This window comes from Erpetoichthys calabaricus, chromosome 16, assembly GCF_900747795.2.
Source record: "Erpetoichthys calabaricus chromosome 16, fErpCal1.3, whole genome shotgun sequence".
Lineage (NCBI taxonomy): Eukaryota > Metazoa > Chordata > Cladistia > Polypteriformes > Polypteridae > Erpetoichthys > Erpetoichthys calabaricus.
Window position 1 is genome coordinate 87,769,729 of NC_041409.2, and position 211,929 is coordinate 87,981,657.

Genomic DNA, 211,929 nt, shown 5'->3' on the forward strand with positions numbered 1-211,929 from the left:
GCAGCAGCGCTACCCACTGCGCCACCGTGCCACCCTTACTCCCAAATCAATTCAATTAATTTTTTCCATATCAAGTGGCGGGCGGCACAGTGGCGCAGTGGGTAGCGCTGCTGCCTCGCAGTTGGGAGACCTGGGGACCTGAGGTTTGCTTTCTGGGTCCTCCCTGCGTGGAGTTTGCATGTTCTCCTTGTGTCTGTGTGGGCCCCCTCCGGGCGCTCCGGTTTCCTCCCATAGTCCAAAGACATGCAGGTTAGGTGGACTGGCGATTCTAAATTGGCCCTAGTGTGTGTGCTTGGTGTGTTTGTGTGTGTCCTGCGGTGGGTTGGCACCCTGCCCGGGATTGGTTCCTGCCTTGTGCCCTGTGTTGGCTGGGATTGGCTCCAGCAGACCCCCGTGACCCTGTGTTCAGATTCAGTGGGTTGGAAATTGGATGGATGGATGGATGGATGTTTTATTAGTGGAGTGTCCTGCATTGGCGGCACGGTGGCACAGTGGTAGCGCTGCTGCCTCGCAGTAAGGAGACCCGTCTGGGTTCGCTTTCTGGGTCCTCCCTGCGTGGAGTTTGCATGTTCTCCCCATGTCTGCGTGGGTTTCCTCCCACAGTCCAAAGACATGCAGGTTAGGTGCATTGGAGATCCTAAATTGTCCCTAGTGTGTGCTTGGTGTTTGTGTGTGTCCTGCGGTGGGATGGCACCCTGCCCCGGGATTGGTTCCTGCCTTGTGCCCTGTGTTGGCTGGGATTGGCTCCAGCAGACCCCCGTGACCCTGTGTTCGGATTCAGCGAGTTGGAAAATGGATGGATGGATCTCAAGTGGCACTCGATACCCCAGAATGCCAAAGGATTTTAGTCATTTTTGCAAGTTAATTAAAAATAAAAATTGAAATCTCACACTGACTCAAGTACTTGGGCGTTTGCTTTGACGTCGATCATCATTGAGATGTCTGAAGCCCACCCCATGGTCAGCTCAATTGACTGGACTGATTCGGAGCGTCACACCCCTGTCTACAGAATGGCCACACGTAACACTGGCCTTATGGGTTGATGGCTACACTTCACCACCCGAGAGGGACGTGGATGAAAGACTGAAAGATATACCAGCATTAAAACCATTCCACCCCTCGTCACCCTCCTCTCCGCGCTCGCCGATATTGGAAAGAAACCCAGACGGTAGGTAAACTGATTGACTATATGGCGTATTATAATCCAATGTTCATACTTTGTCACACACGTGTGTTGAGGGGGTCTAAGTGAGCGTGAAAGAACAAAAGGTAGAGGAGTGCTAATGTCTTCTTTCTCTTCTCTCAACCGAAAAACAGAAGATTCACAAGACACACATTCCTGCCTCAAAACACAGAACACAATCCAGTACCACCACTTGCTGCTTCCCTGAAGTCTCCACATCTGGTCCCTGCTTGATGACTTCACTTCCGGCTCCATATCAATGATGTCGCTTGAGGTCTTCTGCGACCCTCACCACCAACATCATTTCCTCCTCGACTCCTGCAACGCTGTCATATCTTGTCGTTTATACATAAAAGACCCGTAGACTAGCATCTCGATGTAAAATGCCCGTTTTTACTCATTTTGGCCGTTGTTTCAGTCTGTCACGATTTCTCTCGAGCCTGTCCGGCCCTCTGCCCCACACACCTCTAAGGCCACCTCTGCCTGCCCCAGGCAGCTGGAATTCCTACCTGATGGGGTTTCTCTCAGACTACAATGCCTGAAGGGATATTCCTTTATCGTTCTCCAGTCCCTGTACTATAGTGACGGCAGTCGAGAAACAAACCCGACGGTAACGCCATGCAGGCCTGCTGCACACAGTCGAGCAGACGCCAAGCCCTGAGGTACAAAGGAACTTAGAGACAGGATTGTACCGAGGCTCGGATCTCATCTCTGCAGCACTGAAGGTTTTCAAGGGCACAGTGGCTTCCTAATTCTTCAGACAACCACAAAGTCTTCCTAGAGCTGGACACCTGGCCAATCATGGAAGATGGGCCTTGAGGTGAACAAGAACCTGATGGTCACTCTGATCTCTGGAGAACTTACATGGAGATGGTAGAAACTTCCGGAAGGGTAACCCACCACTGAAACACTCCACTAATCAGTGGACCCATGGAAGACCACTTTGAATTTACAAAATGGCACCTCAAGGACCCTCAGACTAGGAGGAACAAGATTCTCTGGTCGGATGAAACCAAGATTAGCGTAATGTCTGGAGGAAACCGGGCGGCGCTACTCATCACCCGCGCAATGCCATTCCAACAGTTGAGCTCTGGAGAACGTGGGTGGAGTTGGGAGAAACTTCCAGAAGGACAAACCATCACTTCAGCATTCCACTACTCTGGGGTTTATGACAGTGCGGCCAGATGGTTCATGAAAGCCTGCCTGGATTTTGCAAAATGGCACCAACCGACTTTGAGAAGCAAGATTCTTTTTTCTGAAGAAACCAAGATTGACCTGAAAAGAGTCACATATGGAGGTAACCAGGCCCCGCTCATCCCTTGTGTAATACCATTCCAACAGTGAAGCATGATGGTGGCAGCGTTGGACGAAAAGTGCAGAAAACAAAGTTGAGTAATATCCATTCATGAAAACCTTCTTCAGAGAACTCTGGACCCCCGGAGACTGGATGTGAGTGTCCGTCTTTCAGCTGGACAGTGATCTTAAGCACACGAGTGGCTTAGGGACACCTTTGGAAATGTCCTTGAGTGGCACAACCAGAGCCTGAACTTGAACCCAGTCAAACACCTTTGGAGAGACCTGATGACAGATGTTGTGAAGGATGGCCCGTGTCCTTACCCAGCTGGGAAGCCCTTTGGATGGAAGGAAGAGAACATGCATGAGGCATTATTCCCCTAGATCCCTCCCACGAGGCATGCTGGGTATTGTAGTCCCAGGGGACAACCCTGGGAGAGCCGAGGGATTTGGGAGTCCAACCTTACCTGGAAGTGTTTTTGGAGTGGCAGTGTCGTGTCACCGGAAACACTCCCAGGGAACTGGATTAAAGGAGCTGCCTACCTCACAAGGACGAGCCAGAGTCGGGAGGCAGGTGGACAACACTTGTGAGGAGGAGTGGAAGAAGCAGTGAGACACAGGGAGAGAGAAAGACAAAGAGTTGCAGTGTGCTGTCTAGTCCTTTGTTGTACTTGCGGCTGTTTAATCCTACAATAAAAGACTCTTTGTATTACTGCAGTAGCCTGTAGTTCTACAAAGGGTCACATGGTGGCAGCAATGATTGCTAGAAGCCCTAGATGCCTCTTTCTCCTGTTTACTTGTAGTTGTAGTACCAGGATGTTGTGCCATGTTAGCCATTATGGATGTGGTGTGAAGTTAAGCAAAATGACACCTTTTATTGGATAACTAGAAAGATTAACAATATGCAGGCTTTTGGGGGAAACTCAGGACCCCGTCTTCAGGCAAAATGTAATACAGAAATGACAAATAATTGTAATACAATAACGTACCTGTTTAACTTGCGTCGGGAGTCTGGGGAGCTGGAGCGCCCTCTGGTGTCCACAATGTCCATTGAGGGTCTCCATCCAACTTTACAGAACTTTAGAGGATCTGCAGAGAAGAATAGAAGAAAAATCCCCAAATCCAGGAGTCTGAAGTTTGTTATATCAGACCCAAGAAGACTTCAGGCTGGAATGGCTACCAAAAGTGCCAGTCCCTGACTGCTTTTCCAGATGTCATTAATGTCTGCATATCCTTAGGAAAGACGTCTACTGATGGCAGTATGCAAAGCAATCAAGTTTTTGGAACTTTTCTGACGAAGGTGCGAGTGAAAGATGAAAAGTTAACAAAAGGCAGTTTGGTGTCATATCAGGGAGGGTCATTGTTGTCAACTATACAGCCATGTGAAAAAGTAAGTACACCCCTTGATTTTGTTTTCTTCTTATGTCGACATATCAAGATTTGATCTTCTGCTGAACGTTATCTTTAGAGAAAGTTGGCATAAATGAAACAGAAAACAACTTTGCAATCATGTATTCAACATATAATGAACAGATCAGCCATTTCCTTCTGTGGAAAAATTAAGCCCCCCACACCCCCCTTGACTCTAATAGCTGGCATTGACCGCCCCTGGGTCCTATAACTGTCTCTGAAGTTCTTTCCACTCCTCTGTACAGAATTCTTTTCAGCTCTGCAATGTTTGAGGGGTGTCATGCATGCACTGTTTCTTTCAAATCCCCCCATGGCATCTCGATGGGACTCAGATCCAAGCATTCCAGAACCCTCTGTTCCTTTCTTTTGGCAGATTTATGGGTTTGCTTCAGGTCAGCATCACCATGCAAGGTTTCGGTTGAGCTTCAGTCTTCTGACAGGTGGTCTCACACTATCGTCAAGCACCGTCTGGTACAATGAAGAATTCATGGTGGATTTCATGATGGTCAGCTGCCCAGGCCCTGATGCTGTAAAGCAGCTCCAAACCAGAACAGGTCCACCACCATGTTTTTCAGCTGGTATCAGGTTCTTCTGGTCAAATGCTGTCTTTGGTTTTCACCAAACATGTCTTTCATCACTATGGTCAAATAACTCTTATGTTTGCCTCATCTGTGCAGATCACACTGTTCCAGAAGTGCTAGTCTTAGATGTTCATGGTCAAATTGCCTTGATGTCCTTTCTGGACTGGAATGCTTCCCTCCTGGCACACCTCCCACATAGATCTAATGTGTGCGGCCTCCTTCTAAGGGTGGACTCATTCACTTTGACATCAACAGTGGCAGCAGCTACCTGGAGGTCCTGAAATGAAAGTGTAAAATGTGGCAGCTTGTTTTGTGTCTCCTTATTTGTTTGGCTGCTAATTAAGGAAAAAGGGACAACTAAGGGGTCTGAGTCACGTCAATTAAAACTAAAGCAAAACAAGTTAATTAGCAGCAAAACTTAGTGAAGAAGACGGTTAGAATGAAAATCTGCAGCCACTGCGGCCCACCAGGACTGGAGTTCGTATGGGTAGTGTCACCCCCAGTGCCACAACGGCAGGCATTGCCTTATCAAATCCTCACCATCCATGTCTGTGCCCTAGCTAGACTCATTACTGCCCTCTGACTTAGCAGTGCAAACACTTTTTTCACATTCAAATATTCAGCGAATTCTCTTCTGCAAATCAAGAAATCTAAATCTTGAAAGACGGGATGCACAATCCCCCCCCCCCCCCCCCCCCCCCATGATAAAGAATCTCCAGTAAATGTCCTGGCTTGTTGCTGCCATGTCTATAGAGATGCCAAAGTGAGGCCTGTCCAGGTCAGAGCACCCAGCTGTCTGCCACAGCCATGTATGGCAATGAGAGAAGACCAGACACCCCCATATCAGCAGGGTGAAGAGGCAAGGCCCGCGGTTGGGGGGGGGTGTCAACTGCTAATTGAGTTTATAAATAACAAAACACTTGAGGAAGGACAATGATAATCCTCGGCCCAGGCCAGTGGCACACAATGACAATGGTGGGAGATAAGCGTCTGGGATCTCCCCTGACAGTGGGGGCTAATGCGCATCACACTTCACAGCCATTCGGATGTGTATTAAGAGAGAGTAGGGGTCACGCTGACAGCTCTCTGTCTCTGGCAGGCCATTTGTACGGGGCAAAATATGTCACCTCAGTGCTGGGAGGCAGCGATGTGTAGGAAATCCATCCATTATCCAACCCACTATATCCTAACTGCAGGGTCACAGGGGGTCTGCTGGAGCCAATGCCAGCCAACACAGGGCACAAGGCAGGAAACAAACCCCGGTCAGGGCGCCAACCCACCACAGTATATTATATTATATTATATTATATTATATTATATTATATTATATTATATTATATTATATTATTCATTCATTCATTATCCAACCGGCTATATCCAAACTGCAGGGTCACAGGGGTCTGCTGGAGCCAATCCCAGCCAACACAGAGCGCAAGGCAGGAAACAAACCCCGGGCAGGGCGCCAACCCACCGCAGTATATTATCCATCCATCCATCCATTTTCCAACCCGCTGAATCCGAACACAGGGTCACGGGGGTCTGCTGGAGCCAATCCCAGCCAACACAGGGCACAAGGCAGGAAACAAACCCCGGTCAGGGCGCCAACCCACCACAGTATATTATATTATATTATATTATATTATATTATATTATATTATATTATCCATCCATCCATCCGTTATCCAACCCGCTGAATCTGAACACAGGGTCACGGGGGTCTACTGGAGCCAATCCCAGCCAACACAGGGCACAAGGCAGGAACCAATCCTGGGCAGGGTGCCAACCCACCGCAGTATATTATATTATATTATATTATATTATATTATATTATATTATATTATATATTCATTCAGTCATTATCCAACCCACTATATCCTAACTGCAGGGTCACGGGTGGTCTGCTGGAGCCAATCCCAGCCAACACAGAGCGCAAGGCAGGAAACAAACCCCGGGCAGGGCGCCAACCCACCGCAGTATATTATATTATATTATATTATATTATATTATATTATATTATATTATATTATATATTCATTCATTCATTATCCAACCCACTATATCCTAACTGCAGGGTCACGGGTGGTCTGCTGGAGCCAATCCCAGCCAACACAGGGCGCAAGGCAGGAAACAAACCCTGGGGAGGGCGCCAACCCACCGCAGTATATTATATTATATTATATTATATTATATTATATTATATTATATTATATTATATTATCCATCCATCCATCCGTTATCCAACCCGCTGAATCTGAACACAGGGTCACGGGGGTCTACTGGAGCCAATCCCAGCCAACACAGGGCACAAGGCAGGAACCAATCCTGGGCGGGGTGCCAACCCACCGCAGTATATTATATTATATTATATTATATTATATTATATTATATTATATTATATTATATTATATTATATATTCATTCAGTCATTATCCAACCCACTATATCCTAACTGCAGGGTCACGGGTGGTCTGCTGGAGCCAATCCCAGCCAACACAGAGCGCAGGGCAGGAAACAAACCCCGGGCAGGGCGCCAACCCACCGCAGTATATTATATTATATTATATTATATTATATTATATTATATTATATTATATTATATTATATTATATTATATTATATATTCATTCATTCATTATCCAACTCACTATATCCTAACTGCAGGGTCACGGGTGGTCTGCTGGAGCCAATCCCAGCCAACACAGGGCGCAAGGCAGGAAACAAACCCTGGGGAGGGCGCCAACCCACTGCAGTATATTATATTATATTATATTATATTATTTTATATTATATTATCCATCCATCCATCCGTTATCCAACCCGCTGAATCTGAACACAGGGTCACGGGGGTCTACTGGAGCCAATCCCAGCCAACACAGGGCACAAGGCAGGAACCAATCCTGGGCAGGGTGCCAACCCACCGCAGTATATTATATTATATTATATTATATTATATTATATTATATTATATTATATTATATTATGTTATTTATTCATTCATTCATTCATTATCCAACCCGCTATATCCTAACTGCAGGGTCACGGGTGGTCTGCTGGAGCCAATCCCAGCCAACACAGGGCGCAAGGCAGGAAACAAACCCCGGGCAGGGCGCCAACCCACCGCAGTATATTATATTATATTATATTATATTATATTATATTATATTATATTATATTATATTATATTATATTATATTATCCATCCATCCATCCGTTATCCAACCCGCTGAATCTGAACACAGGGTCACGGGGGTCTACTGGAGCCAATCCCAGCCAACACAGGGCACAAGGCAGGAACCAATCCTGGGCAGGGTGCCAACCCACCGCAGTATATTATATTATATTATGTTATATTATATTATATTATATTATATTATATTATATTATATTATATTATATTATATTATATATTCATTCAGTCATTATCCAACCCACTATATCCTAACTGCAGGGTCACGGGTGGTCTGCTGGAGCCAATCCCAGCCAACACAGGGCACAAGGCAGGAACCAATCCTGGGCAGGGGGCCAACCCACCGCAGTATATTATATTATATTATGTTATATTATATTATATTATATTATATTATATTATATTATATTATATTATATTATATATTCATTCAGTCATTATCCAACCCACTATATCCTAACTGCAGGGTCACGGGTGGTCTGCTGGAGCCAATCCCAGCCAACACAGGGCGCAAGGCAGGAAACAAACCCCGGGCAGGGCACACACACACCCCAAGCACAATTTAGGATCACCAATCCACCTAACCTGCATGTCCTTGGATTGTGGGAGGAAACCCACACAGACATGGGGAGAAAATGCCAACTCCACGCAGGGAGGATCCGGGAAGCGAACCCAGGTCTCCTAAATGCAAGGCAGCAGTGCTATACCACTGCGCCACCATTTTCCAACCCGCTGAATTCGAACTACAGGGTCGCGGGGTTCTGCTGGAGCCAATCCCAGGCAACACAGGACGCAAGGCAGAAACCAATCCCGGGCAGGGCAGAAGGATATCAAGAATGTGAAAATACTTAAACGTCAGTATGAGATTTTCAGTTCTTCTCTACCTGCATATTCATCTTTGCAGGTATAAAAGTTCTGTTTTTAGAGGTGGTTGAGGCCATGTGGAAGATCCCAGGGGGCAGCCTGGTGTTAAGGAGTCCAATAGCTTGGGGGTAAAAACTCTCCTGCAGCCTGGCAGATCTGGGTCTGATGCTGCAGTATCTTCTCTTGCATGGCAGAAGTGTGAAAAGTCTTCACAGCAACTTCGCAGCAACTTCCTGTGTCCCTGAGCTTTACAGCTGGGTGGAAATATTGAGGGGTGGATGAATGGATGGATGGACGGATGGATGGACGGACATGAGAGGCGTGTTGACCATTATTTGGCTTTACAATGGATGAATCATTTGTAGAAAGCTAAAACAGCACATAAAGAGACGCGGCTGAATGTTGGAGCACAAGTGATCCATTCACTCAACTCTGAACCAAACATCTATTTAAAATGAGTATTTATAAACCAAGGAGAAAGTCTGCCATCTGAGTAACCCCAGAGATTGGCGGCGTTTCCTTATGTGCCAGCTTGGGTGAAGGACAGCTGCTGAACACTTGTAAATATTTCTGCAGACGCATGGCTTTGGGTGGAGCAGCTTGCACAGCAAAGGGAGGGGACGCTGGCATTTCAGAGTGACTCCAAGCAACTGCCATCAGACACAGAGTGCCATTCTTCTCTCCCACAGGTTCTGCTTTTCTATAAAACAAGGGTCCTAGCAACTGCCCGGCAAGACTCCAGCTATGGCATCTTATATTCCAACTAGAGCTTTGGGTGGAGGTCGTTGATTTAATTTTCCAGGCCGTGGCATTATCACCAGTGCTAGAGTAGAGGTGCTAACTGGCAGGACACATGGAACTTGGAAGAGCGGCATCACTTCTTTCTTTCTTACTTCTGAACTATATAGCGCCTTTCACCTACTCTTTACAAATTGCTTTTGAACTTCCATTTCTTTCTTTCTTTCTTTCTTTCTTTCTTTCTTTCTTTCTTTCTTTCTTTCTTCTGAACTATATGGCGCCTTTCACCTACTCTTTACAAATTGCTTTTGAAGTTCCATTTCTTTCTTTCTTTCTTTCTTTCTTTCTTTCTTTCTTTCTTTCTTTCTTTCTTCTGAGCTATATAGCGCCTTTCACCCTGACTACTCTTTACAAATTGCTTTTGGAGTTCCATTTCTTTCTTTCTTTCTTTCTTTCTTTCTTTCTTTCTTTCTTTCTTTCTTTCTTTCTTTCTTTCTTTATTCTGAGCTATATAGCGCCTTTCACCCTGACTACTCTTTACAAATTGCTTTTGGAGTTCCATTTCTTTCTTTCTTTCTTTCTTTCTTTCTTTCTTTCTTTCTTTCTTTATTCTGAGCTATATAGCGCCTTTCACCATGACTACTCTTTACAAATTGCTTTTGGAGTTCCATTTCTTTCTTTCTTTCTTTCTTTCTTTCTTTCTTTCTTTCTTTCTTTCTTTCCATTATGTTTTACGCAGTGTTTCTCCCCTGGTTTATGTTTAAATTTCTATTTCCATCCATTTTATTCATTGTCTCCCATTGTGTCTGATAATTTCGATTAGATTTTTGGTCACATACACCGTGAGAGCTCAGTGAAATTCTGGTGCCACAGATGCCGGGTGGCAGTGAAGTACACACAGGCAATAAGACCCTCCAATGGTGTGTGATGAGAAGAGGTCCGTGGCAGTGCCAGTTTTATGATAATATAGAGCACTAGTGACCAGGGTGTGGCGTTGGTGAGAGGTATCAAAGCAGTGCAGCTCCAGCATGCAGGTGAGACATTGCCTAGATGTTCACGTGCAGAGGAGTGGAGCAGCCATTTGCCTCTTTAGCACCCTGGGTTTGTGATTACAGCATCTATGCCTGAAAATGAGCCTTAAAGATGGCTTGTGTAGGACGTGGCAGGGGAGAGGGCTTTGAAAGGTGCAAGTGCCAAGCAGGAATATATGGCATCCTGGCTGAGATGAGTATGAGATCCTTACCTAGATGGGAGGATAAGATAAGGGAGCAGTGGGGGAAAGCTCCTAAATTTATATCATTTTATCCTCCATCCCCTAGATGGCAGCATCCCAGAACCTTGTGGAAACCTGAGGGCCATGATGGGAATTGTAGTGCTGAGAGTCAGACCTGCTGTCTTCCGAATATGAGCCACTAAAGGGGTGTTGCAGGGATTCACAATCCCTACTTTTTGGGACTTCCACCTTACCTGGAAGTGCTTCCTTCACACTCTGCCCTGACACCAGAACTGCTTTCGGGTCCAACATAAAAGGAAGACATCTAGCCTGCTGCGGTGAGTCAGAGTCAGGAGGAAGGAAGGCAACACACACTGGAGGGAGGTGGACAGAGAGAGAGAAGAGAAGAGAAGGAAGGAAGAAAGGAAGAAGAGCACTGATTCTACTTGTGCTTTTGTGACCAGAAAGAACCCTTTGGTGAGGTATTTTATAATAAAGGCCACTGTTTCGAGCTTGTGACTGCCTGTGTATCAGCTGTTTCTAGGGTTTTGGGCTCAGTGGCACCCCCTATCTGTCACAATGGAAACCGGAGACAAGGACGAGGGAGAGAGCAAGTGGGCAGGCAGATGAGCAAACAAACAAACAAATGAATGAATGAATGAATGAATGAAGGGCTGTGCCTGCCCTAATTACAAGCCGGGGTTTGATGGTGATTTCCCCCTCTAGAAGGCATTTTTGTGCTTCTGTGACTACATCCTTTGGGTCTCAGACAAAAACAGAATGAAAGAGTTTAATATTAATGATGAAAGGATTATAATTGTTAACAGCATTCATTTTAGGGAGACAAAACACACGCTGGTCTGCACTTCTGGCAGTTTTTTGACGGGTCAATGATTGGCAGCTCAGCCATATTTGTGTACATTGCAATGCTGTTTGAGTTGTAAGTGACTTTCAGTAAAGGTGCCTTCTAAATCAGGGGTCCCCAACTCCGGTCCTGGAGGGCCCCGGTGGCTGCAGGTTTTCATTCTAACTCTTTTCTTAATTAGTGACCAGTTTTTGCTGCTAATTAACTCCTTTTCCAATCATTTTAATGGACTTGTTTTTTAAGATTTGTTCTTTTGAATTTCTTCATTTATTTCCTTAAATGGCACCCAAACACAAATGAAATGTGACGTGTGTGAGCCAACAGAAGAGCAACTAAGTCAGGGCCTCAAATTCACACCAATTTCGTTTGAACCAGCTGGTTAATGAGGTGCTGATTCTTGTTCATTAAACCCGTTCTTTAATTCCATGGCTTGTTGCTGCTCTCGTTGTCCAATAGCAGACATTTCCAACATTATTGATTTTCTCTTTTCTAAGACCACCTTTCAAATGTTTTGTGGACCTGAGCAGATCGACATTCCTGAGACCTTCACCTTTCTTTATTTTCAGATATTGTATGATGGATTGGCGATTCTAGATTGTCCCTAGTGTGTGCTTGGTGTGCGTGTGCCCTGCGGTGGGCTGGCGCCCTGTGTTGGGTGGGATTGGCTCCAGCAGACCCCCGTGACCCTGTAGTTAGGATAAAGCGGGTTGGATAATGGATGGATGGATGGATGGTGTAGCAGTAGAGGCGTGGATCCACCTCTCGGACCCTCAGGTACCACTCTAGACACCAGGTAAAAGTACAAGACTTCTTTATTTTGTACTTACGTGCACAAAGCACCCTCCACTCCACACTCATATAAATCACAAACCAATACTCAATACACTCTCCTCCTCGCCCAGACACTTCGCCTTCCTACCTCCCAGCTCAGCTCAGTGTCTGGGCCTTCCCACAATCCTTTTATACACCCTGACCCGGAGGTGTTCCTGTCCAACAGTCCACAGTTCCTTATTCCTTCCGGGTCAGGGTAAACAGTCCTTTTCCTCAACCCGGGAGCACGTCGTTTCTTCCTGTCACGTGATGATGACGTACCCCCGGGTTATAGGGCACATAAGAGCCCACGAGCCCCCTTACAGCGACGCCTGGTGGCCCTCAAGGTATCCAGCAGGGCTGTGTGTAGAAACTACATAGTCCATGAGGCCCTGCTGGAATTCGGGGCACGTCCACGCTGTTGGGAGAGCTCCTCCTGGCGGCCTGGGGGTGAGGGCCGGAGTAAGAAGCCAGCAATCCACCACAATGGATGTATGATGGTCACAGTTTGCTGGTCCTGTTGTTGGCTCATTTTGTATCTCATTATTGTTTGGCTGCTAATTAAGGAAAAAGAAACAATGAAGGGGTCTGAGTCTTCAAGAGCAAATCCATCCATCCATTGTCCAACCCGCTGAATCCGAACACAGGGTCACGGGGGTCTGCCGGAGCCAATCCCAGCCAACACAGGGCACAAGGCAGGAAACAATCCTGGGCAGGGTGCCAACCCACCGCAGGACACACACAAACACACCCACACACCAAGCACACACTAGGGCCAATTTAGAATCGCCAATCCACCTAACCTGCATGTCTTTGGACTGTGGGAGGAAACCCACGCAGACACGGGGAGAACATGCAAACTCCACGCAGACACGGGGAGAACATGCAAACTCCACGCAGGGAGGATCCGGGAAGCGAACCCAGGTCCCCAGGTCTCTCAACTGCGAGGCAGCAGCGCTACCCACTGCGCCACCGTGCCGCCAAGAGCAAATCAATTAAAAGGAATTCAAAAGAAGTTAATTAGCAGAGAAAACAGGTCACTAATTAAGAAAAGGGTTAGAATGAAAACCTGCAGCCACTGCGGCCCTCCAGGACTATTAATAATCCATCCATCCATCCATCCATTTTCCAACCCGCTGAATCCGAACACAGGGTCACGGGGGTCTGCCGGAGCCAATCCCAGCCAACACAGGGCACAAGGCAGGAACCAATCCCGGGCAGGGTGCCAACCCACCGCAGGACACACACAAACACACCCACACACCAAGCACACACTAGGGACAATTTAGAATCGCCAATCCACCTAACCTGCATGTCTTTGGACTGTGGGAGGAAACCGGAGCACCCGGACGAAACCCACGCAGACACGGGGAGAACATGTAAACTCCACACAGGGAGGATCCCGGGAAGCGAACCCGGGTCTCCTAACTGCGAGTCAGCAGCGCCACTGTGCCACCCCACTATTGATAATCATAATAATAATATTAGTGATTGCACAAGGTGAAGGGCTGTAGAGTGCAGTCTGCGCCCTGAATGTTTGTACATCTGACATACGCAAGGCCATCAGTGAGTGACGCTGCGCAGGAAGAGAACTCCAATCAGCTGCCGAAAGCCCAATGGAGATTTATTAGGCCAGGCATGGTGCCATGTTGCGGGACTCGGGATGCGTCAGGAGGGCTGCGGCTGTGCCTACTCTGCGCCGAATGGAGGAGAGGGCCAGAATGTCTCTGACGGTTTATGGGGTCATTTTGAAGCAGATAAGAATGAGGTAGCAAGACCCCAGCCCATTCTTTCATTCCAAAGAAAATAAAACTTCAGAGTGCAGGGTGGGTGTCGGGTGCCACAGATGTCACAGACAAGTGAGGAATTCTTCTTAGGGAGTAAAAAATGCATCTCCGGCTCCGATCAGCCAGGATCCACAGATGTAGTTCCAACGCCTTGGCACACCCCATGACATTTGCATTAAATCATTGGGGGGAATAACAGGCGGTGCAGAGAGAGTGTTATTTCAGCATTTCACTCGACCGAAAAGTGAGGTCACTGACAACAGGGAGCCAAGGATTAGGGAAGGAATGCGTGTGTGTGTGTGATCCTTTCGAGAGCTCGGGCCAGCCGCTCCATCCACTACGTCGCCTTCCAGACAGGCAGGGCCCACTCGATTTCACAGCCTTACCGTGTGCAGAGTGAGCAAATATCAATCTGGAAGTAAGCGCACACCACATTCAAAAACTGGTTATGGCACAAGGATCCCAGTCGTGGGTGGTGTGGGAATGGCAGTTCGGTTAAATTTATAGAAATAAAAGAGTGTGAAAACAGGTTGGCCACACTTGAAGAAAATTGTAAATTAAGTCGATTTGGAGGAGGGCAGAATTCAGATGTGCTAAAAGAGTTTATTGTCAATACTGTACACATTACGGCTTATTACACGTTGTCATGCATGCGCACCAGAGGATCACAGGGGGGCACTGTTGCGAATTGTCTTGTCTTCTTTTTTTCCCTCACAACGTTGAGGGCAACGGAGTCCAAGAAGCTCCACCACTCCCGGTCCATCGGGTATACAGTTAGGTCCATAAATATTTGGACAGAGACAACTTTTTTCTAATTTTGGTTCTGTACATCACCACAATGAATTTTAAATGAAACAACTCCGATGCAGTTGAAGTGCAGACTTTCAGCTTTAATTCAGTGGGGTGAACAAAACGATGTGAGGCAACTAAAGCATTTTTTGAACACAATCCCTTCATTTCAGGGGCTCAAAAGTAATTGGACAATTGACTCAAAGGCTATTTCATGGGCAGGTGTGGTCAAGTCCGTCGTTATGTCATTATCAATTAAGCAGATAAAAGGCCTGGAGTTGATTTGAGGTGTGGTGCTTGCATGTGGAAGATTTTGCTGTGAACAGACAACATGCGGTCAAAGGAGCTCTCCATGCAGGTGAAAGAAGCCATCCTTAATCTGTGAAAACAGAAAAAACCCATCTGAGAAATTGCTACAATATTAAGAGTGGCAAAATCTACAGTTTGGTACATCCTGAGAAAGAAAGCAAACACTGGTGAACTCAGCAACCCAAAAAGACCTGGACGTCCACGGAAGACAACAGTGGTGGATGATCGCAGAATCATTTCCATGGTAATGAGAAACCCCTTCACAACAGCCAACCAAGTGAACAACACTCTCCAGGGGGTCGGCGTATCGATATCCAAGTCTACCATAAAGAGAAGACTGCATGAAAGTAAATACAGAGGGTGCACTGCAAGGTGCAAGTCACTCATAAGCCTCAAGAATAGAAAGGCGAGATTGGACTTTGCTAAAGAACATCTAAAAAAGCCAGCACAGTTCTGGAAAAACATTCTTTGGACAGATGAAACCAAGATCAACCTCTACCAGAATGATGGCAAGAAAAAAGTATGGAGAAGGCGTGGAACAGCTCATTATCCAAAGCATAGCACATCATCTGTAAAACACGGTGGAGGGAGGCAGTGTGATGGCTTGGGCGTGCATGGCTGCCAGTGGCACTGGGACACTAGTGTTTATTGATGATGTGACACAGGACAGAAGCAGCCGAATGAACTCTGAGGTGTTCAGAGACATACTGTCTGCTCACAGCTCGCAGTACACATATACACACACCCAGCACACACTAGGGCCAATTTAGAATCGCCAATGCACCTAACCTGCATGTCTTTGGACTGTGGGAGGAAACCCACGCAGACACAGGGAGAACATGCAAACTCCACGCAGGAAGGACCCGGGAAGCGAACCCCAGGTCTCCTTACTGCGAGTCAAATTAATAATACATTGAACAATAAATTATAATAGATGTAAAATTGAATAAATCGGACTCTGCAGGTGCATGAATAAAAGGTAAAGTACCACTTCCAGTTAGCGGAAATAGCCCAAAAGTTGATAGAAATCTATGTTTTGTACTTAATACTTGTATGCAATATTTGGTTGACCAAAGTCAAAGTGAACTCAGCTTATCATGTTTACACACAAACACACACACAGACAGACACAAAAATGGTATTTTCGGACTCAGGGAGGTCTAAAACATTGTGATTCCTCAAAATCTTGAAATCAAGTTTTTGGATGATTACAATACTTTCCGTACGAGAAAGTAAATTGGACTCAGGAAGGTCTAAAACGTCAAGATTCATCAAAATCTCAAAATCAAATTTTTGGACGATAACAATACTTTCCCTATGAGAAAGTAAATCGGACTTGAGGAGGTCTAAAACGTTGAGATTCATCAAAATCTCGAAATCGAATTTTTGGACGATAACAATACTTTCCGTACGAGAAAGTAAATCGGACTTGAGGAGGTCTAAAACGTTGAGATTCATTAAAATCTCGAAATCGAATTTTTGGACGATAACAATACTTTCCGTACGAGAAAGTAAATCGGACTCAGGGAGGTTTAAAACGTCAAGATTCATCAAAATCTCGAAATCGAATTTTTGGACGATAACAATACTTTCCGTACGAGAAAGTAAATCGGACTCAGGGAGTTCGAAAACGTCGAAATTCATCAAAATCTCGAAATCGAATGTTTGGACGATAACAATACTTTCCCTACGAGAAAGTAAATTGGACTCAGGGAGTTCTAAAATGTCGTGAATCATCAAAATCTCGAAATCGAATTTTTGGACAATAACAATACTTTCTGTACGAGAAAGTAAATCGGACTCAGGAAGGTCTAAAACACAGAGATTCATCGAAATCTCAAGGTTGAATTTTTGGGCAATTACAATACTTTCTCTATGCTTCGTATATGAGAAGGTAAAACATGAGCAAAACAGACATAAAAGGGACATTTGAACCCCAGCCAGGGGAGGAACTCTGAGTGATACATAACATGCTTAATCTTGGGTTGCCTTAGGACAGGGAACACAGGGACACAACTGGAAACCTGATAAGGGTAAACTTTGCACACATATTAGGATGTTTTTCTTCACACAGAGAACCACAGACACCTGGAATAAGTGACCAAGTATTGTGGTCGACAGGAGGACTTCAGGGATTTTCAAAACTTGTCTTCATGTCATTTTAGAAGATTTCAGTAGCTGGAAATTGGCCAGCTTTGTTGGGCTGAATGGCCTGCTCTGGTCCAAATTGTTCTAATGTTCACGTGTCTCACACTTGCACTTTGCCTTTCAATCGCGTCACCAGAGTCAAATTGACCAATCACTCTAAAGATAAACTGACCAATCAGATTGCTCTGAGGGACTGGACACACACACACCCAGAACTTTGTGTTTTATCGTATAGTCGATCTTTCTGTGTGATTTGTCCTGTGAGTTTGTATCCTTCTTTCTTATGTTTTTGCTGCCTTATTCATCTAATTTTCCCCAATGTGATTAATAAAGTTTAATTAAGCAAATCTAATCTAATAGCTAATGCATGGTAAGTCCACAAACTCTGTCCTCTGCCTCCAGACTCGAATGGAGTGAGGTGGCCACTTTTATAATGATGTGTTCCAGGTGCGCCCCGATGAACCTGGTGTGGTGAAAGTGCTGCAGTCCATGGCTCCGGAACCATCCAGGTGCCCCCTGGCGGTGGTCACGAACCCCAACAGGGTTGAGCTTCCAAGCTCCATGGCCCCCATGCAATCCAGGAGGGCTGCTGTCTTGCGTCCCGGGGAAGGAATTGCCCCTCTCCCAGTCCTTTGCTTCTCCAGGCATCCCAGTGGGGCAAGGTCCCAGGTCGTCTGCCACACTGTGATTCCATTAATCAGAAAGCTCCAGCTCTAACTGATTATTTGCCAACATCAGGCAGGACCGTATCAGACCCCAGACCTGCTGTGTGCCCAAGCACCTCCTTGGTGACACCTTGCCCGGTAATGTCTACAACGAGAAAGAACGCCCGGGAATTTAGAGCCATCCATGCAGGCCACGCAATTACTTGAGGTCACACTATAGGTTTTTACACTTGAAAGGATCCCACCGATGTGCCAGGCTGACCAAGCATTTCCAAAAGAAAGATTAGGAGGGCGAAAGGTGGCCGACACCCGAGATGGCTTTTCCATCAAGCAGGCAGACACAGTCGAGCGAACACTAATGGGAAACGGCTCCAGCGGCGCGTGAGAGGGCAAACGCTGGGCGGAGGGGGCACGGGAGAGGGATAATGATGACAATGGGAGCTTCACAGTGGAAACTAAACAACTAAAATATTTACACAAAGGTGTCAGGCCATGCCTGAAAAAGAAAATGTCATCTTTTATGTAGCATCTTGTACCATGAGGAACATTGCAGAGCCCTTCACAAATGCAGAAGTGCACGGCGCATATTCTCATATAATGCCTTTTAGGATGGTCATTGTCATAATGTGTTCTGCAGATACAAAAGAATACTATGTTAAAAGTTTCAGCATGTAGGTTAATGGTAGTGATGAGGGTCCCACTTAATAAGTGAGGGGGTCCGAACCTTCAGCCTTTACACCCCAGTGCAGTGTCTTAACCACTGGGCCACACAGATGTCCATTCCATCGCTTTGTCACTTTATGGACCACAGTGACAGGCAGGCAGGAGATATCCCAGCAGCCCTGGGGGCAAAGTATAGTCCTGTGAAAAAGTAAGTACACCCCAATATTTTCTCTTCTTTAACATATGTGAACATCCTATAAATAAGGATGAGGTAATTGGGGAAAAAAATTAAAATGAGGACAATTGCAATAATTTATTCAACGAAAAATGAACCGACATGCCATTTCAATCTGTGGAGAAACTAAGCCCCCCGCCCTCCAATAGCTGGTATTGCCCCCTCAACTCAGCATCTCCTATAACTGTCTAGCAGTCTCTCACATCGACTGGCAGGAAGTTGTTTGCACTCCTCCATGCAGAATTCTTTCAACTGGCGCAATGTCGAAGGGGGTGTCCGGCATGTACAGCCTGTTTCAAATCCCCCCACGACATTTCGATGGGATTCACATTTGACTTGGCTATTTCAGAACCTTCCATTTCTTTTGGGACTCTTTGTGTCTGTTTGCTCCCTTGGCTTCTTTCGCCATCTTACCAGTTCTGCCTTTCAGCTTCGCAGCACCTGAGAGTGCAAGCCCTCCGTTCTGCTCTCGATTAACTAATCAGCCGTCTGCTGATGTGCAACTCATTCTTCTTCATCTATCATTCCAGACTTGGCGATTGCCATCTCTCTCTCGGTTTTCATTTTCGTTCTGTCCTTCCTCTGTTTCTGCCCAGGCTACTTTATATTTTAATTGGGCACAGGTGCCAAGATCACGGACCCCAAAGCACTAACAAGGAGATCCTCAGGATGTGAATGAATGGCCAGCCAATTAGAACATGAGAACATTCAGACAATCTGGATGAGAACAGGCCATTCACCCCAACAAAGCTCGCCAGTCCTATCCACTTAATTCTTCTAAAATAACATCAAGTTGAGTTTTGAAGGTCCCTGAAGTCCTCCTGTTTGCCACACTACTTGGTTGCTTATTCCAGATGTCTATGGTTCTCTTTGTGAAGAAAAACTTTCTAATGCTTGTGTGAAATTTCCCCTTCACAAGTTTCCAACTGTGTCCTTATTTTAAAGTCACCGTCTCAATCCACTGGACTAATTTCCTTCATAATTTTAAACCCTTCAGTCAGGTCTCCTCTTAATCTCCTTTAACTTAAACTGTAAAGGCTCAGCTCTTTTAATTTTTCCTCATAACTCATCCCCTGTAGCCCCTGAATCAGCCTAGTTGCTCTTTTCTGGACCTTCTCTTGTGTTGTTATGTCCTTTTTGTAACCTGGAGACCAAAACTGCACACAGAACTCCAGATGAGGCCTCACCAGTGTGTTATAAAGGTTGAGCAGAACCTCCTATGACTTGTACTCCACACATCAAGGCGCTATATAACCTGACATTCTGTTTGCCTTCTTAATGGCTTCTGGACACTGTCTGGCAGTTGATAGCGTTGAGTCCTCTATGACTCCTAAATCCTTCTCATAAGGTGTACTCTCGATTTTCAGACCACCCATGGTGTATTCAAACCTCACATTTTTACTTCCTACATGTCATACTTTACATTTACTGACATTGAATTTCATCTGCCTGTCTGCTGTCCAAGTCCTTCTGTGATGATATAGCGGATTCCAAATTATCTGCTGATCCACCTGTCTTGGTATCATCTGCAAACTTAACCAGCTTTCCCTGTCATCACCACGGACCTGCTAGTGCCCTCTTCTACAAGCACCTACACCATCCCTGAGCCTGAGTGCAACAATTTTATTTATTAAAGAATGCGCATCACCACGGACCTGCAACAACCTCATCACCACCCCATCTCTGTTCATCTCGGCTCGTTATCTCTAACACCCACCAAGTCAGTATATAACCTTGACCAGCCATCCTTCAATGGCCACCTTACAAATGTCTCTCATTTATACAGATTTACACTGTAGAACATCTGCAGTGATCAGTGATCTGCAAGATCAGAAGGTATGTGACCAGCGTCACAACATCAGGGCTCATTTAATAACTGTCATACTCCGAGCCAGAGGGTGGCGCTGTTGTCTAATGCCTTCTGTCTTCTCCCCTCTGTAGAGAGGATGATTGACAGCTCCTTCACCTCTGACATCACTTCCTATTTTTACCCTGCTGAACCCACCTCTTCTGGCTTGCAGATGTCATAACCAGATCCAGCACCATCTTGGGGCAGTCTGAAGAAGGCTTGTGTCTGAGTAAGATAATTTGTTTTGTATATTAAATGTTTTCTGCGGTGGGTTGGCACCCTGCCTGGGATTGGTTCCTGCCTTGTGCCCTGTGTTGGCTGGGATTGGCTCCAGCAGACCCCCGTGACCCTGTGTTCGGATTCAGCGGGTTGGAAAATGGATGGATGGATGGATATTAAATGTTTTTCTAATTTTTTTTTTTTGTGGCCATGCAATATACAGGGTGTCCGAACTCTTATTACACCGGGTATGCAGCACAGTTCCTGGTGCAGGTTTTGTTCATGCCACATGTGGACTACTGCACCTCTCTACTGGCAGAGGTGCCAACATGTGCTGAAACTTCACTGCAGATGATTCGAAATCTGGTGTTCAACCAGCCCGGATGGGCACATGTCACTCACTCCTCTTGTCAGGTCACTCCACTGGCTCCTTCTAGAGCTCTGGAGGTCTGCAGCTGGACTCTATTGCCTTATTCTCTGCACATGTGACAATAATTACTCTATAAACACACAACATTTTAATCTTCTGTCTTTTTAAATTTCCATCCATTCAACTTCTGATTCAATTATTCAGCTGAGGTTTGCTTTTTTGCTTTGTGTCAATCAATCAGACAGACATGTTTGAATCCGCTTAGTCCTGAACACAGTCTGGTGGAGTGTCTGTCCCAGCTAGCATAGGATGCAAGGCAGGAACAAACCCTGGACAGTGCGCCAGGCCATCGTATGGCAATCCTCCACACATCCCAACCACACACTTGTGCCAATTTGGTATCTCCAATCCACCTCACCTGCATGTCTTTTGGGCCCTGGGAGAAAGACACCATGGGGAGAACATGCAAACTCCCCACAGGGAGGACCCGGAATGTGGACCCTGGTCTTCTTACTGCCAGTCAGTCCTTATTTAATATCCCATCTTTCACAGGGCAATTAACAACAAAAAGGAGCTGTAACACATGTGCCTCAGAGGGTCACCTTCTGGGCTCTGCAGAGGTAAGCACTTCCACCCCAGGACACGAGAAGGCACTGTAATTGATCATCTTGTCTCTTTTCCCACCCACAGCTATGAGAAGATGCCCAATGAGGGCAACTGACTCAGTCCTTTCTAGTCTAAGGACTCTAAGGGCAGGACGCTCCCAGAGGGAGGCATCTCATTTGGGGACGAGCAACCCAATCGGCAGCCTGGCCGCTCTTCAGAGCCTTATCACTTTAGCTAAAAGCAGACGCCATTTTTATTCTACTTTGTGTGGCTGTTATTTTGTTGGAACTTGTTGTTTCACTAAACAGGGTGACCCAGTTGGCACCCTAACATTTCTTTCGGACTTGTGCAGAGCACCTTTCATGTTGACTAATTCTTTCAGACTGTTGCAGGTTTTGTTTTTTTATTTATTTATTTATTTTATTGAAATCATACAACATTCCATACAAATAAATCAGTTTTTACAAAAATAAGATAAAAAAACAAATCAACCCTCACCCCTGAGAAAGAGAGCTAAGCCAGCAGGGTAAAACTTAAAGCTAGTAAAAACAAGTAAGCCCGCGAAATCCTAGAATGGCAATCAGTTTCTGTTCCGTCCGATATGTGGATGGATGACATAGCATGGAGGGCGGGTGCGTCTGGGGAAATGTCATTTAATCCAATAGGCATATCTGTACTAAAGCGGTTTCGTTTTGTGGAGACGTGAGTCTGTTGCCTTTGCTGACACCAACTGCTTGAACAGGTTGTGTTGTTTGGGGGCCACCTACTGACTCTGGGAAGCCGCTGCGTCTGACTGTGGGGCGAGCGCCACAGCGCAATATGCGCCTCGGTGGGAAGCCGCTGCGTGAAGACATATCATGGAGGGTATATGCGGTGGTGTGGGCGGTCGCGTCCGGGCGGCTGTACAACCTGGCGTGCACGCCTTACCTCAGGTGTAGTTCACAGGTCGTAGTCTCGCTCGTTTCTGTGTTTTCTTTGGTTTGAGCCACGACTCCTTTCGCAAGCGCATTGTAGGTGCACGCGTTGTCACAGTTGGTTTGAGCCGTATCTCCTTTCGCAAGTGTGTTGTAGGCGCGCGCGTTGTCACAGCATGGACCTTTGGTTTGAGCCGTGACTCCTTTCGCAAGCGCGTTGTAGGCGCGCGCGTTGTCACAGTTGGTTTGAGCCATGACTCCTTTCGCAAGCGCGTTGTAGGTGCGCGCGTTGTCACAGTTGGTTTGAGCCGTATCTCCTTTCGCAAGCGCGTTGTAAGCGCGCGCGTTGTCACAGTTGGTTTGAGCCGTATCTCCTTTCGCAAGCGCGTTGTAGGCGCGCGCGTTGTCACAGTTGGTTTGAGCCATGACTCCTTTCGCAAGCGCGTTGTAGGTGCGCGCGTTGTCACAGTTGGTTTGAGCCGTGACTCCTTTCGCAAGCGCGTTGTAGGCGCACGCGTTGTCACAGTTGGTTTGAGCCATGACTCCTTTCGCAAGCGCGTTGTAGGCGCACGCGTTGTCACAGTTGGTTTGAGCCATGACTCCTTTCGCAAGCGCGTTGTAGGTGCGCGCGTTGTCACAGTTGGTTTGAGCCGTGACTCCTTTCGCAAGCGCGTTGTAGGCGCGCACGTTGTCACAGCATGGACCTTTGGGGTTTCCGTACATCCAGTGAGCCCTGTGCCCTGCGCCCATCCGGTTTACAACCTTCGGTAAGTAATATCCATCCATCCATCCATCCATTTTCCAACCCGCTGAATCCGAACACAGGGTCACGGGGGTCTGCTGGAGCCAATCCCAGCCAACACAGGGCACAAGGCAGGAACCAATCCCGGGCAGGGTGCCAACCCACCGCAGCAATAAGTAAATCGATGAGTTTAATAAGTGGTTAAAGATAAATGGAGAAAGAAAAGAAATGGGGAGAGAATCTACTTCCTCAGTGCCTTAAGAGCTTAATCTAAAATGTTATTTATCAGATGTTGCCAGGTTTTGAAAAAGTTCTGCACAGATCCTTTAAGTGAGAATATGATTTTTTCCAATTTCAAATAATATAAAACATCAGTTACCCACTGACTTAAAAGAGGAGAGTTAGGATTCTTCCAGTTGAGCAAAATAAGTCTACGTGCCAATAGTGTAGTGAAGGCAATTCCAGTTTGTTTGTCCTTCTCCACTTTAAGCCCATCTGGGAGCCCACCAAACACAGCTGTTAATGGGTTAGGAGGGATTGGGACACCAAGGCTGTCTGAAAGGCATTTAAAGATTTTGGTCCAGAATGATGTTAATTTGGTGCAGGCCCAAAACATGTGACCCAGTGAAGCTGGAGCTCGATTGTAACGTTCACATGTTGGATCTCGGCCCTGGAAACATTTTGGACAATTTTAAATGAGACGGATGTGCTCGATATATAATTTTGAGTTGAATAATTGTACTCTTTGCACATATGGAGCTCGAGTGAATTCTCTGCATTGCTACCTTCCACTCCTTTTCTGAGATGTTGAGTGAGAGATCCTTTTCCCAGTGTCCTGTTGGATCTTTGAAATGGAGGGACCGTAGAATGGTTTTATATCTTACAGAAATGCTGTCTGAGTCCTCGAGACTGAGCAATATTTTTTCCAGCATAGAGGGAGGTGGGAGATGAGGAAAATCGGGCAGGTTCTGTTTAACAACGTTTCTGATTTGAAGGTAAGTGAAAGAAATGTCAGTCAGTTATTATCCAACCCACTATATCCTAACACAGGGTCACGGGGGTCTGCTGGAGACAATCCCAGCCAGCACAGGGTGCAAGGCAGGAACAAACCCCATACAGGGTGCCAGCCCACCGCAGGGCACACACACACACACCAAGCACAATTTAGGATCGCCAAAGCACCTAACCTGCATGTCTTTGGACTGTGGGAGGAAACCCACACAGACATGGGGAGAACATGCAAACTCCACACAGGGACAACCCGGGAAGCGAACCCAGGTCTCCTTACTGCGAGGCAGCACAGCTACCCACTGCGCCACCGTGCCGCCCTGAAAGAAATGTGTTGCTGGAAAGTTAAATTTGGAGTGTAATTGTTCGTAGGATGCAAAGACATTGTCTATGTACAGATCTCTAAGTGATTTAATCCCAAATGTTTTCCAGATAGGGGTGGCACTGTGGCGCAGTGGGTAGCACTGCTGCCTCGCAGTTGGGAGACCTGGGGACCTGGGTTCGCTTCCCGGGTCCTCCCTGCGTGGAGTTTGCATGTTCTCCTTGTGTCTGCATGGGTTTTCTCCCACAGTCCAACGACATGCAGGTTAGGTGGATTGGCGATTCTAAATTGGCCCTAGTGTGTGCTTAGTGTGTGTGTCCTGCGGTGGGTTGGCACCCTGCCCAGGATTGGTTCCTGCCTTGTGCCCTGTGTTGGCTGGGATTGGCTTCAGCAGACCCATGTGACGCTGTGTTCGGATTCAGCGGGTTGGAAAATGGATGGATGGAGGGATGTTTTCCAGATATTAAAAACTGCGTATGTTTGCGAGGGTTGAAAAAGGTGGTTCTCGTATAGAGGTGCCACAGATAAAAACTTCTTTATCTTAAAATGCTTCCTACATTGGTTCCATATTCTGAGTGAGTGAAGCACAATTAGGTTGTTAGTATATCGGCGATAACTTGAATTTATTGCGGTACAAAGCAAATGTACTGCAGGATTTTATTTCTATTGCGCACCAAGCCTGTGTCTGTTCATCTATTTGTGTCCAGGTTTTTATAGCTTGTATGTTTGCTGCCCAGTAATAAAACTGAAAGTTAGGTAGAGCCATGCCACCTTCCGCCTTAGGTCTTTGTAGGGTCGTTCTTTGGATACGTGGATGTTTTAGGTTCCAAATAAATGAGGTTATGGTTCAATCTAATTTCTTATAAAACGATTTATTGATGTATATTGGAATGTATTGAAATAAAAAGAGAAGCTTAGGAAGGATATTCATCTTAACAACGTTAATTCTTCCAGCTAGAGTGAGATGAAGGGTTGACCATTGTGGTCTATGGCCGGCTTGTCATCCTGGCCAATACCCCCAGGCCGCCAGGTGGAGCTCTCCCTGCAGCATGGAGGTGCCCCGAATACCAGCAGGGAATCCTGGACGATGGAGTTTTCCTTTACAGCCCTGCTGGATACCACAGGGGCCAACAGAGGACGCTGCTGGGAGGCCCAGAGACTCGTATGTGCCCTGTAACCCGGAAGTACGTCGTAGGCAAAGCGACAAGGGAAATGACGTACTTCCGGGATGAAGAAGAGAACTTTTTTATCTGACCCAGAGGTGAAAGAAAGTCACATGGACTGAAGGATTGGAAACACTTCCGGGTCAGGGACCATAAAAGGATGATGGGAGATCCCAGACGTTGAGCTGGGTGGAAGGGTGGCAACGCGTCAGGGAGAGTGGAGGATTATTGATTATTGTGTTTAGTATTGGTGTTATTGATTTACTAGTAAGCCCACGATTCGCCAGCGAATCGGAAATCCAAGAATGGCAATCAGTTTCTGTTCCGTCCGATATCTGGATGGATGACATATCATGGAGGGTGGGTGCGTCTGGGGAAATGTCATTTAATTACATACGCATATCTGCAGTAAAGCGGTCTCGTTTTATGGAGACGTGATTCCGTTGCCTTTGCTGACACCGACTGCTGGCAGAGTGGAGCACAGCAAGTTCAGCCCTGCGCCCTGTATCCATATCCGGTTTACGTCATGTAGTTTGGACGTCTGGGGATTCCGTACTGTAATACTGTAATGTGACTCACATATGCGCTGAATCTTCTCGTTTTTGTTTTCTCTGTGGACGCCGCTGCGTTTGACTCTGGACTCTGGGGCGGGCGCCAAACTGAATGACCGTTATGTGATCTACATTACTGGCACAGTGGATTAGAGCAAGTCTAGTTTACAGGTGGCGGGCTCATTGCAGTGCGGCAGTGCGCGTGACATCCAGTTTACAATCTTCTCGTTTCTGTGTTTTTTGTGCAGTGCGGCAGTGCGCGTGCGCCTCAATGTGTCCAGCGGCCAGCGCCCTGCGTCCATATCCGGTTTACAACCTTCGGTTAGTAAGATGGATTGGAGTATAGTGGAGTGGAGGGTGCTTTGTGCACATTTATTATTAATAATAAAGTCATTTTGGACTTTTATCGGGTGTCTGACGTGGTGTCTGAGGGTTCAAGGGGTCGACGGTGCCCTTATCTGTCACACCATCTATACAACTCTTACTCAATTTTTTCCATACAGACAGCGAAATGTTGTTGATAAAGAGCTTTACGTCTACTTGTGATGTTTACCCCTAGGTATTTAAACTGATCTGCAATGATTAAAGGGAAGGTGTGTCCAATCTAAGAGAAGTGTGTTGGACTCAGTTTTCTTAGTTCTTTTTCTGCTTCCTCCGTAGTGGTAAAGGTGTAATGCTTGCCTTGAATGTCCACTTTCAGTTTGGCAGGATACAAGAGGCTGTATCTGATCTCGGCTTTCTGTAAGCGCTATTTAATGATGTAAAAAGACTGCAGCAGGTTTTCTTTTCCATAAGCCTTGTCACGCATTTGCATCTGTGGACCATCCTCTGGGCTCTTCTAAAAGTATGTGGTACCACCCCAAGTTGAGAGGTGGGGGCGGGCGCTGTTGTTCACCATGTCCTCTCCTTTTCCTCCAGCAACTCTGAGAAAACGCCCCCTGAGGGCACTTCGGGTACCCCTTCGGGTATTTCCTCTTTACAGTGAACCCTCGTTTATCACGGTTAATCCGTTCCAGACTCTACTGTGATAAATGAATTTTCGCGAAGTAGGATTCTTTATTTATAAATCGAATATTTTCGCAGTAAGAGTATAGAAAACCTGTTTACGACCTTCTAAATACGTTTTTTAACATTATTAGAGCCCTCTAGACATGAAATAACACCCTTTAGTCACCATTACACTCGTATTACCCAATATATTAGACAAAATAAGAGAAAATAAGACATATTAGATGTTACAAATATCATATTATTACTAGGCTCACCCACCTTTAATCCTCAATTTATGTGCGCTCCATGTGTACATCAGGCATGTAAGTGTAGGGAATGAGAACATCAAAGTGCCCATTCATAACATCTCCCGAAAACCTACGTTTTTTTATCCCCTCGAGTGCCTGTCCAAAGTCGTACAATGTCAGCCCGAATCTGTACCACAAAAGACGGAGTTTCATGCACTAAATAAGCTATAGATGAGAATAAGCAAGCACCATCTCCCCTGATATTTACTACGCGGTGTGGCATTTGTACTCCATCAACATTAATTATTTCCAGAGACATAATTTTGTCTATTTTTCCAGCGCATCGTGCACAAAGGCAAGGGAACGATGGGAGCACCAGAACTTTGCTCACATCGCGTCGCTTCGTACCGCAAGCCGCAAGTAGTAAGTCTGTGATAAGTGGAATACCGCTACGCTTTGCACTCACGGGACGGAAGGACAATCCCGACTGCTTTTATATAGTAGACTAGGGGGCTCCGCCCCCTGCTCGCTTCGCTCGCCAACCCCTGGTGTTGGGAATGACAAAGAGCGTGATGTATGAATGAGATATAGAATAGTGTGACGGTGTAGATGATGCAAATAGAAAGCAAACAATAAAGTGTGTGGCACAGTGTAAAGGTTTAATTTTATTGTTGTGATCAGAGTCAAGTTTGTCAGAGCTTAGAAAGAGTTGTGTCTTTCCAGGAAGTAATGGAATGACTTGGGTATTTATGTTTTCCACATTAATATTTTTTGGACATAATATAGTGCGTTGTGTTAAAAGGGGCATTTGGTCTAATGAGATTGCTGTTCCAAATCTCTCTGTAACTAAGTTGTCGCAGATAAAGGCTTGAGGAATTGTAATAATATGTGGCTGAAGTCCATCTGTATTGGTGAGTGTACCATCTCTCAGTTGTAATAAGCAATTGTTATGATCTGGTTCTGGACATCGTATCTTTTTTACTAACTGTATTTTTTGAAAGCAATGCCAATTGTCTGCGTATTTTAAGGTGCACTGAACAATAGCTGAGTGCATGGCATCTGGAAGAATAGCTAATCACTGTCTAAAATCTCCTCCTCATAAAAGTACCTTTCCTCCAAATCGAATATTATTATTCATAAACGTTTGTTCATGCCATTGAACATTCATCAATAAACAACATTTTTTCAAGACGGATGTCACGTGCAGTGCCACCGTTAATGTTCATAGTGGATTCCGATTTGTAGGATCTAATGTAGTTGATAAAGATTTCACTTTCAGGTACATCGTCAGTTATAAGCTTCTGTAGATATTCAGTATATGAATGTAAAGAAGGCAGTGTAATTTGACCCTTTTGACAACAACGTCTAAATGTATTACTTGTATTGCCAGTTGTTTCTTCAGGGAAGTGAACTGAATGACAATGATTGCAAATGACATTCATTAATCCGAATGAATTTTTCCGGGGTATGTTTTGCTTGTGCCGTTTGAGAGGCGCGTTGTTGCATGTGTAGTATTTGGGACGTGTTGTTTTGGAGCTGTAATCGATTTGCCTGTGCTGTGTGAGAAGCCCGTTGTAGCCTTCGCTGCCATTAACGTATGTCTGAGACGGGAGGTGTTTCGTTTTGAATCCGTGCCTGTTGCGATGCAGCACTTTGATTGATAGTTTGCGTCATGTGGATCTAGGATGTAGATTTGTGCATATTAAATGAACTATTGTAGGATCTAATGCAGTTCATAAAGTTTTTACTTTTAGGTACATCGTTAGTTAGAAGCTTTAGTTGAGCTTTGCGTTTTTGGAGTCGAGACATTTTTTCTTTTAGAAATATGGATAAGTAATAAGGAGTATTGTACTCACTGTTAATATGGAGCCTTTTCTGCGGTTGAACGGTTAATAGTGCCTTATTGTAATGAGATCCACCTATGCTGCATAGCCGTCTATTTTGTTGTTTCTTTCGTGTTCGTGTGTTTGTTCCTGTTATCCTTTCCTTTTCGTTTTGTACCCGTGACCGTGTATTCATGACTTGTTTCTTTCTCAGCATGTGAAATATGGATAAGTAATAAGGAGGATCGCAGTCACTGTTAATATGTTTCCTTTTCTGCAGTTGAACAGTTAATAGTGCTTTATTGTAAGGAGATCCACCAATGCTGACACCTATGTTGTCTAGTGTGAAGGTGTTGATGTTCACTTTAGAATATGTGGCTTTGGGTGTCACTTCTTATGGATGTGTGTGTGTGTGGGGGGGGGTTGAGGATTGTTGTCGCGCGAGCGTCTTCTTTCTTTTTGTGTTCCTGTGTCTTGTTGAATCCCGCTGTTTGTGTGTGTCCCGTCCCTTGCTTGTAGGGTCTGTGGGGTGGTTTTGTGTTCCATGGGCTTGTTGAATCCCCCTCTTGGTGTGTGTCCCGTCCGGTGCCTGTGGGGGGGGGGGGGGGGGGGGGTGCCTTGCTGTTGTGCGCGAGCCTCTTTTTTTTTTTTTTTTTTTTTTTTTTTGGGTCTAGTCTCGTGTGCAATGTGTTTCGTGCTTTGCCTGCGTTTCCTCATTTCTCCATTTTTCCTGTGCTCACTCCTTTTTTCTGTGGTCTTGTCCGCCTCTCGCGGCCCCTCATCCGTCTCTCTCGCCCTCTTTTGTCCGCCTTTCTCGGCTCCTCAGCCGACTCTCGCGGACTATTTTTGCGCCTGCGCAGTACGTGTTTTTGCAGCTACGGCCCATTGCCGGATGTGCCTGTGTCCATCATCCGGTTTAGCATTCTCAGTTAGTAATATGGATTATTGTACTGTACATTTAATTACACACACACACAGTTCTTACACACAACCGCTAACCTATGAAGGCACGACCTCAGTAGGAGAGTCTTCAGGTGGTGCAGTATCTTCAGCAGGTGCGTCGTTGTCTTCTTCCGCTGAAGGAGTATTAGGAGTAGGCAGTGGGTGTCTGGGTGCGTGGCTGAAGAACATCTTGATAGGCAGTTGCTGGCGCTGTCTTTTCATATGCGTGAGTAGGTTTTTGTAGAGTATTGCCATCTTTGATCATATCCAAGAGTTTCACCTTCTCCTGGATAGTAAGCATCTTCCTCCAGCAGTCAGAAGGTTTAGAAAAAGCAGCATATTTAGGAGACATCGTGGGGCTTAGATAAAAGTTCTCAGAAAGCGCATGCGTAGTGACGTAAGCGTGTATGACAAAAAACCGAGATAGAGTGAAGCCGCAAAAGTCGAAGCGTGATATAGCGAGGGATCACTGTATATCGCGAGGTTAGCAGAAGGAGGTGACACCCTGTGAGCAGAGAGCATGACGGTGACAGAGATCCTGTGACCTGACCTAAACCTGATCTAAGCCCGACTGGGGCTATTTTATTGGTTTATTATCTTGTTGCCTTTGCACCTCTGACCCGTCCGTATTTTCATTACATATGCAAGAAAGTAAATGGGGGGCCCCAATATTTCTTTTTCTGGGACTTGCAGTTCATTCCTCGTCCACAGCATGCACTTTTTCTCTACAGTCTGATCACAGAAAAGTTAAAGCCATTTGCAGAGAGTTCCACGCAGTAACAATGTCTTGGCATTTGAACTTAAATCCTTTAGCTCCCAGTCCAGCGTCCTAACCAGTGGGCCGTACCGGCAGAATAAGAAACTGTCATCTGCACAAAGCTGCACTCTCCTCAGCTCCGTAGACTGATAAGTTATAATCAGCAGCGACACAGCATGACATTGAAAGAGCGAAGGACGCCTGTGCCGCTGTCACTTCTGATAAGCGAGCACCTACGCTGGGGGCTTGCATTGCCCACCGCTTCTAATTGGCTTGTCCAAGAAGAGAAAAGGTGTGGGGGCGACGGAGGATTTGTCACACACTCCGTGTCTCTTAAAGTTTTATTATTATCACTTTACTAAATGGAGAGAAAAAAAAAAATGAAAGTCATTTCTGGATCCTGCTGACTCCATTTGCTCAAAGGGCAACAGCAGAATAAAAAAAAGAGACATTGCAGATAACGTGTGACGAGAGCAAACAGGACAGTCCAGCTGCCCCAAAATCTACCAGTGCCTTACACTTTCAAAAACTCTCCAAAATCGAATCATCTTGGATTTATCAGTCAGCTCATTTATTGGTATCTGTAATTTGGGGGGCTTTACCAGTTGTGCCATGTTTCAGCCAGCATTTCCCACCCTGGCTGGTATTCACAGTTGTGTTTTTGTCTAATTGTATGCCATTTATTTGTATTTATGTTTCTTTTATTTATTATGTACATTTTTCTTTGTGTTCAGTTGTAAACAGTAATGAAACAGGCTATGTCCCTTGTGTTTTGTGGGTGGTTCCCACAAGGGGCGGGGCCACCTGCCAATCAATGCCAGGGACAGCCCTCCACCCATTTTATGGGAGGCCCTTCCGTAGGTCCTGGCAGTTCATTTCAAATGTGCTTGGGCAGGGGTCCCCAACTCCAGTCCTGGAGGGCCCCAGTGACTGCAGGCTTTCATTCTAACCCTTTTCTTAATTGGTGACCAGCTTTTGCTGCTAATAAACTCCTTTTCCTTTCATTTGAATGGACTTGTTTTTTAAGATTTGTTCACCTGAATTTCTTCATCGTTCCTCTGAATTGCTTCATTTCTTTCCTTAAATGGCACCCAAACACAAATGAAATGTCAAGTGAGTGAGCCAACAGACGGCCAACTAAGTCAGGGCCTCAAACTCACACTAATTTAATTTAACAAGTAACCCCGCGATTCGCCAGCATATCATGGAGGGTGGGTACTTCTGGGGAAATTGGCAGAGTTTTGCACAGCAAGTTCAGTTTACAGGTTGTGGTGTTTGTGTGCCAGCCACTGAGTGTGGGAAGCCACTGGGTTAGAGTCTGTGACCGTTATCCTCACAGGTGGCGCAGTGGTAGTGCTGCTGCTTTGCAGTAAGGAGACTGTGGAAGATTGTGGGTTCGCTTCCCGGTTCCTCCCTGTGTGGATAGCGCTTTGAGTACTGAGAAAAGCGCTATATAAATGTAATGAATTATTATTATTATGTGATCTATATTACTGGCACAGTGGATTAGAGCAAGTGTAGCTCGCAGGTTGTGTTGTTTGGGCGCCACGTATTGACTCTGGGAAGCCGCTGCATTTTGGGAAGCCGCTGCGTTTGACTCTGGGGCGGGCGCCACGGCGCATTACGTCGTGTTATTTGGGTGCCACCTACTGACTCCGGGAAGCCGCCACGGTTTGGAAAGTTGCTGCGTTTGACTCTGGGGCAGGCGCCACAGCGTTTTGGGACGCCGCTGCGTTTGACTCTGGACTCTGGGGCGGGCGCCAAACTGAATGACCGTTATGTGATCTACATTCCTGGCACAGCGGATTAGAGCAAGTGTAGTTTACAGGTGGCGGGCTCGTTGCAGTGCGGCAGTGCGCGTGACATCCGGTTTACAACCTTCTCGTTTCTGTGTTTTCTGTGCAGTGCGCATGCTCCTCGATGTGCCCAGCGCCCTGCGTCCATATCCGGTTTACAACCTTTGGTTAGTAAGATGGATTAGGTGCAGATTCTTGTTGTTAATTAAACCAGTTCTTTAATTCCATGGCTTGTTGCTGCTCTTGTTGTCCAATAGCAAACATTTCCCAAATTGTTGATTTTCTCTTTTCTGTTCAAATGTTTAGGGGACCTGAGCAAATCGACATTCCTGAGAACTTCACCTTTCTTTATTTCCAGATATTCTATGGTGGACACAGTTTGCTGGTCCTGGTTTGGCTCATTTTGTGCCTCGTTACTGTCCATCCATCCATTTTCCAACCCGCTCAATCCGAACACAGGGTCACGAGGGTCTGCTGGAGCCAATCCCAGCCAACACAGGGCACAAGGCAGGAAGCAATCCCGGGCAGGGTGCCAACCCACCGCAGGACACACACAAACACACCCAGCACACCAAGCACACACTAGGGCCAATTTAGAATCGCCAATCCACCTAACCTGCATGTCTTTGGACTGTAGGAGGAAACCCACGCAGACACGGGGAGAACATGCAAACTCCATGCAGGGAGGACCGCCTCGTTATTGTTTGGCTGCTAATTAAGGAAAAAGAAACAATAAAGGGGTCTGAGTCTTCAAGAGAAAATTAAATAAAATGAACTCAAAAGAAGTTCTTTAGCAGCAAAATTTGGTTCACTAATTAAGAAAAGGGTTAGAATGAAAACCTGCAGCCACTGCAGCCATCCAGGACTGGAGTTGGGGACGCCTGCACTAGGGAATAGAGAGTCTTGTGTTAACTAGCATGGGAAAGGCGCCATATAAATAAAATGTATTACTTATTATTATTATTATTAACCATGCCTATTGCTACTGCTTTTATGTCTTCTGGATCTTTTAAACCTCTGCTCTGTTTTCAACTACGCCTTTGGATTCTAATTTGGGGTTTAATGAGATGTGTTTGTCTTGCCTTCTCAGGGAACTCTTTTGAGCTCTTCGGAGCTTTCCGTTTTGCAGAGCCTGTGGATTAAAATCAACCTTTTAGTTTAATAAGGATTTTTCAAGGCCCTTTCTTGTTGGGGTTTGACAGTATTCTGCCCAAAACCGCAATAATGCTGAAGGTTATTGTGCTTTTGGGACTCCCCAGTCATGACAAGATGTAAGAATGAGAAATAAACACAGATAAAGTGTTGGGGCACTATGGTGATCCCCGTATAATTAGCAGTTCCAAAATAAAGTACAAAATCAAAATGCATTTTGTCGCTAAGACAGGAGATGGTCTTCAACTGGCTTCCAAGATGGTGACAGAGCCAATGTTCACATGGGAGGACAGGAAGAGGCGGGTTCGGATGGTTTTGGGGGCCCTGAGTATGCCCTGCGATTAACTGTCATCCCATCCAGACTGGCTTCCTACCTTGTGTCGGTTGCTACAAATTGAACCTGAACCTGGCTGTCCAGTCACTATCCTGGAAGAGCTGGCATGTTCTTCTGCTACTCCAACTCACATTCCAAAGCTGTGCAGGTTACGTTAACACGTGTGTGTGTGAGCATATGGGACTGGCACTAGCCTCACACCTAGGGCTTCTTCAAACATGCATCCAGTGTTGCCAGCTTATGTTCCACAACTCAGTACTGGAAGAAGTGGGATCAGGAAAGGAAAGAACAACATTTCAAAGGTATCCTTTGTTCCAATGCCATCCATTAATGGAATCTTGTGGTCACTCTGGATTTCATTCACAAGATCAGACCAAGTATGCAGAACAGTTCCTGGTCCAGGCTTTGGTCTTGTCACGGATTGATGACTGCAACTGCCTGCTGACAGGAATACCAGCATGTGTCACCAAACCCCTGTAGATGATTCAAAATACAACCGCATGTCTGGTTTTCGACCCAATGTGGGAACATGTCACTCCTCTTTTCAGACCATTATAATGGCTCCATGTAGCAACACATGTTAAGTTCAGATCTTTGATGCTAGTCAGCACCTATATGCAGTATATATGGAATCACTTGTTAGGTTCTATGCTTCTTCTCGACCACTCAGGTCAGCTGATGAATGGCGTTCCAAACTCTTCATGTGTAGTTCCAAGATGTTGGCACAAGCTGCCCACTTCCATTCGGAGTTCTCACTCTCTCGATGTACTGAAGAAGCTTTTGAAGACTCCTGTTTGGTGAATTTCTGTCTACCTTTGTGTAACCTTCTTCTTCTTCTTTTTCTTCTTCTTCTTCTTTTGTTTAATGGCTGTTGGCAAACCAACATAAGGAGCATTACTGCCACCTACTGGACTGGAGTGTGATGCAGAAAAGGGAACAAAAAAAATACCATGACTTGAAATATCTATATTTTAATGAACTGCTCTCAAATAACCTTATAGTTTTTAACTAACTGAATATGGATCTATGAATCAGTTTACACCCATCTCCATACCTTAATAATTGATCTAACGTCAGTTTACCCATTCCCTAATAATTTACTCACGCGCCCTAATAATACATGCTCTACTGTTTCTAGCTGATTACACGATCGACACACTCCAGACTGATGCTGCCCTATCTTGTCTAATTTAACCCAGTGTGCCCAATCCTCTGGCGTGTTAATATAATTTCTTTTCTTCTCGTTTTGCCCCATTTTCCCATGCCACCAACTTTGCTTTTTATTCTGCACATATGCCTTCCGTTACTATCAGTGCCCCACGTGTTTTGCCACATTTCATCGATTTTCAATCTTTTTCAACTTTTAATCCCTGATTTACTGAATGTTATTTTTAAGTCAATAAAACAAAGAGGGCTCTCCCCTCAGCTTTCTCGTATACTCAGATATGGGGATGGATATTTGAGGAGTAAACCGCAAGACAACGATTATATCTTTATATTATGTACATTACAGAACAGTCAACAACAAATCAAATCAAATTAATAATACATTGAACAATTATTATAAAACTAAAGTTGAATAAATTGGACTCTGCAAATGCATGAATAAAACATTTGCCATGATAATTTTATATTTTGGCGAACAATTCGGGTAAATTACCACTTTCTGTAAGCGGAAGTGGGTCAAAAGGTGCAAGAGACTTTCGTAATGTGTGTAATGTAACACTTGTACACAAAATTTAGTTTACATAAAGCAAAAGCGTTCTCAAATACGTATGTATTACTATTTGAACGTCAAATGGAAAATTGCGACTATCTTGAAAACCGGTTGTTTTTCGAAAAAATGCAAAAAGACAAAAAATGCTTAGAATGTGGTGCTTTACTGTAATATGACGTGAAATGATCAAATTTTTAACATTTTGGGGAAACGTTTCAGGTAAAGTACCACTTCTGGTTAGCGGAAGTAGCTCAAACGTTTATAGAAATCTACCTTCTGTACTTAATACTTGTATGCAAAATTTGGTTGATCTAAATGAACGTGTACACAAGTTATCATGTTTACATACACACATGCACAGACACACAGACATAATGCTAAAAATGGTATTTTCGGACTCCGAGAGGTGTAAAAAATCTCGAAATCAAGTTTTAGGACAATTACAATACTTTCCCTATGAGAAAGTAAATCGGACTCAGGGAGGTCTAAAACCTCGAGATTCATTAAAATCTCAAAATCGAATTTTTGGACGATTACATTACTTTCCCTACGAGAAAGTAAATCGGACTCTGGGAGGTCTAAAATGTTGAGATTCATCAAAATCTCGAAGTTGAATTTTTGAACAATTACAATACTTTCCCAACAAGAAAGTAAATCAGACTCCGGGAGGTCTAAAACATTGAGATTCAATAAAATCTCGAAATCGATTTTTTGGACGATTACAATACTTTCTCTACGAGAAAGTAAATCAGACTCCGGGATGTCTAAAATGTCGAGATTCATCAAAATCTCGAGGTTGAATTTTTGGATGATTACAATCTTTTCCTTGTACTTCACATACAAGAAAGTAAAAATCTATAGAAAATGGTTTATTTAGACTTTGGAAATGTATTGGTGCAGCATAAGCGCTCACGTTAAAAATCCTGAATGGAGAGATATGGGGGCAAATCTTGTGTCATGCAGAAAATCAGGATGACTTTCAAGGGGATTGAATACTTTTGCATGGCACTGTAAATGGCTAACATGGCACATCACTCTGTTGCTAAAAATGAGTAGGCCGGTATGACCCAATACTTTCATAACCCCATGAACCTTTAATGCACTAAATATATTAAGAAAATGAATGAATCGGCCTGTTTATGCACCACACTAGCAGCCCATCCAGGACTGAATCGACTGACCCTCAGATGGACCATGTAGGTTATAAAAACTACTAATTTGGCCCGTTAGGAGTGAATGTGACCTGCGCTGCATTGGTGTCCCATCCATGTTTGGTTCCTGCCTGTGCTTAGGCTCCCTGTGTTTTGTACCTCATACTTGTATGCAAAATTTGGTTGACTTAAGTGAAAGTGTACTCAAGTTTTCGTGTTTACACACACACACACACAGACAGACAGACACACAGACATAATTCCAAAAATGGTATTTTCGGACTCAGGGAGATCTAAAATGTCAAGATTAATCAAAATCTCAAACTCGAGTTTTTGGACGATTACAATATTTTCCCTATACTTTGTATACGAGAAAGTAAAAAGGATGTTTAGTGGCTTTTTTTTTTTGCCAAATCATCAACTATTTTGTTTCCTTTAACCCGTTTATGTGCTGGGACCCATAGAAAATGAATATATAAGCCCATATTCTGTAATCGATTTAATGCTTGCATTACTACCATTAGCAAGTCTGGCCTACAAATTGTAACTTGTTTGCATCTTGTTCTGAGCTCTTCATGTATGATAATTGATTTTGTAACCTTGTCCCATAACACTTGTTTCAGGTTGATGTCACATTTTTAATATTCAAGGCACTGTATGCCCCTCTTCACTCTACACAGCTGAATGAAGGTGGTTTACCTTAAACAAACTAGTTCTTTACATGTGACTATCCTATATTTGCATAAAGATCTACCCCTTTTGTTGCATTGTGGTCCAAGGCAATCCCACACCTTTGCACAGCTGAAGGTTCAAGACTTTTTAGTAAAATGATTTTTTTTTTACAAATGCTAACGTGTTTCAAAACAGTCCTCAGACGGATGTCACTCAGTTTTGTAAGTCACTTTGAATAAAAGTGTCTCCTGAGCAGAGAAATGTAAATTTAATGTCAAGAGCAGTTTTGTGAAGAACAGAAGATCCTTTTTTGGGAATGGTCAGGCAGCCTGTCCCACCTTCGAAAAGCTGCCTGAATTTCTGAAAAGAATGTTGGAATTTTGGAACGTTGGAATGTTTATTGCAATGCATAGAATATCGAAAGCTCACAGGGCGCCATCAAAGTGAGCACTTGTGCACATCGAAAAGACGGACTCCAGGACTGGCTCAGATCCAGAATGCAGCAGTTGTTTGCGAAAGTGGCGACCAATCTCTTTCCTGGGATACTAACTCCAGCTGTTTTCCACAGTGGTAGGCCTCCAGCTGTTGAAGTATAACATTTAGCATATTTGTAAAAAGAAAGCTAATTCTTCATCTTGAAAGGTCTCCCAGTTTCTCTTGTCTGTTTCCCACATACATAGGGCCACTTGAACAGGGGCTCATCTGGCATTCAACGGTGGGCAAAGATGAACCATGTGACCAAAGAAAGTGTGTCTGTCTATCGAAACACACAGATTTTATCACAGGGGGGTTTTAAAGAGTGAGGTTGACGGGGACAGGGTTAAACGGGAGGTACCAGTCATCTGTTCTGTAGGCCCTTGGTGGAGGTCCCAATTATTATATCTTCACATTGTTAAATTATTCTTTAGCTATGCGCCAGTCCAATTATTTTTTATGGTCTACTTTTCTTTTTCTTTTTTTTAAGTCCGTGTATTGGCGTTTGCCACGACCGAGCTCTTTCAGAGGCAGAAACTGAATAGGATTCTTGCGCGCTTCCTTAGTTTTCTGTTGTTCTTATCTAAGGCATCGTTTGTTCTCCGAGAGTCAGTCAGTTTTGCCCGCCCCCTTCTGTTAGCCTTACGTGACAGCAATCTCCTCCAATCACCGGACGAGAGCGGAGGTGGGTCGAGGGAGGTGCGACCATGAAAATAAAGAGCGGGGAGGCGGCTCGACGATACATGGGGAGCGCTGGAAACCCGCGAGTTCAGAGTGAAGGCAAGGAAGATACAAAGTGACGTGCTGTGCTCCTCAATAGTGACGTTATGGCATCCAAGTGTCCCAAATGTGACAAGACCGTCTACTTCGGTAAGTCTAACGCTCGGTCGGAGTGACAGCGTGGGAATTTATCGCGGATGGAAGCGCCTAGCCGATGATGCTCAGCCGTCGCGCCCAGTGCAGGTGCTTCGAAACCTGAAAGCGCCGTAAAGATGCGCTCCCTAGTGCGCTTTGCAGTTTTCCATGGACGCCGAAGTCGCCCGCTCCGGCAGCGTGTTATGCGCACTTGGTGCACTGTACGTGTCGGGCCGTCCAGTCTGGGACCGTGTGCTTCCCATGTGACCGCGCCGGGAGCCCACCAAGTGTCGCAGCCGGGCGACTGTGCGGGGCGTTAAAGAGAGGCAGCAGACAATAGCCGTGGAATTCGGAGAACTGCCGATCACACACGCCTTGGTAACCGATGTCACATTGCTGCGAAAAGATGCTCAATATAAATAACGTAGCAACATTTTCAAATAACCAATGCGTTTTATATTGATCTGTATTTTGTGGATGAAGAATTGCAAATGAATGGGTGTGTGTGTCTGTTAATTTAATTTTCAGTCTATGATGGTTTGGTATTTTTCATACATTTTACATATTTTGGGCGACACGCTGGCGCAGTTGCTAGCGCTGCTGGAGACTGAAATACGGAGCAGGACACAGTGCGTATCCTTCCACATAACATAGATGTGTAATTGCCTCATGGGAGACTCTAAACTGGCCCTGAGTGTGTGAATGTATGTATGTATGTGTGTGTGTGTGTGTGTGTGTGTGTGTGTATGTGTATGTATGTGAGAGAGAGAGAAAGAGAAAGAAGAATGAGTGTGAGTCTACCCTAAAATAGACGGGCTCCCATCCAGGTATCGTTTCTGCCTTGTACCCAGTGCTGCTGGAATAGATAGATAGATAGATAGATAGATAGATACTTTATTAATCCCAAGGGGAAATTCACATACTCCAGCAGCAGCATACTGATAAAGAACAATATTAAATTAAAGAGTGATAATGCAGGTATACAGCCAGACAATAACTTTGAATAATGTTTACGTTTATTAGAATAGGTATCTTAAAACTGTATATTGTGTCTATTTATTCATATGATATGTATATATTTGGGTATATTCAATATGTATGTGTATATACAGTATGTATGTGCATGTGTGTGTGTGTGTGTGTGTATTTGCATATATCCATTGATCCATTTTCTTATGCCAGTTATCCAGGTCAGAGTTGTTGGGAGGCCAGAGTCCATTCCAGCAAGCACTGAGCAATGTATATGTGTCTGTGTGTGTGTGTGTGTGTGTGTGTGTGTATATAATATATATACACGGCATTCGTAGTCTGAATCACAATCTGATTGTATGGGTGGTTACCTACCAGGTAACGCTTGTGGTTGGTCAGCAAGTCAGCTAACATCCGCCACGATGCCCTCAGTTGTGAGAAGCAGATCATAGAATGGTTGAAATAGTTTACTGTCAAATAATGCAAAGAGTACGCGACACGTGTTTCGCCCTCATTCTGGGCTCATCAGGCGTACACACTCTACTGCACTCCCTCTCGGGAATCGAACCTCGGACGTCAGCTCTAGAGGCGAAGCCCCTAACGTTGCGCCACGGCGTGTGGTTCGTTTATTTGACAGCATGTAGTAGAGTGTGTACGCCTGATGAGCCCAGAATTAGGGCGAAACACGTGTCGCGTACTCTTTGCATTATTTGACAGTAAAACTATTTCAACTAATATATATATATATATATATAAAAATGGAGTATTTGGATTAGATGGATGGATGATACTATATATAAAATGTAGTGTCTGTATGTATCTTCAGAGTTTAGCAATACGATGGAAGGATATACTTAAGTGTATATGTGTTTGTTCTCTCTTTTTTTTAATGGATGAAAGCCTGTTTGAGAATGTTATGCTCTGTTTTTGTCTTTCTGGAATTTGATACACATTCTTTCTGTGCTCATCTGGATGTTCCCTGGCAAGCCTGACTTCCTCTCCGAGTCTACGAGTGTGCATGAGGTTAGTTGGGTGTCTGTAAATTGGCCCCCATGTGGGTGGATGTCTGACTGTGCCTTGCCATGCAGTGCCACTTAGTTTGAGGCTGGTTCCTGCTATGTGCCCAATGCGAATGTGCTGATCTTCCCAGACACAGAATTGGATTATGGAAGTGTATATAATATCTAAATAAAAGGTTATGAAGATGCAGATATTGATGCAGTATGTATAGAGATACAGACATGTACTGTATGTTTCTATATTTGTGTACGTATGTATTTATTAATTATATATGCAGTGTGTATGTAAGCATATAATATATACACCTAAAAGCCACTGTATTGAGTGCCAGATTATTAATACAAATAGTGCTGTTCTCCAAAGTGCAAGTCTTTGGATGCAACACATATGCACAGCAAGCGGACAACTTGGTATTGCTTCAAATAAACAATCCCTTTTAGAGAATGGGAAAGGCACTGTAAAAATAAAACCTATTATATGTTTTATGGTATGTTATATTATTTTTACAGCTCAATCCTGATAAAACAGAAATCTTATTAGTTGGTACCAAATCTGTCCTCTCCACCCTTCGTGGGCTAAAAATTGACGTCGATAGGATCCTGGTTGAACCCTCAACATCAGTCCGTAATTTGGGTGTCATCTTTGATCAGCTTCTTACTTTCCAACCACACATTAGCTCAATAGTACAGACGGCTTTTTTCATCTCCATAACATTGCTCCTCTGCATTCTTTCCTCAGTGTGAAGAATACTGAAACACTCGTTCACGCTTTCATCTTCCACTACCCATCTGGACTATTGCAATGCATTGTTTTATGGCCTCCCGACTAAATATATCAATAGATTACAGTATGTTCAGAATTCTGCTGCTCGTTTACTTACACTAAAAAATCTGCTCACATCACTCCTGTCCTCTATGATTTGCATTGGTTACCAGTTTCTTCAAGAATCAAATATAAAATTATTCTTCTCACCTTTAAAGCCCTTCATGGTTTAGCCCCTCATTATCTGTCTGAGCTGCTGCTTCCTTACACTCCTGCCTGTGCATTACGATCATTGGACACTAACTTACTCAGTGTACGTAAATACAGGTTAGTAACTATGGGGGGCAGAGCTTTCAGTGTGATGGCCCCTAAAATTTGGAATGCTCTTCCTTTCCGCCTTCGTGAGTAAAAATCTATTATTCATTTCAAACTCCTGTTAAAAACACATCTCTTCAATGAGTATTATTCATTTTCTTGTCTTGTTAATGTGTTTATTGAATTGTAAAGTGTCCTTGAGTGTATGAAAGGTGCTACATAAATAAAACATTATGATTATTATTATTTCTGTAGTGCAGTGCATACTGTGTGTCTCTGTTATATGCCATTTGGTATGTGATTCACAGAAGCAGTATTAATGATTGTGATGTGTGTGTGTGTGTACAGTATGTATATATCGGCTCCTCTGTTGGTTCTGTTCAGAAACTGGATGAAAATTGATGGTCAGTTTTTATAAGTGGTCATCTATGTAATGCTCATGTTTGTGGTCAGGGAGCACAGATAAGAAAACTTTAAGTGACCCTGACAATCTTTAGTGACTTTGGTACCAGGATTACATTTTATATTTTTATTTATTTTTTTTTTTTTGGGTAAATCCTTTGTAAATCATCTGCTCCTGATTTTGTTCTGGCTCTTTGTCAGGATTATGAATTTCCTGTTCGTGCCACGGCTGACATTTTAAATTTTTTGATACCATTTATTTTTATTTTTTTTTTAAAGACCATGAATATTTGATTTTCTGCACTTATGTGGTTAAAATTGATCGGCGGTGCTTCCATTTGTATTTAGACTCCATAAATTTCAGTTCTCTTGGGTAATTAACTTGTGACATAACTGCACTGTAAACTGCACCAAAGATGAAGATGGATTGGAGGAAGATGGCTGACCTGCCAGTGAGTGTGGATCTAAAATCTAAATGTTTTAAGTGGCAATCGAAACACTTCATTTTCTGCATTTAAGAATAGTCATATTATTGATCCAGATATGACGCTTTGGCTTTCTTTGCAAAAACTGATTATCCATCCATTATCCAACCCACTATATCCTAACACAGGGTCACGGGGGTCTGCTGAAGCCAATCCTAGCCAACCCAGGGCACAAGGCAGGAACAAATCCAGAGCAGGGCGCCAGCCCACCGCAGGACACACACACACCAAGCACACCTGATAGTAATTAAATAAATGAAAATATTTTTCATGTGAAATTGTTAACACAACAGCTAGCTAGCTCTGTGCCTGAATGCTATCCCAGAGGTTGTTTGTATGTTGCCCCCATGCTTGTGAGACCCCCCGGTCTATATGGTCCAAATAAATGACAGGTTGGACTGTTCTTAGAACATAGAGGAGCCGGAGAAGAAAGGTCTCAGCAGGCTCTTCTTCTTCTTTAGGAGACTGTGTACCTTTTAATGTAAGTAGTGACGTCCTTCACATGTCATGGCCAGTGTGTGGTGTTGTGTGCTGGGCTGGTCACATCACTTCAAGAGAGGCCCACCATATTAACAAGCTAATTAAAAGGACAGGCTCTGTTATGGGACACACTCAAGACCCCCTGGAGGGCATAGTTCGCGATGAGTGACGAAAGGGTTTAATCTGCTTTTTACCCTGTCCATTTACCTTCACTTATTAGGCTGATGCCTTTATCCAAGGTGACTTGTGACATTTCTGATACAATTGGCTTCATTTCTTTTAACTTTCCAATCAGAGCACAGGTAGGTCAAGTGACTTGCTCGTGGTCACACTAGTCTCATTAGTGGGATATGAGCCCACAACCTCTGGGTTTGAAGTCCAAAGCCTTAATACACTTTACCCCGCTGCCTGCAGGATTTGTAAGAGTACAGTGCCTCTTTTGACAATGCTCTGTATAAGTGATTTTAAATCCTTTATTCACCATATATCATTTCTTGTATTAGGAATTTGTCATTGTTCACATACACCTACTTACCCTCCAGAGAGTTTTGGGGTCCGAGCACAGGGTGAGCTATTTGTACAGTGCTGCCGGTGCAATTGCTGGTGATGGAGTAGCTTCTATCACTGCTGGGATTCAAACCGGCAAACTTCAAGTTGGGCGGCACGGTGGCACAGTGGGTAGCGCTCCTGCCTTGCAGTAAGGAGACCTGGGTTCGCTTCACCGGGTCCTCCATGCGTGGAGTTTGCATGTTCTCCCCGTGTCTGCGTGGGTTTCCTCTGGGTGCTCCGGTTTCCTCCCACAGTCCAAAGACATGCAGGTTAAGTGGATTGGCGATTCTAAATTGTCCCTAGTGTGTATTGGGTGTGTGTGTGCGCCCTGCCCGGGGTTTGTTTCCTGCCTTGCGCCCTGTGTTGGCTGAGATTGGCTCCAGCAGACCCCCGTGACCCTGTAGTTAGGATATAGCGGGCTGGATGATGGATGGATGGATGGAAATTTCAAGTTACCAGCCCAAATCCTTTCACCAGAGAGCCACCACTCTGCTGCGCCCCTCTGTCTGGCATGCCGCTGTGGTATTGAAGAATGCCCAAGAGGGAGCAGGCAGTCGGGGGTCTTCGAAACTGCGACTGCCCGTGGTAGCCAACCTTGGACGGCCAGAGGTTTATCTTGTCCAGGAATGCTGGTAACAGGAGTTTGTTTTCCTTTCCTCCGAGGTCAACTTGCTGTGTCTCCTTTATGAAGGCTTTTGTATTCTCAGGATTTATGTATAGTAAAATCAAATGTTGCTCTGTTTTAGTTTCTGGTTTGTGTTTGTGTATGTTAATGTTGCAGAGTTTGGCTGTTATTGCATTGCAGTTGTAAATTTGTGTAAACTTTCAGAGCACTTAAAAGAGGAGCACTTTACAAAAATGATTTGATTTGATTTTGAAATTGCCATTGCGTGCCTCCTGGCCATCCCTACTGTTCACGTGATTTCTCCATCCTTCTAAAATGTCTTTCATTTGCTAGATTGCTTCCTAATTTCTCCTTTGACAGCTGATGAGACAAAGTGGTTAAATGAATGGATGCCTATACTTCTGCCTGTCAATGCTGCATGGTTTTGTACTTTTTATTTGTAAGTCTGAAACCCCCCCACTCCACCTCTGCATGTCTCTTCCAAATTAGTGGCCCTCATTTATATAATCTTAGCGAGTTGAGGACAGTCGTGACAGGCAGCTGTGTAGTGCCACGTCCACAGCAACTCGGTTGTTGCTGTCTACAAGGAGCCATGACAAAAACACACTGTGTAGGTAAGAGATGACCACCAAATCAGCACTCCACTGAAAATACAACAGAGCCACAAGGAAAGAAGGAAAGTGGGTGGTTTAGACCACGGCAACGGAAAAAAAATCAGACGTGATCATCAGTGGGCTTTGCCCGGTGGGAATCGAGGGTAATTATTTACTGCTCTGATGCTGATCTTTCTGATCATAAAAGAGGTCATTACAATAGCAATGGATGAGAAGAATTCATAATTCAATACAGAATTACACTATTTGAGGGTGCCTCTCGAGTGCCATTTTTCTCTTGCACGATTTGGCTCAAAAACTAATCCGCACGTCTTTCTCTCATAACAGACTTAAGTTTCTAGTTGTCCAGCCATTTTAGCTCTCGACCATCTTCAAGAAATTGTGACACACAGACACAGACAGACACACACCCATCATCAAGATATCAATGCTTTCAGTATCAGGGGACCCTAAAACGTCAAACTGGACATCGACATTTTTGACAAATCTAAAGCTTTCGCCCCCCCATAAGCGATAGGTTATGGTAGGGGAGGGCACAAAGCAAAATATATGAAAAAAGATTTTCAAGTGGCACAATTTTATTCAGAAATGCACTATAAAGTAAAATTTTTTTTTTTCCATATACAGTACTAAAATGTTCTTGGTCATGTGTGAATACAAATAAAATCGTGAGGAGAAAAAAAAAATCGTGGGCCACCCTAAAAGAATTTAATTCATTTAAATTGCATTGATTCGTTAAAATGAAATTTCTAACCAGTTCAACTATGGAAAGAAAATGGCACATCATATAAAAATTGATTAAATTGTATAGGATAAGGGTTATAATTGGAGAAATTTTCAAATTGTGTTATTTTTTTTAATTATTTAAGGAATCTATTCATTTTAATTGAATTAAATTAATTATTGTAAGGGTGCCCCACAGTTTTATTTTTAGTCTCACATGACCAACAAAATCTTAGCACAAGGAAAGTAAAAATGTTTTACTTTTTAGTGTATTTTTTGAAAAAAATCGTGCCACTTAAAAATCTTACGTGTGTATATATACAGTACTGTGCAAAAGTTTTAGGCAGGTGTGAAAAAAATGCTGTAAACAAAGAACGCTGTCAAAAATGGAAGTGTTAATCATTTATTTTCATCAATCAACAAAATGCAGTGAATGAACAAAAGAGAAATCTAAATCAAATCAATATTTGGTGTGACCACCCTTTGCCTTCAAAACAGCATCAGTTCTTCTAGGTACACTTGCACACAGTTTTTGAAGGAACTCGGCTGGTAGGTTGTTCCAAACATCTTGGAGAACTAACTCCAGATCTTCTGTGGATGTAGGCTTCCTCACATCCTTCTGTCTCTTCATGTAATCCCAGACACACTGATGTTGAGATCAGGGCTCTGTGAAGGCCATACCATCACTTCCAGGACTTCTTGTACTTCTTTACGCTGAAGATAGTTCTTAATGAATTTGGCTGTATGTTTGGGGTCGTTGTCCTGCTGCAAAATAAATTTGGGGCCAATCATACGCCTCCCTGATGGTGTTGCATGATGGATAAGTATCTGCCTGTATTTCTCAGCATTGAGAACACCATTAATCCTGACCAAATCTCCAACTCCATTTGCAGAAATGCAGCCCCAAACGTTCAAGGAACCTCCACCATGCTTCACTGTTGCCTGCAGACACTCATTATTGTACCGCTCTCCAACCCTTTGACGAACAAACTGCCTTCTGCTACAGCCAAATATTTTAAATTTTGACTCATCAGTCCAGAGCACCTGCTGCCATTTTTCTGCACCCCAGTTCCTATGTTTTCGTGCATACTTGAGTCGCTTGGCCTTATTTCTATGTCGGAGGTATGACTTTTTGGCTGCAACTCTTCCATGAAGACCACTTCTGGCCAGACTTCTCCGGATAGTAGATGGGTGTATCTGGGTCCCACTGGTTTCTGCCAGTTGTGAGCTGATGGCACTGCTGGACATCTTCCGATTTCGAAGGGTAATAAGCTTGATGTGTCTTTCATCTGCTGCACTAAGTTTCCTTGGCCGACCGCTGCGTCTATGATCCTCAGCATTGCCCGTTTCTTTGTGCTTCTTCAAAAGAGCTTGAACAGCACATCTTGAAACCCCAGTCTGCTTTGAAATCTTTGTCTGGGAGAGACCTTGCTGATGCAGTAGAACTACCTTGTGTCTTGTTTCTGTGCTCAATCTTGCCATGACATGAAACTATCTTCCACAACCTCACCTTTGTAGCAGAGTTTGGCTGTTCCTCACCCAGTTTGAAGCCTCCTACACAGCTGTTTCTGTTTCAGTTAATGACTGTGTTTCAACCTACGTGTGACATTGATGATCATTAGCACCTGTTTGGTAGAATTGGTTGATCAGACACCTGACTAGAATCCTACAAAATCCCTGACTTTGTGCAAGTGGACCTATAAGAGTTGATGCTGGTTTGAAGGCAAAAGCTAGGAACACCAAATATTGATTTGATTTAGATTTTTCTTTTGTTCGCTCACTTAGCATTTTGTAAATTGATAACAATAAACAATCATTATTTATATTTCTGAAAGCATTCTTTGTTTACAGCATTTTTTCACACACAAGTTTTGCACAGTACTGTATATATATAATATATATATATATATATGTATATATATATATATGTGTATGTGTATATATATATATATATATATATATATATATATATATATGTATATGTATATGTGTGTGTATATAATAATGTTATATTGCTGTTTGTATAAAGGAGACCACCCCACGTATTGTTTCTTGACACTGCTGGTTGAAAGTCCTCAGTGTTTGTGTGTGACAGAGTGGATGCGCTGCATAGTCTGTTTATCTGTCTGTCTATTATATAGTGCCTCTATCTATCTATCTATCTATCTATCTATCTATCTATCTATCTATCTATCTATCTATCTATCTATCTATCTATCTATCTGTTGTGATTGCCACTACCTGGCCAGGATGCCAACGGAGTGGAAGGACCAGGGGAGAGAGGGCATTGGTGAAGCAATACCTCCCCTGGGACACTAGAGGGCATCTCTCCTGGACGGCTGTGCCACCATGGATTCCTGCAGGGCCTTCCGGGAGCTGGAGTTTGGTGGAGCCCTGTTGGTTTCCGTTGGGGCTGCCAGGGGGAGCTGCAGAGCCCTATAAAGGACCTCCAGCACACCTGGAACACTCCCGGGACCTGAATAAGAGGAGCCGCCTCACTCCATTCAATGGCCAGAGTCTGGAGGAAGAAGACAAAGCCTGAGGAGGAAGTGGAGGCATATGGACAGGTGGCAGAGAAGGGACTGTGTTGGTGTTGGTATATTGTGCACAAAACTGTAAATAAACCGGGTGTTGAGTGTTGAACCTGTGTTCTGCCTGTCTGTGTCAGGGGTTAGGGTGGCTGTACACTCCCAGACTTCACACTATCTATCTATCTATCTATCTATCTATCTATCTATCTATCTATCTATCTATCTATCTATCTATCTATCTATCTATCTATCTATCTATCTATCTGTTATATAGTGCCTTTCCATATCTATCTAGTTAGCTGGCTATTATATACTGCCTTTCACATCTAGCTATCTATTAAATTGATCTTAATTAATTGATTGATAAAATACTTGAACAGTTTAAGATGCTATAGGGGCTCTACTTCCCATTTACTGTGTCTACGTCTTTGATGATGAATAATAGAACAAAGCCTAATCTATAAATTTCCACCATCCTGCCCGCTGCTGACTGAGCTTTTGCCAGCTGCCCGTTCCACATGTGTGTATTATTTGCTCAAGCTGCATGCCAAAGCCTGGGAGGCACGTCTCACTAAGTGCAGGTATTTCCCATGATGACTCGATGTGCTGATATCAAGTCCTCACTTCTCCATCCTTGAGCACCTTATCTGCCAAATGAAAGTATTCCACAGTGGAATGCCGTGCTGTCTCGTGGCCTTCTTTGTCTCTATGGACACCATGTCTGGAACAGAACAACAGCAGATTCTCTCAGTTTGTTTGAAGGAGTAAAGTGGGGACGTTTTATTAGTTCATAAAAAAGAATATTTAATGATTCAGTCTTCTCTCTGTGTTCTTTCCAGTGTAATCTGTCTTGTCTACACAGTGGGGGACCAAAAATGCTGTCATCGTCAAGCCGTGTCTGCTTATTTAGTGAGTGAGGTGATTTTTAAACTGCATTAACATGTCAGGACCTTAATTCTCAAACCTGCTTCATATAGTCCAGGGTGACTGCATATCCCAGCAGCGCTGGGTTGCAGTGACGTAAGATCCATCACTGGTTCTGCTCGCAGTCACAATGACCAAGGGGGACAAGCTTTGGAATTGTCAGTTAACCTAACCAGCATGTCTGTGGGGATGTGTGATGGTCTGGGCCGGCTCCAGTAGCCTCTTGAACCCAGAGCCGTTGATAACGTACACTAGGATGAGCCGGGCAAAAGTGGGCATGCACAGTCAGCACAGGGGTTGGTGCACAGTGTTGGAGTGCTTTTATTTAAAAAGCAAATAAAGTGTCCAAAGTGCAATGATCTTCATGATAAATAAATAAATCTATAAAATCCTGTGTTTGTGGAGGCTGAAAGTGCCCCCAAAACAATACATAATCTTTTAAAATGAAATTAAAAATCTAGGCAGATTCTGCCCTTTAAAAACAATCCTGAGCCATAGTGACTCCTTTCAAAAAACAGACATGTCTGCTCCTCTTACCCCAGACAGGCTCTCTGCACCCATTGGTGGATGTCTCCTCTGGCTGCAGTCAACCATAATACAGCTTGGGTCTCCATTGCCAGTCCCTTGGCACTCGGTGGGGTGCCACGCCAAGCCTTGCTGCTCCACTGATTCCTGATGCCACTCCTCTTGTCTTAAATGGGAGTCCCAGTAGAGCAGTCGGTCACTCCTGCTCCCCAAATCTCTGAGTGGGAGCGACCCACATAGGCAAACATGGAGTTTGTCTTCTTCAGTTAAAAGCCGGGGGTGGTCTTCCCTCGACTTTCTCATATACTCAGATATGGAGATGGATATTTGAGTAGTAAACCGCAAGGCAATGATTATATTTTTATATCATGTACATTAAAGAACCATCAACAACAAATCAAATCAAATTAATAATATATCCAACAATTATTATAAAAGTAAACTTGAATATATCTGACTCTGCAACTGCATGAATAAAACATTTTCCATGATAATTTTATATTTTGATGAACAATTTGGGTAAATTACCACTTTCAGTAAGCGGAAATGGGTCAAAAGTTTCAAGAGACTTTAGTAATGTGTGTAATGTAACACTTGTACACAAAATTTAGTTTACATAAAGCAAAAGTGTTTTCAAGTATGTATGTATTACCATTTCAACATCAAACGGAAAATTGCGACTTATCTCGAAAACGGGTTGTTTTTTGAAAATATAAACAAAGACAAAAACTGCTTAGAATGTGGTGCTTTACCATAATATGATGTGAAATTATCAATTTTTTTATATTTTTGGGGAAATGTTTCAGGTAACGTACCACTTCTGGTTAGCGGAAATACCTCAAAAGTTGCAATAATTTGGTTGACCTAAGCGAACCTTTACTCAAGTTATCGTGTTTACATACACACACACACAAACACACACAGATACAGGCATACTTCCAAAAATAGTATTTTCTGACTCAGGGAGGTCTAAAACGTCGAGATTCATCAAAATCTCAAAATAGAATTTTTGGATGATTACAATACTTTCCCTACAAGAAAGTAAATCGGACTTGGGGAGGTCTAAAATGTCGAGATTCATCAAAATCTCGAAGTTGAATTTTTGGACAATTACAATACTTTCCCTACAAGAAAGTAAATCGGACTCCGGGAGTTCTAAAACATCGAGATTCACTAAAATCTCAAAATCAAATTTTTGGACAATTACAATACTTTCCCTACGAGAAAGTAAATTGGACTTAGGGAGATCTAAAACGTCAAGATTCATCAAAATCTCGAGGTTAAATTTTTGGACGATTACGATGCTTTCCCTATACTTCGTATACGAGAAAGTAAAAATCTACAGAAAATGGTTTATTTGGACTTTGGATATGTATTGTTGCAGCATAAGAGTTCACGTTAAAAATCGTGAATGGAGAGATATGGGGGCAAATCTTGTGTCATGCAGAAAATTAGGATGACTTTCCTGGGGATTGCATACTTTTGCACGGCACTGTAAATGGCTAACATGGCACATCACTCTGCTGCTAATTTGCAGGTTAAGAAAATGAGTAAGTCGGTATGACCTAATACTTTTATAACCCCATGAGCCTTTAATGCACTAAATATGCATATATAAGAAATTGAATGTATTGGCCTGTTTATTCACCACACTGGAATGGTGAGGATGCAGGGAGTAGAGTTGGCGGAGGAGATTAAAAACTTGGGATCAACAGTACAGAGTGACGGGAAGTGTGGAAGAGAGGTGAAGAAGAGAGTGCAGGCAGGGTGGAATGGGTGGAGAAGAGTGTCAGGAGTGATTTGTGACAGACGGGTATCAGCAAGAGTGAAAGGGAAGGTCTACAGGACGGTAGTGAGACCAGCTATGTTATATGATTTAGAGATGGTGGCACTGACCAGAAAACAGGAGGCAGAGCTGGAGGTGGCAGTTAAAGATGTTAAGATTTGCATTGGGTGTGACGAGGATGGACAGGATTAGAAATGAGGATATGAGAGGGTCGGCTCAGGTTGGGAGACAAAGTCAGAGAGGTGAGATTGCGTTGGTTTGTACATGTGCAGAGGAGAGATGCTGGGTATATTTGGAGAAGGATGTTACGGACAGGCCTTCCTCTTTTCCTCTTCCCTGGCAGCTCTAAGAGAAGGTTTATGGATGTGGTGAGAGTGGGCATGCAGGTGATGGGTGTAACAGAGCAAGATGACGAAGACAGGAAGATATGGAAATCGATGTTCCGCTGTGGCAACCCCTAACAGAAGCGGCCAAAAGACGAAGAAGAATGCACCCCACTGGCATCCCATCCAGGATTGAATCGAGAGTACCTAGTGACCCTCGGATGGACAATGTGCGTTATAAAAACTACTAATTTGGCCCGTTAGGAGTGAGTGTGACCTGCGCTGCACTGGTGTCCCATCCCTGGTTGGTTCCTGCTTTTGCTTGGACTCCTTGAGGCCCAGCAATGGAAATGTACAGATGAATGAATGACAGAGAAGTGTTGAGACACTGCAAGCCCCCCTGGAAGCGAGCTGGAGCATAAAACGCAGTGAACCGAATGGACACGGGCTGTTTACTTGACCAGTCAGCAGCTGTAAAATACGCATTATAAACGCGGTCTGTCAAACCCTGCCCTTTTGAATTTCTTGTATTTGTCAGCACTGGAAGGTCGCAGATGCGTTTGGTATTTTAATGTGGTTCCTTCCCCTTTGGTTTTGGATTAGCTGTCAATGAGCACTGATGGAGTCGTTAAGCTCATTAGATGAATGCTTGGGTGCTTCTCTCACTTGTTGGTCACTGTGAATGAGAGCTGGAATTAAAATCCAGACGTCCATCCTCAACTCTGGTTGCCCCAGGAAGTCTGGGACTTTAACCTCTCCCAAGACGAGAACCAACCCGAGAGAGCAGGCCAGTTGTCCATTTTGTGAATCCCGTCTGAGGTGGGAGGGGAAGCAGAAGCCGATTTTTATTTAAGGATTCTTGAAGGGTGGCTAGAGAGTTCTCAATGCTGAATTTCTGTAAAGCTGAAAATAAGTTCTTGGGAAACAAAAACAAAGCTTTCAGATCTCTTGGGTATTCATATTTCAAAGTTCTAAAATTAGACTGAACGGTGTGGGCGTTAATCCTTGGGGTGGGGGGGGGGGGGGGAGTGGAGACAAAATGTAAGAATCTTGTTTTGGTTGATGCCTTGGACATCAATTAGTGCCCAAAACTGAAACAATTGAGTGGCCATGAGCAGCCCACTTCCGGCACTCAACTGCTTCTGGCCAGCATTGTGGTGAGGAAGAGAATGAAGGACAAACAGCTGGGTGGGGGCGAAACGAGCACCAGGCAGTTTAGGATTTGTTCAGTCGGGCACTTCAGCGGATTCACTTTCTTTCATTGCACTGGCCTGGGATTTGAAGTTCGGTCTTCGGAGCTGTCAGACATCAATGCTGAGACCTTATATTCTTTTCTTTATTTTTATTCATTTACTTTTATCCAAGGCGGCTTACAACATTTGATATATGATTGGTTATATTTCTTTTGGAGCACAGGCAGGCAAAGTGACTTACTTCATGGTCACATAATGGTGGCAGTAGTGGGATTGGAAACCTACAACTTCAGGGTTTGAAGTCCTTAATCACTTCACCAAACTGCATGCCATTCATGTTGTAGGGGCAGCACAGAGGTTTTGTACCCCACTGCCAGTTGTTGTCTGTGTGTAGTTTGCACGTTCTCCCTATATCTTCGTGGATATTTCCACTGGGCTCTCGGTTTTCTTTTTTTTAACCTTCCACATTCCAATGCTGTACCCATTTAGGTTAACTTGTGATACTAAATTGGCTTCATGTGTGAGGTGCATTTGATGGCGCGGAGTATGTAGTTGATATAGAAATGCTGTATATTCTCTGGCCCCCTTCAACCCTGGACCAGAATTACATTTGTATTAATCCTTTCTCACACACCAGTACCAGTTCCATACCATCTATCCATGTTTTTTGTCCCAGTCAGAAGTATGGTGTTTTGTCCCCTACCTGTCCCAAAGGACACATTTCCATCTCCAACCTTACTCATGCTGGGGAAAAGAATGTGGGAGAAAATGATAGACCCCAGAGACACAGACCTCAACCAGGCTGAGGACCATATAGAGACCTTCACATGATGGGGTGGCAATGCCACCATGCCATGCCAGCGAATACTGGAACCTGGAACCGTTGGGTTGGAAAGTGATTTGCATTTGCAGAACTCTCTATGATCTGTAATACCATGTGGTGTGTTCTGAAATTATCAGGCACCAACTCCAAAAGCTACCTTGTCCTCCATCAATTCATTTTCAGTCCATCTTTCTCTTTCCAGTGGCTTATCAGTCTGTTACAGGACACACAGAAGTGTTTATTTTCCTTCTCTGGACTTCTTGCCAGTTTTTTTTTTTTTTTTTATTTAGGGTGACTTATGATTGGGTTGGCATCCTGCCGCAGTGGTTAGTATTTCTGCCCTATGAGTCCAGAGACCCAGGATCCATTCCCTGGAAAATGTATGCCTAACATTCCTACAAAAACTAACCACCCCCTTGGACATTTTTTCACATTTTATTATTAACTTAAATGTCAAAAATACAACAATCTACACTTACTCAGCGAGAACCCATAACCATAGCAGAGAAGTGTAACGCTATATTCAAACTTGATGAAGTAAATCTGAAACTCTACTCTGTAAAGCGCTGATATGTCTATTTAACAGCAATCAAAGCACTACAAAAAAAAGGAAAATCCTAATGTATAGTCAATGTCGGTTTGGTGGCGGAGTAATATGTTGCATATATGTTTGTAAATATTTTCCTAAATCATTATTTGTCAAATTAGAATTTTACTTGGTATAATGTTAAAAGAGCAAGGAAAATGGACAAACCAGCTTCTACTTTAGGAATCAGCTCAGGTTAGGTTGGGGAGCCTGCACTGGAACGGTGCGTTGTTGCACTCGCCACAAAACGAGACGGCTCAGTATCCCGGTTGCCAACCCCCCAGGCAGATACGCAGTCCAGTCCCACCTCCCAGAAATGACCCTCTATCTACCGTAGCCAGGTGTTACATGGGTGTCCCCTTGGCCTGGTCCAGCCATTCGGGTACTCAACAATGAGCTGGATCATCCTCGAGGATTTGCCTGAGGCTACAGATAAAGAAGGGTAGGAAGAAGGAAATGCTGAACTGAAGTAGCGTATCTGAGGACAGAGTGTATGGTCTTTGAGGCATTTTTGTTATATTGATACAATCAAGAATATAAAGGGGAAAATGGGATAACCATAAGATCCTATGCAACAGAGCAGTATCATCAGTACGTAAAACCCTCTACTGATGTCAGAACTGCACCTCAATAGTATAGAGGCTCATGGGGCAGATTCATCATCTGTATTTAACGAAAAACACACTCATCATACAGGTTTATGATATACCCAATCTGCAGTATCTCAGAGATGACAAAACAACTCACGCTCTGTATACTTAAGGGCACGTGCTCCTTATGGTCCACGGTATATACATAAAGACGTGCAGTTTGTGCTACCGGAGGGGCATGCACTCCAGACACAGATGGGGACAATCATTGCCCTCTGATACTGAGTGGCTGCTGTTATACGCTGGTCTGCACTTTATGAAAGTAAAAGTAAATGCATTCTGTACACTAAAGGGCACTCACTCTCTAAAGTCAACGATATATATTACACAAAGGAGAGCCGTTTATGCTGCTGGAGGGGCACACACTCTGGGCACAGAGGGGGAAAATTGGTTGTTGAAAGCTACCATCTCCCCATCATGGAAAACGAGGGGTGATGTCTGTCCATCCTGCCTAGAGCTCCATTATAGAAAACGAGGTCCGTCCACCCTGCCTAGAGCTCCAAATGGGCTTCGACTGACGCTGATAGGCAGTTAAGTGAGGTGGAAGTGAAAGGGTGAGTCCTTATCATGGCCTGTTTGGTGAGGAGACCCTGAAGAAACAGACCCCCCCGGTAACCATGACTTCCACCAAACTACATTTTTCATCCTATGATGATCCATATTGATAGCGGGTAAATTTATATTTGTATCTATCTTCAGTGTTTGCCTGGCTGTTTTCACAGCAGTCCGCTCTTCTACCACTTACCAGCCACCCCACCCCTCAGGCTCCTCATACACAAAGTGGGCATCTTAGCCTCTTCTGACCAAGCTGTGTAAAGGTGTCCATGTCCACTTCTTTTTCCAGAAAAGCATGTGACCCTTTGTGACTCTCCATCTAACACCAAACACTGGCACAGTTGCATTAAATAATTTGATGGTGGAGCTATGGAGCGGAATTTTAGAAAGTCGCCAGCTATTATTTATTCCAGCTGGCATACTGCATGTAAAACAGCTGTGCCCATTAAAGTGTAATCTTCTAGGAGGCGCTTAATTTAAAATCCTTCAAGCGACGAGAGCTATTTCACTGTGTGTGTGTGTGTGTGTGTTTGATAAAACAAAACTGGGCGCAGCCATGGGTGGTGAAGGAGTTCAGTAGGATTTAGGGAGGAAGAACAAGATGATGATGTCTGGCGCGTAGCAGGGGGTTGCCAATATGGACTATTCAGACTAGTTATTTTAGACTTGAGGGATTAACGTGTTATCCCTTTAGATTAAATGGCTTGGAAAATTAATTTCTAGGAAAAGGCCTCAAAGTGGAAGTATTAATACAGTCCTGCTGCTGATATGAGTTTGGCTATCAGAGCAAAATGAAATGAGAACTGGCCGTGAAGAAGTTTAGAAGAGCACCAGTCACATGGGTGGTATTGGCCATTCTGAAGTTCATCATATATAAACCCCCACCTCTCCATGCATTTTAGTTACTGATAAATGGTAAATGATTGAAGGAAGCTTTTCATGGACGGCTGGATTAACCCACAGGCTAATAAGATTGTGCCATTTGATGTCCACGTGTCTGGCATTCCTCATTATAAGAAGAAACTTGGCTCATGCCCCCTGACCCAGACTCCTCAAGAAGTTTTAAAAATGAATCTGTGAGGTCCTGTTATTGAAATGACATCCCATCAAGGGTTGATTCAATTGGGGCTCTCAAGAGACTGAGCAAGGAGTCTGAGTGTCTGGGCTTGTGAGTGTCCTTATAAAAAACAAAGATCAGGCCTTTAATGAGCTCTTGGGCACGGCCATCAGAAGTGTGTCTGTCTGCGGAGAGATAGATAGATAGATACTTTATTAATCCCAATTGGAAATTCAAGAACCTCGTTTCAAGAGGTTTATGACGTTCATGATGTCTCTGGTGACTGTTCATATGAAGTCAGTAGACAGATTGGGAGAGCATGGGGGTGTCATGAGGTCACTGAAAAGGGGTGTGTGGCGCTCCTGATATCTCTGCAAAAGGACAAAGGTCCCAAGTCTTAAGAGTCCTGGTGCTTCCTGTCTTGCTATATGGTTGCGAGACATGGACGCTATCGAGTGACCTGAGATGAAGACTGGACTCCTTGTGTCTCTTCAGAGAATCCTTGGGCACCGCTGCTTTGACTTTGTGTTGCTCATGGAGTCCCAAATGAGGCACATGACCTGCAGTGTGAGGGAGTGTCAGTTACGGCACTACGGCTATGTGGTGGGATTCCAAGAGGGTGATCTGGCTCATTCATTGTTGAGGACCCGTGTGGCTGGACCAGGCCAAGGAGACACTCACGTAACACCTGGCTGCTGCAGATAGAGGGTCATTTCTGAAGGGTGAGACTGGACTGCATGTCTGCCTAGGGGGCTCCCAACCAAGATTCCAAGCTGTTCTGTTGTGTGGTGGGTGCAGCAACCCACTGTACCAGTGCATGCTCCCTAACCTGACCTGACCTGACCAGTGCTGCCAGGACACCAATCAGCTCCCGTAAATCAGAAATGTGCACTCAATGAGCAAAATTGCTGAGCTTTTTCTCTACCATAGTGAGGATTCATCTGTCATCAGCACTGGAGGTCTTCCTTGGGCTACCAGTCCCTTTGTGATTACTAAGCTCACCAGTGTGTCCTTCTTCAGGTTATTTCAGGCAGTTGATTTTGGTTATCCTGAGGTTTTACTGATCGTCTCCAATGGTTTTATTCTTCTTTGTCACACTCATAATGGCTTCTTTGACTTTCTTTGGCACAGGTCTTGTCCTCGTGCTGAACAATGGCAACTACAGACAGCAAAGGGTAGAAGCAAACCGAGGTATCTGATGAAGCCCACCCAAGGAATCGCAAAGACCAGTGACACTAATTGTCCCAAACGTCATTGCGCCCTGAAATCGGGGGGATGGCCGTGTAGAGAAAGTGTTATCATTTCTACATGGTGTGACTGAAATGTGTTCAAAGCCCCTTAAATGAGAGTCTGCATTGTGCACTTTAATCACAATGTCTGAATTGTTTGATTTGTAATTTTAAACTGTGGAGCACAGGGAGGTATCAAGTAAAAATGTGTCCTTGCCCCAAATATTATGAAGGGCTGTGTATATAGTGTCCATTAGGAGCCATTCATGAAGGCCTTACAGTGTGTTGGTGAGGGGGTGTGTAGTAAGGCTTTCATTTTATAGCACCTTGCTGATATTATTGCACTGTTATTTAGTGACATGCTTCATCTTTCCATTTTTCTATAGCCGCTTTATCCTAAACAGGGTTGATTGCTTATCCTCTTCACACACCCAGAGACCACATGAGGTGGCCTAGAGATAGCGGCTCCCAGCTGTCGGATGTCTGGACGTTTTTTATTGCTAACAGTAGGAGTTTTAAACAATTTCACAGCTGAATGTGGTGAGTGATGTCATTAAAAAAGTCAGATGGCGGGAGGAAGAATGAGGTAGGGAGCTGGCTTTGCTCTCGGCTCAGTGACATTATCCCTTAGTTGTCCCTCCACATGCCCTTGGAAGCTCCTGCGTTTTGTTCTTTCGCCCTCTCGTTTTCAATGTGCAGAGTTAAATGTTTTCTAGCTGAACAGAAGCTGCAGTCAAAACTGTTGAGAAAGACTGCAGTTTGTGCCCTGGGCTAGGGTTGCTGATCGGCTTTTGGAATGCCCGCTTGGTGTTACATAAGCCCTCATTTGGTATCTGCATGCTGTCCGCTTCTATTAACTTCACTCTGCTTTTCAGTATTTGCTGGTTCTGCACTCGCCGGTCTTAGGCGGGCAGTGTGGCTTAGTGGTGCAGGCACTGGAGTGGACCGTAGGGCAGCTTCATTCCTAACACTCACTCACTCTGTGACAGCAAGTGAATCTTTTCATCTTTAAATCCTCACATTTATATGGAAATTATTTTTCAGGAGGGTGTGGGTGCCTTTATATGATGTCCAATTCTGAAAATGGGCTACATTAAGTTAACAGGGGATTCAGAAAATATTTAGACCCAGTGACTTCTTTTTTCCCATGTTTTGTTAGTGTTGTGCTGAAATCATTTCAATTAATTTTTTCCCCACATCAAAAAACACCCAGTACCCCAGAATGACAAACAGGATTTTAGAAATTTTTGCAAATTTCTTAAAAATAAAAAAAACTGAAATATCCCATTGGCACAAATATATGACCCTTTGCTTTGGTTTAGATGCTTTTCATTCTATTCCCAGTTGTCATACCACCTTCACTTCAGAAGAGGTCACCCACCTGAAGCTAAGCATATTTGGACCCGGCCATACTACTTGGATGGGAGACCATCTAAGAAAAGCTTGAGTTGCTGCTGGAAGAGATGTTGGCGAGACCAGCGAGGGGGTGCTTACCCTGTGGTCTGAATCTGGATACAAATGTCCCAGTGTAGTAACTGGGACATGGTGTAAAAATGGTGCCATCCTTCAGATGAAACGTGAAATCGAGATCCTGACTCTCTGTAGTCATAAAAGATTCCTGGGTGTCCTTCATAAAGAGTAGGGTGTATCCTGATCAGGTCAGATTGGGGAGCATGCACTGGTACGGCACTTTGCCACACCCACCATACAGTGAAACGGCTTGGGACCCCGATTGGCAAACACCAAGGCAGACACGCGGTTCAGTCCTACCCTCCAGAAATGACCCGCTATCACATCATCCCCTTGGCCTGGTCCAGCCACTCGGTATTGAGGATCCTGTGGGCCGAATCACAGACTGGGAATCATGCCACATGGCCGTAAGTGACGCTCCCTCACAATGCAGGTCATGTGCCTCATTTGGGACCCCGTGAGCAACACAAAGTCACACCAGCAGTACCTGAGGATTCTTAGAAGAGACACAAGGAGTCCAGTCTTCATCTCAGGTCACCGGATAGGGTCCATGTCTCACAACCATATAGCAAGCCATGAAGCACCAGGACCTGGTGTAGACTTTCGTCCTTTTACAGAGATATCAGGAGCGTCACACGCCCCTTTCCAGTGACCTCATGACCCCCCCATGGTCTCCCATAGGAAGAGTCACCAGAGGCATGAATGTCGCTGTCGCGGTTAAGTAAACCTCTCGATGAGGTCGACATTCTCTCCACAGACATCCCGATGTCCTGGCTAAATTGCCCACTTCAGCCTAGTCATTGTGGCTCCCTAATCTTCCCCTGTCTTTAACTGTTTCTCACCCCTTCACCACCTAATATCTCATGTGTGGTGAGTGCACTGATGCAACAGTGGCTGCCGTCTCATCATCCACATGTTAGTTGTGGTTGAAATGGCTCCCCACTCACTGATGCACTTTTGAGTAGTGAGAAAAACGCAATATAAATGTAATGAATTATTATTATTACTCATCATTGAGATGTTGGTACTCCTTGTTTTCATCAGCCTGTGGTCAACTCACTTGACAACACACAATCAGGAAAGGCACACATGTGTCTATAGACGGTCCCACACCAAGCCAAGAGGGTGAAAGAATTCCCTGCAGATCTTAGAGACGGGATTGTGTCGAGGCACATGGTATGGGGGTGCACCATGGTACACAATTCCTGCAGTACTGAATGTTTCCAAGAGCAGAGCATCCTCCGTAATTCTAAATGGAAGAAGTTTGGAGCAACCATGACTCTTCCTGGAGCTGGCTAGCCAGCCAAACTGAATGATTAATGGGAGAATGGCCAAGGTAAGACAGAAAAACCAGAACGTTACTCCAGAGAAGCTGCGTGGAAATGGGAGGGCAACCATCACTTCAACACTCCACTAATCTAAGAGCTTTATAATTGAGTGGCCAAACATTCCTCAGAAAAAGCCATTCCTCAGTAGAAGCCTGCTTGAAGTTTGCAAGGAAGCACCTAAATGACTCTCAAGACTCTCTGGACTGATGAAACCAAGATTAGCGTCATATCTGGAGGAAACCTGGCAACAGTCATCACCCGTGCAATACCATTTCAGTGGTGAAGCATGATGGTGGCAGCATTGAGCTGTTGGTGTAGATTCTCAACAGCAGAGACTGGAAGATAAGTCAGAGTTCTAGGAAAGCTTGAGAATATCTCAGTTCTTTAGTCTGTTCAAAGACAACCTGCTCCAGGGATCTCAGGACCACAAACTGGGTTGAAGGGTCACCTTTCAACAGGACACTAAGCAAGGACAACAAAGGAGTAGCTTTGGGTCAACTCTGGGAATGGAGCCCACACCTTGTGTCAGACCATCCAACCTGACAAAGCCCTAAAACCAGACTTGTGATGATTGTCTCATCTAGGCTAGAATCGCCAAAACGTCTTTAACAAAATACTAAGTAAAGAGTCTCAGTACTTGTGTAAATGGGATATTTCAGTTTTTTCATTTTTAATAATTTTGCATAAATTTGTAAAATCCTGCCTTCGCTTTGTAATTCTGGGGTATTGAGTGTTGCTTGCTGAGGTAAAAAAAATAATTTGAGCGTTTTTTAGCAGGAGGCTGCAACATGACAAAACGTGAAGAAGGGAAAAGGATTTTCTGAATCCCATGTATCTCTGAGAATGACTTCCCTGCTGCTTCCTTAAGAGTTTGTTGTTCTCCTTTGATACTTTGGTCCAGATACTCCTGCAGAGAGGAAAAGAAACAGTGTGGAGTGCCAGTCTTCCCACTCACTCACAGAGATGCCAATCAGCATTTCTGTTTCTGAACTGTAGGAAGATACCAGATAAGGCTTATGGTGATGGACCCAAAAGAAACATGGCACAGAATTTGTACTGAATTCAGACATTGAGATAAGGACATCATCTTCCATGCCACTCTGTAATAATTGAGGATAAATAGGAGTCAGAGTCGATGTTGGCAGAAACTTTAAATTGAGGAGTCCGCGTCAGCGTAACCTTTAAATTGAGGGGTCGGAGTGGGCGGTACCTCAAATTGAGGAGTCAGCGGTACTGTGGAGTGGGAGTCGGTGGTGTTATGAATTGAGGAGTGTGAGTCGGAGTCTGCGGTACCTCAAATTGAGGAGTCGGAGTCTGCGGTACCTCAAATTGAGGAGTCGGAGTCTGCGGTACCTCAAATTGAGGAGTCGGAGTCTGCGGTACCTCAAATTGAGGAGTCGGCGGTACCTTAAATGATGGAGTGGGAGTCGGTGGTGCTATGAATTTAGGAGTGGGAGTCGGCGTTGGCGGTACCTCAAATTGAGGAGTCGGAGTCGGCGGTACCTTAAATGATGGAGTGGGAGTCAGTGGTGCTATGAATTGAGGAGTAGGAGTCGGCGTCGGCAGTACCTCAAATTGAGGAGTCAGCGGTACCTTAAATGATGGAGTGGGAGTCGGTGGGCTTTGAATTGAGGAGTGGGAGTCGGCATTGGCAGTACCTCAAATTGAGGAGTCGGAGTCTGCAGTACCTCAAATTGAGGAGTCGCTGTCAGCGGTATCTCAAATTGAGGAGTCGGCGGTACCTTAAATGATGGAGTGAGAGTCGGCGGTGCTATGAATTGAGGAGTGGGAGTCGGAGTTGAAGGTTTTCTGTACAAACTTGGCAGCCCTGCATGACAGCAGTGACCCTATATACCTATAAACATGTCACTACTTACATACAGAAATATGAAGACCATTATTATAACATTGACTGGTGTTTACTCTGAAAATTATAAAATTCATCCATTACTTCCTTATAAAGATTTTTGGGCTTCTAGTTTTATATTTTATTTCCATCTCATTAGGAACAAGTGGGGCAAAGTGCCAGTCCTTCACAGACCTCATGCCATTTGGCATTGGTGCCTGTCTGTGGCCTTTGGGAGGGCACTAGACAAAACCACATGATTATAGAGCGGAGAAAGTGCACGCTGCTCAACCTGAAATTGAATCTGAGCACAAACACACTGGGGAGACTGCACTACCCACTGTGCCAAACTGTAATGACTCCATTAAGAGTTAATTACCACTGATTGTAATGGCTTGTGGTGCAGTGGTTAAGGAGGCTCCCTGTACAGCACAAGTTCGCTACTTCAGTTCCCAATGGTCACTTTGTGTCACTTGTTGATAAGCGAGTCACTTCACATGGTCACACTATCGAACAGGTGCCAGAAAATTTTGTTGTATCTAATTTGTGATCCACAAATACTGCCAATATAAAATATGGCCTTGTATTGTGTGACATTATGATAGGGCTGAAATGAACAATAAAGACAGTTCAAAACGTCGTTCACCAAAAGCAGGGATTTTAAAGTATCTGCTTGAAAAACAAGAACTAAAGTATAGGGTTGTGTGGTATACCCAAATTTTATAACAGTATGTTTCCAGCATTTTAGAATTTTTGGTACTGGATGTAAACATCAGCTTTCCTCTCAATCCACCCTCCACCAATAGTCACTATTAAAGTGAAGAAGTCAGTTTGTAGACTTCACAAAACAAAAGTACACGCTTTAACATAATCAGAACTTCACGGGGGAACCAACCCCCTTGCTTTGATGTGACCTTCACGAGATAATCAACCTCCTTGCTTTGACTCCATCTTCATGGGGGAACCAACCCCATTGTTTCGACGCCATCAGGACTTCACAGGAATAATTACTTCAACGTCATCGGGATTTCATGGACAACTGGAATTATTGCTTCGTCATCTGTCATGAGGGAAGCGGTCTGTAGTGCGCCGTGATGGTGTTGCACACCTGGGAGCTGAATATTCTTGTGGTGGGGGGTTAGAGTTATCTGTTATGTGGTTCAGAGCCATTTTGGTACCGGTACTGATGTCTGAAAGCCTGGTATAAATACCATAACAGTGGTGTAGGGGCCTACCCTGATTGCCCATAGCAGGCAGTCACCCACTGTCCCGCCGTTCCCGGTTCACAAGCCCAATCTGTGTGTCCTCCCGGGGGTTGCTGGTACGCCAACAGCTACAGCATCTTCCTGTGCTGCTGACCTGGTGTGGTAGGGGAATATGGCTGCTCCCCAGCTGTCCATCTTTTTCCATAGCTTCCTGGCCAGGTAAGGGAGCAGGACTCATCAAAGGGAAGTGTGTCAAAGGGACACTCGTCACATTTCAGCGATGATGCTTGTGACGACCAAAAGAAGTGTTTGTGAAGGTCTTGTTACACAATAGTAAATTATCGTTTTTCCATTTTCTTACTTTGTCATTGCAAGTAAGAGATGAAAGGTATGGACCCGCCTCTAAATGGTGTGGAGTGCCAGTCTCTCTCAAATGTGCCTTCACTTACCAAGGCACCAGTCTGTTTCCACAGGTTTCTGGACTGTGGGTGGACATTAGAGGAAATCCACATAAATACAGGAAGATGAAACTCCATACATCCCAACCTGGGTTCTGACACTGTGAGGTGGCAGTGTCGCCTGCTGTGCCCCAGATGATTAATCTTTAAAGATACATTTAAATGAAAAGAGTGGATTGTGGCCCCCTGGTTAAGGCAGTGAGTGGATTTAAAAGGCGGCTTTTTCATTGGCAGCCGTGAGCATCTGGTGATATTAAGTTAGACACTTCGCCTACCAGCGTTCTCGTTGTGGAAATGCAGAGATATCAGGAGTAGGTGTGAACAAGGCAGCATAATGAGCTCCTAATTATTTATTTCCTCTCCATTTTAATGCATCGCTCTTGGTTTTTAGGCCAGCAAATACAGTATGCTTCAATAAGTAATGAAGTTAAATGATGCAAATGCACCAAATGCGTTCTATTTCTGGGTTACCCCCCTCCCCCCCAAAAACCTTTCATAAAACCTAAATGACACAAAAAGCTTAAAAATATTCTACGTCTGAGAACATTGGTGACTGGGCTTAATGGAAAAAGAAAAAATAAAGCACAAAGTGTTCTCTTTTGAAAGCTGAAGGCTGGCTGTTGCTGAGTGGCGGGGGAGCCGAGACACAGATACAGCAGTGTGGTGTTCTCAGAACCTTCCGGCAGAAGTCCGCCAAACGGCAGCAAAGGCCCTTTCAAGCAGGGCTGCTGAGGTCACGCTCGCTTCAGGAAGGGCTGGGTGGACCTTCGCCAGCCCGATGAAGTCATGCATTTGTTTCGGCCAAAACCAAAGCCGTCGTCCTGGCAGTGAATTGCACTGTCCTGAGGTCTTGCAGCTTGGGAGAGAAGCGGCTGTTAGCCGCGGGTCATTAGGGGGCAAGATTTTAATGCTAATCAAGTGATGGCTTGGGCCTGAATGAAATTATGTCCATTTCCTTGTGCGTCACTGAGATTACAAAATTAGCCGGCAGGCCCTAATGGACTAACTCATGGTGTTAATGTGGTACAGATCAAGCTACTTTCAACATTTGCTTATTAACGTGTGGGGGTGTAGGTTGGCGTGACTGAAAGTAATTTTCTCATCTTTTCATACTTTCTTATTGCGATTATTTCCCACTTCTTTATAAATATGCACTAAATAAGTTTTACTTCAGGCTGCTTCACACTATCCATCCATTTTTTTTTTAACTCACATATTCTGTTTTTATCCTTGAAGTATTGGGCATTGGAAGCTAATCCTGGATGGGATGCAACTCATTCACATGATCCAGTTCCAAAATTGTAACCCCTGCTATGATATTTTGAGTGGTATGAGGAGGTGGGGAAAGTAGGGTAGCCACCCTCCCTATCTTAACCGGGCATAATAAAACGGACATCCTTGTGGTTCAGTCAGCTCTTTATCCACTGTGTCATACTGCATGTTAAATGGAGTGCTGCTATTGTGGGGTACCACAAGGCACAGGCCCGTCTCCTTCACTCTGTACATGTCCGACGATAAGTATAACAGCAGGTCAGGCCACTTACAGACACTCTGATTCTGTACTTACGGGGTGTATTGATGAAGGGAATGGAAGAACTTTGAGAACTGTCTGCACCTCAACATCAGCAAAACCAAGGAACTGCTGATTGACTTACAACACACCAAAGAGCTTCTCTGTCAGGTCAAGGATTGGATGTAGAGATGATGCACTTCTACAAGTATACTTGGGGGCTTTGGGGTCCACATCAATGACAGGCTGAACTGGTCTCATAACACACCTTAACTGTAGAAGAAAGGACAGAGCAGGTTCTTCTTCTTCTTTAGGAGACTGTGTTACTTTAATGTGGGAAGGGACATCCTTCACATCTTCCATAGTTCTATGATGTCCATTGTGGTGTGCTGAGCTGGTCACATCACTTCAAGAGAGCCCCCCTAAATTTACAAGTTAATTAAAAGGGCAGGCTCAATTATAGGAGGCACTCTGGACCCCCTGATGTAGTAGAGGATGAGAGAATGAAAACAAAACTGAGTGCCATTGTGAACAAAGCTGCATATCCTCTCTGTGACACACAAACACAGAGGACTTTCAGCCAGTGAGCCATTTAGCAAAAATTTGAAAAGAAACGCTAAGGAGGCTTCTTTATGGCAACAATGTGGTGCCTTTCAAATTATCTATCTGTTATATAGTGCCTTTCATGTCTATCTCTCATATAGTGCCTTTAATATATCTATCTATTATATAGTGCCTTTCATGTCTATCTCTCATATAGTGCCTTTAATATATCTATCTATTATATAGTGCCTTTCATGTCTATCTATTATTTAGTGTCTTTCATATCTATTTATTATATAGTGCCTTTCATGTCTATCTATCTATCTATTATATCAAGCACCGTCAAAATTTACATTTTAAAAGAATGAATCATTTTTCTGCCTTTTTTTTAACCCCCAAGTTCCTAATGTCATTTACTTGGCCATTTTTAATTTTTCTTTTTATTATTTTCACCTGAAATTCAGTTACGGCACCTGTCCAGTATATCCACACCTTGTTTCAAGTGGGTTGCTTACTAGAAATTGAAAGGCCGTTTTCAGAGCTGTGGCTGCTCAGTTGACCATAACGCTGTGATATGAACAACAGCTGGGCAAGCCCACCCTACACTTTGTGTCACCCACATGTGCTCCAGACCCCATCAGAGGGAAGCCCAACCCAGTTCATATGCACGTGAATATCTGTAGAGCAACCACTTCTTGTATTTCTCCAAATGCCATGTAATTTTCTAACCTGCTTAATCTAAACCAGGGTCACGGGTGGGTACTGGACCATACCCAGCATGCGTAAGGCACAAGGCAGGAACAAACTCTGGACAGGATGCCAGTCCATAGCAGATTTCTCAAAATGCTTAGCTAAAATGAATGGGAATGCTTTAGTGATTGATTATTTCGACCCAGATGAGTTTTGTTTATGGAGTTCTATATATGAAGCCAGTCGTTCTGTTTAAAAATAAATTCAAGCCAAAGCTTCTATTGACGTCCTCGGCTGAATGTGGGCGCAGTTCAGATTTGCGCACTTCCATTCTGCGTGTGTCAGATCGGTCAAGGCGTTTGTGAAATTTGACACAGTCCATTTAGCTCCTTCTTATCTGACAGTGGGGTGATTGCTTTTGGCGGTCTGTGTCGTCTCAAGATATGAGGTCACGTTGAACTCATCCCGTGTTCTCTTAGCTGTCTGCTTGTTATATAACACAGCGGCAAGATAGGCGGGAAAAAAAAAAGTACTCCTTTTCTTTGCTTGAGTTTCTGTAGACTAATAATAGAATGGAAATGAATGAGATCTTCTGTTCCATTACTGCAGTGGGCTTTCGGAAACATTTCTGTTGACAACCAGGAGGGATAAGCGGGATCAGGAACTGCCAGATCCTTTATTAAAGAGCACAGTTCAGTCAAGGCAGGCTAATTAGCAGGCACCCACACTTCCACCCATCTGTTTTCTGAACCATCCTTCTTCATTATAGGAAGCTAAAGTGTGTTCTAGCTGGGACCCTCCCTGGACTGAATGTACACTTGCCCAGACTCATTCGTGCACACACTCCCACGGTGCACTTTTCAGTTCTGTGGTTCTTTCATTCTTAAACTCCCGTGTTATCCTGGAAGTTCCTCCATTTGTTTTTTTAGTTCAGATGTGCTGGGAGAGGCACTATATAAATAAAAGTTTTATGATTATAATTATTATTATACCCTCCTTTTAGCACCCTACAGTACGCTGGTGCATTTGCCAGAGCTCAGTCAGACCTCACAGGCTTTGAAATCAGCTGGCTGTTCAGCTGAGAATTTGTCCAAGAATGTGAGTGCCATCTTCTGGGTCTCTTCTGTGAGTGCCATCTTCTGGGTTAGTCCAGCTGCTCTTGGCGCCCGGTCTTGATGGTTCCCACTACCCCTATGATTACTGGAGCCACTTGTGTTCCACATGCGTCTGACTTTGATCTCTAGGTCTTTATATATTTTGATGTTCTTCTCTGCCTCATTGCTCAGGATGTTGTTGTCATCTGGGATCGTCACATCGATCAAGACGCAATGGCGGTGATGGTACGATCTATGAGAATAGTCTTGTCCCACATGATGACACAGTCCCCAGGGTCAACGATCACCTCCGGTGTATGCATATACCAATTGTCATAACGCCCAGCTCTTGCCCTAATGCCCAGTGTGGGGACATACTGACCTTGTTGTGACAGTCGAGATATTCCTTCCGGGACAGTACACAGCATTCGGACACTGTCTGGCTAATGGCCTTCTTAGCTTCACTACACACACAGGCAGCATTTGCTGTTGACTGACATAAGAATGATATAATGTCTGTCAGTCAGTCATTGTTCAACCTGCCATATCCTAACACAGGGTCACGGGGGTCTGCTGGAGCCAATCCCAGCCAACACAGGGCGCAAGGCAGGAACAAATCCCGGGCAGGGCGCCAGCCTACAGCAGGGCACACACACCCGCACACCAAGCACAAATTAGGATCGCCAATGCACCTAACCTGCATGTCTTTGGTCTTTGGGAGGAAACCGGAGCACCCGGAGGAAACCCACGCAGACACGGGGAGAACATGCAAACTCCACACAGGGAGGACCCAGGAAGCAAAACCATATCTCCTTACTGAAAGGCAGCAGGGCTACCACTGCACCATCGTGCCACCCGGAATTAGGGTTGATTGTTCAAATTTCTGGATTTTATTTTTTAAATTAAATTAATTGCTTTGTTTGTGCTGCCCAAGTCCCACAAGTGGATTCCCCTAATTTCAAATTCTCCTTCAGGCAATTTGCATCCCTCCTGGGCATGATTAGATTTGATAGGAGTGCCAGTTATGGTCAAGTCCATTCTTTGTCCCTTTTTTTTTAGCATTCATTGATTTTCTTTGTTTTTTTTTCATGTTATTTATATTTATTAATACTTTAAGCTAACTATTTCAGTACAACGTTATCCCCCGGAGTATGGTTTTTCAGGAGAGGTTGAGAGTTTTTATTGCCAAGGGCGTGCGGCTGATGCCCATAATAGCTACACTTACAGTATAATAAATGGCTTTCTTATTTTGGAATTTTGCTGCCGTAAAGGGTGTGGTTGATGCCAACTTTTAACGGATGGCCTCCTATTTTGTATTTCACTACCACTTTATGGCTACTGGCACTTCTTTCCAGTATTTCTCAGGTTAGCAGAGTTTCGCCCTTCACTGCCAGAAGAGGTGTTACCACAACTTCAATAGATTCCCTTTTTCAAAATTTTCCAACTGTGGGGAAGGTTTATGACAATTTTCACCAATGCAGTGATAGATGAGATTCCCCATTGGAAACCTGGCCGTCTACATGGGAGGGTTTATAATGATTATAATTGCTGTCACGAAAGAAGGATTCTCCATTCACACTTTTTCCTGCCAAAGGGGGCATACTTGGCACAGATCCTGGGCATAGCAGCAACAGATGGATTTTCTCATCCAGTGTTTCGTAGCTTAAGTGAGGCTGGTTAATGTCGATTACGGCTGCTGTCACAATCAGATTAGTTGAGTTTCATCCTTCTTTGCCATGAAGGGTATTTATTCAGGCTTAATAGTCGAATGCATTTATGCCAATCGTAACTTTTAACACAGTAGATGGGATCACCTCCAGCGTTTTGCCACTGAAAGGGTTATGTTTGACACTCGCCTTGGTGACGGTCACAATGGATCATTTTTTTGATTTCAGTATCTAGAACAATAGATGGATCAGGTGGATGGATGCTGATCATTGCTATAACAATCTCCCCCTTTCGCTGCCAAAAGGAAGGTAACACCACAGTTGCAATAGGAATGAGATTCCCATTTTAGGGAAAAAGATGTATGCCGTGACAAAAGATAGGATACCCCGTTATTATTTTGCTTCTTAAAGGGGAGTGGCACTCACCATTATGGATGACTTCCTCCTTCAGCATTTCACAACCTAAACATGCCCGTTGAACAAAGAATTTACGGTAGATGTGGTTTCTCTTCCACTATTCTACACTCCTAAGTGGAACCGGTTGACACCAGTCTTGGAGTGTGTTTTTTTTTTTTTTTTTTTTTTTTTTCTTTCCATAATTGCATTATGTGTGATTCCCATTCAGCATTTAGCCATCTCTGTGAGATGGTTTATGCAGGTGATAACAGTTCTCATGATACCTGGTCTCTCTCCTGTTATCATTTTTCCACCAAAACATGTACTGTTTCAGATAGGGATGCACCGATACCACTTTTTTGGAAAACGAGTACGAGTACTTGCATTTCAGTACTCGCCGATACCGAGTACTTGCCGATACCGAGTACTTAATAAAAACATGATTTAAATTTACAGGTAACAGCTTTAGTCATATAATTTAACAAAAAAAACAAGAAACTCTCGTCTATCCACTGGGAGGTTAGGCTAATTAGCGGCACGGGGCTAACACTGCTTGTCCAAATATCCGTGGTGAAACTAAACGCAGAGGAGGCTTGCAGTAGGCTGTGGATATGTTTTTTCACGGAGTCGTGTAGTTTAGGCAGCTCCGTGTCAGTCATGTAGCGGCGGCTTGGGACATCATATCTGGGCTCCAGAACATGGAGGAGACGTAGGAATCCCACATTTTCTACCTCCGAGAGTGGCTGGTAACTCAATGCAATGTACTCGATAATTGCCTGTGTTATTTTCACAGCACGTGGATTGTCTCTGGACATTTTCTCTCGTCTTGCAAAAGTTTGCTGCAGCGTGGGTTGTGTTGGTTTAGAAGCGTGGGTAAACTCTTTGGGATTTTAGGTGCTTGATTAAATTACTTGTGTTAAATGCGCTACCTTTTGAGCCTCCTCTGGACAATTTCGCTGAGCACAATTTGCAGTCCGCCTTTGTTTTGTCGTCTTCATTCACTTTGAAATAGTTCCACACGGCTGACATGTCTCGCCTCGCCTTCTCCCCGCTCTGAGCTGCAGCCGGGGCCTGGGGGCGGGCACTCGGCGCCTGTGATTAACCCCTTACACGCCGCTCAAACATAGACATTTCTCAGACCGTGGTATCGGTCCCCGGTATCGGGGGACTTTTAACGAGTACGAGTACTTTAGAAAATGTGGTATCGAGGCCGATACCAGATACCCGTTTCGGTATCGGTGCATCCCTAGTTTCAGATCATGACAGAGGGTCTTTCTTTGCCATTGAATTGCAGTCTAAGTGGGGCTGATCGATGCCGCAGTCCTCTCCATTACGTTTCTCCCTTCACCAGTCCCATATCTACTGCCACACCAGATGGTTTTGGTTCCCCTTTAGGTCAGCGATGAGAACAACAACAACCATGTAAATTGGCCTTCTGCTTCATCACTCTCCTGCTAAAGGGAGTATGGATGATTCAGATCATAGCCATTTTTGTGGGACTTGAGTTTCTTCAAAATTTTACCACTAAAGGAAGCACAGTTTGATGCTAGTCATGCCTACTGTCATGTTAGGTGCTTTTTACTTTCTCGTATACAAACTATAGGGAAGGTATTGTAATTGTCCAAAAATTCAACCTCGAGATTTTGATGAATCCCAGTATTTTAGATCTCCCCGAGTCCAATTTACTTTCTCGTAGGGAAAGTCTTGTAATTGTCCAAAAATTCAACCTCAAGATTTTGATGAATCTCAATGTTTTAGACCTCCCTGAGTCTGAAAATAACATTTTTGGAATTATGTCTGTGTGTGTGTGTAAAGATGATAACCAAATTTTGCATAAAATTTTCTATCAACTTTTGAGCAACTTCCGATAACCGGATGTAGTACTTTACCTTTTATTCATGCAGCTGCAGGGTTTATTCAACTTTACTTTTATAATAATTGTTCAGTATATTACTAATTTGATTTGACTTGCTGTTGATGGTTCTTTAATGTACATAATATAAAGATATAATCAGTGTCTTGTGGTTTACTTCTCAAATATCCATCCCCATATCTGAGTGTACGAGAAAGTCGAGGGGAAACCACTCCCGATTTTATTCAATTCAGCATTTCCTAATTAATAGACCTGGTTCTGTTGACAAGAACAGGAGTGGTGTGTTACCTGTTCTGAATAAAAATTCTGAGTAGTAATAGTAGTATTAATATCATCATGTGTTCAGATTGCAATGAAATTCTTATTTGCATGTCCGACCAACCTGCCAAGCGTCACCACTCTCCAGTGCCATAATAAATAAGAATGTGTTAAAGTAGAGAGTTTAATTAGCAGAAAGCCCAGATCTGGTTGCTTGACTGGCATTCTGCCACCTGCCGTACCTTCACGATGTGCTCAGACCACCTCAGCCAGCCCCCCCTTACAGAGAGCTGCAGACATTTTCTGGGGATAGGATGGCCTGCTCTACTCATAATGTTATTTCGTCACTGCAGCACCAATCAGGAATAAAGCAGAATCCAAACCTGGAAGCAACCCCATTCCACTGTGAGGTAAATTACAGTCACTAATCGCAGTAATAGCTTGTGTTTGGACCGTCGGAGGACAACCAGACCAATGCAGGGAGAATATTCAGACATCACAGCAACAGAGCAAGAGCCAGAAATTAAAAAAAAAAAAAAAGTCTCGGCACTGCAGAGCCACCCACTTGGCATCCTGGCATGTTTAAATCGTTCACAGCTTTCTCATTCAAAGGAAGATGCTTGACTGTAGTGTGTCACATCCTGCCAGATCCTGCTCCTGCTTCCTGACTTAATGCAGCAGTCTTGTCTGCTCACAGGAAGAATACCCTACAGAATCATTGTCCAGACTTTTTTTTTAAAACTTGTGTGCTGTGAAATTGGAGGGTCCGCAAATTGAGGGCTCAAAAAGATACCTAAACAGTGTTGAGAATTTGAACCAAAATTTTTATTGGTGCAGAGTGACATTTAATCCAGGTCAAGACTTTTAGATGAAACAGGGCAAAGATATTAGCACTATAGATTAAAAAGATACATTTTGATTACAGAAACACTTGATTTTTTTGCTGCACAGAACTTTTGCTGAGATAATTGTACCACAGTGGCGCGTGAGTGTGTGTGTGTGTGTGTGTGTGGGTCTATACATGCCACACATGATGTATAGCATAAGCATTATGTAAGAGCCATATGCTTGATATTTAGTCAGTCAGTCATTATCCAACCCATTATATCCTAACACAGGGTTACGGGGATCTGCTGGAGCCAATCCCAGCCAACACAGGGCGCAAGGCAGGAACAAATCCCGGGCAGGGCACCAGCATGCCACAGGGCACACACACACACACCAAGCACACACTAGGGACAATTTACGATTGCCAATGCACCTAACCTGCATGTCTTTGGACTGTGGGAGGAAACCGAAGCGCCCGGAGGAAACAGGGAGAACATGCAAACTACACGCAAGGAGGACCCGGGAAGCGAACCCAGGTCTCCTTACTGTGAGGCAGCAGCGCTACCACTGCACCACCGTGTCGCCCTAGATACATAAATATAGTAAATAAATATGTAATATAATAAATAAATAATAGATATACAGTAGATAATACAGGGGCGGCACGGTGGCGCAGTGGGTAGCGCTGCTGCCTCGCAGTTGGGAGACCTGGGGACCTGGGTTCACTTCCTGGGTCCTCCCTGCGTGGAGTTTGCATGTTCTCCCCGTGTCTGTGTGGGTTTCCTCCGGGCACTCCGGTTTCATCCCACAGTCCAAAGACATGCAGGTTAGGTGGATTGGCGATTCTAAATTGGCCCTAGTGTGTGCTTGGTGTGTGGGTGTGTTTGTGTGTGTCCTGCGGTGGGTTGGCACCCTGCCCAGGATTGGTTCCCTGCCTTGTGCCCTGTGTTGGCTGGGATTGGCTCCAGCGGACCCCCGTGACCCTGTGTTCGGTTTCAGCGGGTTGGAAACTGGATGGATGGATGGATAGATAATACAGAAATGATCAGTGTATGATAATAGTTGTTTAAGACATGTGTAAACAATGACTGACGCAGGCTGAAATATGTTTGTGCCTTAGTTTAGAAAATAATAACGTTAGTGTCCATCATTTAAAACAATGGTTAGCAAGGCTTCAGCTATATAGGCATCACAATCTAAGCGAGCCTGATGCCAGGAGCAAAGATTAAGTTTCATTTTCTCGCAATCACGATAAAATTAGACCGTTATCTCAAGGAAACATTTAAAAAAAATAACAATATTGCACCTCCTCTCTCTGCTTCTACATATCTATCCATCCATTATCCAACCTGCTATATCCTAACTACAGGGTTGCAGCTAGACCCAATCCCAGCCAACACAGGGCGCAAGGCAGGAAACAAACCCCGGGCAGGGCACCAGCCCATCACAGGGCACACACACCCACACAATTTAGGATCGCCAATGCACCTAACCTGCATGTCTTTGGACTGTGGGAGGAAAGCCATGCAGACACGGGGAGAACATGCAAACTCCACGCAGGGAGGACCCAGGAAGTGAACCCAGGTCTCCTTACTGCAAGGCAGCAGCGCTACCACTGCGCCACCGTGTACACTGGACTTTCAGAAAGCATTTGATAAGGTGCCACATGAGAGGGTGGGCATTAAACTAAAAGAAGTGGGAGTTCAGGGTGTGGTGTGTAGGTGGGTGCAGAATTGGCTCAGACACAGGAAGCAGAGGATGATGGTGTGAGGAACTGATATTGGCTGATGTTAAGAGGGGTGTTCGTCAGGGGGCAGTGCTGGGGCCGCTGCTATTTTTAATACATAGAAATGATTTAGATAGGAATATGAACAACAAGCTGGTTAAGTTTGCAGATGACGCCAAGCCAGGTGGACTGGCAGATAATCGAGAATCCTTTGAGTCACTACAGAGGAACTTTGGCAGCACAATGTAATGTGTTACACATAGGAAGGGAAAATGTGAGGTTTAAATACACAATGGGAGGTCTGAAAATCGAGAGTGTGCCTTATGAGAAGGATTTAGGAGTCGTAGAGGACTCTATGCTATCAAATTTCCCGACAGTGTTCAGAAGAAGGCTAACAGAATGTTAGGTTATATAGCGCCTTGATGTGTGGAGTACAAGTCCCAGGAGGTTATGCTCAAGCTTTGTACCTTGAGATATTACGGTCACCAGAATACTCTGCCACACTTTCTAACTTATATGGTGCCATGCATGTATTGTCCTGTATGGGATGACACAATAATGTGAGGCTGAAATTAAATTTTATATTCCCTCCAACCCCTAACTTGAGTTTAGGGGAATTTGTAGCTATCTCCGCAGTATCGATTACGTGGCAGGAGCTAACCCTGGACAGGGCACCAGGTTGGTGTTGACTTATTGTTGCAGTCATTAAGAGAGAGCCCATTGTTCATTAACCCTTAAACCGCCAGAACCGGCTATAGTCGGTTTCTAATACAATTTGCCAGCACGCCGGAGCCGAGTATATTCGGTGATTGTATATTCATTGAACGCTGCAACCGGTTATAGTCGCTTCCCAGAGCAATTTGCCAGCACTCCGGAGCTGATCAGTCCATGTCGTACATTTGTTGAGCAGCCAGCTCATGACCACTGGTGCCCCCCCTAGTGAATTAGTGTCACCGTCCCTGGGATTCAGCCGCTGCACTAGATGAACCTGACAGCATCAGCGTTGGCCTCTGTGTGCCGGCGTGCAGCCAGTTCAAGTGCAGTTGGTTACTGAATTTCATCAATGGTGTCAGTTGCACCTTGGACATGTAATAATTGATTGTTGCAGTAGTTTTTTTTATATAGTTTTTACAGTTCATTGGCAGTGTGTAAAATGATCAGTGTTGCAGTAATTGTGATGCTCTTTGCATGAAGAAAATTATGTGTTCCATTAAAATTTCACATTTTCTTTGTGAATTGTGACATTTACTTAAGAAGTGCAGCAAAAAAGTATTTGGCGTCCAGGGGTGCATTAACCACAAGGCAGGCATAGGCTCTGATGATCCCTTGACGATTACACTGAATTCACTAAGGGGGGCTTAGGCTGTGGTAATCGCTTAACGATTGCACTCGATTCACTAAGGGTGCATAGGCTCTGATAATCCCTTGTGGGTTGCACACATTTCATTAAGGGGGGGGCATAGGCTCTGATAATCGCTTGACTATTACACTCTATTTACTTAGGGGGGCATAGGCTCTGATAATCGCTTGACGATTGCACTCGACTCACTAAGATGGGCATAGGCTCTGATGATCCCTTGACGACTGCACTCGATTCACTAATGGGGGCATAGGCTGTGATAATCGCTTGACGACTGCACTCGATTCACTAAGGGGGGCATAGGCTGTGATAATCTCTTGACGACTGCACTCGATTCACTAAGGGGGGCATAGGCTGTGATAATCGCTTGACGACTGCACTCCATTCACTAAGGGGGGCATGGGCTCTGATGATCACTCTACTTGATCTGCTGTGGGGTTGTGAAGACATTTGTATGGGAAAAAGTGTGTCACAAGAGCAAAAAGCTTGAGAAATATTGTAGTAATGGAGCTTATATTATTCCTGTGGTTATTAATTAACAACACTGAATTATCGATGAGTTTCTTACACTAATAGTTATACTGCTAATAAGAAGAACGAGCAGTACTGTGGTTAAATTCAGTACAAGTTAACACCAAAACTGTATACATTTTAGTGGCACCTTCTTCTGTCACTGATTGTAATTATAGGAGGCGTTCTTGACAAGTTCAGCAGTCATTTGCTTGCAAACTTGTAAGAATGAAAGAATCTAACAACAGCAGGAACACAAAGGAATTAAGAGTAAGTGATTACAGAGTGGAGACTTGGGGTTTACTGCATTTTCTTTAGTGAGATAGTAAACCTGATCAAGATCCGTTAAATATGTTAACAGCATCAAATGGCTGCCAGTCATACTGACAAGTAACCCGATAGCAACTAGAAGGTGTTCTGTATATAAGTGAGAATTAAAACTTTTATCTTACTATATGTTCTGGGTGGCACGGTGGCGCAGTGATTAGTGGTGCTGCCTGATGGATCCAGCATTCTGGATTTAAAATCCATGCTTGGGCGTTACCTGCGTGGAGTTGGCATGTTCTACCCATATCTGCTTGGGTTTTCCTGTAGGTGAGCGAATGAGTTGTGGGTTTGTCTGTGACTTTGTCCTGTGCTGCGGTGTTAGTTTATGTTCATCGCCCTTGAGCTCCAGACAAAGCTGTAAGTCGGGTGAGTTTGATTCTCCTGCCTATTTGCTGTCTGCATGAAGTCTGCACAATCTCTCTGTCTCTTTGTAAGAATTGCCTTCCCCAAGGATGTGCACAACGGGTGGACTGGTGAGTTTAACTTGGTCCCACCTTTTAGCCTGATGCAGATGGGTTATGCACTGGCTCTCCTACCACCTACAAGTGAATAACCATTTTTGAAAATGCATAGGATGTCCATTGTGTTTATTGTCTGATATTTTTTGACACTTTCGTAGTCTTTTCCAAATATACAAATGGGGTACACACCTATATACACCTAATATTTGTTGTATATGTGTACGGTGAAGTCAGAAAAAACTCCGACCCCTTCACTTTCTGCTCACTTTATTGTGTTGAAGGTTTCAGCTTAAATGGACAAATTTGCCATTTTTTTGTCCATCAGTCTACCCATAATAATCCATAATGACAAAGCATATTTTCACAAAGTTTTTTATTAAAAATCAAACATTGAACTCTTTCATTCATATAAGTATTCAGTCCCTTAATTCACTACTTTTGTAGAAGCCCCTTCAACAGCAATTCCAGCTTCGAGTCTCTTTGGGTAAGACTCTACAGGCTTTGCACACCTGGATTTGGGCCGTTTATCCTATTTCTCCTGCCATGTCTTCTCAAACCCCATTAGACTGGATGGGAAGTGTCTGTAAACTCCCACCTTTAGGTCTCTCCTCAGATGTTCTATGAGGCTTACTATAAGTGGTGGGGTCTTTGGCAGGACAGTCAGACCCTTATTGTAATGAGACTATTGTTTTCATCCGTTCCCAGCCTTAGAGGTCTACTCTTCTGAGCTAGGGTCATCAGTTTATACTGTAAGAACACAAAGGACATAGAGATGAAGATGGACCAGGGTGGAAGGGGCAGGAGTTCTGTAGTCGATAAGGAGGCAACATTAGAGGTCATGCTGGGTTTCCTTCTCCACTCTAGGAGTAAAGAGGGACATGTTGTTAACAAATGTGACCCACTGCCCTCTGTTCCCTCAGCTCCTACCTGTGTGGAGCCCTCAAAATGCTCCCTTGGCACACATGCCTGGCAATGCATACAATTCCACTGGGGAGCTGAAAGCCGATGAAAGTAAGAGAAGACATGTGACTATATTGCATTTCGTAATGTGGTTTTGAATCATAAAACAAGGTCCTGCCATTTGCATTAAGAACTTGAAACTGAGAAATATTGAATTGCTTTTGGGGTAAATGATCTCAGTGCAGTACATTTGGAAGGGTGGTATTCTTGGCAATAGTCCTTCTGAATGATTGGTGTTAGCGGTGGGATAGTCATAGTACATGGACAGCAGTGACAAAAGGTGTGCACCCTTTGGAGTGAATGTGTGAGACAGTGCCCTATGATGGACTGGTGCTGAGTACAAGGTTGGTTCCTGTCTTGTACCCAGTGCTGCCAGAGTAGGCCCTAACAAACCTTGGATTAAACTAATTTGTTAAGTGAGCAGAGGAATGGACAATCAGGTCCGATTCATTTAAAGAATGTGAAACCGGACAGTGATGGCCGATCATGTAACTGAGATTTAATGGAGAGTGCAGTGCTAGAGTATTACTGTTTCTCACCACTGTGACCAATGGATGTGCCCAGTTTTAGCCAGTGCACCCATCTTTGGGACTACTCATTTCAAGAAAGTAGCAATCCCGTATTGCAATAATGAGAGCTAGAATAAATGAATTTCTTTAACTTGCTGCATTTCTATAACAGAATGAACAAGAACCACAAATCGGTGTGTGTATGTGTGTGTGTGTCCAGCCGGACAGCCTGAAAGAAGATTCCACTGGTTAACAACCTCTGTGTGAAAAGAAAAGATGTGCTCCTCTTATCATTTCTCATGCATCTTTTCTTAATTTTTGACCATTCATCCCAGGATGGATTCCAGTCTTCTGTAAGGTCTCCTATCGTCCCCTTTCTTGCCCAGACGTACATTTTAATGACACCCCCCCCTTGTTTTTTGCCTCTCAAGGGCATCATCTGAGCTTTAATTTGTTTGCCGTCTTTCTATAGTGAGTACCAAAGCATGTAAATAATATAAAATGTATTTCCTTGGCGTTCCATATTAATTGTAGGCATGGTCATTATTTGTTCGTCTGTTTCATTCATTTATTGAACTTAGATAGCTTTATAATTCTGTATTCCCATCATTTCCCTCTTTGACCAACCTGTTAACCCCCCCCCCCCCAAATCTGATTTGAGACTTAAAATGTAGATACCCGCTGGTCTCCATAGTTACAGGCTCGGTTGCCATGACAGCCTGCATTTTTCGAGTGCCTGAGGAGCAGGTGGAAGCTGGCATGTAGAGAAGACCCCCTCAAGTGCTGATGAGGAGCCATCCTCAGCAGGGTGAACCCTCGTCTGCCTGTCTGCTGGCACCATTAAGTTGGATCCTTCCTGTTTATCGTTTAATCTTTCACATCCTGGTCACTTTTTTTTCCCCCTTTGGTTCTGCCTGCATTTCTTCACGTCTTCCTGTTTTTAACAGGTGCTTATCAATATGGCGTCACATTAGGGAGATAACTTCTCTTTCTGCAAATAAGGGGGTGGAAGATTGAAAGTTCTGGAAGTTTTGGAGCTGCGTGGCTGTTGTTGTTATACTGTAGCATGTGACCGAATGTCTGAAACAGCCCTGGCTGGAGGCGGTTTGCGTGCGTGCGACTGCCAGGCCGGCACAGCATGTGAAGAGTGCTGAAATCACGTAAAGACTGAATCAGTCAAGTGAAGTTCAGGCTTTCAAAGTACAAACCACAGAACATTGTCCAGGCTTCACTTCCTGAGGGTTTGACAGCTGAGGCGCCCACACTACTCGGTGCCCACGTCTTTAACGAGTTCCTTCAGACTTGCGTTCTGAGTGTGCCTAATAAGTATTCATATTCGCACACAAACATCCAAGTGGGATAATGGGCACCATCATCGAAATAAAAATCTGCGTTCCCTCTCCTGTGCATAGGGAGAGCACGTTGAAGCTTGGAGATTACTTTATTGAACAGTTCTGTGCTCACCAGCCTTAAATGAACATGTAGTACCTTGATGTAGATGTGAGGGCACCGTCCATTACTGGCTATAATTTCTAAAAACACTGAACTCTTTGTTAACCCTCTCTGTTTCTCAGTTGATTATACAGACATGGACAAATTTGTTGGGACCCTTTACTGCTCATTAGAAAAGTGCTGTACGTCTCGTGAAAAGTGACAAAATGGTAAACCATTGTCCCCTATATACCTGCATGCCTTTGACATGTCATCGAGTAAAGCCCAGCAAGTGTGACAAGAGATCAAGTCTTGCTTATTCTACAAAGAGATTCTAATGTGGCCTGGCCATAAATAAATTGGATTTATCTTTAATTCATGTCACACACGTCTCCAATTGTGCATTCGGCTATTCAGCCTACTTAAGTGGAGAAAAGTTGACGCTCTGCTGTTTGGTGTCATTGTGCATCCCACACTGAACATGGAACAGAGAAAGCAACAGAGAAAAAGTCATCTGAGGGGATCAGAAAGACCAGCATGTTAAAGGCAAAGGTTAGAAGACCACCATCTCTAGGCAGCTTGATGTTCCTGTCCCAACAGTTGCAAACATTCTGAAGAAGTTTAACTTTCATGTGACTGTGGTCATATTCCATGGACACGGCCACAATTGGGAAAATCAACCTCTGAATGTGCTGAAGAATAGTGAGAATGGTAGACAAAGAGAACTTCCAAAGAGATGCAAGCTGAACTCCAAGGTCTGATCCATCACTTTCTGAGTGACAGTGGGCTCAATGGAAGACCCCGGAGGACTCCAAAGTTGACAGAAAAATGTTAAAAAAGCCAGAGTGGAGTTTGATAAAATGTGTATTGACAAGCCATAATGCTTCTGTGAGAATGTCCTATGGACAGAGGAGACCAAACTGGAGCTTTTTGGCATGTCACATCAGCTCTGTGTCCACAGATGAACAAATGAAGCTTTCAAAGAACAGAACACCAGACCTACTGTGAGATATGGAGGAGGCCCGCTTGTGTTTTGGGGCTTCTTTGCTACATCTGGCACAAGGAGCCTTGAGTCTGTGCAGGGGGAAAATGAAATCTCAAGACTATCAAGACATTCTGGAGCCAAACGTACTGCCCAGCATCAGCAAGCTCTGTGTCAGTCGCAGGTCAGGATAATGAGCCAAAACACACAGCTAAAAGCACCCAAGAATGGTGAATAACAAAACATTGGACTTGTCAAAAGTGGCCTTCTGTGAGCCCTCATTTGAATCAATTAATCATCTATGGAAAGAACCAAAGCATGCAGCCTGGAGAAGACCCCCTTCACACCTGACCCAGCTGGAGCAGTCTACTCAGGACGACTGGGCCAAACGACCTGTTGGAGAGCTCTAGGAATCGCTTGTTTGCAGTGATGGCCTCTAAAGATTTTACAACAAAATATTAAATTAAGGGCCCCACCATTCTGCCATTTTTATTTGTGTTATTATTTGAAATATTCTGTTCATTCAAAACTTTAAAGCACATTCTGAAATGTGTTAAATACGGAATAAGTAATGATCGGTGTCAATTACTTTTGTCAGTTTCAATTGAAAATTGGAGGTTCTCCTCTTTTCATGGTGGGATACCAACAAGGCTGTCCACATCTGTATGGTTTATTTTGCCTATGTTGAATGTCCAACATGCAATTGTAGTTTAGTTCAATTTTAAAATTAAAAAGAGTTTAAATGCCAGTCCGATCGATGCCTGTATGTAGTAGCTCACACATTCTGCTCGGGTATGGATGAACTTTCCTCTGAGTGTTTCTTCTTCCTCCTAAAGACATTCATAATAAATGAATTGTCACCTCCTGTATAACATGTCCTACAATGGTGTGGCACACCATCCAGGGTTAGTTCTATTCTTGTGCCCAATGCTAATGGGACAAGCACTAGCTTTGTGCAACCCACAACTGGAGAAGTGGGCTGAAAAAATGAATGGAAGGATGGATTTTCAAATTGAGGGCCACCTTGCATTGCCAGGCTCTCAAATTGTTGGCAGTTATTAGACATAACAGTTTCTAAACGAAAGCCCTGTGTATGTGTGGCACAGTCTGCTCTGCTCATGCTCAACCACGGCTACTAGATGGCACATGCACACACTTTTACATTTTTTCACCAGTTGTATGCACTTCACTTCTCACTATGAAAGACTTGTGTGTGGCAAACATCTCCGCACAACAACGACGTTGTGCTAATGACACAGATGGAGAGACAACATCAAAAGGAAGCAAACACGGCGGCTCAGCAACATCTAAAGTGAATCACCTCAGTAATAGAGGGCAAGGATTGAAGTTTTCACTAAAAACGTTGTCTATCTGGAGGTGTTTTCTTGAGATTATTAGGATTCGTATACCAGCGATACGACTAAGTTATGGTCTCACCAGTGTATTTTTACGAAAGCCAGTGGGGCAGCGAGCACAGGTGGGTCCACGTCTTCTGCACTGTGTCATTCTTAAGAGTTCACTGACTCCTCTCCAAGTTCACCAATAGAGTTAAACTGCTAGGGTGTCTGCGGGTTGTTTTTACTTTCTCGTATACAGGTACATAGTATAAAGAAAGTATAGGAATCGTGAAAAAATTCGACCTAGAGATTTTGATGAATCTTGACGTTTTAGACCATTTTTGAAATTGTGTGTCTGTGTGTAAACATGATAAATCAAACGCTTTGTCATCGGTCAATGAGATTTTGTACACCTGCTTTATATCAAAAATAGGGAATCCTATCAACTTTTAGGCCTCTTCCGACAACCGCAAGTGGTACTTTTAACTGAATACTTTCATGAATTTTCAAGTAAACAATGGTTATAATTACAGATAGATGATTCAAATTTTATATCAATGTTTATAATGATAAAAACAAACACATGAAATTTGAATGTAATTACTCAACCGGAAGTAGTATTTTATTTAAGCAACCTGTCCGAATTTTTGTTTCATGGAAGTATAAATGTGTACACGATATTAAAAACTGTATTCGATATAACGTATATTCTTTCATTAACTATTATTAATTTTATTTAAATTTATACATCATCAGTTTAACAATAACGTGTAAACATCCCATTTAAATATAAAGATGTAATGGGAACAATAAGCTGCTATATACCCGTCGTGTTCCTGGTAATACTTTTAATTTTATGATTTATTTTTTTTTATTTCTGCCATCATTATCATAATGTAGCTAAATGCAATTTTACCTAAAACAGTTTATTGCAACAAATATTATATAATACTAACACTTTTTCTATGTTTTAGGTGACTATTTTTACTTTGCACGTAATTGAGGCAATGATTATGTAATCATGAAAAATTTCCACCACAGTTTTCGACCTCTCTAAGTACGAAAATGTAATTTTAATATGAAGTTTGATTATAAAAAAGATAAATGATTCTGTATCGATATTATCAATTAGATATGTTGAGAAACAGACATTATGATATTTGAGTAACAGAACCACTTCCAGTTGTGCAACGATGACCTTTTCCTCTATCTCGGTATACGAGAATGTCAAGGGGAGCACACTCCCGATTTTTTTTTTTTTTTGTCTTGAAGACCACACACAGCTAGTTTCTCGTAGTTTATTAATGATATATATTCATATGAACTGAAGCACCCATGCTTTGGCTATGAAGCCTGCATTTAAAGATCTAAAATTCTATTAAACAGTGGAAAGGATTGGATTAGCTGCTTTGTTCTTCCAATACCAAAACTGTAAAGCCAGAAGGCCTAGAAACAAACACACACACACATACACACACACACAGAGTGTTTTATACAGAGCTTTTCTTTAATGACTACCATCTCTCATTGCTTCTCAAACAGGTTCAGCACAAAATGTCTACAACTGTAGCACAGGCAGATAAACTGTATTTTCCAGGAGCTCAAATTAGCATGAGACATCTTTAATAATGGACCCTATCCAGAGTTGCCAGATTTCTAAAATCACAGATTGGGAGAGCCACCATTTTGAGTGACCAAAAAAAAGATGTTAAGGAACTAAGGAAGACAAAAAAATAGATAATTTTAATTAAATTATAATTATAGATATATTAACACATATAATTTACAAGAAACGTACGACAACACGAGCACACGACATACACGAACGTACACGATTCAAACACTCAGGTTCAGCTGACCATTACTAATTTTATTCATAAAAGGTGGTACGCCAGGCTGTGTACAAAAATGTACCAAACCTCTTTAACTAGATATTCAATATAAAAAAAATTTTATTTTTCTACATATAGTTTCTCTTCAGTCAGGATGTTCAGAGGTAATGTGGGACTCTGGATTTGTCTGTTGAACTCTGGACAGTCCTGGTCAAATCAGGACCTCTGGCAACCCTGACCCTATCCCAAGGCACCATAGTAGTACAGTTGTTATGTGTATTTTTTTAATCATATTACCAGATCATCTATTACAAAAGGTCCCAACTAATCTCTAGGGAGGATAGGAAGAAATGTCAAAACCAACTGTACAACTGTTACCGGCCTGTTTTATACCTGGTGTGTCAGCGGTCATGGGATGTGGATTCTCGCATCGTCGACTGCTTGCCACCAGAATTTAGTGACTGTGCACATAGTAGATACCCGCTGATCTCCATAGTTTCAGGTCCCATTCATATGGTCAAACCATGCAAAATGTGCACTTTTTTGTTTTTTTTAGCTAAAATATTAATAACGGTTACTTTCTGAAAAATGGCGTTCATAGTAAACCGGAAAGATGATATTCCCACAATGCTCTGCACTTGATTTGGAGATCCCCCTCTCTACTTTATTCATAGTCTTTATTTCAAACGCACCGCATTGTGGGAATGACATTGTCCCTGTTTACTACTCGCAGAACTCGTAAAGTAATTTCCATGTAATTATTGACGACTCCCCTGCGAGTAGACCATTCCGCCAAATCGTAAGCCATAACTGCTTTAGCCATTGCTGTGTGCTCAGCATTCTTAGTGCTGGAGTCCAAACCCCAATTACAAAGCTCATACCCTCACTATTTGCAGAACTCGTAAAGTAATTTCCATGTAATTATTGACGACTCCCCCATGAGTAGACCGTTCTGCCAAATCGTAAGCCATAACTGCTTTAGCCATTGCTGTGTGTTCAGCATTCTTAGTGCTGGAGTCTGAAGCCCGATTATAAAGCTTACACCCTCACTCAGTTACATGGGTTTAGAGTCTAAAGAACCTCAGACGTGACAAGACCTTTCAGTCCACCAGGCTCATTCGGGTAGCTAACGTCTTAAGCTATTTCAATATCTGCATGTAAAAGTTGTGAAGGTTTCCAGTTCTTCTAGTTTCGCTGATTAACCCATTACTGATGTCTTTGGGAGGTAATGAGAGAAATAACAGTACTCTCAGGACGATCAGGACAGTCCAATGCCATTGTCACGCAAACTGCATACTAAATGTCTGCTTTGTTGGCACACTACAGCCCATGCTGACATTCATTGGTGATACTCCAGTGCCTTTTTAATATGCTAGCTTCTCCCTGTCAACTCTACAGTGCTGTTCTGAAAAATGGCGGCACTATTTAAATGCAGTCTGACATAACCAACTGTTATATTGATTGACATTGTCTTTTTCTTTGTATGAAAAAAAATGCACATTAAGATAAAAGCCTCCCCCCCTTCAGGCTAAAGTAATGATTTTCTGAGATTCCGCCATATGGGACCACTCACGGGGACGACTAATGCCTCTGATAATAAATGACAATATTGTATATAAAAATAAAATATATGTTGTGGAAAATTTTGTTTATTACCATCTGCGTCCCACTGATTAGGCCGATTAGAATCTGCAGCATTCAGTCTTCCATGAAACCCCAGTTACATATACACTGGGGGGTGTCTGGCTTTTGTAGGTTTGGAGAAACCGTGGGCCAGCGTCTAGAAGGAAGGCCGCCAGCTTTTTAGCTTTTTACAAATACAATGGTGTAAGAGCTAACATCTTCCAAGTTCAACATTTATATTAAAAATCTGCCGTGACACGTGGCTGTTTGACCATAGAAGGGCATCCCCCTTGGTAAACATAACAGAAATGATCAAAGAAAGAAACTCTGCCAAAGCCTCCAGGCATTTCTAGACCCGAGGACCGCGTTATTATGTTATGTCCTCACAGATTTTATGATTATTATTTTTTCAAAGATTAAACACATCCTTTAAGTAATGACTTGGCTTTTCGCCACTATATCAATGGCTGGAGATGGAGCAGACCCCCACCCCCCCCCACCCACTTATATGTCAACATTACAATAGCAAAGAAGAGTAATAATGGCTTCCATTGAGCTCCTGTTTTAAATGGAATCTGCTGCCCATGCTTTCCAGCTTTGTGCACCATGTTAGCGGCTGGCGCTCACTGATCTCATCACCTTGTCTGGAGTGTGTGTGAGAAATGTCAAGTGTGGCCACCTAGTGGTGAAGGAGTTTGAGTGGGCATGAATGTGCCAGTTCATTGTCTATTTGCCAGTGTTTCATTTTTGGAAATATGGAAAACCTTGTGCCAGGCTCTCAGCAGTAAATCATTATTGGAATGGTACTCATTATTGAAAGGCACTATATAATATTTGGCTTGCTTGTTTGCAGGCAGTAGGACTCATTTGTATTTATAGTATGCTGGCTCGGCCCTCTGCATTGACTTACTGGGTAGCATTGGAAATACAGTGCCATGCGAAAGTATTCATAAACCTCCAAACATGGATTGTGAATCAACTTCACCTGCTTTGGTGCAAATGAAAGTGACAACGGGGGCACTGGAGAGGCAACTGCAAGAGGGGAGGTTGGGAACATCTAAGAGATGGCGCGTTTCTGCACCCACCACACAACAAACCACCTCAGGATCCCAAATTAGGACCTGAGTGCAGCCATGCAATGGGTGACACCTCAGCACCACAGTAGTTCAAATGGAATGGAGCAGCATGAGGTTTTTTACAGTGACTGGAGTGCCAGTCCTGCCACCAACCCAACAGCAAGACAACCCCTAAAAAGAGAATGGTTTTACAGGTAGTGGCCACAGACTGTTGCTCTCTCCTTATCCTTCCTGACTGACTCTTCTCTAGTTTTGTGTTCTGCTTGTGTCCTTGTCACTACTGGTAGCATTTCAGGTTGCAGAGGTAGCCCAGCTCCTCTAGGATGGCCGTCACAAGAAGGTTTGCTGTGTGTCCCAGCACAGTCTCAAGAACATAGAGGAGATACCAGGAGATGGACCGTTTACACAAGGAGAACTGGGCAGGGCCGTAGAAGGGCATCAACCCAGCTGCAGGACTGGTATCAGCTCCTTTGTGTGAGGAGGAACAGGAGGGGCACTGCCAGAGCCTACAAAAGGACCTCCAGCTGGTTACCTGTGTGCATGTTTCTGAACAATCCGCCACAAACCGACTCCATGATGGTGGTATGAGGGCCTGACATCTACTAGCGGGACCTGTGCTAACAGCCCATCACCATGCAGTTCAATTGGCATTCGCCAGAGAACATACAATTGGCAGCTCTGTTATTGGTACCCTGTTCACAGATGAGAGCAGGTTCACAATGAGCACATGTGACAGACGTGAAAGAGTCTGGAGAGTCCATGCTGAACGTTATGCAGCCTGCAACATCACCCAGCATGACCAGTTTAAGCGATGGTTCAGTGATGGTCTGGGTAGGCATATCCTTGGAGGGTCACACAGACCTCCACATACTAGGTGAGGGTACCCTGACCGCTCTTAGATATCGGGGTGAACTTCTCTGAGCTGTCGTCAGACCTTACACTGGTGTAGTGGGCCCTGGGGTTACTCCTAGTGCAGGACAATGAAACCAAGAAGCACAATCTTAACTGTAAAGTTCCGGGCACACCAATGTCCTATTGGTTTTAATGAATCAGGGCAGAATTTTTTTTCTGGTGCGTATCTACGCTCTTCCTCAAATGAGGGACTGTGTTTCCATTATGTGAAGCTTGCTGATTATTTGAAGGATTCAAGGCAATGATTTCCAAGGGCTGCAGAGTTGGCGTTGCCCTACATATACTTACCAGTCAGCTTCAAGTACAAACACTCCTCACAGATGAGAGAGAGAGTGTCACTTATTGAGCTAAATGGCGAGTGCCTCATAATTGTGTCCTTCAATGGGGATGTGTGTCAGAGATGGAAATAAGCCAAATGAGCACATCTCCAAGACTGAAAGAAATGAGGCGTTAGAATGTAAGGACTTTCAGTTTTGTGAATGCAGCTGCTTCAATTTAACTTTTATTTACAGTTCTATTTATATTCAATTATGCTCGAAACCTAAATGAATGAATAAAATGAATTTCATTCATGCCCTTCTTGCTTTGAAAATGTGTATATGCAATCTGTGCAGTTTCAATAGGAAGCATGCAAGGTGCCATTTGGCTGTTTATTTGTGTTACTGTAGCTGATTGCTCATTTTCTTACAGTAAAAATAGATCAAAATCAAAAAATCTAATTAAAATAAATCTGGGAAAACCAACAATTAACTCATTGGGTGAAAATTGATTGCATTGCCATTCACCTTGCACTCCAAATTGTACCCTTAGATCTTCAAATGAGGGTCTGCTTAGAATTCCAAGTGCTAAACGTAAAATAAGTGTTGAGACAGCCTTCTACTGTTATTCGCCTAAAATTTGGAATAGCTGACCGATATAAATTCACCAGGCTGATACGGTGGGGCACTTAAAAAAAAAAAAAAAAAACTGCAAAAAACTCTTTACTTCAACATGGCTTTCTTATAGCTTCATTTTAGTGTAACCTTGATATTCTGTAGATGCATTTAATTATCATCTTTATCGTGGCTCCCCAATCCGTACTAACTCCTACTTTCTCTGCTGCTGTCTTTCCGGTTTTCTGTGGAGGCGATCTGCACCACCACCATCTGATCAGGGCACCATGCAGTCCCTACATTGATGGATTGAAGGCCAGAGGTCCACATAACCATCATCATCATCATTGTCTAATTCTTCCACGTGAATCCTGAAAATTGATTCAAGACTGATTGAGATCATTGATGTTAGGTAGAATGCCCAGTGCAGGCTGGGTGGTCTTGTGGCATTGGAACCCCTGCAGATTTTGTGATGATGTGCCAGAAATGTCTGCAGTGTGCACTTTAATCGGGTCCGAATTGTTTGATTAGTAATTTTAAACTATGGAGGGGTAAATTAAGAAAAAATTGGGTCCTTGTCCCAAACAATGTGGAGGTCCTGACAGCTAAAGAGAAGCTGCTTGCTAGCCTCTGCAAAAATAAGTGAGGGCAAATTTTCATATATTGAATTTTCTAAATATGCAATTCCCAAATCCAGCCTGGGCTCCAGATCTATTTAAGACTGCATTATTTTGTATTGTCAAACAAAAAAAGATTGAGAGATAGGAAAAGTTCCTTTAACAATGTCTATCTGGTTTGGAAGTTGGTAAAAAAAATTCCAGGAAGTGGCCAGTTTAGTTTAAGGGTGTTCCTTGAAAGGTCTCCAGATGATGCAGAGGAAGTACACGGCACAATACGCTTGTTGGGAGCGCTCAGAGAGGAGAAAGGTGCTTCCTGAAGTGAATGATACAATCTGAAGTGCAGCTGGGGCCGAGCCATTGTCACTTAACCCTTGAGATTTGTAGAGCAGGGCTAAAGTTAGAAATATACATGGTGGTCTTTAGTGTGCCTAAATAAAAACACCACTCTTTATTGTGAAGCATGAAGGGGGTTCGACAGGAGAAGTGGATCGAGTTCAGTTCGCACTGACCTTCAGCTGTGTGCCTCCACTTTATCTCCTTGGAAGAATGTTATCAATGAATGCACTCGTTTTGTTAACAATGGCCAGATGGCAGGAGTTTCTCAAGTTTCTGCCACTCGGGCTCATTTTGGGTCTCATCCACACTACTAGGTTTTTATTTAGAAATGCAGTCATTCGTCTCCATTTTCTCCTTTTGGCTATTGTACCCTATCATTTTTAACCTCTAAAAATGTAGACTTTTGAAAACACTCTCCAGAGCCGTATACTTCTGAAAACAGTGACTCGGCATTGCAACGTGAATGGGTGAAGACGCAGAGTTTTTAAAACACAGAGTCTAATTGCGTTCTGATTGGTTTGTAATTATTTGAACATATCTGTGATCATAGGTGTGTCTGGGCTGCTGAATTCGATCTCTCTGCTACCGTATAGCACTAATTGGTTCATCTGTCTATTGCAGTGTTTCCCAACCTTGGTCCTGGGGACCCACTGTGGCTGCAGTTTTTTGTTCTAACCAGATTCATAATCCGTGACAACACTTGATAACACTGAGCTCATTTAATTAGCTGGAATTTTTTTTCTCTTCTCTTATATCCTATCAATTATGGAGAATCCAATGCATCCACTAAACAGTATCATCTCCAGACAGAAGAGCAGCTTCAGCGACAGACTGCTGTCACTGTCCTGCTCCACTGACAGACGGAGGAGATCGTTCCTCCCCCAAACTATGCGACTCTTCAATTCCACCTGGCGGGGTAAACTTTACCATTATTCAAAGTTATTGTCTGTTACACCTGCATTTTTATTACTCTTTAATTTAATATTGTTTTTGTATCAGTATGCTGCTGCTGGAGCATGTGCATTTCCCCTTGGGATTAATAAAGTTTATCTATCTATCTATCTATCTATCTATCTATCTATCTATCTATCTATCTATCTATCTATCTATCTATCTATCTATCTATCTATCTATCTATCTATCTATCTATCTATCTATCTATCTATTCTACATTAGGAAAGCACAGCAGTATGATTTTTACATTTATAAGACGTTTAGAAATATGTCTGCGTTTGCTGGAGATTTAAATGCTTAACTCTCTTTTATTGACTTCATTCTATTTTGCCCTTTTTCTGTGCAGTTTTCCCCCTTCGTTGTATCTTATTAATGACAATTAAAACTGAGCAGTGCAGACACGCTGGCAAACAACACGGAATAATCAAAGGCTGCAACTATCTTTAGCATCAGACCCACTAATTAGTAAATAATGGATTAATTAAACAATTAGAACACCTGGAAAAGTAGAATGAAAGTATTGTTAAAAAGAAAAAAATACATTATTCCCATATAACTGCTGGGTACATTTTTAATATATATATTTTTACCAAATTTAGTTTTCTAATTTCAATATTGTTCCCAAAACACAGAACTTGGGAAATAACGGTTCACTTAACTAGCCCAGGAGTCCAATTAAAAACAGAAGCTGGTTGGAACAAAAACCTGCAGCCACAGTGTGCCCCCAGGACCGAGGTTGGGAAACACTGGTCTATTGGTAGTTTACCAGGCTGTAAAAACAACCAATTACCGACAAGAACTGTCAACCGCACAAAGTCTGCCACTTCGTGCAGCCAAACTGATGATGATGATCCTAATACCTGGCCCAATGACTTTTATGATGCAAAGAATATGAACAGAATCACAGAATTCACACATATTGTAAAGAAGAAGCTGAACAATGTCAAAGATTAGGGGCTCCTTGCGGCCAACCCTGTATAATCAGGACAACTGAATGCTAAGAAAAAAGCATGTTGTCCCGAGTTCCATCACAGGTAGACTGCCAAAGATGGTGGCTCCCCCTGATTTCTGGCATTCTGGGAGGAAGTGGCGGGTCCAGGTGAATGGAGCCCAGAAGTGACGTCAGGGATAGATCAGTGTCAGTCTTCCTTCCAGCAGAAGGGGGAGAAGAGAGATCGTTATCACACAGCACCATCTCCAATCTCGGTGGAGAATTACCATCACCTAAATAAGCTGTTTCCCATGTGCGTGACAGTACCAATCATCTATCTATAAAAATGGATATTAGATAAAAAAAAATATGGCCTTGTGTGGAATTTACAAATGTGGAGGACATAATTACATTTTTGAACATATGAAATAGTTTGAGTAAGCTATTACTAGTGTTGGATCAACACCAAAATTTTGCTTTTGGTATTAATACAAGCTTTCAGACCTTAGTACCGGTACCTAAGCAAATAATTGATAACTCCAAACCTCTTGTCTAGCCTTCCGCATAATTGATCTCTTCTTATGCACCGCTTCCTTCTTGATAGCCATGAAGTCTCAATCACATTGAATCAATAAGGAGAGATACCCTGTGAAGTCTCGGTCACTTTGAAGTAATAAGGACAAGTCCCTCGTGAAGTCCCGATCAAGTCGAAGTAATAAGGAGGGGTCTCGATGAAGTTCAGTTCGTGTCGAATCATGTACTCTAGTTTCGTTTCATGAAATCTATAAAACGGACGTTTCTCAACAAGTGTCAAGGGAAGGGGCGGTAAGGGATTGAGAACAAACCTGATGTTTACTTCCAGTACCAGAAATCCCGAAATGCCGCTAATCATACCATTTTGTAATCTGTGTTTTTTCAGTACTTTTCCAGTACCGATATACCATGCAACCCTAACCTGTCCTTCTATCGCCCATGTTGCTCATGCTTACCTGAACATCCACATTTATGTTCACATTTGTTAGTTTAGAGAAAGCAATTTTTGACAGAATATTGTCATGTTTATGCTCTGATTGGTTTGTGCTTATGTGTTCCTTCCCTAACTGCATCCTTCTCATTACAACGTCTCATTTCCTGATTGGTCCACCTTCATGGGGAAAAAAAATAAAACGATATTCCAACATGGCAGACACAGAGCAGTCTCATTCTATGGCACTTGTGTTGATTACCTGTATGCATATACATTGCATTTTGTACAGTTTGAATGATACATACATGTACAAAAGGTCGATAATTTACCCGCCACTACAGTTTTGTGATAAAGCCAGTGACCGAAGGTGTAACCATCCCTTCAAGGAGCGCAGTACCTCTTCCTGCTTGCACTGATTTGTGCATGCCCAGTGTAGGTGGACAGCTACATCACATGCGTTTCGGTTGTTTAAGTGTGGATGGAGATTGTTTTTGTTTAAAATGCCATTTTTAAATGAAAATGACGTAGTGTGGGCATAGCCCGAATCTTGAGTTGAACCATTTTTTAACTGAAGAGTGTAAGAAAGACACGTTTTGTTTGCTTCTAAGGGAAAATAACTGAGCATCCTGGAAAAAAGAAGGGATTTAAAGGTGGCAATCACAGCAGTGAGGTGTTGTATGAGTGTCACTGTCCTGATACCAGAAGGACATCAAAATGAGAAGAAGGGGGGAAAATAAAAACATAAAAACTCCACCAAAAAGACCTTATTGATTATTGGAAATCATGATTTGAATGTGCTTGATATTGCAGATGGGTGGAACAACAACAACAACATTTATTTATAAAGCACATTTTCATACAAATGATGTAGCTCAAAGTGCTTTACATGATGAAGAAAGAGGAAAGAAGACAAAATAAATAAGAATTAAAATTAGGCAACACTAATTAACATAGAATAAAAATAAGGTCCGATGGCCAGGGAGGACAGAAAAAACAAAAAAAAAACTCCAGACGACTGGAGAAAAAAATCAAATCTGCAGGGGTTCCAAGGCACGAGACCACCCAGCCCCCTCTAGGCATTCTACCCAACATAAATGACCTCAATCAGTCCTCATTGTATTCAGGGTTCACATGGAAGAACTTGATGATGACGGTCATGTGGACTTCTAGCCTTTAATCCAACAATGTAGGGACATCGCGGTGCTTTGATTAGGTGGTGGTGGCACAGATAGCCACCACAGAAAACCGGAAAAAGAACAGAAGAGAAAGTAGGGATTAATAATAATTAATTGAATATACAGAGCATCAGGATTAAACTAAAATGAAGCTATGATAAAGCCATGTTAAAGTAATGTGTTTTCAGCAGTGTTTTAAAGTGCTCCACCGTATTAGCCTGGCGAATTCCTATCAGTCAGCTATTCCAGACTTTAAGTGCATAACAGCGGAAGGCCGCCTCACTACTTCTTTTAAGTTTATCTCTTGGATGGGCGGCACGGTGGCGCAGTGGTAGCGCTGCTGCCTTGCATTAAGGAGACCTGGGTTCTCTTCCCGTGTCTGCGTGGGTTTCCTCTGGGTGCTCCGGTTTCCTCCCACAGTGAAAGACAGGTTGCAGGTTAGGTGAATTGGCGATCCTCAATTATCTCGTGTGTGTGTGTGTGTGTGTCCTGCGGTGGGTTGGTGCCCTGCCTGGGATTGGTTCCTGCCTTGTGCCCTGTGTTGGCTTGGATTGGCTCCAGCAGACACCCCCACCCCCACCCCCCCCCACCCCCTGCAGGATTCAGCGGTTGGAAAGTGGATTTGAAGATAAGTTAGGGCTTGAGTGAACACAATACGACTCTACGCAGTGTTGGGCTGCCAGCTGGGTCACTCCTTTAAATTGTCGTGGCAAATAATCAACAAAAAGGACACATGAGAGGGTGAAATCTAACAAAAATAGTGTGTGGCTTGTAGGAGCAGATCACCGTGTCAAAACTCCATCCACAATGAAATTCAGGTACAAATGAGACCCTAGCATTTCGAAGGGTGTCAGATTCTTCTAGGCCTCTGGCCAAAAATGTGGGGGGCTAGTTGCCCTCAAGGGGCATCTTATAGCTGCTACATAGGGGAAAAAAAAGCATCTCCTTAAGCAGCAACGGACCATCTTGCATAACTTAGATGAGCCCAGAAGGTGTCCCTGTGGCACGCAATGTGTAACAGTATATTAGAGACACTAAAAAATTTGAAATATAAGGAGCACAGTTTTGCTGTGATTAATGCTGCCTACTCAGAGAAATCACATCCAAGGTTTGAATCCCATACTCGGTTGCGGGCTGTGTGGTGCTATCATGTTGTCTCCCTGTGTATGTGAGATTTCATCACACACCAAACGACAAGCCTGTAAAGTAAAGTGGCATCTTCCTAACTGACCTTGTGTGCGTTTATGGGATTGATTTGTTTCTCACATCTTTCTAAACTGAATTCAACAGGACTAAGAGCGTGCTCACCAGAATATGGGGGACTATCGTCATCTCACTTGTGTGCACAAGACCAAGGAGCTGGGAAGAAGTAACCACCTAAGCATGATGTCCTGTCTGCCCGTATTTATCTTTAGTAATTCAAATACTAGGGGTTTGGCATGAGAGCCTGTCTTGTCTCTACCATTTATGACCCAACCAAAGGAGTATATGGTAGAAAAAGGGAAAGGGTTAGGGTAGGGACGTTTGTGGTCTTTCTGTGCTCAGCTTACACAGTGGATCTGAGTGGCCACCAAAACATAAGGAAGTGGCTTATATAAGCTGAGGATAATAGGAAATTTTGTCTGGAAGAGGAACCATTGATGCTATATTCGCTTTAAGGGAAGTAGTGGAGATATGCAGTACAAGGAACAGCATATAGCATTTATAGATCTGGGAAAGGCATATGACAGGGTGCCACATCAGGAGGTTTGTGAGGGAAAAGGGTCCCCTTGAGAAGTAAGGCTAGAGAAAAACACGTATTGCAATGCTAAGGCCAAAGTCAAGAAAAGTGTTGGATCTACAGAATGCTTCCCTATGAAGTTTGGGCTCCACCTGGTATCCTCCTTAAGTCCTCACATTTATTATCTTATAATGGATGTCATCAGTAGTGAGGTCATGAACAAGCACCATGGGCCATGCTCTTTGCTGATGATATAGTTCTAATTGCCTCCAGCGTTGATGAGCTGCAATGAAAGCTTGACTTACGATGAGAAGCTGTGGAGAATATGTGAATCAAGATCTGTAGACAGAAGATGGAATATACTGTGTGTGGTTTGAAGGAGAGCTTCCAGAAGGGGGCATTCATTTGCTGTCTGGGAGGTTAATAACAGTAAATACCTTGGTTCCTGTGTGAAAGCGGATGGTGGATTAGATAGTGAGGTACGCCATAGAGTTCAGGCACATTGGAAAAATTAGAAACAAGTGTCTGGTGTGTTAGTTGATAAGAGAAGAACTGTTATGATAAAGGGACGGTAGTCAGACCAGCGATGATCTATGGAGATGAAACATGGCCCCTGAAGAATGTGGAATGATAAAAATGGATAAGATGAAAAATTAGGCGGTAAGGAAAATGGCAAAAGTAGTGGAAATCTTGAAGAAGAGTCAAGAGAAAAGGCTGCCATGGCATGGCCATCCTATGAGAAGAGATGACAATTACGTAGGCAAGAGGGTGATGAGATTGAATGTTGAGGGAAGGTGAAGAAGGGGCAAACTGAAACAGATGTTGATGGATTGAATAAGTTAAGATCCAAAGGAGAAAGAAAAGGAATGAGTGTTGACGATCACAGAGTATAGTTGATGTCTACCGTACATACTCGTATGTAAGTTCTACCGCATATAAGTCAGGGCTTGATTTTACCATATAATTTCCAGTATTTTATAATATCGGTTGTATAAGTCAAATGTGGATAACTCACGCTATTGGTCCAAGAGATTAGGATTTGCTAACACCCACCTGAGAGAGTAACCACGAAGCACACTGCCTTTTTTTTCTATGTATTGTGCCTTCGTGACCTCACGGTGATACCCGAGCTATTCCGAAGTGACATTTGAACTGTTTTGTGTTTTTTGTAGCTCACACCCTCATACACCTTTATCGTAAGAGCATCTCTTATCTACGATGGAGCGTTCCACCAGAAGAAAATATGAATCTGGTTTTAAATTAATTAATTGGTTTTTGAACAGGCATATAAGTCTGGGTCTGATATTAGGATCGATTTTTTTCGGGTTTCAAGACCCAACGTATACATGAGTATATACAGTAGTTGAAAATAAGAACCCCATATAAAAAATGAGAAAAGATACAGAAGAAGAGTAAGAAATGGGAATGGGAGGGAGCAGTCATCTTGAGCACAAGAAGATGTCTTGGCCGAATTTAGGAAGCAGGAAAGCTCAAGTAGAACTGCATCTGCCTAGTCTGGAGCCCAACTAGTCAAAGTGACAGCTGATGGTATTGTTCTTCATCTCGATTAGATAAGATGGTTGTTTTTTTGTTCTCCACACACAGCAAGGATCCAAGTTCACATGCTGAATTGCCAACCAGGATGCCTAACAAAGAGAACCCCATTACAGGGAGATGAGACTGATCACCTAAGCCTGGAGGCCTGTTTTGCTTACTCTTGGGAAGCATAGGGCAGTAGAAGTGATGTGGCCATGAGGCCATTAATGTGCACTTGTCTTGCTCCACTTTGTGATTTAAATAAAAAGAATCATGAAGATGTTGGGGTAACCATCTGAGCAGTTGGATATGTCTTGTCAGAATATGGGGAACGGGTGATCACCTAAGCCTGATTAACGTCTTGTTTTACTTTTCTTTGAGAACTGAGTATAGGAGAGCATGTAAGCTTTTTATCTTGATCCACTTTATTTGAATTAAAAGAATTAAGATGGTTCTGGGACAACCATTTGAACAGGAGGGCATGTCTACGGTACCTTTCTTAACTAATTCAACAGACCAAAAGGGACTCAAATGGCCACCTTTATGTAAAGCACTGATGGGCAATTTTCAAGACAATGATGAGTTAGTGACTAAATACTTTTCATTTCTCTTTTCCAGCTGAGAAGGTTACTTCTCTGGGGAAGGACTGGCACCGGTTCTGTTTGAAGTGCGAGCGCTGCAGCAAGACTCTGACGTCGGGCGGCCATGCTGAGGTAGGTGCGAGGTTTGTTCCATCAGGGTGTTCTTTCCTAACTGCCTAACTGAGTGTGGTACATTTGCCACTTTTTCTCATTGGCTGGTTTAATAAATGGATTATTGTATTGCGGCTCCAAGATACCATTAGTTGGGCATGTGTGCAATAATGTGTTTGCAGAATTAGTAATGTGTGTTTTATTAAAAATAAAAGGCCAGCAAATGTCATATCAAATGTTATGTTTCAATAATCAAATGCTCTTCTTGGCAGTTTAATGAAGGGCATGGGCGGCCGAGATGTCTGGCAGATAAAACTGATAACATAAGGCTGGCATCTCTAACTGAATGAGTAACCCTGAGTGAATCACATAACCTGCCTGTTCTCAAAATCGAGAAGTCATTGTGCTGTCGCTCTGCACTTGTAAAACTCTTTGGGATGGTTCACTCTGCAATGGCATGTGACGGTGCGGGTCCTGCTCCATGCTCCCTCTTCCTATTTTGGGAGCCTCTGGAACCCAACACTGTCGGTAATATACCCAGATGAGCTGTGCAATGAGGACAAATCACACTTTGGAGAAAGGGGATGGTGTAAAGTGTGCAAGTGCTTTTATTAAAAACAAATCCAAAACAGTGTCCAAAGTGCAGTGCTTCAAAACTCCATAAATAAAAAATTCATAAAAACAATGAAATAAAGGTGGAGGTTAAAAATCAATCAATAATCCTATAAAACAAGTTTAAAATCAACAGGCTGAAAGCTGTCCTTTATAAAAACCAGGTGCCTTCTCCATTTAGCTGGCGGCTCCCTTGCTTCTCCCATGCAACAGGAGAGTCGCCCTATCAGCAGGTTGCATCTGACCTTACTTCTGTCTGGTCGCCTTCCATCCCCTGGCTCCGTACAGCTCATCCATCGGACCGAGACTCGGGTCCGCAGCGACCAGGGTGCTCACACTTGGGCTCTCCCTCCCTAGCCTCCTCGACTCCCTCTGCTTTCTGCGGACTTATGTGGCAAGTCATCTACACTTCTGGTAACTCCAACTCCTCTAAATTGCTCAGCTGGAACGACTGCTTCTTACAGCCCGCGAGTGTTTGCCAAACACTCTTTCAATGTTTCACAACACTTACCTCTGGAATCTTGAGCAGAAGGCAGGCTCCATGCTGGACCAATCCCAGTCTTCCACCCCTGAAATGGCCGAACCTTAACGAGAATCCACCCATTACATCACTAGATCTGAAGGACTTGAAATAGTATCTCAGTACCTCATATTTCAGAACCTCTTAATCTTAGACGTGCCACGGCTCTCACTACACCTTGCACTGACCTCTTATGACCAGGGCTTGGATTCTGGATAAGCATCTCAATCCCTCATCCAACCCGACCCCTTGGTGATATATTAGTGTCACAGTAAACACAAGGCAGCTTCAATGAGAAAATACATATTTTATTTCTATCCAAAGTTATGTTTATTTGCAGAAAAAAAAATGAGCAAATCAAGCACTAGAAGTTTAAACAGAAGAAGATATACAACCAGAATGATTGAAACCAAAGTTCATACAGCGAGCTTCACGTCAGAAAGTTTGTAATGTTGTCATCTTCTTAATCCTACTGAGGTGTTCTTTAAAAAGTGTAAGACATCACACCGTCTTTTTCCTCGTAAGAACCCTTCACACCCAAGCATTTTTCTAGCATTTTAGTGCTAGGCCAGAATGCTCTGGAATCGCTTGAAAGTTATTTGCCATTATTTTCAAAGACACTATCCACACCAAAGCATTTTAGCAACCAACGGTTTAGAAAACTCCTGAATGCAGCAGTTGTGTTTTCAGCCAAACGCTTGTCCTATAGACATCAATGGTAATGCTTAGAAAATGCTGGTGACAGGAAAAAAGGAGCATTTTGGAAGCGTATTTATAGGAAGTCAATCCCCCTTCCTAGATGAAGCAGGCAATTGAAACTAAAAAAAAATGCTGTTGTCATTGTGCATCAGCCTTGTAGTAACATCTATTCAAGGACAGGTTAATGTACTTAGCTTGCAATCATCCAACATAAGTTGTAGGTTTTTCTTTCAACAGTGGAGTCCTTCTTCTTGCATTGAGCCCACTGCCATCTCCAAAAGCGACAGATGGTGTGATCAGACACTGATGGACCTTGACCTTGAAGCTGAGCTTGCATTCCTTTAGAAGTTGTCCTTGGCTGTTTGTCTACCATTCCCACTATCCTTCTGCCCATTTTGGGGTCGATTGTCCTCTTGTTGTTGCATTCAGGGAGGTTGACAGCAATCCCATTGGCCTTAAATTTTTTAGTAATATTTACAACTGTTGTCACAGGAACAAGGCCCCCCAGCCTTGACTCCGTAAATACACAAAGGCAATGAGAAAGGCAATTCAGAGAGAGGACCCCTTCTAGGTAGGTTGGGCCATGGAATGGGTGCCAAAAATGGGGTAAATACAAGACACAAAACAGAACACAAGTAATCCTCTTCACAGAGCTAGACGGCCAGTCTATCATGGCCACCTCAGGAATACAATACAACAGGACAAACTACAAGGCAAAATGCAAGAACAGATTATACCACTCAGTAAACACTGAACTTGCACATGTGAGGACACATATTTGTTCAAATACATCAAAAAGAGTAGAAACTACTATACATAAAAGAAAAACAACAATATCTGCCCATCAGCTAAATGTAGAAAAACGGCCAGATTGTGAAAAGGAGTCTGAGACAAGCCAGACATGGTCTGGCTTGTCCAACCTCGGCCAACAAGCCGCCTCCGCCCTATTGGCCAATTTACAAGTGAGTCAGTGCTGGGCCGGCCAATCTGATGAAGGGACCCTTCTGCCTGATGATTCCAGTGCTCCTTTATCTGAGATGACTTTTCCATAGGCAGGAGACCAGCCTGGCAGCGTAGCAGTGGCACCAAGGGCCACATGAGTATACTAAAAAGAGAAACAGAATAGCCAAGGGTTAGTAACAGTTTATAAGTACAACAACAACAACATTTATTTATATAGCACATTTTCATACAAAAAGTAGCTCAAAGTGCTTTACATAATGAAGAGAAGAAAAATAAAAGACAAAATAAGAAATTAAAATAAGACAACATTAGTTAACATAGAAAGGAGTAAGGTCCGATGGCCAGGGTGGACAGAAAAAACAAAAAAAAACTCCAGAAGGCTGGAGAAAAAAATAAAATCTGTAGGGGTTCCAGGCCACGAGACCGCCCAGTCCCCTCTGGGCAACTACTGAAAGATGTACTTGTGGAGCTGTCATCACAGCATTGTCGCCCTATCAGCATTTAGAAAAGTGATTTGAAATTGTGAATATCATAGAAGGAGGCAGTGTGGTGGCACATTAGTTAGACCTGATCATGGATCAAGCATCCTGGTGGGATTTTTATAACTGGTTATTATTGCCTGTGTGGAGTTTGCACAAACCCTCAGTGTTTGCATGGATTATTTGGGTATTTAGTATTTTTATCCTACACCTTCAAAGATATACAGGTTAGGTTAATGCCATATCACATTGGATGGTTTTTCCATGGTCTGTAAGGAATTGAGAGAGAGAATTAGCATACTTCATCACCCCCTGCTTCTACATTTATTCAGGCCCTTTGGTTGTCCCCTAGTCATGCTTGTGTGACAGGACCCCCAGCTCCCTCAGCCCAGACCCGTTGGGTCGGGTGACCTGCACCAAGAGGTTGTGAACGCGAGAAAGTACATCGGTGTTGGTGTGGAGAGAGCCCTTCCGATGAATGAGCTTAGTAACCAAGACTATTGGACTGGACCAGGGACTATAACTCTCCTCTGTGATTCCTAGGTCCAGCATGCACTTGATTTCAAGTTCCACTTCAGCCTTCTTTGCCTCGGGAAGGCAATAGGGGCGCTCTTGGACTATAACCCCAGGTTCGGTCACAATGTCGTGGACGATCAGAGAGGTCCTTCCAGGTTTTTCGTCTACCACCTCCAGAACAGACTAGATAACTGCTTTGAGCTCTTTGAGCCAAAGTTAAGGGTGTTGGTCTGAGCAAAGAATGAGCGGGGCTGGCCAGAGGAGGGATCAGGATCCCTTTCCTTCCATGGTTTCAGCATATTCACTTGAGATATATATATCCGCTCGCTCGGCCGACGATTGGGCTGTTTCACCAAATCATTGACGAGCCCTTTCCTCTCCTTAACCTCGTATGGTCCCTGCCAATGGGCAAGTAGTTTAGAATGGGAGGTGGGAACCAACACCATGACCCGATCCCCCGGCTGTGCTGCTTGCGCCTCCTCCATGTGACTTTTTAGGATAGGTAGAATTTTCCCAAATCTATCGCGTAACTGCGCAATATATTCTAAAATATTAGTTGAGGGAAGTATACCCCGGGGTTGTCGTCCGTATAATAATTCAAACAGCGAGAACCCCGTCGAGGCTTAAGGGACTTCCCTGTAGGCAAAGAGCACGAGGGGGTGGAGTTCATCCCAGTTCCTTCCTTCCCTGCTGACCACCTTGTGACGCATCTGTTTGAGAGTCTGATTAAATCTCTCAACTAGACCGTTGGTTTGAGGATGATATACCGTGGTCTTTAGATGCTTTATTTTAAGTAACTTGGCCGTCTCCTTGAACGTCTCCGAGGTAAACGGTGTCCCTTGGTCTGTAAGGACTTCCTTAAGGATGCCGTCTCGCGCAAAGATTCCTACCAGTTCCCGTGCGATGGCTTTGGAAGTAGCTGAGCGCAACGGAAAAGCTTCTGGATATCGGGTCGCATAATCCACGAGGACTGATATATATTTATGTCCTCGGGCTGATGGTTCCAAGGGTCTCACGATATTGACCCCTATTCTCTCAAACGGGACATCAATTAAGGGAAGGGGAACGAGAGGAGCACGGTCTCTCCTAGGAATTTCCTGCAGTTGACACTCTGGGCAAGAGATACAAAAGCGGCAAACCTCCTTGTTAATTCCCGGCCAATAAAATCGGAGCTTGATACGCTCTGTTTTCTCGGTGCCCAGGTGGCCTCCTAGGAGGTGGGCATGTGCTAACTCGCCAACCTGCCGCTGGAAGGTTCATAGAATCAGCAACAGCTTCCATGCCTCCCCCTCGTGTTCACTGACTCAATATAACAAATCATTTTCAATAACAAAGTGGGGGCCCTGTGGCATGGGTTGATGGGTGCGTTGGCCGTTGACTATTATCACTGCATTCTTTGCAGATTTCAGAAAGTCATCATTCCATTGCTCCCTTTTAAACGAGGCCGGCGTTTGTCTAAATTGAAAACTTAGTTCAGAGAGAGGGTCTGGTCTGACCTCAAGGGGTGGGGAGTCATCCCAATCCGTCGAGACCCACTCTGTTGATGTAACGGTCTGCGACGGACCGGGAACTTCCACATCAACCTCTTGGCTTCCCACACCACTCTCCTCCGACTGAGCACACGGCGTGGAAACAACCTGCAAAGTATTATTCCTGTCTGTTACTAGGCCCAAATTAGTATCGGGAGTGAATATTAATTCACCGCTTTTAATATCAGACCAGATTTCAGCAGGACCGCTACGGGGATTTTTTTTTCTCTGAATTTACTGTCTTAATCTTCCTTATTTATTTATCTGGTTTGTACAATGCTATATACTGTATACCCTGCCGTTCTATCTTAAACTCTGCGAAGTGCCTTGAGCATGGGAAAGGCGCTATATAAATAAAATGTAGTATTATTATTATTATTTTTCTTACCAGTCCTCCATGGCTGATGAAAGATCGGGCGGTTTTATAGTATCAGATATCTCCGTGTACACAAGTTATACTGGTTTTTACATTTATCCATTGTTGCGGCACTACATACAATAGAGGTCAACAATAGAGATGTTGCTGCCGAAATAAAATAGGGCTTCTACTTTGAATCCATTAACAATTACCACTCCCGTATGAGGCATTGACAGGGGGTTTGAAAGCAAACACAATCCACTTCCCCCTCTCCACTTGCATCCCGCCTCGTCCCCAAGTGAGTGGCGTGCCCGTGACTCTGGGGACTCCGGCGCAAACTCCACCTTGTGTCAAGAGGGCAGTTTAGTAGGGATGTAATCTTAATAGCATCCGCTAAAGGACCATTCTGCTCTCTGACTGTAAGGCTGTCCTGGTGGTTTTTACAAGCCTGATGAGCTCGCCCATACTAGTGAATTCCCCCCAGACTGGCTGGGTGACATGCTCAGATACATTATTCAAAAATATAAAGCAGGCCACCTTTTTTACTATTTGAAAGGTGGGGCACTCGGAGGGATTTAACCACTCCGCCACCTTTTCCCAAAGAGCATCAACCTTCTCTCAGGTAGATCTCTCGGGATCTAGTTTCCAGGTCCGCAGAAACCTCACCTGCCTCTGAGGCCTTGGCCCCAGCAGGGAGGATGGCCCTCTTGCCCTAGAAGGCATAATAAGTCCCTGTCGCTTCCCCCACAGAGACCAGCTCACTTCTGTGTGTCCCGTCGACACTCTCCCTATGCATTCTATGTAGCCTGGAACAGACAAAGGGAGCGGAGTGTGCACTGGTTCTTTCCTAAGTCCAGGACGAACCCCCCCTAGAAACTCTGCCCTGGTACTCTCCCACCTGTTCATAATTCAGGTCCGATCCCATTTTCTTCTGGGATACTTCCATCCTGCCGGCTACGCCACTGTAACAAGAACGACCCAGAGACATTGGGAAGGTTTAGGGCAGCTATTTCCCGGCTGCAAAATCTGTCCAAAAGCAAAGACATGTTCACACAATGGAGTCCAAAACAGAACTGACTATTGTCTTAAGATGGCGGCTTTTAAATGCTCGCAGGGGAAGTGATGTCATCAGGAACGGAACCAGAAGTGACATCATTGGCTGCCCCAGGGATTTCCCGAGAATGGTCTACAAGGAATTGAGAGAGAGAATTAGCGCATTTCGCCACCCCCTAGTTCGGCGTGGAACTATATTTATTCAGGCCCTTTAGTTGTCCCCTAATCATGCGTGTGTGACACCAGCAATTATTAGTCGCAGACATTTATATAATCTTAGAGTCGGGATCTTTTGGGTGTAGCGTGACATACCCAGTGACTGTCCAACCAATCTGCAATTCTCCCCAACAAATTTTCATAAGTCTTAGGGGGGTGCAGGTTTGTATCTATGCACGAGCTGAAAACCAATGCGTTCTTGCCAAGAATTCAATATATATAATGTAGCTACAAGAATTAGGTAAGAGTTGTTTTGGACATCACAAGTAGAAAGTGCATCTGTTTAATGTCTTGTGTTTTTACATAACATGCCAGAATGGAAAAAGAGGGGAAAAAAATGCCCCGATTACAGCTGAACTCTCTTCATCTACCGTATGTGTCCACAAACTTGGCTCCATATGCAGTGGACACAGAAAGGGATATTCTACCATGAAAAGCACTTGACTTGGCACACATGATGTAGCTGAGATCTTCTGACCTCCAATAAGACAAAAGCACCCTGGGATTGAGAGAAGGGGGTAGGACACTTTACCTGGATGAGATTGCCTGGTGTCTTGGAGAGTAACAAAGGCCTTCTTTGTTCTGCGGAGTTATGGTGGGCTGAAATGAAGATGCAGGCTCTGAAGCCAGGCTACTAAAGAAGCATCCAATTTCCGGAGCTGAAAATGAAGCAGATGTTCAAATATGTTAGGCCAGGCATATGAAGTAATTATGTACAACATTAAATAAAACTTAAATGACCTATTTATTTAATTATTTATTCATTTTTAAATTGTCCTGTTCATCGTTTCTATTTAAACAATTATAGACTGGCCTGAGCTTCTGGTTTATACTGAAATAGATCACATGGCTGGCCTACATCAGGGTATTCATGGTTAAGAATTTTAACAAAGAGGTAGAGGGATTGAATTTTCCTGCTTTTTTTCTCATTTTGCCTAACTTGCCAGAAGATGACATGCTGTCTTCCATATGAGAGAACTTGATGGCATTGTTAAGTTTTAACTGCTTTAACGGATGCTGAGAATTGCCATGTTTAAATTGTCTCAACTCGTTTTCTCCATTTTAAGTTTGTGCTCGAGATGCCTTTAGTCCTTCTCAGTCCAGTCGGTGCTCTTATATTTGCTGTGAATGGCTGCCTTGATCATCTCAAAGGTGGTTACTACATGCTCCTTGCGCTCCCTCTGGACTGCTGCTTCAGTCCCTACTACTGACTCACTAAGTCGTGATTTGAAGTACCCCGTGTTCCCAGTATAGAAACATAAAGCAATGATAATTTATGCCACTAGTTCCCAACCTTCTCTATGCCTAGCATCTCTAGAAAATGTTTGATTTCTTTTTGCACCCCCAAACAAAAGTACTTTCACATTTGAAGATGAAGAAGTCAAATTTAATTTTTGAATTGCATACAGTACTACAGGAGAACAACTTGAACTGCTCCCAACTCAGTGCATGAAATTTAAATATAAGTTGAACAATTTACCTTTATAAATTTAAATAATGTGTCCCCTCTGAAGCTTAGACACACAATTCACAATGTGGGGTATTCTGTGAAGCATCAGATGCTGTGAGGAAATGACGCACAATCAAGGAGCTTGGGGGATTGGAGATCCCCCATAAAGAAATGGCTTCCAGTGTGCTGCTAAGTAATGAAATGCAGTTAACGAGCTTTGCCCCCAGTAATACCTGCACTGCAGTTCAAAAACAGATGCGCCACACACTTAAAATTGCTGTGCAACTGCCAGGACTGCCAATTGGAGAAATGGGGGCTGAGTATAAGTAGCAGGTGTTGCATCTAATTCAGTCCCCATGACAAAAATGTCAGTCAAGCCTCAATCAGTGGCATATCACAATCAGGGCTTATATAGAAATCAATACTAGACCTCGGCCTTCTCAATGGATCATTGCCCGGTCCAAAGTCCATTCTCTTATTGAAAAGAAGAAGAAAAAATGCCTTAATGAACGCTCCACCCGCAGCAAGGAATCCCCTGAGAATGTGCATGGCAGCAACTCATTCAAAGGTGAGAATTGCACACGCAATGCTTGATTCTTTTCATATCATGGAACAGGACCCCTACCTAATTATTGACCTAAAATGACAGCACACTGCAAAACACCAGTTGACCATGATAAAGCCTGACAACACACCTCCCTCGATTTTGGTGAATCACAATGCAGCCCTCCTCTTTGTCACACCCCAGGTTGGGAGCCCCTGCTTTACCGGGTAGTGTTCTGTGTGAAAAAACTCACATGATTGTTTTTTGGTCCAGTTTGCATGGTTTAATGTATTATGATAAATTAATTCATTCTAGTGCCAGTATTCCTAGTATAGAAATATAGAAACAATAGTCCCTTACATATCAAACATTATTTGATAATGTTCTATATGATAGGCATTATGCAAAATCATAAGATCGCAGGTCCGGTCCCTAAGACTGAGACATTATGATAAACAATTCTTTTTACAACTGTCATTCACAATATAGAAACACCAATACTCGATTTATAAGGCAGTGTGACAAAATGATCTCTGTAAAAGGAGCTATATAAAATAAGCAGTCCAGTCACCAAAAATGACACACTATATTATGACAAAAAATTCATAATGCTGACTGTTTGACTTATAAAGTAGCTTGGGGCGGTGTCCTGTGATGGCATCCTCTAAAATAGCCGAGATGCCAGTTAAATCCCCATCACTGATTTTATTAAAAGGACCGGTGATTTCTGTCTGAAAGCTGTGTTGTTTATCACTATGTTTGGTGCTTAGCGCCATCTACAGGACCGGAGTGAATTTTTGTAAATTCTTAAGAGTTCTCACTTATAAACTGGTCTTTGACTTCAGTCGGACAGTAAAAGTTTGCCTCATGTGGCACATTAATCAATTCTTGGTGGTCTAAGCAACACTCCCAAAGTTATTTTTTCAATTTTGGAGGCTTGCCTGTTGATTCAGCTGAGACATCACAACTACAATTGCTAAGGCAGGCATACGTTTCTACAATAAAGGAAGCATAAAGTCTTTCAATGTTAAATGGTCTGATTTACAACAAGAAGGATAATTATTAGAAGCCAATGCCAATTCAACTGGATTCTAATCACTTAACGTGCTTGGGCCCAATGAAGGCACTCACAGTCTCGGGACAGGCAGCAGAATCAAGATTTATTATGTGGCGCACATACAGACTAGCTGCAGATGCAATAAGCATCCATCCATGGGTATCTCTTACATTTATTACAATTCTTATCATACAAGCCATTATTCATCCTCATCTGACTCCTGTCATTTCACTGCTCTAATCTTGCCTCTAATTTCTTAGTTGAGGGGGTGTCAACCCCTCTCTGTCCATCATATCTGTTTGACAAGGCCTACCTGTACTCCCTACAAGCTCAGCCATCACCACCAATATTTATAGTTCGAAATTTCACATTCCCTCTCTAACAGAGGGGGCCCATCCTTTCCAGCTCTGTTGCACGTCTGACCTTTGGCTTATGAAATACTGGTGGTTTCTAGCACATATAGAGTAATAAGAAAATGTAGGCATAAGTCAGTCAAAACAATAAAAAAATAACGTAATTTGTAATGAACCACCTTGAAATAGTCTAAAACGATACCCTGCAAATTTGTTTGAAATTTGTCATTTGTAACCTTTTAAGAGCAGCTCCCAGGTGGCTTGACCATCAGTAAAGAATCAAGTATCAATTTTAATCAATTAAGTATTCAATATTTTGAAGTTTTCTGAACAGGAGTAACTTTGACCCATCCATCCATCCATCCATTTTCCAACCCACTGAATCCTAACACAGGGTCACGGGGGTCTGCTGGAGCCAATCCCAGCCAACACAGTGCACAAGGCAGGAACTAATCCCGGGCAGAGTGCCAACCCACCGCAGAACACACCCACCCACCAAGCACACACTAGAGCCAATTTAGAATCGCCAATCCACCTAACCTGCGACTTTGACCCCTCATATCCAATTAGGGGTAAACCCTCGAGGTCAGTTGAAATATGTTGAATAGGTTGACGTATGGATGTCTTCCAGCCCTAGTGATCATTTTTGCTGAAGACGCCAAACACCATGCAGGGAGGAATCGGAAAGTGAATCCGGCTCTCCTTATTGTGAGACAGTTGTGCTACCACCGTACCACCATGCCACCCATATACATCCATTTATCCATTTCCTTACTTGTTTATCAGTTCAGGATTGTCCTTTCCCATCAGCAGTGAACACAAGGCAGAAACGAGCCCTGGACCATCATAGGGCCCACACTGGGCCAATGTAGAACTGTCAGGAACTTGCAATACCTGCATAAAAACCAACACAGACATGGGAAGAACATGCAGTCTCCATCAGGACAACATGGAACAGAATTTGAACTCAGGATTGTGGATCTTTGGGGTAGGCTGGAGCACTAACCACTGCGGCATTGGGCTGTTCCACAAACAAACAAATAACCTGTTTTTTACTGTATATAGCATCTTTCTAAAGTGAAGCAGCATCAAAGCAGAGATTTTGTACAGTTGCAGCTCAGGCAAGTTAAGTGACTTGCTCAGGATGTGACAGATTGGGAGTGCCACCAAGCCTCAAACCCTGGACACAACCAACACAAATGGAGTCACTGGTTCAAAATACAGGTTTTTAATAAAAAAATATCTTCCAAAGGTTTCTCCAAGGTTGCACAAGCAAGCACAATTACAAATAATATTCTTTCTTCCTTCCTTCCTTCTCTTCTTTTCTCTTCTCTTCTCCATTTACCCCCCACCAGTGAGTGTTTCCCTCTGCCTCCCAACTCCCTGAAGGAGGTTGGATGGCTTCCTTTTTATGTTGGAACTGAGAGTACTTCCGGTGCCAGGGCATAGCCAAAAAGAAGCCCTGAAAAATGGGGATTGCGAATCCCCACAGCACCCCCTGGTGGCAACCCTTGGGACCCAACAAGGCTGATTCCTGGCACTACAACTCCGCTCATGCCCTGCAGGTGTCCACATGGTTACTGCAGTCCTGGGATGCTGCCATCTAGCATATTCCATTGCTCCTTTTTTTTTTTTGTCCTTCCATCTGGGTTAGGGTCCCATACCCATCCTAGACCTGATGCTAGTCCAATGCTGTCTTTCCATTCCAGCTTCCTGTCTTGGCAAGGGCCACCCTTTTCTCCTGGGCGGGATTCCAGAAAATCTTGCCTGGTACTTACATGAGTCGTGTGTCAGAGTTGAGGATTGAGCCAATAACCCGGGGTGTTAATGTCCAGTACCTTAGAGTGACCAGGCCAAGATTCAAATCCTGGTTCCAGGAACAGTAAGGCAAGAGCTATAGTCGTGCCGCTAGTGTGCTAAGGTACATAATTAAATGAGGTTTTTTTCTCGTTTTTAGTTTTGGATCTAATTGAGGAAAAAGTGGGCGAAATTAAAGAGCGTTTCAGCATTTCTTCAAAAGGGCTAATTGCCAAGAAGTCTCACCAGAAGTTTTTGAAGCACTGGAAATGAATTAAATAAATTGTTAAATGCTCATTCCCTCAAACACTGGGCAAGGAATGATAATCAGAGAGGCAAACGTCTTTATTTAGGGTGGTTTAAGTTGGCTACATAAAGCATCCAGATGTTGGATGTTTTGCGGGATCGTTCTGCTGTGATGATGGCCCCTGTTTTTGTGTGTGGTAGAAGCCACTTGCCTGAGACTGGAAATAATTTAAGTTTGTGCGATCGGCTCTTACACACAGCACATTTGAATGTTCACTTGAATGCTGTTGCTTATGCCTGTGGTTTTCTTTTTTTTTTTTTCTTTTGCCCGTTTCAATTGTCTCCATTTAAGCATTTAAAGGTATAATTTTCAAACTTTTAAATTGCAGCTGAACTTTGCCTTACGTGAGGGATATATTCATAGGAAGTGAAAATGGGGGAAAATGACATATAGTGAAACATCCTTGCACTGCCTGTAAAGTATAAGAAAGTTGACTTTGCCTAAACCCAGCATCAAAGTACTGTAAGCATGCATATCAACAGCTTTGAATTCAAAGGAATATTTAGAATTTAGAAGCCTTTATTGTCATCATACTATACCACATACAACAAAATTACAGAGCAGCTACTCTTTCGGATGCAATGAAAAAAAAAACAAAAAAACAATCCGTTATATCGATGTGGGCGGCGTCAGTCCTGGAGGGCCACTGTGGCCGCAGGTTTTTGTTTCAACCCAGTTTCATAATGAGAACTCAATTATTGCTGACCTGGCACTTACTGCTCCAATGACATTTTGATGCTTCATTTTAGTGGTCGGGCGGCACGGTGGCGTAGTGGTAGCGTTGCTGCCTCGCAGTTAGGAGACCCAGGTTTGCTTCCCGGGTCCTCCCTGCGTGGAGTTTGCATGTTCTCCCCGTGTCTGCATGGGTTTCCTCCGGGTACTCTGGTTTCCTCCCATAGTCCAAAGACATGCGGGTTAGGTGCATTGGCGATTTCTAAATTGTCCCTAGTGTGTGCTTGGTGTGTGGGTGTGCGCCCTGTGTTTGGTGGGTTTTGGCTCCGGCAGACCCCTGTGACCCTGTAGTTAGGATATAGAGGGTTGGATTATGGATGGATGGATGGATGGATTTTTTTGGACTCTCTTGTTAAGGTTTCCTACCCTTAATTGGTTCTTTCAGTCTTAAACAGCTGCATTCACTGTTTTTAATGGCTTCTTATTAGTAATAAGAGGCAAATGACAAAGGAGCCAACAGTTCTCAATCTAACTTGTGTCCATTTACACCTACATGCACTATTTAGTAACTAAAACACTTAAGAGAGAAATGTGACAGGCTTCACACACTTGTCTTCGGGGCTCACTTCCAAGCTGCCTGCTTTCTCTCCCTCGTGTCTGCTGTCTTCAGCTCGCTTCCTCTCTCTTTAACCTATGTTCATTCTCTCCTTGTTTTGCTTTCTCGATCCCCTTCTTGTATTTGTGCTTCCCTTTTAAACTGGGAACGTGGCACAGTTGTGGTAATGAGCAGCTCCCGATGTGTGAGGCAGGGAACATTTAAAACCGGCCACTGACCTGACCTTGCGCTCTTCTTTCTGTCTTCTCTCCGGTGAAGGCCATCTGTTCTTTCCATCTGAGGAAGGGAGCTAACACAGGATGACGTCCGCATCACTGCTTGCTTGCTGTGCTTGTCTGTGCTGAGGTGACAGCTCCCATTTGAAAATGCTTTGAGAATGTTCCTGTCTTCACAACAGTAAAGCTGATTTTTTTGGAATCCTGGGCTCCCCTCCTTCTCTCTTGTGCAACTCTATGACCCACACATCACAAGACTCAAATGCAGCATACACTTGGAGGCCACATCATTAAGTAGAGGGCCTTCGGAAAGCATTTAGACCCCTTCACTTTTTTCACGTTTGGTTATGTTGCAGTCCTTTACTCAGAAAACACCCAATACCCCAGAGTAACAAAGCAAAAAAAGGGTTTTAGGAATTTTTTCATATTTTTTTAACAGTAAAAATCTGAACTATCATATTGACACAAGTAGTCAGTCCCTTTTCCTATGACATTTGAAATTTGGCTCAAGTGCATTCCATTCTATTGGTCATTGTGGAGATGTTTCTACATCTTGTTTAGTGTCCACCTGTGGTCAATTCAGTTGACTGGATATGATCAGGAAAGTCACACATCTGTTTATAGATGACCCCATGACCCCATAGTTGGAAAGAAAAAAAAAAGCAAACCGTGAGGTTGAAGGAATTCACTGCAGAGCTTAGAGACGGGACAGTGTTGAGGCATCGATCTGGGGAAGGCTGTAAAATGATTTCTGCACCATTGAAAGTTCTCAAGAGAACAGTGGCCTCCATAATTCTTAAATGGACTTAAGTTTGGAGCAATCTCAGTTCTGCTTAGTTTGGCTGGGCAGCCAGCTCTAGGAAATCAGTGGGGGAAAAAGCCATGAAAAGAGGTGACCTAGAAGCCAGTGGAGACTTTGAGTTCCGGACAACCTATTGTGAGCCCTGATTTGAATCCCACTGAACATCTATGGAAAGAACCGAAACATGCAGTCTGGAGAAGGCCCCCTTCAAACCTGAACTAGCCGGAGCAGTTTGCTCAGGACGAGTGGGCCAGATGACCAGTGGAGGGTTGCAGAAGACTCACGGTGAGCTCCAGGAATTGCTTGTTTGCACTGATTGCTGGTAAATGTTCGGCAACAAATTCTCTAGTGAAGGGTCCCGTCATTTTTGTTCCTACCAATTTTCACTTGTATTATTATCTGAAATATTCTGTTGAATCAAAACTCTAAAGCAAAGTCTGATTTTTGTTAAATGTGGAATTAACAGTGATGGCTGCCAATTTCTTTTGTCAGTTTCAAGTTCGGTCAGAGCCAATTTCAGGTTTTTTTTTTGTAGACGAGTACCAACAAATTTGTCCACATCTGTACCACCTTACTATAAATCGTCCTAGTTTGAATAGGCTTGATTGAGCGTGCCCTGCAGTAGCTGTGGTAGAAAATAAATCTCTGTATTATAAAAGAAAATCTTAAAACGAGACTATTGCCAAGAGATTTGTTCAAGTCCCGCCCTACTCTCAGCCATTTCTGGTTCACGGCCCACACTCCTCTCACCTCTCATTCATGTGAATGCTTTTGTCAGACATAGTTCCTGTGCTCTCAGCTCTTAAAAATTTTTGTTTTCCTCACTTTAAGTTCCCAATATAGAAGACATATTACTGTATGTCCAAATCTTATTGAAGAATTTCATCCCGAAGGGTTATCAACAGAAGAAATGCGTACACGAGCAATACTAGCACAGAGAAACGATGAAGTCAAACGAATTAACACAAAAATTTTCGATCGGCTACACGGCAAATTGGTTAAATGTGTATCAATAGACTATGCTGAAACAGTTGGTGGTAATGGTGTGGAAGATGAAAACATCAACTTTCAATATCCTGTAGAATATCTACAAACGTTAACACCGTTCAGTCTTCCACCGGCCGAATTACTGTTGAAAGAAGGATGTATTGTAATGTTATTGTGTAATTTATGTCTGAGTGATGGGCTATGCAATAGGACAAGATTAGTTGTATTCAAAATTGGTCGAATAATTCTGACATGTGAAATTTTAACAGGCGTCAAGAAAGGTAATGTAGTACATCTTCCGTGGTTAACATTAAACACCAAAGGAGATCTTGATATGCCATTTGTATTAAAACATTTACAGTTTCCCATTAGAATAGCTTTTGCTATAACAATTAACAAATCACAGGGACAAACGTTTGAAAATGTTGGTTTATATATTAGGGAGAAAGAACGAAATTCACTCACGGGCAGTTATACGTTGCTTTGTCAAGATGTAAGTCCAAACACAGAATCAAAATTCAATGCGATATTGACGAAAACCTAATTCAAAAAATTGTTCTAACTGAAGTTTTACAGTAAAAATGTAAGTTTAAAAAGTATTTGCATGTTAATTTCAAAGCCAAACAGAACGAAAATGTATAACGCAGCATATACCTCTAACGCAACATGAAACATAATTTTCTTTCAATTTATTACGTTTTACTATTTTTTACTTTGGTTAATTACTGTAATAGTAATGTAAAATAGTTCTATTATGCATATGTAACAATTCCCATGAAAATAACAATCTGTTTAAGTTGTACATCCGCTTCCCCATACGCGAACGGCAGATCCGTGAAGTGGCTAGTGTGTAGCGCCCGCCTGGAAGTTGGCAAGTGAAGCAAGCAGGGGACAGAGCCCCCTAGTTATTAATTAAACAAAGTAGCTCATCCTGTACTAGTTCAAGTTTGATTAAACCTCTTTGAGTCTGAAACCAGACTGGAGGAACCTTTTCCATTGTGTCTTTTATTTACTCCTCAGCAAATGCTTGAAGAGGGAGCACTCACCACAGCAGTCTGTTAAAAAATGATCAGAATGGTCAAAATAATACATTTACATAACAGTGCTGATCAGTGCATACACATCACCTGACCTTTCCTCTGATTGGTTCTTTGGCTTACATCCCCAGATACCTTAGTAAATCAAAGTCTGTTTCGTAATATTCTTGTTCTTCTCTTTCGGTTGAGCCACCACACCACTCTTGAAATTTCTGGTTATGTAACATCTGTCCAGTCTTGTTGTTTACAGGACATCTGCTGATCTCTTAGTCTTCCTTTTAGTACATTTGGCATATTACATCAGCCTTCTCCTGGTACGTCTTTGTTTTTCACTTGACTTTTATCAGGTTTCCTGATATGCTTGAACAGGTTTCTGACATTTATTAACCCTTGTGAATAAAGTTGGAGGCAGATGAAACAAAGATTTGGGGAGTAGCCCCGTATATTGTAGAGAGTAATCAACAATGACTGAAACCGGACTTTCTTTTCCATGAAATAATAAAAAACAAATGAAAATGAGTTGAGGTTGGTTTTGTATTAAGGCAGGGATGGAAGTGTGGTCATCTGTAAGGGGACTGAACTGATGAGGTTTTACTTATTCTTCCATGGGTCTGTAGAGAGAAAGACAAAAGGCATTAGTACTCACCAACCCTGTTTCTGATGTTGGACCCTTTGGCTGTTCCCTAAGTGTGACACCCTTTATGCTATTCCTTAAGATGAGCGCTATGTTACCCTAAAATTATTCTCTCACATGGTGGACTGCCATCGCTCTTTATGATTTGATCTTTTTCCGTGCCCAGTGCAGCCAGTATAGACATCAACTCCCTGTGAACCTTTGTTAAATTACACTAATTCAGAAAATTAATGTGTTTGAATGCTGATATATTTGTTCATCTTCCATTTCTTTGAATGGGTAAATACGTCATGTTTTATCAACTGCATGGACCCATGTCAAAGCTGCTTGCAACTTTCTAGTTTTTGTTTTTTTCATTTCAGCATGATGGAAAACCCTACTGCCACAAACCATGTTATGCAGCACTTTATGGACCAAAGGGTAAATTCTTCATTCATTACTTTTTTCTTTTGTTATCAACCTACCATTTACATTTGCAAATATGTTTTTAGTTGATGCCTTTGTCCTCAGTAACTTAGAGATCATGTCCTACGGTATGTCCCATACTACTTAAAAGGAAGAAACCAGCATTAAAGCAGCGAGCACACCTTGGTCACTTATAATGTACAATATGGACAACATATCAAATTGTTTATTCATTACAATTCAACTCTTTCAGGAGTTAACATCGGAGGTGCAGGATCGTATGTCTATGAAGCCCCTGCAGGGAATTCGCAGCCTGCCTCTCTGTTTTCTGATGAACCCCCTAAACCCCAAGAAAGGAAGCCATCAGGAGCACCACGGGGACCAGTGAAAGGTAAATTTAATGGACTGCTGGACTGCTTTATTGTTGAAGGGGTTTGAGAGTCAGAGAGGGGAAGCTTTCAGGAGAGCAGGTGGTGAAGGGGTCTTGAAGCAATCGATAGACCTGGCAACTCAAAGCAAGACTCATGTTGCAGTTTAGGTCAGCAACACTCTACATCAGTGTTTCTCAAGTTCAATCCTAGGGGTCCACCATGGCTGTTGATTTTTTTTTGTCTAAGACAGACAAAAATTTGCTTTTAATTGGGCTCTTTTATTTAAAAAAAGCTGTTGTTTCCCAGTTTCTGTGGTTTGATGACAGTCCAGAAATGACATAAATGTCATGTCATTTTCTAACCTGCAAAATCCAGACCAAGGTCGCGTTGGGGATGCTGGAACCTAAGTCATCTGGCACAGGACGTAAAGCAGGAACAAACCTGGACAGGGCGCGGGCCCAAAGCAGGGTGAACACACAAACACACCGGGGCCAATTAAGCATCACCAATTCACCTAACCTGGACTGCGTGTCTTTGGACAGTGTGAGTAAACCCAAGCAGACACAGGGAAAACTTGGACACAAATTCTGACCTCTTTACTGTGAGGCAGCACTGCACCACCATGCTGCCCAATTACAAGAATCGGTTTGCTAAATTACATGGGGATACTTTTGTGCTTTTTTTTTGTAATTGTTTCTTGACTTTTGAGACATCCTGATGACCGTTGCTCTTTTACACGAGTGCTCATAATTGAAGATATTGTTTGCTAGTTTGCCAGCTAGTGGCTGTGATGCTGAAGCAGACGCTGCCTGTCAGCATTCTGTGCTGTTTGCCCCGTGCCTACTTCTCATGCCCTTTAATAGGCTCTATGCACAATCTCTTCTGCATTCCGCGTCAGCCATCTGTTCACTTTCGGCACTGATATCAAAATAGACAAGTTGTGGTGTTTTTTACCCGTTTGCTTCAAGAGGTGCCCAGACTTACAGTAAACAACATAATTCGCATTATTCAAACATTGAGCCAAACATCAGGAGCTAAAAAGGAGAAGGGCTTCAAACTTTATGTTTCAAGCTACATCAACAATTATGAAGGTAAGATACAGATGTATTAAACACTTGTGTATATTATGAACTTCCATGAGACAAATATGTGATTACATTGGGCTTCTTTGTAAAACAGAATTTCATTAATTAGTCATTAATCTATATTCAGGGATGGGTGAAAACGTATGTAAGCTTAATACATAAAAACATAAGTCTGCTGGACAACTTACCTTGTAACAAAGTGAGTATCTCTGTTTGAGCCTGCAAAATGGTGAATGCCAAACCGCTGCTTCATTGTAAGGCTCTCAATTTGTTTCCTCCTTGCCTAAAAATTAATGCTTTTATTTGTTTTTTCCATTGTCTTGTCTGTACACTACTTCCATTATTTATTTATTTATTTTTTTAACTTTTATTGAATTTATTTAAAGCATGTTACATTCCATACAATCAAGTCAAACTTACCAAAACTAAATTCTGTCTGAGCCAGCAAAATGGTGAAAGCCAAACCGATGCTTCATTGTAAGGCTGTCAGTTTGTTTCCTCAGTTGGAGGATCTCCTCTCTGAGAGACATGTTTTCATCAAGAGTTAGGTCGACAACTGCTGGATCAGGAGCCGAAGCATAGTCGTGGTCTTTGAGGATTTTATCATCCTCCTCATCCAGTTTGTTATCATCCATCAGTCGCTTTCTCCTCTCCCAGACCCCCCAATCTTTAAAGGAGAATGGAGAAATTGCTCCACTCAAACAATGCAGGAACCGCTCCCTTCTTCAACAGTCGCCACCCTGGCTTGCAATAAATCCTCTTTTTTTTAAAATGCTGGCTACAAACTCAGGTATGTGGACTAACTGTAAAACTCTCCAGATAGCGGTGATCCATTTAGATCAGGTTTCCAGGTTTTGGAGGGAAATGCATGAAAATGAAGTACCTTATTGTGCTTACTGGAAGCTCAACATAAAGGTACACAACAACGTTCAGCTGTAGAGCCCTGTGTACGGTTTTTCTCGAACATTCTCGCCACTAAACAAAACTCACAACTGCAGTACAGACATCGGAAGTGACTGATTAGGCTACCGTGTGCACATAACTAATTGGCATTATTAGGGTACAATCAAGGGTGTGCCCATGGGGAGCTCCCAGTACTATAATACTACCCCATGCTGAGATGGCCATATTTTTAAAAGTTCAGCAAGCAAGTACCATCTGGTATTTGTTCTTGTTAATGACAATGATAAATAATTGTAAAACAGTAGGTTTTTGATTACATTATTTTAATAGATTTAAAGTCACCATTTTGGAGTCTCTTCATGGTTCAGCTATTCATTGTTGTACAGATACTGTCGGCCTTCATTTATGTGAAGCAGTTCCAAACTAATCCATGTTATGTGTACTCATCATGGAATCAGTCATTTATACAATCACTATATTGCCAAAAGTATTGGGACGCCGGCCTTTACACACACATGGACTTTAATGACATCCCATTCTTAATACATAGGCTTTAACACGGAGTTGGCCCACCCTTTGCAGCTCTATCAGCTTCAGCTCTTCTGTGAAGGCTTTCCACAAGGTGTAGGAGTATGTTTATGGGAATTTGTGACCATTCTTCCAGGAGAGCATTTGTGAGGTCAGGCACTAATGTTGGATGAGAAGACCTGGCTAACCCGCTCGCAGTAGTGATCAGACATAGAGGCTCTTTGGGGCAGCAAGAGTCAATAACCAGTTCTTTGGTTTTGCTGATGCTAATATGCAGATAGTTCTTTCTGCACCAAGAAACAAAGTTCTACATCTTTCTCCTATACTCTGTCTCATCCTTCTTATCAACAGACCCCATAAGTGCAGAATTTCAGCAAGTAGCATGACCTCCTGTTATATTTATTGGTCACAGTGTACCGAGTAAAGCAAAAACAAGGAAGGTTTGTTCCTTATGGTTCTCCTCTGTTGCTCACACAGCCCACCAGCCTCAAAAACTGTCTCTCTGGAGTCATCAGCCAGACAGATCATCCTTTATCCAGGACACCAAAGATTCATCCACCTGCATGTCTGTGAGCTCACCCCTTAACAAAGATGGCTGGATGGTCTTGAAGCTTCTGCAGAAATTTAAAAACAGAATCCTCACAGTGCTGCCAGTTTTGTCCATTCTTGTGGAACAGACAGATAATTGCATCCTTCACTCCAATCTTTGTCCGATAGGCAGACTGCAGTGGGTCCTGGTGGTCTACCACAAGAGGATTCCTATAGTCCAGGAACAGCATCTCAAAGGTCTTCATGATGTAAGACATACAGCACCCTCCATAATGTTTGGGACTAGGACACATTTTTCCTGGATTTGTCCCTCTGCTTCTCAGTTTAAAATTATAAATCAAACAATTCAGACATTGTGATTTAAAGTGCACATTGCAGACTTTCATTTAAGGGGATTTGCAGACATTTTGGTCACAGCGTGTGGAAATGACAGCAGTTCTTCAACGTGGTCTCCCTGCATTTCAGGGCACCATAATGGCAGGTCTATTAGAACAGTCATATTTTGTCACATATACCTTGCATGCAATGACTACTTGATGTTTGCAATTCATAGACAACACCAGGTATGGAGCAGATGAGTAAATCAAGGAAGAATGTGTCTTTGTTCCAAACATTATTGTCTGTAGTCATTAGGTGAAGAGGCATCTGCCTTCTTTGGAACAGGAAGCCTTGCTTTTGTTGTTCCTCCAGCTCTCCGACCACTCCATCTATGGACAAGGATTTCCGGCAGGAGGGTCAAGTTGGGCTTCTTAGTTCCATTAGCTGCAAGCACTATGGATCTTGAGGATTATTTAATACACCCTACTTTCAGTTTCTCAGTGTCTCTGAACATTTCCAGGTTTTGCAGACCTAAGGTAGCCTTAAAGTGCTCTTTGCTCTCAGTCAAGTTTGCTATTAAGACCATTCGGTACTTCAGTTTGTGATGAGAGTGGCAAATCTTTGCTTAATTTTAAAATCCATTTGTACAATTTCTAGTGGCTTCTACCAGTGACAAGCCAGACGCCAGATCAAATTCAGTCCTAAAATTGATCAAAAATAGTAAAGAACTGTAAAAAGATGCAATGCCCAGAGGTAATAATGGGCAGTTTAGAGCAACAAATCTTGTCAGTCCAAGCTCCATAGAAGTACAAGCAAATGGATTAAAGTGCACCACACGTGTCTATCAAAAATGTCTCTGAAATCTTTTAAAGAATGTCAGTTTTGAAGAATGAACCGACACCTTTAAGTTGTCCTGGTGTTCCTTTGTTTGCCAGTAGGTGACACTGTTTGCATTCAAAACAGGACAGCTGGTTGGCCATTTTAAACAATGAGGACACTTGTATTAATCTGGCTGGTGTACTTATCCTTGGTATTACAGTTTAAAATTATAATTGAATTTCATGGCTTGCTAATTTCCTTTTTTGTTTTTTTTTTTGAGTGATTTCACTGGTCTGTGAGCTGTAATTAGAAAACCTGATGAAAGAAGCCATGGCAAGCGTCAAATTTAATTGCGTTGTTCCTGAAGACTAAACAGACATGAGGAAATGGGGACTTCCCGTCTAACATTTGCCAGCAGAAGCTGCAGTTGCACTTAATTTCGGAGCTCCTTTAACTTGTAGGAGTGTGTTTGTGTTTTTCTTTTCTTTTCAAAAAAAGCGCAAGCAGCTGCTATGTTTTCCTCACGTTTCAATAATCTGTTTTTGACTTTGCCCTGCTTCCTCTGGTCTTTTCATCAGCTTTAGCTTTCTTGAGCTGGACCCTAAATAATATAAGTAAGGATGTTTTCCTGCTGCTGTAGTGTTGATGTCATCTGCAGTAGGTGCCGCTCTGTTCTCGCTTTAATCTACAATTGTAGTAGTGTAGCCGACTGGAATGTGGCTTTCTCCACGTTGTATCAAGGACAGTCAATTCAGAGGCACATAGGGGCAAAACAGAAGCTTTTTATTTTTCTTTCCAGAAAAAAAAAGAACGGGGTGTCACACAAACGGCTTCTCCCCTATACTCCCAACAGCATCCACTGTGCTTTTTTTCTTTAATAACACATTACATATAAAACTATTTACAAAATATTCAGATTTTCCAGAGAAAACTATTCACAATATACATAGCCTCACATAATAAAAAAATATCCTAACTTTATAATCATATATTCTTAACAAAAAAAAAATAGAATAACATACCTTTCCAGAAACAAAAGGGAAAAAAAGAACAGGGCATCACACAAACTGCTTCTCCCCTATGCCTATTAAATAAGTTACATCACTTACAAATTATTGTAAACAAAACTATTAATACAAAATAAATAAAACCAGATCTAGAATAAAAATTAAAACCCAAAATCTACATATGGTCATACTTTACACAGCACCGAATTGCATTAAAATGCTGTTAACCACGATATATAATATTTAAACATTTAACATTTTCTTCATTGTCAAAAGTAAACATACAAAAACTACATGTAAGAGCTTGGGAAAGATACATGTGGCTTAATACACACTTGAATATTTCCAAATTATATATACATAACCAAATAAAATAAAAATCAGAAAAAGCTTGGGGAGAGCTGAAAACACCACCTACCTCCAATAGCATCCACCGTGCTTTTGGCAGCAGAGTCAAGAAATGCGGAGCATGCAGGTTGTGAGGTGTAACACTAATTAACGCCCGTACTATAACATATGATACGGTCGGTATACTACTAACTGTTTACAAGAATAATTGATTTTGGGGAAGTTCATAACTAAAACAAAATAAAATTACAAGTGACAGATTACATTTTGCTATATTAGCAAAGGCACAGAGCAGGGATTCTGGTACAAAATGGCATTTCAGGGGGTGCGGCAAAAGAGGAAAGCCGCAATTCACCAAAACTGAGTGAGGTGTGTTGTCTGACTTTATCATGGCGCAATCGGGGTCTCGCAGTGTGTTTGCAGATCATTTATTAGTTAGCACTCCTGGTCTATAATATGAAAAGAATCCAGCATTGCCTGTGCCATTGTCACCTGTTAATGAGCTGCACAAATGTGCATTTTTGTGGGTACCTTGCTGCGGAATGAGCTTCCATAAAGGTGAATCAATTTTTTTTTTTTTTCCATTTTTTTAAAAGAATAGAATTCGGACTTTTCAATGATCCATAGAGAAGGCCAAGGTCTAGTGTTGATTTCTATGCAAGGCCTGACTGACCGTGAAACATCACTGATTTTGAGGTTTGATTGAAATTTTTGCCAGGGGAACAGAATTGGATGCAACACCTGCTGCTTACACGCAGCCCATCACTCCTGCTGGCCTCTTAGCCAGAATGGTGGAGAGAGGTAAAAGAGAGAAGAGACAACGTATATAACTGTTGGTACAAAGTATTTGTAATAACCCCCCCCCCCCACCCTGTATTTGATCTGTCTGTCTGTCTACCTATCTATTATATAGTGCCTCTATCTATCTCTTATAGAGTGCCTTTCACGTCAATCTATCTGTCTGTCTGTCTATTACAGTACATAGTATCTATCTATCTATCTATCTATCTATCTATCTATCTATCTATCTATCTATCTATCTATCTATCTATCTATCTATCTATCTATCTATCTATCTATCTATCTATCTACCTATCTATCTATCTATCTATCTATCTATCTATCTATCTATCTCAAACACAAGGATGCTTACTCCATACAAACTTTGGCTATGTGCCTAGAAGAGGTGAAAGCTTGGATGGCAGTGAACTTCTTAAATTTTAATGAAAATAAGACAGAGGTTATAGTTTTTGGTCCTGGGGGCACCACTGGGTCTATTTCTACTTCTGCTCCTGTGGATTTCTGTCCCCTTGCACAATATGGTATGCCTGTTATTACAAATTTGGGTTTTAGGATAGATGAGGATTTTAGACTGGATGGTCAGATCAGTGCGGTGGTGAAATCTGTTTTTTTTCAGTTAAGACGTTTGGCGAAGATAAAAAACATTCTTTCCAAAGATCAATTTACAACAGTAATCCACGCCTTCATTACAACCCGGTTGGACTATTGTAATTTGTTGTATGTTGGTGTTAGCCAGTCCACCCTGTCTCGGCTACAGCTGGTGCAAAATGCTGCTGCACGCCTTTTAACTGGCGCGCGAAAGAATGAGCACATTACACCTGTATTATCCTCACTGCACTGGCTGCCTGTTCAGCTTAGAGTTCATTTTAAGATTCTTTTATTTGTTTTTAAGTCCTTAAATGGGCTTGCTCCGCCCTACCTTGCTGAGCTGCTGCATATGCACTCTCCTTCCCGCTCACTCAGATCAGCTGGTCAGCTGCTTCTGGATGTGCCGAGGACTCAGCGAAAGCTCAGGGGGATAGGGCTTTTTCCGTTGTGGCTCCAAGGCTCTGGAATTCACTGCCGATCCACATTAGACAGGCCTCCCCACTGCCCATTTTTAAGTCTGCTCTTAAGACTTACCTTTTTGGTTTGGCGTTTGATCCTGTGGGAGCAGTTGATTTTTCTCTGTTTTAACTCTGTTTAGTTGTTTTTACTATGTTTTAAATTAGTTTTATTTATTGTATTTTATTTACTTATTTATTATTTTGTTTTTGTTTAAAATTTATTTTAGCCTATGTTCAGCACTTTGGTCAGCGGCTGTTGTATGTAAAGTGCTTTATAAATAAAGTTGACTTGACTTGACTATAGAGTGCCTTTCATGTCTGTCTGTCTGTCTATTACATAGTGCCTCTATCTATCTATCTATTTAGTTATTTATTTATTTTCCAGCTGCAAGTATTACTACATTCTCTGGAGAGCCAAGTATATGCCCAAGGTGCAACAAGAAGGTGTATTTTGGTAAGTATAATTAATTGTAACTTTATGGTTGATACCAAACTGAAATTCTAACTATCAGGTGGAAAGGAGTCACATGGTTGTTCCTCAGTGGGCTAGACAGGCTGTTCTGTTTTCTTATGAACGCCTATACACACTTGAGCTCCTACAGTACAGCCGATTAGTTACACTACAAGGCTGCTGATTGAATCTACTGACTTACTGGCTGACTTTGTGACCCTTAGCAAGAAACATAAAAATGAAACAAAAAAAATGCATGAAGACAATTATCCTGTCATTTTCCACTTAGAAAAACCTTAGACTGTGTTTGTGTTGGGCGGCACAGTGGCGCAGTGGGTAGCGCTGCTGCCTCGCAGTTGGGAGACCTGGGGACCTGGGTTCGCTTCCCGGGTCCTCCCTGCGTGGAGTTTGCATGTCCTCCCCGTGTCTGCATGGGTTTCCTCCGGACGCTCCGGTTTCCTCCCACAGTCCAAAGACATGCAGGTTAGGTGGATTGGCGATTCTAAATTGGCCCTAGTGTGTGCTTGGTGGGTGGGTGTGTTTGTGTGTGTCCTGTGGTGGGTTGGCACCTTGCCCGGGATTGGTTCTTGCCTTGTGCCCTGTGTTGGCTGGGATTGGCTCCAGCAGACCCCCGTGACCCTGTGATTGGATTCAGCGGGTTGGATGATGGATGGATGGATGGATGTGTTTGTGTTAAAAAGGTTTGATTACCTAAAAATGCAATTTTAGATACAATAGAATGAGAACTTTTTCACAACTCTTCTACATTGAATGAGTAATTTATTGAAACTTAAAACAAAAAAAGTAAAGTCTTTCATTCTCATTGTCATAAAAAAGTATAAAAGAACTAGAGGGCCAGTGGTCATCTTATCGCAACACAAATCGGAGTCCAGTCATTATGTTTATCCGTCCATTGTCTAAGCCTGTAAGCAGGGTTGCATGCTCCCTTGAAATATTTTTTTTAAATTGTAGTTGTGCTGAAGGTTATATATATGTATTGTGGTTGAATGAAGTATTTCAATTACCAGAGATAAATGTTGGGGCACCAACCCAGGCATCCCTGTTTAATTTAGTTCAACAAAAAGTACTGCGATGCACACCAGTACAAATAATAACAAAAGCAAAATAAGAAAGCTGTCAGGCTAGTATAACTAAGCACTCGTATGTCCCTCCCAGTAACCATGATGGAGATGTTAAGACAAAATAAATTATGGTACAAAGGAAGGATATATTTAACTTGGCTTTTAAATGATGCATTTGCTTCTATAAACAAAACAACTAAAGATGCCTATAGGACTGAACAATTGTCTTGCAGTGTTTCAATGGCTTGCATGGCCATTTTGCAAAGTCAGTGGCATTGTTCTAGGCACAATGAGTGACTTAATCTATATTCCATTTTCTACCCTTTGATTGGCTGAATTTGAACAAAGAGACAGATCAAAGTCAGAGTGCTTGCTGACATTACACCATCCTCCATGAAGTCACTGCCTGTTAGCTCCTATTAACTATTTACAGACCTCTGATGTTGACCAGTTAGTACTTTAGTATTAGGTTTCTAAATTAATCATAATGTCCATTAGCTTTTATTAACTACTGTATGTAGAGAAATGCACACCCATTAGCTGTCTTTTTTTTTTAGTCATCTGGTTGACCCTCCATTAAGCTCAATTAACCTTTAGAGTATACATTTCAAGCTTGACCCATCGGCCTTTTAAGCCTCCAATTACAATTGTCAAAAATTCTAAAATCTCTTGTTTACTGCCTATGGCCTCATTCTGTATTAAGATAAAATTTAATCTTGTATGTAAACTAAACCTGCTTACATTAAAAAACAGTTAAACTCACAGAGAACCGTGACTTTTTTTAACCTCTGGGCACACTTCAGTTTTTTAGAAGGAAAAGGTCATCCTGCTTGTAGCCTAGTGAGTCTTTCTTTATGTATTAAGCTACTGTATATTCCTAAAATATAATTATACTGGCTGTTCCTCGAGGCTCCACCCATGTAGTAGTGAAACAGGACAAACTTTACAAATAAATAAACGGGTATCGCTAGCTAAGCGGAGGCAAGGTACAACCCAACACATGGTGAGAGGCAGACGAAACTGAGGCTGGCATGTGAGTGAGGAGGGCCCTACTCCTGAGGTCCTGCATCCCCCTTCCCTCGGCCCGCTATGTTTCTCTCAGATTAGCAGGAATAAATCGCTCCTGCAAACGAACTATGATACTTAACGCGATGACAGAAGTCACAAAATCAACCGGAATATTTAAGAAAATTATAGAAAAAATCCATTAAGTAGTTCTCTTGTGAAAAGCAGATAGACATACAGACAGACGTTGGATTTTACTGTATATAGAGAGAGATCACAGATCACAATAATGTATTGGTTAGAAGTTATTTTATATCTCTGACCACAAACCCACTTACTCAGCTCATGGTCACAGGAATTAATCTGTCTGTATGCATTAGCCAATGCCCCACTGTTTTTAATAGGCCAAAAATAGTAAATAAAACTGTGCTCGATGGCACCAGTAACAGATATCACGGTGCATTGGCCAGTTCAGCAGAAAAAGGTTCCACTTATGGAGGGTCAGGTATTTTGCACGTTGTTGCTCCAGGCCAAGTTCAGGTCCAAAAAGAAGACATACTCCTCTGGGGACTGTCGGTGCTCTGCAGTGAGGCCAGACCACCTAGAGGAAACCCACATAGATATGGGGAGAACATGCAAACTCCACACAAGGAGGACTTGGAACACGAACCCTGGTCTCCTTCTTGTGAAGCAGCAGCGCTATCACTGCGCCACCTTGCCTCCCACCAACCAAGTTTAATTTTTTTAAGAAAGGAAACAAAACAAGTGCACAGTGGCTCCACAGAACTGAAAATATAGGTAATATATTTTTAAAAGTATATTTTTAAATGTGTTGCTTGATAGAGCGGGTTTTGGTGGGTCAGAGTTCCATCCTCTGGGTTGACTTGACTCAAAGTGAGACTCCTCCTTTTTTTGGTTTTTTTTTTTCACATACCCCTTGGGGTCAGAGCACAAGGTCAGCCGTTGTACAGCGCCCCTGGAGCAAATGCAGGTTAAGGGTCCAGCAGAGTAGAATCTCTTTGGCATTAATGGGGATTTGAACCGGGAATCTTCCAGATACCTCCTTCTGAAGGAGCCAGGCTTTATAGGACCTGGCTCTGAAGGAGAGGAGTCAGTTACTCAACTGAGTGTCATCTTGGAGCTGTGGAGTCAGAAAAAGGTGACAAGGTTAGCAACAGGACCCCCTTCTTGCTTCACGGTGACATTACGTGCCGCAGCTGAGCCTGGAAGGTGACCCACTAATGCATATTGTAAGAGGACGTTATATAGTGCCCGACCCGACACATACTAACACAGAGGCAAAGGTAAAATAAATAAACTGTTTATTTTTCTTCAGCTGGAGGTGCCGTCTTCCCCATAATCCCTCCAGCCAGAACACAGTCCCAAGCACAGTACAATATACCAAGCACCTTCTTCTCTCACCATCACTCCTCCTCCTCCTCAGCAAGATTTGTCCTCCACCTCCCGACTCTGGCCGCTGAGTGGTGGTCGCTGGCTCCCTTTTATTGGGTACCCGGAAGTGCTCCAGGTGCTTGATTGGCAACATCCGGCTGCACTTCCGGGTAAGGCGAAACCAGTGCCCAAAAGGAGCCAGTAGCTCCTGCTGCAGCACCCCCTGCCGGCTCCTGCGGAACCCCACAGAGCTGCACAGAACTCCAACCCCCATGAAACCCTGGGGGAGTCCGAGGCACCGCTGCAACCCAGGGAGGCTGCCATCTAGCATCCAGGGGGAGATACTGGGCTTCCCACCCTTGTCCCCCTGGCAGATGTGGTGAAGGGGCATCCCAGCCAGGCATGGACCCCAGCCATCCGTCACAATATGCATGACAATATATATACATTTAGCGACATATATATTATATGCGCCAGCCACTTTTCGTCTCTGCCATTCACATTGTGACGATGGGGGCTGAACGCACCCCAAGGATACGCGGTCACTCCTCTAAAAACCCCTCTTAAACGGTGATACAATGGGAAACCAATATCTTTTTTTACCCCCTCTTTGCTCTATCAGCTGCTGGCTTGCTGCTGCTGCCACTGTGCCACGTGATCTGCATCTCGCATGGCGCTTCAAACATTTAAAAGCCTGTACAGCAGCTGTCCTACTCTTTGTCTGTTATTTCCGGCCCCGGATGTGGTTAAATCTTTTGGCACAAAGTCACATCTCACAGGATATGAGTTCTTCATATTTTTTACTTTATATTTTAAAAATGGAATAGGAATCTGAAAATCTAACAGCACCACATTAAAGTTCGCTAAATTCTGAAAAGAATGTTACCAAACATATATATGTAGGTTTTAAAGTAAGCCCGATTTAAAGTGTGACGAAAAACATGACATAAAAACATGACATAAAATAGTTGCACAAAATCATTGCACTTTTAGGCTTAGGATTTTATATATATATATATATATATATATATATATAGAGAGAGAGAGAGAGAGAGTAGATATTGTATACTAGTCACGTTACCTCTCAAAGACAGGTAATAGAATAAATGTAAAATATTTGATATCTCTTAACCTATGTGTACCTTCTGGTCCTTTCCTGTCCTTTGTTGAGTTTGTTCCTGCAAAGCCTGCCTGTCACATTGTGTCATTTTGAGGCACAATGAGGTTAGTTATTCCTTTATTTAGAACAAAGTGCAGATGATTGTAAGGACATTACCAAAGTTGTGCGACCACACACCCATTATTATGTACTTAATACATACACGCAGGCTTCATCTCCCCCAAAGAATATGTGGTATCATATTGACTGATGAAATCATAAATAAATTACAAAATGGTAAAAAAAAGAATAATAAAGAAACTCAGAGAAACAAAATATTAACATAACAGGTGGAAACTAACTGTAAACAGAATGCCAGCATTTCACAGAAAACACCTACAGATGTACCCACACACACTCACAGTGGACACATTTAGAGTAGCCAGTTAAACTATCATGTGGGCACAAGGAAAAATGTGCCAACTTCACACAGTGACCAGGCTGGGGATTGGAACCCAGGACTCTGATGCTGTGAGGCAGCCGTGTTAACCACTGTGCCACCGTAGTACATTCACAAAGTTCATCTGATTCAGATGCTATAGGATACAGTTTCAGCATTACTTCTGTTACAAGTGTGGCATAGTGGTTAAGTCACTGGACTTTTAACCCTGAGATTGTGAGTTTAAGTTCTGCAACTGATGCTGTGTTACCACAAGCAAGTCACTTCACCTGACTGTGCCACATTTGGAAAAATGCAAGAAATGTAGCCGATTGTATCTCAGATATTGTAAGTCACCTCAGATTAAAGACTCAGCCAAATAAGTAAATGTAAATATAAGAAACAAAGGTTAAACATTGTTCCAAAGGTTGGAACACAAGTTATTGAAGTCCAAAGCATAACATGTTATTTCTTTGTCGTTAGAGGTCACCAACTCAGAATATAAGTCAATGCAAGTCAAGTCAAGTGGCTTTATTGTCGTACCATCCACACAGAGCATTGTAGCATACAGTGGCATGAAATGACTGTCGATCAAAATATACATAAACACAGGACAAGTGCAAGATCTGTACTATACTATAATAATAGATATATGTATAATTAAAATAAATAAGTGAATAGTCTTCTTCTTCTTCATCTTTTGGCTGCTCCCATTAGGGGTCACCACAATGGATCATCTTTTTCCATATTTTCCTGTCCCCTGCATCTTGCTCTGTGACACCCATCACCTGCATGTCCTTTCTTAACACAGCCATAAACCTCCTGTTAGGCCTTTGTCTTTTCCTCTTGCCTAGCAGCTCTATCCTTGGCATCCTTTTCTCAATATATACCCAGCATCTCTCCCCTGCCATGTCCTGTCTCGCCTCTCCGATTTTTGTCTCCAAACCGTCCAATCAGAGCTGACCCTCTAATTTACTTGTTCCTAATCTTCCTAATCCTGTCCATCCTTGTCAGACCAATGGAACCTTCTTTAACATCTTGCATCTTTAACTCTAAAACCTCCAGCTCTGTCTCCTCTTTTTTTTTTGTCAGTACCACCATCTCTAACCCATGTAACATAGCTGGTCTCGCTACTGTCCTGTAGACCTTCCCTTTCACTCTTGCTGATATCCATCAGTCACAAATCACTCCTGACACTTTTCTTCACCCATTCCACCCTGCCTTCACCTCTCTTCTTCACCTCTCTTCCACAATCCCCATTACTCTGTACTGTTGATCCCAAGTATTTAATCTTATCCACCTTCGCCAACTCTACTCTCTGCATCCTCACCAATCCACTGACCTCAATCTCATTTACACACATGTATTCTCTCTTGTTCCTACTTCATTCCTCTCCTCTCTAGAGCATATCTCCACCTCTCCAGGGTCTCCTCAACCTGCTCCCTACTCTCACTACAGATCACAATGTCATCAGCAAACGTCATAGTCCATGGAGACTCCTGTCTAATCTCGTCTGTCAACCTGTCCATCACCATTGCAAATAAGAAAGGGCTCAGAGCCGATCCCTGATGTAATCCCAACTCCACCTTGAATGTGTCCGTCACGCCTACCGCAGACCTCACCACTGTCACACTTCCATCGTGCATAACCTGTAGCACTCTTACATACTTCTCTGCCATTCCCGACTTCCTCATACAGTACCACAACTCCTTTCGAGGCACCCTGTCATATGCTTTCTCCAGGTCCACAAAGACACAATGCAACTCCTTCTGGCCTTCTCCATACTTCTTAATCAACACCCTCAGAGCAAACATCGCATCTGTGGTGCTCTTTCCCAACAAGAAACCACACAGCTGCTCACTAATCATCACCTCACTTCTTAACCGAGCTTCCACTACTCTTTCCCATAACTTCATGCTGTGGCTCATCAATTATATCCCCCTGTAGTTACTGCAGTACTGCACATCCCCCTTCTTCGTAAATATCAGCACCAGTACACTTCTTCTCCGCTCCTCAGGCATTATCTCACTTTCGAAGACTGCATTAAACAATCTGGTTAAAAACTCCACTGCCATCTCTCCTAAACACCTCCATGCTTCCACGGGTATGTCATCTGGACCAACAGCCTTATCATTCTTCATCCTCTTCATAGCTGTCCTTACTTTTTCCATGCTAATCAGTTGCATTTCCTGGTTCACTATCTCCACATCAAATGCATAGATAGTAATAAATAAGTAATAACAATAAAACTAATAATAATAGTACTGACAAGTGTAATAAATGTACTGCATATAAATTCTCTACAGGGGCAAATCTTAATTTCCCAAGTACCATTTTAAAAGCTCACAGCAGGATGCAGGCAGTGTGTGTAGTGGTTAAGGCTTTGGACTTCAAACCCTTAGGTTGGGGGTTCAAATCCCGCTACTGACACCAGTGTGTGACCGTGAGCAAGTCACTTGACCTGCCTGTGCTCCAATTGGAAAACCAAAAGAAATGTAAGCAATTCATAAAATGTTGTACAGTACGTCATTTTGGATAATGACGTTAGCCAAATAAGTAAATGTGAGGATGCAGATGGTATGGGGCGAATTCAAAAAGCTACTCCTTTTCACATTAGCTCACCAATCCAGGTCCTACTTCCATTTCTTTCTCAATCTAGTTTGTATCTTTTGTGAAAGATAAATGCAATTTCCCTAATCTAAAGAGTTTGAATCCAGTGGCACCCTGGTATAAATCTAGAAAGATATGTTACCAAAGTGTTGGAGGGCAGAAACAAATCTCCACGTCGTTCCTAGCTGGGGAAGTTAAGAATATTGGTTCCCATTTACATTTGAAGCTAAGCTGGTAGGAAGCCAGTCCTCGGTCACTCAGCAGTTTGGGCCCTCCATGTGGTCCCCAAATGCAATGAAAGGCACCCTGTTGCTCAGTGATGGAGGCTGCCTTCTGAAGCCAATCCCTTTGTACAGTAGTGGGCAGAAGTTTTGGCAGTGACACAAATGTTGTGTTTTGAGTGATCAGATGCATATTAATTCATTGCATAAAAAGTTAACTTTATCACAAAAAGCCATTTTCACTTCTTTTGGCCCTGGCACAAAATGATCAGCTAAAAGTGTCCAGGAGGTGCCAGGACTGTCTCCTCCTGAGGAGTCAGCTACAGAATCGTGTTGTCACCCATGCAGAGCGCGCTCAGTCTTGGCAGCAGGTGGGTGTGAGTGAGGCAAAGACTTTTGGACAACGGCCTTGTGTCAAGAACGGCAGCAAAGAAGCCACTGCTTTCCAAGAAAAACATCAAGGACAGACTGAAATTCTGCAGGAAGTACGAGGATTGGACAGCAGAAGACTGGTGCAAAGTTATTTTTTTGGATGAATCCTCCTTCCAACCGTTTGGGACATCTGGAAAATCGAATGTCCGGTGAAGGAAAAGGTGAACGCTACCATGAGTCCTGTGTCACTGTGCCAAAAGTGAAGCATCTTGAGACAATCCATTTGTAGGGTTTCTTTTCATCCATGGGAGTAGGCCCACTCACAGTTCTGCCCACGAACACTGCCAGAAATAAAGAATGATATCAAAATGTCCTCCAACAGCAATTCTCCCAACAATCCAGGCACAATTTGGTTATGATCTGTGTATTTTCCTGCATGATGGAGCACCATGTTACAAGGCAAAAGTGACAACAAAGTGGCTCAGAAATCATAACATTGAAAGTATGGACCTGTGGCCAGGAAACTTCCCAGATCTTAATCCAGTTGAGAACCTGTGGTCATTTCTCAAAAAGCAGGTGGACAAGCAGAAGCCCACAAATTGTGATCAAAAAATGCAAGAATGGATCACCATCAGTCAGGATTTGGCCCAGGAAGCTGATAAGCATGCCAGAGCGAAGTGCAAAAGTTATGAAGAAGGATCAAGACTGGAAATATTGACTTTTACATAAATTTGATGGATTTGCCAATGAAAGACATTGAAACTTGTGTGTTCTGTCTTGGTAGAGTTCTGTATGACTCTACTTTCCCCTTTTATATTATTAACTAGCCATCAAATGTATTGCTCCTGCAAGCGAACTGTGATTCTTAGCGCAATGAGAGAAGTCACAACATCAACCGGAATGTTCAAGCAAATTCTAGAGAAAAACCCGATCTAAATCCGTTAAGTAGTTCTCTCGTTCGTTAGCTAAACAGATGTAAGGTATGCTCCGAGACTGGTAAGTGAGTGAGGAGTGCACCGCCCCCCCTCCCTTCAGACCACTGCATCTCTTTCGGAGTCACACAAATAAATCGGTACCTCAATTGAACTGTGATACTTAGCATGATGAGAAGAGGTCACAAAATCGAGCAAATTACAGAAAAAAACCCAATCTAAATCTTGTGAAAAGCGGACAGAGAGACAGACGTTGGATTTTTTATATATATATATATATATATATATATATATATATATATATATATATATATATATATATATATATATATATATATATATATATATATATGATACTGATACTGTTATATACTGTATATATATATATATATATATATATATATAATATATAGATAGGTAGAGATATATATAGAGAGAGAGAGAGATGTGTAGCCTTTTTCAGAATGCCTCAAATCTCACAGGCTTACCTCTGTTTATAAAGTATTCTACCATATAACTTCTCCCCACCTTCCCTTCTACATTTATAACCTCAGTCAGTTAGGTGTAGTAAAAGACAAGTGGGAGTTAAGTTACACTTTAAATAATGTATTATTGATAATATTCATAAACAATAACAATACGCAAAGTACAACCATACAACCTGATAAATGCTGATGTGTAGTTTCAGGCGGCACACAGACTTATTTATTACTTAAAATGTCTCTAGTTAAGGCATCGTTTTTGCTCAGCTTTCTTCAGAAACAAGCCACATGCCTGTCTCAATATGGCGGCTGAGCTGCACTCTTCATTGTGTTGTCCTTTTCATAGAAGTGGTGTGAGAGATGCACCTTCATGATGATGGTGTAAGAGAGAGAGGGAGGGGTAAAGCAGGCAAATGTATAGATTCTCTGTCCAAACCCTATAGCCAATTGGGCGTTGTGGTACTTAATGGCGTCTGATTTAAAACCATACAGGCAACTGTAGACTAATAGAATTCTGGTGTGACACAATGGTTTCACTCCTGCCCTCAATACCGTTTGTTAAGGTGAAGCTTGCCAGCTTGGTAGTTGGCCTTCATGTGTGGGTTGACTGAGAGAGTCCTGCAGAGAATCACTAAATTGGTTTTAGGCATTTCCCCCCACCCTGTCATAAAATTACAAAGACATAATCCTTTCTTACATTGCTTTGTCTAAGTTACAAATAAAGACATACAAAATATTTATCAACTTATATAACAAAATTTCACACCACAACATTATTAACTGTTTATAATTGTTCTTCAATATACCATAGAAATATATAAAAAAAATCTTCTGAAAGTGCTGAAGCAGCAAAGTCTGCAAAACACAACATTTGTGTCACTACTGTACATAATTCTCTGGGATGTAGAGTCACCAGAGGCTACTAGAGGACGCTGCAGTGGGTTGTCATTGTAGGCAATGGGGCTTCCCCAGTGTTTAGCACCCCCAGTAGAGTTTAAAGCTACTTCATGGGTGAGGCTTAAAAAAATCTAGATTGGGGGATAGGAGAAGGAGGAAGGAGCCAGGGGTGCCTAAGTAGTGGTCTGGGTACCCTCGATCCAAGGAGGCAGGGAGGGTTTTGCTTGATTAAGAGTCCACCATTAAATTCATTATGCCAGTATGCATCTTTTAGAGCTTGTGTATATGCTTTTCTTAATAACTCAAACAAACTCCAAACTTAGTTAAACTATCTATTATGATGTCTGCTGATGGACATGGCACTTTGGCAGAATTCTGTGTGCCTGCGTCGTCCTTGTGAGGAAAGCAAGAAGAACGAATCCTAATGAGAAAGCCTTGAATCTGCGAAAAGGGACTATGGATGCATTTCAGTGTGCTGGCTGCAGGCCCAGTTTACACCCCGCAGGTGGCAAGCTGTTCGTAGACAGCCCGTGCTTTAAGGGAAAGTGAGATATTATGTAATTGATTAAGCTGTTCACATATTTTTTAAAATTATTACGGAACAGACATTTCCAACGATCAGTGTTACTTAAACTGCAAGAATGCATAAAGAAAATTGTATTAAGTCGTCAATTCTTAGGGGAGACTGTGCTAGGAATTTTAGACACAAGGCATGAACCATGCCTAGAAGAAGAAGACCTTGCATTTATATAGCGCTTTTAAAGATACTCAAAGGGCTTTATTTAGATAGTGGGGAAGGTGCTTTACCCACCACCAATGTGCAGCATCCACCTGGATGATACGAGGACAGCCATTTTGTGCCACTGCACACACCACGTATTAGTTATCAGGTGGTGAAGGGTTAAGAGAGGTAGCTAGCTAACAAGAGACAGGGGATTATTAGTGGGCCAGAATGACCAGGAAATTTAGCCAGGGTATCTGGAAAACACTCTACACTTTATGAAAGATGCTTTTATAACCAAAGCGATTTAGGACCTCAGTTGTACTTGTCATCCAAAAAATGGTGGAAATTTTTACAGCAGATTGTCCCCATCACTGCACTGAGATCCACATTCAGTCCACAGGGCATGCACCCCCTGCTGGCCTCACCGACACCTCTTCCAGCATTAACCACCATAGTCTCCCATGCTTAGCTTCAGGTGGATGACCCCTTCTGAAGTGCATGTGGTATAGCTGCTGGCAAATCAAGCCTGGTTAAGGTCACAGTCCTTTCACAAGCACACAGCAAACTGGAGCAGGTTAGAGTCGCCAGTCAGCCCAATCTGTATGTCTTTCAGATATGAGAAGAAATAGAAGTACAGAGAGAAAATCTACAAGAACTTGTGGAGGACATGGAAACTCCCAAACTCCATTAGATCAGGCTGGACTTAAACCAAAGAGATAAATACAGGGGGGTCTGGAACCTCCTAATTAACACTTATGTCCCCTTGAAAGCCTCAAAGTGAAAATTATGGAGGTGGGGTCTATGAATATAAATTTTAAAAACATGTTACCATTTTACAGATCACTCAGTACATTTCAGGGTATGCAAAGTTTCGACGACCGTGAGTAATGCAAGAGTTCAGATAACATGTTGGTGTGCCAGCGGGGCCACCCCATTTATTTGAAACAATAAGATGTGGCAAAAATGACAAGCATGCGATGGCGCAATAAGAAGCCAAAGCAATGTTCAGCTGTTGGCTGTGGATAAAGGTCTCTAAAGAGCAGTCAGGTTTTAAGGTTGGAGTTCCGTTGCCCAAGTGGCTCATCTCCCAAATGAGATGCCTCCTTCTGGGAGCGCCCTGCTGTTATAGCTTTTGGACCGGAATGGGCAGAGTCAGTTGCCCTAAGTGGGCATTTTCTCTGAACTGTGGGTGAAACAAGAGACAGAAGACTTGGCAATTGCACCCCCTGGTGTCCTGGGGTGGTAATGCTTACCTCTGACAAGTGACGAGTGTGACAAAGGAAATTGGCTTGAATAAGAATTTAGTAAAGGCCAGTAACCGACCGGCGAGTTGCTACATGCGGTTTTCATATGGTGTGGGTGTACAGACATAAAACATAACGTATTTTTGCCAGCATAAAGAGGCAATCTGCAGCAATGTCCAGTTCTCCTCACATAATCAGAGCACTTTACTGCATTTGTATTGCAATAAGGGCAACAAGCAAAAATTAAGCTGATTTGGTTATAAGCACAAGTCCTCTGTGATGCAAAGATGGTACAGGCAAACGTCATAGCTTGGTGGGCCTGGGTCAACCCGTGATACATTTATATTGAGGCAAGTGGCAGACATGATGTTGCTGTACATGGTGGCTGGCTTGTTGGTTATGTAACTGGCTGAACCCTTGGTGTTTCATATGCCCTGTACTATTCATTGTAACAGCAATCATGTCATAACATGTGCCAGGTTATAGTGGTTGCCCACTCAGACGCTGATGCCTTACGCCTTTCTCAGACTCCCAAAACACAGAGGAGAGATGCTATAATGTTGCATGTGATTTTGCACTCTCATGCTGCGTTTCATTTACCTTGGAAGCTAGGGATTGGTAAAACATTTGGAAAATCAATATGGACATGTCCAGAAAAACCTTTGTTATCCTTTGCTCCATCTCAATACATAGCAGTTGATAACAACGCATTACGGGGTATCCAAACACCTTAGCAAAACGTACACGGATAAAAGATGGACAGCACTGTGTATACAACTGATTTAATGAGACACATGTAGACAGTCGTGCTAATAAGCAGCATGATACTACAGCTTTCACTGAAGTTCATAGGGTACATCGCCATTTTGGATTGATGTCATCATTCAAAGCTGGACAAACTTGGACTTGACAGACCAGCCCAACTTGAGGGGGTGTACCAGTTCCAACTAGGAACTCGAAAATTAAAATGGAACACAATATCAGTTTTGGAGCACAGCCACACACTCTTGAATGCAGGTGGTGGGGTCTCGATGCATCAGGTGGGAGGCTGCTCTACCAGTCAATGAAGTTCTGCAGCATCGTGATTGCATATGTATGAGGTTGATTATCATGTTGCAAATATGGATGTTTCAGGGTGCCATTCAAAGTACGTTCAGTTATCTCACTGTGGAAAAACCTCATATGTCACATCTTTCAAGTTTTCGGCAAATTGATAAAATGATGTTGCCCTATAATTATCAATCTCTAGATTTCATTTTTCCTCAGCTTCGCTTACACAATATTGTTTTTTTGACAAATCAACAACACCTGCCATTTAAATCACGCAGTCACAGCATTTATATCACATGATCGTAATTCGATGTTTTCATTGGTAGTCGGTCTTTCCTCATTGGTCAGTGGAGTTGCTAGGTTTTTTCTTCCATCATGCTGTGACTGGAATGAAGACATTTTTGCCCATCACCACTATCCTTATAACATAGGAAAGGCCTAGTGGCTCCAAAAACTTAAAAAACTCAATTTTGAAAAACATGGCAGTTGCTAGGTTTTTCCGTTGCATGTGAGATGTGCATATTTACAAGGTGATTGTGATTTATAAAGGATAAATTACGTAGAAATGTGCATACCCCAAGTTTTATAAATCTATGTTCTTTTTTGGTTTACATATTTTCCTGGTTTTTTTTTGTATGCGTATTTTCATGCTGAAATACATGCAAAGTTTTATAAATGAGACCCTTAGTCTTTACTGGCTGAGAACAGAATAGAAAAATCTGGTGAGTGACTGAGTTGTGCCCGGTGTTACTCTTTCATTGTTCCCAATAAGAGGCACACTATACTTAAATGTATGACAGCTGTTTGAACAAACTGGAGATCAGTTAAGTGACTTGGTCAGGGTCGAATGGTGAGTCAAACTGGGAATATGAACTGGCAACCTTATGGTTTAGAGTCCAGTGCTTTGACGTGACTTGTATTTACAGGTCTGCTGTGAAGATTCTATGAAGGTGCTGGGTATTATTTTTTTGTCGATGAATAGGAATCCCCTTCCTTTTTTTTTTTTTTTTTTAAACCCCTATACTGTATTCACTTCAAATGTATCAAGGCGGACAAGAAAAATGTATAAATAAATACAAAAATTTAAAAAAAAACTTCAGAAATATGAAATGTATGTCATCAAGGAGAAGAAAGCTGGGCGTGTGTCATATGGTTGACATTAGGAAGCCACACTGCTGACCTTTTCTTTGGAACAGTAGACGCTTTGTTTCTGGATTTGAATTGATAAAAAGCTCAGTGATTCATACAGAGCAGAGATGTCACCGGCCTGCTTTACATTCCTGAGAGAGAGAGCACATTATGTGCCTGTGAGATATCATTCTAAAAATGTATTTTGAAAGGTGGGAGCTCTTTATTCTTTCTCTGATATCAAGCCAATGAATGGCAGGCAGCAGGTCCTTCCACACTGGTTTATTGCATGTTGTGGTCGGGTTGTAGAAGGACCAACCAGACCGTCCCCTTTATTCGTTCGGAAAAATAAAAAGGAAAAATAAAAAATGCTCAAATCGCTGCTCCCCGGTCTAGGGTTCCTCCTTCTCGGGACTTAATTCCGTGCTCCGCAGTACGGCTTACTTGGGTCTTCCAGCAAAAAGATGCCTCTCTTTAGGTTGCACATCCTTTATGGTGAAACACCCAGAAGGGGCGTGACTAAGTGCCCTTATTGGGCGGTCTCTCTGAGTTGTGAGGGAAGAACAGAAACAGGACAAAGCCAGCGTTCTCCATTTTTAACACCCAGACCTAACCAATTGTGGTTTAGTTTTAGGGTTAGTTTTTTTCACAATGGTAAATTTGAGCCAGCCCCTAGGGTATAGTTGTCCCTCACCCCAAATCCCTGTAAGACAAGGGATCTACTGCTCTCCCCACCCCAAGGTTTTGACCCTTCTTGTCCCTTCCAAGACTTAATGTTTTATTTATCTTTCCATTATACTTCCATTTTTGTTTAGTGGCTTGATTTGAGTCAGTAGGGCTAGGCCTGAGGCTAGTCCATCTGACCTCTGTTATGCTCTCAGGTTCTCTATTTGTCCTTCCATTTTGATGATCGTTCCATTATATTTGACCGTATGGCCTCTTTTGAAAATGAGTGGGGTTAACCCTGAGGCTGGGCTGTCTAGCCTCTACTATGCTATTAGTTTCCCTATTCGTCCTTCCATTATAATTTCTGTTTAGTTTTAGGATTAGGGTTAGATTTCACAGTATGACTGTCATGAGGACATTGTTGTCCAGTATGTTGATGGGAGAATTGTCATCCACACAGTAAACCAAATGCCTACAATACTGCTACGCGCTTTAGCTATTACAAAGAGTGTCTTAATATGAAAAAGGACCTTCATTCCAAAGCCAGACGCCATTTTTCATTATTTATGACTTAAATTAGTATTATGAAAAACTTCATAATCTTGCAGACGTTTTCATCATTTCCTAGTTATATATTTGTGGTGGACATGCGATGCTTACAAGGTCAGGATACACCAAATTTACAAGATCAGGGTACACCACAGCTTACATACACATGCAACAGGGAAGGTTAAGTCTCACCGTGGGTGCAGTGGGCCTGGACAACCTTGGGGTTTAAAGCCGAATACCTAAGCCACTACCACACTGTCAGCTCCTTGGGCACAGCTGAACATGGCACTAAGTGTACATATCCATGGCAATCCTGCAACGTTTTTTATTCATTTTCGTTCCAGCTGAGAAGGTGACGTCACTGGGCCAGGACTGGCATCGTCCCTGTCTGCGTTGTGAGCGTTGCAACAAGACATTGGCTCCGGGAAGTCATGCTGAGGTGAGAGTCAACACCTTTCTTACCACGTTTTCATTCTTGATGCCCCACATTCCTTTACAGGTGTAACATTGCTGTTGTCACGCAGTTCTAGAGACACATGGGGAATGAGAAAAAAGTGAAGGGGTCTGAATACTTTCTGTATTATACAATAATATATCCTGACTGCATTTTTATTTTTTGCCAAATGTGATATATAAATGAATTGAAAATACTCAATAACGGTGTGGGGACAAGCCCCATATAATTTAGTACAAAGAGAATTATAAAGTGATCAAAAATGAGGCATTTGACAACCGATTGTGGCAAACTTGGCGTTTTTATAGAAAAATGGAGGGAGGAAATAAGATAGGTGGTAAATGACAACAGCTGCGGGAGTATGGAAGAGACGTCATCAAAGAAGGGCCAGTGGTGATGTCATCTTGGTGCGCCCGGATTGACGTCTTCTTGGAGCGCCGGGATTGACGTCATCACAGGAGAGTCAGAAGCGAAGTTGCCGGTGGGAAGTGGAGATGGGAGTGATTCAGTATCGTTCTGAATAAACGAAAAAACAAAGTGGATTATTGTTTGTCTTCTTTGGTTCTGCTGATAGAGAAAGAGATGCATTAGTAACCACAATCGACCCCGTATCCCTTGTAGTATCGCTCACCTTTGGGTTTGATGGCTTCTTCCTAAGCGCTCGTGCGTGACACAAATCAGTTGGTGTGAGACAGTCCTGGTCGGCTGCACACTCCCTCGTTGCTTCCGGGAGCCTCTTGAACCTAGAACTACCGATAACATACCCATTTCTGATCCAGACACACATGGTCAGCACAGGGGTCGGTGCAAAGTGTCAGGTGCTTTTATTTATTATGCCGGCAGTATGGTGTAGTGGTTAAAACCCAAATCCCACCACTGACACTGTGTGACCATGTGCAAGTCACTTGACCTGTCTGAGCTACAATTGAAAAACCAAAAGAAATGGACCCAATTGTATCAGAAATGTTGTAAGTTACCTTGGATAAAGACGTCAGCCAAATAAGTAAATGTAACTTTACAAAAAACAGAACAAACAAACAGCGTCTCCAAGTGCAGTGCAGAAATCTTCAAATAGTAAATTTATCCATAAAATGATGTGAAACATCAAGGTTAAAATATTCAAGAAATAATCTAATAAACTCAAGGTTAACATACCGGCAGAATCCTCCACCTGCTCTGAGGTGTGAATGAGACAATTGACTGACCCACTTGCATTTGCACAAAGCACACAGTTTATTTAGCTTCCTTCGCTCCCCACAGGTACAGTCCCTTCTCTCTGCCAGTCCTTCCATCTCTACTCCTTCTCACAAGCTTTGTCCACTTCCTCCTGACTCAGGCCATTGAGTGGTGGTGACTGGCTGATTTTATAGGACACCCAGAAAGACTCCAGGTGCCCAACAACCTTCTTCCAGCAGCACTTCTGGGTATGGTGGAAGTGCTGCCAAATAGGGCCCTCCGGGCACCTCCTGGCAGTGGCCACATGCCCCAGCAGGGTTGAGCTTCCGTGCTCATAATCTGTGGCCCCGCTGAAAGCCAAAGGGGCTGCCTTCTGTCAGTCTGGGGGAGAAACTGTCCTGAAAATACTCTCTCCTCAAGTCCTTATATGGTTGGGGTGTCCCAGCTGGGTAAGGGCCCTGGCTGTCCGCCACAATATATATTAATAAAAGACCTGTGTGAATGTGTATGTGTATGTATAAAGCAATCTGCTCTGCTCACACTCAACCTCAGCCACTAGATGGCGCATGCATGTACTTTTACATTTTTTCACCACTTGCATGCACCTCACTTCTCACTACGAAAGACGTGTGTATGGAGCAGTCCACTCTGCTCACACTCAACCACAGCCACAGGAGTTTGTGTGAATTCTACAGAAGATGTAGAAGATTATATGAGTGTGACTTGCACTTGGTGAAGTGGTGCATGCATGCACTTTTCAATTTTTCCATCACTTGCACGCACATCACTTCTCATTCAGCCCAAGCAGACAAAGTCACCTGGGTGGTACATGCATGTTGTAAGTTCACACAACAAACATACGTTTACCTGAGACAGGTTCCAGCCTGTCCCGCTCACTTTGTGCCGCAGCTGCACTCAACTGCACGTTAATCTTGGACAAATTACGATCTATCCCGGCCCACTTAGCTGACGCCTGTGCAAGTTCAACAATATAGTAGAACTGGTAGGGAATCTTGGGGTTGTTTTTTGTCCCGAAGAACACAGCTAGTTTATTAAATCGCGCTTCAGCACGGACCTCTCATTACAGTTGGTGATCTCTTTAGTGTTTCGTAAGTTCTTGGCTAGTCATTTTTAGCAGCCTTGTGAGTTATACCAGTCACTGAAGAGACACTGGCATCGTGGCTGGTGAAGTAGTAAGTCTCTTTGATTTGTGCCAGCTGGGTGAGAACAGAGCAGATTCATTGGGGTTTCATGACGCACTTGGAAGGAAGAGTCCTTGCACTGTCACTTTGTCAGTCTAATACGTGGCTGCCAATTAGTAGTTGCAGAAGTGTGATCATTGTGTTAATTTGTTGTAGCCTACGTCTTTGGTAACAGGGAAAATTATATCCTTGCAGGCACAAAATGAAGCAATTCAGGATCCGCTGTTTGTAATTACAACTTGATTCTTATTGATTGCAGTTTCTTATCTTGCTTAAGCAGACGTCTAAATGAAATCGACTTGCTTGCTCTTCTACGACACAATTAGGATAAATCCCTCCTGCTGACACACGTACTGTAGGTGATTTAATTCTCTGGGTCTTCAAAAGTGGGCAAAATCTGTATGACTGCTTTGTTATGTCCACACAAATAGCCCTCTCCTCCAAATGGCCAGTCTTGTGGTTGCAACTCAAGGTACACAGCAAGCAGACATGATCAAGAGGCTTAGCTGGCGTTCAACCAGACATTAGCTTGGGCAAATCATGTGATTTAAGCAGTTTTGATCATGATATCGTGATATGATGGTCGATGCCAGACATGGTGGTTCCAGCAGCCCTCCTGGGATTTAAAAATGCTAGTTTAAAGAAACATCCAGTGATTGTCAGTTGTGTGGAGTATAGCACCTTGTTAATGGGACTGGTCCGTACCAATCAATAGTGGCGTGCACAGTGTGACGGATCTCAGAGAGGATGAGATCCTGCAGTTGAACGCCACACCAGGTTCCAATCCTGTCATCATTGGGACATTTACTGGGACAGCTTAGCTGTTAGCTAAACAAACAGGCTTGATGGACTGAATGGTCTCCTCTCGTTTGTCAAATTTCTTCTGTTCTGATCAGCACAACTAGACAGTTATAGATGGGAAAAGTGTGGCAGGGTCTGCTTAATGTTGATTTCAGCTGTAATAGGTGTCCTGACTCGGCAGGAAAACAGGATAACGAATTTTTGAGTAAACCGGGAGAAGCGGCCAAAAGGCAAAACAAAAGAAAATAATAATAAACTGTACTGACCGAAACACAAGTGAGAAGCAAAATCGAAGTTAAAAAAAAAAATCGCAATGAGTCAAAAGCCAGGCAAAACTAGAAGACTAAATACACAATAAATCAAAAGGAAGCAAGGATTTTTGATATTTTATGCTTGGTCATTGCTTAAGTTGAGGTTACAACCCTGGAGGCTCCACCCCTAGAAACAAGGGTCATGACCCTGACAACAGTACACAATATGGCTTCTCCCTAAGCAGGGGTGTCAAACTCTGGGCCTGGAGGGCCACAGTGGCTATAAATTTTCATTCTCACCCTTTTCCTAATCAGTGATCAGTTTTCACTGCTAATTAACTCCTTTTCCCTTCATTGTAATAGCCCTGTTTTTAAGGATTCAGTCCTCTGAATTGATTTAATTCTTCATTAAATGGCAGCCAAACAGAAATGAGACATGAAATAAGCCAACAGATGACCAGCTAAATTGGGGCTTCAAACTCCCAACAATTTCACTCCAACCAACATCTTAATGAGAAGCCAATTCCTACTGTTAATTAAACCCATTATTTAATTCCATGGCTTGTTGCTGCTCTCATTCTGTTGATTTTTCTCTTTTTTCTAAGAGCACTGGCAAAATGTTTTGGTGACCTGAGAGGTCAACCTTACTGAGATCTTCACCTTTCTTTATTTTCAGATATTGTGTGATGGGCACAGGTGAGCTGGTCATGTGGTGGCTTGTTTTGCTTCTCATTACTGTTTGGCTGCTAATTAAGGATAAAGGAACAACTAAAGGGGCCCGAGTCAAGTTAATTAAAATTAAGGCAAAGAAGTTAATTAGCAGCAAAAACTGGTCACTAATTAAGCAGATGGTTAGAATGAAAACATGCAGCCCTTCAGGACTGGAGTTCAACACCCATGTCTTAAAGGCAAAGCCTCAATTTCCGGCCTAAATCATAACAATAAGTAAATGGTATGATCATCGACTTTTGGCGTAAACCGCATGAATCCACAAATCTGTCCTGCTTTGTGTCGTAAGGTGGTGGTGGTGTTGAGAAGGTTGTTGTGGCACACATTAGGCTCTTAATATCTACTGAGTAGCATTATAATGTTACAGCATACATCACCGTTGTTGGTGATGTGAAATTGATCAGACTCGACACACTTAAAAAGGTTTGGGGCAGCCACCCGTATATTATCCCTGGCTGCAATGGGTTGAATTCTGACAAGTTTCTTGGTTGGAGTCCTGAAATGAACCGATGGTGGTTTTTTAAATAGTCAGACCGGAAGTGACGTCCTTCTGACGTCAATCGTGGCGCCAGAACCAGAAGTGACGTCATCCTAGGTGCAGGAACTGGAAGTGACGTCTTCAAGGTTGAGTCAGACAAGTTTTCCCGTGTTTAGTCTGCAGAGATAACAGGAGATTTAGTGCACCCCACCACCCCCTGGCCTGGCATGGAATTACCTTCACTTGGTGCATACAATGTCCTCCTACTTGCACATGCGTGAAAGTGACCACATGTACCCCTTTATGGCCACAGTCTCCCACTTTTTCAAGTGGATAATTCAAAGCCTTGTTCATTCTAAGACAACATGCATGACGCTAACTCGAAAATAAACTTTTTAAACATCTTGATATTTGTCTGATGTGTTTTAAATGGCAAGTCTCTGGGGAGAGTTTTAAGAGGAGTATTCTCTGTGATGACAAAAGCAAATGCATGAATGTGGATCGCTGCGTTGGCTGGACAGCCCATTCCTGTCCAGTGGGTCTGTGATGGGTTTTTCAGTCCCACTAATCCCCTTATTGGAAAAATAAAGGGTTTCATTGTAACCTTCAAGTCATTGAAACTGAGCTGAAAGGTCTGGCTGCTTGCTACTGAGAACATTTGTTTCAAGATATAAAGAATGTGGAGAAAGGGAAAATTTTGAAAAACGTTAAGTTTAAGTGAAGTTAAAGCTGATGAGCCCCTTGGGGTTGCTTTTGGAAATTTGGAAAAGTTAATTACTTTGCTAGCGATCCCACAGCAGGGTCCAGGCTTTGAATCCTGGCCCACTTACCACTGTCTGTGTTCATGTGAGGTTTTTTTTCCGGAGGCTCCAGTTTCCTCCCAAATTTTAAAGGCATGCAGGTTAGGTTGATTGGAGACTCAAAATCAGTCAGTTATAATATAAAGTTGATGCCATTCATGAGTCTGTGTGCCCAGTAATGGATAGATTTCTTATTCAGGATTGGTTCTTTTAATTGTTTTCAGTATTTCCAGTACAGTCGCCAGCCCTACACATCAACAGTGAAAAAGAAAGATCTGAAATTGCCGTGGATGAAATGTTCATCCGCCTACACAGCTTTACATGAGGGCTTAAGGCTAAACTCTTTGGCGTTGACAGAGTGGGCTGCTGGAAAATTTCAGAAATTTATTCACAAGTGTCCTGTGATTTTTGACTTCTGTTTTAACAAAACAGGACATCACTAAATAATCAAACTGACAACTGGGGCTGCTGCTTATGTAGTGTTTTCAAGAAAAAAATGTATTAAGAATTGTTAAAAATTTGAGTGAAGATTTGCTTTAAAGAAGATAACATATGATGCATATTATCTCCTTTGTGTATGGTTTGAAACACTTGGGGCATCAGTGGAAATTACAAGGAAATGCATTTAGGACTGAAGCCAGGGAGCGCTTCTTTACGCAAAGAGTTGTGGGACTCTGGAGCAAACTACCAAGAAAATGGAGCTGAAACAGAAACCTTGGCAGCCTTTAAGAAGAATCTGGAGGAGATATCGGGATAGCATAGCTATTAGCTAAACAAATGGGCTTGATGGACTGAATGGTCTCCTCTTATTTGTCAAATTTCTTATTTTGTAAACCACTTTGAATAAATAAATAAGTAAATATGAAAGGTACCATATTACATAGATAGAAAGGGCACTCTGATTGGGGGGGTAGATGGTGTAAGACATCTGATCTGACTAGAACATTGGTCCTTGGTTTATAAACCAGGGCCAGACACTCTTAATGTCAGCTAGAAAGTCTTATTTTCCACGAATGGGCCCCTCTTCAGAGTGCGGCCTTCCGCACCTCATCTGGATAGCCGATCAAAGACAAAGTAACACTCAGAGACATCTCTTACAGGCTCCATCTGGACCCCCAAGTTTAGACAAAGAACCATAATTCAACGAATGGCAACCTTGATGGACAGAACTTTGCACCAGTTGCCAACCTAAAGGACGGGCTTATGTGCATCCAAGAAACCAATGGCAAGGAATCCATACCTGCTTTTAAAAAACCCTTCCACACCCCAACTTGTGGCTTCTTCTGTCAGATCACTGCTCTCAACCTGCACGTTTACTTTGGTTGTCCATAGCCAGACCCCATAGCTTATAGGGTGTGGTCATAAAAAAAGGTTAAAGCAATCCCTTCACCTCCAAAGGGTAACCAGTGCTGGACTTGAAAAATGGAAGACCATCAGTAAAAAGTTTGATTGAGGCGTGTCATTAGTCCAAACTTTGCTAAAATGTTTGATTAGGTGTTTTGATATACTTTACTAATCCCCGAGAGGAAACTGTCTTTTCACATGACCTTTTGGAGGTCTGAGTGCAGGGTTGTATAATGTCCCTGGAGCACATTTCAGGTTGAGGGTCTTGCTCAAGTACCCATCAGAGTAGGATCCCTTCTGGCAGTTTAAGCCAACAACCTTTCAGATACCAGCGCAGCCACAGAGCTGCCTCTCCGCCCTGGCAGGTGCCCAAGCAATGGAAGACCATATATAAAGCACAAACTTGTCTTGCTGAAAACAATAACTGACTGATCACCAGTTGACCAGAAGACATAGCAAAAGTACTGACATGGTGTGTTTGAAGCTGCAAAAGGGACTCCACACACAACCAAAAGGTGCAACCAAGGCAAGGAAGGAGATGAGGCCCTAATACAAAGAACAGCACGCTGAAGAACCTTCCATGTGTCTGGAGAAAGCTTGCCAAGAAAGGAACAAAGCATTGCCTGCACCAGACCACAACTACACCTGCTTTGATTCTAAGAACTATTAATTGGAATTTAAGTTAGGATAAAACTTGCTGATAAATTATGGTATTGGCCCCACTATGACTGAAAGGTAATAACCTTGTGAAGGATAAGACCGAGCTGTTACACATTTCTTTCCAAATCCATCAGGCAAGCTCAAAGCGTCATCTCACACATACACAAACACATTCACAAAGGAACTGAGTGGGAGGTAAAGCAGTGTAAATGAGTTGTGAGCAAATGAACACCATAGTGCAGGAAATAGAAGCTTCATAACTGGCTAAAGAACCTATCCATCTTAACCACTTGAATTGATAGATCAGAATTCATAAGTTATGTGCCTTTTTCAAGAGATAGGATTCATAAGTAACTCTGCTTTTTCTATAGGAGAGAAATGATTCAACTAATTTAAGGTGATGTTTGAGATTGTCCTGTGTCTAATATATCTATACACACACAAGTGCATACATATATCAATATACAGTGATCCCTCGCTATATCGCGCTTCGCCTTTCGCGGCTTCACTCTCGCAGATTTTATATGTAAGCCTATTTAAATATATATTGCGGATTTTTTGCTGGTTCGCGGATTTCTGAGGACAATGGGTCTTTTAATTTCTGGTACACACTTCCTCCGTTGGTTTGCCCAGTTGATTTCATACAAGGGACGCTATTGGCAGATGGCTGAGAAGCTACCCAACTTACATTCTCTCTCTCTCTCTTGCGCTGACTTTCTCTGATCCTGACGTAGGGGGGGCTGTTCGCACATCTAGACGATACGGACGCTCGTCTAAAAATGCTGAAAGATTATCTTCACGTTGCTACCTTCTGTGTGCAGCTGCTTCGTGAAGCGACATGCTGCACGGTGCTTCGCATACTTAAAAGCCAAACAGCCCTATTGATTTGTTTGCTTTCCTCTCTGTCTCCTTTGAAGAGGAAGATATGTTTGCATTCTTTTAATTGTGAGACAGAACTGTCATCTCGGTCTTGTCATGGAGCACAGTTTAAACTTTTGAAAAAGAGACAAATGTTTGTTTGCAGTGTTTGAATAACGTTCCTGTCTCTCTACAACCTCCTGTGTTTCTGCGCAAATCTGTGACCCAAGCATGACAATATAAAAATAACCATATAAACATATGGTTTCTACTTCGCGGATTTTCTTATTTCGCGGGTGGCTCTGGAACGCAACCCCCGCGATGGAGGAGGGATTACTGTATACTTGGAAAAATCCATTTTCTATTATCCTTATGTAAGAAATAAATTGTATTATTTTGTTTATTGCAATAAGTGTGTTTGGGTTTTTTGTGAAACTAAATCTATCACACTGAGCAGTGCACAACCGAGAATGTGAAAGTGTTTAATGTAGACTTTTGGCGATTTAGGCACCTCGTTCATAAATTGTACAGATCTCTTCATGTTTCTGGAGACCCAGCTGGAAAGTGAAATGGAGATCCCTCACTCGGCCAATCCCGTTGGCGGGCGTCTTGTTAATTGTTTTAATTATCAGCATTAATTAGGCAAAAGTTATCATTAATTAACTGAGTGCTCATTCAAACACTTTACCTACAATAGGGAATGCACTTACGTAGATAGACGTGGAACTATACTAAATCACGGTAAATTAAAGCACCTGATAAATAGATTATGTGAATAAATCTGTCAAGAAGTCATAAAGTGTTGTGGCACCTAGGTGAAGCCTGTGTAAGTGGGAGTTGAAATACTGTTGAAATAAACGCTCAGTAGTTGCAGAGATGTCTTGTTCAAACGAGAGTCTTATTAGGACTGACTTCAAGATGGTGACATAAGACAGAAGGAAGATGAGGTGCAAGGGGCGGGTCCAAGAAGCTGGAAGGCTGAAGTGACTTCATAGGTGGTTTGTCTGTCAGTCATTCATTCTGCAGAGGGAGGAAGAGACGTGGCATTAAGTGACAGTGACACCCTCTGTCTTGGAGTGTAATTACCAGTAGATCAGCCCTGACATTGCCTCCTATAGATAGTGTAAGTGCCAGAGAGGAAGGAGAGGCATCCTGGCCGGGATAAAAGAAGGATTCATGCCCGGCCAGTAGGCCATAATGGAAGGAGCAGGCGAACAGGCTCTCCGGGAGCAGATCATATCCCCCACATGACAGGTGGAAGTGTCCCTCCGTAGCTAAACCCGATCAAGACACCCGCAGGGTGGCATGTGTGTTGGATTCCGGAAAAGCAGCCCTGTTGGAGTCTATCGAGACCACCAGAGGGAGCTGATGGGGAAGGACTGCCCTGGTTTGCACACAACCTGGAAATGCTCTGAATGGCCTGGACAGGAGACTGGAAGCAGTAGCTGGTTCTGGACTAAAAGGAAGCCTGCTGCCTCAATTGAATTGAGTCAGAGTCAGGAAGCAGCAGGCAACACTCAGTGGGAGGTAAAGAGGAGGAAGAATAAATGTGGAATTTATTTGTATGGTTTATGTGGCTGATTAATGGAATATTGTGAAGAGGTGCTTGGTGTGAATAAATACCTTTTATTTTATTCATATAACATCTGGTGTTATACTGTGTCTTGTGTTTGGGGCTTTCTGGCACCCCATGGTGACTACAATACATAGATAGAGGTAGAGGTTGGCAGCATGCACTGATACAGCCCATTGCCACACCTGCCACATGACGAACCACCTCAGGATCCCAAGGACCAGAGTGTAGCCATACATCGGGTGACACCTGAGCACCACACTAGTTCAAATGGAATGGAACAGTGATAAATAGAATTTTATTGATCCAAGGGGGAAATTTGGCTTTTTACAGAAGCTCTTTAAATAAATACATGAATAGGTAGGGGAAATACATAAATATACATATATATTCTATGGTCTGAACACACACCTGAATGACTTTAAAGCAAGAAAATTAAAAAGAAAGAAACCTTGTGACTTGACAGTCCCAGACTCCGTCCCAATGAGTCGCTACACAGGCGTATTGCTGTTGGTATAAAGGAGCCTCCTTAGTGTTTCTTGACACACTTCTGCTAAATGATTTGTTGTCTGAAAGTCCTCAGTGTCAGAGGGAGGATGTGCAGCGTTGTTCATAATGGCACTTGGTTTAGTCTTCATTCTCTCCTCCTCCTCTCCTACCTCCAGGGGGTCCTGAATCCACCCCCTATCTGAGCCTGGGCCTCTCTTGAAGTGATGTTACCAGCCACAAGCTTAGAAAATTATGCCCATGTGTGAGAATGGATATAATTTTTTATATAAGATGTAAAATGCACTATATAAATGAACATACCTGAGTGGCACTATATGAGACTTAATTTACACTTTGGAATATATTTAGACAGAGAGAAAGAGAATTTTATGTGCGGTGCTATATTATATTGGAATGGCACACAATTTGTAAATTATTTTGGATTAAAGCACCTGGAAGAAAGATATTAAAGGTACAGGATAGACAGAAAATGTACTGTATTAGATACTGCACATGCTGTAGATAACTGGAAAGGACAGTGTGGCAGATGGAAAGGCACTATATTAGATCACTGTAAGTCTCAGTCAGAGCAGAGTTATGATTTGTATTCTGATTTCTTTCATAAAACTGTGTGCTTACCTTCTTTGTCTTTCTGTTAAAACAGCATGACGGAAAGCCTTATTGTCACAAGCCTTGCTACGCCGTCCTGTATGGACCAAAAGGTAGGCCTTCTTACACAGCATCTGGCTTTTTTTTTCCTTTTATCCTTTTCAATAATTATGATGTTTGTTCCCCCTTTTGCACTCCATATTCCCATAACCCCTCTACTCTCTCAAATAAAAGATTGGTTCCACATGTTTGTTTCTGTTGCTTTTCCAAAAAGGAAGTTTAATCCTATCTCCACTTTCTGCTTTCATACACTTCAATGAATCATATGCTTATTTTTTCCCTAAAACACTTCTACCAACTTGGCTAGAATGCAAATGGTGCTTTTTTTGAACAGTGGGAGAGTGCTGCCATTTGAACAGTCCCCACTAGATGGCAGACACAATGCATTATTTTTGTTATGCTTTTGTTTGTTTTTAAAGACATTTTGTAAAGCTCTGCCCTTACAAGACCCTGAATTGGATTAGGGGTCTTCAAAAATGGACGGCTGGATGTACTACTCGGGCCCCTCTCAAATCATCCATCCATCCATCCATTTTCCAACCTGCTGAATCCGAACACAGGGTCAGGGGGGTCTGCTGGAGCCAATCCCAGCCAACACAGGGCACAAGGCAGGGAACCAATCCTGGGCAGGGTGCCAACCCACCGCAGGACACACACAAACACACCCACACACCAAGCACACACTAGGGCCAATTTAGAATCGCCAGTCCACCTAACCTGCATGTCTTTGGACTGTGGGAGGAAACTGGAGCACCTGGCGGAAACCCACGCAGACACGGGGAGAACATGCAAACTCCAGCTTTTCAAAAAGATGGGGGATAAATTGACTTCAGTAATGTGATGTGAAAAAAAAGGCAGATTGTCACTTCAGCCTCAGTTATGAATGATAGGGAATTATGACATCTTCTTAATTGTCCCCATCTGTGCTCATCAAAATGATTTAACATTTTAGTATCTTTTTTTTAAATGTTAGGCAGCCATAGACATTCAGATCAAGACGAGCCAATGCATCGCTGATTGCTATGAAGACCTCAGATTTAGGCTGCATTTACAGGAAAAGCAAACCATATATTAAACTCACACAAAAGTTGCAATAACAAGTAGTTGAGCAAAGAAAGCCAGGAATGCACATCTAATTGACTGCAGTGAACATCCACACACACACGCCAGCACCAGCGCCTGTGCAAGTATGTCTGTAGCTAATTACTCTCTGAGCTCAGTTTGTGTCAGGGACTGTGGTTCCATTTCACATTTGATATGTGGGCACCTTCCCTAAACCGCATTATGATTCTGTTTGCCCCTTTAGGGGAATTATTTCCCAAACACTGATGTTAACATATTAATCTTGTCCATTGCCTCGCAGCAGAAATCCCCCTGACATGATAAAGTTGTCACATAATTATGAATCAGCGGTGGCTTATAATGTACTGTAGCGTCTCACTGGTGCTCGTTGGCTCTGAGTGCCGATGGATTTTTTTTTTTATTATTATTTGTTGTTGTTTACAGTGCTATCATAATGGCGGTGACGAAGCACATCAGCCTCACGGATGAGTTCCCAGCATGCATTAGTTGTCATCGTACAAATGAGCAGCTTTAGGGGAATCTAGAATAACGGCAAGTCTTCAATTAATTCCAACAAGTGGTGTGGCTGTAGACGATCCTTAAAAGAATAGCGTGCTACCCAAAAGAGTGATGTAAATTAGTGGGGGGCTGTTGTCTCTCAGCGCAGGTGAGCCTTGGCGCGGTGCTAATAAATTCATAATGACAGCAAACGGCACCTTTAGGATTAATGACAGCATGAGTACCATAAGATCAAAATGAACAGGTAGAGTGTTCTTGGGCTTTTAGTGTTGTATTGCACCAGTCCAATTGTAAGTATGCAAACGACAACAGTGAGGGGTACACGGGCTCATGACTGCTAAGATTTCTGAAACCCACCAAATGACACTGTTTTCGAAGTTTCAAAGCTTTAGATCTTTTTCCAGCATAATCGGAAAGAATCTTCACGGGGCTTCATCAATCCATCACTAGCCCCATATCTGTCTTTAATTAAGTGTCTTAATTGAGAATTAATTAGGTGTGTAAGTTTAGCACCAATTAATAGTATTAGATTTTGCCAAGGTATGGCCCACTGAAGTGACCACACACTGTAGATTGCCCCCAGTGCAAATTTCATAATTATGCATCTTGATGTGAAAGTGTTGATTAGTAAGATTAGGCATAGTGGGAGCTATTTTAACGTATAATTTACGTATAATGTATAATTTCTGGTATTTTATAATGTCGGTCATATAAGCCAAATGTGGAAAAATCATGCTATTGGTCCAAGAGATGATGATATGCTAACGCCCACCTGAGAGAGTAACCACGGAGCACACGGCCTTCTTTTTCTATGTGGGTGCAGCAATGCGCTGTATCAGCGTGTGCTCCTGACCTCTCTCTCTATTGTACCTACGTGACCACACGGTAACACCCGAACTATTCCGAAGCGACGTTTGCACTGTTGTGTTTTTCTGTATCTCACACCCTCATACATCTTTATCATAAGAACATCCCTTATCTACAATGGAAGAAAATATGAAGCTGGTTTTAAATTAAACGTTGTTGAAGTATCGAAAGAAATTGGTAACTGCGCTGCTGCAACAAACTTCAATGCGCCTGAGAAACTGATGCAAGATTGGAGGAGGCACAAAAATATAAAAAAAAATTATCACATTTTTGAAAAGAGCGCATAAGTCGGGGTCTGATTTTTGTGATTGATTTTTCATGCTTCAAGACCCGACTTATACGTGAGTATATACAGTCAGTCAGTCAATCATTCTCCAACCCGCTATATCCTAACACAGGGTCACAGGGGTCCGCTGGAGCCAATCCCAGCCAGCACAAGGCAGGAACAAATCCCGGGCAGGGTGCCAGCCCACCGCAGGGCACACACACCCACACACCAAGCACACACTAGGGAAAATTTAGGATCGCCAATGCACCTAACCTGTGGGAGGAAACCCACACAGACATGTCGAGAACATGCAAACTCCACGCAGGGAGGACCCGGGAAGCAAACCCAGGTTTCCTTACTGCAAGGCAACAGCACTACCACTGCGCCACCGTGCCTCCCAGTATATACAGTAATTATCTTAATTGGTATACTGACTTGAAGATGGGGCGGCATGGTGGCGCAGTGGGTCTGGTGGAGGCAAAAACCTGATTTCTTAATAATCCACATTTCCATGCACAAGTCATCTTCTGGAGTTATCCTTTGTCAAAACCAGGAGTGGCCAACACTGATCCTGGAGAGCTGCAGTGGCTGCAGGTTTTTAATCCAATCCCAGTTGTTAATTAGAAGCCAGTCCTCCACAATAACAGGTCTTATTTCATTTCATGGCTTGTTAGCGTTTTAACACTAGAATCCCTGAAGCCTACAGAAAAAAGTCGTAATCCCAATCCACCTTAAATTCCTTTGCAACTCTCCATCAGCGTCTTTTGTTTTGCAAGTGTGTCAGTCAGCACAAGCAGCAAGCAGCCTGTTACCTGATGTAGCTGAAGTCCTCCCATCTCAAGTCACTTTACCTGGGTGTGAGGTGCCTGGAATTGATTTGGGAGAATAATATATTGTTATTTGGAACACATGCAATTCATGTGTGGACCAGCATTATGAGTTTTTCCGTAGGCTCCAGGGATTCTAGTGCTAAATGCAGGGCAATTCTTGAGGAAAACCCGTTTCTGACTGCCAGAGATTTGAGACTGGGATGAAGGTTTGTCTTCCAGCAGGACAATGAATGACCCTAAACAGACTGCTAAAGTGACACTGGAGTGGTTTAAAGGGGGACATTTCAATGTCATGGAAAGGCCAAGTCAAAGCCCAGAATCTGTGGTGTGACTTGAAGATGACTGGACACCATTACAGCCCACCGAACTTGAAGGACTTGGAGCAGATTGGCCTTAAGGAATGTGCAAAAGTCTCAGTGGCAAGATGTGCTAAACCAATAGAGACATTCACCAAGAGACTTGCAGCTGGAATTACAGCAAAAGGGTGCTCAACAAAGTATTGATTTAGGGAGGGGGGGGGTGAATACCTATGCATACTTCTGTTGTTTCGTCTTAATTATTGTTTGTGTCACAATAAAAAAATATTTTGCACCTCCAAAGTGATAGGCGTGTTGTGTAAATCAAATGGTGCTAACCCTCCAAAAGTCCATTTTCATTCCAGGTTGTAATGTGACAAAATAGGACAGACACCAGGGGGGATGGGTGGGGGCAAATACTTTTGCAAGGTACTGTAGAAGTGGGTATCGGTAGTCATGTGTTTTAGATGGTTAAATTTTGAAAAGTTTGAAATGCACTGTAATGCCCCAGCTGATCTAATGGCACATCATGACTGCACTGCAGTCTAACCTGCTACTGCATGCACCCCCCCGGCCAAACACCGGATGGTTATATAGTGCCCTTTAACCTCTGACTGCTTTTGCTTTTCTCCTAGGTGTGAACACTGGAGGTGTTGGAAGCTACATCTATGACAAAGAGCCCAGCAACGAGGCCCAGCTATGAACGCTGCCAGTTCATTTTAGGGGCCAGCTGAGACCCTGCAGTCGACTGACTCGCTCTGCTGGCACCATGACCACAAAAGTATATGAACAAAGGGGTGCCTCCCCCTTTAGCCTCAGCAGTGTAGTGTCTATGTATCCACACTTAGAATTTCGAGTCTAGACAGCTCCTTTCTGTTTTGTTTTTCTTCTGATGTTCGTTTGCCAAATGAACCACCTGCCATGCACATTTTTTGCCCTTTTGTGATTTATCGTTCTCTTTTTTTATATATATATATATATATATATATATATATATATATAAAGTATTCCTTTAGCAGTGAAATTACTTAATTTCTCCGGGTCACACATGCGGCAAACCAGCTCGTCCTTTGCATAAAAGTACCAAAAAGTCAGGTTAACTGCACTGCATCATCACTATAGAAAGAAGGGGCCTGCACCCTACCTGTCATGAGCTTCTGCTTATGACTGCTGCCCGTTGCATCTCAAGACCCTTAGCACACAGAGGCATGAACATCAGCATGTGAGACTTAGTCTATTATTTATCCAAACACGGCCTAAATGCAGAGATGCACCACTGAGATTTTAAAGTCACCTTTTTTAGGGAGTTCTTCAGGATGGCAGCAAGAGGCTTCGTGAGGTGTCATACACCCTTCAAGCGTTCTGCCATTAGACCTGTAGATTAGGCTTTCTAAAACCGGTTAATGCGGGTGGACTCCCGAGGTGTCTAGTGTTCATTCCCACTGACTTCTCAAACAGAGGGTATTTTCAGCCTTTGTTAGTAGTCGTGTGTATTATTAATGACTGCTTTATTATTTGTACATCTGTGCTGTCAATTCAGGCCTACCCAAAAGTGGGGGTTTAGTAATAAAACAAGATAGCAAAGCAAAGTTACTCAAACAAACCTTCACTTGTAAAAAGATTTTAAAGTATTGAATGGCTATGTGGTGTTGCTTTGTTGAGAGCCCCGTGTGTTCTTTGAATTAGCAAATTCTTCTTTTGCTTTTCACGACAGGACACAAGTAAACAGCTGTCCTCCATATTAGTACCGCTACAAACTCCAGCAACCTGACCCGAGGTAGGTCCGTGTTTATTACGTTTTCAACCCATTTTGAGAGCCGCAAAGCCAAAGTTTGAGATATTACCATTGCACCGAATGCCCTGCTGCTTTTTGATGTAACTCAGCCATTCGCTTACAACAAGGTTTGTCAGAGCAGCTGCTTTAAATGAATGATCACCCAGCAAAACCGTGCTAGAGGACCCCCAAATTGTGTCTTATCTGCTTTCTCCTCCGTGACAGTTCAAGCAGTGAGAATTTTTTTTTTTTGGCTAAGCCCCCCGCAGTACCAAAAGCCCGTTCAAGACGTCACAATCAAGCTTCCTCTGGCCTTTACGTGGGCACGTTGCTTTCAAAGCTGGCTGACATGGAAATGGTTTGGTTTTGATATTTATACAATTGTAAATGCAGTTACTGAAATTATTGCTCCCCTATAATTGTCCCCTTCCCATACCAAGCCTGCCTTTTTTTGGTTCTTTGTAGCTTTTCGGTATTTAAAAAAAAAAGGATACTACTGTCTGGCTGTTGGTTTTTAGTGACTGATGGATTTTTCCTGTTGTAACGTTTAAAAAGTGACAAAAATCTGTTCTAGATATTAGCAGATATGCTTCAAACAGACTGGCTTCAGTTGTGTATTATTACATTTCAGTGTTCTATAAAGTATGCCTGGGAAATCATGGCTGGTGAGCTTTTTTTGTAAATGCTTGCTTTTTCTGGTTCTTTCCTTAAGCTTTATTAAAATACAATGCCACCACACTTTGGGTCTTTTGGTCATTTGAACAGAACAGGTCACACCCTGAAGCTCAGCATGTTCAAGCCCAGGCAGTGCTTGGATGGGAGACCATCTGGGGAAAGCTTGGGTTGCTGCTGGAAGAGGTGTTGGTGGGACGCATACCCTGTGGTCTGAATGTGGATTCTAATTGCCCAGTGCAGTGACGGGGATACTGTGCTGTAAAAATTGGCACCGCACAAATGAGGTCCTGACTCTTTAGTCAAAAGATTCCTGGGCGTCCTTCATAAAGAGTAGGGTGCATCCCAATACAATACAATACAATTTATTTGTGTATAGCCCAAAGTCACACAAGAAGTGCCGCAATGGGCTTTAACAGGCCCTGCCTTTTGACAGCCCCCCAGCCTTAACTCTCTAAGAAGACAAGAAAAAGCAAGAAAAAAAACCCTAGTAGGGAAAAAATGGAAGAAATCTTGGGAAAGGCAACTCAAAGAGAGACCCCTTTCCAGATAGGCTGGGCGTGCAGTGGGTGTCAAAAAAAAGGGGGTAAATACACAATCCTCAATACAATATAATAGTGCAATAGAAATATTACAAGTACAGAGTAGAATTCAACAGTAGATGATATCGCATCATACGATTTGGATTTGTTCAGTGTCCTGGACACCTTGGCCATCAAGCCGCCTCCCCCTATTGGCCATTCCACAGCTGAGTAAGCTCTGGGCCAGCCAATCCGATGACAGGACCCCTCTGACTGACGATTCCTGTGATCCTCTGTCAGAGATGACTTTACCTCAGGCAGGCAAAACAACTTGGCAGGTGGGCCGTGGCACCAAGTGCCACATTTGAGTACCGAGAAGAGAAACAGAATAGGTGAGGGTTAGTAACAAATTCTACCTATCATGTTACTTATGTTTTAGTGCTAATGGCTAACAACAGATACAGTCTGTACAGTTAATCAGCAGCTCTAGTCAGGGTGTGCTAAACTGAAGTAGTGAGTGTTCAGCCGGGATTTGAAAGCTGAGACTGAAGGTGCATCTCTTATAGTAGCAGGCAGACCACTCCACCAGTTTAGGGGCCCTGTAATTAAAAGCTCGACCTCCCACTGCAAAATGCCCAAGTTAAATTGGCATGCACGGCCTGGTCATTCTGCCCCCCTAATCATCCCCTGTCTCTAGTTGGCTAACTAAGTCTCACCACTTTACCGCCTACTAGCTCATGTGTGCTGAGCGTACCAGTGCAACAAAGGCTGCCGTCACATCATCCTGGTGGATGCTGCACGTTAGTGGTTGGTTGAAGTGGCTCCCCACTCACTGTGTAAAGCACTTTTGAGTAGCGAGTAATGTTTTATAAATGTAAGAGGAGAGGTTGGGAGGATGCGCTGTTACAGCACGTTGCTGCACCCACCACACAATGAACCACCCAGATTGAGATCAGAGTGCAGCCATGCAAAGGGTGGCACCTCAGCACCACACTGAACAGTGTGAGGTTTTTTACAGTGACTGGAGTGCCAATCCTGCCACTAAACCCAAAGGTTTTTCCCTGAAAGTTGAAGAACCTGCTTGCAGTGCAATATAAATATAAAGAATTATTATTATTTGGGTACTTTTAGCTAGAAGATGTTCTAACCCGTTCCAATGGCTGCTCAACCACACAGCTTCCAGGCTCCACCATGTGCATAGCTAAGGAATGTCACTTGGACTTAAAGCTAACCTTCAAAACTTTATTTCATGTTCTTCAATGTTTTCAATGTAACATTTGCTAAACGTGTGGTCTCATTGAAGCCAGAAAATAATAAAACGTGTCTGGAGACAAACAGGAGTGAATTTTGCTTAAAAGTGGGTGGGAACAAGTAGATGGCTCACGGAGTGTTACATCTCTAAGCCAATCCAATGCCTCATGGAGACGGGGCTCAAAGTAGGGGCGGAGATTTTAAACTGCAGAGATCAGCAGTACTCTCGTTAACCAGACCAGACACAAGCTTCTGATTACGAAGAACAGTTGAAACGTCTACTAAAAAAATCCTATCAGACGTGTGTGTCGCAGCGTGGTGCAGTGCCGCGAAGACGATCGCCTAATTAGAACACTCTAGACAAGAACAGGCCATTCAGCCCAACAAAGCTCACCAATCCTATCCACTTATTTCTTCCAAAAAAACATCAAGTCAAGTTTTGAAAGTCCGTAAAGTCTTACTGTCGACCACACTACTTGGTCACTTATTCCAAGTGTCTATCGTTCTTTGTATAAAGAAAAACTTCCTAATGTTTGTGCGAAATTTCCCCCTAACAAGTTTCCAATTGTTTCCCCGTTTTCTTGATGAACTCATTTTAAAGGCACCGTCTTGATCCACTGGACTAATTCCCTTCATTATTTTGGCTGCAGGTTTTCATTCTAATTCTTTTCTTAATTAGTGACCTGTTTTTGCTGCTAATTAACTCCTTTTCTGTTCATTTTAATGGACTTGTTTTTTTAAGATTTGTTCCTCTGAATTGCTTAATGTCTCTCCTTAAATGGCACCCAAACAGAAATGAAATATGAAGTGAGTCAAATAACAGAAGACCAACTAAGTCAGGGCCTCAAACTCAAACCAGTTGCTTAATTAGGCACTGAATCTTGTCGTTCATTAAACCCGTTGTTTAATTCCATGGCTTGTTGCTGCTTCCGTTGTCCAATAGCAAACGTTTCCAGAATTGTTGATTTTCTCTTTTCTAAGACCACCGTTCAAATGTTTTGTGGACCTGAGCAGATCAACATTCCTGAGAGCGTCATCTTTCTTTATTTCCAGATATTGTATGATGGACATAGTTTCCTGGTCCTGTTTTGGCTCATTTTGTATCTCATTATTGTTAGGAAAAAGAAACAATGAAGGGGTCTGAGTCTTCAAGAACAAATCAATTAAAATGAATTCAAAAGAAGTTCATTAGCAGCAAAATCAGATCACTGATTAAGAAAAGGGTTCGAATGCAGCCGCTACGCCCCACCAGGACCGGAGTTTGAGACCACTGAGCTAGGGTCCAAACTTCTGCATACAGAAGCCTTATTTGATAAATGTGTCCGAGCAAGGATCATACATTTCATTAACAAATAAAGAAACTCTACAAACTATTGATCGCCATACATGCCAGATCAGGGGTCCTCAATCACAGTCCTGGAGGGCCGCAGTGGCTGCAGGTTTTTGTTCTAACCCTTTTCTTAATTAGAAAGCAATCCTTGCCAATAATTTAATTTCATGGCTTGTTAGTGCTTTAACTCTGCTATGTCAGGTCATTCTCATATCCTCGATTTTTCTTCCCCTTTCTAAGGATATCATCCTAATGATTTGAAGGCTAAAATGGAAGAGTAATTCTCAGTCCTTCACTTTTTTCTCTTCACTTTCCTTCCAAGTATTTAATTAAACCCAATAGTGCATGATAAATCCATACAGGTGTAAATGGTAACAAGTTAAATGGAGAAATGCTGCTCTCTTTTGTCATTTGCATGTTATTGCTAATTAGGAGCCATTAAAAACCAAGACTACAGCTGTTTACGCCTAAAATAAGCAATAAGGGTTCAAAATCTTAACAAGCGAGACAACTAAAGTGAAGCAGAAGTGTTACTGGAGCAGTAAGTGCTTCTTATTAAGCAATTGGGTTGGAGCAAAAACCGGCAGCCACTGCGGTCCTCCAGGACCGTGATTGAGGACTCCAGTGCAAGATTAACGGGGGGGGGCATGGTGGTGAAGTGCTAGTGTCGCTGCCTCGCAGCCCCCCTGGGGTCCTCCCAGCATGGAGAGTGCATGTTCTCCCCATGTTTGTGTGGGGTATTCCAGTTTCCTCCCACAGTCCAAAAGCAGGCAGGTTTAGTGGACTGGCGATGCTAATTGTGTGTGAGTTTGTGTGTGTTTGCCCTACGATGGACTGGCGCCATGTCTAAGGTGTACGAGACGGCCGGGGACACCCATGAGATAGAAGGACTGGGGAGAAGACCGTGCACAGGGCATTATCTCCCCCGGAGCGCTAGATGGCATCCTCCCTGGGGTGCCTCAGATTCCCACAGGGCAGCATGAGACTTGAAGTTCTTCAACTCAGCCCTGTTGGGTTGTGTGAGTGTGCCACCAGGGGGTGCTGCAGAGACTGGGCTGCCCTACTTCATGGGGTTTCCATCTCATACCTGGAAGTGTACGGAAGACTGGAAATACTTGCGGGTGGGAGACTCTGCTTCACCTTGATGAGCTGGAGTCGGGTAGAAGGTGGACGAAGCTTGGTGAGGAGGAGTGGAGGAGGCAGTGGATGAGTGACTGAGAGAGAGAGAAGGGAGAAAGAGGTCATTGCGTGCTGCTATGCTTATTGTACTTGTGGCTGTGGTAGGAAACGTTTCAAAGAGTTTCCCACCATAAAAGACTCTTTGTGCCTTTTAACGTGTGTCCGTGGCCGCTTGTGTTCGGTGTTTGGGGAGCTGGAGCGCCCCCCTGGTGTCCACAAGGGTTTCATCCTGCCTTGCACCCCATGCAGGCCTCCACAAGCCTGTTCGGGTTAGAAAATGACACCACATATGCTAGATATTACCCTTTTTTTTTTCTTTTTTTGTTCTCCACTATGCAACACTCTCTTTATTTCTTTTCTCAGTACAGCCAGTGTTCCTCTTGGTGCCTTTAGTGGTCAGTGCAGAACTCCATAACTACATAACCCGCTGACATTTTTCTCGCCTTGTTTCTCTGGGTGTTTGATGTGAACGAGTTTTTTTCAGTCCTCCTCAGTTGTCTACCTTAAATAGTCAACATGGTCCTTCTGGGTCAGAGTGTCGTAATGTTCAGAGAAATGTCTCCCCCCACAACAGGAAGGAGCCCATTAGCCAGAACTTCTCATCGGCAGCACTTTCATGTGCAGCTTTCGCATTACCAACCGAGATATTCCATCCCCAGGGGTGCAGTGTTTCCATCAAAGACATTTTATTTTTTTTCCCAAACACCTCCAATTCTTTTTCAATAACGAGAGCAGTGGAATATTTTAATACCACAGGGTGAATGAAAAGTCTTGTGCTGAATGGAGCAAGAGACAACGGCGGGCTTGTTTTTAACAGGACGTTTTACAGGGGATGGTAAAGCACTTAGGCAGACAGCTGCGGACCGCGAAGATCAGTTGCCGTAGTTCTGAAGCCGAGGGCGGCCATCTGATTTTATCCTTATGATTCCTATGGAAGTCGGCCCTGGCCCTTTAGCGGGTTTTCATTATTTTTTTTTTTTTGTTATCCAGTATGTGTCCTCCGAATGAACAGACAGATGTTTATGCTGATACATTTTTTTTGCAGATACTGAGATCTTTAGAACTTTCCTCCATAAAGCCAATGTGTCAGCTGCACTGGTTATCAGTCGGTTGGCACACTAATAAGGGCACAAAATAACCTGCCACCAGCAATGATAATAAGTAATCGTTCCTTGTCACGTGGACTGAGAGCTTAGTTAGGGTTGTTAAAACAAACTCGACTTTAAGAGACGCAAAGCACACCAGGAAAATGTGTCAACCTCCGGGATGAACTCGGTGAAGGCTTCAGTGTACCCCTGATGGTCACAACCCTAGGATTCCCTCAAAACATAAGGAACGCAAGCTCGTTCAGTCTGAGCCACCCGGTCCTGTTTAACTACCACATCCTGTTAAGAGCTGACTCTGGGAGGTCATTTCTTGAGTAAAGGTACTGTTCTCCAATTCTCATATTTTGTACTGAATAGAAACACTTATAAGTGTCTACCTCTATAGATTTTTGTCTGTGTTACCTCTCTGTTATATTAAAAAAAGTTGTTCCATCATGTTATTCAGCCTTGACCACGCCCCTCCACACCGCTCACCGCCCAATCGTGACTCCCGCTGCACACATGCTCTCTCCATCCCACCACGTGACACTCTCAGTGCTGCTAACTCGCCCTTCAGCGCCGTCACATATTAAAAGCAAACTAGTCAACCTGCATAATTATGTATTGATGGGTGAACACTTCCTGAAAGACACAGTTGTCCAAATGGGGTAGGTTTGAGGATACGAGTGTAAGTGAATGAAAAGATGGAACTCTGGAGAGAGCAACATGCAATTGTCTGTGACTGAAAACTGGAGGACCACCGCCGCGCACCCACCTCCCAGAGCAAGGGACAGGGCTGGACGGCGGTCGGGCACGGAGGGCAGAATGGGGGGAGAGGGAAAGGAAGCCCTTTCCACCCCCTCCGCCTCTCCGGAGAGAGGGCGGGGAAGCGGGTCCGAGAGGTTTCGGGTCCTAACCGTCCAATGAGGGGTCGACACAACCGGTAATGATCCTTCTGCAGGTTCACCTACGGAATTATGACTTTTTACTTCCTCTAGATAGTCAAGTTTGTCAAGTTCCAGAGGCCGCGAGCAACCGCGGCAGGGTCGATCCGAGGACCTCACTAAACCATCCAATCGGTAGTAGCGACGGGCAGTGTGTACAAAGGGCAGGGGCTTAATTAGTGTGAGCTTATGACCCGCACTTACTGGGAATTCCTCGTTCGTGGGGAACAATTGCAAGCCCCGGTCCCCATCACGAATGGGGTTCAACGGCTTACCCACGCCTCTTGGCGTCGGGTAGACACACGTTGATCCATTAAGTGTAGCCCGCATGCAGCCCCGGACATCCAAGGGCATCACAGACCTGTTATTGCTCAATCTCACGTGGCTGAAAGCTTAGCAGCTGCAATAGTTTTACACTCCAGTACATTGCGGTGAATGCTGGTAACAGGGCGGGCGGGTCAGCAGGTGTTCTCGTCCCATGGTCTTAGAGTTGGTGGGCGTGGCTCTGTGAGTTGTCGTCGTATCCCATGGTCTTAGAGTTGGTGGGCGTGGCTATGTCGTGCATATCCCATGGTTGTCTTGCGTGCCCTGTCGGCTGCTTAGTGAATCATATACTGTATATAGATGATCAATTCAAGAATGTCAAAGTATAGATCACAATAGAAAAAGACCGGCGAGAGCTGATAATGAACATCGAAAAAAAAGAAAATGAACAAAAAAGAGCTGCGTAAAATAAAATCAAGAACAACAAGAATTGTCCAATAAATGAAAAAGAGAAAAATATCCAGAACAATATGCAAACAGAAATGTCTATAGAATACTAGGGGGGCAAGCCCCCCTGGTGCCTTCGGTACCCAACCCCCAGTTGCGGCCAGAATATCAGTAAAATCTGTAAATGTACAAAAGAAAAATTATTATTTATTGGAGTCAAAATCACAAAATTTTATAAATATGTAAAAGAAAAATGATTATTTAACAGAGTAAAAATCATGAGAATAAAATATTTACTGTCTTACCAATTGGAGTATTCCCGTTAAACTGAGGTCCACTGTGCTCGATGAGCATTTATAAGAGACTAAATAAACGATCCATTCGTTTTAACTGACAAAAACCACGACTTTCTTGATATTTTAGTTTATAATTTTAAAACGGAATGAGAATCTGAAAATCTAACAATCTCACTTTAAAGTTCGATATATTCTGAAAAGAATGATACCAAACATATATATGTAGGTTTTAAAATAAGCCTGATTTAAAGCATGACAAAAAAACGTGACATAAAAATGTCACACAAAATCATTGCACTTTTAGGCCTAGGATTTTATAGAGAGAGAGTAGATAAGTTAGAGGATAAAGTAATTCATAATATTGTTTTTGACGGGGCATTAATGTAATGTCCATCCATCCATCCATTATCCAACCCGCTATATCCTAACTACAGGGTCACGGGGGTCTGCTGGAGCCAATCCCAGCCAACACAGGATGCAAGGCAGGAAACAAACCCCGGGCAGGGCGCCAGCCCACCACAGATTAATGTAATGTAATTTTTTTTTAATAATATTATTGATTTTATTGAAATCACACAACATTCCATACAAATAGATCAATTTTACAAAAATAGCATTGAAAACAAATCAACCCCCACCCCTAATGTAATGTAATTTTTTATGTACTTTTTATTGCATTTTACTTTTTACTACATTTTATTATTCATTGGTATTTATAATAATCAGTTGTAGTGAAATACTCAAGTAACTGATTTTCTCTCCATAATAACTAAGCACCAAACTATTGTCCTCCTGCGCCCCACATAGTCTTCTGTATACCGACTCTTTAAATACAATGGCTGCCTCTAATGGAGGGGCACCCCGACACCCTATGAGTGGCTCAGCTGAGATAGTGGGTGCCCAGTGCCTACCCCCAGGGGTGAGGGAGTGAAGCGAGCAGGAGGCAGTGCCCCCTTGTAACTAATACATTTACAGTCATAGTTTAACAATTGATAAACCAAATAAAGTTAATGTAACAAATTTACCAACCATACGAAATCCCAGAGCATAGTTTTTTTTTCTTCTATCAATTCAACAGATATTCACAGGACAGAGGGGTCTTCAGTCTCTTCTTAAATACATTGAGGGAGTCAGCAGTATGGATGGAGATGGGCAGCTCGTTCCATCAACTAGGAACTACTTAGGAGAAAAGTCTGGATTGAGACTTGATGCCACGTAGAGGCGGCATCACCAGACTCTGCACCCTGGCAGACCTGAGTGGGTGAGAAGGAGCAGAGCACCTCACCAGTGTCTCCATGTATGCAGATGCTGACCCACTGACTGCTCTGTAGGTCAGCCTCAGGGATTTGAACTTGATGTGTGCTGCTACAGGGTGCCAATGTAGTGAGCTGAAGAGACGAGTGACGTGTGCCCATCTTGGCTGGTTAAATACAAGATGGAACCATCTGCAGCGGCTTGATAGCACATGTGGGTACTTCTGAGAGAAGAGAGTTGCAGTAGTACAGATGCGACAAGACCAGAGCCTGGACCTGAAGTTGTGCTTCATACTCTGTCAGATATGCTCTGATCTTGTGGATGTTGGACATCGTGAACCTGCATGAAGGAGAAACAGTAGAAATGTGGTCAGCGACGGATAGCTGCTCGTCAGTCACCACCCCAAGGTCACCTACTGCCTTGGCAGGCGTTAGTCACAGTGAGCCAAGCGGTACAGAGATGGGGAGTTGAGCAGACTGGCTGGCCGGGTTCACGAGAAGTTCACTTTTTGCCAGGTTAAGCTATAGATGGTGGTCCTTCATCCAGGCTGAGATATCAGTAAGTTATGCAGAGACTCTTCCTGATACCATGTTGTCATCCGAAGGGAACGACGGGTGCAGCTGTGTATCATCAGCATAGCACTGATTGGGTGATGGAGCCCAAAGAGGTGGTGTACAGAGAGGAGAGTAGAGGACCCAGCACCAGTCCTTGGGGTACACCAATGCAAGTCTGCTGGGCCTTTGACAACTCACCACGCCAGGACACCCCTGTAGGATCTGCCCCAGTAGTGGGATTTGAACCCAAAATTTCAGGGTGTGACGTCCAAAGCCTTAACCACTACGCTAAACTGCCTGCCCAGTTGTTGTAGCTTTTTTTGAGGTTTGAGTATTACATATTTTTTTTGCATCTCATAGAACATTTCAAGCCCACTTTATTAATTTTTTCTGTTCTGGTTAAAAGTACAGTTTATTATTTATACTACTGTAGCTGTGTGTGGTCTTTGGGACAAAAAACAACCCGCAGACTTCCTAGCAGTTTTACACTATTGGTGAACTTGGAGAGGCGTCAGTGGAATCTTAAGAATGACGCAGTGCAGAGGACATGGACCTACCTGTGCCCGCCGCCCCTCTGGCTTTCATAAGAAGACACCGGTGAGACCATATCTTAGTCGTATCGCTGGCATAGGAGTCCTATTAATTGTTGTCTCGAGAAAAAAACCTCCTGATAGACAATGCTATTAGTGAAAACTTCCAGCCTTCACTTGCACGTTATTGAGCCGCGGTGTTTGCTTCACTTAGACGTTGCATTTCTTCATCTGTGTCATTAGCACGATGTCATTGTTGGATGATGGCATTTGCTGCACACGGGTCTTTTATACCAAGCACTGAAAAAATGTAAAAGTGCATGCATGTGCCATCTAATGGCTGTGGTTGACCATGAGCAAAGCGGACTGCTCCACACACACAGGTCTTCCATTTACTGTATATGTGTCTAATATGTTAACTCTTGTAAGATGGGGTCTCATACAAGGTAAAAAGGGGTTAAGGCCTCCAAATAGACCATGAAGCAGGCCAGGAGCTTCACTGTCCCTCCCAGAAGTGATACAACCGACATAGAGCCAGACCCCAACTACTACATTCGACTCAGTTGATTGAGCTGCCCAGTGGGACATCCTGAGACTTATCAGGATCCTCTCAAAGTTGCTGGATATCAGGGCCGGCCTGTACACTGGTACTGTGAGTGCTGTGCAGAGTGGAGGGAGACCCTCAGTGTTTCTCCCAGTTGATTCTGGGGTTTGTCAGGAGTCTGTTTTTGCTCCTACTCTGTTCAATGTTTTCATGGACTGAGTTTTGGGCAGAGTCATGGGGTCCATCAGCTGTGGGGCATCTGTTGGTGAAGAGATACTCATCGCTCTTGACTTTGCTGACGATGCTTTGATCTTCAGTGGAGGCTCTGATGGGGGCTCTCAAGAGACTAAGTGAGGGGTCTGAGTGTCTGGGCTTGCGATAAAAACCAAGATCCAGAATTTTAATGACCTCTTGGGCACGGCCATCAGCAGTGTGTCTGTCTGCAGAGAGAGTGTCGACCTCCTCGAGAGGTTTATGACACTCATGTCTCTGGTGACTCTTCCTATGAAATCAGTAGACGGATTGGGAGAGCATGAGGGGTCATGAGGTCACTGAAAAGGGGTGTGTGGTTGTCCCGATATCTCTGCAAAAGAACTAAGGTCCAAGTCTTTAGAGTCCTGGAGCTTCCTGTCTTGCTATATGTTTGTGAGACATGGACGCTATCCAGTGCCCTGAGATGAAGACTGGACTCCTTGGGTGCCACTGGGGTGACTTTGTGTTGCTTATGGAGTCTCGAATGTGGCACATGACCTGCATTGTGAGGGAGTGTCAGTTACGGCACTACAGCCATGTGGTGGGATTCCCCGAGGGTAAGCTGGTTCATTGTTGAGGACCCGAGTGGCTAGACAGGCCAAGGGGTTGCCCACATAACACCTGGCTGCAGCAGATAGAGGGTCATTTCCGGTGAGTGGGACTGGACTGGGTGTCTGCCAGGTTGCAAACTGGGATCCCGAGGTGTTTCGTTGTGTGGTAACCCACTGTACCAGTGCATGCTCCCCAGCCTGCCCTGACCTGACCCAACTACTACCTTTCTGACTATGGGTCAAAGTAGCTTTGGCAGACATCATGTTTGGTGTTTCATCCAGTGATTTAAATGTTGTTTTGCAAACTCCAGAGGGGAAGTGAGCCATGCTACCATAAAGCTCTGATTAAGCTGAGATGTTCATCCTACCGGCAAGTTCACCCATCTCAGCAGAGGACTTCTACAGCTCTGACAGTGTGACCCCTGCATTAGTGGTCACCTCCCTGACCAAAGGCCCTTCTTGTCTGGCCACTAAGTTTCACCGGCAAGTTCTCCCATCTCAGAAGAGGACTTCTGCAGCTCTATTTGAGTGACCATTGGGTTCTTGGTCACATCCCTGATGAAGGCCCCTCTTGCCTGGTCATTCAGTTTGGCCAGATGTCCAACTATAAGAAGAGTCCTGGTGGTTCCAAACTTCTTCCATTTCACAATTCTTGAGGCCACTGTGCTCCTGAGAGCACTCAATGCTTTACAGATGGTTTGATCCCCTTGCCTTAGTCAATGACATACCGCAACTTGACGGTGGGGGTCTACAGAGAGTTCCTTGGACCTCCATGGCTTGCTTGTATTGGTCCTGAGACACATAGTGAACTGTGGACCCTCTTTACACAGGTGTGTGCCTCTCTACATGATGTCCAATCAATTCCATCTGCTACAGTTGGACTCCAATCAAGTTCTAGAAACATCTCAAGGAGAATTAGAGCAAACAGGAGACCCCAGCCATAAGTTGGAGTGCCTCGACAAAGAATTGCATGCTTACATGAAGGAGAGATATCATTTTTTTTTTTTTTTTAATAAAGTTGCAGACCTTTCTGAAAACACGTCTTCACATTGTCATTCTGGGTGGCTGAGTGCAGGCTGATGGACAAAAATGGCAAAAATCGACAATGCAGGAAAGTGGGCAGAAACTAAAGGGGTCCAAACACATTCGGAATCCACTGGATGCTCGCATATCATTGTGCTTTTATTTCAACATTGTCACCTTTCACAACACACTGATTTACTTTTGTCTCAACTGTTCCCCCATACTGGCAGTAAGGAGACCAGGGTTCATGTCCCGAGTCCTCCTTGTGTGAAGTTTGCATGGCTGCATGGGCTTCCTCCAGTCTCCTCCCACAGTCCATAGACATGCAGGTTAGGTGAATTGGTGATCTTAAATTGGCCCAAGTGTGTGATTGGGGTGTGTGTGTGTTTGTTTGTGGTTGGGGTGTGTGTAGTTGGGTGTGTGCGTTTGTGTGTATGTGTGGTTGGAGTGTTTGTGTGTGTTTGGGGTGTGTGTGTGTGCCCTGTGATGGACTGGCAACTTGTCCTGACTTTGTTCCTGCCTTGCACCCTCTGCTACCTGGGATGGACTCCAGCAGACCCCCATGACCCTTTTTTGTTCTTTATTTCGTCTTATACAATTTCTTGTATTAGGAATTTGTTAGTTTTCGCATACCCCTTGGGGTCAGAGTGCAGGGTCAGCCATTGTACCGCGCCCCTGTACCAATTGAAGGTTAAGGGCCTTGCTCAAGGGTCCAGCAGAGTAGGATCTCTTTTGGCAGTGACTGTCCCAGATTAAGCGGGTTGTAAAATGACTGAGTGACTGACTGTTCCTCCATACTGGTCAGGGGTACCCACTAGTCTGGTGGGCTGCAGCCATGTCCCACTGTGTCTCTTAACCCACCCGAGCACTTGCCGCCCACACTAACATGCCCTCAAGTTCAACGCCTCCTTGGATTTTGCTCCTTTAGTTTTGACATCCTGATGCTGGACGTGTTTCTGAGTTGCCTTAATGGTTAATAAAAGTTTTGCGGAGCTTTACAAACTCTGACATCGGTGGGAAAAGCGGCTGCTTTGGACACAGAGAGCCCCCCAGAGAGAGCTGCCTGTTTCTGGAGAGAGAGAGAGAGAGACGGTCCTGAATGTGAGCCTAGCAACTGCACATTTAAAAATAAAAAAGGGAAGTTTCGTGGGATAGTCATCTTCATTTGTTAATACAAACAAGATCCCAATGGCTGATATGCAGAAGCGTTATCTGTACAGTGCAATAAGTAAGACAGGGAGCTTTGACACTTTGTTGTTAAAAAATTAAAGCGATCTAGACATTTTTTTTTTTTAAAATGCCGTTTTGGAAACCACCGACAAAAAACGTTGAAGAATTCACATCTTCCGTAAGGCATTTGGTCGGAATTTTTGCTTTTTATTATGAGGGCGGTTACCATGGAAATTAAGAAATCAAAAGCTCCCAAATAAAAGCCCCGTCTGTTTCAACTTAAGAAAAAAAGAACTAAATAAAGTGTAATCTGTAGATTTACGGAGGCTGTGACCTTCATGGGCTGTGATCAAAGGAAAAGCTCCCGAGCGCGGCGATAACATGAGGGACGAAGAGGAGCGGGCGCGCGGGCGGGTGAACGGGCGGGCGCGCGTACGGCAGAGTGACGTGTGGGGCGATTAAGGGGTTAAAAGGCGGACAGACAGGCCGAAGAGACCCCTAGCTCGGCGCGGCTGCTTCACAGAACATTTCCACAAACTCTCCTAATGGCTGATTGCTGAGGCTTAAAATCCAGCATCCTGCTGGCATCAGTAATTACATTTGAACAGAAGGAAATCAAAACTCCATCATCTAATAAATGCTTCGCTAATAAAACAAATTCCTTAAATTAGACGCCAAAATGACTCACTTCCAGTACCCTGCGGCTCGGGCAGTTTCCCCAAAGTCAGATTACTGCAGTGCTGGGGTCGTTAGGAGCCCGCCGGGTGCTGACGAGCGCCACATGGACTCTGGAGGTGCGACATTTACGACGCTCATTATACCGTCTGTCCTGAAGTCTGATAAACGTCTGAGTGACCGCAGCTGAAGCGTCTCGCTAATCGCCAAGTGTTTGGGGTCAACGGTTTCCATATTTGAGGGTCTTAGCATGTGAAAGAATTCAGGCAGGCAACATTTTATAGGGCCTTTACATAACAAGCACCATCTTAACGCCATTTAATAGACTGCTTTGGGGGGTGGGGGGGGGGGGAGTTCAAGAAAATCCAAAATAAAACAACAGGGTATGCTGACGGTGAATTCAGAAATCACTCAGACCGCCGTCACTTTATTGTGTTGGTGGATTTAACTTTTATTGGATACATTTGACATTTTTTTGCCCATCAGTCTGTGCTCAATAGCTCATAATGTCCAATAGAAAACGTGTTTTCTCAAAGGTTTACAAAATTATTAAAAACGAAACAGTAAATTTATAGGCGTTTTCAGATCTTGCATTACTCTCAGTACTTTGTAGAAAACCCCTTTGGCAGCAGTTCCAGCCTCCATTCTTCTTGGTAAGTCTCTACAAGCTTTGCACGCCTGGATTTGGGGCCGTTGATCCCATTCTTCCTAACCAGCTCCTCAAAAATTTAAAATCTCTCATTTCTAAAAAGTATTCAGACTCCTTTGCTGTGGCTCTCCAGAATGTGGTCAGGGTCATCCTGTTTGCTTTCATGCTCCTGGAGATGTTTATTAATTGGACTCCATGCTGTCATTTAGAAAGGCACATGCCTACCTGTATTTAGAAGGTCCACTATTCACACAGCATGCCAGGTCCAAGGAAATCTCTGTAGATCTCCATGATCAAACTGTGGTGAGGAAAAGATCAGGGCAAGGGGTCATCAAACCATTTCTAAAGCATGATGGAGACTTCTCAGGAGTACAGTGGCTTCAAGAATTGGGAAATGGAAGACATTTGGAACCACCAGTACTCTTTTTAGAGTTGTACATCTGACCAAATTGAGTGACCAAGCAAGAAGGGTTTTCATCAGGGAGGTGACCAAGAACCTAATGGTCACTCAAGTCCTCTGCTGAGATGGGAGAACTTTGTCTGGCGTAACTAAGTGGCCAGACAAGAAGGGCCTTTGGTCAGGGAGGTGACCACAAACCCAGGGGTCACGCTGTCAGAGCTGTAGAAGTCCTCTGCTGAGATGGGTGAACTTGCCAGTAGGAGGAACATCTCAGCTCAATCAGAGCTTTATGGTAGCGTGGCTCACTTCCCCTCGGGAGTTTGCAAAACAACATTTAAATCACTGGATGAAACACCAAACATGATGTCTGCCAAAGACCAATCATTGACCCAATGGTCATGAGCTTTAGAAGTCCTCTGCTGTGATAGGAGAACCAGACAGACAGAAGAAAGACCATCTCCGCGGCACTCCATCAATCAGGTGTTTATGGTAGTGTGGCTAACTGCCACCTGGACATTTAAAGGACTCTGACTGCATGACAAAAAGGACTGTGGGCTGATGAGACAGAACTTGAACTCTTTGGACAGAACTCCAAGCACCATGTCTGGCAAACGCCAAACGTTGTTCATCATCTGCCTGATGCCATCCTTACAATGAAGCCGGGAGTTTGTGACATCATGAGCTTCACAAGTCCTCTGCTGAGATGAGAGAACCTGTCAGAAGGACGACCATCTCAGCAGCACTTCGTTAAATAGGCGTTTATGGTCAAGTGGACAGGCTGACGGCACTCTCGAGTAAAAAAGCATTTGGCAGAATCCAAAGAACTCTGAGAGCCTGGGGGAATGAGAGAGAAACGAAATCTTTGACGTTCTACCCAAGCAATCTGTCTGGTGAAGATGAGGCCTGCCCTTCAGCTGCCCAATACCATCCCTACGGTGACGTATGGTGGTGGCAGCATTGTGTTATGGGGTGCAGAGAGAGGGAATTAAGGGAAGGATGAACACATTTGCCATATGCAGCCAAGCACAGAGAGGACCCTGAAGATAACCCTGTTCTAGAGTGCATGGCACCTCAGACTGGGGTGACGGTTCATCTTTCAGCCTGACAACGACCCGAACCATACGGCCATGACAAAGCTGTAGTGGCTTCAGGACAAGTCTGTGAGTGTCCTTGAGTGGCCAAACCAAAGGCCATAGAACATCTGTGGAGAGACCAGAAGATGGCAGTTTACAGACTATGGTCGCTAGGGGTTGCTGTTGCCCCGTTGAACCCACCAGACAGACGTCCAGGACACATGTTAAAAGCACCAAGAAGATTCTTTAATAATATTCTCCAATAAAGTGCACAAAGCACCACACACTCCACAATTCTTCCAATAATAAAGCAATAATCAATAATACAAATCAATCCTCCACACCCAGCAGCTCCGTCACACTCCCACCCAACTCCGGCTCTCTTGCTGGTATTCCCAGAGTCCTTTTATAGTCCATGACCCGGAAGTATTTCTTCTCCGGGTCAAACGCCATACCATCCTTCTCAAGTGTCCATGGGCTTCCGTCCTCGTAACTCCGAAGTACTTCCAGGTTAGTGTAACAGGAATAGTCCCCAGGTTCTTGGTGAGCTCCCCCTGGTGGCACCCACGGCATCCAACAGGGCTGAAGAAATGGACTCCATGTCCCATGTTGCCCTGAGGGAATCCGGTGAACCATTTCCGTCCAGGGGAGCTGCCATCTAGCGTCCCCGGGGGATGTAGTGCCCTGAAAAGGCTGCTTTTCTATCCTTTTGTCTGTTGAGGGACGTCCCGGCCAGGCTGAAAATGCCTGCCGTCCATCACAAGACGCTTCCCAGCCAATCTAACAGGGTCTGAGAGGACCTGCCCAAATCCAGGGGCGCAAAGCTTGTAGAGACTTACCCTAGAAGGCTCACATTTGGAATCACTGCCAAAGGGGCTTCTACTAAATACTGAATTAAGGGTCTGGACACTTCCTTGAAGGAGAAATTTCAGTTTTTGTTTTTTAATAAACTTGCAAACCTTTCCAAAAGCACGTTTTCACTTTGTCATTATGGGTTATTGAGCGTAGATTGAGGGACAAAAATGGCAGCTCTGTCTATTTAAAATTAAATCTACAACACAGTAAAGTGCACAGAAAGTGAAGGGGTCCGAATACTTTCTGAACCCACTGTATTACTGTATAGGGTTAAGTTCTTGTGAAATGTGTCACTTCTCAGGACCAAAAGGATTAAACCCTCTTGTCAACTGACACTCTTCAGGGACACGTCTGCAGCACTTGACCACCTCTGGACATAATCTAATTAAACCTGGTAATGAAAACTACATGCATATATAAATATGAGGATAAAAAATGGTGTCCTAATGCTTTACTATAATCACCTGCTTGCTCTTTGTAATGTGGCAGCTCTAAAGACAAACGGCCTGCTAAGAATGGACAATCTCCGGCTCGGCCACTGTCATGCCGTCTGAAGCCTGGCTCTCCTCAGCGAGCCTCTTAAAGACGGCAGCCTGTGCATTGCAAGCTGACCAGACAGAACAGCATTCCAGTGGGCTTCTAGTCTGGCAGAGTTCAGGGGGTTTCGAGTGAAAAGCAAAAATTCATCATGAGAAGCTTCTGGAGTCGAGTCAACTTCTACTTTTTTTTTTTTTTTTTTTTTTGTTTTATTTCTGGCATCAACCAAAACTGGACGTCTCATTAACTGTGGTGCCTGCCACCTGGGAGACACTGACGGCAATGGGGGGTGATGGGGAGGATACAGCGTCTTCTCTTTACTAGACGCTGTTCAGTTATTGTGTTCTTATTGGGGGTATATATATATATTGTGACCAATTGGGGGCGGGGGGGGGGGGCAGCTCACACCTTTTTATAAAAGTTTATCCAACTCCGGCCAGCATAACGAGACAAGCCACTTAGTCTGAGATGCGATTCGTATTGTGATTCAAGATTCATGAGGCATTCTGAAATCGTCAAAAGAGAAATGTACTGCAATTATCATTAGATGTTCAATAAGTAAAGCGCTGCAAAATAAATTCAAATCAAATTCAAATTCAGTATCATATACACAAGTTTTAATATATGTTTTATAACCTTTATCTTTTGTATTACAATAAAGTAATCTTAAATATGGTCATGAACGCCAACCTGCAAAGCCTGAGATACACACTGAATGGAACAGATGTGTTTATTTAACAATGAAAGATCTGAGAAGCAGCACCACGCTGTAAAATAGCAAACTACAACTAACAAGGGGCCATGCCTGCCCCCGACTACCGTCGCCCCCTCATCACTGCTATCCTATGAAGACCACTTATCTCCAGTGAGGGCCTTCATTTATCCTATGTATTCTGGAATCTTCTTTAGGCTTGTAAGGTGAATCGTGAAATAAGCTCAGGGTTTATGGAAAAAGGGTCGCTGTCAATCATGTACTTAGCCCCACCCCTCTTCTGGGTCACCTGCTCACTGACACATTGATTAGCACCTGATAGTAATGAGCTCATTAACATCTATCTATCATATAGTGCCTTATCTATCTATCTATCTATCTATCTATCTATCTATCTATCTATCTATCTATCTATCTATCTATCTATTATATAGTGCCTTATCTATCTATCTATCTATCTATCTATCTATCTATCTATCTATCTATCTATCTATCTATCTATCTATCTATCTATCTTTCATATAGTGCCTTATCTATCTATCTATCTATCTATCTATCTATCTATCTATCTATCTATCTATCTATCTATCTATCTATCATATAGTGCCTTTCATTTCAATCTATCTATCTATCTATCATATAGTGCCTTTCATTTCAATCTATCTATCTATTTGTTATATAGTGCCTTTCATTTCGATCTATCTATCTATCTTTCATATAGTGCTTTATCTATCTATCTATCTATCTATCTATCTATCTATCTATCTATCTATCTATCTATCTATTATATAGTGCCTTATCTATCTATCTATCTATCTATTATCTATCTATCTATTATATAGTGCCTTATCTATCTATCTATCTATCTATCTATCTATCTATCTATCTATCTATCTATCTATCTATCTATCTATCTATCTATCTATCTGTCTATCTATCTATCTATCTATCTATCTATCTATTTGTTATATAGTGCCTTTCATTTCGATCTATCTATCTATCTTTCATATAGTGCCTTATCTATCTATCTATCTATCTATCATATAGTGCCTTTCATTTCAATCTATCTATCTATCTATCTATCTATCTATCTATCTATCATATAGTGCCTTTCATTTCAATCTATCTATCTATCTATCTATCTATCTATCTATCTATCTATCTATCTATCTATCTATCTATTTGTTATATAGTGCCTTTCATTTCGATCTATCTATCTATCTTTCATATAGTGCTTTATCTATCTATCTATCTATCTATCTATCTATCTATCTATCTATCTATCTATCTATCTATCTATCTATCTATCTATCTATCTATCTATCTATCTATCTATTTGTTATATAGTGCCTTTCATTTCGATCTATCTATCTATCTTTCATATAGTGCCTTATCTATCTATCTATCTATCTATTATATAGTGTCATATCTATCTATGTATCTATTATATAGTGCCTTATCTATCTATCTATCTATCTATCTATCTATCTATCTATCTATCTATCTATCTATCTATCTATCTATTTGTTATATAGTGCCTTTCATTTCGATCTATCTATCTATCTTTCATATAGTGCCTTATCTATCTATCTATCTATCTATCTATCTATCTATCTATCTATCTATCTATCTATCTATCTATCTAAAGTTTACACACAGAGTCTCCGTCTGTTAAATAACAAATCAAAAACACAAAGCCTTTCATCTTCTTTGCCTGGTTTTCCGTCGTTGGACTTTCTTCTTTATTATGCCTGACGTGACTAAGGTGGATTTCCTTCATTTATTTAATTACATTTATTTTAATGAGAATTTATATGGCACTTTTCTCGCTACTCAAAGCATTTTAGTGTGTTGGGAACCATTTCAACCAGCACCACTGTGTAGCACCCACCTGGATGGTAGCCATTAGTGTGTCAGTACGCTCACCACACGTTAGCTATCAGACACTGACTCTCTTTAGGATTCTGTTTGCCGGTCTTGCTGGCTGGAGGATTTAATTTTAGGTAACTACTTCTGCCTATTTTTTTTCTTTTTGAACATTTCCTTGTATATTTCTATTTTTGTGAACAAGTCCTTGTTTGCCCTTCTGTGCACAAGCCAGGGGTTTACGGTCATCCTCCCTCTTCTAGAGCTTTTGCTATATTTTCAGACTTTTTGCAAGCTCCCCTTGAAAGTGGACAAGCTGGGTTTAGGGTGAGTGTCCTCAGGCAAGCTGCATAGGTTGTGGTCCTGACTTTATGGTCTTTTTAGGAGGCCGCACACTCGTTTTCTTAAGTTTGAGGCCCCCCCATCACAGCGGTGAATATAAACAGAAAGAAAGCAAGTTCAATAACTAGATTTACAACATTAAATTCAAAAGAAAATAAAGGAGAAGAAATGTAGGTCTGGGATGAAAGCGTGTCTGTTTCGTACCAATTGAACAGAACTAACGTACTTTAAGAGGAAGGGGGTGGGGGGGTCGCTCTTTCTGCCAGTTTAACTGCCATTTTATAAAAAGAGTTCACTATCTAGGGCTCCAGAATAAAAACAAGGTAACCCAGAAGCCGCCCCCTTAAACTTCCTAAACGTTTAGGAGGGCCTTGTGTGCTCCTTCATCCCCCCAGGCGTCGACCCATCTGCACGGTTTAATCTTTTTCTCTCCTTCGTGCCAAGATTGATTCTGTTCCCATTTCTTATATTAAACAAAAGGAAAATTCTGAAATGTTTCTGGCAAACACTACAGAGCAAATGCCCAACTGTGAACCATCTGGGACAAGCCGCTGAAGACGCTGCCCGCCCTGAACTGAAGCACGCCGACATTTCGTGAAGGGTGATGAACTTCCCCGTCTTGTTGGATCGCGAGGCGACCCCCCCAACCCCTGCACTGCTTTACAAAATAAATTCAGGAAAGCGCGACGGTTCCGTCTTCTCAAGCTACCGAGGAAGCAATTAGTTGTTAATTCCTTGTCCCCGGTCCAAGACTGACTGACAAATGACAGCCATCGTCAGGCCGCTGGAAATTCTTTATCCTCATTCCTGGCACACAATGTACTGGAGGGTGTGAGACAATCACTATGTTTAGAGGACGAATGACGGAGCACAGGCAGTGGAATGTGAAAGGGAACGTGTTTGCTTTTTTATTTGCTTACCAAATTCAACTGAAAAGTCAGCCCGGAAAAATCCAAATGGCTGTTTCAAGAATGCAGAGGTGCTCAGATGTCTTCAAAGGGTACAAATAAAACGTTTGCACATTTTGGAACTGGAAAGCGATACACTTCTATCTGATTTGGAATGAAGTCGGCACTAATCAGAGGTCCGCTTTCCCAGACCTTCAATTTACAAATACAGTTAGGTCCATAAATATTTGGACAGAGTCCGCTTCTTTCTAATTTTGGTTCTGTACATCACCACAATGAATTTTAAATGAAACAACTGAGATGCAGTTGAAGTGCAGACTTTCAGCTTTAATTCAGTGGGGTGAACAAAACGATTGCATAAAAATGTGAGGCAACTAAAGCATTTTTGAACACAATCCCTTCATTTCAGGGGCTCAAAAGTAATTGGACAATTGACTCAAAGGCTATTTCATGGGCAGGTGTGGTCAAGTCCGTCTTTATGTCATTATCAATTAAGCAGATAAAAGGCCTGGAGTTGATTTGAGGCGTGGTGCTTGCATGTGGAAGATTTTGCTGTGAACAGACAACATGCGGTCAAAGGAGCTCTCCATGCAGGTGAAAGAAGCCATCCTTAAGCTGCGAAAACAGAAAAAACCCATCTGAGAAATTGCTACAATATTACGAGTGACAAAATCTACAGTTTGGTACATCCTGAGAAAGAAAGCAAACACTGGTGAACTCAGCAACGCAAAAAGACCTGGACATCCACAGAAGACAACAGTGGTGGATGATCGCAGAATCATTTCCATGGTGAAGAGAAACCCCTTCACAACAGCCAACCAAGTGAACAACACTCTCCAGGGGGTAGGCGTATCGATATCCAAGTCTACCATAAAGAGAAGACTGCATGAAAGTAAATACAGAGGGTGCACTGCAAGGTGCAAGACACTCATAAGCCTCAAGAATAGAAAGGCTAGATTGGACTTTGCTAAAGAACATCTAAAAAAGCCAGCACAGTTGTGGAAAAAGATTCTTTGGACAGATGAAACCAAGATCAACCTCTACCAGAATGATGGCAAGAAAAAAGTATGGAGAAGGTGTGGAACAGCTCATTATCCAAAGCATAGCACATCATCTGTAAAACACGGTGGAGGGAGGCAGTGTGATGGCTTGGGCGTGCATGGCTGCCAGTGGCACTGGGACACTAGTGTTTATTGATGATGTGACACAGGACAGAAGCAGCCGAATGAACTCTGAGGTGTTCAGAGACATACTGTCTGCTCAAATCCAGCTAAATACAGCAGTCAAATTGATTCATGATACAGATGGACAATGACCCAAAACATACAGCCAAAGCAACCCAGGAGTTTATTAAAGCAAAGAAGTGGACAATTCTTGAATGTCCAAGTCAGTCACCTGATCTTAACCCAACTGAGCAGGCATTTCACTTGTTGAAGACTAAACTTCAGACAGAAAGGCCCACAAACAAACAGCAACTGAAAGTCGCTGCAGTAAAGGCCTGGCAGAGCATTAAAAAGGAGGAAACCCAACATCTGGTGACGTCCAGGAGTTCAAGACTTCAGGCTGTCATTGCCAGCAAAGGGTTTTCAACCAAGTATTAGAAATGAACATTTGATTTCCAGTTATTTCATTTGTCCAATTACTTTTGAGCCCCTGAAATGAAGGGATTGTGTTCATAAAATGCTCTAATTGCCTCACATTTTTATGCAATTGTTTTGTTCACCCCACTGAATTAAAGCTGAAAGTCTGCACTTCAACTGCATCTGAGTTGTTTCATTTAAAATTCATTGTGGTGATGTACAGAACCAAAATTAGAAAAACGTTGTCTGTCCAAATATTTATGGACCTAACTGTAATTAAAGTAAGAGTAAAGTAATGATAAAGTTTTAAACAATAGGATTGTTAAGACTTTATAGCTCGGTAGGCCAGTTGTGTTTTGTCCTCCATTGCCCACCACAGGACATGCCAATATCCCACTCCCTAGTCTCTGTTCTCATGACTTCAGTCTGCATCGCCATCCTGCCATCGACTCACATGCCAACTTCATGCTCAGTTTGTGGCGTTAGGGAACAGCCGAGTATACCAGCTTATGGTTCAAAGCCACCTCACAGTTTAGGTTTCCCCGAGGAGCACTTGGCCCACTCTCTGATCCCAGATCTGCAGGATTGGATGCGTTGTGCTGCTGCCCCCTGATTGGCTGATTAGGTCATTGCATGGATAAGCAGATGCTCCTGATAATTTGGTCCGTGACTGTACGGTATATCCACATACACCTATCAGCCAGAACGTTAAAAACTACCTGGCTAATATTATGTTGGTCCACCTTGTGACAACAAAACGTGCAACACCTTTGACCCGTCAAGAGATGGAAGCCACAAGACCTCAGAAGGTGTCCTGTGGTGTCTGCACCAAGACGTTAGCAGCAGATCCTTAAAGTCCTGTAAGTTGCGGGGACTCCATGGATCGGACTTGTTTCTCCAGCACATTCCACAGAGGCTCCATTGAATTGAGATCTGGGTATTTGGAGGCCAAGTCAACACCTTGAACTCTTTGACGTGTTGCTCAAGCCATTCCTCAACCAGTGAGACAGAGCAAATTATCCCGCTGTAAAAGGACCACTGGCATCAGAGAATACCACAGAGAGGTGTATGTAGTCTGCAACGGTCTTTCAGTAGGTGGTACATGTCAAAGAAACACCCACATGAATTCCAGGACCCGAGGTTTCCCAGCAGAACATTGTCTATTGCCTTCTTCCCATAGTGCATCCTGCTGCCATCTCTTCCCCAGGTAAACGATGCACACACACCCAGCCGCCCACCAAACCTAAAAGAGAACAGGATTCTTCAGACCAGGCCACCTTCTTCCATTTCTCCATGGTCCAGTTCTGACACTCACATGGGCACTCTGACCGGACGGCAGTTACACAGCAAGCTGAGACCCACTTTTGTGTCCTGACATCTTCCTCTCATGACCAGAATTAAGTTTTTATTTTTTAGCAATTTGTGCTCCAGTAGCTCTACAATGGGATTGGACCAGACAGGCCAGGCCTTTGGTGCCCATGATCGGTTGTCCTTCTTTGGATCACTTTTGGTTGCTACTAACTACTGCATGTTGGGAACAATCTCAAAGACCTGCCATTTTGAAGATGCTCTGACCCAGTCCTGTGACCATCACAATTTGGCCCATGTCGAAAGTCGCTCAGATCTTTATGTTTGCCCATTTTTCCTGCTTCCAACACATTTCTTTCAAGAACTGACTTGTCACTTGCTGCCTAATATAGCACACCCCTTAACAGGTGCCATTAGACAGGTGCCATCACTTCTCTTGTCAGTGGTTTGAACGTAGGGGCTGATTGGTGTATACAGTGTGTATATATCCATCCATCCATTATCCAACCCGCTACATCCTAACTACGGGGTCACAGGGGTCTGCTGGAGCCAATCCCAGCCAACACAGGGCGCAAGGCAGGGAACAAACCTCAGGCAGGGTGCCAACCCACCGCAGGACACACACACACACACCAAGCACAATTTAGGATCGCCAATGCACCTAACCTGCATGTCTTTGGACTGTGGGAGGAAACCCATGCAGACACGGGGAGAACATGCAGACTCCACACAGGGAGGACCTGGGAAGTGAACCCTGGTCTCCTTACTGTGAGGCAGCGGCACTACCCACTGTGCCGCCCTGTGTGTATGTACTGTATATATATTATGATGAAATTAAACCACAAAACGAAATATAAAGGTTTGGGGATTAGCCCTTTGTAATAATTTGCTTGGTCAAGATGATAGATTTGCATTTATCAGACATTCGACAACAGTTCTTTCTTCTGTTGGCTTTTATATACACAAAGGCAATCAAAAATGGCTACAGGAAATGATGAAAACAGGAAGTGACGTCATCGGTGATGGCCGGACGTGATGTCATCACTGTGGGACCGGAAGTGATGTCATCCATTATGGCCGGAAGTGGTGTCACCACTGTGGGACCGGAAGTGACGTCATCAGTTATAGCCGGAAGTGACCTCATCACTTTGGGACCGGAACTGATGTCATCCGTTATGGCCGGAAGTGACCTCATCACTTTGGGACCGGAAGTGATGTCATCCGTTATGGCCGGAAGTGGCGTCACCACTGTGGGACCGGAAGTGACGTCATCAGTTATGGCCGGAAGTGGCGTCACCACTCTGGGACTGGAAGTGACGTCATCGGTTATGACCGGAAGTGGCGTCACCACTGTGGGACCGGAAGTGACGTCATCAGTTATGGCCGGAAGTGGCGTCACCACTGTGGGACCAGAAAGTGACGTCATCCGTTATGGCCGGAAGTGGCGTCACCACTGTGGGACCAGAAGTGACGTCATCAGTTATGGCCGGAAGTGGCGTCACTACTGTGGGACCGGAAGTGACGTCATCAGTTATGGCCAGAAGTGACCTCATCACTTTGGGACCGGAAGTGGCGTCATCCGTTATGGCCGGATGTGACCTCATCACTGTGGGACCGGAAGTGACGTCACCACTGTGGGACCGGAAAGTGACATCACCGGTTATGACCGGAAGTGACATCGCCACTGTGGGACCGGAAGTGACGTTGTCCGTTATGGCCGGAAGTGGCATCGCCACTATGGGACCGGAAGTGACGTCATCAGTTATGGCCAGAAGTGATGTCCTCAAGGCAGAATCGGAAAAGACATTGTAAACAGGAGCCGGAAGTGTTATGGATGGTGAAATAGATGATGGATCTTTATTTGTAATGTTAATTATCTCGGGTAGTTCATTATTTGTCTTCTTTATTTCTGTAAGGTCAGAAAGAGAGGCATTAATACCATCATACAACCCCCCATCTGATAACCATTCACTACCTCTGGGCCTGTTGACTGCCTCCTAAGCACACGTGTGTGACAATATATATATAAATATATATGCACACCTTTCCCGGGGAATCCCACCAGGTCCCGACACCTCTGATGACCTCACTTCCGGTTCAGGTTCCTTTGATGATGTCATTTCCAGTCCCTGCGCATCTGATGTCACTTCTGGTCCTGAAGACGTCACTTCCGGTTCCAGCATAGATGGCATCATTTCCTCTGCTAGCCCTTAAAACCGCCATCTTACCTCCACATATTCAGTTCTGTTTTGGACTCAGTCTTGTAAACAATTTACTCTTTACAAACCTTTTGCAGCCAGGATCATATTATATATATACAGTATATATATATACTAGACAAAGAGCCCGTTTCGACAACGTACTGTAAGATGAAACGGGCACGAGTGGAATAGTAAGATGTATGAGCACCACAAACCTGATATAGGTGTATTGAATGAATGTGTAATTGGGCCTCGAGCTGTAGTCGAAATCGCCTTTCAGGCCTCTAGAGCTTTAATCGAAGTCGTCTTTCTCTTTGAATTTTCACACCCGTAATTCCGATACCTGCCGCAATTTTGGTCTCCTAAGGTTTTTTGGGCAGCTGCGTAGAAGGCGACTGCGCATTCGGCTTTCGGACGGACGTGAGTGAGTGAGTGAGGAGACTGGCGAATTATGTATTAAGATATATATTGTCATAATAATGAGACATCACACTGATAAAGGGTTGGGGCAGCCACCCGTATAATGTGGTATCCTGGCTGCTAAGTTATTTTCTTCAAATAAAGAACACAGTTGTGCATAACACAGAGTCCAAAATATAGGGGAAACGGTTAGGCTTTTAAAGGGGAAGACAGGAAGTGAGGTCGTATGGGTCTGGCTCAGGATCATCACCCATTGGTTCAAGCCCGGAGGTGACATCACAGGGGCCGGAGCCGGTAAGGTCTTCTTCCATTGGCTCGGTCCCGGACGTGACGTCATGACAGCCAGATGAGATCTCCCGGGAATGGTCTACAGCCAAGGGAAAAAAAGAATCAGTGCACTCTGCCACATCCCGGCATGCCTCCGAACTTCCTTCCCTCGAGCCCTTTAGCTGCCTCCCATGCACACGTGTGTGACAATATATATATACAAGGGGTGACCCAAAAATAATGAGAATTTTTTTTTAATCGTATAGTTCTCAGAACATTTTCAAAATGTAATCCCCTCTAAATACTCCCCCTGAGACACAATACACTTGTCCCACGGTTTTTTCCATTGTTCAAAACTATTCTGAAACTTTTGCGAAGTGATGGCCGTCGTCTGCTTCTCGACCTCCTCTTCATCCTGAACATGCTTTTTTTTTTTTTCTAAGGTTCCTCTTCATTTTTGGAAATAGGCTACAAGGTCCGGGGAGTGGTGGGGGGGGGGGGGCCGATGAGAAACTGCCACAAGCTCAATGCTGTGTGTGCCGGAGCGTTGACGTGATTCAGGAGCCACTCGCCTGATTGGTCGTTTTTTTTCCGCACTGCATCACGCACTTTAAGGTAAAAACCCTTGCCTGGCATCTTTGAAAGCCTCACGAAGCACGGTGACAGCTTCTGCTGCTGTTTTCCCCCAAAAGGAAACAGAACTCAAATGCAAAGACGTTATTCTTTCAAGTCTGCCATCACAAAATCGATGAAGAAGAGGCTCAAGAAAAAAAAATGACACTAACCTTGTAGACCTTTGCCCAAGGACGCCGCTTGGCCAAATGATGCAGAGGGCAGTCTGGTACACGTACCTAGTGGCGAACGTCGGAACTAATGCCCCTGCAGCATCCAGAAAAAAAATTCTCATTATTTTTGGGTCCCCCCTCTTATATTTCTATATCTTCTTCTATAATACGTTACCGTGGCTGTTCGTTTGTCTGTCCAGGATTTTAAATCACCTGTCGCTCGCGAACCGTTTGACCGATTGACCTGAAATTTGGTACACATATACTGCGTGACGTCTGCTGTCAGCTTTCAAGGTGATGATTGACCTCCAAGGTTATTCCTCTTTTTATCTTTATTGTATTCTATTGTAGAATGAACAATTGGCAGCAGCCAGCAGGGTGGCGGTGTGGCACATGTGTATGGGCGCCATTCTCATTCCCTTCCACCTTCGCCATCATTTCCCCTACCTCTTCATATCTTAACCCTTTGCGGTCGTTAGGCCAGAAAACTGGCCTTAGTAAAAAGTGCGCTATAGGTCGTCAGGCCACCGCTGGTGGCCCTGCAAGTTTCTGACCGATTTGCACAGTCGCCTGGTCGAGAAAAATGGCCTGTGTTATTCCTACGTGCTTGAAAAAAATAACTGCTGTAATTATTGGTGTTTTTTCAATAATTAATTACGACTAATGTAGCGTGACGTTGAAAATTAAATACGACTGCAAAGGGTTAAATCATTCTGATTGAAGACTTAAGTGCCATCTTAAGTGAAAAATTAAAGAAAACGTACTTAGTAATTACAATCACAAACACGGACTTAATCAGATTTAACATGAAAAGGTGCCAACGAAAGAAGAGAAGCAGCGGACCGCTAGGGTGGAGATGTGAAGATCTGCTCAGGAAGGAACAAGCGCATCAATCTCTGAGCAAACGAATGATAAACGTACAGAGAAAGAGGAGGAATACTAGGAACGCTCAAGTCAAGTGTATTCACTGTAGGTTATCGCACAGTGCGCCATTACTAGTATATATATACTGTATATTTGCACACATACATACACATATATTTTATATATGTATGGACTTTTAGCTTTGTCAGAATTAACATCAATCCAATCATCCTATGGTAACAGTTTTGGATGCAAGGAAGAAACCGGATGCCCACCTGGCCCACTCGCTCATGCTAGGCTAAATTACAGTTGGCATTTATATTAAAAAAAAAGGTGACATGGACCCATAAGGAAGGTCTGAATTTCACCCAGGCAATACCCAGGGCTGGTATCAACCACCGGATCTCAGGAGCTGCTGGGCCTCAGTGCCGCCCACACTGTGCCAGCTGTACATTATTAACAGCAGCTTAACAAACATACCCGTGAGCTGATAAAAAAAAGCACAAATACCAAAGCTATCTCTTATTGCCCGTGTGGCACTGCATGGCATGTGACGGTAGGCAAAGTATGTCATTTGAATAGTGGGTGGGCGAGGCCAGTGGGGAGGCGCAACACAACTGACTTCCAGGGTGGAGACTCAGAGGTTTGTTTTCTGAAGGTGTGTGTCTCCTGTCACCGGGTGTGTCCCCTGCCTGCCCTCTCCAGCCATCCATTGTTTGTTTGCATTCAAGCAGGTGACAAGTTACAGTTGCCTTCATAGGAGCCAATTCTACTTACATAGGCTGAATGGCTTTGGGCATTTAGGAAGGACACGTCATGGGGTGTACTTACTTTTTCACAGGACTGGGAACCAATGAAGACTGACTGGTAAAGATGGAGGCAGTGTGGTGTCCTAGTTAGGCGAGAGAGGCTGAACCGTGAAGAACAAGGGTGCCAGTTCAGTCATCAGCACTGCGTCATCATGTCACCTCACCTCCCCAGACTCCCCTGGTCCTTTCACTGAGCCCACCTTCATCCAAATTTAGTGCCTCAACATCACTGGGCAGACAAGCAGGGACAAACCCTGGACAGGAGGCCAATCCACTTCCAACCAACTCAAATTGTAGAAAGAGCTGTGAGGTGCCCTGGAATAGCGTTCACTGTGGAAAGGCACCATATAAACATAGACATTGTGAACAGAGAAGAAAGAGCAGGGCAGGTGGCGAGTTATGTTATGGAATGTCACAAAGACGCTCACCCAGAGAGCTCTATTCTGTTTCTTCATTCTTCTTTAAAAGGAAATTCCAGCCCCCGAAGTAAGCTCTGGGCCCACCAATGCACCTTTGAGCACTTTAATAATGACCGCCATCCATCACAAACTTCAATATGCTTTGTAATTTGGTGGTAACCCAAAAACAGATTGATTAGAATAGAAAGAGCCCTGAACGCTCCATTAAGAAGAGCGAAGGCGGCGCAATTTGGGCCGACTTCTGTAATCCGAGGCCAATGCTTTCCAGCTGTGAGTGGGCTACGAGAATCCCGGCCAGCCCCCCTAAACCACCACCACCGCCTCCTCCTCCTCCTCCTCCTCCTCCTCCTCCTCCTCTGGCCCGTCTCAGTAGCCGCCCTGGCAATTGCTTTTGTAAACAAGGCCCGTCCAAAACTAATTAGCTCAAGAGCAGACACTCCTTGGTGCACCGTGGGACTGGCTCTCCTCCCGCTCCGTTTCATACGCAGCTCAAATCTTTGTGAAGGAATTTCTGGGGTTTTTTTTTATTATTATTATTATAATTGTTTAGTTGTAAGTGAAAGCAAAAATCTGGTTCTGCATGTTGTGTTTTATTAATAATAATAATTCTTTGCATTTATATCGCGCTTTTCTCACTACTCAAAGTGCTCAGCAATTGCAGGTTAAGGGCTTTGCTCAAGGGCCCAACAGAGCAGAGTCCATATTGGCATTTAAGGGATTCGAACCGGCAACCTTCCAATGCCAGTGCAGATCCCTAGCCTCAGAGCCATCACTCCACCTAGATAGATAGATAGATAGATAGATAGATAGATAGATAGATAGATAGATAGATAGATAGATAGATAGATAGATAGATAGATAGATAGATAGAAAGTAAAGGCACTATATGATAGATAGATAGATAGATAGATAGATAGATAGATAGATAGATAGATAGATAGATAGATAGATAGATAGATAGATAGATAGATAGATAGATAGATAGATAGATAGAAAGTAAAGGCACTATATGATAGATAGATAGATAGATAGATAGATAGATAGATAGATAGATAGATAGATAGATAGATAGATAGATAGATAGATAGATAGAAAGTAAAGGCACTATATGATAGATAGATAGATAGATAGATAGATAGATAGATAGATAGATAGATAGATAGATAGATAGATAGATAGATAGATAGATAGATAGATAGATAGATAGATAGATAGATAGAAAGTAAAGGCACTATATGATAGATAGATAGATAGATAGATAGATAGATAGATAGATAGATAGATAGATAGATAGATAGATAGATAGATAGATAGATAGATAGAGAGAGAGATAGATAGATAGATAGATAGATAGATAGATAGATAGATAGATAGATAGATAGATAGATAGATAGATAGATAGATAGATAGATAGATAGATAGATAGATAGATACTTTATTAATCCCAAGGGGAAATTCACATAGGTAAAAAGGGGTTAAGGCCTCCAAATAGACTATGAAGCAGGCCAAGATCTTCATTGTCCGTCCCAGAAGTGACTCAACTGAAATAGAGCCAGTCCACTACTATTACATTCAACTCAGTTGATTGAGCTGCCCTGTGGGACATCCTGGGACTTTGGGGGAGCCCTTCATGGCCGGCCTGTCCACTGGTACTGTGAGTGCTGTGCAGAGTAGAGGCAGACCCTCTGTGTCCTTCCCAGTTGATTCTGCGGTTCATCAGCGTGTCGGGCAGAGTCGTGAAGAAAGATTCACTGATCTGGACTTTGCAGACAATGCTGTGATCTTCATGGAGTCAATGGAGGCTCTGATCAGGGCTCTCGAGAGACTGAGGGTCTGGGCTTGTGAGGGTCCTGATAAAAACCAACATCCAGACCTTTAATGACCTCTTGGGCATGGTCATCAGCAAAATGCCTGTCTGCAGAGAGAATGACGACCTCATCGAGAAGTTTATGACAGTCATGTCTCTGGTGACTCTTCGTATGAAGTCATTAGATGGATTGGGAGAGCATAGAGGGTCATGAGGTCAATGGAAAGGGGTGTGTGTTGGTCCTGATACCTCTGCAAAGAACGAAGGTCCAAGTCTTTAGAGTCCTGGTACTTTCCTGTTTTTGAGACATGGACGCTATCCAGTGACCTGAGATGAAGAACGGACTCCTTGTGTCTCTTCAGAGAATCCTCAGGTACCGCTGGTCTGACTTTGTGTTGCTCATGGAGTCCCGAATGAGGCACATGACCTGCATCGTGGAGGAGCGTCAGTTACAGCACTGCGGCCATGTAGTGCAATTCCCTGAGGGTGGTCCGGCTCGCTGGATACTCATTGCTGCGGCTGGACCAAGACAAGAGGACACCTACGTAACACCTGGCTGCGACAGATAGAGGGTCAATTCCGGAGGCTGAGACTGGACCGCGTGTCTGGTTTGAGGGGATTGCCAACCGAGATCCTGAGCTGTTTCGTCGTGTGGTGGGTGGTGCGACGTGCTGTACCAGTGCATGCTCACCTAACCTGACCTGACCTTGACTGTAGATTGATTGGCAAAAATGGTAATTTAACATTAAATCAACAACACAATGAAGTGTGCACAAAGTAAGGGGGTCTGGATACTTTTTCAATCCACTGTATAAAGTGTTATGCTTGCCCTACCACTCAGAGCAGCCATTCTCATCTCGAAACACAATTTTGCCTTTTTTGTGTCGTCCTGTGGGACAACCATAGCGGGGCAGTAGCACTTGCTTATATTTCCTCTGGTAACCCATGGCAAGACAATACACAAACCATGCATGACCCTTTCCCATTGATCACATGACTCTGTGTGACCCAAAATGAGATACGACCCAAAATGGAAGAACCTACGACTTGGAGAAACGGTTGTGGTGATTAAATGCAATGTTCAGTTAAAGCCCAATGCCTGCCTGCCTGCCTATTTGAGGTGGCTGTTTCTATTTTGTTAACTTCTTCACACTACACCCCTTAGTAGTATTTCAGATGACCCCCCCACCATTTACCGTTTCGGTCTGGGGAGAAGGTGAAGGTGTCAAAACTGTGGTGTTCATCACAATCCAAAGCTTCAGAATGAAGTGTGGCTCTCCTCTGGGCATTTTGCCCCCAAAGTGGGTGTGGCTTTCTGAGTTGATGTTCTTCCTTTAGTCTGTGGTGATTGGTAGGTTCCTCTTTCACTAATAAAGTGGGTGTGGCCTCTCTCGGCGTAGCAGGTTTAAATCATTTTTGAAATTCTGCCAGCAAAGTGAAGATGCCTTCAGATTTGCAGAACCCAATCCCACCCCTCAAAATTTGGAGTTCTCACTCCTGAGTCACACCCGACCTGGTCACTGAGATGGCTCTACTGTTGAGGTAAGAAAGCAATTAAGAGATTGAATTTTTGCAGGCAAGGTTTAACTTTGCATTGGAGTCTCAGAAGTAAAGCTCCGCTGTTCTTCTTGATCATCCTACACTTTTCTTCAGACTCGCAGCCCACCGGTACAGATCAGATATCTCACTTATACCATGGAGCCAGGGAGCTCTGTGAGGGTACACCCATAAGCTGCCCTTTGTTTTCAGCCACTGCCTCGGTGGTCCTCACTTTTCTAGCGGGTCCCGCTGACAGGCTCTCCTGCTGCCAGCCCACTGTGTAAATTGAGTGACTGGAGGACTCTCTGCTGCCGCAGGAAATCGGAGTCGAACACACAGATGCCTTCCTCCGCTTTGTTTTCATGTTTCTGTCAATGGGTTACCAAGGAGACAAGCCAAAAAAACAAAACAAACAAAAAAAAAAAAGCAGTTCAGTGTTTCTCAGTTTGTTGCCATGGTGATGGACATTTTGTCTAACAAGATGAAGGTTGCAGGATGTGGTGAAAGCATTAATGACTTCTAGGAAGGGGAGTCGCACGCCCCCATCCCATTGACGGAATTCTTTGTCTACTGGATGTGCGCATCTGAGTTTGGGGAGGTGGGTGTGCCCGCCAGCCTGAGGGCGTGCGCTGCTCCGTCCTGCACCTGCAGCTGAGCGCCTCTGACATCAGCAGAAAAGGGCGTCTTCTGAGCACATTAATAATTAATGGACTGCGCCCTTCAACTGCGCCATTCAGGCAATGAGTAATAGGAGTCAGGCGCACAGGTCATGACGACCCACCCGGCTGCTGTAACACTCCCCTCTTCGCCTTTGCTTAGGAAGAATGCGAGTTCATTGATAAAGAAAAAATAATCGGCTGGTCCTCGACCCTCGATGTGGACGCCGAGGCCCTAAAGGACAGAAAATTCTTCAATCTAAAGACTCCAACCAGTGCCACCCCTGGCTAAACCGGGGCCCTAAGCTGAACCTTCTTCTTGGACTTCCAACATCTCACAACCATCCCTGTTTGAATCAACTACATTAGTATTTCTAATAGCAGCTATAATTTGAACAATAAATATATAAATAATTAATAAATAAACAAAGAAGTACACATCACAAACTTAACTATAACTTTTTGATTTGTTTCCTTTGTAAACGAGGGCCTAACAAGTAATTATAATAATAATATTAATAATAATAATGGCCCAGGGTACAAATGTACCGTTACTTTGTGTTATCTGATTCAGCCAGAGTATCACTTGTGACATATAATACAACAACCACAAAAATATCACTCTTAATATTAATACTACTACTACTATTGCTAATAATAAAAAATAAATACTACTACTACTATTACTAATAGTAATAAAAATAAGACAATATAATAATAATATCAATTATTTATAAAATAAAACTACTCCCACTACTGCTTCTACTACTACTACTATTACTAATAATAATAATAAATACTAATACTGCTACTACTACTAATAATAATAATGAGACAATATAATAATAATAATAATATAAGAGTATAAAATAAAAATACTCCCACTACTGCTTCCACTACTACTAATAGTAATAATAATAAGACAATATAATAATAATATAAATTTATAAAATAAAACTACTCCCTCTGCTGTTTCTACTACTACTACTATTACTACTACTAATAATAAATATTTCCACTACTACTACTACTACTATTATTAATAGTAATAATAATAATAATACTCCTCCTACTACTACTACTAATAATAATATTAATACGGCTAATAATACTACTACTATTACTAATAACCTTAATGATAAAAATAAATACTACTACTGCTAATAATAATAATAATAAAACTGCTTCTACTGCTACTACTACTACTATTACTAATAATAATAATAATAATAAATACTACTACTGCTACTAATAATAATAATAATAATTCTCCTACTACTACTATTACTTTTATTACTAACAATAATAATATTAATACTGATACTACTACTACTATTACTACTAATAAAATAAATACTACTACTGCTACTACTACTTATAACAATACCACTTCTACTACTACTACTACTTCTACTACTACTATTACTGCTACTATTAACAATAAAAATAAATGCTACTATTGCTACTGCTAATAATAATAATACTGCTTCTGCTACTACTACTTCTACTACTACTTCTAATAATAATAATAAAAAATGCTATTATTGCTACTAATAATAATAATATTGCTTCTACTACTACTAATACTACTATTACTACTACTAATAAAAATAAAAATAAATACTACTACTGCTACTACTACTAATAATAATAATACTGCTTCTACTACTAGTAAAACTTTTACTACTGCTACTATTACTACTACTAATAAAAATAAAAATAAATACTACTACTACTAATAATAATACTGCTTCTACTACTAGTAAAACTTTTACTACTACTACTATTACTACTACTAATAAAAATAAATACTACTACCGCTACTATTACTACTACTACTAATAATAATAATAATAATACTGCTTCTACTTCTACTACTACTACTACTATTACTAATAATAATAATATACTACTACTGCTATTACTACTACTAATAATAATAAAAATAAATACTACTACTGTTATTACTACTAATAATAATACTGTTTCTACTGCTACTACTACTACTACTTGATCATTTTGGTTAACATGTCATTGAGCATTTATTTTGTATGGACTGAAGAATTAAATGGGGACACCCCAACATTAATTTTTTGTGAACTCATTCCTTCATGTCAGAATTGATGCTGTATATAAAACAAAAAATATATCAGAAATAATGATATATGATAAACAGACAAACATCAGCCCCGTCAAACACATATAAGACCTTCTAGCTTGAATTGGAGAGCTGACAATGTCACTCACAGGCTTGTAGATGGCAGTAAGATGCAAATGGTAGAGAAAGGTAAACAAAAGGTAAATTAAAGTCATTAAGTTAACAAAATAATTTGTAGCCAAAAATAAGAATGAAGCACTAATGAGAGCGATCACCTTTTCTTGGTTGTATCCACAAACTTGGAGGAACCCTGAAGTGAGCAGTTCTGACTTTTATACCCTCGACCTGATGATGTCATCATGCCATACTGGCCCAGTTGTCCTTGCCTAGCAACTTCCTGACAACCAGGCCAAACAGATGGCACTATACACTGCCTGCCAAAAAAATTACAAATATCGTATAGAGTGTAAGAACACTAGGGGTCGCTGTCGCCCCGTTAAACCCAACAGACAGACACGCTGACGCAGGGTAAAAGCACGAAGAAGATATTTAATCTTTTTCTTCTTTAAATCGTACTCCTCCAGCACCACAGCCACCAATAAACACAGATAAATCCACACTAATACACAATATCCTCCACACCTCCCTGCAAGCTCTGTCCTACTCCTCCCGACTCCAGCTCGCTTGTTGGGTTTCCACTAGTCCTTTCTATAGTCCTTGACCTGGAAGTGTGTGTGTGTGTGTGTATGTGTGTGTGATTGTGTGTTCTTTTTAAAATTCCACATCTTTGGTCCAATCTCAACACGATTTTGCACACATATTCCACTTTGTCAGGAAGAGACAGCGGGCTACTTTGGAACCTAAAATTTTCACTCTGGTGGTACTTTGGTGGTGGTGGTGGGGGGGGTGTAGACGGGATCTTGGGTGGGCTCCCTTTTCCTACAATGAGTTTTCAGGCCAGTGTCTTTCCCCAGATTCTGAGCCCTGAACTTGACTGAATTTGTTTCAGGACATACTGTAAGAAACACACTGTTGCCACATAGAGGTTAGCGAGGCGACTCCTGGTCCTGATGTTTATGTCCTTTGCACTTTTGCAACCATAAAATAAAAGGTAAAAAAAATGGGTCAGTCAATTAAACGATGACATCAGTTAAGAAATGAGACTTCTAGGGAGGTAGCGAGAGATTTGGAGATTGTGGAGTGAGAAGTGCTGCGTAGACGAAGTAAGCTGAACTCAGACCAGTCACCAGGACCAGATCAGATTTATCCTCGAGTGCTTAAGGAGGTTAGTGACTGCAGATAGAAACCCTTGGCACATATTTTTAGGATGTCCCTGTGTACTGGGGAAAAATCGAGAGGACTGGAAAAGTGCAAATAAAATTCCATTATATAAAAAGGGGGCACAGGCAAATCCAAGTAACTACAACTTAATGTGCATCACATGTAAATTAACAGAAGGAATTATTATGGAAAAGATCAAGTAACACATGGCAAAGACAGAAGTTTTAGCTGCTTCATCCTAGACGAGGCTGTGATGATGGCAAGATAGAGCCATGTTGAGACCTCAGGTCTCCTCAACTGCATGTCTTTGAGCGCAGCAGTGGAAACTAGAGAGCGTGGTGGCCGCCAAGCCCCAGCACAGCCAGGCTCCGAATCCAAGCCTTTTTTAAAAACGATGACGAGCACAAGTGTAGGCCAAGTCAGGCGCCTGAATGCCTCTTTAAAATGGAATAAAGTGCGCCACGCTTGGTGCCACCTCCTTTGCCTTTTGATAGCCGCCACCTGCGCGGTTGAGCTCCTGTCAGGCTGCATTCACGGGAAGCGGCTGGCTTGAGAAGGAGCCGTGCCAGGCGCTCCCGACGTCGACTACCGCTGACCCCCTCGTCTGGCTGCTCCCACCTGTTTGCTTGCTTACCTCCATGGTAACCGGGCAGCATGGCACACAGATGAAGCCAAGGTGTGAATGAGAGAGACGGGGGGGTTGGAGGGTAGCAGGGTCCCAGCAGGGACACGTAATGGGGACAATTAAGTAAAAGAAAGTCAGGAAGTGCTGACCTAGGGAGGAAAGTCAAAGGCCGGCCATAATTTTAACATGGCACCCTCGCCACCGGAGCACACCTTAACATATGCACCTCCTTCACCAAGTATTGGTGGTTTAGTAAAAGACACATGGAAGCCCACTTGGAGTTTGCAAAAAGACACCTAAAGGACTCTCAGACGTTGAAGAACAAGATTCTCTGGTGTGATGAAACCAACATTAGCATCATGTCTGGAGGAAACCGGGCACCTCTCATCAGCTGCGCAATATCATACCAACGGTGAAGCATGGCGGTGACGGCATGAGGGACTGGGAGACTAGTCGGGGTTGAGGCAAATCCAGAGATATCCATAATTTAAACCTGCTCCTGAGCACTCGGGACTTGAGACTGGGCTGAGGGGATAAGCACAAAACAAAGATAACACGGGAGAGACGAAGGAACAACTAAGGAACGTCCTTGAGTGGCCCAGCCGGACCTAAACATCTCTGGAGACACCTGAAAATAGCGACAGAGCCAGGGAGGGTCTACAGAGACAAACGGTGGGAAATCCATAAATGCAAGTGTATGAAGCTGAATCAGACTCAAGTAGACTCCAGGATGGAATGGCCACCAAAGGGGCTTCAAGTAAAGGTCCGAATACTTATGTCAGTGTCATATTTCACTTTCTTATCCATCCATCCATTTTCCAACCCGCTATATCCCAACACAGGGTCACAGGGGTCTGCTGGAGCCAATCCCAGCCAACTCAGGGCGCAAGGCAGGAACCAATCCTGGGCAGGGCACACACACCCACACACCAAGCACAATATAGAATCACCAATCCACATGTCTTTGGACTGTGGGAGGAAACCCACGCAAGACACGGGGAGAACATGCAAACTCCACGCAGGGAGGACCCGGGAAACGAACCCGGGTCTCCTTACAGCGAGGCAGCAGCGCTACCCACTGCGCCACCGTGCCGCCCTCACTTTCTTATCTGTTATAAATTTGCAGCAGTTCCGAAAATCCTGTTTTTGATTTGCATTCTGGGGTATCTGATGTTGCTTGAGGAGAAGAAAAAAGTAACTGGCATTATTTTAGAGCAAGGCTGCCACATAAGAAAATGTGAAAAAAGTGAAGGGGTCTGAATGCTTTCTGAAGGCACTGCATGTGGGACACCAGCTGGTGGTCTTCCTGCCATCTTCTTGTGCTCTGACTATGTATTGAATTCTTGATTCAGCTTGCTGGTGCCCCCTTATCTGAAACCATAAGCCCAAACCTGGCCACAGGGGTTAGTGTTACTGGACCCACAGTCTGGTGCTCAAATGCCACCCACAGTCGCTGTCTGTGTGGAGTCTGCATGTTCCCCCTGTGTCTCTGTGTGGGTTCTCATTCAAAACTGATGCTCTGTGCAAGAGAGGACAGAGCCGACTATACTTCCTTAGAAGGCTGGCATCCTTCAACATCTGCAATAAGATGCTGCAGATGTTCTATCAAATGGTTGTGGAGAGCGCCTTCTTCTACGCGGTGGTGTTCTGGGGAGGCAGCATAAAGAAGAGGGACGCCTCACACCTGGACAAACTGGTGAGGAAGGCAGGCTCTATTGTAGGCACAGAGCTGGACAGTCTGACATCCATGGCAGAGCGACGGGCACTGAGCAGACTCCTGTCAATTATGGAGAATCCACTGCATCCACTAAATAGTATCATCTCCAGACAGAGGAGCAGCTTCAGCGACAGACTGCTGTCACCGTCCTGCTCCACTGACAGACTGAGGAGATCGTTCCTCCACCACACTATGTGACTCTTCAGTTCCACCCTGGGGGGGTAAACGTTAACACTGAATTAAAGCTGAAAGTCTGCACTTCAACTGCATCGGAGTTGTTTCATTTAAAATTCATTGTGGTGATGTACAGAACCAAAATTAGAAGAAAGTTGGCTCTGTCCAAATATTTATGGACCTAACTGTAACTGTCATTTGTACTTGCTGCTCATTCAACTCATATTGCTCTATAACTTCTTTTAAAACGTACACATTTTATTTTATATAGCTAGTCTATTTTTAACTTGTAATTTTTTTTTATTATTATTTTTTAGCTTTTTTGGATCTAGGCTGAGTGACTTGTTTTTCTCGTCATACACATTTCATTTCAACCTAAACCTTTATTTTTAACCTTTTGTTCACCATTCGGTGCCCCAACCTTCCATCTTTTGTATTTATAGTGCCTTTCTCTAATAACGAATTCCATCTCCAGCTCCGCAGCACACGTGTTTATCATGTCTTCCTTTGACAATGTGCAGGTGAATTGATTCCTTCAGGGTCATCCAAGCAGCAAACTTTGAACCCTTTTTCCATAAGGTTTGAAGTCCAATAAATGTCGGGCAATGTTAATCAAGTGTCAACAGGAAGAGGTTCTCTTTAGCCTGGCAACGTCATGCCCACTCGCATGTTCTAGACACATTTTTGTGATTTCTTTTGGTTGATCATTAGATGAGCTCTTCTTTTTTTTTTTTCATCCATAAAGCAGTGCAGGCTGGGATTGCTTATGGCACAGGCCTTGCATGTGTGCTGTGTCATTTGTCAGTGCCCTGCTGTGTCGCATGAAGGCCATCACCAGGGGTTATGCAATGATTTACCAGCTGGCCAAGGGCACCCAGCTTTACTGCTGACTTCCAGGGAAACGACAGGTGAGGTGTGTGGTGTAACCTGCATAATAAAGTCGCTCCCTCACAGAGAAGAAAACCAATAAACTTGTTGGCTCAAAAACTAACAAACCTAACATCAGCTGATAATAGCCGTGCAAAACTGTACTTTATATAGTGCCTTCATATAATGAGCACCATAGGAAGGTTCATTTCATTTTTGTGTATTCATTCACAATGGGAGCACACGCAGGTTAAGTGATTGTCCGCATCACAGAGGACCTGAACCGCCATCTCCGTGGGCTCAAGGCTGACAGAAAAGCACAAAGCAATAAAGAGACACGCAAGCAAGTGGTCCACGCCACTGGTTTATTCTGAAATGTCACCACAATCCTGTGAGCAATGGGACCCCCCAAATGTTGTCAGTCCAGACCCCAACCCTGACTCAGATGTGCAACAGCTTGTCACTCGGACAGGGGTGGGAGAATGCGGTGCGGCCCCCTGGTTACCAGCTCTCCTGCAGGAAAGGACCCACCACAGGAAAGCTGTGGACAAGCTGCTCCATGAAACACAGCTGACCGTTTATTAGAAGATTAGAACAGTCTGGAGGAGAGCAGGCCATTCAGCTCACCAGTCCTGTCCACTTCATTCTTCTAAAACAACATCAAGTCGAGTTTTGAAGGCCCTCAAGTCTTACTGTCAACCACCCTACTTGGTCTCTTATTCCAAGTTTCTACCGTTCTTTGTGTAAAGAAAAACTTCCTAATGTTTGTGTGAAATTTCCCTTTAACAAGTTTCCAACTGTGTCCCCGTGTTCTTGATGAACTCATTTTAAATTCACCATCTTGATCCTCTGTACTAATTCCCTTCATAATTTTAAACACTTCAGTCAGGTCTCCTCTTAATCTTCTTTTCCTTAAACTATAAAAGCTCAGCTCTTTTAATTTTTCCTCATAACTCATCCCCTGTAGCCCTGGAATCAGCCTCGTCGCTCTTCTCTGGACCTTCTCTTGTGCTGCTGTGTCCTTTTTGTAGCCTGGAGACCAAAACTGCACACAGGACTCCAGATGAGGCCTCACCAGTGTGTTATAAAGCTTGAGCAGAATCTCCTGTGACTTGTACTGCACACATCAAGGCGCTATATAACCTGACATTCTGTTAGCCTTCTTAATGGCTTCTGAACACTGTCTGGCAGGTGATAGCGTCGAGTCCACTACGACTCCCAAATCCTCCTCATAAGGTGTACTCTCGATTTTCCGACCGCTCATTGTGTATTCAAACCTCACATTTTTACTTCCCACATGTCATACTTTACATTTACTGACATTAAACTTAATCTGCCACAAATCTGCCCACCCTGTATGCTGTTCAGGTCTTTCTGTAATGATTTAACGGATTTCATATTACAGTATCTGCCAATCCTCCTATCTTGGTATCATCTGCAAACTTAACCAGCTTGTTATTTATATTCCTTTCCAAATCATTTATATGTTAAAAATAGCAGCAGCCCCTGCACTGCCCCCTGCTGGTGGTGACTCTTAACTCTTAACCCAACCTGATTGTATGGGTGGTTACCTACCAGGTAACGCTTGTGGTTGGTCTGCCATTCGGCAAACATCCGCCACGGTGCCTTCTTCAGTTGCGAGAAGCAGATCATGGAATGTTGCATAGTTTACCCACACAGGTAGGGACTCAGACTACGAATGCAATGAATGTAAGTACACCGTACCTACAGGCTGTCAAATAAACGAACCACACGCTGTGGCACAGCGTAAAGGGGCTTCATCTCTGACGCTGATGTCCGAACTTCGATGCCCGAGATGGGAGCAGTAGAGTGTGTACGCCTGATGAGCCCAAATGAGGGCGAAACACGTGTCGCGTACTCTTTGCATTATATGACAGTAAACTATGCAACATGCCATGATCTGCTTCTCGCAACTGAAAGAGGGCACCATGGCGGATGTTTGCCAAATGGCAGACCAACCACAAGCGTTACCTGGTAGGTAACCACCCACACAATCAGGTCGGGACTCAGACTACAAATGCAATGAAAGGATAGATAGATAGATAGATAGATAGATAGATAGATAGATAGATAGATAGATAGATAGATAGATAGATAGATAGATAGATAGATAGATAGATAGATAGATAGATAGATAGGAAAGGCACTGTACAATAGATAGATAGATAGATAGATAGATAGATAGATAGATAGATAGATAGATAGATAGATAGATAGATAGATAGATAGATAGATAGATAGATAGGAAAGGCACTGTACAATAGATAGATAGATAGATAGATAGATAGATAGATAGATAGATAGATAGATAGATAGATAGATAGATAGATAGATAGATAGATAGATAGATAGATAGATAGGAAAGGCACTGTACAATAGATAGATAGATAGATAGATAGATAGATAGATAGATAGATAGATAGATAGATAGATAGATAGATAGATAGATAGATAGATAGATAGATAGATAGATAGGAAAGGCACTGTACAATAGATAGATAGATAGATAGATAGATAGATAGATAGATAGATAGATAGATAGATAGATAGATAGATAGATAGATAGATAGATAGATAGATAGATAGATAGATAGATAGGAAAGGCACTGTACAATAGATAGATAGATAGATAGATAGATAGATAGATAGATAGATAGATAGATAGATAGATAGATAGATAGATAGATAGATAGATAGATAGATAGATAGATAGATAGATAGATAGATAGGAAAGGCACTGTACAATAGATAGATAGATAGATAGATAGATAGATAGATAGATAGATAGATAGATAGATAGATAGATAGATAGATAGATAGATAGATAGATAGATAGATAGATAGATACTTTATTAATCCCAAGGTGAAATTCCCCTACTCCAGCAGCAGCATACTGATAAAGACAATATTAAATTAAAGAGTGATAACAATGCAGGTATACAGACAGACAATAACTTTGTATAATGTTAACGTTTACCCCCCCGGTGGAACTGAAGAGTCACATAGTGTGGTGGAGGAATGATCTCCTCAGTCTGTCAGTGGAGCAGGACGGTGACAGCAGTCTGTCGCTGAAGCTGCTCCTCTGTCTGGAGATGATCCTGTTTAGTGGATGCAGTGGATTCTCCATAATTGACAGGTGCCTGCTCAGCGCCCGTCGCTCCGCCATGGATGTCAAGCTGTCCAGCTCCATACCTACAATAGAGCCTGCCTTTCTCACCAGTTTGTCCTTCTTCTTTATGCTGCATCCCCAGCACACCACCGCGTAGAAGAGGGTGCTCGCCACAACCGTCTGGTGGAACATCTGCAGCATCTTATTGCAGATGTTGAAGGATGCCAGCCTTCTAAGGAAGCATCAGTATTGGCAGTCCAGTCCAATTTATCATCCAAATGTATGTATATATATATAATGTGGCGGACAGCCGGGTCCTATGCGCCTTCACTATATATTCAGGGGGAGCAGCCCTGGACAGTGCAATACCTCCCCCTGGACTCTAGATGGCCGCCCCCCTGGGTTGGAGCTTTGCCTCAGTCTCTCGCAGGGCTTCATGGGAGATGGAGTTCTCCACAGTCCTGTTGGGATCTGGGGTGGACTCCAGGGTGCACAGCATGGGTCCCTGAGCCCAGCTGAACTAATCTTCAGCCCACCCGGGAGTGCAACTGGAAACAGGTGATCAAGCACCTGGAACACTTCCGGGTGGGCCATAAAAGGAGCCAGCAACCACCACTCAACAGCCAGAGTCGGGACAAAGCTGTGGAGGAGTGACGGTGGAAGAGAAAGAGAGAGGAGTGTTTTGGTGTTGTAGTTTGTGCTTTGGGGACTGTTGTGTTGTGGCTGGGGGAGATTATGGGGAAGACGTGCCCTCCAGCTGAAGAAAATAAAAGTGTATTTATTTTTATACGTGCCTCCCGTGTCCAATCTGTGTCCGGTCAGGCGCAATATAGCGCCTTTGTTACAATATACTGTATATATCATATATGAAAATAAAAAAATCCAACAGTTGTCTGTCTGTCTGTCCGCTTTTCACAAGAGAACTACTTCACAGATTTAGATCGGGTTTTTTTCTTTTGCTTTTGCGACTTCTCTCATCACACTAAGTATCATAGTTCACTTGAGGTACCGATTTGTTTGTGTGAATCCAAGAGAGAGGCTGTGGGCCGAGGCCCTCAGGATTAGGGAGAGGGGTGGGACCTCAAGAGTAAGGAGGGGGCGGGGCCCTCAGGATTAGGTAGAGGGGTTGGACCTCAAGAGTAAAGAGGGGGCGGGGCCCTCAGGATTAGGTAGAGGGGTGGGACCTCAAGAGTAAGGAGGGGGCGGGGCCCTCAGGATTAGGGAGAGGGGTGGGACCTCAAGAGTAAAGAGGGGGCGGGGCCCTCAGGATTAGGGAGAGGGGTAGGACCTCAAGAGTAAAGAGGGGGCGGGGCCCTCAGGATTAGGGAGAGGGGTGGGACCTCAAGAGTAAGGAGGGGGCAGGACCCTCAGGATTAGGTAGAGGGGTTGGACCTCAAGAGTAAAGAGGGGGCGGGGCCCTCAGGATTAGGGAGAGGGGTGGGACCTCAAGAGTAAAGAGGGGGCGGGGCCCTCAGGATTAGGGGAGGAGTGGGACCTCAAGAGTAAGGAGGGGGCGGGGCCCTCAGGATTAGAGAGAGGGGTGGGACCTCAAAAGTAAGGAGTGGGCGGGGCCCCCCCACTCACGCACCAGCCTCCAGTCGAGTCGCCCTACCTCTCACCACGTGTTGGAGCGCACCTCACCTCCACTTAGCTAGTGATTTCTGTTTGTTCAGCAGACATTATCATCTAGAGATTGTGAAGGAGCAACGTTTGACGTTTTTGAGAGAGAGATCAGAGCTCCGTGTGTTTTAGAGGGTAGCTGCTGATTGGCAGAGATATCACAATCGCCACGTGCTTTTCTCCCCACATGGGGGAAGCTCACCTGTCAGAGCTGAACACCGTTAGATACATTGGAGCCTACCTACCTTCCGCTTGGCCAGAATTAAATTTTGTTATTTTTGATTTTTTTATTGATTTTTAAAGTTTGTCCTGTTTCACAACTATGGGAGCAGAGCTACATTGGACAGAAAGTTAGATATGTATTCATCAACCAGCTAGTTACAGAAGACCACCATCGGATAGGGGTCCTGTCTGGGGTTGGCCCCTAACTTGTGTCCTAATGCAGGTTTAAGGAGGTGTGGTAACGTTAAGTAACCAGTCAGCTAATTAAGGGCAGTAGGGCTGATGCTTCAGCCTTAAGGTTCAATAGCCCAGGGTTCGTATCTCAGTTTGGATCCTGCCTGTGTCTCCCCACCCAGATCCCAAGCACAGGCTGACTTGTAACTCTAAACTGGACCCATGCGAGTTTCTGCAATCGTTCTGCATGTTACCTCGTGTCCCATCAGGACTGGTTCCTGCTCCACGCTACATACTGGTAAATTCACCCTGCACCCCTAAACTGGAAAAACTGGGTTCAGAAAATGAATCAATCCATTGATGAATAAGTAAGTATGCATATCTAATAATTAGCAAATTAAAATAGTGCTACCAGCTTTGTCCAGGTGAGAACAAGCCTTGTGGAGTAGATAGATAATTAATTATAAGATAATAAGTCGTTGAGTTATTAATGTGAAATGTTAAGATGCTGAAGACTTCCATATGCTCTTTCAACCTGCTGATACATTTTTTGAACGTTTTTTACTGGTCACCCACACTTTGTACAAAAGAAAAAATTAATCAAACATAAAATTGTGCCCCTTTAGACAACCCTGACCCTCCCCGCCACTAGATGCTTAGCTGTGCTTTTGAGACCTCCTCCTGAACAATCTCCCTCCCAAAATATCAAAGAGGGTCCTGACTACAAAATAAGGCCACGCCCACCTCCTCACTGCACTTTTAAGTCCCGCCCCCATGCTATTGCACACCTGTGACTTGTCGCTGGTACTGTCATTTAACACAATGACCTCATGTGACATTTCTCTCTCTCTCTCTCTGTCCGGTGTTCATTGAGCCTTCCTTCCTGTCAGAACAAAAAGTCGTCCTGAACATCTGCTCAACGACTCTTGAGGGACCACTCATGTGAAAGCTGGATGAGCCAAATACTCGGATGAGCATCCTCTGGGCCTTGAACCCTGTTGATATTCCTGTCTCTCTCGCTTTTTCTGGCTCTCTGCTTTAAATTTCTTTCAGTATCACACAGCGCTACACTCCTCGTGAGAGGAGCTCTATTACAAAATCACTGATTGATATCCACCTAGAGCTCATCTCACTAGCATTAGCCTTGATGCACAGTTTTCAGTTGTGCGTCACAAGGAGGAGGAGACCATACCTCAGAAATGTCCAGCAGCTTGGCCATTCAGTCTGCCACCAATGGCAGCAGAGCTAATGCTCCACCCAGAAATGATCTTCTCATGCTATTTACCTCGTGTAATTTGTAGTGATTGCCAAGAATTTCTTTTTTCATCTCATGTTTTCATGCACAATGGAAGAAATAAAAGTTTATGATATAATAGAAGCCAAACAGAGATCAATTCTGTACAACAGCAAACAATGTGAAAATCATCCATGGAAGACAGAGAAAAAAATCTCACGTTACATAATCCACTTGCCAGTAATCCATGTGTATACTCAAAACATTCACAATACATGCATTTTGTAAAATAAAATACGGTTGATTTAATAAGATATATTTTGATAGTGGACATCATGCTAAGACCCTCTGGGAGTAAGGTGCAGTGGTGCAATTGTGCAACTGTGGTCCCATTTTAATATGTTTCCAATCTGGGCTCTCCTCTTATTTTCCAGAAGTATTCATCCACCTCAATAAAAGGACAAGTGTCTGTGTGTCTGTGTATCTGTGTATCCATCTGGTTACTGTGTCTATGTCATTCCAACAGATGGTGCATCACAAACATTTGTAGTATTAAAATGTATTTCATTTATCATTCTAACAGGTGGTATATCACAAACATTTTTAGTAATAAAATGCATTGAATACGTCATTCCAACAGATTGTATATCACAAACACTTTTAGTAGTAAAATGTTTTGCATTTGTCATTTCAATAGATGGTATATCATGAACATTTGTAATAATAAAATTACTGCATTTATCATTCCAACAGATGGTACATCACAAACATTTGTAATAATAAAATTACTGCATTTATCATTCCAACAGATGGTACATCACAAACATTTGTAATAATAAAATTACTGCATTTATCATTCCAACAGATGGTACATCACAAACATTTGTAATAATAAAATTACTGCATTTATCATTCCAACAGATGGTACATCACAAACATTTGTAGTAATAAAATTATTGCATTTATCATTCCAACAGATGGTACACCACAAACATTTTCAATAATACAATGTATTGTGTGCGTCATTCCAACAGATGGTACATCAGAAACATTTTTAGTAATAAAATGTATTGCATTTTTCATTCCAACAGATGGTACATCACAAATATTTTTAGTAATAAAATTATTGCATTTATCATTCCAACAGATGGTACATCACAAACATTTGTAATAATAAAATTACTGCATTTATCATTCCAACAGATGGTACATCACAAACATTTGTAGTAATAAAATTATTGCATTTATCATTCCAACAGATGGTACACCACAAACATTTTCAATAATACAATGTATTGTGTGCGTCATTCCAACAGATGGTACATCAGAAACATTTTTAGTAATAAAATGTATTGCATTTTTCATTCCAACAGATGGTACATCACAAATATTTTTAGTAATAAAATTATCGTATTTGTCATTCCAACAGATAGTACATCACAAACATTTGTAGAAATAAAATGCATTCCATTTGTCATTCCAACAGATGGTATATCACTAACATTTTTAGTAATAAAATGTATTGTATTTGTCATTCCAACAGATAATACATCACAAGCATTTGTAGTAATAAAATTATTGCATTTATCATTCCAACAGATGGTACATCACAAACATTTGTAATGATAAAATTATTGCATTTATCATTCCATCAGATGGTACATCACAAACATTTGTAGTAATAAAATTATTGCATTTATCATTCCAACAGATGGTACACCACAAACATTTTCAATAATAAAATGTATTGTGTGCGTCATTCCAACAGATGGTACATCAGAAACATTTTTAGTAATAAAATGTATTGCATTTTTCATTCCAATAGATGGTACATCACAAATATTTTTAGTAATAAAATTATTGCATTTGTCATTCCCACAAATAGTACATCACAAACATTGTGTATTTTAGAAATAAAATGCATTTCATTTGTCATTCCAACAGATGGTATATCACAAGCATTTGTAGTAATAAAATTATTGCAATTGTCATTCCAACAGATGGCACATCATGAACATTTGTAATAATAAAATGCAGTACTGTTTGTGATGCACCATCTGTTGGAATGACACATGCCTTTTATTACTACATGCATTACAAAATATACTCCAATAAAGGGTGCACTGCAAATAATAAAGCTGAGGACCACATTAATTACTTAGATCTCAACTCATTTTAGATGGGTGGTACAGCAAGTAAAATAATATTTTAACAAAAAATGCCTGCATTTTGCACGTTGTGAGCACTTGACTGGATTAAGCAACACAAGTAACATGAGATTTTTTTCACTTATGTTTTTGATATTGTTTGCTGTTGTTCAGCATTGATCTCCTTAGTTGCCCAATTTATAAGAAAGGCGCATTTAAGACACCATAACCCCCCCAGCCACGTGTGCGTTAGAGCATCACCTTCCAGGCTCAGCAAAGGTAACCATCCCAGGACACCACCAGGGGTCTCAGTGGCTAAATACCTGGTCTCCTTTAACACCTCAGGCACAGACAGCACCCTAAGGTCCCCAACATGAACACTCTGGACACAAAGAACCACACTGAGGTCCCCAACTGGGACACCAAAGGCACAGATGGCACCCCTTATGTCCCCAGCCTGGACACCCTGGGTACAGAGAGCACTCTGAGGTCTCCAGCCTGGACACTCCACCATTGGCACTGAAATTGGGTGACGCCACACAGAGTGCCACTTTTTTTTTTTTTTCCTATGATGCATAACCTCAATGTGTTTAATAAAAGGGTTTGAACATCTGCTCACTTACTGTGCTCCAAGAATAACCGTTTTTGTTTCAGTCCATTTTGCCTACAGGCAGCACCTTCTCCATTTGAAATATTCATCAAAGCTTCACGTCACATTTAGGAGTGGTGTTTGTTCCTTTTTATTATCAGGAGAAAAATACAGAGAAACAAAAAAATCCTCCTTCAAACATGTGCTGTAAGGTTCATGAGGAAGTGTGGCATTCCAAACAAAGATGGCTCCTCCTGCCAGTCATTGTCATTTGCTCATACGTGTGATGGTTCTCAGTAATCTCTTTTACTGGGTTCCAGTTTACCTGTTTATTCTGCAGAGCAAAATCATCCATTCATTGAGAAGAGAGTCATTCCTTTACCTAACATTGTTGGCATGGAGAGCAGGAGTCTGTCCCTGCAATACTGGGCACAAGTTAGATGTACCCCTTTGATGGGCTCATCTCCACACACAGATGGGCCAAGTCAACCATCAACACAACAAGCACATCTTGTGGAACGTGGAAGGAAATCCAGAATATCTGAAAAAACAAACAGACAGACCAACATGAGAAGAAGCTGCAGACTCCACATAAACTGGGACGGCTAAAGGTTTTGAACCCAGTCACCTGGAGAAGTTGGGCAGCAGAGCGATCCATTGCATCGTCGTACCACCATTTCAGATTTTCTTCTGCATCCCATAGATGTGCAACTTAAGTGAATTGACGCATCTGGGTTGGCGCTGTGGGTTTGCTCTGCGATGGTCTAGCACTTTAGCCTGGGTGGTTTTCTGCTTTGCACCCGATATCTGCACAATCCTGAGATGGATTAAGCAGATGTGAGAATGCTACAGCTCATACAATGGTGGCTGAGTGGCTTTGGAGTCTCGTCACATGCTGTCCTCTTTAACAGTTAATGGTCGCGTTTACTCTAAATAGTTTAAACCCAGAGCTGCATGGACCATTTGCTATTGCTGACCAACGTGTCTCCTCTCAATTACAGTGCATCCAGAAAGTCTTCACAGCGCATCACTTTTTCCACATTTTGTTATGTTACAGCCTTATTCCAAAATGGATGAAATTCATTTTTTTCCTCAGAATTCTACACACAACACCCCATAATGATAACGTGAAAAAAGTTTACTTGAGGTTTTTGCAAATTTATTAAAAATAAAAAAATTGAGAAAGCACATGTACATAAGTATTCACAGCCTTTGCCGTGAAGCTCCAAATTGAGCTCAGGTGTCATCCTGTTTCCCCTGATCATCCTGGAGATGTTTCTGCAGCTTCATTGGAGTCCACCTGTGGTAAATTCAGTTGACTGGACCTGATTTGGAAAGGCACACACCTGTCTATATAAGGTCCACAGTTGAAAGTTCATGTCAGAGCACAAACCAAGCATGAAGTCTAAGGAATTGTCTGTAGACCTCCGAGACAGGATTGTCTCCAGGCACAAATCTGGGGAAGGTTACAAAAAAATGTCTGCTGCTTTGAAGGTCTCAATGAGCACAGTGGCCTCCATCATCCGTAAGTGGAAGAAGTTCGAAACCACCAGGACTCTTACTAGAGCTGGCCGGCCATCTAAACTGAGCAATCGGGGGAGAAGGGCCTTAGTCAGGGAGGTGACCAAGAACCCGATGGTCACTCTGTCAGAGCTCCAAAGGTCCTCTGTGGAGAGAGGAGAACCTTCCGGAAGGACAACCATCTCTGCAGCAATCCACCAATCAGGCCTGTATGGTAGAGTGGCCAGACGGAAGCCACTCCTTAGTAAAAGGCACATGGTAGCCCACCTGGAGTTTGCCAAAAGGCACCTGAAGGACTCTCAGACCATGAGAAAGAAAATTCTCTGGTCTGATGAGACAAACATTGAACTCTTTGGTGTGAATGCCAGGCGTCACATTTGGGGAAAACCTGGCACCATCCCTACAGTGAAGTATGGTGGTGGCAGCATCATGCTGTGGAGATGTTTTTCAGCAGCAGGAACGGGGAGACTAGTCAGGATAAAGAGAAAGATGACTGCAGCAATGTACAGAGACATCCTGGATGAAAACCTGCTCCAGAGCGCTCTTGACCTCAGACTGGGGTGACGGTTCATCTTTCAGCAGGACAACGACCCTAAGCACACAGCCAAGATATCAAAGGAGTGGCTTCAGGACAACTCTGTGAATGTCCTTGAGTGGCCCAGCCAGAGCCCAGACTTGAATCTGATTGAACATCTCTGGAGAGATCTTAAAATGGCTGTGCACCGACACTTCTCATCCAACCTGATGGAGCTTGAGAGGTGCTGCAAAGAGGAATGGGCGAAACTGGCCAAGGATAGGTGTGCCAAGCTTGTGGCATCATATTCAACAAGACTTGCGAGGCTGGAATTGCTGCCAAAGGGGCATCGACAAAGTATTGAGCAAAGGCTGTGAATACTTATGGACATGGGATTTCTCAGTTTTTTATTTTTAATACATTTGCAAAAACCTCAAGTAAACTTTTTTCACGTTGTCATTATGGGGTGTTGTGTGTAGAATTCTGAGGAAAAAAATGAATTTAATCCATTTTGGAATAAGGCTGTAACATAACAAAATGTGCAAACAGTGATGCGCTGTGAATAGTTTCCAGATGCACTGTATGCTTAAGTTTAACTGTGAAGCTGATTACACAAGCAGAGGGTTCCTACACATTTCTTAGAGATATTGTAGGTGTTGTGAGACTTGAAATGCGCCTCTTGTTTGCTTTTTTACAGATATTGGAAGTGAACTTGAAACACCAGGGATGTCAACTTTGGAGTCATTTTGAAGCCAGTCATGCCTCCTTTGAAGGGGACCTAAAGAAACTTCTCTGGCTGTTTCATTGCACTGGCAAGAGGGGACGATTTATGGTTGAGTGGCATTGGACTCTCGTCACATGCTGTCCTCTTTAACAGGTAATGGTCATGTATACTCTAAAGAGCTTAAACCCTCAGGGCCGTAGTGCCATAACTGACGCTCCCTCACAATGCAGGTCATGTGCCTCATTCGGGACTCCGTGAGCAACACAAAGTCACACCAGCGGTACCCAAGGATTCTCTGAAGAGACACAAGGAGTCCTGTGGTGGGCTGGCACCCTGCCTGGTGTTTGTTTCCTGCCTTGCGCTGTGTGTTGCCTGGGATTGGTTCCAGCAGACCCCCGTGACCCTGTAGTTAGGATATAGCGGGTTGGATAATGGATGGATGGATGGATGGACACAAGGAGTCCAGTCTTCATCTCAGGTCACTTGGTAGCGTCCATGACTCACAAACAGGGAGCACCAGGACTCTAAAGACTTGAACCTTCATCCTTTTGCAGAGATATCGGGAGCATCACACGTCCCTTTCCACCGACCTCATGACCCCCCAATGCTTTCCCAATCCGTCTATTGACTTCATAGGAAGAGTCACCAGAGACATGAATGTCACTGCCGAGGTCAGTAAACTTCTTACTTATACAAAACAAAGACAACATAAAAGACGTCCACAGATAGCAGGGCTCCCTCACAGTGCAGGTCATGTGCCTCATTCGGGACTCCATGAGCAACACAAAGTCACACCAGCGGCACCCAAGGACTCTCTGAAGAGACACAAGGAGTCCAGTCTTCATCTCAGGTCACTGGATAGCGTCCTTTGTTTTTCTTATTAGGGACAACCCGTCAGTGACAAAACACAAACTTCTTGAGCAGGGCTGTAAACTTACCCCCCGGGGGTAAAGTTCACCCAACTCAGGTGGGTAAATTTGCTTAAAGAAAGCTGCAGTCACAAAGATCTAGTCCCCAAAGATGACACAAGACTTGCTCTTTCAGCAACCGCGCCGTGAATATCCAAAGTTGTAGGTGAAAGCAAGAAGGAGCATCTCAGTGTTCTCATCAGCTTGGGGGGTTTCATTCTGGTACGTCAGTATCTGCTCATCATTAGTTGTTTTTAAATAAGTGAAACT

General features: G+C 43.2%; 1 protein-coding gene across 1 annotated transcript; it reads left to right on the forward strand.

The window, feature by feature from the left end:
* The first annotated feature begins 39,242 nt into the window (after positions 1–39,242).
* Positions 39,243–158,313, forward strand: crip2 (cysteine-rich protein 2). Its single transcript, XM_028821538.2, has 8 exons — positions 39,243–39,410; positions 98,463–98,557; positions 116,315–116,372; positions 116,611–116,748; positions 124,518–124,586; positions 140,820–140,914; positions 151,955–152,012; positions 156,437–158,313. The coding sequence occupies exons 1-8, from the start codon at positions 39,368–39,370 to the stop codon at positions 156,502–156,504; spliced, it is 624 nt and encodes a 207-aa protein (XP_028677371.1). The 5' UTR covers positions 39,243–39,367; the 3' UTR covers positions 156,505–158,313.
* Positions 158,314–211,929: the final 53,616 nt, after the last annotated feature.

Coding starts and splice junctions, on each gene's coding strand:
- crip2 (XM_028821538.2), top strand. CDS start 39,368: ATGGCATCCAAGTGTCCCAAATGTGACAAGACCGTCTACTTCG. Junction 39,411..98,462: donor TGACAAGACCGTCTACTTCG/GTAAGTCTAACG, acceptor TCTCTTTTCCAG/CTGAGAAGGTTACTTCTCTG. Junction 116,749..124,517: donor ACCACGGGGACCAGTGAAAG/GTAAATTTAATG, acceptor TTTATTTTCCAG/CTGCAAGTATTACTACATTC.